The sequence below is a fragment of the Ceratotherium simum genome, chromosome 19 (assembly GCF_057802395.1).
Source record: "Ceratotherium simum simum isolate JZ-2026a chromosome 19, ASM5780239v1, whole genome shotgun sequence".
Lineage (NCBI taxonomy): Eukaryota > Metazoa > Chordata > Mammalia > Perissodactyla > Rhinocerotidae > Ceratotherium > Ceratotherium simum.
The window spans coordinates 17,387,957-17,676,314 of NC_141918.1; the positions used below are offsets into that span (position 1 = coordinate 17,387,957).

Here is a 288,358-nt window from a genome sequence, read left to right on the forward strand (position 1 = left end):
AAAGAGAATTTTTGTACATTTATTTTTATGAGGACATCATTCAGTTGTAACATTGACAATAAATAGAAACCAAGGATGTAGATATGATGGGAACATGGTTAAGTATGCTTTTCATTTTCATTTTACAAGAAAATGTAGGTGTTTAAAAATGAATTGTTTATATATTTTTAACTCTCATTGAAAGGCAAAAATATTAATTATTAAATGTTACTAAGTTATCTGTGTTTTAAAATAAGTTTATTCCAACATTTAAAATGTACGGAATTTTATACAATATGATACATGGAGAGTGGTTCTAGATAATTTTTAAGTTAATAGAACACCAGACGCTACTAAAGTTTGAATCATAGTATGCATACATTTTGTTTTAGTAATAGTAATATTTAAGCATATCTTCAAGAACAGGCTGAAAAGTAAACTTTATGTTTTGAGCCAAGGCGTGAGGGATCAAATTGCTATTTATGGAGTTCCTATCATGTGGCAAGCACATGAATTCTTAATCCTCATATAAACTTTATGAGGTAGATGTTTTTATTTTACTTCACACCTGTGCCTGTGGCTCACAATTAAATATTCTTTTTTTTAGGTCAAGAATCCCTGTTGTATTAGGAAGCCATATTTATGTGAGCTGAAGTTTTAAATCTCCTTCCAACTTGGTATCGATACATTAAATCTAGATGCTTAGAGAGTGTTTATTCAGCCAGTCCATATCTTTCTAATCAATTCTCAAAGTGATATGGAACTGCTATGAAATATCTTGCTGAAATCAAGATATACTTTGCACATATAATTTTCCCGATTTACCTGTCTAATAACTCAATGATAAAGTAAAGCAAGGTTGGTCACATGACTTAGCTGCTGCATGTGGTCATTCCTTTTTCTTGTTTTAAGGACTCAAATCCATTCTCTAATTCTACCCAGCATTGTCACTGGCGTAGAATTCTGAATTCTGCTTCCGCCATTTCGTTTGAATATGAAGAAGGAATTTGTCCTCTCCTGTCATCTGACAGTTTCCTGTTCCCTGAGCCATTTCAAAGAGTGGAGAGAAGGCTTTTGCAATCACAGTTACAAATAAAAGCCCTTTGAGGGCAGGATCTGTCTCTGTTTTTCTCCTTGTTGCATGAACACACACAGAATATTGCTGGCACTTGGTAGGTGCTCAATAAATATTTACTGACTCAATAAAGGAGTGGTTAGTCTCAACTGGGATTTAATTTGATTCTGCCTAAAGACATGAATTTAAAATATTTAAGTGTATCTTACCATGATGCATGATATTTTTTCTTTCCTGTGCTGAATTTAAATTCACTCTTAACACTGTCTGTTTTACTATTTCTAGTTTGAAGATTCTCTTTTGTAGAAAAGACTTGACATGATATTAAGACAAAATGAAACCATGTGAGAGCACTTTCAGGATGACAGCCCTGTTTGCCTTCTCGGGTGCCCCTCTCAGGAAAGGTTTCTTGGCTCCATAGCTACACGGGACTGCTGCTTCAAAGTAGGCTTTTATCCCTGCTGAGTTCAGCGTCAGAGACCTGGCCAGGGCCGTTTATTTCACAGACTGTCAGGAAAGTGCAAAGTTAGACTTCCCCTGCTGACTCTTGCCTTATCTTTAACCTGGAGGGCTGTGGTGGCAGTGAACACAGGTGCCCCTCTCCCAGGTAAGGTGATCCTAGGGGCAAATATGCAGTGGTCCTTCAGGATCCCTGCCTTCCTGTCATGCCCCACAGGGCTAGTTCCTGTCACTCCAGGTTTCCAGTCCTCTAAAAATGCCTTCAGAACCACACAGAAAGATTGGATGTCATCCAATCCAAAAGCTTTCATAAATTTTTAAAGCTGGAAGAGATCTTAACAATCAGGAAACTAGGACCAGACAGATATGTCATTTGTCTAATTATAAATGTGATTCATTAAGCCTATTACTCTTTTAGGCTTAAGGTGTGTGATAAATACCAAAAAAATAGAGTATATATATTCATAACATTTCTCTCACAAACACATGAACATACATACACACACACACACACAGAACACTTTATCAGGAGGCTTCTGTTTCTACCTCTTTTGAAGGCAGGCCTTTTTAATCTATATCTCTGAGGTGAGTAGAGAGGAATTTAAAAGAAGACAGGAAAGTCTGTGTTGATTTACGTTAGAAAAGCAGATACATCAAATAGTATAGGTGGAGAGAGAAAGAAACATTCCTACTAAGGGTGGGTCTAGGGAGAGTTCCAGAGCAAAATTAGTGCTGAATGGCTGGGGTCCAGCTAAGCTATAAGGGAGGGGACTTCGGAGATATAAGTTGGTTATGAACAGAATTCCTGTCTGGTACCTCCCATGTCTCTCTCTAGAATGCTCAAAATGGTTTTAAATTCTTTTCTAAATACTGAATAATATTTAGGTTTATATTTGTTTATTTTCTTGATCTAAAACAGACAAATGACAGTTTGCCTAGACTGGATATTGGTGGTGGTTGTATTCTAACTTATAAAAGAAAAAGCTAAGACTTCTACTTCCATCCAAAATGGAACAACAGGGAATAAACTTGTGTTCCCACTGAAGCAAACCAAAAGAGTGGAAAAATATATGAAACAATGGATTTCAAGAGACTGGACATCAGACCTCAAAGAACAGTGATCTCTGAGATGGGAAACAAATGAGGTGAGCCCCACAATTGCTTCAGCTTTCTGCTTCAGAGATTTTTCCAGGTTGTAGTTCAGGAAGAGGGATCCAGGCAGAGCCTGACAGACTCCCTGAGTTGAAGAGACAAAGCCGAGAGTCTGGGGAGACCAAGGCCCTAGAGTTTGTAGAAAAGAGTATTAGATAAGAGAGAGCTGCACAGTGAGAGAACTCTGGAGATCTAAAGAGAATCCTTCTTGATTTTTCAGCATAGTATTGGTTAGCACATCTGAGTAAGGAAACTACCCAATATCAGAGACAGAACCACCCAAAAAGATTAGAGAGAGCAGTACTTGGTGTTCATACAAATGGGAACAGTGCCTGCTCCTATTGATCAGACTGGAAATCTTCATAATTCATGAGGTACTGGGGACAGCGTTCAGAAGAGTTTTGCTTCAGTATTGGGGAAAATTTAGGCGTCCACCAAACACAGACCCAGTCCCTCTTATCAAAACTTAAAACCAAGATCTGAAAGAATTAGACTATTTCCAAGTAATTTAATTGTGATCCAGAACAAAACTCAAAAGTATTAACAGAAATATAAAAATATCAAATTACGAGTGACATCTGCAAAATAGCAGAATAGAAGTCTTCTCCTCTATCAAAAATCACTTATTTTCACAATCATTCACAGACAAGAGTGCCTTGTCCAGGAGTTTAGCAGGGAAGTTCCACATTGCTGGAGCAAAATAAATTGGATATTGGATGCATTGAAGAGCGCAAGAGAACAGTTTCACTTTATCCACATCCCTTCTCCCCCAAGGCAGCACACCTCAGTGCCAAAAGAGACCATCTCAGCCCATGATTTCTCCCGTGGGGGAAAGCGAGAGTATGTGAGTGAGTGCCTGACTTCCCCAGCTGTGAGGAACAGGTCCACTTCTTTCTAACCCCATCTAGAATACTGAGTTGTGCTGCACAACTAGGGGTGGGGAGGGGTTTGGAGAACAGCAGCCAGGGCTCTTGGGAAGCATCAAAGAAACACAGATTCTACTGACTGCTCTACAGACTCCATCAGGAAGCCCACCCATGAGTTGCTGGGGAAACCTTTCCTACATATCTCCCAACTGGACCACAGGCACCCTCAATGCTCTGTGCCCTCAACCACAAACACTCCTCACTACATAGCTGGCTCCTTGTGTGTACCAATGAGGGTAGTGAGTGCCAGCATTTGTAGAAGGCTAGTGAGCATGTGCAGAGAGTTGGCCAAACTCTGTGAGACTGAGAGAAAGCACACAAAGTTGACCATTCAACACCACCTACAGAAAGCAAATGAGAAACTATCAGCACCAAGACTGGCTTTGCAGGATTGGGAAAAGGCACACAATCTTAAGAATTTGTCCAAAGAGGGAATAAGAAATGAGGGGCAGACATATCCATAGAAAAGCTCTGAGAAAGCCTCAGAATCCCTAGCAGGGATTCTCTCTCCCAAAGCTAGTCAGTAAAGACTAGAAGAAGTGACAGCTTCTTCAAATTTGAAGACAGCAATGCAAGATTTCAAGAAACATGAAAAATCAAGAAAACATGACACCACTAAAGGAACACAATAATTTTCCAGTAACTGACTCCAAAGACATGGAGAGTCATGATTTGCAGAATAAAGAATTCAAAATAGTTGTTTCAAGGAAGCTCAGAGAGCTACAAGAAAACACAGAAAGGAAAGTCAACAAATCAGGAAAGCAATACATGATCAAAATAAGAAGTTTTACCCAGAGATAAATTATAAACAGAACCAAGCATAAATTCTGGAGCTGAAAAATGCAATGAATGAAATGAAAAAGGCAATAGAGAGCATCAACAGCAGACTGGATCCAGCAGAAGAAAGAATTTGTGAAGAAGACAGATTATTTGAAATTATCTAATCAGAAGAGAACAAAGAAAAAAGAATGAAAAAGAGTGAAGAAACCCTGCATGAATTATGGTATACTATCAAGCAAAACAATCTACACATTATTGTAGTCCCAGAAGGAGAAGAGAGAGGGAAAGGGGCAGAAAGCTTATTTAAACAAATAATGGCTGAGCACTTCCAAAATTTGGGGAGATATTTGGACACCCAAGTTCATGAAGCTCATAGGTCAACAAAATGATACAATCTAATGAGATCTTCTCCAAAACACATTGTAATAAAACTGTCTAAAATCAATAACAGAGAATTTTGAAAGCAGCAGAAGAAAAAAATTCCTCACATACCAGAAAACCCCCATAGGGCTATCAGTGAATTTATCAACACAAACCTTGCAGGCTAAAAGAGTGTGGGATGATATATTCAGAGTACTGAAAGAAAGGAACTGCCAACCAAGATATTTTACCCAGCAAAGCTGTCCTTCAAAATCAAGGAGAGATAAAGATTTTCCTAGACAAACAAAAGCTGAAGGAATTCTTCACCACTAGAGCTGCCTTACAAGAAATGCTGAAAGAAATTCTTAAAGCTGAAATGAAAGGACACTAACTAGTAACCTGAAAATATCTGGAAAATAAAACATACTGATAAAGTATATAGTCAAATTCAGGACACTTTAAACTGCAATATTGTGATGTGTTTAATCACTTAACTCTAGCATAAAGGTTAAAGTCAAATGTATTAAAAAATATAGCTATAATGATTTGTCAATGGATACACAATAATAAAATGTAAATTGTGATATCAAAGACATAATATGTGCAGGAGCGGGGGAGTAAAAGGGTAGAGTTTTTGAATGTTATTGAAGTTAAGTTGTTATCAGCTGAAAATAGATTGTTCTAACTGTAAGATATTTTATACAAGCTTCATGGTAACTACAAAGCAAAATCCTATAGTAGATACACAAAAGATAAAGAGAAAGGAATCGAAGCATACCACTATGGAAAAATCAATTCACAAAGGAAGACAGCAAGAGAGGAAGAAAGGAACAAAGAAACTACAAAATAGCCAGAAAACAATTAATAAGATGGTATTAGTAAGTCTTTATCTATCAATAATTACTTTAAGTGTAAATGTATTAAATTCTCCAATCAAAAGACATAGAGTTGCTGAATGGATTGAAAATGAAAAAAGACCCAACCATATTTTGCATACAAGAGACTCAATTCAGCTTTAAATACTAAGGGGTAACCTAGGTTCAAAAGAAAGGATGGAAAAAGATATTCCATGTAAATGGAAATGAAAAGAGTGCAGGGGTAGCTATGCTCATAACAGACAAAGTAGACTTTAAGTCAGAAACTGTATCAAGAGACAAAGAAGGTCATTATATAATTATAAATGGACCAATTCATCAGCAAGATATAACATTTTTAAATACACATGAACTCAACAATGAAATATCTAAATATTTAAACAAATACTATCAGATCTGAAGGAAAAAATAGACAATAATTAAATAATAGTAGGGGACTTTAATACCGACTTTCAACAATGAATAGATCAACCAAACATAAAATCAATAGGGAAAACACAGGATTTGAATTTTACTTTAGACCAAATGAACCTGACAGACATACAGAACATTCTATCCAAAAGCAGTAACACAATTTTTCCCAAGTACATGGGGAACATTCCCCAGGATAGATCACTTCTGAGGTCACAAGACACCATTAACAAATATAAGAAGATTAAAATCATACCAATTATTTTTTCTGAGCATAATGGTATGAAACTAGAAATCAATAACAGCAGAAAAGCTGGAAAATTCACAAATATGTGGAAATTAAACAATATGTTCCTGAACAACCAATGGGTCAAAAGAGAAATAAAGAAATATCTTGAAACAGACAAAAAAGGAAACAACATATCAAAACTTATGGGATGCAGCAAAAGCAGTTCTAAGAGGAAAATTTATATTGACAAATGCCCACATTATGAAAAAAGAAAGATCTCAAATAAACAACCTAACTTTGCACCTCAAGGAACTAGAAAAAGCAGAACAAACAAAGGCCAAAGTTAGCATAAGGAAAAAATATCAAAGATCAGACCAGAAATAAACACAATATAGAAAGAAAAAAATAGAAAAGATCAATGATACTAAGAGATGGTTATTTAAAAAGACAAACAAAATTGACAAATGTTTAGGTAGACTAAGGAAAAAAGAGAGAAGACTCAAATACATAAAATCAGAAATGAAAGCGACATTGCAACTGATACCACAGAAATACAAAGGATCAAAGAGACCACTATGAATATTTATATGCCAATAAATTAGATAACCAAGAAGAAATGGATAAATTTTTAGAAAAACACAACCTATAAAGACTGAATCATGAAGAAATAGAAAATCTGAACAGACCAATAACAACGAGATTGATCAGTAATCAAAATCTCCCAAAAAGAAAAGCCCAGGATTTTATGGCTTTACCACACATTTAAAGAAGAACTAGTTCCAATCTTCCCCAACTCTTCCAAAAAATTAAAGAGGAGACATTCCCAAACAAATTTTATGAAGCCAGAATTACCATGATACTAAAGCCAGACAAGGACGCTATAAGAAAAGAAAATTATAAACCAATATCCCTGAAGAAATATAAATGCAAAATCCTCAACATTAGCAAACTGAATTCAACAGTACATTGAAAGGATCATACATCATGATTGAGTAGATTTATCACTGAGATGCAAGACGGTTGAACATTTGCAAATCAATAAATGTAATACACCACATTAGCAAAATGAGGGATAAAAATCATATGACCATCTCAATAGATGCAGAAAAAGCATTTGATAAAATTCTACATCCTTTCATGATAAAATCTCTAAAAAAATTAGATATAGAAGGAATGTACCTCAACATAATAAAGGCCATATATGACAAGCCCACAGCTAACGTCGTAATCAACAGTGAAAGGTTGAAATCTTTTCCTCTATGATCAGGAACAAGACAAGGGTTCCCACTCTCACCACTTCTATTCAACGTAGTATTGGAAGTCTTAGTCAGAACAATTGGGCAAGAAAAAGAAATAAAAGTTGTCCAAACTGGAAAGGAAGAAATAAAATTGTCTCTGCATGTAACATTATCTTATATATAGAAACCCCTAAAGAGTCCACCAAAAAAACTGTTGGAACTAATAAATGAATTCAGTAAAATTGCAGAATGCTAAATTAATAGACAAAAACAAGTTTCATTTCTATGCATTAAAGATGAACTATCAGAAAGAGAAACTAAGAAAACAATCTCATTTACAGTAACATCAAAAATGATAAAGTACTTAGAAATAAATTTAACCAAGGAATTGAAAGTCCTGTACAGTGAAAACTATAAGATATTGATGAAAGAAATTAAGGAAGACACAAATAAATGGAAGAATGTTCTTTGCTAATGGATTGGAAGGATTAATATTGTTCAAATGTCCCTACTACCCAAAGTGAGCTACAGATCCAACGTAATCCTTATCAAAATTCCATTGGCACTTTTCACAGAAATAGAAAAAAGCTACCCTAAAATTTGTGTGGAACCACAAAAGACCCCAAATGACCAAAGCAATTTTGAGAAAGAGGAACAAACCTGGAGGCATCATACTTCCCCATTTGAAACTAGGTAACAAAGTTATAGTAATGAAAACAGTATGATACTGGCATAAAAACAAACACATAGACCAATGGAACAGAATAGAGAGCCTAGATGTTACCTTACACATATACATGATCAACTAATCTTTGACAAGGATGCCAGGAACACACAACGAGGAAAAGATAGTTTTCAATAAATGATGTTGGGAAAACTGGATATACACATGCAAAAGAATGAAACTGGACTTAGCAATGATTTTTTTGGATATGACACAAAAAGCATAGGCAACAACAAAATCAACAAGTAGGACTATATTCAACTAAAAATCTCCTGCACTGCAAAGGAAACAATCAACAAAATGAAAAGGCAACCCATGGAATGGGAGAAAATATTTGCCAACCATGTATCTGATAAGGGATTAATATCCAAAATATATAAGAAGTTATACAACTCGTAGCAAAAACCAAGTAAATCAGACTTAAAAATGGACAAAGGAACTAATAGACATTTTTCCAAAGAAGACATACAAATAGCCAACAGGTACACGAAAAGATGCTCAACATCACTAATCATAAGGAAAATGCAAATCAAAACCACAATGAGATATCACCTGACACATGTTAGGATGCCTATTATCAAACAGACAAGCGATAAATGTTGATGAGATTAAGGAGAAAAGGGAACACTTGTATGCTGTTGGTAGGAATTTAAATTGGTACAGCCATTATGAAAAGCAGTATGGAGTGTCCTCAAAAAATTAAAAATAGAATTACCATGTAATCCAGCATTTCCACTTCTGGGATATATCCAAAGGAAACAAAATCAGTACAGTCATGAGTAGCTTAATGACGGGGACACATTCTGAGAAATGCGTTGTTAGGCGATTTCATCATTGTGTGAACATCATAGAGTGTACAGAAGGAGAACAAAATTTGCCACCCCAAAATGTGTTTCTTTAAATGAAGATTATTTTGGGCTGATTATTTTTAAGAGATAAAAGACTCAGAATGTTTTTCTTGTTACCTCCTGCTTGACTGACTAAAAGAATTTGAACTAAAAAAAACCTGTCTCAGGAAGAGAGCTATCATCTTAGCATAACATGAACAGGGTGGTAGACAGGAAGGAACCTAGAAAAGCCTGTTTATTGGGCTCCCCTCCGTGTTCTGCTTCTACATGGCCAAAAAAAATCACATTTTCCAAACGTTTGCTCCTTTTCACCTACCTGTGAATTGCCTTCTTTCCCTTTTAAGTCCCTGACTCTTCTCATCCCCAACATCTTCTTCTGTCTTTAGCTGAGGATGGTTTTTAAAGTGAGGGCTTCTGCCATCTTGACAAGTTACTCAGTTTCCCTGGGTTTCTCCCATGCATACATGTTATAAACTTATTTGGTTTTCTTCTGTTAATCTATCTCATGTCAATTTAATTATTAGAGCAGCCAGAAAAACCTGGAAGGGTAAAGGAAAATTTCTTCCTCCCGTACAGTACTTACACAAACCTAGATGGTACAGTCTATTACATAGCTAGGCTATATAGTACTAATTCTATGGGACCACCACCTTATATGCCATCTGTTGTTGACTGAAATGTCGTTATGCAGTGCATGACTGTATCTCAAAGAGATGTTTGCACTTCTATGTCCATTGCAGCATTATTCACAATAGCCAAGGTATGGAAAAATCTTAGGTGTCCATTGGTGGAGGAATGGATAATGTAGATGTGATACACACACTCAATGGAATATTACTCAGTCATAAGAGTGAAGGAAATCCTGCCATTTGCACAACATAAATGAGACTAGAGGACATTATGCAAAGTGAAATTAGCCAGATAGAGAAAGACAAATATTCTATAATCTCATTTATATATGGAATCTAAAACAAAAAAGAGTTGAACTCTTAGAAATAGAGAGTAGAATCATGGTTACCAGGCCCGGGGGTTGGGGGAGATAGGGTGATGCTGGCCAAGGGTACAAGCCTTCAATTATAAGAAGAGTAATCTCTGGGAATCTAATGCACAGCATGGTGACTATAGTCAGTAAGACTATGTTGTATACATGAAATTCACTAAGAGAGTGGACCTTAAGTGTTCTCACCACATACACAAAAAGGTAACTATGCGAGGTGATGGATGTGTTAATTAACCTGATTGTGGTAACTTTTTCACAAAGTATATGTATGTCAAATCATTAAATTTTACACTTTACACATGTACAATTTATTTGTCACTTATACCTCAATAATGCTGAAAAGAAAAAAAAAGGAATACACACATATCCATAACTCAAAAAAGTAAAGCTCACAATGTTTAGTATTCAATCAGAAATTACCAGAAATGCAAAGAAACAGGAAAATAAGCCATGTAACGAGGAGGAAAATTAATCAATTGAAAACTACCCGGAACTGAAACAGATGTTAGAATTAGCAGACAAGGACATTAAAACATCTATTACAACTGTAGTCTATATGTTCAAAAAGTTAAGTAGAGTCATGGAAAATATAAAAAAGCACATCAAAACTCTAAATATGAAAACTATAGTGTCTAAGATGAAAAATAGACCTGATCAGTTTAACAGCAGATTAGATACCCGCAGAAAAAAAGATTAATGATCAGAACACATAGCAATAGGACCTATCCAAAATCTAATGCAGAGACAAAACAGAATTAAAAAAAAAAAAGAGGAAATGGAGCATCAGTGAGCTGTGGGACAACATCAAGCGGCTTAATACATGCGTATTTGGAGTGCCTGAATGAGAGGAGGATGGGCAGGGACAGAAGAATATTTGAAGAAGTTATGACCAAAAATTTTCAAATTTGATAGAATCTATCAGCCCACACGGAAACTGAAGCACAAAAAAAAAAAAATAAAGGAAACTGCACGAAGGCAATCATGATCAAATTGCTAAAAACCTATGGTAAGGACAGAATCTTAAAAGCAACCAGTGAAAAAAAGAAGACATCTTACATGCTTAGTAACAAAGAAAAGGAATATGATTGAAACAAGGCAAGTGAGAAGAAAACGGAGTAACAATAGGACCAAGATTGGGAGGGGAGAATAGAGTATAGTAATGTAAGACTTTTATATTATACATGAAGCAGAAACTGACAAGCTGATTCTAAAATTCTTATGGGAATGCAAAAGACCTTGAATATCCAAAAGAAATTTGAAAAGGAAGAACAAAGTGGAAGTACTAACACTGTCTGATTTTAAGACTTATTATAAAGCTATGGTATTCAAGACAGTGATCTATTCAAAAATAGATCAATGGAACTGAATAAAGAGTTTAGATATAGACTCACATATATGGATCAATGATTTTTGACAAAGCTTCAAAACAAATTGAGTGGAGAAAAGATAATCTTTCAAGGAAATGATATTAAAATAATTGGATATCCATATGCAAAAAAATTTTGAGGCATAATTTGTATCATATAAAAAATTAACTCAAAATGTATCACAATTCTAAATGTAAAGCCTTAACTATAAATCTTCTAGAGGAAAACATAAGAGAAAATTTTGTGACCTTGTGTTAAGCAAAAATCTCTTCAATACAACAACAAAAACATAATACACAAAAGAAAAGTTGATAAACTGGACTTCATCAAAATTAAAAACTTCTCTTCAAAAGTCACTGTTAAGTGAGAATGATAAGACAAGCTATAGACTGGGAGAAAAGGTTTGCAAGCTTTATATCTGATAAAGAATTTTTATCCAGAATATAGAGAAAACCTTCAAACTCAACAATAAGAATCATCCTCAATAAATAAAATGGGCCCAAGATTTGGACAGATAATTCACCAAAAAAGACGTATAGATGGTAAATAAGCCAATGAAAAGACACTCAATGTCATTAATCACTGGGGAAAACCAAAATGAGTTGATACTACTAAACACATATTAGAATGTCTAAAATTAAAAAGTCTGATCACATTAAGTATTAGTGAGGATGTGAAGCACATAGAATCCTAATACATTGCTGTTGGGAATGTGAAATGGTACAACCATTTTGGAAGACAGTTTTTCACTTTCTTAAAAAGTTAAACATACTCTAATCGTATGATCCAGCCATTCCACTCCTGCATATTTACCCAAGATAAATGAAGGTATATGTTCATACAAATATTTGTAGACAATTATTCATAGCAGCTGTATTTGTAATAGTCTGGAAACAACTCAAATATCTTTGAGCAGGTGAATGGATAATTGTGGTATATCCATACAGTGGAATACTACACAATAATAAAAAAGGAGTGAGCTATTGATATACCCGACAATATAGATGAAACTCCAAATAATTATGCTGAGTGATAGAATGCAGACAAAGAGGAATACATTCTACTAGTTTCTATTTTTATGAAATTCTAGAAAATGCAAATTAATCTGTAGTAACAGATGGCAGATCAGTGGTTGCCTGGCGATAGGAGGATAGCAGGGTTTGAAAGGATTACAAAGGTGGAAACTTTTAGGGTGATGCAATGTTCATTATTTTTATTGTGGTGACAGTTTCACGGATGTATACATCTGTCAAACTTCTCAAATTTTATACTCCAAATAGGTGCAACTTATTGTATGTGAATTATACATTAATACAACTGTTTTTAAAGAAATTTTAAAGAGTATTAAAAGCTTTTAGGCAATGTTAAAAGATGAAGGAGGAGAAAAAGAAAGAGGAAGAAGAGGAGCAGAAAAAGGAGAAGAAGAAAAAGAAGACCTAGAAAAAATGCTCTTAACTCAATAAGCTAAATGGTATTATGTCTGGCATTGCGTTTTCCAAATCCCAGTTTCTCTCCACTTATGCTATAGACAGAACTATCCAATCCCTTACTCCCATATTGGTAGTGGGTCCTGCAAGCTACTGAATCTCGTATGAAGTTTTACTTCCTAGAATCACAATAGTCTGGTCTTTTATTGGAATGAGGTAAAATTAGGTTTGCTTCTAGATGGTGTGCATATCGGTGTAGCATTTTTATATATAAAATATCCTTCATTGTTCTTAGTAATGGAGCCCACAGTACAGAAGCAAACCCCAATCCACCTTACACTTTCTTATTCTTGTTAGATAGCATCAAAAAATGCAGTTTTCAGAAGAAAGTGGCCCAGAAGAATATTAAGTTATGGGAGAAGCTACTATAAAATAAGGAAAACAGTATACACTATTGAGACATTGGGGCAACCATGAATGAATCTTGATCAGTGGACAAAAGACAAAACCTTAAATACGTTTTCTTTCATTCTTTGGTTGCTATAAAATGTTATCAAAATATTATAGTTTAAACAGAAGGAAGTGTTAGCTTATTTGTGTCCACTTCATAGTAACATCCTCTTTAAACTCACATTGTGTTTTGTTTTTATGGCAAGTTTATATCATTGTTTAAAGAAATTATTCTTAAAATCACAAGTTGAAAAATTTAAACCATGGTGTAAAGTTACAATAATATATATAGATGTATGCTGAATACTGTGCATTTCACAGATTACTTGGCAACCTTCTGATTGTTAAAGTTTCTTCATAAATAAATGCAGATGGCCAAATTTTATCAAAGAACTCGTGCATTTCTCTTTTCTTATGGAAGTTTGTAAATATTGTTTTACATCTCACAATAATACTATATAAATCTAAGGTCAAGGAAAGACCTGAATCTATCTCATTTAACCTGATAATCCATGTGCTTTCTGAATGTTTCACCACATTTAGGAGGAATTACGGATAATCAAGTATTTGATAGAACACAGAGCCTACATTTAACATCTCCATTTTATTCTTAAAAACAAAGTTCTAAGCACAATAAAGTGTCAATTTGACATTAAAAGTTAATTTTCATGTTAACTGGGGTAAGATAACATCAATTTTTCAGTATGGCCTTCAGAGGGGTAGCTGGGTGGGAGGTTATGGCCACAAAGTGCAATGGGGTGAAAGTTTTGGCAGGAACACCAAAGAAAGAGTGGCCAACTGTACTTTCAAAGATGCTCACTCTATCTCCCAACCCACACGCTCTTCTACAATGGCACCTTGACATTCCCCATCAAAAGTGGAGTCTATTTCTCTATTTCATAGAGAATGAAGAGGTACTCTAAGACTTCTTCGATAAATAAAAATGATTGCAGAAAGAATGCTGCGTAGCTCCAGGAATAACTTTATCTGGCCTAAGGGCTTCTGCTTCCTTCCTCTTGGAAGCCATATGCCATGTAAAAAGTGGTACTACCTGAGAGCACCGTGCTGTAAAAAGCTCAAGTCAGGTGGCAAGGCCCTGGAGGATGAGAAACCACGTGGAGAAGGAGAAACAGGCCAAGGAACTGGAGGCACCAGATGTATGAGTGAAGACACCACCTTGGAAGTGCATCTTGTAGCCCAGCCACCTGAAACGACACCGCATGGTGTCGTTTGTGAGCAAAGTAAAATGGTTGTTGTAAGTCACTAGCTTTGAAGGACTGTTCTCCCAGCAATAAATAATTGAAATGGAATTTATCTCTTGAAGTGAGGTCCCACTGTAACAAAAACGTGAAACAAATAACATTTTCTTTGGGACTAGAAGGCAGGCGGAAGCTAACAGAGCCATGAGAGGACTCAGTGAAGAATGAAGACATTGTTGAAGAGCTGGAGAAGAGAGGCCCTCTGTAATATTATGGAGGAAAGTTTGGCAACACTGTCACCTATGATAACATGCAAAATAGAATGTACTTACTTGGTGTGTTTTGCTAAGGAGGTTTCCAGGCAGAATGATGAAAGTGACATTTTTTTTAGCAGCATGATAAAGAGAGAGAGAAATGAGTTTAAAATGGAATTATGGAGTGTGAGAGACAGTCTTTCCAGGCAGGGAAAAGTTTCTCAAACTAAGAAAGGGCCTCAGGGTAAAGTTAAAGTCAAGGGTATAATCCTTTGTTGAGAATTCAGAAAGATTTAAGGGCATGCTCAAAGATTCTTTGGGAAATAAACAATGAGGCTTCTAAGAATCTTGAGGATATGGCTTTTAGATACTCAGCTAGAAAAAAGGATTTTTATGGATCCTAAGGGCGTGATCCCACAGCACCTTGTCTCTCAGAGTAGAGGAACCTGTATCTAAGAGATCCACAGATCTGGCTTCTGTCTAATAGAGTGGATCCCAATGTGATTTATAAGAAACTCATGAAGTTTGTGAGAAAATTTTACTTGCTAGCTTGGGTTGAAAAAGACAGAGATAGTTCAAAATGAAAAAAAGCCTCTGGGCCCCCAAATCTTCTTGGGCTGGAGGAGGCTGAGAAAGTACACAACTGCAAAGGTAGAACAAAGATCAAAGCCCAGAGAGCAAAGTCTAGAACCAGAGATCACTCCCAGGAGCTGAATCAGAGCCTGTTTCAAGGAGAAGGCAAGGTGTGCCCGGCTAGATTTCAGAAATGCGTTAGACCAGTGACTGCTACATACATCCCATTTCACACTCCTTCACTTTCTGCCCTGGACCATTTATTACCTTTATCCTATTCTTGCATCAGCATTGTATGTTGGGTGTGCGGGAGGCAGGTAACTTGTCTCCTTAGTTCACAGGTCTCAGATTGAGAGTAACTTGAGAAACCTCTGCCACACCTGGACCTGATTTAGATGGTGAGCTCCCGGGTGTAGAGCTAATGCTGTACTGGAATGAGAAAGTGCAGGTCTTGAGGTGGAGGTGAGTGTGTTTAACATGTGGGAGAGACAGGTGAATTGTAATGGCCAGAGACAGACTGGTAGATAGTCTCGCTCCCTAAACACATGCTGCTGCTCATATCAAGAGGTGGAGTCTAAAGCACTTCTCTTTGAATATGATGGACTAATCCCAGTGGCTTAATTGAATATAGTGAAAATGACATTCTGGGAGGCTAGATCATAAGAAGCCTTTCAGTTCTACTTGAGCCTCTTGGAATCTGTCTCAGATGACATCACATGGATCAGAGACAAACCTCTCAACCAAGTGCTTCCCAAGTTCCTGACACACAAAGTTGTGAGCAAAGTAAAATGGTTGATATAATATCTAATGGTTGTTATAATCCCTCTTGAAACCTAGGAGCCATGCTGTTGAAAGCCCAAAAGTCTCACCCAAAGTCCACATGTATGTGTTCCAGTCCGCAGCCCTAGAGGAGGCCAGCCTGAACCGCCAGTCACGTGAGTGAGCCATCTTCGATATTCAGCCCGCTTGAGACTTCAGACGACTCTAGCTTCAGTTCCCATCTGCCGGCAACATGAGAAGCCCTGAGGGAGAGATAAGAATAAATTGTTGTTTTAAGGCACTCAGGTTTGGGATAGTTTGTTATGCAACAGTAGATAACCTATACCAAAAGGTTTGGTTTTGTCAGAAAAAGGGAATGGTTACTTCAGAGATACAGCAGTTGAAACTGTCCACATCTCAAATTATAACAGACCCTGGACATCGCCCTACATTCCTCCACTCCCTTTGCTAAACATCATTGACTAAGGAGCCAAATCCTTTGCAGTGTGGAAGATAACACTCTCTCCAGTGGCAAAAAATGAAAAGTTGTGAATTATTCACATGGCCTGTGGTCTAAGTTTTGCAAATGTTTGCATATTCAATACACCTAAAAATGACAGCAATATATTTTACGGTCACCTTCCTTGATTTTTATTTTAAAGTGAGATATGTACGGAAAACACATGGGGAAAATATTTTCTGCGTAAGTTGTTAGAAGGGCAAATATTTTAATGCACACATTTTAAAAGAAGCACTTTCTATTATCTCTTTTTGAAATATGATAGATAAAAGGTTTTAGAATCTTTCCCAATGGTTATTTCCAGCATGTGAAAACTCTCCCAAGATGATTGCAGTTCTTTAGGAATGAAACCAAACCAGGCCGTGGTAAAACATTTATTTGTGGTCTTTGGGATTCTTGGTAATCGTCTTGCTCCTAAAACTCCTGTGTATATCGGCAGTGTTCACATATACCTCACATCCCGTTATCTTTCCCTGTGTTGGCAGTGTATGCCCAACTACACTGCTCTTTCTGCAGGCCACTGAACGGTGAGGAACCTGCTTCTTTGTATTCCTCCCAGAACCTGGCCCACTGATATGCTCAAAATAGCTGCTCAGATGGCTGCTGAACGAGAGCATATCTTCAAAGTACAGAGAATGGAAAGCCACACTGCATTTCGTTTCTACCTTGGGCAAGGGTTCTTTAGTTGTGCTAAACCTGTTAGTCTCTGTTCCCAGAGATGCATTTCACATTAGCAAGCATCATTACTTTCAAAGAAAACCCCCAGCGTTCATGCCATAGTTGCTCCTAAAGAACGCGAATGAAGGTTAGGAAGGAGAAGTGATGGGAAGGTGGTCGCTCAAGGGAAAGATCCATTTGGTCACTGAGCTTTAGTCACAACGTGTCATGAAAAGGCTTAGGAGGCCCTGAAAAGTGAAGATCATGAGAGCAGAGGTCAGATTGTTAAGAAACAGGCAGGAATAAGAGGTTAGAGTAAACAGGAAGTCAGAGCCTGGAGGATCAGCCAGAGCCAGAGGAGATGTAAACAGTGACAGAAAACCAGCAACAGGTGGACAAGGAAAAACCAGCAGGAAACTAGCCAGCTGGGTCATGACAGCTAAGCCAGGGGTGAAGAACCTCAGGGGCATCGGCTGGAGTTTCTTGGCAGGTCTGGAGGTAGTGTACCATGTGAGAAATGACAATCAACCAGCCAACACAAATAGGAAGCTTTTCCTTCAGCCATCTATTCATAAAAATAAGTCTTTATCAACTGCCTATGATGAACTCAGTGCCAGGGCGCTGGGGATATAGACGTATCTAGACAGGCCCAGTTACTCCTTTCACAGAACTTACATTCTAGGGCAGAAGCACTGAGTTCAATGCATGTCACCAGCCACACAGGGGTTACACAGATCCTCGAGGGTGGGCAAGAGAGTTCTTCTGGGGCAGTGACTTATCTCCCCCCAGTTCAGGGAGCCATTCAGCTATCTTTGTCCTGTCTAGAGATGACTACCCAGTAGTTTCCAAATGGACAGGATTGGAATCCTTGCCCACTGTGGCAGGAGCAAACTGAGGAGCCAGTGGAAGCCAACGAAAGATCCCTGCTCCATGAGGGCTCTCATTGCACAGTGCTGGGAAATTATACATATCTCAGCACAAGAGGATTCTCACCACCTGGCGAGGAGTGATCATTGCTCTGGGTTTTGTCCACCAGTGATGCTGAGCTGATTATAGATGGCTGCTCTTATGAGGGTGTCAAAGCAGAACTTTCTCCAGGAATTTTTGAACATGGAGCAGGAACATGAACATGGCAATGCTGAGTAATTTTGCCAAGAACAAAGAGAGCAGAGCTTGTTGCCCTCTGCAAAAGGTCAACTATGCCCCCACCTGATTCAGAGGCTCATTCTGTGGACATGGCATGCCCTCTAAATCTCTTTTAAGCTCTCTTCTCTGGTTTCAACCCACCCAGACACTACCATTGCTCCTGGCATGTTACCATGCTGGCAGAGGCAGCTTCTAAACGATTCCCTGGTTAAAAAAAAATAAGGAAAGAAAAGAAGGAAAAGCCTATGAGTAACCGGCATTGACTGGCATTTCTCACAAGCTCAGTTATAATGACAGCCTTGCCTCCTTCATGTGCATTGTTTGGTAGCTTCCTCTCATTGTCGTCTGAATACTAATGAGAAACCTGTTCTCAGTATCACAGCAATAGAGAGTTTTTGAAATACAAACAGGGCATGGAAAGGGTAGCTGTCCATAGCAAGCAAGATCTAAATTGATGAGGTACAAAAAAATCACAAAACAAAGAAAAATCAATGCATATGTCCTCATATACTATATACGGACAAAAAGTGATACTCTTCTTTCTATTTTTAAAGATAATAGTTGAGTAAGCCATGCAAGTTCTCATTCCGAGAAATAATTAGTGGTTAGAATTTGAAATTTGGAGTTAGACCTTGATTTGAATCTCAGCTCCACCACATGCTAGCTGTGTGATTTTGAGTGAGATATTGAACCACTTTTAATGTCTCAATTTTACTATCTACAAAATGGAGGAAATAATCTTACTGCTTTTCTAGCAAAAAAAAAATAATAGATAGGAAGCCTCTGGCATATATTCAACCCTCAAAAAATGGTAGTTAAGTTGCCATATGAAGAGCCACCTGAACTAGTGTTAAAGATAGCTATCTGAGGGGCTGGCCCCGTGGCCTAGCGGTTAAGTTTGGTGTGCTCCACTTTGGCGGCCTGGGTTGGCGAATTTGGTTCCCGGGCACAGACCTACACCACTCATTGGCGGCTGTGGTGTAGTGGCAACCTACACACAAAGTAGAGCAAGACTGGCACATTCCTCTATTGGATCTTCCTCAAGTAAGCAGAGGAGGATTGGCAACAGATGTTAGCTCAGGGAGAATCTTCCTCAGCAAAAAAAAAAAAGATAGCTATCTGAACTGTGTGCAGTCCCCCTGGTATCAGCAGTTGGCAGGTGTAGTGAGCAAAATTCCTCATGGAATCCTGCCTCCAGAAGGCCTGAAGACCTGTTCATGCTCTTACACATCATTACACGTCATAGATTGTTCTCACTGTTCAAATGGGCTCCAGGAGGAAAGAGAATCTCCAGCTGCATGTGCGTGCATCTTAAAATAAGACAAAGATACAGAAATAAGACACTGCTAATAGTAATAGGGACTTGAACTGGCACCTTCACTTCACTGGTGTGGGAGAGCCACTGTGATGGAGATTCTCTGAGGAATCTGAGGAAAGGGTAGAGGTGCGATGGGACAACCTCACTGCTTCATTTGCTTTTAGCAATTTGTAGAGTTTGCAGTTTACCTGTGGAAAAGTGCATGGATTTTTGAATTCACAAAATCAACCCTCACAAAGTAGACAGAAGGCTTAAAAAAATTTCTGCCAAATAAGTCTGACTGTTGATAAAATTAATAACACCAGCACAAGAGAACAACAAGAATGATGGGGATGAAATCTCTAATGTGAGTCCCCTGAAGGCCACTCAATTTGACATTGTGGCTGCTGTTTCTTCTGTGAGAGTGGCAGGCATGGGGTGCACCTCTCTGATCTCGCTTCCAGGAAGAGCTTGCTGTGGGGCTGCAAGGAGCTGTTAGCTGACAGCCTCCTGGTATTCCTGCTGCATTGGCTGCCTCTGCTCTACCCTGGCAGCCCCCAGCAATGACCAAGCACTGCAGGAATAGAGGGCCATTTCTGCCCAATACCGGACTTCTCCGAGGGCGATCTTTGCTCGGGAACTCCCTGTTGGGGTGGTGGAAATATTTTCAGATCTGCAAATCAATGGGAGGCACTCCCTGCCCAATCCTCCTCCCCACCTCTGCCCCCCTACCTCTGCCTTCCCTGTCACAGGTGTCAGCTTTGCATCACATTGCAGTCTGAAGTCTTTCTTTGCTGTCTTACTTCATTCTTCTACCTTTCACAGGTGTTATCCCCCAATAAAACTCTTGAACTCCTAACTCCATCTCAGCCTCTGCTTCCCAGAGAACCCAAATGACACGGAGAATCTCTGAAAAATGTTAAGAACTGAAACTTGCAACACGGAAATTGGTTTCCACCTGGAAATACAGCAGCCACAATGTCAATTTCCCTGAAACTGAATTAATACGGTATTAGTTCCCTTTTCATTTGCTTATTGAGTTGTCTACTTTTTGTTTCCTTGCACCTTTAATAATCAACATTCCACTTACAATTTTCTACATATTTTTCATTGCTTATATTAGACTTGTTTTCACATCATTGTTCACATAGAATCTTGGCAGATTTATTACTAAAACACATTTGTCCACTGCATTTTTACAGTTCTTCCCTAACTTACCACCAAACTAAACTATTCTTCGAAAGATAAATAATTTTTAAATGATTTAATGAAATATTGATTGGCTTTTTACTCTGTCCCAGTCACTGAGACTATGGGAGCTACATTTAGCCTGATAGCCAAGATTTTTGCATTTGTTGGCTTACATTCTCCTGAGGGACATAGACAATAGGCAAACCAGTGGCCTGCCCGGAGCACTGCTCGAGCCTTCCCAAGGCATTGTCTCTCACTTTACTCTGGTCTCTGCTCTAATGTCAAATTACAGAGTCCTTCTGTGGACTTTCCAACTCAAATAGCTCTTTCCCTTTATCTTGCTGAGTGTTTCTTCCTTGCCCTTATTGCATTAAAGACTGTATTGATTTGCTTATTGCTTTATCTGTATTCCCTCTAGAAAGGAAGCTTCATGAAGCCAGAGACTTTGTCTGAATCCCCAATTAGTAGAGCAATGACTTTCACCTAGAGTGGCTCTCTTCTCCAGCCATATTATGAAGTAAAAACAATGACAATTTGTTGGTTCCCCCTAAAATTTAATTAACAAGAAGATTATTTGAAAAATAAATTGTATTCATTATTGACATGATAGACCTCTTCCTAGATATATATTGCTCCTTGAGAGATTATCTAATGATAGCATGAAGCTATGAAAAAGAGAAAACTTTAATATATTTCATCTTCAGGTCATTTTTTAAACTGTCCACATTTGTGTATGTTTTAGATGTCTCTCTCTCTCTCTCACTCTATATAGTGGGTATGGGGTATACGTTAGAAAGATTTTTTCTGATAGATTATACACTTAAATATAGTTGATGATCTCTGCTCTAGGCATGAGTTTTAAATAGTTTAATATAATTGAAAATGTTATAGGCCTAACTGTGTCCCCCAAATTCAATGTTGAATTCTTAAACCCTAGTACCTCAGAATGTGTCTGTGTTTGGAGATATGGTCTTTAAAGAGGTAATTAAGTTAAAATAAGGTCATTAGGGTGAGCCCTAACCCCATATGACTGATGACCTTATAAGAAGAGGAAATTTGGACACAGAGGAAACACCCTGTGAAGACACAGGGAGAAGAGGGTCACTTACAAGCCAGAGAGAGAGGACTCAGAAGAAACCAACCCTGCCCACACCTTGACCTCAGACTTGTAGACTCCAGGACTGTAAGGAAATAAATTTCTGCTGTTTAAGCCACCCTGTCTGTGGTATCTGTTACGACAGCCCTAGCAAACTCATACAGAAGTTTATATAGATTTCTGTAAAATTCGACATAAATTTGCCCTTACTCTTCCCATAAGTATTCAGTGATATCCTTTTTTTTATAAATAAGTATACTTAAGTTATAGATATTTAAAATCCAATATTTTAAAATTATTATACCATGTGAATGATACATCTATTTAAATTATCTATGCCTACATCTAGAAATCCCCCAAAATAAGTAACAGAGTTATCATGTAGCTTGAGATCACCAGATATATGTATTTAAAAATACCTGTGTTAAAATTCTTATAACCTATGTAATTATAAATTTGTCTATTCTTATTAGTTATTGTAAGTGGAAAAATTCAATGCTCAACTGGAACAGGTTAGGAAAAAAGTAAATCATGCCCTAGTTACTGAGTTTGTTTTGAGTATGTTACTGAAATCCATCTGTTTGTACCGTGGTTGAAACCAAGTAGATTGCTAGGGACACATTGCTCAGATTAGCCGACCTTTTTTGGTCTGTCTGGTGGTACATTGGGCTCGGGATTATGAACGTGTGTTATCAAAAATGTTAAACAATGGCTCAGTCTCAGCCATGACCTAACACCAGGCATCTTGTGGATGCCGTTGAAATACTAGTGTTGCCAAATGAAACTGATAGCCAGAAACAAAGAAAAAGATTAGCTTTTTTTCTACTTTCTGTGACAAACCAGTCATGAAATCTGTAAAACAATACAGCTCCAGAACTGATGGATTCTAGCCAGAATTTAATAAGAAATATATATACATATGGTTACAAGTGCTCCAACTAAATTATTTGCAAATTCCTGGGTAAAAAGCAATTTACTATGGACGTTGAGAAGAGCCAAGCTAGAACTAATACTAAAGAAAAATAAACCAGCTAAGGAATGTTCTTCTTTACCCACCAATATCTTAGGACCCAGTCCAAGGTATTGGTTGACATTTTGGCTCACAGATTAGAAGGTTATTTAATGGTGTGAATCAAAGAGTAGATTCTCATTCAAAAGGATAACATTATTAATAATTTTATTGCATGCCATACATCTCAATCATCACAGTGGACAAAAAGGCACAGATGTTTCATTAGATGTTAAGAAGGAATTTATTAAATTAATTGCCATGTAAGTTTTACATTTAGTAAAATGTCTAATAGCAAATAAATCTTTCCAAAAGATTAAGATATAAACTTCAAGGGGAAATCTTGATGTCAGTACTCACTGTCTTCAATTTCTCCTTTCTCAATCTCCCTTAAACTTACTGCAGTAAATATTTTGCCCACCACTCATGACCCCAACATCTCAAAAGTTTAACTATGAAACTAGCATAATGTTGGACATTATTACTTATATTGATTTTGCCAAACAGCTGTGTCATGGTCACCATTGGTCAATTCCCAGTCCTCGTCTTATTTGACTCATTAATGACACTTGACAGAGTTGGTCACTACTTCCTGCATGAAAGCTCCTTTTCCCCTGTCTCCTATGACAATACTCTCTTTGGGTTTTCTTCCCAACTCCTTGTTCTCCTTTGGTGGCTCCTTGCCCTGTCTCTGCACTCAGGGGTGCGCCGGGTTTGTCCTTGGCCCACTTCTCTATCTACACTCATTCCTGATGATCTCACCCAGTTTCTTGGCTTTACTTGCCATCTACATGCTGATGCCTTCCCAATTTATATTCCGGCCTCAGTGTCTGCCCTAAACCCCAGACCCACTTATCAAACTATTTCTTGCCACCTCCACTTGGGTATCTAATAGCTTCCCCAAAGTTAACACCTCCAAAAACACACTGATTTCAACCTAGTCTGAAAAAGGTTCCTGTTCCAGTGTTCTCCATCTGTTAACAGGGCCTTCCTCTTTTTCAGTTGCTCAGTCTTTGGAGTCACCTTTTATTGCTCTGCCTCTTTAGCCTACACCCTACTTTTCATTAGTGTAAATTATGTTGCCTCTACCTTCAGAATGTGTCCATTATCTAATTCTTACCAACTCCACCACTATGACCTGCTCCAAGCTACCATCGTCTTTCTCCCGGATGCTTATTTCATTAGGTGGTCAGGCTGTGCTGCAGGATAGAATACAACATGAGTGCAGACGAGGTCAAAAGGCAAATAAATGTAACCGAGGGAAGAGACCAGTGCATGACTTGAGGTCACCAACGACAGACAACATGCACACCAAGTTGAAAGGGTACAGCAAGAGGAGAGAGAGAGTGCACATGATCCAGCCCCTTGCAATGTGCTGGTCCCCCATGGGCAGCAGGTCCATTCCCCAGTGGAGGTGGGCAGTGTGGCTGCGTGCATCCTACTTTGTGTTGCAGTAGAAGGACCTTGACGTTGGCCCTGTGGAGTCTGAAATATAGAAAGCTGGGGGCGTGTCTGAGGGCCATTGACACAGGCATAGGCAAGCAGTTCCAAGGAAAGTTTACATGTGCCTGATTTGATATAACAGGGACCTTCTGGCTGTACTCTGAGCTATTTGTGTGCAGTGAGATTTGTGAGCTTGCCAGTACATCCTGCACAGGGTAGCTGGAGTAATCCTAAAACAGTAAATCAGAGCACAGCAATTGTCTGTTCAAACCCTCCAGTGCCTCATCATCTCACTCAAAATGAAAGCCAAAGTTGTTACAATGGCTCAGAAGGTTCTCCATAATCTGTGTCCCTTATCACCTTTCAGATTTCCCATTAGCCTCCCCTTACCCTTTCCTTACTGTTCTTCAAACTTATCTGGCTTCCTCCCACTCCAGAACTTGGCTCTTGCTCTTCCTGGAATTCCTTTGCCTGGAATGTTCTTGTCTTTTCACCTCCATTAAGAGTTTTCTTAAATACTGCTTCTCACTGACGTCTTCCCCGACCATCCTATTTAAAATCGGCACACGTACCCAGGCCCTTCAACAAAGACTATAATCCCTTGCTCCTTTTCTAGTGTATTTTTCTTCACAGCATTATCAACATCTAAAAAAACAATATATTTTACTTAATCATTTTGTTTGTTCTCTGTATCACTCTACTAGAAATATAAAGCATGTAAGTTTATGTGGACTTTCATTTATTGCTATGGCCTAGCCAGAACAGTACCTTCTTCCACATAGTCAGCTTTCCATAAACAGTTGTTGAATAAATGCAAACACGATGGTCTTGAGAATATGTGACTATAGCTATTATTGTACTCAACTCTGCTAGATGGAAACATGCGTAATACCAGAAACCCTTTATAATAATGGTTTGAAGGAAAGTATTAATAGACATATTGCTCAATAAATATATTCCAAGCACACTCTAAGTTATTTATATAAATTAACTCACTTTATTCTTACAAAAGCCCATGAAAGGAGGTACATTATTATCCCATTTTACAGATAAGGAAACAAAGGGACAGATAAACTGAATGTGCAAAGTTCCAGAATTATTAGGTGACATACATGGGATATGAATCCAGGTAGCCTAGTTTTAGGGTTTATGCTCTTAAAAGGTGCGATATGTTACCTCTCCATGGCAGGAGATTAAACCTTATGTTAAAGATTGAGAACAATTTCCTTTTCTGGTGAGAGAAGTCCAAGCCAAATTAGTTTACAGACCAAAAGGAATTTGTTGTCACATTTAACAGGAGTATATCTGGTCTCAGTGACTCAAGGAAGTCAAATTTTATCTTCAGGACTTTCCTTCTCCATATATAATCTCTGCCTTTCTGAACATGTTTCCCTTACTATTTTTTTCTCTAGGTAGATTTTCTTCACAAGATAGCAAGTAAGGAGAGATCGGCAACAATTTAAGGGTCATAAAATCCCAGTTTAGCAAATCCCTAGGATGGAAAGAATTACTGTCTTTTGGTATTAGTGTATAACATTCTGATTGTCCCTCTTTGGTCAGATGTCTACACTTTGTCCACTCACAGTAGGCAGGTGGTGGTTTGCCATGATTGGTCAGGCCTGGACCACATAGCCATCCCTGTGGCTAGCTAGTTGCATGGAATCTTTGGACTGGCAGACCATCTGAATCACACTAAGCGGGCAGGGGTCAGTTCCCCAAGGGAGAACCCTGGGCAGTGAGAAAACAAAAGCCATTTGTCTACTATCCCCTAATTTATCAGGTAGTCAGAATGTAATACTTTTATTTATATGACCTTTGGCAAAATCAGTATAAGTAATAACGACCAACATTATAACTGGTTCATAATTATACCTTTGAGATGTTGGGTTCATGGGTTCTTATTATAGTATTAAGCTATTTAACTAGCTACATAAATATATGAAAGTTGACTCTGCTTAGACCAATGAAACAAGTGAATCAAAAGCCAAGGATCATTAATCCAAACCCGTGTATCTAAAGTTCATATAAGAAAATTAAGTTAAAAAGTTTAAGTAAACAGGGCCTTACTCTTGGGTATAGAGTGCCAAGAGGATGAGGCAATGAATGGTGGGAAGGCAACTGACAAATATTCACCATGGCAGGATGTCATCAAGTGTTCCTCTTTAGGGAAATTGGAATGTCTGTGGACAAAACGTGAAGTGTGTTCATGTTGGACCCTTGTCTCCCCTTGTCCCAAGTCTACATACACTCTGTGTTGCCATGCTTTCACCATCTGCCATCTCTCTATGAACAGCTCCTCAGGAGAAGTCTCTAATAATGCATTTGTGCTTGTTAACTCAATGTTTTACCTTCCCCAGAGCTTGGAATCTTAAACCATATTTGCAGTTGTAGATTGAATGTCTACACTCCTTTAAATTAAATGTAAGAGTATTCACGAAAGTATGGGAGAGGGAATTTTTTAGATATGGATTTTTTTTCCTAGCACAGCTAAAAATCATTAAAAAATATGTACACATATGCATGCATATTTGACTAGATTTACCTTTTGATACATACGATTGACTAAAATGTATGGTAATTCTTTTTTTTTTTTTTTTTTGTGAGGAAGATCAGCCCTGAGCTAATATCCATGCTGATCCTCCTCTTTTTGCTGAGGAAAACCGGCTCTGAGCTAACATTTATTGCCAATCCTCCTCCTTTTTTTCCCCAAAACCCCAGTAGATAGTTGTATGTCACAGTTGCACATCCTTCTAGTTGCCGTATGTGGGACGTGGCCTCAGTATGGCTGGAGAAGCGGTGCGTTGGTGCGCGCCTGGGATCCGAACCCAGGCCACCAGTAGCGGAGTGCGCTCACTTAACTGCTAAGCAATGGGGCCGGCCCTATGGTAATTCTTTAACTAGTCCAGTCCAGACATTAAGGGGAATCTGCAAAAGGTTTTAAATTAGAAGATTCACTCCCTCAATTCTCTATTTAGTATTAACATTCCCTGTGTCAACCTTTATATAATAAAGTCTTACTGTGTTTTTTTAAATAATAAAAAGCATCTACTTATTGTGCTCTGCGCAGATACCTTATAAACCTTAATTTTAATTTCTCTCAACAACTTTGTGAGGCAGGTATTATTATCTCGTTTTCTAGATGAGAAAACTTTGACTTGGGGGTGCTAAATGAATTTTTCAAAGTCATATACCTATTTCGTGGGGGAGTTAATATTTAAACCGTTCAGCTCCAAATACACTATTTAAATGCTTGTAAGAGAACAAAACATCGTGGGGTATTCACAGGAGGAAGAAAAAGGTCCAGTTAAGAAGTAGGAAGCACTTTTGCAGGTCCACGTTGTACACAATGCGTGTGACAAACACCGAGAACATGGGAGCATTCGAGTCCGAGGGCCCTTTGCAGGAAATATGCCTGGCTGAAGTGTAGGCTGTGCATGTAGGTACCATTTAGCCTGATTATAGAGGATTTTCATCACAAACGAGTTCATATACCTAATTTGATAACTATGGTAATTGACCCCACTTATTGAACTTTTGCTCCATGTCAGGTAATTACTCTGTTTTCACTCACGTGATGATAATCTAATGGAGTATATTCTGACACTGAGCAACATGAGTAGAACTGTCATTACTCTTGGCTCTTTGCTATTCACACCACCATACTGAGGTCAGAACCTACTGGTAACTGAGAGACACTTAAAAATCTGTGTGTCCCCTCTACCAAACACTATCCCAGTGTCTGAAATCACCAGCAATCATATAATTCTTACTTTTATATTTTCATTATTATAACATAATTTATAATGAGAAATTATACTAAATTGCCCCGAAGCAGATAATTTTATGTCAAAGGCCAGATGAAAAACCGCGGATACCAAATTGTAAGAATAAATGTCCACACCATCCTCAGAAGCCAGAATAGAGCACAGAAATGTCAAATCAAGTACGAGGACAACAGGAAGAGAGATTGTGTGAACAAGGCTTTCTTACTGTCTGACGGCCTGGGAGGGCGGCACACCTCACCACCCAGCCCTGCTGGCTGGGCCAGCCCAGGATGAAAGACCAGACCAGGGCAAGTCTCACAGCTGCCTCAGAAAATCAGGAGATAATTGCCCTGAGGAGAAGGTGTCTTAGATTATGCCGGCGTTCCCCATGTAGAGAAGACACGGTCTCTATTCAGACACCACCTAGTTCATGGGGATTCATTACAAAGCAGGGCAGAGGAGGGGGATGTAATATTTTCATACTGACCTATACAGGTGGAAAAACTAATCTGGATCAGAACTTACCAAAGCATTGTGAGCGCCATAGCTGTTGTGAGAGAATAACCCTCTCGGTATTTAGTCTGCCCTTGGACCCCTCCTCTGGCTCCTTGCTGACAATTATTTGCTAAGTATTGCAGCAAGAGCTGGGTGGCAGGAGAGCGCCTGAGATATCAGGCAACTGTATAACTTTGTCCCAGCCTCATGACTGCTAAAGAGCTCTTGTTGAACTTGTCTCTTTGAAAGAAAAAAAAAAAGCGTTGTGGAACTGATACGTATGCCCAGAACTCATATCAAAGCTGACACATCAGATACACATTCAAACCACTATGCTGGGCTGTGATAATAATTATTCTGACTGTTGGTATCATTGTGTTCACACTATTACCCAGAAAAATTGCACCTTGAGATTGTTGTGTTGATTCAGATTTGAATCTATTCATGTCTAGAGCATAGAGAGATACTAAAATAATTTCAAAATCCTTCCTCAGTAGAAGATACAATATCAGGCACATCTCTAAAGCAAGATTGAGCTAAAGCATAGTGTAGTGACCCAGGAGGAAAGAACTTGAGTTAAACTTGGAGTTTTTTCACTAGTAAGCTTTTGAGGAAGTTATTTAACTTCTTTGTCTTCATATCTATTAATGTTAATAAGAATGATAGACAAAAGACAATAAGTTAGGTATAGTATAGATTTCACTCTTCTAAAAAGGTGTTAGAAAATACTGCAGCCTATCTCTGAGCATCCAGTAGGATATATTATGTTTATTCTATTATTCGTGTAATAAAAAAGTGAAAATGTCATGGGCCTGGCCCGGTGGTTTAATGGTTAAGTTTGTGCGTTCTGCTTCAGCAGCCCTGGGTTCACAGGTTCGGATTCAGGTCATGCTGTGGTGGTGTCCCACGTACAAAATGGAGGAAGACTGGCACAGATGTTAGCTCAGGGACAATATTCCTCAAGCGAAAAGAGGAGGATTGGCAACAGATGCTAGCTCAGGGCCAATCTTCCTCACCAAAAAAAAAAAAAAAAAAGTGAAGAGGTCAGCATTACAATATTGTTGGAGGAAAACTTCGGGAAATATTTTGAAACCTTCACATGGACAAATCAGCGTGTTACACGTAATAGGGACCTTAGAGGTCATCTAATTCAGTGGTTCTCAAAGTGTTGTCCCTAGACCAGCAGCATCAGCATTATTTGGGAACTTGTTAGACACATAAATTCCTCTATAGGACCTCAAACTCAGAGGATCAGAAACTCAAGGTGGAGTCCAGCAGTCTGTGTTTAAGAGGCCCTCCTGGTGATGGTTATGCCCGCTGGAGTTTGAGAGCCCCTCATCCAATCAAGATCTTCACTTGACAGATGAGGAAACTAGGGCTCAGAGAGGTTACCAGATTCGTTATTTTGGGCAAGTGAGATTAGAAACCAAGTTTCTTTTGCTTGTGCTATCTATTCCTTTCAAACCTACACATTTACCTAAGTTCCAAGTTAAGTTATGAATTAACTAGTAACTTTCTTTAAAGAATAGCAGTGAGAACAGGGGTGACAGTCTGTAGGGTGGAGGCAGAGAGGCAGAACCACAGTTTCAGGATCAAGCCATTCTTTAGGATTTTCAGTCTTGGATCATTATCAGAGAATCTTATAGACCCAGCATTCTGTTACAACTTTAGGACTCTAATAAAATTAATTTTAGGTATTTGTAATTCATGACTATAAAATTACTATAATGCTTTCTACTCTCTAAAGTTTTAAGTTGCTTGTGATCTTTCTCATATTTTATGCCATTTACACTATTGTTTTCCAAACAGCATGAAGCATCATGCCTTCCAGCACCTGAAAGACTAGGTCTAGAAGGTTTTTACAACATATACTGAGAAGATAGAGTCATTTTTATTGATTATTCACTTTTCAAAATGTTTTCATGTTGCTTACTGAATTTTGTTGTTTTCTTTCATTATTTTAAAACTATACTTCTAATTTGGGAACTGCAAGATACTAACGTTTCTCTATTTTTTTAACTGGAGGTTATTTAAAAAAAAATAAGCACATCACTAAACAAGCCTGAAATAAAGATAATTTTCAATAAAAATATTTCTTAATTTACAATTTTTTTCTATTTAGTAGAGAATGTAAGATATCCACATACTGTGGTTCTGGAAAGCTTTTATGACACGATTCTTGGGATACACACCTGTATTTCTCTCCTGCTCAGGCAAGAGACCATTTAGAATCAGGAAAGCAGAAAACAGCCAATAATTTTAGTTAATGTGGTACGCAGGGAAAAGTGTGGTGTTTTAGAGTCAAATATAGCCGTAAAGGCTGTCAGACTTGGATAGGTTCCTTTACTGCTCTAGAACTTGGCTTTCCCATTTGTGGACTGAGAATGATAATATCTGCCTCATAGAATTATCATTATAAATAAGAAAAGACCACATACTGAGTCTAGCAATGTACTGCCCCACAGATGGCTAAGATGGAATAATGTCAGCAGTAAATAGCCATTGATGTTTAGCAATTAGATTTATATGCTTCTTTATTCTGCCATCAAAAGACTATATAATCCTACGTGTGTGTTCCTAACATGTATGCACATGTGCGCGTGTGTGTGTGTGTGTGTGTGTATTTGTATTTTCAGCTGTCTTGACTATCCTAGCATCCTCTCTGAATTGGGGACAGTTTTTATGCTTGTAATTCTGTTTATGTTTATTAATACTTCTGATACGGTTTTTCAGTCTATATCCAAAATGTAGTATATTCATTTATAAATGGTAACTCTTCTTCTTAGAATTTATAGACAGTTAGCTTATTAGACATTCCATCTAAAAAGTACACCAGTTTCTATCTGTAATGATGGAGTGGCCATAACTTACAAGAGGAACTGTTGAGTTTTAGGCATTGCTTTAGCACATCAGAACACGTATCCCTTTGTGAGTGTAGCTACTAGAAAAACCTAACAGTTGTTTGGTATTTATTGGAAGTCCTTGAAAGGAAACATGGGTTAAGCTGTTTGAGTTTGATCATCTAAAGGGCCTGGTCCCCGATACTAGTGTGATTGTTAAATAATAGGAGGGTAAAAGAGAGATGTGAGGTTTATAGTCCAAACAGTCAATAAATATTCTCCTTCTATTTAACTTATAAGTTCATGCTTTTTTAAGAAAAGAAAGCCTCACCAGTTTATATCCAGATGGTGATAATTCAAATAGAGTCTTTAGTATTTAAAGTGTTTATGTATTTATTCTGAAAAACACATTTTGGATTTTGTTCATTGTCCATCCATTTATGTAAAGCAAAGACTGCATGCAAGTGACAGCAAGTATTTGGTTAAAAATAAAATCAATATACATTCATGTTTCTAAAATCTGGATATCACATTCACTAATAAACAGTGACTGGATTCTGAACTTTTCTTCAGGATGTTTAGATGTTACACACATAGCTAACGTCTGGTCTTAGTTTCATTACAATATATTGGGCATGGATTCTGGCCATAATCTATGTAGGTTTGACTCCTGGTTCTCACAGTTCATTCTCTGTGTAACCTGGGGAAATCATTTAACCTCTCTAATCCTACTTCTACACTTAGGAAATGATAATAACAAAATCTTCACCTTACTGAGTCTTAAACGACATAGTTGAAATAATTCGTGTACCATGTTTAGTATATTCCCAGCAAAATGTTAACTGTTATTAACAGAACATTATCATTATTTGTATTATTGAATATTTAAATATATTTGGAAACAATGTTTAGTTAATACTAGTTAATGAAAGAAAGAAAACAGACAAGATCTAGAGCTCCTGATACAGTCCATAAATTAAATTTACACTATTGATTATTTATATCTAAAGAAGACTTCTAGTATTTAAAATATCAGATCTCTGAAACCAATTTCAGTACTATGAAGTTTCTGGAAATATCCTTTGGTTTGTTTTCAGCCCATGCAAAATGGTCCTAAACATGTTTATTTACCTTATAAGTGCCCGATAAAAGTCAATCAAACTTTATAAGCATTTTCTGATTTTTCTTGTAAAGATGTTACAAAGCACTATTATTACATGTCTGAAAATTGCCACTTATTTGAAAGTCCTGCTGAAGAGATACAGCTGAATATATTTTCCATGAAGAGGCAAAATCACGATCACTACTATAGAGTTAAATTGGTGTACTCACACAGAATCACTTAGAATTCTGAAATAACATTTGGGGGAAAAAAAAGTCATAGCCTTTGGTATTCTACTTGGTATAGAGTGACCTACAGGGAAATATAGTGCTATTTCATGAATCGTTTACAAACCCAAAGGATGTATTCAAATTACCCAAAAACAATTTTATAGCAATGATAAACATATCTCTGTTGATCCAGAGGGATGATCTCAACTTCCCATTTCTTGGCTAAGGAGGATTAACATAATTAAGATGAATATCCTTCCCCGTGCATTCCCCCATTGTAGACATGTCTAAAGCTTTATGAAAAATCATGAGATAGAGGCAACTGTTTCATTTTTCCTGAGGTTATGAGAGGTGGGGGTGGAAAGGAGACTTGTAAGCAATCATCATTTATAAAATTTCTTTTAAGTAAGGGAAGAGCTGGAAGAGTGTTGTTTACAAGTCCGTCCCAAAGCTGTAAAGCCACGGTCCAACTCAGTGGTTCCCAAACTGCTGCACAAAAAATCAGCTGGATTTAAGAAAATAAAAACCCAGATGTGCAGATTGCACCCTAGACAGATTATATCAAAATGCTGCGAGTGGGAGCAAGGCATCAGTATTTCTAAAAGGCCCCCGCTCAATTCTTCTGTGCGTCTAACTTTGGGAATCACCGACTGAAGTATGAGCTTGGAGACCTCAGCCCTAGACCCTGCTCTCTTTTCTTGTACATAACATCAATTTGCAAGCTAAAGATTTTTACACTAAAGCAAACATTTAGGCAAAATCACTTGGGGTTGTCGCATTTCTATGACTTGTGGCTTTTTTATGAAGCAATACCCAAGCAAAGTGGGAAATAAAAAAAACGATACTAGTATCTGGCAAGATTTCAAACTTTGTGAGCAACGTGACCAGGGCTGCTGTAGAGGGCGTGGGGTGCTAGCAGTAATGGGACCAGCAAGAGGCTTAGAATGTGTGGGTTTAGATAGTCATAGAAAACATTTAACTTACACCTTATAAAGCAGTGGGAACTCTGTTTCCAAATATAAACAAGAAAGCTATTCTCCTTCTTAGATTTCTTTGAAGTAAAATTATTTCTTGTTTTAAATTCCAGAATCCCTCAAGGTTTTTGCCAAATAAGTCCCGATCTGATGATGGTGTGAGATAATGCTAGTTATCAGAGGAGTTTTGACCAATGGTGCTTCTGTTTATTTCTAAAGACTGATAAGCAATCTGCAAATGCTTCTTGATAGTGCCATGAAAATTAGGTGGGCTAAAAATGGACATTGTACTTCTCTCAAGATGATCTTAGGTCTTCTAGATAATCTAATACTGTATAATTTATTCACTTTATGTGATTATTTTTGTTTATTTAAAAAACATAGCCAATTTTTCTTTCTTTTTCATCTTTAAGATCCTTACAACTAAATGAGCATGGATTTTACCTGCAAAATATTTAAGACATTAAAAGTTTTTAAAAATAAATTACTTCAAGCAAGCCTCAGCTACTACCCTCCAAATGAAAGAAAGAAGTTAGAAAACATTCAGCATTGAGAGCTTGATAGATAGGTGGAAATGCTTCCAAATAAGTAGGAACTCACCATTGGAATTCTACATTATAGAAGTCACGAGAACACTTTGTTTCAAAGTCCTTTGTAAAAGCAGAGAAGTCCAACTACTGGAAGTTGAAAGACCACTTTTAAGCTTTTCTCAATATTTCAAATGTGCATTTTGCCCAGCACAACATTAGCCGGGCTAGGATTGTAAATTCAACGATTGCCCTCTATCCATCTAGATGTTTACGTGCTCCCATTTTAAAACATTCATATAAGGATGGGGCATAGATACTTTCTTGACTTGCATTTTATTGCTTAGCTGAAGCTCTTTGCATAGTTATTCAAATAGATTACCTTTTATATGCTGAACTGTGCACGAAGGCAAGATATTATTTTTCCCACTTGTGACACAATATAGAATGCATATCAAGATAAAGTAGAGGAAGATTGTGTTTTTCTATAATTTTCATGATTGTGCCTACAGCTATTTAGAAAATAGGAAAGAAATGGGTTTTGTAAACCTGTGCAGTTTTAGAAAGACAGGCTTTTGGTATTCCTTCTTGAAAATTAACTTTCAATAGGTTGTGATAGTGAAAGGAAAGAGAATTTGGGTAAAAGGAGAAATTAAGTTACAAAAATAATAATTAGGTATTTCTCTTTCTTTGGCTTACAGTTCTTCACTATTAAATTACATCAAGTTTTGAGAGATAGTTAAACTATTATCTTGCTCACACTGCTGGTGGTATTGTAATGTGCTATGATTATAAGCACCAGGCTATTATACGTACTCACAAACACCCCGTTCAGTGAGTTTATTTCTTGGGGAGGTGTGTGTGTGTGTGTGTGTATGTGTGTGTGTGTATCGCATCAACATACTTCTGTTCCAACATCCAGTTGGCTTTTTATCTCTTTCACTTTGACTTTTTTTCTCTTTTTCTACTTAGATTCTGTACATTTGTGATATCAGCTGAGTTTTAGAATATATGTACTGTTAATTTTGAGTAATTCAAATATTTTTGCTACATCTTTAAAAATTTGGTATCCTGATTATATCTTGGGTTTGGTAACTATTGATGGAGACTGGATACTTTGTTTCCACCTCCCTCCAGAAAGACTTCTGCTAATCATAACAAAAATTAGATGTGGTAATAATAAGGGACATTAGCTGTGTCCACCTTGGCTTCTCCTTGTTAGGGAGGCAATTTTCGGTTGTGATAGACTGAAAAAATTTGCTCTCTCAGCTTCCTTGGGAAAAAGAGACTAGCCAGGGTTTTTTGTTTTTTTTAATTATTAAACTTTTTTTTTCCCCCTTTTTCTCCCCAAAGCCCCAGTAGATAGTTGTACGTCATAGTTGCACATCCTTCTAGTTGCTGTCTGGGGGATGCGGCCTCAGCGTGGCTGGGCAAACGGTGCTTTGGTGAGCGCCTGGGATCCGAACCCGGGCGGCCAATAGCGGAGCGCGTGCACTTAACCACTAAGCCACGGTGCCAGCCCCTAGCCAGGGTTTTTATGTACTCTGTGGAGATATGGTTACTCCTACACCTGCCTGGGCTGCCAGCGTTTCTCTCCCTGGGGACAGACCCTGGTGGACCAGGGAAAACGCATACTCTATAACTCAGGGTGTCCTGTTGAACCCTCAGTGCCATCAAAGGGAGGAAAGTAAACATTGTTATCTTCTTTTTTTCTTTCTTTTTTTTTTTTTTTCTCAAAGCAGCACTTTGAAGCAAGTATTTTACCCCCACTTGGCTGGTGATGAAACAGGTTCAAAAAGTTTGAGGGGTTTTCTCAAGGTCACAATTATGGAGTGGCCAAGTCTGCAGCGTACGTAGGCAGTGTGTCTTGCTCCAACATCTGTGCGATTGTCTCATCTGCATTTGATTAGGAAGAGATTTAAGAAATCTACAGTTCACATTCGTGCCCTAAGGCAGTACCTAAGCAGGTTTTCTTTTATTCTTTCTGGAGTCCATGCTTTGCTTTGGAAATCTGCATATTCAGGTATAGATCCTTCTTTGGAAAGTTCTCTAACACTATTTTCTGGCTTCTTTACATTTTTTATCATAATCATAGAGCTCTGAGGCCTAGCAAAATACTTGACATTTAAGTTGCTCTCAGGGAATCTTTTTAGATGTTTAAAATGAAATATATCATCCTCTGATGGGTTCCTACCTCTTAACTTACAAATACTGAGGGGTCTTTGATCACAGAGTTTATTGATTAAAACAATAATAGCTAGCACTCTTCTAATATCTTTATATATGTTAATTTATTTAATTCTAACAGCAACCTTATGAAACAGGTAGTATTTATCATTTCTATTTAACAAAGGAAAAAATGAGACAAAATGTGGGTCTGTGACTAGCCCCAGGTGACACCACTAGGATTTGGTAGAACTGGGATTTGAAAGAAGAAATAGTTTCTTCACAGAAGCATTACTAATCTTTTCCTGAAGCTCAAGTATTTGTGGATGTTTACCTTGCTCAAACTTGCTACAGTTTGACTGAGAACAGAAGACACCTAATTGTCATGTCTTGGAATCCCATGAAGGTAACAATTTCACAGGTCCACTTCTGAAATGAAAACAGGGACAACTCTCACCTTTTGCCATCAGAGTTTGTAAAGTTAAATTGAGAAAAGATGCTGCAAACTTGATAACCAAAGGTGTGAGTTTTGGGTACCAGAATTGCAGGTGATTCAGGAAACAGTAAAATGCAAATCAAGACACAATATGCCATACAGTATCAAAAATTATATGGACCTACACATGATAATAGTTATAATATTATAGTCAAAGGTGGAGAAACTGCCAAGTAACTCTATTTCAGTAACTCTTTGAAATCTATTTCTTTAGTCTCAATAGCATTTGTGTATTAATTTATTCAGTCACAGTAGTTTTGAAGTGGTTAGTTTTAAAGCATTGCTATTATGCCTATGCATACATACGTCTGTCTGAAATATATTAAAGTCCCAAAATAGTAATGCAGTCTATTTTATTTTATTTTCAATGGAGTAAGCCATTTGAAAATCCGAAAAGTAATAAAAAAAAAGAAAGAACAGTCTTAAAAATGCCAGTCATCTTACCTGATTTTCAAATCTTCTGAAACCCAGTGAGAAGGGTCAGAAAGGGGCTGCCATGGTTGAGTCCGATGTGAATATTTACATCCAAGTTATAAATCTCTAAAATTATACAGAGCCTAACAGCAATATTGACCCAACCTTAGTCACGTTGTTTCAACTCTGCATGTTCTGCTCTAGTCCTACGGCTGACGTTTCAACATGAGCAAACCCTTAATAATAATATTACCTAACACTTTCCACACAGTCCTAAACTAACAAGCATAATGAGACATGTGTACAAACAAGATTAAAATAGAGAAATCAAAATTTACTATACCCTGGAGCACTACCAAACCAGCAAACATCATTTATTCACGCAGAAGTTACAGTTGTTAAATTCAGGCAGCTTACACATGTGCTGAGTAACACCCGCCTCCTGTAACCTACGGGCCAACACTCAGAATTCATGTCGCCCGAGAAACTCCAGGTGGGCTGTAAGAGCAGATAAATGGTATGTAGTTTGGAGAGCAGGGGACGTGATTTAGAGTTTACGGGATTAAGAGACCTTGCAGGTTACATGCTGCAAGATCTTTGAATTTGAGCCTGTGCTTGACTGGAAGCCACTGCAGTGAAGGCAAAGTGGGGGGGTCTTGGACTGTGTAACATCCAAGTCATGAAGCTTGAAAAGCCACAGTGAAGTTAGGAAATACAACCCAGGTAAGAATAAAATATACCCAAATCATTAATAAATAAGAATGCATCAATATTTTTTCCTCTACAGATAGATTTGAATTTACCAGGCTAAATCGAAACTATGGAAAAGCAATTGGCAAGAAGATAGCATCTTCAAATTCAATTCAAAGAAGTAAAATCATCATAATGTTATTTTAAATATGCTCTATATTATTTAAAGCTCATTTGCCTGTTTAAAATTTCATGTGTTCTTCATAGAATTGCTACTAAAAAAACAAAGCAAAGCAGATCCCTCCAACCTGATGCATATGAAAACTGAGTTTCATAGAGTTAAATTGTTCTGCCAACGTCAAGGAGTCAGTAAATGGTGGAACCACAGCTTATAGAGAAATATCGCACTATTATAATGGAAAATTAAATCTTTATTTATAAAAGGAAAGAAAGTAAGAAACATGATAGTATATTTACTCTTGAGAGATGGCAAAACCATATCATTAAATGCATATCGCTAGTAGCAGATTTTGGTTCTTATTATTATTGCATTGAATGTATGAAGGCAGTAGATGCAAAACCTCTTCAACCCTCCTCGCAAACACGTTGCCCAGGCAGGTAGCAGGGTCTGCTGCTGCTTTGGGAGCAGAGAATAGAGGTAAAGTGAGAATTATAGAAGCACAGTTGAGCCTATGTAACTCAGCAAATATACATAATTAAATTATAAACATAAAAGTATGAATTTTAAGAATATTAAAGTCAAAAAAACTGGCTAAATACTGAGTGTGATATTGCCTTGTACTAAGGCCGTAGAGACCTCTTGCTAAAAGGGACAAGTAGCTATAAGGCTAAGAAAATATATGAAGTGGTTAGCTTGATCATTTGGAAAAAGATGGGGAGAAGAAATAAATAGATGTTATGGCAGTGGCCATATTTTAACTAGTCAGAATGGTATTTTGGAATGGTGAAGTTGTAATTATGTACCTTTTTCCCAATCAAAAAATCTGTGAGCAGTTAATTGAATATAAATGTGGTGTTTTTATCCAATCAGAAATTAAGATGTGACCCTCAACTGCTGATGTCATTTGGATTATGTATTCATACAAGGCGTGTAGATGACTGTGATACTGTGGTCTTGAGGCTTCAGATGGGGTTATGCATATCTCTCAGGTTGATGACAATGAGGGCTGTGTGAGGAATGGCACAAGGCAGCATCTGGGAAACTTCTGTGACATTGAAAAGAGACACTTCAGTGGGATGAGAGTTATTAAGAGGTTCAGTTCTGTGGAACCATCTTTATTCTTCATGCATTAGGTTAGGACCTACTGCTAGAGTATCAGAGAGGCTCTGGCCTGAGGCTCATGTGACTCTCAATCACTCAACACACACCTATTGGGAATCTGAAAGGTCTAGGCACTCTGCCAGGCTTTGGCATAGACATGTGAGTTGGAGAAAAATTCTACTCCCTATCTGTGAGGCAACATAATTGACAGACGGAAAAACAATGTAAAATATTATATAATATAACTGCGTAATGGAAAATTAGAGAAGGTTTTCTGACTTCTTGACAAGACAGTAGAATAAAGTCATGTAGAAGTCTCCCCATCACTTCTCCAACAAATAGCAATGAAAGATAAAATTTTAAACATATATTTAGATGAGAGAAAATATAAATTAGTATACAAACATATATATATAATTTTCTGCTATAACTCAGAAGGCAGAGTTTAACAGAATGATCTGTTTTATCTTATAGTTTCCAGAGACGTATTCAAGTCATTGAAGGAGATGCAAAAAAAGTGAAATAAAAAAAAGATATTGTGATATCAATTGTAGATTGAGGGTGGATTGTATGTTTTTCCTCAAATTTAACCTTTTTGTCCAGTATTTGTCTTAAAGATAATTACCTATTCTCATTTTGAAGTATAGTAACAGAAGCCATCTCTGGCCTTGAGCTTGGTGTTGGGCTCAGTAGATACCAGGAAGAGTAAAATACATTTGCTTGCTCCCCTCAGAGAACTCATAATGACTAGGGAGTGTGAAAGAACTTTGTATGCTGAAGACCCAAATAGTTCAGTCCAGCAGGAGGGGATAATGGTGAAGACCAGGCAGGCAGGATCCCAATTGTTGACGCCACGTTGCGTAATTGAATGCAATTCTCTGATCAGTGAGGGGCCGTTAAAGTCTTCTAAACTAGGGGAAAACATGATCAGATACGGTTAGAGAAATGACTCCGAAAGTCATAATTAAAAAGGATTAGAGGAAAAGAAACATTGGAGGATGTGACATTAATCTAGGTGAGAGATGATGAAAACCTAATTTAGGGTAGTGGCTATGAGAATGGTGGTAGATTCTAGAGATACTGAAGAGCTAAAATCCGTGGTAATTGGATGTAGTGAGCAATTGTTTATGGCCAGATGAGTGAGGTTTGACTTTTTGTGTACTGATATGAGAGACATGAATCATGATGATTAAAAAAAAACTGAGAAAAGGATAAGGATGAGATTTGGGACAAAAACAAATAGTTTATAGTCTACAATTCATTTGTGAGTTTAGTTCAGAATTTGCAACAGTGTGTTTATAAGTGTTCGTTGAATAGATAGATAAGTAGATCGAAAGAAATGCAGAGAAAAATATTTCCCAAAGAAATATTAAGAGCTAACACATATTGAGCACTGAATATTGTTACAAGTACTTTGCAAGTATCAATTAACAAATTTAACAACTCTTGAAGTGGGTACTATTTATGCCCATTTTACAGGCAAAATAGGAGGAAGGATACAGAGAAATTGAATCATTTGCCCTATGTTACACATGGAGCAGTAGGAATTTGTCCCTCATGGTCTGCCTTCAAGCCTTTGCAATCACTCACACAATGCTGCCTATTCTTGATGCAAAGTGTAGGTACTTATTGGCTGGCCTGCAAAAGTCTACTTTATTATATTTTTACTTGACTATAGAATTACTGATACTATCTTGAGTTTGAGAGCTGGCATGAGGTAATTTTTCATTACAGAAGAAGAAAAATATTCTTTTCCCTTGTCTAAGCCTAATTTTAAAATAGTCACAATCAAATCTCACATATTTCTGCAGATTACTGTTTCTTAAAAAAACACTCTCACCATGCCTTCGCCTCATCAAACAAGATATTGCTAAATAGCTCTTCATTGTTTCTCTCATCGAGTCTGATTTCTTCTACTTGATTTCGAGTTCCTCCTTAATCTTGCTGTGTTATTTACAACCAGTGATACCTCCTACTTCTTTTCAACATCTGGAAGATACTGCCGTTTGGTGTATCCTGGTCCTGTTTACTAATCAGCTCCTTCCACCTCCCTTTCTCACACAGGTCCACATCTCTGCGCTCCTCTGCTCAGTCTCTCGGGGCATTCCTGCTGCCCCAGCCGATCACAGAGGCATCCATCCGTGCCCTGAAATTAGTTTTCTTCCTCAATAGCCGTTTTACTACCACCTTCCCTGCACTCCATTCATCCTTCAGAGCACCTGATCCTCACTACCTTTTAAGAAAAAAAACAATTTGAATTAATTTGCACTTCAAGGATTCTAAAATATTTATAGAGTCTACTGAGTGCCAGAAACTGTTAAGTCCCAGAGGACGTAAAACAAAGATTTCCATTTGGCTTCTGCCCTCCAAGAGCACTTGATCTAGTGGGAGAGACACACACACAAATAATCTGACAGAACACAGTGGGATAATCACAGCATCAGCAGCATGCACAGAGCACAGAAGAGATAATTCTGGCTCCTGGGTGTCAGTGAAGACTTGGAGGAAATAACTGGTGAGTTGTGCCTTGAAAAGAGGGATTTCCCCCATTTAGAAATGTGAGAGGGAATGTGAGAATGGAGAGCAAAAGTATGGAAGCATCGAAGTATACTCTATTGCTCTGATCTAGAAACAAAGAGGAATTAATTCACATTTCAGGCACCATTGCCAAACCTTGGTTCCTTAAACTTCCTTCCCACCACAACATTTTTCTGGTCAGAATTGCCAATAGCTCTTCATTGCTTCTCCCACTAAACTCAGCTTCTCCTGACTCTCCAGATTTCCTCTAATTCACCCCTGCCTTTTACATACACTTTTATATACAATATTACTTGCTTCTTTTCAAAAGCTGAAGGATAGTATTATTTGGTGTTTGCTGGCTTTTGTTTCGTGAGTAGATCAGAGGAGGTTGAATTGCTGTTTGTTCTGCTGGTCCCACACCACACAGATCCTCTGCCCAGTAGATCTCTGAAAACATTCCTATAAATGTCAGAGCTGAAGAAAGGTGTGGGTCTCTTCTATCCAGAAAAGGGTACATTGTAGCCTCAGATTCTGTCTAGTTTTCAGTGCTGGCAGTGTGTCTCTCTAGCAAACTGACAGACGGATATCAGGTTGAACTGAAAACTTTCTCTTGTGATTTGCTATAGAGTCTATACTATCAGTGTAGAGTCTGCAAATACATGTCACTTTAAAAAAGTATTCTTGAGTTGTTGTCTCATTTCTATGAATTGTGAAATATTTTTAAAAGTGTGTGATTTATAGGAACACTAGTTCTGCATATGTAGTTTAATTTTCTCAATTTGTTTTTCTAGAGTTTGTTGTCCAGTCATTCACTTTATTTAGTTTTGGTTACATGGTGGAATGGTAAGACTTGAACAGTATTTTTTTGTCCTGTACCAACATAAGAACCAACAGGACTTAAAACAAATGTGCTGGGGCCGGCCTGGTGGCATAGTGGTTAAGTTCACACGCTCTGCTGCAGTGGTCCCAGGTTTGCAGGTGTGGATCCCGGGTGCACGCCTATGCACTGCTTATCAAGCCATGCTGTGGTAGGCATCCCACATAAAGTAGAGGAAGATGGGCATGGATGTTTGCTCGGTGCCAATCTTCCTCAGCAAAAAGAGGAGGATTGGCAGCAGATGTTAGCTAAGGGCTAATCTTCCTCACAAAAAGCAAAAGCAAAAACAAAAAACAAATGTGCCCATTTCTTCCTCTGAGCATCTTTAATTAAGATCTATGATTAACCACTCATTGAAAAATATATTATGCATTCTTTAGTTACATATAAAATCTACACATATACTTAGTTAAAGGCCATGAATTTCAAAAGGGAAACAAAAATAATCTTCAGCAGTAGAAACCTGGGATGTTTGAAATAATGAAATAAATGTTGAGGTTATATCGGATGGAGCTTTATTTGCTATTCATGAAGGTTTAGAACAGATAACACCTGACTTATTACTGTCCCCGAATTATTGAATGCTTGCAATTTAGGAATCCCTACTATCGTTACATACCTAAGGAATGTCTAGTGCTGTTACATACCTGCAGAACACTAGACCAGAGCTACTTATTGCTACACACTGAACTTGGTGGAATAGGTTCAATTAAATTAGATCAATTAATTACATTTATTTTAACCTCAAGGTCAATCAGAAGAGGTCTTTTATTGTTTAATTATAGATTTAATTACATTCAATCACTGAACTTGATAAAAACACCCCCTCACAGCACTTAACTCTAATGAGGCTCACAGAAGCATTCCTGTTGAAATGTTTTATTCTCCTGTCCATATTTTTCAAGCTATGCTGAGATGCATTAGACAGAACAGTGGAGCGGCTAGGTAGGGGTTACTGAAGGGACACTGACACAAAGCCCAGAGGATGCTCTTCCCTTCAGGGCAGCATGAAACTTTGCCAGTCACCACGTTCTGTCTTTTATCATTTGTTAATACCAGTGGTTACTATCTTTTGCATTTAGAAATTTGATCACCTCTTTGCTTTGTGTGTCTTCCTTTCAGCAGCTTTCCTCAAAATTGATATCGAGTGTTCCTTGCAGCTAACAAGATAAAACAAAGGGTAAAAGTTGGAGATAAAAGTACTTCAACAAAAAGTTGCTACTAATGATCACCATAGGTATTAAAATCTATTTTTTACTCAGTGATGGAACTTGTATATCCTTAATAATGGCTTTATAATTTTGGAGCAAAATGAGTGCTGGTAGGATAGTGTATTTTTGTACAACTTATGAATCCAGTACTTTAAGAGATCATATGACAGCCCCTCAGTGTTTCAGGCTGTGTAATTACTGCTGTGTGAGCTGAACAAGAACACTGCTTGTTGAATAGTCAGGGAGAGCCATGACTTCGAATTTCCATTCAGCCTAGCCCGAGCCTCAGCAATGTAAGTGTGATAACCAGTGAAAACACCTCATCTGGTATTTGCCTATTCTCATTTTTTGAAGTGTGTTTTGCATATTTGTTAAGAGCTTGTAGAGTGTAAAGATGGTGATCCTGTAGACGAGGGAGGGCTTAGTTTTCTTCATTTCAAGTGCAAGCTGGAACCATCACTGAGCCAGTGTCAATGGCAAACAACTCAGACAACCAGATTTTTATCACTTTTTTCATTTGTTCTGGATCCTATGTTTGCATCCTGCAGCATCTGAAATGCAAAAACTCTCTAAGTTGCTGTATTATATCAAATGTTTAAAATATTTGTCAGGGCCCAATGACAAAATGTTTCCTTTCTCATGCAAATATTCTTGTTAGTACCATGTAGTTTTACAAAGGAACAAAAAAGGTCTTAGCTAAAATGTTTTACAGTAAGGCTCTTTGAAGATCTAGTCTTGTTATTCTGTTATAGAGTGGAATTAAGTCAGTGTGTAAGAGGACGAGGGGAAGCAAGGGTTACGAATTTTCCTTGTATTCTGATTGGCCCACTGAAATATTTCAATAAAACCTTTACTCTAAACATCTCCCTTCACAATATTGTGTAAGAAAATAAAGAATCAGTATGGGACATAGAGGAACCCGCCAATGATTGGAGACAGGATTTTCTTTACATTGTCTAATAGACTCGTTTATTATTTTAAGCCGGTAAAAAGAGACTTATGATTCGTGTTGAAGAAAGAGTTATTTGTGCTTGATACATTGAAGACACTGTTCAAAAGCAGTTTGTCCTTATAAAAGGATGACCCCTGTATAATTCTTAGGCAAGGAGGGACAAATTCAACCAACAAAAAGCACATCTCGCCCCGAGTTCCCCATGATTTCTCCACATATAGCAAAAAAATACACATCAGTAATTTATTTGAACATGCACATCAGTGAGCAGCACAGTTTTAGGCTGCTCAGGAAACAAAAGGGAGAATATCAGCATTACCTAAATAAAAAAGAGAGGTGAATTACACCATTTTAATTGTCTTAAAAACACGGATAAGAGGAGCAATTAAAATATAGTCCTAAATAGTCCTAGCTAATGTAGATTACATAAGTATACAATATGATTCAACTAATAGTGCTCTGACAAGCATAAACCACCAGTTCTAGTAAACAAGGCCCAGATCAATTGCTGAGAAAATGTTCGATTCGGATGTCACAAAAGTTTACTTTTATTTCAGTACCGAATGTAAAACACAAGTCAAGTGTGAAGACAGCGTTCTAAAAAAGGTGGCTCTATTAAAGCAAGGAGGCCATTTCATTTTGCATTTTTATAATTTTTGAACTCTATTTTTGACGTTTGCTTTCTCTACCTTTCCTCCCCTGAGCACTAATTTATCAAAAAAAGATTTCAAGGTGCAAGTTGTACATTCTTATCGTTATACCATTTCATCTCTTTCTGGAAGAGAGTATTACAATCAGCATTACAATGTTCATTCTTTTTCTCTGAATATCTGTTTCATAAACATGTATTTCAAAATCATAACGTTGATTGGGAAAAGAAACCTACAAACGAGAGAGTGATGTAAGCATACGCTTCCTATTGTGCTGTGTGTCTTTCCCATCCCTTCTCCCCTTTCCCTGTAAAGAGCTGTAAAAAATTTAAGGCAGATGAGGTATATTGCTGAAGAAAAAAGTTATTTTTGAAAAAAAAACTCAAAAAAACTTTTATTCTGCCCTTCTACTCAAGAAAGACTACTCAACTATAAATCTAGTGCTAGAAAAAAGCAGGAAAGACACCGTTTGCATGTACCATACTATGTCTTCTATTTCTAGAATGGCTTTTTGTTAATTTAATTTTAATAGTAAAAATAAGCACCTTAAGCTATGAACAAGAAAAGAACTTCATTATTAGTGAGTCTAGAATCCCAACGGAATTAAGAACACTCACTCAAACTCGTTCACTCATTCTCACAAAGGCCAATGCTACTGATTAAAATTGTAAAGTGCTGTACTTAGTATAAACACTCGTATACACTGCAGACACTGAAAAATAACCCTCAAGCACATTGTGTTATAGTTCCAAAAATATATTTACAGTCTATTACAAAGATTACAAATGGAAGTGTCTAGGTGACTGTATTATGCTAATTAAAATTATTTTACAGATTATTATTCTTTAGGGACAAAAAACATTTTAGTGAAATTAAAATGATTTTTCTAGTCAATCAAAAAATAAATTAAAATATCAAATAACACTGTACAGTGATTTAAAAGAAAAAAAAAAGGGTGGGGAGGGGTTTGGGACGCAATCCATTTGAGTTTTTCTATAGCCATCTTTGGTCCTAAATGTGGGAAAACACATTATGTAGCACTGAAAATACCTGTTCTTTTGTGATGCTCTGCAAGTAAAATAGAAAAATATAGTGCATTTTCAATGTATTCAGAGCCCACTACAGAGAAATGTGTGTACAAAACAAGACAGTATAAATAAAATTTACAAGTTTTACAAAGGAACATTTACAGATTTTGTTTCTGTTATTTGTTTGTTTGTGGATGCCCACATTATCAAACAAGACCAATTATGACCGATCCCTGGGATCTTTCTCTATTAAAATCATTATAAACAGCCCAATTCTCTTTGGAAGTACAACAGTTCAATTCTGGGGTAGTTCATGATTTTCATAACTTTTGAAAGCAGTACTCACAATATGTATACATTCCTGAAATATCTATAAAGACACATTTAATTATTGCTTATGAAATCCTAACACAGTAATCAAATAACATGGTTTAATAAATAAAGCTCAAAAAAGAAAAAGCCAGATCCTTCACCTCTGCCTTACATGGTAAAAAGAATTCTTTCATTTACCAAGTTTCTCACATCAGCGTTCACAAATAAAAGACTTTTTTTTTTAACTGCAAGGGTGATGTTCTGTGCAGCAAATTTGTTTTTGAAAGGTGAAAATTGTGAACTGCCCCTTTTATCACGCTTCAGAGTTCTAATATAAAACTTAATTCTTTCCTTTCGTGTTTGGACTGCATTAAACAGAACAGGATATAAAATATATGTCAACTATTTCTCCTTAATTTTCTAATGTCACGATACTGAAAAAATCTTGATGTGCTCAGATTAAATTTTAGATAACACTGGCTAGTTCTTGCTTTCAGAGACTTGCCTTCACCAGCATTCTTTAGATGAAGTGCCTCATTTTAAAATTTTTTTTATAGTCATAAACCTACAATTTGAGTTTTTTTTTAATTAAATTCTGTCTAGTAAAATCACTCTATAAACAATCTGTTAAAAGTGCCTTATAGTATTTATGGATCATTATTGCTTTTTTCATTGAAAAGATAATGTGTTGTCTGATCTTTACAAAAAAATTTCTTTTTAAAAAATATCAGAGCTCTTGGCAACTTGCATTTTCTTGACTACCTGCCAATTAGCAAACAATATGAAAACAGCACTGATTAACAAAATAAAATGGCACAAAAAGGATACCAATGTTGACAGAGATATATCTTCAATCATGCTATGTTTTTTTTTTTTGAGATACTTTCAAAGGTACCCAGTGTAGTTATGTGTCATAGATTAACACTAAAAAGGTCCAAAGCTATAAACAACTTTCTAAAACAAAGTCCTTATGAAGAATAAACACAAATGATTTTAAAAAGGAATAGTCTGAAATCACATATTTAAGGAAAATATTTCATTGCTTTTAACAATAAGATCATGATTTTATTTGACAAATATATTCTTTCTTAAATTCTTTATGTACATTTTAAAAAGTCTATACGATAAAAAGGAGGTTAGAGAGCTCAAGGTGTTTGGATGTTTTTCAGGTAGTACTTTGTTTATTGTCACTGCTGTTTTCCTGGCCACCAGTGGTGGATCCTAAATTCCCTTTTTATATATTCTGGTGGCACTTAGGAGTTCAAGTCTATAGGTGCTTCTTAAATCTTCTCTTCACTGTAGGAAGGACCCAGGACATCAACTGTCTTCTAGCAGCATTCTACGCATATACTGAAGGCCAGTACTGTTCTCTCATAATCCATAATCTCCCTCATAGGGGAGAAACGCGTATCACACTTGGATGCCAGTTCCGTGTAAGTGGAGCATTTGTGCTCTCATAGTCTGAATGCTGCTCATGATTTTCTTTTGATGGCCAACCAATGTGATCCCCAAACTCATCACATCCCTGAAAAAGACAAACACATTTTTTATTAGTTGTCTTACAAAGAATGTATTTGGTACTAAACTGTCATCGACTGTTTAATTAAATAATCTGTTTATTTTAGGCAAACGGATCTTATCTTAGTGCTCTTGGGTATTATGATCATATTCCTGCAGTGGGTCGGACTGGCAACCTGCATCAACATTCTCCTTCGTAAAAGCCTACCTGCTCAGGCTCTCAATGTGCCATTACAAGTTATTTCTAAACTGATTTGAAATTTTATGCAAGAAATGATCAGTCTTAATCAGTCTTAAAATTATTATTAACTTAAGGTAATGTTAGGAAATGTTATTTGAAATGTTGTATTCTTTTTTTTTTTTGGTGAGGAAGATTGGCTCTGAGCTAACATCTGACGCCAATCTTCCTCTTTTTGCTTGAGGAAGGTTAACCCTGAGCTAACATCTTCCTCCATTTTTTGGATGTGGGACACCACCACAGCATGGCTTGACGAGCTCTGTGTAGGTCCGTGCCTGGAATCCGAGCCCACAAAGCCTGGGCCGCCAAAGCGGAAGGTGCGAACTTAACCACTATGCCACTGAGCCAGCCCTTGAAATGCTGTATTCTTGAATCTAAGTGAAGTTTAAAATTTTTAATTGTTAAATAGGATATAGTCTGAGTGGAAACATTTGCTGGGCTCTAGCAGATCATGAATCATCAACATTCATACCCAATGTTATACTGAGTTTAATTATCAATTGGTAATTCTGAGCATATTATTGGTTGTATACTTACTGCAGTTCAGTTCAATCATTTGATGAAATTTTTGAAAAAAAAATCATATTTAAAGTGTGCAACACCTATGTTTAATAGCTTAAATTTGACATAAGCTAACTCTATCTGTTCCTGTATTTTTACCTTTCCTAATAGCCAGCAAGACTGAGCTTAGCTATTTACAAGCAGCTAGAATACAGCAATAGCAGAGTACTGGAGCATTTCATAGGAATGGTTTAATAAGACTTTGAGAAAAATAGTTTTTCAGGGGTATAGATTGCTTTGGGGATACCAGTGCAATTATGCCAGCTCTACCCACATGGTAACTAGCAGGAAATCAAACAAGATTAGATGCACATGCTTAAATTCACGTACATGCCATTTCCAGACACGCCAGGAAAGAGTATCTGATTGCTGGCCTTCTTCCCTTCTGAAATGTGAAACCCTTCTCACAACAGTACGTAAATAGGATCCCACTAAGAGAAGCTTGATAATTGTTTCTCATTTTTAAATACAGTGACTGAGAGGAACTGTATCACCCACAGAGTTATGATGCAGCCAAGGAAACTGAGGTTCAGAGATAGTAAATGGATTTCCCAAGATGATATAACCAGTGATGGAGCCAGAAAGGAAAATTTAATTCTTTTTACTTCCAGTTCATAGCTATTACAAAAGTTGTTTTATCAGGTCATTCTTCAAGTTAAGAAAAAAAATTGAATCAATCAATCACACACCTTACTAAGAGTAAGTTAACCTCTTAGTTACAGTTATTGAATTAAGTTTCCTTTGACCTCTTCAGAAAGTAATCATATTGGACGTCATAATGCATTTTGGTATTGGGTATGAAACTTTTCGATTTTCTTTTTTTTTTTCACTGAGGAAGATTTGCTTTGAGCTAACATCTGCTGCCAATCTTCCTCTTCTTTGCTTGAGGAAAATTCACTCTGAGCTAACATCTGTGCCAGTCTTCCTCTGTTTTTTATGTGGGTCGCTGACACAGCATGGCCACCGACGAGTGGTGTAGGTCCGCACCTGGGAACCGAACCCACGTCCCCAAAGCAGAGCACGCCAAACTTAACCACTAGGCCACAGGGCTGGCCCCAGGAGCTTAGATTTTTAATGTCTGATAAAACATGATGAAAGAAATCCTCCTTTGCAATAGAGAGTTTCCCCAGTGAATAGGAACCTAAATGATACAGTGAGTAACCAAAAAAGAGGAAAGTCTCACTGGGTGGTGTTTAGAACACTGGCTATGCTGACAAACTAGCTGCCACTTACTAGTTGAGTCAGTTTAGGGAAAGTATTTAAATTCTCTGAGTCTTAGCCTTGTTGTGTGTAAAACTATTGACTTAATAAAATTGTTGCTGTGAAAGTTAGAAAGATACTGTATGTTCAAAGGTCTATTTAGCATAATGTCTTGCACATAGTTGGCACTTATTAAAGAGATACTTTTCTCCCTGATTTTGTGGTTCCTACCTCTTTAATATCTGGGACATGACCTAATGTATAAAGCTTGGATTGTACCTAATAAATTTTTAAATATAATTTTAAAAGTTTAAGCTTACTCAATAGTCATCCTGGCCACTGATTCAAGGGAGTTGTAGCCAGCTGCTGTGAAGTTATCTTTATATCTTTCCATCTTAATAGCTTGTAGCCATTCTCCAACTGAACAAAAGGTAGTGAAGTCAGGAGTGTTTTGATCCAAAAGAGGGCTTATTGGCCTAGATAAGAATGAAACAGAAAAGTAAATTTTCTCATGAACTACCAAAGAAAAAATGTCTTGACCCATACAAAAATAATGGTATAAAGAATAAAATGACATATTTTAATGGATGTATATAATAGCAAACAAACAGATATGCTAATCAAAATCTAACCCATAAAGGTTGCCCAATAACTACAAACTCCAGATTTTACATTTTATTTAGATTTGATGGCCACCAGATTGTGTCTTCCACACATTTTTAAAAGGAGAGCAAACAGCATTTGTAATCACTAAATATTTGTTCATTTGCTTCTCCAAAAGTAACGGAGAGTAAAGGAAGTACATACGGCTGTGGACTAACTTGTTTAGACCACATTTGGCTCCACTGTACTGACGGCACCCTTGTGAGTGCCTTGTGAGTTCACATACCCCCCCCCCCAAGGGCCTGACTACCAGTGCAGACGGGGCATCAGGCTTACCTGGCAGCTGAAGCTGAATAACTACTGAATAATATGCATTACAATGGAGTAAGCCAAGCACAAAGAATAAATGGAGTGTTTCAGACTCTTTTTAATGGGTATACCTCTTTAATCATGTATTGAATTACTTTTATAAACTTTAACCTCATAGAATCATTTTACTAATTAACTCAAAGCAAAACAATAAAATAGATAACATGCATATAATAAAAAACTAAAGCAACAGTAATACAAACCCATGTAATAATAATAATGGTTTGAAAATGTGAAATGCCATCTAGTCACAAAAAGCCAGTTGAGAAAGTTTTCTAAAATGACAGCCAGTGACATCGATCATAGCTTTTAAGAAAAAAAGCAATAGTAATTAACAGGTCTCTTTCAACATTAATTAAGGCAAGCCATCTGAAGGGAAACAAATAACTTCTGTAAACACAATAAATTTCAGACGAACTTACAATTTAACACAAATGTCAATTTGCCATTGGGGTGGGGCCGAGGAGATAAATGGTTCATGTGAATATCTGAATTTCTCCCGGATTCCATTCCCTTAGGTATTTCTTACCTACTACAAGTTCCCAGGGGTGTTTTCAGACTATTTGGGTTTCGAATCATTTTGTCTAGAATTCCAACTATCTGTTCAAACTTTGGCCTTTCAGCGCGTTCCTTTTGCCAGCAATCCAGCATTAGCTGGTGAAGACCAGCTGGGCAGTCCATGGGTGCTGGTAAGCGATAACCTTCTTCTATTGCTTTTATAACCTAATAGCCAAAAGGACATTAAAGATATTACTGACTGAGGTTCAATTATAATAAAACGAATTGCCCAGTAGGCAAAGTGCTTTATCCAGATAAGAGTGAAGCACACAGCTTTGCAAAAGACTCTTATTTTTCCAAAACATCCATGAATATTAAGCGTGTTATTAAGGGGTACATGAAGTGCAAGATATGATGACATTTTCTAGTTAATTCAGCAACAGGGAGCAGCAATTAAGTTCACTCACAGTGCAACAGATGGAAAATTTTTTAATGTCATCCCAGCGGTTTTCGAAAGGGAATATGTTATGGAACTATTTTACGTGTATAAGGCTGTGTATGTACGTATTTGTCCATACATTTATGAATTCTTCAAGTTGTAAAAGGAAGAAATGAGTTACCCAGAATTGGCTCCCAAAAAGTTTCACTTTTTGTAGACTTATAAAGAACACTTCTAAACAAGATATCAAAATATGTGAATGTACTATGACAGAAAATATTACCAAGCACACTATTATTTTACATAATATGAAGTTTATACAGACTTATGGAGTGCACAGTGTTAGAAGATACAGTGGTGTGGAGGAGTCAATTTGTACTGGTTCATGAAGGTGACTGTATCACTCCCCAGCTCCAAGTTCATGACCCCACACTGGCAGCCTTGAGGGAGGGCAGGGGGAGAAATTGGGAAAGGCTACAAATTAGGACTTTCCCACTCAGAGTGCTGGCTGTTAAAACTTTTATCAGCACATCATTGCCTATTTATATCTAACAACAGTCTAAGATGCTATTTATATCAAGCTCTAAACGTTAATGAAAATTAAGCCTCCATAAACCTTTGTACACGGAAATCGGAAAGTCTAAAAGTTACCTATTTTAGACTTGGTATTTTTATTTATATGGAAAGCAAAAATAGATCTTAAAAATCAGAAATTGTTACAAATCTGAGCAGCACAGAGAAAATAATAGGAAGGCAAACACAAATAAGAAGCACTTGTAAACACTAAAATATTGTTCAAGGGGGATTAACAAATCCTTTGATACTGACCGACATAATAGTAGTAGAAATTAAGAAAAAAAAAACTCTAAAAAAAAAAAAAGAAGTAACCTTAAGTTTTTGAAGAAAATAAGGCCCAAGGTAGGCACACAAAAAGCTGGCTTTAAGAAATGTTGATTAACTTAATATTTGTAGGGAAAAATATCCTTAAGATGCTTGTTGACATTCAAGAATAGCTCATTAAAACGTAAAAGGTTGTAGGATGCAAGGAACAAAGTAGCTGGCATCAACAATTTTTAGGGAAATTCCTTTAAATAAGAAAAAAAAAGTCCACTTTTCTTTAAGAAAAATCTATATATGCAAATTGATAAAGTTCAAAAGGTAAATAGATGAACTTAATTATAGCAGTTTTTGAGAAATATTGCTAAGTATACAATCCTCAGCCCACATTCTCCCCTGATCACTAGGTTGCATTTCCTATACATGCGTTTACTAGACATTTTCATGTGGATTTTCCATAGGCACCTCATACTCTATTTAAAATTGAATTTATTACCTTCCCCCAAACCTTTTACTATTTCAAATAGTAGCACTTGCAGTCACCCCAGCCAGAGAGCGGAAATGAGAACAGTCCTGGACTCCTCCTCTTACAGGCACCGCAAGTAGTCACCACTTTCTGATGATGCTACTTCCTAAATACAATATACGCTCAAATGTTAGCAGTATTTTTCCATACATATATCCCTACAGTGGTGGACTTATTTCTTTACAAAGTCTCATACTATGGGGTGTTTCCTTTAGTACTTTGTTTTGGATAACAATTATGGAGAAAACACCTTAGCCTTAAGTGATCTTAACCAGTATTGGTATTGAATGCTAATGGTGGTCCTAGGATAGAATTTTAAAAATTTCCCTGTTTATGATCCCATAACTAAAAATGTTAGATATCTTGCAAACATTCCTCTAAAATATCCCTTTAAAAAGCTATACATCATACAAGCAAACATACACAAATGGTAACTCCGCAAAGATCACAAATAAATAACGACGGGATAAGTTAAATTAAAAAAACGACTGTTTTAAAGGCAAAGAATTTCATGTGGCTTTGCACAAAATTCCAGTGACAGAACTATACTTGGATTCAAAAGTGCTATATGTTAAATAACTTAAATAAAAGTAAAAATAATGTACTTTGGAAAGCTGGGTTAAGTTACTTAAACAGTGGCTCAAGTAGTAAATAAGTAAGTTAATAACTTCTAAAACTTTATATATTCAAAATGACCAAATAATAAACAATTGGTGGGGGATTTTTTCATTGAGAAAAGAGTGGCTTTCCTTATATCTGAGGTTGCTTGTATTTGAACATATGCAGTATCTTTCTGATTTGACAGGACTCCATTCCCATGCTCATAACATTAGCACAGTCATTATTTTCCACCACTTCCTAAACCTATTCCCCTGCTCGCAGTTTGTCTTCAGATATCCAGAAAGGAACAATGCAGGTAAAGTCATCTTTTCTCTTTTCTTTCCCTCTAAATAATCTCTTAAAATGTAAACCTAAATCTTATCATGATCCTCCTGACATAATACTCTTCAACAGCTCTCCAAGCCTTAAAGAAAACATTTAGAATTCTTCAATTGGAACACAATATATTCTTCAGTCTTTGTGCCAATGAACAAATTATAGTACCATTAAATGGTACTATAGGAATATCTTATAGGAATGAAATATATCTTATAGAAATGAAAGAGTTAATGAACCTCTGTAGTCATCCTATTGCATTATAGGAATTTCATGATTCCTATTATTACAGCAGAGAAACAACATTTATATCAACACAAAATGAAACTTCTAGTTCTCAAAGACACAGTGGTTTATAAAAGTTTAAAGGAGCAGCAGCAAAGTATAACGTTCAAAATAAGAGATGCTCTGGACTGGGAATGGGCTTTGGGACCCTAAAGTTCCCACTAACAATCATGTCCGTACCTATATGAGATTAGAGATACTTGCTGGGAACCTTTGGCCTCTATAGAGCACAGTTTGGCATAATCTAAGGTGTACCCTTTGAGGATAAACGGGCCGATAGGGGATGATTTGGGCACAAACTGAACCCCGAGGTTCTGTGATTTTTATTTGGTTAGCTGCATTATATTTCCAGTTGGGGAAATAAAAAGTACTTCCTGCAAATGGTTACACATTCTTAGAAACAATAAGGCACATAAGAGGGTTGAACCTACACTTCTTAGAGCATTATATAATTATTCACAGAATTCATTTAAAACATCTTTTTGGAAATTACCAGAGACCCCTTGGATTCGCCTGTCCAGATCTAGCCTTAGTATTCTAACAAAAGCCAAAGAAAAAAGAAAAACATTCATAAATAATTTCTAATTCTAGATAGTTTCTGGAGGAATAGGAAGTGACTAGGGTAAATGACATTTATAAAAGACCACTGGGACACAACAAGGAGCATAGATTCTTTGGTATATACTGTAAAGAAATACTAGAAATAAAAGCCAAAGTTGCTTGCTGAGAAGTGTTTCATTGTTATTATAGCATGACCACCGTAATTAAGAGAAAAACAAGCAGAGAATACACCCCACGATAATGGGCCTGTAATAACTCAAAATGGGATGTCACATGATTGGCTTTTTTCTTTGCTCATTCCCATTTTCATTTCATCAACTTCACGATTAACATGACCCACATTCTAAGCAATTAAATATTTTGGACCCCACTTACGGCATTATAGCAAAGTCTTATCAAAAAAAAAATCACAATTTTGTTTCTATCTTAACTTAAAAAAATACAATCATAAATTAGTGGCAACTTTTAAAAGGAAAAATTGAGGGCTCACAATTTAGCTGAGAATAAATTTAGTTACAAGCATATTATATTTTCAAGGCTCTTAAATATCTTTTAATGGACCACTTAAAGGATTTATCTTGATGTCCTATATCTTTATGGAAGCTTAATTTTTTTATCATCCTTATGACTACCTACTAGCAAAATTAACAATTCACTGGCCTAGCTTAAAGTGAGAAGAAATAATTTTGTTGAGTATTATAAACAGAAAAAATATAATATCTATAATGAATAATTTCAAAATTTTATAATTTGAGAGTAAAAATTTTATTTGGACTAATTAAGACACAAATTCAATTAAAAGATAGCTGCTGTGAATGTCAAATATGAGTATTTTCAATTTCTGTAATAGTTACTGTGTTCGACTACACTTACATATATAAAGATTTTTCTTTGAAAGGCCATTATGGAAAGGGCTAAGTATTTGCAGATTTTTAAGAAGAATGAAAACTGGAAATTTATTTGGAAAGCTCATCCTTGATTTTAATAGCAAATAACTAAATTCTAACTGCTTCCATTGCAGTGAAAATTCAAGAAAGTTATAGGTCCATGAAAATACAATGAGCATTCACTCAAGCGTTAATCAAGTGATAACCTATTTGGGTGTGGGTATCATCATATGTCTGCACGTTATCTTTCCCCAAGTTTTTCTTGCTCACTACCCTGTCTAGAATGCAATCAAAGCCCCCTGGCAACTATCCACTTCACTGACTCCTACAATACCCCTTTCTATTTCTTCGGAGTGATCATAGAAACCTCCCTTTACTCAGCATTCAGCCTGGAAAGTTTGTGGACTTGCTTACCAACATAATCATCAATTACATATCATTTTCATGGTGTCTTATGAAGTCTTTAAAATCCAAGGCATTTGGGGTTTTTGAGGGTTTTCTAAAATCCCTGATAAATTCTTAACAACTAAATTTAAACAATATGAAGTGAATTGATTCACTTAATAAATCAATCTGACTAGTTTTTTAAAAATTAATATCTCTGAAGATCTGATTAAAGCAAGCTTTCCAGAAAAACAATATATTCACATATACACAGAATTTCCATAGGCATCAGGGGGATACCAGATCTCTGAGTCTCTCGAGAAACTCCAAGTAAGAAATCTTTCATCCAGAAAATTTCTTAACCAGAATGGAATCCATTATTTTACATTATCCAGTCTTTTTCACTATTTGCATATTGAAAAAATTGCTCAAATAACACTTTAATCACATAAATATAAAATAATGAATATTATCCTATACGAGGAATATTAACATCAATTTCACTATAAAAACTGAACTGTGTAGGTAATCTCTTACTATTATAGAAACTTGTGTCTGAATTTAATAATTTAGACCTCAAAATTAAAAAAATGAAAGAAAGACGGTACTAAATATTCTAGGTCCGAACTAAACTTCACTGTAGATATAATAATTTCCCTTGATAAATAAAAATATTTATTAGTTCTTGATATACTAATTATATATTTTCCATATTACATTTTCAAGAAAAACAAAAAAACAACACTTATGGAATTCTAAAAATTAAAATTGCTGATATTTATTTTTTCTTCTTAACCATTTCTATTATTTGTTTTTAGAAGTTAAGTGAACTTTGAATTTAAGTTATCTTCTATTCTTGTCACTCCTTTTATGTTTGAATCTAGTACAGAAGGAAGGTGTCAAAAGAAATGAAACTCTACCAAATGTCTAGGGAATGTAAATATTTCTCTTTCTCTGCCCTAAGGATTTGTTGCCCACATTTTGACAGTCCATGAAATCTTTGACACTGAGACCTGTCAAATATTAACAACTTTGCCTCTGCCAAACAGACTCATCATTTAGACTTTTATCTTTGAAAAACAAAAACAAAACACAAAAAAGTTTCATGTCATCTCTCAATTCAAAATACCAAAATATTTAAATGATTTAAAAGCTCCCCTTTTCAGGCTGTGAACTTTTTAGTTAATGCAGAAATTTGTAGGCAAATGTACTGAAAATAACCTTACCAACAGTCTGACTTCAGTTGTCTAAAAATAACTATTTACACATATTAAGAAGCACAGACATTTGGTATAGGAAATTCTAAAATTAAAAACAAAGATACTGATTTAATATAATCATATTCATGATCTCTTTTTGAAAAATAACTCAATTTTAACTTTATTCAGTTTCTATTGCTGTCCATGTTTATAGTACCTCAAGAATTGACTACTTCAAACCAGTTTGCTAGTCACATCCTTCTTCTAAATGCCAATATAGATTTTCCTCAAGCACTATTTATTTTTTTTACTCTCCTCTTCAAGCACTTTAAATTTGTATCATTTCCAAACTCCTTCAAAAAAATCTTGCATCCTTTTGCCCCAACCTAATCTTCCTTTTGAATCACTCCCAATGTACACATCTCTGTTACAGGAAAGAAAGTCTATTAGGTTGGTCCCCATACACCTCGCTAAGCCTTTGCTTCTGGACTTTCCAGTGTGCTCCCTTGGAGAATTCTCTCATCAGCTATGAACCAAAGTCTTCTCCAGATTTCTAGTTCAAGTTCAGGGTACCTTTATGGATTTTACACTTGCTCTGTTTTTATCTAAATTTCAGTCACATTGTCAATAAGTTGAACTATATGAACCTGCCAGTATTTGAATGTTTCTGACTCCAAAAATGTCAATTTCATAAAATTCAACCTAATAGAAGCAAATATTCAGTGGCACTTATGTTACATTGTTTGATAAATGGTCTCTTGGTGTGAGAAGTATACCCCCAAGAACTGTTATCAGCTTCTTTTCTCAAAGGATAACAGTATGTTTTATGTCTTAGTATGCCCTCATGGCAACAGGGTACACACTTAATAAGTACTAATTTTTTTCTATTTTTAGGCATTGCCAAGGGCACTCCCATTTTGATTACAATCTAAAATATCACTATGAAACACTTACCAATATCGATCATAAAATCTAGATTACCTTATGAAATTAAAATTTAATTAAGTCAATCAACAGTAGATAATTTAAACAGATTTTCTCAGAACATTAAAAGAAAAAGAAAGATAAGCTTCAAAGACAAAATAAAACACAATCTTCCCCTCCCCCTCTGCAAATGATTCTTTTATTCATGTGACTCTCCCACTCAGCTGTGCAAACACAGCATCATTATCTATATCAAGGAGGAAATATCCTTTGTAGGCTTCTATTATGTCCAGAGAATTTAAATAAAAAAAGTAAAAGCAATTCTTCAAAATAAAAACCAAAATGAAATTAATTGAACCACTAATTTACGGTAATTATTGTGAAAATTTGTGGTGATAATTGTGAAAACTCAGCAATCATATTTTTCTAATTCTATAAAAGTTTCTTCTTATAAGCCATTACCTACATGTTCCAATAATAACGGATATTAATGTATTAAATCCTTCTGGTTTAAATAGTGTAACACCTACATCTTGATTTGACATGTCCCAATAAGGTCTTTCTCCATAAGACATGACTTCCCACATGACTATTCCATAGCTCCAGACATCACTGGCTGATGTGAATTTCCGGTACTGGATGGCTTCAGGTGCTGTCCACCTCACTGGGATTTTTCCACCCTGTTATAAAAAGAAAGTAACATTTTAAATATGTATAATAACTTATAAATTATTTATAGCAGTACCATAAAGCTACAGTTAAACATTTGTATACTTGGTTGGCAATTCAGCAGTATTTGGTCTATTCATCTTGAACCTCTCTAAGTGTATTTAAAGTTACTAATCTGTTTTTTAAAATGTCATTACAAGTTTTCATTTTTAAGTCAACTCAATTTAATGCATCCTATTTGGTCTTTGGGCAAGAGTCTAGTCAAAAGACAATGAAATAACCATTAAAATGGAATGAAATATCGGATATTATAGTAAATCCTCACAAATTTTCCATTTTTCTAAAGTCACAAAAGTTAATATAAGAATTAGCATATTCTTTTAAAATCTTTATTTAAAATTGGATTATATTTTTCTGCTACAATTTTGAGTGCTAGTAACTACATGTTGCCTATATGACCGCAAATTATTTATACCAGCATCTCAATATAAGATAAGCATGTTATCATTCTTATTATTACTTATTCTCTTAGGCTATATGTAGCCTGTAAAAGCAACAACGACTCTTCCAAAAGGAAAAACAGCAACAACAAAGAGCTGAGATCAATTTGCCTCTTTTCTCCTGTTTAGTGGTGTATTAAACCCTGCTTTCTTGGTAGGAAAATCTCAGGATTATGAAGAGGTGCAGTAATAGACTTTTTCTTACAGTCGTTGTGTAGACAGCTTCTGGATCATCCTCTATGACCCGGGACAAGCCAAAATCTGACACTTTACAAACAAGATTGCTGTTGACAAGAATATTGCGAGCTGCGAGGTCCCTGTGAACATATCCCATATCGGCCAAATATCTCATTCCAGCAGCAATTCCTCTCAGCATTCCTACTAACTGAATGACTGTAAATTGCCCATCGTGTTTCTACAGGAAACAAAATATAAACAAAATATTGGACAAAAAAAATATGGACAAAAATAAAAGTCCAGTTAAATGTACTCTGAAAGAGAAAAAACCACCATGGAAAATGTCTGCACATTTGTCATTTACTATTGTATAATAGAAATTAGTAACTAATTTTCTATATAATACAGACATTTGTGAAAAACATAACAGGTGCTGATTTAACTGATAGCCAAATAATACAAAATAGAATTTTGGTAATCATTTAGTTATTTATATCGATGTTATTAACATAAATTAATAATAGTTTCAGATTATGCAAACCCAAAAGTCTATGCTAATTTTTAAGTCATGGTCAGGGAACAGAATATCCAAAAATATTATCCCTGACAGCTAAGTGTTTTCCCCACTTGCTAAAAAATTATATAAATAATCTAAAAATATATAAAGGGATGAAGACAGATACATTAAGATTTTTTCTCCAAACAGTAAAAAAAAGAAGGGGAAAATGTTTTGATTAATGATAAAGAGAAATCAAGAAGTAGAAAATGATTGTACTGGCTGACTTTGTTTTCATTTTATTCTTTTCCCTGTTTTGCGAGAGGTAGGAACATTACTTGCAATAAAGATTCTCTAAAATAGATGTACTAGCAAACAGGGTGGAGAACTCTTTGTAACCGGACTGGCCACCATATATTTTTAACCCACACATTTCTCCAACTGAATCAAAAATATGGTGCATGAACACATTGGTTTGATTGATGAACTTGCTAGGTGATGGCTTCTCCCAGAGAGTTCATAGTTAAGCATATCATAAATATGCAGCAATAAAAATTTCTCTAAAGCCTCTGATTGCTTATAAGTCTAGGTTGATTGTATCATTCTAGATCATGTATGAGAACTCTGCATGCCCTTGTCTTCTTTAGATTATTTTCTCTTTGCTATTTGGTAAAATGTTAACATGCTCATATTCTTAGATGAAAAGTCTGTGAGAGTAAAAATAGGTATGTTTATACATCTAGAATTTATCATTTACTAAAATAATCTCATACTATTCATTTAAAAAATGTTAATAATTCTACATCTTATGCTTGATGTCGACATAACAATATAATAGAAATGGTTCCACACAGCAGAATTGGGATTATTGTGCCAACATTGAATGGTTATCTCACTTTTTAGTTTCTCTGTTTTACCTTTCTATTTTATTTATGATTGTACTGAAAAAGTAAAATGCTACTCTACAACATTTGTTCAAATTACAGGGCTTCAGGTATCCTCTGTACTTGAGGTAATAGAATGGAAACTCTTTTTTAACTACGCTGTATTACTTAAATGCTCAGAAAGATTCTAGTTCAATCCAATCTAGGACTGATTTTTAATCTGCTTTTCAAAGACAATTTTCTGACCTGTTGAAGTTTATAATGTTCACATTTACACTGCAAAAAACAAGTGCAGAAAATTATATTGGTAACATGTATAGTATATTTAGAATAGGAGGATAATTTTGTTACTTACCCTGAGAAAGGCATCTAGGGCTCCATTTTCCATGAATTCTATCACAATCATGACAGGTTTCCCTAAATTCAAAAGACATGTATATAGAAGAAAAAAAGTGTTGCTCAGAACCATAATCTAAACTTTAGGGTTATTCCTGTTCTCACCTTGGATAAAACACATGGTACTTTTTTCAAAAGACTGAATAGGTGAGCTGTGAATGTTTCTAGTGTTTCTACTGCTGCTGCTAAGCTCAGAGAGTCATTAAATGTCTGTGTGGAACATGATCATGATTCATAAAATTAAACAAGAAAAGTCAGTGTATTCTTCTGACTCCTGCTTTGTGACTAAAACTCAGAAAATGACACTTTATATAAAAATGTAAAGACTAAACTGTATCACTTTTATGGCTTTTGAAGCTAAATGAAAATATCTGTCAGTCACTCCATCGATCTATCAGATGTATTCTTTAACTCTAGCCCTGCATTCATTTATCCTGATTTTTTTTTTCTGAGGTGGTAACATAAAAATAGTTTCAATCATACCAAGATAAAACATTCATTTAGGTTATGCAATATGTTCATAATTTTCTTCTTTTATTATGTATGAAATGACACTAATTCTGACAGTCCACCTGACAAATGAAAGATATAACCAACATCTACCTCTCGTAACAACCCCCTCCAAATGCACGACATTTGGGTGGTCAAACTGTCCCATGATGCTTGCTTCACATAGAAAGTCTCTCCTTTGTTTTTCTGTGTAACCGACTTTCAGGGTTTTTATGGCTACTGCGACGTCTCTTTTTCCTGGAAGTTTCAAACGACCACTGCAGACTTCTCCAAATTCTCCTGAAGTAACAGAACAGGCAGGAGTATTTTAATTTCAGAAATATTTCCTCACTCAAAGTAAATGCATTAAATTCTTTAAAAGCACTTTTAAGCTTTCCTCAATGATCTGTTACACAAGCTATTATTTTTTAACTGGATTAACAAGAACTCTTTCAGAAACAACATTTAGATTTGAAATACACTGTATAACGTACACCGTCTACTAGAGCATAAGGGCACATTAGCAAATCCTAAACATTGCTATTGCTTTTATAGTTTAAGAAGGAAACATTTCTTAAATATTTAAAAGTCAGGGATTCATATGCACTATGTCTGCTCGACTTAAGGGACTTGGATCCAAAAATGTATAATTATTATGAAAATACATTATATACATAGAAAATAATATTCCTTTTAAATAATACATACATATTAATTTTCTACATGGAATTAAATAGTGCAGTGGCTAGTAACTAATACCTACAAATACAAGAAAAAAAGATAAATATGAAAGCTTAGCAAGAAAATGGTAATCAAATAGGAGGAAATGTATTTGCTATTTGCAGGAAATGTATCTAGCAAAATTCAGGAACATTCTAATTTTTTAAATACTTTTAAGTGACTTTAAGTCACTTCTTGAACAACAGGCCAGAACTATTATGAAATAGCTTATAATAGAACAATATCTTAAAAATCCAACAGAAGACAAAAGATAAACAGATTCTCTGTGCAACATGCTTCTTTTTCACCTTTTTTCCTATGATTTCATAAACAAGTACAGCCTCATTGCTTCTAACAGTTGAGGTAAATGCAAAAGTTCTATACTTGAAGTATAATTATTTGCCTGTCATTATGATGTATGACTTTCGATCTCGGCTAAATGGAACAGCTGAACAAGGAAGCTACAACAGCCTTACCTGCACCAATCACACGCTCAATTTTAATACAGGAGGCATCTAGCTCCTTGGCGAATTGATGGACAGCTCTATTTGGGTCCTCATAGGTTTCAGGGTCAATGTAGGTTTTGGTGCCTGGAAATTTAACTGTAATGATGTAAGAAAGCATGACTGTGATGAAGCAAAGCACTTATTGTGCAGTCAGCCCAGGAATTTCATTATGCAGAGTGCTCCTTGGAACAGTGAACTTGCTTCCACATCACCTGATTCACAGCAGTTTTAACAGACTACTTCAGTCTGCTGGCGTATAGGTATTATCTGCAAGCTTCTATAGGTAACATAGGTTCCAGCTCATAGGTTACTAACTGAATTGCTTTTCCAGTAAATCAACAAAAGACATCACCAAAATTCTCTGACATGACTCATCAGACTGGAGGTTTAATTAAATTCACTGCTATCATGGCATAGTTCAAGCCATATTGAGGTTTGTAATGGACTTGGAAACACATTTATAAATCTATCAGTCAGTCAATCAACCAAATTAATACACTGGGAAAAGAAGACATTTCATTTACAGGTAGCCTACTACACTGACAGCAATATTAAAAACATTTAGACATCTTACTTATTCTTTTGATTTATTTTTTAAAGACCAACCACCATTGACATATACATAAAATAAATACAAGATGTGAGGGACCGCTATCACAGAATCAGAAATTTATACTAAAGATACAGTTTCATCTTTACCTTGAAGGGCAATAGAGGCCAGATGTACAAAGTGCAGAGTAAAGTTAGAAAATTTACAATATTCCTGGGATCTGCTAACCATGTATGACAGCAATTTGAAAAAAGAATGGTTTATATGAACTTTCAATTATAAGGCTCTGGAAGATCTTAACTGCTATGAGGAGGTAGCCAATAAGCCTCAGAAAAGGTAGTCAAAATTCAAACAACATAGAATCATCATAAAAGTTAAAATCTTCTTAAAATGCACCCAGAAGCATGCAGGTAACAGATAAGGCTATGTCCACTTTAAATCAAATTCAATTACAATAATGTATTCCAAATCTAATCATTTGGTTAAAGACAAAGATAAGATAGATAGGCATATATTTGGTTATATTAATGCAACAAAAAGAATTACACTATATCCTCAAAAAAACTTTATTGTTTTTAACAAAGCCACTGAACAATCTTTTCATTAAATCTTACTATTTGGAGAACAATATATTTCTTTATGTATTACACTGCAGCCTAACTGTGCTTATGTCATCACATTAAATTAAAATTATATTTTAAAAATAAACACATAACAAACAAAAAGAAGCAGAATGTATAAAGGAAAATGGGATTTAAAAATCTTGATTTATTCTGCTGTAGTTGATTGTTTATCCAAAATTGATTGTCTTAAACAATTATTGTTGCAGTTTATAAAACTGACAGATGCTCATTTGTTACTAAAGCTGAACATGAAAAAAAACACAAGAAAAAAAGAGAGAGGGGATAGAAAGAGAAAAGAAAGAAGGAGTACAGGGAAGAGGGGGGAGGAGAAAAAGAGAGAAGGGAAGAAAACAATAGGTTAACCTCCTAGATTGGCAGGCAGATGGAGAATGAGCCATCTTCTCCCTTTCTATTCTCTCTTCCTTTCTTTCTTTCATTGCTTTTTTGGTTTTGTTTTGTGATAAGGGAGCTAGATTGGAGGTAACCTTCTGCATCTCAAATGGGTCTCTGATGGTTCTTTATTCAAGCTGTCATAAAACATTTTGACAGGCCAGAGCAATTTTGGCATAAAAACATGAAATACTGCCCAGCTTGGATTCAAAGACATTGTTAGAAGAAATGGTAGGAGGAAACAAAATGTAAATTGGAATTGCTTCACTAAACTCCTCCATTGTGTTTATATCTTTAAATGTAGCACTTGGGGCCATGGAGAGTTGAGGGCGCCTGATACAAATGACTGGACATTCTATTAAATTCAGTGCTCTAAAAGCTAGTTAAATGATTGCTTTCATGTTTCTGCAAAAATTCAATCTGGTGTCTTAGCACCTAAGAAAATTGTCTGTATACTAAAGGAATAAAAGGACACCAACTTGTAAATAGCTGGTGACCATAGTGTTGTACTTTACGTATTTTAGATACAGTCATAAAATCAAATGAAATGGCTGGTTCTCATCAAATGACAAGAAAAGATATCCCTGTAAAAAGGGTGATTCAAAAATACCAAGAATTTTACCAGGATAGGATATGTTAAGTGCCCTTTATTTTTTCATTATTCATTTAAAAATGGACGTTTTAAAGTAAAGAAAATATTGACATAATTTCTGACTATTCTGGTCTGTTGCATATTTCAATTTAAGAGTGTAAGCTTTTTTGTGTTTTACAATCTCATTTACATTTCTCATGAATGTTAAATATCTTAAAACCACCACTGATATTTTGCTCCAGAGATGAAAACTGTTTATATATATCAAGCTTATCTTGTTTACGGTAGCAAGTAAAACATGCAGCTCTATTTTTTCTAATTACAAACTGGATGTCAAGTGTAAAAAAAGGAAATGGCATCAAAATATTAAAACCGAGTGATGACACTTAAGCATAAGGCTATATAACAACTTTTAGTTAGATAAGCCATCTTTCAATTTACCTTCTGCATTAACTCGCAAGCTAAAAGCAAATAAACTAACATGTATTTGAGAATTTTGGGATATCTCAGATACACTCAATAGAGGAAAGAAAAGTGACATACTGATTAAGGCAATATTAAATGATTCTGTCATCAAATTATTCACATATGGGCAGAACCAGGAATTCCAGGAACTATAGGCTCATGTCACTCTTCTATATACATTTTAAGCTAGATACAAACATTTAGGCATTCATGTTTTCATCCTCTCCTTCTTGTTTGAGGAAGTGTTAAAAATATTCTCTCATGCCATGAAAGAGAAAAAAATGTAACCTCCACTTTTTCTGTACATCCTTTAGGTATAAACCGCCTACGGCACCCTCATTACTGAGGCTTGTCACAGGAAAATCCTCACCGGATTAGCAAAAGGAAGCACCAACATTGGGAGCATATCAAATGATCCCAGGGGGGAGGTGGCAGAATCACACGCATTCAGTCATAATCAGGGGTAGATTTAAATTTTGTAAGGCTTGAACTTTCTACAATTTGGGATACTCTCTTTAAGAAAAAAAAAAGATTATACACAAAAAATTGGTGGGGCTCCCCCAGGGCCCTGAACAAGGTCTGTGGAAGGGAAGGGCTCCAAAGCTTAAACTTCATGATAAAGCCACCTCCGGTGACCCCTTATACATTAATCTGTAGTATTCCATATGCTCTTTCTGCCTTCGGTCATTGGAATTCTCCAGAGTTTCATAATCAATCTGGATATGTATTATGTAAAGCCACTTCTCTTTCGAAAATTAAAGTCAAGGTAACCGTTGGTTCAACAAATAAAAACACATTGAAGAAACTTAGGAATGATAATAACAGTGTTCACAATTTGTCTTTAAACCACACATTTTCTTGATTGATGCTTATATATTCTTGTGACATTCAGATAGGTAAATGACAATATCTTCTTAGATACTGACATAATTTTATAATTAACATAATAATAGATATAACTTTTATGCCAATTAGGAAATGTATCTATCCATGAGAAATTTTAGTAAAGATTATAGCCACTAAGAAAAATAATAAATAAAAAATTTAAAAAATATTTTCAAAGATTAAAAATAGGAATAATGGGTTTGGATAAGAATATCATTAATTATCAGAACTAAAACCATTTGATTGTTAGGTTTTTTACTTTGGCTGCATAAAGTAATAACATTCACCTGCATGGCTCTCATTTTTTCACTTGCCATCTACATTGCAACAAGTTAAGGTAAATGCAGATGGACATCTATTTTCTTGGGTTCCCTAAACTCTCTTCTGAATATGGTTTCTAAAATGAATTTGTAAGTATCAGGTAACCCAAATACACAGGAGCACATTGGAAGATTGAATCCTATTATACTATTTATGTCTGGTGAAATATCTATCAGTGATAGACAATGTATAGTAGCTGAAGAGAAAAGCTTAGTCTTTAATGGTAGCAGCACTCATTGGATGGAAAAAAGGGGCCTGTGCTTCTAACTCAAAATAAATTCTTTAGCAAGAACATGGGCATATGTAACATTTAATGGATTATTATCAGAATGGTATGAAACAATTGGGCAAAGCTTGCAAAAGGAAAAATTGTGACATAAAAGCAGCTGAATATCATATAGTTACATTAAAATTTCTTGAGAGATTACATTTCTGAATATATTTTATTTTTTAAAAAATCACGTCATATGACTTCATTCTAAAAATCTTGTTCAAATGCTTTAAAGCAACAATTTGAGCTCAGTATATAATTTTAAGCATGATGTTTTAGGAATTTATTCATGTCAATACTAACAACCAAGTTTCTGTATTAATTGGGGTACGTAATAATAAAGAAAAGCCAAACACTTACAATGAAAGTAAAGCTCTTCATCTCCTTCTTGGTCAGCTTTGCTATAACCACAGTGCCTGGAAGAAAACCAAATCGGTGACAATCTCAATCCATGATTTTACTTTACATATTTAAAATTCAGTACAATACACCTTAATTATTTAACAACATGCTAGTTAGAGCTATAAACAAAGTACAAAAACTTCCTGTCTATAGTTACAAACTAATTTAATAATAACATTGCAATTCACATGATTAAAAAATGCACGGAATATAAAGTCTTTGTGTGAGGGAATGTAGAAAGTACATATTTTGTCGATTTAGACATATCAAAGAGTGAATATTTGCTTATACTTTTTTTCTGAAACAACAACAGATTTTAAATGGGTTCCACAAACCATTAACTAAAAGAGTAAATCTTTCCCCAGGTATCATTTATATTTATTATAAAAACCTAACTCTGAAAATAACCAATAAAAATTCACCCAATAGAAATTACAATACTCATTTCTCTTAAATTAAAGGGATGATCAAGCTCACACTGTATTTTGACCTTGAGAGAATGACAATTTATTGACTTTTAGTGTTTCATATCAGACAAAGAATGTTTGCATTTACTACTTAAACTAAACGATAACTAATAGGCTGACATAATTCTGCAAAATCAATACATTTTATATTACAGATTAGAATAAATCTGTGTTTTACCTTCTTCCGATGATGAAGCCAAAGACCATGAACACCAAAATGATGGTCCCAGCCACTGCAACCACAGCAATTATAATAACAGGATTCTGTTCACTGGAGACAGCTGTAGCTGTAAACAGAGAAGACACCCTCAGAAACACTCAATACCATGCAAGAACTTGAGAGGTTAAAAAAATCTTATAAACAAGAGATATCTATGCTATTTAATTCACTTCTAATTTTGAATAAATGCATTATATTGTAACAAAATAAATTTAAATAAATGTTTAGTTTTGCACTTAAAGAAGTGGTAAGAACACTACTTTCATCTATTTTATATTCCTCAGCCATAAAAGAAACCTACACAATGCCTTATTGCTGGAATCTTAGTTATGAATCAAGAGATAGAGATCTTTCTTCTACAATTGCTATTAAATCTCTATTTTTTCCTCAGCAAGGTAGCTGATCCCTCCGTGTCTGTTTTTCTGGTATGTAAAAAAAGGAACCAAAATATATATTCTGTGTATTTTTCAAAGTACCTTAGGTACTTTCTCTCTCGTATCATCAATATTAAATAAAAATCATCACGCAATCATGGTAAATCAGCATGAATTTATAATCCACCATGATTCAGGAAAAAGATAAGCAGAATTACTTGCATTAACTTAATAAAGTATGCAATACACACATTTGAGAGTTTAAGATCGCAGAGAAGCGAGCTTATTTATGAAAGAGCAAACTTTCTGCAAGTACTTCATTTTATTTTTATTTTATTTATTTATTTTTGTGAGGAAGATCAGCCCTGAGCTAACATCCATGCCAATCCTCCTCTTTTTGCTGAGGAAGACTGGCTCTGAGCTAACATCTATTGCCAATCCTCCTCCTTTTTTTCCCCCAAAGCCCCAGCAGATAGTTGCATGTCATAGTTGCACATCCTTCTAGTTGCTGTATGTGGGATGCTGCCTCCGCATGGCCGGAGAAGCCATGCGTCGGTTTACGCCCGGGATCTGAACCCGGGCCGCCAGTAGCGGAGTGTGCGCACTTAACTGCTAAGCCACCGGGCCGGCCCCCTGCAAGTACTTTAAAAAACCCTTCAGCATTATCTAATTGTAGACACTTCCTGTACAATGCTAAGTGATTCTTCTGTGCTCATTAAAGCAAGCCCACCTGGACCTTTCTGAGAGTCTCTTTGGGGACAGTATATGTTTACATGTCCTTTCAAGCCGCCTCTGATTCTGACTGTTTATCAAGTCACATGGTCTTATCACTTCCATTTTTTCAAATTAATGAAGTTTTACTTATATGGTAATTTGCAATTGTCATATTTTCCCCAGAGTATTATATTTTCAATACTAGTATAGACTTCATAAAATAATCCAAGACATGTAAAACAATGAAAATGTATATTCCAATAAATGATCCAATTGCAAATCTCATATAATATATATTGTCAAACTAATACAGTTTGTGCATTTCTGAAACAACCAACAGTTGTAATCTTTAATTGAAGGCAGGATGGAAAATACTGTTCCTTCTTGGTAGTGGCAAGGGACTGGCTCTCTGGAGTAGTAAATTCTATGTAGGCAAAGTATGTCTTGCCACAATAGGCAGCATAAAGTTTTTCTGATTGGCCTGTCTCTAGTTTATCTATGTCTCCCTCCTTTTGACAACTCATCTTTTAATTTTGTATACCTAGGCTAATAATAGATAGCTCTTATATTGAAAAACAGTAAAAATAGATCTGATGTAATAGTTAGTTTCTAACAAAGGTATTATACACACTCCCCAAGTCAGCACCTGCTGATTTGCTCCCCGAGGGAGCTAGACAAGGGGAAAAAAAAAGAGGAAAAAGAAAACAACTTCTAAGTTTTAATTTCTGAATTACAGTCTATTATCATTCAACAGAGAAAAGATGACTTCAAGTATTTTTGTTTATTTGTTTGGTTCAGTTGTTTTTTACTTTTATCTGTCTTTTTATATACATCAAGAGAAGAAAAAGAATCGAGTACTTCTGTTCTTAAGGAGGGAAAAAATTATACACCTATGTGCAGAAATTGTTTCCATTCAGTTGATGTGTCCCATGGGTCTACTTCTTTGCTTGTGCCAGGCTCAGTTCTTCCCTTAGTTTCAGAAACAGAACTCCAATGAGAAAACTGAACTCAGGTGAATAATGAATTATAATTTGTGAATATTTATTTATAAGTTTTTTTTTTTTTTGTGAGGAAGATTAGCCCTGAACTAATACCTGTTGCCAATCCTCCTCTTTTTGCTGAGGAAGACTGGCCCTGGGCTAACATCTGCGCCCATCTACCTCTACTTTATATGTGGGCTGCTTACCACATATAAGCGGTGCGTAGTTCTGTGCCTGGGATCCAAATCTGCGAACCCCAGGCTGCTGAAGAGGAGCGTGCGGACTTAACCACTATGCCACCGGGCCGGCCTCTATGTATAAGTTTTTATGTATAGTCAGGGTCATACTTAAATCTTTCCGTAGTCAACATTTATGGTTAATATTTTGATCTATTTCATGGGTAATAAATTTTAAACATAATTTTTAAGTGCCATAATCACCACACCAAGGTTTAAAATTGTAAAAGCAGTAGAGTTAACTCTGCCTAGAAGAGAATTTGAGGATATATATGCAACAGAATAATCTGTTTAACTCTTCTTTTCAAATAGCTCAAGTGACTTCTCTTTGGTGGCATCTTCCCTCTTGCCCTCCTTCCTAGCACAGTGAATCCCTGCTCCCCGAAACTCTGATAGCGTCAGGCCATGCACTCTACCAGCTCTTAATTGTATGGCTAGAATTTGTATACAAGTCTCTCCCTTTCACTAAACTTTAAACTGAGAGCATCAACTGTGTCATGTGTCTCCGTGCATCTCTAATTCTCAGCACATATCTTATGCTAAATCAGTAGTTCCCTAACAGGGGTCTGTGAAACCCTCAGGGTCCTTCAAGAGCTTTCTGGGGGATCTGTAACGTCAAAACTATTTTCATATAATATGAAAATGTTTTTTGCCTTTTTCACTCTCATATGTTCACAAGTGCACAGCTGAGTTTTCCAGAAGTTACATGACACATGATAACATCATCACTGATGGCTAATGAAATGTGTGTTTCTGTGTTCTTGTGTTTTAAAAGCTTCTCAGTTTTAATTTCTAACATGGTGAATATTGATAGACATAATCCAAATAATAAAAATCTCTTTGGGAATCCTCAATGTTTTTTTAATAGCCTATAAGAGTTCCTGAGACCAAGAAGCTTGAGAATGACTTTGCTAAATAATAAAAGCTGACACTTGCGACTTTCCGTGTGCTAGGCACTGTATTTGGCACTTTGTGTACATTAGCTCATTTAATCTTCAGAATACCCTGTAAATTGGGTACAGAGCAATTAGGTTACAGAGAAGTAGCTCATCCAAAGTCCCACAACTGGATATGGCAGAGCTGAGATGTGAAACGAGGAATATGTCTACCAGCACAGATTGATACTCATAATCTGTTCTATGCTGATGACTCTGAGGTATTCATTCTTTGCTTATTTACTGAGTGCCTTCTATGTGTCAAGCACTATAGTAAGCACTGGCAAGACAATAGTAAGAAAAGGAGATGTGGATAGGTCTTGCATCAATTTTACATTCCAGCGGGAGAGAATATTCTGATGACAAAAATCATCCAATTCTTTCTAATGCAAAAGTCCATTTTTAACATTCATTTCATGTAATAATTCAGGTTCTACTACTTTATCTTAATCTCTTTGAGTCTTGGTTACTTCAATTTTAAGTAGAGAAAATAATATCTATGAATCTCAGCATAAATAATAGTTTGGCTCAATATTCTCAATTTATGAAGTCAGGAAAATGTACAAATTCATTTTGAAAGTTTTCAAACCTGAAGGTTTAACTTAGAAATAATGTTTAGGTAAATGTAAGATAACTAATTGATGTTTCTAATTTAAGTTTAAACTATTCATTAAAATACAAAAAAAATCACTTGAATGTTTTTATTATATTAGAAATCATAAAGAAATATTATGAGATCAGTTTAAGTTGAAAACTACTAGAACATTTAACACAAGACCACTCAAATGTTTAAAGGTTGAAATCTTAAAATGCCTTAATGTTTTTGAGGCTACTGAATTTAGATATTTTTTATTTTTATATACTCTGTTTAAAAAAGATAATAACGAATAATGGCATTAAGTATATCACATCAAAATATGTGACTTTTTTTCAACTGATACCTTTGTGTCTACAGTTCTAGGTAAATGATTTATATTTCAAATTTATTTCAATATGTGTTTTATTATTTAAGGTTGTAAGAGTTATTGCTTAAATAAAAAATATAACAAAATATTTTGAAAGAATACTGTTAGCAAACTCAAAAAGCACTAGTTAATGCAAAGGATATTTATCAGTTTACCTTTTAAAAGATCTAACAATCCTTTTCTGAAGTCAAAATAACTCTGGTTAAAATTATATTGATTTAATTTATTTTAAAAACCTTTTGTTAAAAATTGAGGGAAGAAAATCATACAACATTTTTTAGCTCATTTTTGTTTAGAATGTGTGGGAACACTAGACTGGCAAGGAGAGGAGGCGGTAACAGCTGGGTGAACCTTGTGTTTGAGCAGTAACACCAGGAGAAATCAAAACTTCAAAATACAGAAAGACACCCTGAGACCTCAGCCTAGCTGAAGAGCAACCAGCAGGGGTACTCAGGCTGTACTGAACTTGCACTCTGACAGTAAACTGGGACATGCGTCCCAAGATACATCTGTTTATTTCTGATACACTATAGACTCATATATTTTTGTTATGTTCCTATGGTGCATTATAAAACATAAACAAAATGATAAAGGGAATTCAAGATGGTGGTGGTGTTCTATTTTTAAGCTGAGTGGTACATACAGAGATATTCATTTAATTATTCTTCTTAATATTTCATATATACTTTAAATATATTCTTTAGTATGCTTGAACTATTTCATAAACAATGACTAAAGATGATAAAAATAAAAATAAATAAAAGATCTTCTTCCTGAACTGCAATTTTTGAAATCACTGCTAACGGACAAGTAGCTTAAATTAACACAGATTCTTACACATCATCTTTCTCTGGCCCACCCTGGTGTACAACCTGGCTTTAGCTGTGGGGGGATTCTGTGAAGGAGCAGCTTTAACTGACACAACTAGAGTAAGATCATTTGGGGCTCTACAAAAACAGCCTATGTCAATATACAATTGGATGAATCTTGCTTCTGGTTCTGACTTCATCTATTTAAAATAAATTCAGTATGCATTAAAGAGACTAATTTAAATCACAATGTTCTAACATTGCTAAACAAAACAGCAAATTTTAAATTATTATTCTGAATAACCTTTAGGAACTATATAGATATGCACATATATTTACCTTTAAATTTAAAAATTATCTTGGACCAAATCATCACTCTCAATATTGAAAAAAATATGCCAGAGTTATAGAGAGTAAGAATCCAAACCAAAGGTGGTAATTACCTTCAAACATTTTACCTGTAGCTTCCTCTAGTGTAGCAACATCAAGTCTGGGACTGTAATTTCCATAACCAGCAGCAGTAAAAGCTCGAATCTGGAAAACATACACTGTTCCTGGTTTCAGGTTATTAATGGAGGCTGAAGTAGACTTGGTCTTTAGTGTCGAGTAGGTCCGTTCCCTTTGATCCTAGAAACAATATATACAGGGAATATTTAATTGTGATTGCAACCAGGCAATCTGACAGCCAACTCTTGTAATTTATTTCAATTTGCTGCATTGTTTTTATAAAGGCTACATTGTACCCTGTGGAATATTATAACATTGAGTTGTTTCCAAGATGATATAAAATGTAAATATAAACACATGCCTTTGTTCTATAAATTTCAAAGAGAAATAATTTTGTTGAAACATTTATGATGTTTTGAGCTTTTGATTTGTTGGTAGAGGGCATAGTGGCAAGAACTATTTAGCCATAAATCTAATCAAATGTCCTACTGACCAAAGCATGGGCACAACCTGTAAAATCTATGGTTTAGTAGAGGTCTTTATTTCATAATGTAGTTCTCTTAAGATTTTGCCTGAATGTTACTTAGCAAGCAAAAAGCCATATGCTAAAAATGAAAAAGGCTAGTAAATCAAGAAATTTAGGTAACACTACTACCATAGTGATGTATCAATTGTTTTCATTAAAAACTGCATTTCTCATAGAATAAAACCACTTTTACAAAATAGTATTTAATGGAATATTTTAAATTAAAACTATCAGTATAAAAATTAAAGTATATAATTTATGGTTTGACAACATTTTAAACATCACTTAGTTCAATTTCCTCATTTTTCAGATATGAAAACTGAGACTTGTAAAGTTTAAAAATGTGTTTATCATATTATCTATAAGTCTAAGAATGAAATAAATATAAAAATTCTAGAACATAAAAACCTCCATCAAAACAATATTCAAATAAGTACAAATTTAAAGCTTAATTGATATGACTCTAATGGGTTATTTATGAAAAAAGTTATAGAAACTATTCATCAAAATATACAATTTTACATAGTTTCCTATGTGTTCTATAATAAATCCTGTGCTCAACTGTGTCTGGCAATAAAACTATTCTTTGAAATCTGAAAACGTCAGTCTGGTCGTTTGATTTGCCTTCATCCTGATAATTACAAAAATGTAAATAAATGTATATGTAGTTAAACTGGATTAGTGAAGCTGATTTGTGATTGTCTTCATTATAATCATTTATAAAAATGATAGTTGGTATTATAAATACATATTTATCTCAAATAAAAGAACTAGGCATAACTGATAATAGATGGTAACGATATATATATATATAGATCACATGCTCACATACATAAAATACAATATAATCATTCTCTTCTAATAATTGCCTAATTTTTAAGTTGAGGGAATGTAGATATATTCTGTTTCTGTCATGCAAAATAGAAAAGTAACTATTTAAACAAATTTATTCCAGAGTAAGGATTTGCAAAATATTTCATTGCATTGTAAGAAACTTTACTGTCATTTACCATCTAACATATATTTTTTAAATGTGTCTTATTGCTTTTGAACTCTGATGAAATTTCAGAAGGGACTCTGTTAGAGCACATAAGAAAAACAACATTAAAAACAAGGATTCCTTCGGAAACACATTTGATGGGAAAAGAAATGTACTCCTTGGTGCAAAAGTGAGGTATTTAAAATGTAACTTTGGCCACGGAAGTCAAGAATTCATAATGGAAATAATGATAAAAATATTCTAAACGTAATCTGAACATTGAAACTAACCTTAAACTTTCTGTTTGTCTTCAAAGAGAAAAAAATGTATCTATTGCCAGTGCACTGTATGCATTTAATTCATTAAATCAAGTCATTTCAACCCCAAAGTTTTACCGAAGCTTTAGGCTCCTATTTTGAAATTCTGTCTAAATGATTAAAATGGTTGTGTATATGGCAGCACTACAGCTAACTCAGTTAAGTCAATAGGACACTTATTATTACTATTACTATTAGTAATAGTAATAGTTTCCATGTTTCAAACCTTGAACCAGGTCTTCCTGTGAGGTGGAGCCCAGATAATAATTCATGAACAGGGTGCCCCCTCTCTCTCTCTCCGGATGGGACAGAAATAAACGTACTCATACACTCAGGTACATCACTATTTACTACAATTCAGATATTATAAGGAGATTACAGGGGCAGCACTTGGGTTTTAGCCATACTATTTTTCATGGCAAGAGAAGTGTAAACAAGTGGTGGACATGATTAGCATAACATATATGAAATAAGTTTCAGGAGGAGTTTAAAGGAGTGAAATATCATCACCTGATTCTGAAGTCTGGAGAATACTACATATTTATTACAGAAAATATTCTTATTTTTTCAAATTACTAAATTATTTGAGGCCACCATCATCATCATTGAAACACATAAATTAAATGAATCATTAAGGGCCCAAACAGACATCCTAAAAGAAACATTTTTCAAAAATGCATTGGGCTCTGCAGTTTCTGTGGTCCTAAAACATCCTACGTCTAATTATTATGATATCAAAAGTAGAATAAATAAATATACTACTAGTGGAATATATTCACTTGTGTAACACAGAAACTTAATACGCAGAAATCATAATTATAATGAACCAGAGATTCAGGGAGATGTTATTAAAAATAGTTAAAATTATGCATGTTGAAGTAGCTCCAAAGAGTTGGTATAATGACCAACTTCAGTCTGTAGCGCAGTAGAGAACATGAGACACACCGCACATCGTTGTACATTTCAGCCGTTCTTAGCACCTACTTTCTCGTAATACTTGATTTCATATTCGGTGATGACTCCATTGGGATGCTCCGGTTCCTGCCAGGAAAGCTCGACACTCCGCTGCAACACTCTCTCCTTCATTACTCCGCTCACTTGCGAGGGAGCTGTTTGGACAAGATGTGTCAATAAACAATGAGAAAATTCACTGGATGCCTCAAATCAAATGTCACAACTGATCAGTCCCATGCTGTGCCAGTTTCATTAAGGTAAAAGAAAGCACCTTTTCATAGTTCACAATTCAGAAGCTAATGAATATTCAAACAGGACCTTATTACTGTTCATAAACCTTAATAGAAATTTAAATTAAAGTGCAAACAGCAGAAGATAGCATTGTTCAAGTTAGTGAAAAATGGAAATGATGGGGCTGAGAATGACAATTAAGCAGATGAATGCTAATTAAGGCTACAAAATACGATTTCAGATTAATCTCCAATGATAAACTAAGTCCAAATATTTATTTCACATGTAACGGCAAGACACGTTTTAAAAGAAAAAAATAATTTAAGACTATGCAAGAAAAAGGATATGAAATGGCTACTCTAATCTTCATTGAAAGGGATCACACTTTGTAAAAATGTTTTTATGTTTCATGTGTGTATGTGTGCATTCCCAAAGAATTCCAATTAACCTTGAGAAAAATTTTATACACTTCATTAGGTCAAGATGCAAGAATATGCTAAACCTGCTGCTACTTAAATGCGTGCATGAACACGCATACATACACATACAGACTCTTGCACGTGTAATTTATACCCATGTAACCTAGGCTTCAAGCTTTGAGAGAGGCAATCCGAGCTACAACTTTGCTTTCTCTTTCTATATAGATAATAATATGCTTAGAGCTCTTTCATTCTAATTAGTGGCATATACTCTTTTCGGTAGCTAAGACTGTGGAATGTAGCAAACTAATTTGCTCTGTCTAATTTGCTCGGTGATGATGAACTAGTTGTCTTCTCTGTCTCAATGAGTAGCTGCACTGGCTTGGCTGAATTTCAGTGGGGTCATCATGTTTCATGTATCATGCTCTATCTCACTCTGTAAAATATTTTCAGGCTGTTAATTTAATTTTCAGATGTCCGAAATTGTTAATAATCCTGCTGACAGAAAAGCAATTATATGAGGCCAAAGCTGTTTAAACAAGCTTAGGATGTTTATCCCTTTGGCTTTATTGTATTTCTTCTACTTCTTAATATTTTCTCGTATAAATGTCGAGAAAAAGTATTTTTCACTTCTTTCTGGCTTGGCGATTTTGAGAGAAGGACGTGGAAGATGCATGACTGCCATTTCCTCTCAGATTACTAACAAAAGCATAACTAGGGCAGATTAAGTGGAACAACTTTCCCTTTAGGGGAAGCAGCTGAAGTACTCAACAGACTGTGTTTACGGACTAAATGTGTTTCTGATATATTTCCAATGAAGGAAATTTCTAATAAGAAATCTTATTTTTGCCATGACTTTAAAACCTGAATATATGAAGTGAAGAACTTGTTTTCTAAAGTGATTTGTCTCTCCACCCAGAACATGCTTAGCTTATCTCGGCTGACTGTGATGTTCAAGAGGCTGCTTCCTCAAGCCATAGCCTTGGGAGACAGGAACCCCAACCAACCATGAGGCAAGATTCGACTTAGCAAATAATCTCTTATAGTCTGATTTGCCTAAAATCCTTCAGAAAAATCTGTATTTTAACTTTAGTTAGTAAAAAATAGAATGCAGCACAGGTGAGAATACAGCACCAGTCAATACACTGAATTACCTAATAAGGCTGCTGATCTCCGAACAGGGTTTATGACATAATGTGTGCCATTTGGAAATAGGTTAGAGAGCTGCTAGGTGCCAATCTATAGGTCTCCTTCAAATAACACACATCGCTTAATGTGATTTTCAGTGAAAGTCAAACTAGAAGACGCTTTGCTTAGTTTCTGTCTCTAAATGGTAAGGTGAAGGAGGCAAGAGACACTGAATTCTCCAAGGTATGGAGGAGACTTGGGGTATAAATATACCTCATTTAGTTTCCGATATGTCGCAGCAAGATCTAAGTATAAAGTGAGACTTGATTTCTGCAAGTTACACACTAAAATTATATTCATTATTTCATCCTGGAAAAGAACTTTTACCAATAAAATTATGGTAATTGGGGATTGGGAAAAAAAAGATGGATAAAAATACATTTGAAATATATAGTATTTTGAAACCCACATCACAGCACTAACAGTGCGGTATGTTACAACGTATTTTCCCTCTTTTGCACAAGGAACCATATCTGTATGTGACTATACTCCTGATTTCCTGTATATTTCCCTTTTTAAAAATTTCATCCCTTGCTGATACTGTATCAAGTCACACATTTAAGAGGGTCAGAAACAGAAGTACTAGCACATGGCCCTTGAGAATAGATAAATTTCACGATAGGAAAAATCTTTCCCTGTCCTATGTCCTTGAAATACAACATTTTGTTACAGGAAAACTGATGATATTTTCCCTCGAGTTTCAATATCTTAGGCATAAAGGTTATACAACTCACAGAATACATAGCTTATAAATGAAAACATCTCTAAGCTGGTCAGATTCTAACAGGGTCATTATTTTCAGATAAAGTTATAAGTCAAAGTAAAATTGAAGTGGCATAAGGTGCTCTAATCTTAAAACACAATGATTTTTATGGTTAATATATTTGATCTACTAAATTAATCACATTGTAACAATTTCACCAAGAATATGCCCACTTTTACACCAAAATATTCCACTAACTACAATCTGAAGTTCATTTTGAAAAGTATATGTATACAACTAAATTATATAGATACTTAAGAACCAGTTAGGTGTTATGATGTGTAAATTATAATTTTCATAATTATCAAAGTGAAATAAAATATATTGTAATTGGAATTAACGTGAAGCTAATAAATAGTAACCAACAATAATAAATTCCCTGAATTAGAAAATGTGGGAAAATAAATACTACATAGAGAGGAGCTTTCAAAGATGAATTTTCAGTTGGGTTTCTAACAAATGATTAACAGATTCATTTCTCACATAAGTTTCTAGAAATAGTCAAATATAAAAGTTAATTTCAACTGAAGAAACTTTTGCCCTTAAAGATCTTCAAGATTTGTGAGGGACATATCCGGAGTCTGTACAAATGACAGTGAAAGACGATCTTAGGAAATTCAGAAAATGGTTTCTGTGGTTCAAAGTGGTAAATCTCAACAGCACAAAAACACAGTTGATAAAGTTGACGCAACAGAAAAGCAAAAATCTAGTAATAGGCTGAAAGGTAAATTTGTGGGCTGGGATGGTTAGCAAGAGACTTTGAATTTAAAAATAATCAGGAGGAATGGTGGCTTTATGTACCAACCTGAACCAAGCAACATTTTACAGATTTCAAGCTTCAAGCACTCACGCATGATCTTTGATCTTAATCAATTACTAAGTAAAATCCAAGTAAAAGAGATATATTTAAAGTACAAAATGGAATATATTCATAAAGTGTCCATTTTTCCCCCTACAATGTTAAGCTTACCTATACGAATGGAAAAATTTCCTAGCCCGAAGTGGGGAAAAAGACAATTTTAAAACAGTGTAGTAGGCGAATGGCCCTTCAAAGATGTCTATGCTTTAATCTCTGGAACATGTGGATATGTAACATCACATGGCAAAAGGGATGTTGCAGATGTAATTAAGGTTATAGATCTTACAACAAAGATATTATCCTGGATTTTTCCCAGTGGGCCCAATTTAATCATATCAGCCCTTAAGACCAGACAAATTTCTCTAGCAGGGTCAGAGATGCTTCAGAAGAAGAAGCTGGAGAGATTTGAAGTAGGAGAAGGAATTAACCTGCCATAGCTGGAGGGGGCCACATGGGAAACACGAGAAGATATGGGGGCAGCCTTTAGGATCAAAGACTGGCACTGGTTGACAGAGGCAGGGAAATGGAGACCTCAATTCTGCAAGAGCAAAGGCCCTGAATTCTGACAACACGAATGAGGTTGGAAGCGGATCTTCCCCAGAGCCTCCAGATAGAAGCCCAGCCCAGCCGATAACCTGATTTCAGCCCCTGAGGCTGTCAGTGGAGGATCCAGCTAAACCCCACTGCGCCCAGACTTCTGACCCACAGAACTGGGGAATAATAAATGGGTGTTGTTTCTGAGTTTTTGTAATCATTTTTTATGGTAGCAATAGAAAATAATATATATAGTAAAGAAAAAAATAGGATTTTTACGAAGTTTATGTAAAAAGGTTAGTGATAGGATAGTTATTAAACTAAAACATGATATGTCAAACTTTATGTTGAAATGGCATGGAGTCAAGGAATTTTGATTTTGAATAGGACTCAAAACACAATGTCTTATAGGAAAGAAATCTCCATCATACATTTAAAAGAAATATTTTTTGTGGCAGAACTTCAATGAAGCTCATGAATTTGACTTTGGATTTGAAAAGTAATTAATTTATACTAGTCATCATTTTTACTATACTTAAATGCTGTCACCGTGTTTCAACAAAGAATGATGAGTTGGAAAATAATGTTTGTATTTCTAAACAATACGAGGTAAGATGTGTCAACAAGCCTGAAATGACCTTTTACCATGCATTTCAGGTTGTTAAATCTATTGACAATTGTTAGATTTCCATTAGATAAATACCAAAAAGTGAAAATGAAGAAATCTTTAGAACACAGTCAAATGCAAATCTGACAATACAGTCTTTCACTGAACACTTTCGTTACATACGGTGTAGAATTTGTTTTTAGCAATCCTTTGAAATAGCAAATGTGTGTATTATTAGGAGCTTAGTATTTTATAACACACAACTTTTAGCTTTCATACTCCTCTCCACAGGTGTTTCATTTTTGCCTTACAGGGCAAATATACAAAATATATATATATATATAAATTTATTTTAATCACAAAAACACTAGGCCATAAGTATACATGATCCACCGGAGTATCATGTAACATATCAATTCCATTTTTAGGGTATGCAGGAATATGTAAAAAATGCTAACATGTGATTTCACTAAACTTCAATTTCCTGGCGTTGAAAAAAAAACGGTCAGTAATAATATTATGAGCAATAAATATAAAATTTTATCTAAAAAAAAAGCATGGGGACTAAAGGCAGTTGAGTCTGCAGCAATTATGAGCAATCCATTTGCAACAGATATCTGTCAAATTGTTTTTGGTTGGAGAGAAGCACGATCTGTGGTTAAAATAAACATAAAACCTAGCATTCTATAAGTATTTGAAAATATCAGTGGGAAATGAATAGATCTTTTTCAAAATTAAATTATGTTATTTGCATTGCTATCTATTTAACATACCAATTAGGATGGCTTTATTCAAAATATAAAATACACAATATACTAAATAAGATATCACAGAATAGATTTCTAAACATATTTAAGAACACTTACTGAAAAGACACCTTGAATAAGAGCTAAATCTAAGATCCGAAAGTTCTGTGAAAAAATGTATAGATATTGAACTGACAAAGCAGGAAAAAGAAAGCATCCTGCATTGGGGTCCCAGCCAAGCACATATGTCAGTTCAGTGAACATATTTTCAGTAGGGTAGTAAAACACATAACAGGAACAACAAAAGTCACTCCTCCACTATTTGATCAACCAAGAATGGCTTTGTTCTTTAAAACAAGAGTCCCAACATCTTTGTAAAAATGATCTATTACATCTCTCTGAAAATAAAGTTTTCTCTGCTCTCATCAGATAATTAGTAACCAACTGTTTGGATGTTTAATTAATTACTATAGGAGTTAGTATTTCCTGGGAAATTTCCAGGTAAAATGCTTTAATGGCAAAAAGGTGAGGGTTATGGCGAAAGCTGCTGTGGCCATTGTCCTAAACATATATTGGGACTCCTGCTAATCCCTGCTTAAGTATTGACTAAAATGTTAATTGATGAGGAGTTAATTTGTAACTCCTGGTACATTTGTATTTTCATAGAATTACAATGTAATTATAACTCTCAATGCAACTAAAATAAAATTTTGTAAATAGTAGGTATAAATTAGGCAGTTTTCCAGAACTAGCTGTAATATTTATGCCAGTCCTACCCATAAAGGAATACCTAAATGATAACCTAATACAATCCAGAAAGGTTGAGGGGCCCTTGATAGTGAGTCACACATGTTATCTATCTTTTCAATCAACAGTTAATACTACTTTTTCCTAGTTCTGTTCAACAAATATTTGTTTGGCATTTATCATATGCAGGGTATTGTGGCATTTCTATAGATCCTGACTATAGAAATGCCACAATATTCATATATATATGAATATATATGAATTTTTTCAATATATATTCATATTCAATATTTGCAATATTCATATATATATATATATATATATATGCATCCACTCAGAAAGGGGCAGATTTTGGAGTCAATCCATGTTTTTAAGTTCTAATTCCCATCTTTTTTCAACTACACTGCAATAATTCTAGGTGCTGGCACTTCTTCAGAGCAGACACTAGAAGGAGGAAAGCTGAGCATTCATACAACAATGTTGAGAATCCATGATGTGCCATGATGATGAAAAGACTCTTAGGGATCTGCTCAATAGGCAGTAGTCCTCGAACCTGTACATAGCAGAAGGGGTCAAGCTGAGTACAGATTTTTTAAATTATTTTCTTTTAAATGGCAAATGCAAGTATATGTTACAAAATTCAAAAGGTACAAAAGACTATATAGTGAAAAGTGAGACTCTCTCTCAACCTGCTTCCCAGGTCACAAAGTTACCCATCCCTAAAGCAAACACTTTTTTTTTTTTGGTGATGAAGATTGGCCCTAGGCTAACACCTGTTGCCAATCCTCCTCTTGTTTTTGATGAGGAAGATTAGCCCTGAGCTAACATCTGTGCCCATCTTCCTCTATTTTTGTATATGGGATGCTGCCACAGCATGGCTTGATGAGCAGTGCACAGGCCTGCGCCCGGGATCCAAATCTGTGAACCTTGGGCCACTGCAGCGGAGCACGCGAACTTAACCACTATGCCACCGGGCCAGCCACTAAAGCAACTACTCTTAACAGTTTCTTTGGTTTGTTGTTAGTGCGGTCAAGTTGATTCTGACTCCTAGTGACTCCATATACAGCAGAGCGGAACCCTGCCCGGTCTTTTTGCGCCATTTTCTCACCTTCCGGGACTGTATCAGACAGTGCTCCACTGCTATTCACAGGGTTTTCATGGCCCATTTTTTGGAAGTAGGTGGCCAGGTCCTTCTTCCTGGTCTGTCTTAGTCTGGAAGCTCCACTGAAACCTGTGCATCATGGGTGACCCCACTGGTATTTGAAATGCCAGTGGCATAGCTTTCAGCATCACAGCAACACGAAGCCACCACAGTGTACAACCCACGGATGGTGGCGTGGGTCCTTGACCTGGAAACAAGCCTGAGCTGTGGTGGCAAGAGCACCGAGGCTTAACCACTAGACCACTAGGGCTGGCAGTTTCTTTGGTATCCTTCCAGAAACAGTTTAGGTATATAGAAGGGTATGCATTTTCTTTTTTTTAACATGAACAGTATGATTCTAATAATATAGTTCAAAACCTTGATGGTGTTCATTTATATTGTATTTTATAACTTGTATCATTTAACACATACAGATCTGCAATACTCTTTTATCAGCTGTGTTGTAATTCATTATACAGATGTACTACTGATAGATTGGACCAGACCCTTATCAATAAGTATGGTTCTTTCCCATCTCTTTCTCTTATAAATTATGCTGCAATTAAACCACTGGCAAACTGATATTTAATATGAATCCTCTAAGGAGAATAAAATATTTCAGTGGTCTAGTGCCCGCAGGTGGAAAGAGGTGGGTGAGGTTATATGGACTGAAGAAGCAAAATGTGGCAATTGCTAAAATTAATTTCGAGTCATTGCTTTATAAAAGGAAGTGAGGAATAAATAAAGCTATTATACTTAAAATATTTTAGACAGTGCCACTCAAGTGCAGCGGCAAGTCATTGGCCTCTGAGGAGATGAGGAACTTGTGTCCGATGTGCATCTACGTCAGCAAGTACTTTTATGTTGTTGCTTGGCTGACTTTTTTCTTAGCAAAACTTTCGTGATGAAAGAAGCGTTTCTTTTTCTTTGCAGGCTCCTTGAAGATTTTCTTTCTGATGTAAGCTTCTTATATTGTCATAGACCAGCATTTTGAGTAGCAATGTCTTTTAAAAGTATTCTGGCATTAGTCTGAAGTACCCTTGACCATTACACTAAAATGCCAGAAGGTAAGATCACTATAACAACATTTTATTGATTTCTGATGAGAATTTCATTCATTTATAAATTCAACCTATAATTTTTCATGGCTAATTATAGTACAAACAAAAAATTGTATGGATTGCAAACATGATGAGGCCACGGTTCCCATTCTCAAGGAGATTTTAATGTAAAAAACAAGTTAGAATGTGAATATGTACAACTTTAAATATTATAGCATAAATGAGGTGTGAACCAAGTGCTAGCAAATTCTTGGGAGGCAGTGAAGAGCAATACACACAAAAACTTTCCCTGTTGCAAAAAAATCATTTGTCATTCAGTGTTTGACTGGTATAACTATACATTTAAACTAATTATCAGGAATGTTGGCATCATGTCTACAATCTGCAAGAGATAACTTTCTATCAATTAAATAATAACGGAGAAAGGTTCAAGATTGGGCTCATGATTTTCTCTCTATAAGTCACATAAATGGAGTGGCTTCCATAAACAAGTCACAACTCATTGAATCATTCTTCCTCTGTTTCAGCTAATAAAGAATTTTTTTCCCCTAAAATCCTATTTCCCTCACTGACAGTACTACACAATGTAACATTTAATTATTTTATAGTTGTTTATCTCCTCAGCTACTCTGATGCTCCTTTAAGACAGAAAACTTAGAGAAGCAGTAGCATGTAGGAGTGAGGAGCACGGGCCCAGGAGCTAGTCTACTGGGTTTGCACCTGGGTTCCATCGCTTATTTGCAAATTGTGCAACCTTGAGCAAGGAACTGAACTTCTTTGTGCCTCAGTTTTCCCAGAGTACATACTTCATAAATAGAATTGTTCTGGAAATTTAATACATAAATACATGTTCAATACTTAAAACCATTCCTGGCACATGGTAAGAACTCAAAAATATATATATTACGTATTATTATCCTATACTTATTTTGTCTGTATTAGACTTTCTGATACCTGGGACCCATTCCAGAATACTCTGATTATGAGATCAGATTCAGGCATGACTATTTTTCAAATGCTTCTCAGATGAGGCTCTTATACAGCTGAGTCTGAGAACAATTCCTTCGAAGCTTTGGCAGGAACATAAATTGTCATTTCAAGGTAGGATTCCAGTGTTCTCCATAATAAATGCTGGCAAATTTTAGATGTTTAAATACTATATTGATAGTTTTTATTCAATTTCTATAATTTAGAAATGACCAATTTCCATAATTTATACTCTCACTTTTAATTGTACCAGGTAGATAGAAAGACATTAATGTTAAGACATTGAGAAGGAACATCTCATTGTAAAAAAAAGAAGTAACCACCAAAATGGGAAGACGACTAATAGCACACATTCTTTTCAAAATATTATAATATATATTAAGTTGAGAGAAAAATACAGATGAAGCAACCTCTTCTATTTTGGGTGGTGAGGAAACTAATATTTTGAAAGATTTTTTTAAAAAAACACTTTCACATGTGGTCTATCAAGTAATTTGGCTCCATCTCTAATTTTCCATGAATCCAGAGCTAAAGGTGACCTTATTTATAAGGTCAACTATGTGACTATGGCCTTACTTTAATGATGGAATATATATAGAAGATTTATCAGGACGTATGGGATAGCTATGGCCCACAGCCAGACCTTTTTAATAACGAAAATGAACCCCTAAAATAGAATAAGATATGTGTGTGTGTGTAAACACACACATTTGTTAATGCCAAAACCTCCCTTATATGTCATCAAAATGACATTTTCAGCTGCGAACATTTCCTTTGACCTTGGAACATATTTTATTATAAATAGAGAATTCTGTTGTATTTCAATCACAAAAGTATTGTAATAACAGTTGACAACTTTTGAAATGTTAATTTAGTCCAAATCCTTATGTTATGAATATGTTTAATTATAATTTTTATAGCTAAGTTCTTTACAACATGAATATTCTTTCTATTAAATTATATTAAACACAGATTGTCTAAATTATTTTCTATTTGACATACTGTATTTCCTTACAATATGTACACGAATACAATCCCTGAGTTAGATAAATAAGTTTACTTTATATACTATTATATATATCATGAAAACATATGGTTTTTAAATTATGTAATAATACATACTAATATTTACATAAATTTACATATATAATTATGTGGCTACATAAGCTCATTAGTTTCTTTTCCTAAATATCTACACAATGTTTAAAATATTGTTCTGTATATTATAATAACACTTTAGAAATCCACAGATTTGGTTTACTTTTCAGGAACAGTAAAGTATGTATTTAAATAACATGTAGGTTGTTTATTAAGAGGAACATTGTCAATAGGAAGAATATTAAAGAAAGAGGAGAAGTGAGATTTGCCTTAAAGTAGTGTGTTAATCATATACATTCAGAATAAATCATATTTTTCCATTAGAATAAAATTTGCATTACTGAACACCAGCTGTGGGCTTTCTATGTGACTACACTGCATTTATAACTCCCAAATCCTTTTCCAGTACACCACCATTTTTCATTATTGTAAAATCAATATAATAATGTATTGCCACCAAAATTTTAAACAATGAATGAAACAGAATAAAAATTGAGTTCATTGCATATAGTGACTTAGTTTTCATAAAATGTTTGTTTCACATGTGTGAGTGTTTATGTATGAATATACCAAAGTAAAGATATACAGTATGCATCTATAAATTGCTATTAATAAATATATTTTAAAATAATGTATTTAAAATAAATATATTTTAAAAGTTTTGAAAGCCATTTCATTACATGATATATAATTGAGGGTATACCTATTTATAGAGTGATATACATGTGTTTAAAGTGATATAACAAAACATAATGTAGCAAAAATACATTTGACAGTTCCATATTACACCATTCCTTTACTCTTATCCCAACATTCTTGATGATGGTTGAAGAGAATGACCAATTCCATTATATTCTGGCTGCTATCAATCTCATACCACTCTCAACCACTTTATGGTTTCTTTTTATTCCAGTTCTCCTCTTTGTGTCCTCTACTCTGGTAGGAATTGTTTTTGACTGTATTTTTTCTAGGCCTAAAACTCATATGTCAACCTACTTTCTTAAATATTACCTAACAATATTATTTTTTGCAGAGATTGTTCCTCTTAGTGGTTTTGTTCATTTTATTTTTTTACATTTTTTTTTTTCCAAAATCATCACTCTGGTGCTCCTCACAATTAATATGATTTTAATTTCCCATCCTACTATAAGTTGAATTATTCAAGAAGGAGAGGAAGAAAGAAGGAAGAAGAAGAGAAGAAGGAGGAAGAAAATAAGTAGGAGGAAGATGAGGAAGAGGAGGAGAAAAAGAAGGAAATCTAAAATATCTCAAAACTCACTAAAATTACCTCATTTAAAATGTGCAATTAAAAAACGTTATCTCAATTGCTCCAGGTACTCTGAATATATTTTATCTCTAAAGTGCATAAACTTAAGAAATTCATATTGCTTAATAACAAGGTCTCAGTAGCAGTCAAGATTAATTACTCTGCTTCAAAACCTACTACAAACTAAGCACTTAGTTTAATGGACTCTACTACCTAGCAGTGCAGCTTGTATTTTAAAGCTGTTGCTTCACAATGTAAACACGACTGCCTAGGAAGTTAGGCATAAATGAAAACTGCATTACATTTCCTAAATCTGTATGATGTCAATGGTGCAATATGGCATTAATTTACTAAATAATATTTTAGCACCAAGAGAAGATTAGTCCAGTTCCCTAAAGTGGCAAATTAATACCCAAGGAGTCACTTTGATGTGCTGGGAAAATCTGGCTTTTAGCGAACAGTTATATGTAGGGAGAGTTACCAATTTATGAATAAGTTTGGTTCCAAAAGTTAATTTGTAGTTAGTTGTTCGCAATGTGCGCTTCATTTCCCATAGAAATAATATCACAAATAGCATTCAGATTGCCAGGTTAGCCCACAAACACATATTAGACCCAGAATGCTGTTAAAATATTGTACATTTGCACAGAAAAGGAGGTGAAAACAATTCTGTTTTAATACCAGTAACCAGGCAAAACAGAAAAATGAATACAATGAATAAAATGTGTTTGTCATTACTATTGAATACAGGTGCTTCAATATAGGAATTATGATCATCCCCACTTCTCCCAAAACTGATGTCTCTTAGCCAGAGAAAGAAACTCACCAACTTTTGCTTGCCTTCTGCCTCATCCCCTCCTCTTGCAACATATGGAGTTTTGACTTTATTCCTTAATAGTCTCCAGCGACCAGGAAATAACCATCTCAATAACTAACTAGAACATAGATCCAAGGAAGACAACATCCCTAGTTTCATCTTTTATCAGTTCAAGCAGGGGTCTACGGGCATGGGCTAAATCTGGCTAGCCACCTGTTTTTGTAAATAAAGTCTCACTGAAACACAGCTGCATCCATCTGTTTACATACTGTCTACGGCTGCTATCATGCTAAAACATCAGAGGTGAGGAATTGCAACAGAGAAAATGTGGCCTGCAAAGTGTGAAATACTTATTATCTGGTCCTTTTCAGAAAAAGTTTGCCTACTCCCGAGTTGAACGTATTCCACAGCTAGGCAGTTGCTATATTTTGTTCAGTGGCTCAAGGATGTAAAGATGATACTCGCGGCCTTTCCCTCATGGTTGCGATATGCTGCTGTTGCTGCTACTACAGCTATCACGTCCACATTGCCGGCATGCAACGAAAAGGCAACGTGGAATGCTCAGGATTCAAATAAGGAGAGCCAACTTTTCCAGCAAGCTCTAGCAATCTTCTGTTTATGTCTCATTCATCTCATTCTCTAGGCTGGGAATGGATTGTAAAAATTGAAGCTGGGTGTACTGCTGCCCTAAAAAATTGATTGTGTATAAGAAGAAAGGACTTGATATTGGGAGGAAACTAGGAGTGTCTGCCACCCTCACCTTCCCAAAAGCAGGGGAGAGGGAGATCATTCAGGGAACTTGATACCTCCCCCCCAACCTCCTCAATTAATTTCACTTCTGCATATAGAACAGAAAGGACCAACAGAAATGATTCAATCTCCTAAGTGAAGACATCAGATCATGGACAAAAAGTAAGGTTATGTAAACTAGGACTTAAAGAGATCTTTATGATACCACTAAATCCTTACATGTCAAGTTTAAGAGTGAGGTGAGAAAATTTTTTTTCTTTTTTGGCCACATCAGGGAGTTATTTCAGGTAAAGCTTTTTCCTGCAGGACCAGAGAGTTGGAAAAAACCTGAGCAGGGCAACAGTCAGATCTGAAAAGGTCATATCAGGTGATGTAAAAAGATTTTCAGTGAGAGAAGCCATTTACTAGACAGCATGAATAACATGCTAAGTAACCCAAATATAGAACTTTTTACAAGAACACCTTTCAATGACATTATTTCATTTAGCCATTTTATACTTGAGAAATTCCTACGTGAAAAAGAGAATCTCAAACTGATTCATTCACAGTTACTAGCAAGGAACACTCCACCATGCATATTTTAAGCACTATGCTAAAATAATTGGCTAAAAATACGCTAAATAAATGGGTAAATTTATTATGCTACAAATTACCATTTCTCTTTTACATAACCAATCTCTTCCTCTCCACTGGATTCTTCCTAATAGATTTTACATAAATTCAACTTTCTCCCTTGAAAATAAAATTATTTCTCAAGTCTAGAACCCTTTCCATCTGCTGAGGAATCTTTCTTCTTCCCTTAGAGCCAAATATGCCAAAAAAGTTGTCTAGATTCTTTTTTTCCATTTCTTCAACTCCCATTCACACTGAACCCTCTCCAGACTGGCTTTAGTCCACCTCATTCTCCCAGTGAGTTGTTGATAAGGCCACCAGTGCCCTCATCTAGCCACACTGAAGTACTTTTCTCAGTGCTTACCTTTCTTGGATTCTTGGTAGCATCAATATTGTTAATATTTCTTTCTTTTCTCCTTGGCTTCTATGACAACTCTTTTCTAGTTTTTCTCATTTGTCTGGCTAATTCGTTTGTTTCCTTTGCAAGCCCCTTCTCCTCAACCAAAAGTCAAATTTCCTCAAGGTTGCATAAAAATTCTCATTCTCGTTAGTCATTAAAGACATATAGAGTAAAAACACATTAAGATACCACTTCATACCCACTAGAATGGCTACAATCAAAAAGACAATAACAAGTGTTGACAAGGATGTGGAAAAACTAGAACTCGCATACATTGTGGAAATGTAAAATGGAGCAGCCACTTTGGAAAAGCACTCTGGCAATTTTTTAAAGAGTTAAATATAAAGTTACCATATAACCCAGTAATTCCACTGTTAGTTTTCTACCCAGGAGAAATGAAAACATAGGTCCACATGAAGACTTAAACATGAATGTTCATAGCAATATTATTCATATAGCCCCAAAGTGGAAACAACCTAAAGGTTCATCAATTGGTGAACAGATAAAATGGAATACATGCAAGGGAACAGTATTAATCTGTAAAAATGAATAGACTCAGTTTATGGTACGACATGGATGAACTCAAAAAACATTATGCTAAGTCAAAGATGCCATATGCCTAAGACCCACATTATATGATTCTATTCATATGAAATCTTTAGAAAGACAATCCTGTAGAGACACAAAATAGATTAGCAGTTGGCTAGGTCTAGGTGTGAAAATGGGGAGTAACTGTAAATGGGCACGAGGGATCTTATCGGAGTAACAAAAATGTTTTAACACTGTATTGTGGTAATGGTTACACAACTCTGTAAATTTACTAAAAATCACTGAAATACATATTTAAAATGGGTAAATTTTATGGTATGCAAATTATACCTAATGAAAATTGCTAAAAATTGGCTTTCCATGACTTCTAGAATAAGGACCAAAATCCTTAACATGATTTATTGGCTGAGCTCCGTTTGTCTTTCCAGCTTCACCACGTATAAATCTCCCCTCATTCTGTGCATCCCATATTCCTTTTTGTTCCTCAACTGTGTCAAGCTCCTTTTCACACTGAGAGGAAACATCATTCTGACTGTTCCTCTTAGAGTATCTTTCCCAACTTCTCTGACTGGATACAACCCAACCTATTGTGTGTTCTTGTGGAATTAGAAAATCTCCCTTTATAGCACTTTACGCTTGGAAATTGACATATGTTTGTATGATTATTCGATGAATATCTGTTTCCCCCAATAGACTGGAAGCTTCATAAGGTTGGAGGGTCATGCTTGGTTTTGCTAACCAACACGTCCCCACTATTTATCACAGTTCCCAGCCTTTGGGAACATTAGGTAGACATTAAACTCTGGTTTAATGAATAAATAACAATTCTCAATTATCTAAAATTTTCCTCTAGGAAGGAAATTTGTCTTTTTAATTCTAGGTTAAGTATTCTTTCAAATGAAAGTGCTAAAATATCTCGTAGAAATTTGTAAAGTTGTATATATACCTTAAGATCAAAATTTATTATTTTTATTTATTTATTCTTTTAATAAATGTATGTTAGTTACGTTAATAAGTTTATTACTGTTATTTATAAATTATTTTATTGAGGTCATATTGATTTATAACATTTTGTAATTTCAGTTGTACATTATTATATACATTTCTGTATAGAATGCATCGTGCTCACCCCCAGTAGTCAAGTTTTTATCTGTCACCATACATATGAGTTCATTTTTTTAACTACCACTTGCAATGTATATTGCAATTCTTTAAGCAAGAAACATCATAAAATCCCAAATGATTAACAAAAGAAACAAATTAGTGACACCAATCTGTGTTAGCTAGAATAACTTAAAAGTCAGCAATTAATTTTTGGTAATTTTCAACATATCACTAAGATAAAATTTGATACCAATGAATTCAAACAGGTTTTTTTGTATGTGTGTGTGAGGAAGATTAGCCCTGAGCTAAGATCCATTGCCAATCCTCCTCTTTTTGCTGACGATGATCAGCCCTGGGCTAACATCCGTGCCCACCTTCCTCTACTTAATATGGGACGCTGCCGCAGCATGGCTTGACAAGTGGTGCATTGGTCTGCGCCCGGGATCCAAACCTGCAAACCCTGGGCCGCCGCAGCAGAGTGTGTGAACTTAACCGAGGCGCCACTGGGCCGGCCCCTCAAATAGTTTTTAAACTGATAGCTTTTAAAAGTACCTGGCATAATTTTGCTTATGGTATTCTGAGACTTTATTTCATTTTATTTACAAAAATTTCCAAATGCAACCAAGTTCTCTCATTACTTCTTGTTCTGTGTGCCTGCACAGGATTTTGGAGATCAAGTAGAACATATAAAATCATATATAAGATACTTGTTAATAAAACAAAGCCCATCAAAATGTTAGTTTCAATTCACTGAATTTTAATTCAAATGGTCATTATGATGAAGGATTTTAGTTTATTCCTATTCTCTTGGCCTTAAAACTATTTTGGATGAAAAAGCAAAATGTCCATAAATTATAAAAAAGCAAATTATTTTTATCCAAATGATGCACACTTTATATTTACATATGTAAAATTTATCTTCTTAATATTTATTCTATTTTCCACGTAATAAAATACTTTTACATAGTTCTTCATTTATAGTATCTAAATATAAAGTCATATATATGACTTTTAAACACAAATTATGAAATGATTACTCCCATACGTTCTGCTAACTTCCATCTTCTCATTTAGATACAATAAAAAGAAAAGAATGAAAAAAAGAAAAACGGAAAAAAATTTTCTCCTGATGATGAGAACTGTCAGGATTTCCTCTCTTAACAACTTTCCTTTATATCATTCAGCAATGTTAGCTACAGTCATCATGTCGTACATTATATCCCTAGTACTTATTTATCTTATAACTGGAAGTTTGTACCTTTTGACCACCTTCCTCCAATCACCCGCTGCCCACCCCCTGACCCCCCACGACCTCTGGTAATCACAAGTCTGATCTCTTTTTCTATGGGTTTGGTTTTAAATTAATTGATTAATTTAGATTCCACATATAAATGAGACCATAAAGTATTTGTCTTTCCTTATTTGACTTATTTCATTTAGCATAAGGCCTTCACGGTCCAAACGGTAGGATTTCCTCCCTTTTTATGGCTGAATAATATTCCATTGCATCCTGGCACTTTAAGATTAGGGGCCTAGGAGAAAGTCACATGAATGATTCATTAAAGCTATTTCTACTTCCTGGTTAATACAACTCTGATTCTTCATCATCCTAAAACAAACAAAACAAAACGAAACAAAAAATACAATGGTAGGCAATCAATATGACATTGAAATATATCCCAGTTGTCTGTGTTGCAAATATTATCCTGCCGACGTTCACTTAACATTTGCAATTCACTGACCAACAAATGCTTAATTGCTCTTTAAAATGAGTACATTTTCTATTTTATTCAGTAATAAAATTTGCCCAATGGTATATTTCTCTGGAAAACTCCATCATATTTCTGAACACATCCCTTATTTCTGTTCTAAACTGTCTTGGATGGCAAACAAAAGCAATTGTGTAACATATTTTGTGCTACATATCAATGAAAAATGAAAAGCAGATTCTGTTGGATTGCATTTTTTAAGAATTTATTTTGAAAGGAAGGTTCCTTCTACAGCATTTTAAAATAGAAAGTTGAAGTTCTAGTGTTCTTATGGTTTTGGGTTTTTTTTTTTAATCAAAGACAAAAATAGAATTATCTTTAAGCATCTAAGCATACAAGCCAAGTAAAATATTTGACAAAAGCTGCTAAATAGATTAATATTCCATCACTACAAAACAGATAAGGAATAATTTTCTAGTGCCAGATTATCAGGTTATGTGTTTAAGAAACAAGAACCACTGGTTAACTGTTGCCCATTGACCCATTTGGAAAACTGTACATTACGCTTTAGATCCTAGGTGCAAAAGGACACTTCCCTGCTGAGCTGAGAACACACACACACACGTGCGCGTGAGCATGCACTCAGGGAATGTAACTCCATTATGTCCCAGAGTTAGAAGGAAAAATATTTTCAAATCAGTCTAAGTTAAATTTGATTTCCCATGCTTGAAATTAAACACTGCCACCACAACATACGATTGAGCATGGTTTTGTAAGTGTATGCGGGTAATTACAGTAAATGAAAAGAAAATGTATTGCTAAAGATTACCCCCCACAACTTCACAAGCTTTGAAGTCATACAGAAAAGATTCAATCCCAGCTCTGCCACTTAGTTATGTCATCTTGCTCAAGTTGCTAAACTGCTCTGAGCTACATATTTTTCATCTGCAAAATGGGAATTATCAGGGTGTTGCAAGGATTAAAAACGGTAATGAATGTGAAACACTTAGCACAATGCTTAGCAATGAGCAATCTTTCAATAAATGTTAGTATTACTAAGAGAGAAGGCAATTAAAGAAGAAATAAACATGCCAAATTGACTTTACAAAACAGCACATCAAGAAACATTTCTATTCAGTTCATTTACGTTATTTTCTCCTAATGCACACTGGCATTTTAAAATTTAACACAAACATTTTTTTTTTTTCTAAAGATTTTATTTATTTATTTTCCCCCCAATGCCCCAGTAGATAGTTGTATGTCATAGGTGCACATCCTTCTAGTTGCTGTATGTGGGACGCGGCCTCAGCACGGCCGGAGAAGCGGTGCGCCGGTGCACGCCGGGGATCCGAACCCGGCCCGCCAGCAGCAGAGCGCGCGCACTTAACCGCTAAGCCACGGGGCCGGCCCAACACAAACCTTTTAAATACAATATATTTGAAACCTTGAGTATTTTAATTTAGGCCCACAGGGATATACTATATTTAGGCATCTGTTGAGGTGCACAGAGATGTATTGTCTCATTCAGTTATTTTGTTCTATATAATTTCTTCTTATTTTGTGTGTTAATAGACAACACAACTTGGTAAATGCTCTACAAAATTTGAAGTCATCCATACAAACAAATTCTAATGTGAGGATGATATTTGCTATATAAAGTATTATATAGTAAACTCCAGATATTAATTATAAACTGTAATATTTTCTTATTGTAGGGAATTTTCTTTGCGAGTATGCTGATTTGTTATATTTTAAGTGATTTGAGTGTTAAACGACTTTAACATTTCTTTATAACATCTATTATAACCTCTTAAAATATATTTTGATCATGTTATTCTGATGCTTTTAAGTGTTTTTAATAACACCCAATTAAGAATCGTAGTGTTGCGTACCTTAAGCTATATAGCTTTGGACATGTTATTTCATTTCATTGTGCCTCAGTTTTTTCATCTCTCAAATGGAGATAATCTCTAGTTTTAAGGGGTTGCTGAAAGCATTAAATGAGAAAAGATGGGAAGTGCTTAGTATATTAAGTAGAGAACAAATGGTAGCTGTCATAATATTAGCACAGCATACAAGGTCTGTCATGGTTGGCCTCTATTTAATTCTCTAGCATCAATTACTTATTATTTGCATCTCATATCTAAATGCCAGGGTTGCAAAATGCCTCAAAGTTTCTTTAACAGGGAAATCTCTCTCTTTTTTCATGGTTCATGCCATTTCATGACTCTGTGACTATGGTTGCCCGATTTCTTCCACAGGAAATCGTTATACCCCAGTCTGCTGGCCAACTCCTGCTCACAACTTCAAGACAACTGAAGGCTCAGTTCTCTATACTGGGTATATACTTCAGCCAAGATAGTTTCATCCTGTTTATATGCCTTCCTCCCTTACAGAATATGAGCTCCACTGGGGTAGGGACTATATTGTTCCAGGTTATATTCCCAGACATTGCACAGTACCACACACAAAGCAGGCCCTTCATACGCGTCTGTGGAACAAATTGAAAGGCTTTTTTGACGTTTGCACAAGTAATGCATTTACGTAAGCTTTAAAAGTTTTCACATGTCAATACAACGGTATTCACATCTCTATTTTCAATGCTGCCTAACATTGTTGCTATTACCCTAGTATTTTAAGTATCTACGTCTAGACTGATGATACTCAACAGATAAATAATAGCAGATATACTCATTATTGAAAAACTGCTGATTTAAGAAAACGCACATAAAAATGCAGCACTCTTATTAGTATTGAAACGTTTTTCTTTGTTTTTCAGTTAAGTTGCCAAATGACAAAGTGGACCCTGATAAAGGGTTATGGAGTACCCTGTATTATGCTATAAATACCTATTGCTTTAGATCAATATCCAAGAAATTCCCTGCTGTGTTTACAAGCCTAGCATACTAAAGTAGGCATAAATAAATCATTTATTTTACTCTAACAATAACCTACAGAGAAGCGACTTAACTTCCTCAAACTTTCATTTTGTAGTATAAAAATAACAGAATGCCTACAACATCTGTAAACGCTGGTAGATAGGCAAACAACCCGTTAAACCACAGGTGACGGGAGCAGTAGATAGTGGAGACATTTTCAGGTTAAATCTATGGTCCTGCCAACGCTCCATCTCTAATCTTTTGCTCTCATTTTAGAGGAGATAAAAACTTTATATTTGTGCTGATCTGTGGGGGCACAGAGAGTGAGGAAGATGTTATCCTTTTATAGAATATATTTGTACATAATCTAGGTGAAAGAAATAACTCTGGATCTGCCAAACTTCAAAAGAAATGATCAATTCTTTTTTCCTAATAAGTTGAAGATTTTAAAAAATATTGATAAAATTATGTATACAGGAATTAAATTATTAAAAAATCAGGTAATATGTAGAAAATATGTGATTTGTAGTAATATGTAGAAAAGACTATGCAAAGCCATACATGATGCATATATAATGATTTTTTGTTATCCATAATTTAGTTTGTAAAACACTAAATCTGTTATTTAAATTTATTTGTACTGTGGTTATATTTTTTATTTAAAGCAATCAAAAGTTTGGTGATAATTTAAGAATGATTTTTTAGAATCCTTGGGTATTTTAGTATCAAGAGATTGTTAATAAATTCTGAAGTATTTTTTCTTTTGTTTTAAATTCTTTTGTTTTAATTATGTGTTTCATAATATGAGATAAGCTTCAGAAAGAAATGTAAAATTAAATAAGCCATTTAGGAAAACTAGAAATGAATGTTTATCTGTCATGTGTTTATGGTTAGTGCTTGCTCCCAAGATTATCTTTATGAAATCCCTTGTTTCTTTCTTTGACATTTGAAAGAAAACATCGTCACCCTTGTGTCTTTTTTTAAACCAATCTGTCGACACTAGTATCAAACAACTTTGAACTGATGTTGAGTTGTGTAACAAGTGACAATATCAACTCCCAAGACAGACAAAATGCTTGCTTCATGAATGCATTTTGACAGGTCAGACACCAACCTGATACTTACAAATGTGCAGCAACAATAAGCGAGCATCACAAATAGTAAAGAAAAGCTTCTATTTCCTTGGAAGACATGTTTATATTCTCTGGAAAAATTTTATATATTAATTATCACTCCTTTGTCTTGTCTTCGTTCTGATTCAGCTCAGGCACTGTATTTTTCAATAGCAAAATGTGTGCCACTTGCTTGTGGATAAAAACTCTGGCCCGTAGGTACCGCTGTTTGTAAATGACTCCCAAAGGCAACAAGACATCGTTTTCCCAGGTGGGCTACTCATTTACTTTCTGTTTTCTTTTTCCCACTATTCATCTATAGTGACAAGTGTCAATTATGGACAGGAGATTTATGGGACGGGAAAGATAAAGCCCAATTTACAAATCATTTCCCGTGCAAGCAGACAGGTGCAATGACAGAGCCGGCTTGCTGTAATTGAATTTCTTGCGGCTATCTACTCAGTCACAAGAACATGTCAACCTCAAGGATGTTAGCTGTGGAAAAAGTCTTAATACACTATGATTTTGAATGTGGAGATGACAATATAGCCTAGTTTTAACTCCAGACTCTGAATAGAATAAACTACATTTTCTTCCCTGTAATAATAACGATTTTCCTTACCCCTTAAATGGGCAGTGTGTCAGAGACAATGTGACAAGGTAGTCTAACTTTAAATACAATGACAATTATAGTTAAGAAAGTAAACTCCATTCTGATGTATCAAAAAGTTGATTTATACATAACTACTGATATACTAAACCAAAGAAGAATATTTGTTGGAGAAATGTACATTTTTTTCTTTGGGTGACTAGTTTGATTCTTATTAATGGGAATGTTTTCCAATATATATATATTTAAAAAATAGGATCACAGTGTTATAAATTTGTAGTTAAATCTTGCTTTGTTACAAAGAATATATAAATATAATGTATATCATCACAGGAAACTATGGTTATACTAAATGCAGTTTCCCAGTGCTCAAATACTTATATACCCATTTTAATTATTATTTTTACATGATTAGTTTAGATCCAACTGTTTCAATGCATATGTTAATAGGTAAGGATTCACACACGGCATTCATAATAAGTCGGTTATGGAGGTCTAGAGAAAGTAGAATACAATCAATAGCCTTGCTTTGTTGCATACATTTTATTGAATTCACCTGAAATATGTGACGGCTCTATTTAAAACTAGATTGGTTTATTTAATAGTCATCTTCTCCAAGTTTAAGATTTAAAAGTTTTGAATTACTTGGAGGCTGGCCTGGTGGCATACTGGTTAAGTTTGATCGCTCGACTTCCGAGCCCCGGGGTTCGCAGGTTCAGATCCCGGGCATGCACCGACACACCACTTGTCAAGCCATGTTGTGGCGGCGTCCCATATAAAGTAGAGGAAGATGGGCATGGATGTTAGCCCAGGGCCAATCTTCCTCAGCAAAAAGAGGAGGCTTGGCAACAGATGTTAGCTCAGGGCTGATCTTCTTCACCAAAAAAAAAAAAAAAAAAGAGTTTTGAATTACCTTTTTTCTTCTGAAAAAATCTTCCAAATCCTACAAAGTGTGATTACTTTTTGATATTGAGAGAGAGAGAGAAAGAGAGAGAAAACACTTTGGACAAAATTTGATTAGGAAATTTTTTAAAAGTCCCACATATTCTAAAAAATAGGAAAATATTATCCAACTGCCATTGTTTCCTAATAGACATTTAAACTAATTTCCATTTTTATTTGTAATTAATTGATTACAGACAACGATATAGTGAATCATTTGAAAGTGTGTGTGTACTGGAATTTCACTAGGAAGATAATTTTCAGTTTGCTAGTGCTACACTACCCTAAGCAGTTATATAAATTTCTAATTCGACCTGGAAGTTACAAAATTTTCCATTTTTCTGTGTTTTAGACAGCACTTGATATACTGTTACATTTTCCATTAACATTTTCTTCTTCTTCTTATGTGTTAAATGGCCCTTCATTGCTGTTCATTTTTACATTTACCTAATTTTACTGATTTATTAGCCATTCCTATTTCTTCAGTTTCACACATTTGATCAAATGGTTTTTCTTTTTCTTAGTATTTCATAATTTCTCTTTTTTTTTTAAAATAAACACTGGACACTGCTCCTTTGTTAAATATACACAACACTTCCTCCCACTGGGAGGCTTATATTTTCACTTTTATAGTCAATAGTATCAACCTTTTCTCTATGAACTAGGTTTCCTGGAAATTCCTACTCTAATCAAAGGTAGCCTTCTATATTTTCTTCAAAGTTGTTTACGTTATATTTTTTCTCTTCACAATTGTCTTTATTCTATGGAATTGATTGTTATTTATTGTGTGCAATAAAATAAATGGTGTTATAGTACTATGTATTTAATTATATCACCTCTGTATATATTATATTTCCATATATGTTTGAGATATTTGCTCTGTTTTATTAGCTACTTATCTATCATTTTGCTGATAGCATATTTTTCAGTTCCATAACTTTATGATACATCTCCACACCTTTTTCTTCAAAATTGTTTTAGCTATTCCTATCCATTTCCCCTTATTCATTCAATTTAACAATTTGATTAACCGATTAAGTTTTATACACATACACACATTCTATTGGTAATTGGATTATAATCACATTGAATATAAAAATTCATTTAAGAAGGCTTGATATATTTACCATATGAAGGCTTCCAAGCAATAAATACTGTTGACCTTTCTATATTTTGTGGTCTTGCTTATGTCACTTGAAAATGTTTTCATATTTTTCTATATAAAATCTTACATAACACATGGTTTCTTATAGATTTTTGTCTATTTGTTTTCACAACTGTCAATTGCATTGTTAAAATTATGCTTTCTCATTGGCCACTATTCATTTTCCAACTACTGTATGCTTCACACTGAGGAAGGTGCCCTATATAACTAATTTAATCGTCAAAGCAGTCCTTGGAGAAGGCATTTTCACCATTTTACAGACAGAAAACAGATGAAAAGAATTTAAGTAACTTTCCCAAGGTCACTAAACCTATAACACTAAGAGCTGACGACTACAATGTAGATTCTACATGGACTAGCCCTAACTTATTTTTCTTTCTGAGGAAAGTGAGCTTAATTATTTGCAGATTATTGCATATGGATCCTAAGAAAAGCATTTTTAACCGAAGTTCTCTTTGTTTAATATGGCCATAAAGATTCCAAATCTCATTTTGTAGGAATAAGTTTTGGTACTCTGTCTCTACTCAAAAATCTCCTTTCTTTGATGTCCCATTTAGTACTGTGTTAATAATTGGTTTAGGTCCACTATTCCAGAGGTGACTGCAATTCTGTATAGCCATTCTGAACCAAAGAAGGATTCTGAGAAATGGAAGGTTCTTTATAAGTGCAAGTTACCGCTGGTTATTAAAATAAAAGCTTTCTCATATACAACCTTGTCAGCAATAGCACTTAGTGACCTATAGGGCAGCTATTTACTAAAAACAGGGATTCAGTAATTGAGGCCCCTATATACTGTATCTCCAAATCTGCACCAAAACGTACTACAAAGGTTGGAGCTAAATGCTCTTAAAGCCACTAAAGTTTCTATTCCAGAATATGTCTCTGCCCAAAATACCCCAGTTGGCCCTTATTTCCATTACGATATTTTATACGTAATTCCCCATTGATTAGAGTTGGAATTATCCTTAGATTGAGTGGGAACAAAATTAACCCTCAACTAAACAAGCTTTAGCTTTAGATATGTGTCATTTTGGAGACTCTCTTTCCAGGAGGTGTTTGGTCGATCAGTATCCTGTTAAACAAAGGAGCTGCTTTGTGACTTATGCCTCCTGTTTTAGACCTGACGTAATCTTTTTGTTGACCTCAACTTGAAATAATTCACAGGTGAAGAAAAGTTCTGACTTGAGGGTGTACTAAACAGTGATAAAAACTAAGATTTACTGAGCGTAAGTTTTTTTAAGGCTTTATATTAGAAGATTCACAAATATTACCCCATTCACTCTTCAAAATAAACCAGTGAGGCAGCTATTATTGTAATCTTTGTACACATGAGCCTTTTGAAGTTCAAAAGGGTAAAGGTAAGAAAGCTTGTCCATAGACACATGCAGAAGCTGGCTGAACTGAATTTAAATAAAAATATGCAAGTTACAAAGCCTAGGATATTACATGATACTATTTCCTGAGCTTCTTGGTTTAGGTAATAGTCACTGGAGAATTTACTATACTTGAATTCTAGTGACTATGATAATTTGCTTGATTAAAACTTAAGGCTTAGTTCTCCCCCAGATTTCATCACAATTTGCAATACAGATAGAGAATGTTAGAATCAGAATGGTTCTTGGTGCACTAGAATCCAATTTCCACGAGGACAGGGGCTTTGCCTAATTCACTGCTGCATATCTGGCAAACAGAACAGTGGTAGGGTCATGGTGGGAAAAGAGTCAATAAATTACAATATCTTTTCTAACTCAATATCTTGAATTTTATAACTAAGGACACTGAGACCCCAAGAAGTGAAGTGACTTGTCAAAGGTAAACGGTAACATAGCAGGAGAGTGGATTAGAATTCAGTTTTTCTTGTATTAGGGTCACTGGGTTTTCCAGTATGTCAAACTGCTACCAACTGGGCAGCCACAAGAAAACACTTTTCTGATCCATGTATTAGAACTACAAAGAACAGAAACAAAGAACATTCCCACTTATAGGTGTCTTTTTGTTAGAGTTTAAAGAGTTGGGCCACTGGGCATGGTGTGAAACACTTTCAAGAAATTCTCAGTTGATGGGCCGGCCCCGTGGCTTAGTGGTTAAGTGCGCGTGCTCCGCTGCTGGCGGCCCGGGTTCGGATCCAGGGCACACACCGACGCACCACTTGTGAGGCCATGCTGAGGCCGCATCCCACATACAGCAACTAGAAGGATGTGCAACTATGACATACAACTATCTGCTGGGGCTTTGGGGGAAAAATAAATAAATACAATTATAGCAAAAAAAAAAAAAAAGAAATTCTCAGTTGAGTAAACTGGCTGAGAAAGAGTGCGTGATCAATTATTCATAGTGTACTATTTTATAACCTTTAAAATACAGCACATATTTGTAAATTTTATGAATTGAAAGTTGGCTTTCTTACTGTAGACAGCCTTACAGCTCTGAAAGTCAACAGCTATTTTATTTTCCTTCAGACATAAAAATTCTTTAAGAATAATCACCTAGGAACAAACCTAAGAAATTGACAGGACTTACATAAAAAAATAATAATCCTTTACTCAGCTACATAGAGACATATGTAATTAAATAAAGGCATAGAATACGTTCTGAGACGAGAAGACTCAATGTTGGACAGATACTATTTTATTCAAATTAATCCATAAATTCAGTAAAATGACAACTCAGTGAAAACTGCAATAGGGTTTTTTAAAAAACTCAACACAAAGAGACTAAAATTTAGCTGGAATAGTAAATACTTTAGAAGAATCAATAAAATTAAAAATGATAATTATAACCATATATTCCTTTTTAGGAAAGAAAATGGAAATAAATGGAGATAAAAGCATACGTATAACCATATGGATCAGCATAGTATCTACTCTGCATTTTTAAATTAAATAGGCTTTTACCGTATTTTGTAATTTTATCAGTAGATAGGTGATTTATGATTCTGTAAAAATGGAAAGTGAAGTTGTATTTTTGAAGTATGAAAAAGCAAGGCAAAAGACCACTCTTCTTATTCTATGAATGTCCACAGGAACACTACCTATCTTCTTTAAGTCATTGTTTTCCGTGAATTGTTCCTTCTGAGTTTCTCTGATTGAATTGTCAAGCATTATCTGTGGAAACCTTTCTACTATTACCTAACTGCCACTTAATATGCTTCTCACATGCTGCAAGACATAAATGTCTGAGAAATGAATAGGAGAAAGAAGGTTTTGCATCTGTTGTTAAAGATAGCCTTCTCCGTGCTCAAATGAAGAGAACACTGGAAAATATTCTTATTAAATCACAGGATCCACTAGAGAAAGGGTAAAGGATGGAGTTCTTGGCATTCTAGGATGGAGGGCTTTCTAGGATGGAGGGCATTCTAGGCATTCTAGGATGGAGGGTCCATTCCTAAATTTTGGATAGTTACACAAACTATATATTTTGAAAGACAATATAGAGGCACCTGAGGATTTGTGATTTATTCTTGGTTCTAGATTGAAGACAGAAAAGTAGTTTCTATTGGGTTACTTGTATTTACAAAGTAAACTAAAGAACCTGTGTAGAAAAGATTTCTGGAGCTGCCAATGCTGGCAGCAATGCTTATTTTCTCTCAAACCAAATCAATGATTATTCCACTACACCACCTACTTTATTCCAGATGCTCTAGGGAATATAAAATGATTGATTACACCTTATATCCTTGACTTAAAGGACGATATAATCAGGTTAGGAAAGTAAAACATAAGTGCAGAAAATAAGATATACACCGTAAAGAATGCCATGGATTTAGAGGAGGATTCTTTAAAACTCTAAATCAGATTATATCACTCCTCTGCTGAAACCCTCCCATGGCTTCCCAACTATCTCAGTAAAAACACCCAGGTCCTTAGAGTAGCTACCTGACTTCATTGCCTACTCTCTCTCCCTTGCTTTTTAGCCATAGTCTTCTCACTGTTACAAAAAGTCACCAGGCACGCTCCAGCCTCATGGCTTCACACATGGTATTCCGTCTGTCTGGAACATTCTTCCCCTAGATGTGCACATGGTTTGCTCCTTTTCCTCCTCCATGTTATTAATGTCACTCCTTTACTGTTACTTAAAATTGTCCCTCAGCCCCCATCTCACCACCCCATTCCTACTCTCTATTCCTGTTTATTAACTTCTAAAGACCAGAGTTTATTAATTTATTTTGTTGGTTATCTCCCCCCAGCTCTCTGGTATTCATTTTAAAAATAAATTCTAAAATTTTATTTTTAAATTTATTTTCAAAATAAATTGCAGCTCCAATGAGGGCTGCAATTTTTGTCTGTATTTCTATAGCTTCCCTCTTACTTCCAGATACAAAATACGTATGTATAGAATCAATGAACAACTGAAAGCATTCATGGAAGAAAAGCATGAGCTGGACTTAAATGATGGGGGAGTATTTGATTAAGCAGGATAAACAGTATATGGTAAAAAGTAAAAGGTGATAATAGTGAAAAGAGAAATTATGCAAGTAAAAGTCGAAGGAACAGTAAGAGAGCCCGAAGCAGTTCTGCTATACAGAATTTAGTGGATTAAAAATTCCTAATCATCCCATGATGCCCTACGCTGGTTACAAGTTATTTTTTGTAAGGAATCTTTCCTCCCACAATTTCTCTCTAACTGTTAAAAGCCACATGGGCAATTCCAACCTAAAACGCCCATGTAAGAGAGAAATACTCCTCTGGTAATAAGAAAAGGACAATATATATAATTAAGCAATTAAGGGCCAATAACTAGTGATTCTGAAAGTGGCTTTCCTTCTAATTCCTCATAAATTTTAATGTTAATTTAGACTTATTAGACACATTTAGGTTACTGTGAAAAATAATACAGACTGTAACTCCCAAGCAAATGAAAATCACAGTCATTAACTTATTCTATTATCTATAGGAATAAATACTGAGAACTAAGCAAATCTTTCTTTTTTTCCTGTTGTCAAAACCTTTACTAGTGCCATCTTTGCAAACTTTTAGAAAGATTTTTAAAAAAACTTTGCTCCCATGTATCTTGAATGTTCACATAGAGAGAACACTATTTAATAGTCACCATCACTTTCATTAACAGATATTCAGTTAATACCCAGACCTTTTTGCTTTAAAATAAATAAATCTGTATAATGAATGTCACAATAAAATATCAGAATAAAATCTATTTTGATCTAAAAAAGTGGAAATACTCAATATTTTTACATAAAAGAAAAACTATTGTGGAAATCACTATTTATGCTAGAATTATAAGTCCACACATATCTAACTTGAAAAGAACTTTTTAAAAATATGATGCGACTAGAGAATTGTGGAAGCAGCCTACAGTTCTCCTCTGCTCTCATAAATCCTCCCAGGAATCCCAGCTGAATGACTCTTTATTTTGCTGATGTGCCAGAGATTATATTGAGAACTTTACATTTTATCTCATCTAATGGGATAAGGGAACCATAACGTTAGCTTCTGTGGGAATGAAAATATAAAGAAGGCTCTCAGGCAGTTTGCCAAGTTATCACGTTCTCACAAAGTACCAAAAAGGTTTAGGAATCTATTTCTCAGCTACCCAAATGGATTTAATTAAAGTAAATAGTAATTTCTGTTGATACAGCCAATCCCATAAATGTGTGGATGGCACAGTACTATGGACTTAAAAATTATAAAACCAGAGGAATTAAGAGTGAAACAAAACCCTAAAGCTAGGTAGTATTTCATGTAACCTATGTTACATTGAACTGAATGTTGCTTTTTTTTTTTTTTTTGCTTGAGAAGATTTGCCCTGAGCTAACATCTGTGCCAATGTTCCTCTTCTTTGTATGTGGGATGCCTCCACAGCGTGGCTGGTGAGTGGAGTAGGTCGGCGCCCAGGATCCGAACCTGCGAACCTGGGCTGCCGAAGCAGAGCGCACCTAACTTGAACCACTCGGCCACGGGGCTGGCACCAGTTTTTTTTTTTTTTTTTTTTTTTACATGAAACTAATGCCAATGTTTAACAAAACTCAGTGTAAATAAGTTGCTTTTTCTTTCCCTGATTTCTAAGCTAAATTCCACTTGGAGTTCAAATCAATTTATATATTCATGAAATGTGTAAATAATATAGACCCTCTCTAGATAATCTAATTAAAATTTCTAAATGAGACCATCAGCTCTCAGTTTATTTACAACTAGGCTAAAATTTGAACTGAATTCTATGACCTACAGTGTGAACACTAGGTTTTGGTTCATCAGGTGAGAGAACTCGACTCCCTCTTGAAGGAGGGAAAAATCTATGAAGAAAACCAAATAATTTGATTCTTTTAGTAGTAATTATTGTTTAACAGAAAATATCATAGTGGATAGAGACCCTTAGAATTGTTTCTATCTCAATTTAGTCTTAATAAAATACTATCATATAAAAGTATAATTATAAATAATATTATATTTGAAAACAGGATTTAAATGCAACTGCCAACAAAAACGAAATCAGATTATAAATTACCAAGCGTCCCTTTACAAAGAAAATACTTAATGTTACCATCATTGCTTCAAGCAAATGTTAGATTCTCTGTATTTTCTGTTAGAAAAACCAAACAGTGTGACAATATGTGGTACAAAAAGCAAATTCACTATGACGACAAACAAAAACACAAAATTCTAGTTGAGAAGATACTATCTACACCATAGAGCAGAAATGAATCAAAGATAATAAAGCTTCACATCTATTCAGCTAATGAACTGAGTTGTTCTGACTCTGATAACAGATTTTGATTTTTTGCTATAATTTTCAGCTTTCTCTGGACTAAATTACACCCACAATACCTTAGCAATAGTTATTATGAAAGGAGATTATTTAACCTCACACCCTTTTTTCTTCCTGAAATAGGAAGTTTCTAAGGAGCTGAGTCCATTCAATGAAAGCTAAAAAATTATTTTTAAATTTTATACTGTCAAGTATACAATTTTTGAGTTAAGTTTCTTTGTGATCCCCTAGGCTGATTAATACAAATTGAATTTCATGGCATTTGGATCAGTTAGCAGACAGTGGAAAAATAAGAACAACTATGGTAAAATACATTGGCACTTAGGCTACGTATTAATATAGACCAATTGTTATGACAGTGTTCCTTATCCCCTGACGACTGTGTGATCATGTCCTGTCCTCTTCATTCTGGGAGAAGCACTCATCCATGCTTTCAGCCTGGAGGAAACCAGGAAGGTTTACTCATAACAAAAGTACCTTCTATAGTTACTTGAAAATAGCGGAAGTTATAAACAGTTTCTATTTCCTTCTCACATATCAATATTTCTTTACAATGAATATGGATGTAGGCATTTTTGTTCAGATGTCAGCACTATCAGAATAAAGACAGAACATTATCCTGAGTTCTCCCTTTGCAGTGTTTTGGTGAAGGGTGTGGGGTGGGAGAGATGAGGGTGAGCAGAATAAGCTGACAGTATCAGACTAACAGCACCAGAGTCACAGAAACCTGACACCATCCAAACAGAAAGGATATTCTTTGTATCTCCTGAAATGCTGACCGTTTTTAAGCTTTTGAGGTTTAATCACTATTGAGTGATATGCTACATGATAAGTCAAACTCCATGTCAGGCTCTAGCCATCACCTCTATGCTTGGGAGACCAGAATCCTTTCTGTGTCTCCCCGAGCTGAGCACGCAGGCCCTTCAACAGCGGCTCTGGCTACTGTGTGAGAGATTTCAGCGCACAAAAGGAAAAAATGTTTTATTATTTCTGCTGTTATAATTAGTAGAATCAATGCACTATGAATTCTGATAATAGTTAAAAGTTCACAGTAAGTTGAATACTTACATGCAGATTTAAAAAACCCAATTAGTTTGACAATTTTTATAAATAATTCAAATATCTTTTAATAAATAAATTTCAGAGATCTTTTTTCCTTGAAAGAGTATACAGAATAACCTTAACTTTTGAAATTCTTCATGATACGACAACTACTTTAAAAATGTTCTATATTATACATTTCACCATTAGAAATACTGATAGTAAGAAATCACGGTAGTCAACAAAATTCTAAGATTTTTCTAGACATAGTTTTTTTCCAGCATTCACCACAATAATACTTTAATTGGAAAGTTAATCTTTATTAAAAATAATGGCTTATAAAGAAATTATCACTTTTATCTAAACAATGCAGAAAGTCCCTGGTGCCCAATAAAGCTAATCAAAGATATGTTTACTATACATGCCTTCAAAAGAAATCTATTTTTCAAATTTCATAAATTTGGTCTTATATATTTTATATAATTAATATAAGTATATGAGAAAATAATACATACCTACCCAAATATGAAATACTATTATAAAATATCATAAGACATTTTATTCTTGAGATCAATGTAAAGAATAAAATCAATATTCATGTAGAGACTAGCAATTAAGAGTATTAACAAAACTTCTGATATTAATGGAATGAGTAGTTGCACAATTAAATGAACCATGAAGATAAATGTTCTGTTAACTTCACTAATATCAGAAAATAGCATGTTTCAGTTTTTACTTTTTAAAAAGGCAGTCAAAGAAAGTGAGATCAGGGGTATGGAGAATAAGTTTTTAAGAGGTGGATTTTAACCACTTTAGTCACTTTATGTTTGGTTCACAGTCCTTAATTCTTTGATAGCTTTAGTGCTTTATCAGGCGTCTAACAAGTGCATTTAAAAAGACTAAAAAGGGGTATGGTTTTAAACAGTCTGCAATAAAGATGAATTATTATAATTAATTTACATTTCCATGGTGCTGAGTTTTGGAATAAATTAGTTGGCCTATCATGTAAGTCAAGTTCATATAAATTTTGGTTATGGCCTCAATGGAGAAAGTGATACCCCTTACCCCCACCAAGTAATTTTTCAGTTTCATTGTGAAAAACATTGAAAATCAGTAAAGGAAAATTCCCCAAATAGATGATATTTCTTTTTTTATACATTGTTTCACTTTGTAGTCTTATAAAAGTTAAAAACAAAACAAGGCAAAACAAAACCCACAGCAGGTTCTCTCATACTGTTAGATACAGTGTACACTGAAATAACCCCTTTGTAAAGCAACTTAACAATAAACACCAAGTCTTTGGGTAATTCTACTTTTGTAAATAGATGCTAATATTGCAAAAGGTATATCTTTAGAGAAACAGGAAGAGATTATCAATAGTAGTGGAGACTTGAAAACAATCTAAATATCCTACATATGTTAATATTATAAAACCGCTGAAAGTGAGGTTTTCAAGAAATACTCCACTTCACGAGAAAACGATACTGTGTGGTTTTGAGGAAAAAGTAACATATAGAATCAAATGTATACTATTAATGAAAATTTGGGAAAATTTTAACAGTTGGTGATTATTTTATTTCCTGTTTGTACAGTGTACATATCTGGATTTCCTATTTTCTATAGCAAACACATATTGCTTTTATAGCCAGAAACAATAAATGATATTATAAAAGAACCTCACATAGTAGAACATTCTTATTTTGTGTCATCAGATACAAACAAAATTTAATATAGGTACCTAAGCAAAATAAAATGTATTCATTTTTTTAAACAATTCCCAAATATAAATTTTTTTAAGATTACTAAATTAAACCCAATATATTTTTCATATTCTGATTTTAAAGAAACAAAATTTTAAAAAATAGGTATGAATCATCAGAGTTAAGTATTCCTTAGAGATGGTGGAAGCAGTATAAAGACTTGAGCAGAGCTTTCCTTGTTTGTAATGAGGTGATTGTCAAGCAAGAGGACTAAACTAAAGAAGGTGCCTGAGGCCGGGAAAGAGGCAAATAGGGGCAGTTGTACCATACCTACCACTAACTGGCAGCCAGGGCTGGTCTTTCTCTTTCTTTTATCTTTTCTATTCCTGTGTTCTATTTTATATCCTCACTCCCTTCATCTCTCTTCTCTCTTTTCAATTCTTCTGCTTATGTGTTAGAGTCTATACTTTTTTCTTCATTATTGTTCAATTCCATCAACCTCCATATCCTTCTCTTCATCCATTTACTCCATTGTCTGGGTTCTGTAAGATGCTATTCCATATAACAACAGCTGTCTCAACATGCATGGTACAGGCCATTTAGAATGTTTTGAAAGACAATCATATTGTGTTCACATTTTCTTTCCCTGAGACTAAGGAAGCATATCCCATAGGAAATATTTCTTTTCATCGAGGAAAATATCTAAAGTAATTTTTAACACAATATATCAAAATAAATTACATCAGAAAATAAATGTTGAAAAGTTTCAGTTTCGTTAAATTTTTTTTTTTAAGAAGTGTTGTGTGGAAAAAATCCTATATAATATACCCATTACCATGACTCCTATTATATTGTCTCATATTAATTATCTACTATTTAACCAGCACAGTAATCATCCTACTAACTACTATTGTGATTCCAATGTCAGAGATGAAGAATTTCAAGCTTGGATGAGCATTTAACAAGGTAGCATGAAGACATCCGACTGCAAAGGGGCAGAAGCACTTTCCCAGACCTGCCCAGCCCCCGCATATCTCCTAACCTGCCTCACATTAATTAAAGCATTCATCTACTGAGCGTCTACAAAGGTCTAGTTCCACAGAGCAGCAAGTCCACCTTATGTACACGGCCTACAACCATGACCAAGCATTACAACCACAACCTGAAAACCATATTAACGGGCATTATTCTGAAGAATATAAGCAATTTTGTGGGAGGAAAAAAAAAGATAAAACGTTCATTCAAGAAAACTGAATTTTAGGGGCCTGCCCGGTGGCGTAGTGGCTAAGTTCACATGCTCCACTTCGGCGGCGCAGGGCTCGTGGGTTTGGATCCTGGGCACAGACCTATACACACCACCCATCAAGCCATGCTGTGGTGGCGTCCCACATACAAAAATAGAGGAAGACTGGCACAGATGTTAGCTCAGGGGCAATGTTCTCAAGCAAAAAGAGGATGATTGGCCACAGATGTTAGCTCAGGGCCAATCTTCCTTACCAAAAAAAAAAAGAAAGAAGGAAAGAAAGAAAACTGAATTTTAATATAATGTTATGTCAATTATACCTCAATTAAAAAAAACCCTGAATTTTGTATTTAGATATATTTTAGCTGATAATAATCTGAAACTGAAGTATGAATTTTATAAAATATGTTTTTTAATATTGTAATGCTGTTGTAAATTTTTCTTAAAATATTAGAAGTCACTATGATACATATAAAAACTTGAAAATTAACATTAATACTGACAATATGATTTTCTTGAATACAAAGCATTAAGTGATTAGTCAATAAGTGGATATACATATTGTTAAAGTCTGAAAAACCAGAATATTAAATTCTTTCATTGGGTTTAAGTCTTTGATTAAAATATGTATCACTTAGGCACTGGCACTTAATAAAAACTAGGATAATTTCTTCTAAGCTGTGTGTCAATTATCTTATAGATATACTCCAAATTACAGAATAAAGAACATAATGATAGGAATGTTCAGCAGGTGTGTGGCCTAGTTCTGTCTTCAAAGGGCCTAAATCACGGAAATCTAAGCAATGTAAAGATAAAATACTCAATGTTTGACAATTGAAAAATGACTAAAAAATCCTCCATCTCCATTTAAATAATGGCTTCCTCTGATTTCAGTTAATTTCTCTGGTTGTGGAAACCAATGATCAACTCGTATTGGAAAAATCTCTTTAACTTTAGTTTTGCTCTTGTGGATAAATGAGCCAACTTTTAGATGCATACTCTTCAACGTGCCCATCTTTGAACTCAAAATTAACACCTTGACCACTGCTGATCTTTCCTTGTTCAATTTTTTACCTATGGCATACCATGCTTTTTTGTCTTACCAATTTCATGGCCTATGAAGCTATATAAGCTTCTCATAATGTGTTCTTTTTACTTACGATAAAAGTGCTGATAATTCACTGTCAGTTTTTGATTCTCTCTTTAGAGAAAGAGTTTATATTTTCTTATAAGAAGTCTATAGTAGGACTAGGCCTCCTGGAGTAGGTACCCTAAAATATACTTCTAATGGCTTATGAAAAAGTCAATTTCAATGGTCCTGTTGTAGAAATTAAAGTTCCTCTGGGTCAAAGAAGAAATGGCTAAGCTAAGCTCCTACCTTTTTTGAAAGTGGTGAGAGGGTACAATGAGAACATGCAATTTAAAAGAGAGCATGTGATTTATATATGCTACCATAGGAAGCATCTGCACTGCCATAGTTATGATAATCGAGTGAAGCCTACAGCCTATGATACTCACTCAAACCACAACTGGTAAGGCAGGCAGGAGTTGATTCCTAAAAATCGTTTCTTTTCTATTTAATAATGCATATGTAGGAGATTATCTATTTTAAGAATCAGAGCATAACGTCCCCTTCCAACTTCCAAAATAACTTAATGTAGAAAACCAAATCCTTATAAATTTTTCATTTGCTGAACATGTCAAGTAGCTTATAACGTTAGGATTTACACTTATAGAATCAACCTGAAAATATTTAAGGTTTTTCCCTGTGGAGCTACACATATTTTTAGAGACCTTGGAAGCTATTGTTTTGATATTATTTGTATTTGACTATGTACTACTCTTACAGAATTTCTAGATTGTGTAACATAACTTCAGTGTGAACATTTACATTTTTTTAGCAATATCTACTCTTTTAAATGTCTACCTATCAGGTCCCAAGTTGCTTATTTGATATGCAATTAATCATTTACACACAAAATATCAATTGAGTAAAGTAATTACTTTCCATCCCAGTTGGTAAAAATAGCTAAGTAAACCTAAGGCATAAATTTTTGCTACGTCTGATTGTATTTGAGAAGAACTATATATTTTTCAAGAACTTCCTAGTGATTATTGAGTTTCTACATTACATAAATAAATGGTATTCATTTCAAGATTTTCTGGTTATATTTCTTATATGCATTGTTTCTAAATATATAAGTGATGTAGCTGTAAAAGCAAATATTGAAAACATTTAGAAGTCGGATGGAAAATAATAATTAGCCTTGACAAGAGAAAACTAAACCACAGCCTTAAGATGAAATGTGGTAATTTCATACTGCTGTGTTTACCAGGGTTATTTCTCTCTAGCTGCTCTTTGCCAAACAAATAATAACGTGCTGGACACGTTGGATTTCTTCTCCTCACTCCTCTTTCCTTCTGCTAAGATGAAACCAAGCTTAAGAGCAAAGGCTCTTGAGGGCTTTACTCTCTACTGTGTAAGTTTTATGTTTGCCTCGGCGGATAGAAAACAATCTTGCAGAAACCCCATAACCTTCTGGCTTTGGAACTTACTATAGGGATTTTAAGAAGATTTACTATTTTAATTATGTTTTAAATATGCTAATGTGAAAATGAATTCACATTTCTCCATGCATGATAGGTGGAAGCATGTCCTAGGAATGCATGGCATAAACCGCCATAGAAGCTATCTTAGAAATAACGTTGTTCAAAAAGGAAAGGTACTAATTTGGAGGACATGGTTTTATAGCACCTGGTTTTGTGCTGTTCTTGGTACTTTTTATATATGAATTATGAGCCACGGTTGATTCTCAAACACATTTTTCAGGATATTCCATTTTAACATTAGCAAAGTGATTAATCCAATTATGAACTCTCTCTCTCTCTTTCTTTTTGTGAGGAATATTGGCTCTGAGCTAACATCTGCTGCCAATCCTCTTCCCTTTGCTGAGGAAGATTAGCCTTGAGCTAACATCCACGCCCATCTTCCTCTACTTTGCATGTGGGACACTGTCACATGCCTGGGATTTGAACCTGGGAACCCTGGGCCACCAAAGTGGAGGGTGCGAACTCAACCACTACACCACCAGGCGGGCCCCTGAACTATCTCTCCATAAGGCCTTGCATTATGAAGATTTAGCCGTAAGCAGCATTTATAGTTGGTCACAGAGTTATACATAATTGCAAGTTTAAACATTAATGGCTTTGGCAGAATCAATTTTACCAGAATTAAAACATAGCTAAATTGTGGCCTCCCTCCATATCAACCCTACCCTCTCTCAATCCCTTCAGCTGTTGTAAAAGCAGAAATCCTTGACCCTGTCTAGCACCTACAGTATGTGAAATTGGCTCCTGCTGCCATTACAGCTGGCTTAAGAATCCCTTGGAGAGTCATTAGCTACAGAAAGAGATGAAATAGCTTATCTAATAAAGTTACAGTATGAGCTCTTCATCCTTCTTCAAGTCAGCCATCCGATAATCACAGCTCTCCTTCTCACCTCCATACCTCCTTGATAATCATTCTCTATATCTGGAATGTTCTACCATTTCCTTTTGGTCAAAATATTACACTGCATGAAGTTTGAAGAGCTAATCCAATGATGGCATTATCTTTCTCAGAAGAAAATTGTTGTACTTATAAGACATACTGTACTCCCACGTGTTATCTCTCTCGCTAATTCATGGATATCTTAAATGAAATAATATATATAAAAACACGAACAGTGCTTGGTATATAACATGGCCCTCAAAAGTGTTAGTTCTTTCTTTTGCTTTTATTTTGCCTACAAATTCTAGCACAGTTTTCAGTGCATGGCAGAATAAATTGGCCTGCATGTCTCCATAGCTTGCCACTATGCTGCCATCTGCTTGGTGAGAAAGTGCAAGATGTGCACAGAAAGAAACTAGGTGGAATCAGACATTTTGAAGCCAATGAGTTCACTAATTCCTGGTATCTAAGTGCAGGCTGGTGGTCTAGTGATATTCCTTAATGTAGTTTTCAATAGAAATGAGAAAGAGACAGATAATGCTATAAATAAGTGCATTTTTAATAAAGGTAAATGTATATAATTTAAAAGATGTCCTTAATCATGCAATTTTATTTTCTGCTCATACAGTTTTTAAACACAATTGCTTTTAAGAAATAGTGGAGATAAAACTGTACTGTTATTTTGCTTTGTTTTTTTTTGCTTTGTTGTTGATGTTACTATCCTTATGGCAATGATACCATGATGGGATTAGTTGTTAAAGCTTCATGCAGTTTTCCTCATTTGTCAGCCTTTCCTTTTTTTTTTTAATTTTATTTTAATGTTGCCTAAAATTCTAGAATCAGGAAACTATTGCTGTGGCTGAAAGAAAAAATGGTGGTCTTTTCTGATAAATATAACTATTTTTTCTGGTGTTTCAACTTCTCAGTCTTTGCTGTCATTTAAATTTAGATTTACCTTCCTAAGTATAAATAATATGTTTAATAGTTAATCTTCTTACTAATGTCATAATTCAACTCAATTTAACAAATATTTATTAAGGGCTTACTGTGTTCACACCACTCTTGAAAGTGTAAGGGAAATAAAATCAAAGAAAAGAAAGATCTCTATCCTAATGAAGCTTACATTCTCCAGAAGGAAGACAGACAATAAACCTAACAACTAAGAAAACTGTATAGTGTGGAAGGTGACAAGTGCTTTAGCAAAAGAGAAACAGTAGAGCGGGGTCAGGGTGTCAGGAGGTTGAGAAGTTACAAGTTGTCATATTAAGTAGGTTGTCAGGATAGACCAACAACTGATAATCATAAATTCACATGGAAAATAATATCTATAAGGCCACGAAATAGTTCATTTTATGAACTTTTTCAATTTCTGTGATAAGCTGAAAAATAAATTTTCTAGGCTGAGGATTCCTCTTCCTAGTATGTACTTACAAGATATTTAGATGATGGACTGTGTATTAACTTGGGTAAAATGCTGCAGTATGGTAGATAATTAAAGATGTGACTCAGTGGTGAAATCTGTAAGGTATTGTGTGCTAGTATTAATGGGTTACTCATTTAAGGAAGAGAAATCACTGATCCATTTCAGTGATTAATTAACCTCCTTGTGAAACTGTAGAAATTTTACCCAATATTATATTTTCACGCCTGGTTTTATTTTACTCAGAAGTACTTTAATGAATGTCATATTTTAATACCAAGAAGCTTCAGCATGTTGGAATATTCTACAGATTTAACAAAAGCTTAGCAAAGCATTTTGATATGTAAGTAAAATTTGAATGAAGATTCAGTATATTAGTTCTTTCATTCCAAAAGAGAATTCTTTAAAATTAACACTATATTACAGTGATAGGCAAAGTGATTAGAGACTGAATATGCTTGGCTATTTCAAAAGAATACAATCATTAGCACAAAATGATTTGTAGTGCAATTTTAGTTCACTTGGGAGGAAAACAATTCCCCTTCATATTTAGTAAATATATTTAAGAACGTAGCTAGAAAAACCAGATTCGGTAGAAGTATAATGCTTGCTTTTCTCTTGCATGCTTTTAAAAAGATGTTATTAGACAGAGGTCAGAGGTGTAATTAAAACTGAGGGAAATATATTTTATAATAGGAAAATTTATTGCATTTTTGATAATATATGAAATTTCATAAGCATTAGTCGGAAAATAAAATTTGGAAAATTATATTTAAAGCTTACACAGCTTTACTAGTATTTAATGCTTTAGAGAAAAGACGGCCCAACACAATTAGCCAAGTCCTGAGGCAGCATTAAAATGCTGAAATATGGGATTGTAGGAGCTTACCAAGTCAGAAGTTTTCCAAAATAATTTTGATTAGTTAAAATGTAATTTCACTTACAAAATGTCCTACGTTTACAAGAGAATTTGTGTATTTTTTAAGATTTTGTTTTCATGTAATAATTGATAAAACAGCAGCAAATTTTACTTACTTATCATAAGTGCTATGACAAAGGCTTAAGAAAACACAAGCCATGGCCCGAAGAAGATAGATAAATTTGTATTTTTATGTCTCTCTTTTATTTTACTTTACTTTTATTTATTTATTTATTTTTTTGGTGAGGAAGATGGGTCCTGAGCTAACATCTGTGCCTATCTTCCTCTATTTTGTATGTGGGATGCTGCCACAGCATGGCTTGATGAGTGGTGCATAGGTCCATGCCTGGGATCCTAACCCTTGAACCCCAGGCCGCCGAAGTGGAGCACGCAAACTCAACCAGTATGCCACCGGGCCAGCCCCTATGTCTCTCTTTTAAATCGGTATATCTCAAACTGCTATATAGACATCTGGTATATGTATGAAAATCATAAGACTCACCTGCATACATATAAACATGCATATAACTGGATTCCACCTCAGTTACCTACAGAATCAGGACTTCCTGAGCGTAGGTCCCAGTGTCTGCATTTGTAACAAGCACCTAACATGAAGTCTGGGGACATAAAATTTTGAGAATCAAAGAATGGGCAATATCAAAATATAATTTGTTGATGGTATATGTATCAATCACAGTGGCTGAGGGTATGGCCTATGAAGATTCACAGAAAAAGGGAGATGAGCAGATTTTTAAGGATGGATAGAATTTGAACACAGAGAGGTGGGAGGAAGGTGTTTCTGGTGAGGGGACTAGATTATTAGGGACTAGTTAGAAAACAGTTACTAGATGACTTAGGTGGTAAAAGTGGCTAGGGCTAGACTATGGATAGTAGGCTATAATGCATGCTGTGGTGTGCCCCCTAGATCCCCGAGCTCCTCCTCTTTAGTCCTAAGTGTAATGGTAACTGACAGCTTATGGCTGAGTGTCCCTCTGAACACTGTTCCAGGCTGATAAGAGCCACCTGGCTCAAGGTCACACCACCTGAGTAGGGGTATATCCAATGAATACTTAATGGTGGAAGGGGGCACGGCATAAAGGCCCAGCTCCTTGCCCCAATCAAGACAACTCTACAGTGCCCTCCCAGCTCCAAAGTGCTCCATGGGACTGGCTCAGGCCATTGTTGTGGCTGCGTCTTAGCTCAGTGAGTTCCTCTGCCCAATCCTGCTACCTTGCAGTCTATAGGTGTTGATCCCAAGAGCAGTCCCCAATAAACTTCCTGCATACATATCTCTGTGTCGGATTCTGTTTACCCTTGGAACTCAACCTGCATCGCCTGGCTATGGTTGACCTCATAAATTAATGCACTTGTCGTTTCCTTCCTATATATCCATTTTGTCTGACACAATGAGAGTACTGTTTGTTTTAAAATTGAATTATTAGAAAAAAATTGTAAAATCTGAAGATTTCACTGAAAGATCCAGATTTCTGGCTTGCCTTCTGGAATTGACATACCTGCCCTCACTGGGTATGTATGCACCTTCAGCGAGAAGTTGGAGGCCACTGCTCCCTTGAGAGAAGTCACTCCCTCTCCAGGTCCCCATGGTCCACACAACTCGACATTAGTCTCAACATTAATTGGCCAATTGCTTAGGAATTTGTTTAAAGGAATTGGTCAGTTAATCAGATAAATATCTAAACTATGACCTTTAAGACTTAATTTTGGCTTTTAAAAGTACTAGAAAATTGGGAAAGGCCATAAGGCATAGTGATTAAGAGCACGATTTGGGGTTGGATTCCTGTTTCTATACAACCTTGGGCTACTCAAATTTTCTACACCTTTATTTCCTCATGTGTAAAACAGAAAATTAACATTACTTACAGTAGAGGGTACTGTGAGGATTCATTGAAATAATGAATGCAAAGAACCTAAGACAGAACTCAGTATAAAGTAAATTAAGCAATCAGGTTTTCACACCACACAGATGCACACACTCACACATTTTATATATATATATAAAATACATACATATACACACATATATAAATGCATAATTTATACTGTATGTAATTTACATATTATATACCTATAATATATACTCTATATAATTTATACTGTAGGGAAGTGATATAAACAAGCTTAAGATGGGTATTTGAAGAGAGGAAATATATTAATTAGTATTCTTTTTAAAATCTGGGAAGATATAGTACAATAAAGAACTTCATGGAAATCAAAAGCAAGCATCTTTTGCAGTCTATTCACAGCAATTCTTTTTTTTTTTTTTTTTGCCTTGTTTTATAAAATATGAAACTCCTTGGAGAGGCCAAAAGATCTTTTATTTCATAGAAGGGTGCTTTTCTGATAAATATACTGAAGTTTTGCAGATACACACTCTTCCTTAAACAATTTCTAAATCTGAACTAACTAAATCATGCTCACCAAGGAACAAGCTGTTCCCAGCCCAAGTTTTTGGTAAGGGGATATTTTAAAACAGTGCAGGGAGCTTGGTTATATCAATAGCTGAATCAAGGAGGCATTTTCAGTGACTATCTTATTCTGGTTTTATACCTTTAAGACTTGGGTCCCAAATTCATGAGGTCATCGGATCAAATCAGGATAAAAAATTCTCTTTGGCTTCGGTGATTCACATAAATCTCTAAAATGAGCCTTCCAAAAGTCACTTGCAGATACTTTTACTCACTATGGTAAGCAATGCCAAGTATTAAGGGGACATTCTGTCCCCCACTCTGTGTGTGTGTGTGTGTGTGCGTGTGTGTGTGTGTGTTTTAACCGTTCCATGAATAAATATATTAATTGATGGTATTTTAGGTTTCATATAGAACAGCAGTGAAACAAATTGGTCAGTAAACTTTTTAAAGTCTGAATTCAGGTTTTACTAATACAGTATCCAAAGGGGACAGTAAACAAAAAACATGATGTGAAAATTTTTATTAACTGCAACTATGGCTGTTGTCCATTGCTCTCAATTCAAACAATTTCAAAGGTGTAATACAGAACTTTTTCAGTACATGTATTTAAGCATTTTAACAAAATAGTTCACTTCTAAATGTTCATCTCTCTGGAAAGAAATGAATAAGTAGACTATATTAATCAACCAAATGTACATGCTCTAAAACTTAGGAGTAAAATTGTTATTATTTCTTACCAAGCTAGCCTTTGATCCACCTCAGTGTGGGCTTAAATACTAGCATCCCATCGGGTAAAATGTTTTCAAATATATCTGGGGCTCCTGTCATTCTTCCCCAAACGCCTTCTTTCTTTCTCTCACTATTCTACTCATTATCCTCTGCCACTTCTTACAGTTTAGCTCATGAAACCAAAATAATGATTTTAAGTATACAGAATATAAAGTTCTGGGAAATGTGAAATGTGCATGATTTTGTATGCTTACATATACATACTATTCATTAGGTACTAAATTTCAACACACAAAGTAGCATGTATTTCCTGGCTACTGTAATCAAGATTTTGGAGAGGCAGCTGTTTGACAATTTTATTTACATTTTCTCAGGTTTTATTTTTGAAATGGAAAATTCCATCTGGATTAAAATATATTCCTACAAGGTTAGGAAATCAAAAACGAGGGAATGCTACCCCTAACTGATCTTATTGGCTTCCATACAGTGCTGCTCTTTAGCATCTTGCAGTTTGATATCATTTTTGGATGTAGCTAAATGCCAGATACCCTGACAAACATATACTCTACCAGCTGGATCTCCATCTGCTCAACTAAACATTTTCACACCAAATCTGTATAAAAAGCTATGTTTTCAAAGAGAGTTATCTACAACTGAAATATTAAAATCTTAACTCCAGGAGTCCTTCCACTTACAATTTTCACATGCATTTTATCACGAATACAAAACTACCTCCAAGTACTATCAGTGGTCTGCTCTGTTGCCAAGTTATCTTAAACCATCCATGAAGCGGCAGACAGACTTTTTGAGCACAAGAAATATTTTTGAGATTTTTCAAAGGAGTATTGCTACTATATTTTGATCAGTTTGCTTAGAAAAAAACTGCAAAATTAATGTTAATGGATAGAATGTTTTTTTCAAATCTGTATTAAGTTTGTCCTGGGATAACTTGCTCTGCCTACATATGAATTTATTAACTAACAAGAAATATGTTTATAATTAAATCCTTACAAAGTCTATCAGAATCTTTTTAATTGGGCCTCAGTTATGCAGAGTGGGCAATGAAATCTCAAATAACTTTTAAAAGTTTCTACCTGAAAATCAAATTAATCTAAGATGGTGCTAAAGAATATTCCATAAACCTCAGTGGCTATTAGATTTTCTAGCTTGGGGAAGAATCATCTATAAACCATTATAATATTTTGGGAGACCCAAGAGCAGATGGAAGGCATGAAGTACAAAAATATAGCAGGATTGTCATTGAGGCAAAAATGGGATCACAGAACTTATATAATATATGATTGAATAACAGGAAAAGTTTGGAAACAGGAAACAGTATATTCTCTGTGTACATTACTTTTAGATAACATTGATGACCATGCTTTAAAAAATATGTGTGCAAGTATCCTGGGGCAGGTAGGAGGGGTCCATTCTTTCAATTTGAGAAGCACAGTCAAGAAAAGAAAGAATCAATGCATGTTAACTACTCTTACTGTGGTAATCATTTCACGATATATGTAAGTCAAATGATTATGCTGTACACCTTAAACTAACACAGTGCTGTATGTCAATTATATCTCAATAAAACTGGGAAAAAAAGTGAAAAAAAGAAAACCAATGATGACTTCAAGATTTATACAGAGAAACACAAATCTGCATTTCTTAGCACCTAGACAAGCAAACATAAAGCATTCAGAACTTTGCAATTTCTTACAAATTGCCAGGAAGCAGAAAAAAATGTTTGTGTGTTTATAGCACGAGTGGAAGTAAGGTAGGTTCACTTTGTAAGAGGGAGAAGGGGTATGTGCAAGCCCTTTATCCATAGATTTTCCACTTACTATTCCATTCTTTACCTACTAATAACAATCCTGAAAAAAGCATTCTTTCCTATAAATATACCGTTTTCCAGGACTGGGGTTACTTAGGATAAAAAATGGGTGTGGATGGGAGGAGAGTGAAATAGAAAGGGAGGGAGTACACACAGAGAGAGATTTTCTTCAGATAAGTATCTTACAAGAAAAACACCTTTTAGCCTCCATTTCTGCCCTTCCCCTAGGGAGAAGAGATCCAAATCACAATGCATACACCTATGATATAGATCAAAATTTCTTTTAAGAGTCTGCCAGTGGAAAAAATTAGAATTGCCAAGAATAATATATGTACGTAGGGAAATACTTGTATAAAATATAGCTCAATTCTAATCCTAAATTCAAAGCAGGAGACCAATGGAATTTAGAAAGAATTAGTCCTAAATGGTTTTTATCTCATAGAAATTTCAACGTTATCTCACTTCTGTCTTCTTTTAATAATCAAAATTCTTTACGTAAAATACACTTCACCTTATCCTTCTAAAAGAGATAGTAGCCCTTTTATCAAAACTAATGTCAGGCCCATTCAGCTGCATGATAACATGGGCCAAACCAGTGATGGGTAACTGACTCAAAATAAACACCTGCTAGGATCAATTGTCTAAAATTTTCCAAAATAGTAAGTTTTGTTTAAAATGGTAAAAGTTAGGATACAACATCCTACTCTACCCCACTGCTTCCCACCCTCCATAACTACTCCTATTCTTGCCAAAATATGTCTATCTAAGGCACCCGGGTAAAAAACAAAAAATAAAATAAGAAAAGGGAATTTTTAAGATATTCCAACAAAATGAACTACCACTTTTCTTAATAATGAAAACAGGTGTACATTTAACCAATTTTGGTTACAGTAAAAAAATTACAAAAAAATATTTTATATGTACTCAGACACACTTTGCAGAATCTGAATATATTTAATCAGCTGAAAAAAAGGATAGAAATATCAATGAAGAAAACTTGCTTAATTCAAGCACTTGCCAAGAAAAATGGTTATCATCAAACACATGAGATTAAATAATTATCTGTTTTCTTTGCTGGCTCAAGATAGATGTAGTGCTTATGCCTACGCTTACTGAAAAAAAAGACATAACATCCTGTCTTTGCCATCAATGAGATTCATCAAAGATTCAAGAACAATAATTCTAGATTTATAAACTGCCCGACGTCTTCACCAAACATTAGCCATATAGCAGATAATTCTATTCATCGGCTAAAATTCATTAATGAAAATCTCATAAGAATATTCAAGAATAATGTCACAGAGACAGTAGAAGCAAAAAGGAAAGAGATTGGTATCTATCTCCCCAATAATTCAGGTTCCATGAGACACTATGATCATTTCACCACTGAATCCCCCTCCCTCAGTAAATTACATGACAACACAGTAAGCACTCAATAAATATTTTTTTAACAAATGAGTAAAAAAACAACCCAAATCTCAATATAACATTGTTGTGACATCCAGTGTCATTTAAATATGTATAAGGAGTGATTTTAAGTGAATTTAATGTAAGTATTAAATATCTAATGAATAGTATAACTAGAACTTACTTATTAGAAGAAAGGCTGACTAGCATGTGATCTAAAATTCTCCATATGTGATGATTTCCAGTAATTCACTAAAAATTATAAGCAGAAGCAAGTACAGAAACCAATTTTTAAAGCTGAGAAATTATTTGTTCCTTGAATTTTTGAGGTAAGATGATACTCTGTCTTCATTACTTTTAGCGAGTGAGTTTCCTGCTAATGTGGGAATACCCAGAGACCTGGGATCTCATCACGGCACATCACAGTTTTGGACTAAAATTCTTCAGACAATCTACTCCATGAACACAGGAATCTTGTCTTCCTTGCATACTACTTGATCTCTAATGGCTAGTAGAGAGTTTCACACATCATAGGCACTGAATATTTATTGAATAAATGAATGAAGGGAGAAACAAGAGAGAGACAAATTGTAACTAAATATAAGAAAGAACTTTCTAAGATATAAAGCTTCATATTTTTTTGAAGATTACCGTCATACTTTCCTTAGTTTTCTCCAAGTTAGCCAAACCCATTCTTTCAACTGGTATTCACATTACATGACTGTGAGTCGCTTCATAATTGGACACAATACTCCCAGTTGGAGGTGACAAGTGTAGAACAGAGCTGACTGTCAGCCACCCTTAGTCTACAGATTAGTGCAATCTAAGACATATAAGATGTTCTGACAGCCACGAGACTCATACTGAGTCAATTATATCCAAAGTTCAGTTCTCACTCCTCATCTGGCAAGGCTATTAACATTTGACACAGACCACTGCCTCCTCCTTGAAACACTTTCTTTGCTTTCAGGGCATTAAACTCTGAACTTTCCTCCATCTCAGTGGTGTTCATTCTCTGTGACTTTTTTATCATTCTTCATCATCCAGTGCCCTGAAACTCAGATCTGAACCCTTTTCTTGATTTTAGCTATACTCGCTTTATTTATCTCATTTAATTTTATTAGTTTAAATTCCATATCTATGCTGATAACTCCAGATTTATATCACTTACCCAGACCTCACACATAAACTCCAGATTTTTACATCAAACTAGAAGCAACTATAGGCATCTTCAACTTGGCATGTCCAAAACTGAGTTTCTCAACCTCTTCTTTATGCCTGTCCCTCTCATAATCTTCTACACCTGCGTTACAAGCAACTTCATCTTTTCAGTTGCTCAGGCTAAAATACTCTCTTTCTCTCACAGCCCACATTCCAACAGATTAGTCAGTTCATCTTGCTGACTCTATATTCAAAATGCATCCGTCTCTGATCACTGCTCCTTACCATTCCATTGCTAATAGTCTAGCACAAGCCAACTTCATCTCTCTTCTAGAGTATTGCAATAGTTTCCCAAACTAATCTGCCTCCACTCTTGAGCCTCTCTTATCTATTCTTAACATAGAATCCAAATGATATTCTTAAAATGGAAGTAGATTGATGTCACTCCTCTGTTCAAACCCCCCAATGGCTTTCCATCTCCATCTAAAGCCAGTGGTTATAATGACCTGCAAGGACCAACACAATATCCTCCAACACCATTAACGCTCTGACCTCCCCCTCTACTCCTTTCTCTCTCCACATCAGCTATGCTCACCTCCCTGCTGAACATGCCTAGCACATTCTTTCCTCAGGATCTTGCACAGACAGCTCTCTGTGACTGGAACACGCTTCCTTCTTTTGGTTTTGGTTTCATATCTTACTCATGCTTTTATTCAAATGGCATCTCAATGAAGCCTTTCCTGATGACCTTTTAAAAAATGCAACTCCTCTGAAACTCTGTGCATGCCTTTCCTATGCTATTTATTTGAACATCTTCATCTAATCTTTAAATATTTTACACATTTAATATATTTTTGTCTGTTCCAGCCTGCACCTCACTCCTACTAGAAGCTTCCTAAGGGTAGATTTTTTCTTTTTCTTTTGTATACTGCTTTTTGCCAGCACCTAGAACAATGTATGAAATTTGTAATATGCTGAATAAAGATTTTTGAATGATAAAATAATGAACGAAAGTTTTAAGGTAAAACATTTCACTAGTGAATTTTCAAGTATCAGCTGGGAAGAGTTTTGGTGTGATGGAATCCACACCTTCCTAGAAGTGCACCATATGTCACACTCTACTGATTGTTTCCCACTCAAAATAGGGATAAACCGGTCTTATCCAACTTTATTATCTTTGGATACCAAGATTTCTCCTAGTACATTGGTTTCTGACTTATAGAAATTTTAAAGCATAATAGGGTCACTATTCTCTCTGGGTAATAATACATCCTCAGAAAACTCTCATGGAAGCCCTACATAATCAATATGCCCTCTCAAAGTGCACAACTTAAATAATAGGAGAAAGATTCACTGGGGGAAAGAGGGGTGAAAGTTGGCATGGTCTCTTTAAGCAAACTACATACACACCATGGTCATTAATGGTATTAGTAACTAATACCTTGACTAAACAATAAAAGAAACAAAACAGGCAAAGTTCTAAGTTCCTAATTTAAAGATAACAAAATTAAGAGAGGAATAAAGGTCACATTTTGTAGAAAAAATTAACCAAAACTGCATTATAAAAATCCATGTTCATCTTTTATGGTAAAAACCAATTTATACGATGACACCCTAATTGTAGAAGTCTCATCATTTTAACACACACAAAAACTAATTCCTCATGGAATTGTGGTTAATGAAGCAATATAGTTTTTTTTATTACTGTTGCCTTTTAACTTTTGTCTCCTTTACAAATTTTATATTTTAGTATCAGTTAGATCAAATGAATATCTTCTTTCTTCAGCTCTGTATTGTAATGATATGAGTAATACAACCTCAGATAGGTAACCGCGGAGCATCTCCCTGAAGTTCTGAATGAGACACCAGCCACTAAACATTTATCATTTATCTTTTAAGCAGAAATAACTGAAATTTTTAATTGCCAATCATCAGCAGTTTTTATTTCAGACATAAAAATTTGAAAGCTTTTGTCAATTAACATCGAAGCCAAACCATAAGCAATATTGATACAAATACAGAAATAAAGTTATCATTTTTTAGACATGCTAACAAGGCAATAGCATATAGTCCAAAAACTCTTCCAAGAATTTTACTCCACACCTAATAAAGAATGTGAGTGCTATACCATGAACTATGAATCCTGATAAATTTGATTTTTCGAGTACTTTTCTAACAGAGCTGTTCTTTGCAGACTTTTGAAAATAACAGGAGATCTCCCAAAGTATACATTCCACCCATTAGAAAGTATGGCTGAGGTTAAATAAATTTAGGACTTCCTGGATTTTCTCAAGTATTCTTGTCATTTTCTCAAATATTTTTGATAATGTTATGTATAAAATAATCTTGTTCTATGCATAATCTACTTCATACAACGATTATGTGGCAGAACTAGAAAGTAAAACCATGTTTCTTTTGCTCGGGGGCCACCTTCTTTCACTACACTCAAGAGTTGAAGTGAAATCAAAAATAAAGATTCATGCTTGGAGTGAAAGATACTGAGCAATGATATTGATGAATTAAATTGTTAGCAATGTGAATGTTCACCTATATAGTAAACTGGATCTATCATTTCACACTGGTCAAAAGGAAAACTACATTTTGGGGGGAATGAACAAAAATGTCACAGTAAGTGGAATGAGGGGAGGAGATAACTAAGGAAAACTGAAATAATCCTTGTTATACAATGTTAAACGTAGTAAATAAATTCTTTTTCAAGCAATGCATAAAGTGGTAATCATAGAATAAATGTGATTCTTTATTCAAGGCAATCAACAGGATTTTCTCCAAGGGCAAAAAATTTATTATTCCCTCTCTTCCTTATTAGCTTGGGCATCAGCCGAGAAGGCATGTCAAAAGGTGCCAAGTATTTATTGACTCCTTACCCTGGAACTGATCTTAGAACTTTGCTTTATGGAGAACACAAACACCTAATGACAATGTTGTGCATTTTTTAAGCAGCTTTACGCTAGAAGATCTGTCTGATCAAGTTCACATTGAAGAGTGAGCATAAAGATCAAACATTTCAATAAAGTAATGGCTATTTTAAGAAAAGTATTGCAAATGTTGGAATGCAAATTAGCAACATGGGAATGTAGTAAACCTATAAGAATTTAGGTATAACTTTTGGCAAAGAATGTATAAATCAGAATACTACAAATAAGGAACATCACTGTATTTTAGGAAAAGAAGTAAACAAAGATGGCCTAGTAATTTTTCTCTAGTTTTATTTTCCATAGTCACACTGCTATAGTAAAACCATGCTTTCTAAGGTCTCCATTGATATCCTTGTAGCTAAATCCAAATGTCTTTTCTCAGTTTTCTTCACCCATAAAACCTTTCCAAATTCTGCAACTCTTGAATATATGCCTTCCTGAAATATGCAGATTACATCTTTAGCAGAAAACAAATATAAAAAGCACATTCTGGAGCTCCCTCAAACCAAATATAGACAGAGGGCTTTTTTCCTTTTAGAACTTACTTAGAAAAGGAGTTTCCTTCTAGAAAGCATACTAGATTTATTTATGTACACACATAAACATTTTTCAAAGAAATGATCATGGAGAGTTAAGGAAATAATCTGTATAACTGAGGACAAAGAATTATTTCACTTGAAATATATGAACAATTGAGGCAATGGTGCTTTCCATTAAGTTCCTCAATGTAATTTGAGTGTGTGTGACAAACAGCCACAACTATACTATACGACGTTTAGTTTATCAATTATTACTTCAAAGCTATGTATTTTTCACTTTTTAGCTGCTAGTGTAAACCATTATGTCATTTTATCTGTTCTACAGCATTCACAAGCCAACGCTGAATGAATAGACTTCATTAGATCAACTCTGCCTTAAGGGGAACATAGACAACTCTAAGTCACATTTATGTCACTCAACTCAGTAGAAATAACGTATTAACCTATTTTCTCAAGAAATATGCATTATGCACCTACTATGCAGCTGATATTTTTAGATGCTTGACTTTAGGAAAGACATTTAATAAGAGTACTTGTTTAGGAATATTCTCACAGAATTGGATTCAAACTAAGTTTATAGTGGAGCTCAGTGGACCTGGTGGGAATTGAGGAGTGGAATTGAATCAAGCAAGTAATTTCTAGCTTCTTGAGAAAATTAGTAAATGAATAATAATGTTTATAAAATAAAATAAATATAATAAAGAAAATTATAACTCTTCTTACCCTCACTCTGGTCAAAGTCACATATCTGCTAACTCTGGCTATGACTAAAAAAGAACACAGTATAAACAATGAAAAGTTATTTACACAACGTGAGCTTTGTATATTTGTAATCTTTAACTTGATATGAACTTTTATAAAAATTGCAAATTACATTTCTCTCTTTGCTAAGTGGCTTATATTTTTATTATATGCAGTTTCTACACAGGAATTCAATTATAACCTTAATAAAGTTTAATTTTTGTGCTATATTGTAATATATTTGTTAATGGCAAAAGTAAGTACATTTGTATAAACACTAGTTTTGATTTTGTGCACGTCCTATTAATACACCTTAAATTCTGAAGGCAAAAGCAAGAGATGTTTTTAAAAAGTGCCTTAATTTTCAATACAATTACATAAAAAATATTATTTTGGATATTTTTGAATTTCAAATGTTCAAATAAACTGATGTGATCAACAATGTGATCTGACAAAGATTTAAAACAATTAAATTGTGCAATATGTTAATTTAAACATGAAAAATGCTGGTTCAGAGTCATCAAAATAATAGAAATTAGTTTTCTATTTATATTTATAGTAATTTTATATATCTAGAGATACTTCTCTAACCTGCATATAGAATACCTATAATTTGAAATACTTTCAAGTTACTAGAGAGCAAATTTAAAGTATAATGTTGGAAAAAATGTCCAAAGAAGCATGTTAGATGCTACCACGGCTGCTACACTGGGTAGAAATCTGTATCCTTCTGGGTTTCCATGCATTATAACTAGGATATTCTGAATCGAACCCATAAATATCAAGGTTAAAAGTGTGATGCAAATCCATTTCACTCCCTGGTCACCATGAATATATTTGCACCATGAATATATTTCACTTTTACACTTAATTCAATGTAGTATAGATTGTAATGTGTAGGCCGTATGTAGAAATTTTTCAGTATGAGTATGCATCACATGTTTATTAGAATTGACTTGTTTTCCAGAAATAGGACAACACAACTTTAAAAATCAAGAACAGGAAGAGGTAACATAACCCGGGGAATAAGGGTAGGCCACAGGGCCTATCTGACCTCAATGGTCATCTCACTGGCCACTTTACAGCCTTATCACCTGGGCAATTTGCTTAACTTCTCCCCACTCCGAATAATAACATTTTCTTCACAAACCTGTTACGTGTTTGATACCTAGCGAGTTAATAAAGTGTTAACAGGTAGGACTGACTCCCTAAATATCTTTTATGTAACTCCAGTCTTACTTTTTCTGCTTCTTATAACATATGGGGATACTCGAGAAATATTTTAAAAATTCTCTCCACTTCTGTTTTTAGTATTAGAATGAAATGAGACTTTTCATCCAATGCAAAGCATAATCACCTACATATGTGATATATTATCTGTCTAGGGCTGTAATATAAGCTTTATCCCCTGACCAAAGCTGGGACATGAATTCTATTTAAAATTTTACAATTTCATTGGTATTTACATTATAATTCCAAAGGATTAAAGTTCTGGGTGTCATTAGGGGCATAAGGAATTACTTACATAAAAAAAGCAGTCAAATAATTATATTTTAAAAAAACACCTGTGTTTTGTGAGCAAGACCACCAGAAAAGATACAGAGTAGTAAGAAACAGAAAGGAGGAAAGGGAAAAAAACTACTGGACCTGTAAGTTAACCTGTAATTTGATGACATTGCAATAATCACCCACAGCTTTTGTTTTTTATTTAATCCCATGCTATGTATAGCAATTAAAATGGAAATCCGGAAACAAGTTATACTTTCTGAATTCTTATAACAATAATTTCTCGCTAATGTATGAATAACTTCAAATTACATCATTTTTTTTTGCATTTGGTAAAAACTTAAAGAGATGGAAACTATTTAATAACTAATAACTATTTAAGATTATTAAAATTCAAATCACACATGGAGAAACTCCCTTTTTCATCTCTTGATAGTCTACAGAAATGGTGGGAGACAGATCTGAGCACATATCGAGATATGAGAGACAAAGGATACGTCTTTCTCACTATAACCTAGAAAAGAGGCACAGATATTATCCTTGTTACCCAATACAAATTGGATAATGTTTAATTATAATTTGCACATTTTAAAAAGCATACTTAAAGTAGTGTCATAAAAGGGAAAAAAGTTAAGTAGTTCATGTAGTATATTGAGTACCAAAACTTTCAAGCCTTTCTACTATTATAAGGCTTTTTAGTATGAGAGAAAAATAATATACAACCATTGCACTTGATTTTTAAGGTTGCCCAGAGGCATATTCCTTATACTCTCCTCAATGGGTTTAGCATCAGTAAACCAGGCAAGTGCAAGGCATGCATGAAAGTTTCAGATTCTATTCATATGCCATATGTTACAAACTGCTTTGATATAGTGTGTCCATCACTTTGAAAGCCTAGTGGGCAGTCAAACGTACAGCTGTACAAAGCCTTTTACACCTTGTAAGAACAGAAGTGAACAGTTCTTCCCCAGCACCAGCTCCAACAGCAGCTACTGCTCAGGCAGTCAGAAGTAACATTTTGCTTTGAATGGCATCCTTCTTCCAATTTAACAATTTTACCATAAGTCTGAAGGATGTTTAGAGTGACACAAATTTGATATCCTTTATAAAAGGATAAAAGAAAGAAAAAAACAAAGACGCTTACATCAGCCAACTTATTCCTTTGTTTGCCATCTATAGGGATGGCGGTTGGGAGTGGTTAAGAAAAAGGCATGCGTAAAGTATAAACAAGTAATTAAAAGTGACTGATGGTGTTGTTTTACTGTATTTGGCTGACGGCACATTCACTACAGTGAGAATCTTCACAGGAAGTATCTTAAACAACAGAAGAGTGTATTGCTGCTTTGTTTTCAAATCCACAATTCAAAACCTCACTTTTCTCCCATGGGAGACTGACCCAGAACACTAGAGAAAGATTCTCAAGGATAAGGTTGCGCAATCATGTCAAAGATTACCAGTGATCAAAAGCAAAGTTCCAGTGACCGCACACCATTTCCAAAAGGTCACAATCACAAGATCTTGTAGTAAGTGAATGTATTGACACACTGGTTGAATAAGGCTGTAACAAAAGACTCTATTTTTATTCTTTGGAATACAGATTAGAAATGAGACCTACTTTTCTGTGGGTAGTTCTTTGACCAATCGTCCCTTTAGAAAAAGCTACTTTTACAAATATAAAATCAGTTTGGGCATAGGGCTGCTTTTTATTTAAGAGAATTTTTTTTTCTTTGTGAGGATGATTAGCCCAGAGCTAACATCTGATGCCAACCCTCCTCTTTTTGCTGAGGAAGATTGGCCCTGGGCTAACATCCGTGCCCGTCTTCCTCTACTTTATTTGGGATGCAGACACAGCATGGCTTCACAACCAGTGTGTTAGTGCCCGCTGGGATCCGAACCTGCGATCCCTTGGGTCGCCGAAGCTGAGCACGTGCACTTAACCGCTACGCCACCGGGCCGTTTAAGAGAATTTTTTTAAGAGAATTTTTAAGTGTCTGAAGGAAAGAAAATCTATTTCAAAGGGCCTCAAACAACTACTTAAGAAAAAAAACTCATTCAGATTTGTAGAAATATATTCAGTAGATAATTGAGAGATTTCTCTCATAGAAGGCTAGTAGGAAAAGAAAATATTCCAATATTTTTCCATATCAAACAATACAGCATCACAGACAAGTCTGTTGTTATTCTCACCACTGATCTCAAACCTGCAGCTTTCAAGGTAGATGTACCTTAGAAAGAGAAGTAAATATCACAGGATGGAAAAAGCAGCAGCATCCTGGAGGCAAAGAAACGAATTCTTAGGGAACAATCTGTTCTTTGTTCACCATTTGTATGACTCTTGTGACATTGGAAGAGTGGTTTCATGTTGTAGCATGCTGTTTCCCGTACCTAGTGCTCACCACCAAAACAAACAGGAAGGCAGGAAGGAGAGAGAAAGAAGGGGTTGGGAGGTGGGAGGAACGAAAGAAAAGAGAGAAAGAGAAAGAGACATATGTCAAATAGCATAAAAGTCTAGGACAGGAGGCCCAAGAATATCATCATGTTGCCCAAAATCCTCATCAACAGCCCCCAGGGGTAGGAATGTAAAGACAGGGAAAACAGCTTTCTGAGGTACAGATCGGTCTGGAACTGCTGTCATATATTATTCCAACCAAAACTGGAATGCGTGTGCAAGATCATGTTCTTTCCCTTGTTTTTTTTCCCTTGTGTTTTACATCTTTTAGCTTCCTAATTCTTGCATTTTTTCCCCCAATAGTGTGAAGTAATCTAAGCAGTGTGTATATGCAAGAATGTATATTCAAGGGCTTATTTTCTAGCCAATAGAGAAAGAATCAATGGAAAAATAGAAACCAATCAAATATATTAAATGAGAGAACAATTTTCAGGTACTTAGTAAGCTCATACAGAGCTAAAGAAGAAAATATACTGCTCGTGATTCTAGGCCACATGTGAACCACTGAAATTCAACTTTCTCTCTAAATTGGTATTTCAATAAATCATATTTCTCCTACAGCCACTCTGTCATAAGTGTGTTTAAATTTCAAATATGGATGTTTGCAAACATTTAAAATTTCCTCAAGGCTACCAACTATATCTGAATACTAAATAGTAATCAAAAAGAAAAATAGGTCATTTTTATTCTCTTATTTAATGGAGATGAATACTAGAATATCTCTTAAAAATTTAAGCAACTAAAGATTGTTGATATTTAGATTCTTTTCAATTTGTTTCTCTAAAATCATTCTCTTCCAACTTTGTATTATCTTACTCTCAAAATACAAGTTGAGTCCAATAGTGGAAGACGCCCTGTATTCTGATAGAGCAGTAAGAAAATTATATATACTTATAATATCTACCTACATATCTAAAAAATTAAATTTTATGTTAAGTTAAATTAAATAAATGTTAAATTTCATATAATACAGATACATACAAATATAGAACCATAAGGTGCCAACGTATTTCCATACTACATACTTAACTTTTCAAAAAAATAGGGATAAAATATAACACTGATACTTAGCATCATTTTCTAAAAGTATAACAATATGAAAACTAGCATAAAAACAGTTTTTAAATTTATTCTGATATAGTGTCTTAAGAATTTAAAGTTCATTTTAAGAAATCAATTATATCCAATACACCTCTTATTAATTCCTGGAATTCTCTGAATTATGATGGTTTTGCCCAGAAATAGGTTTTTAGAAATGTCTTTACTTTTGTAAGCTGGGTTATTAAGAGGGCTATATATTGTGAGAATGAAGTCAACATTAATTTGTATCATAATCAGCATTATTTTGCTAATTTTTTCAAGACCATGCTCTGCCACAAATTTATAGCATATCTATTCAAAACTCCATTCTAGTATATCAACACCACCAACTGACAACTACAAAGTGTTTTTATTTTACAAAACATTTTTTCATGTATTGCTTCATGTAATACTGAGATTAACTAGTAAGATACAGGGATTACATTACTTGCCCAAGGTCAAAAAGCAATTTGTTAATCTGGATTCAAACATTCTGATTCTAAATCCAGCATTCTAAGTCCAATTTGTCTGACATGTCTTTTAAGTCTATCTTTCCCTACATGCCCTATTATATAGAAACTGATTTTATTTTGATATAGGTGACTAATCTGCTCAGCTCAATATATTTATTGACTATGTAAACAGCTTAAGAAATGCACATTTTTGGCAAGTCAATACATACACTGAAAAAGATCTACATCTAAGACTATATAGAAGAAAAGCAAAATAACTCAGATGGAATGTTTCTGGTCAACAAACCATTCCTAATTTCTAAGGTAGACCCTATTGATTCACTATATGGTGTTATACAAATAGTCTCTCTTATTTAAGCCTCAATTCCTTTATCTGTAAACATTAATTATATTTGTTATATTCACAATTCAAAATGGTGTTACAGGGAACAATAACAATTTCTGAAAAATATAAACTCTCATGATTCAAAAGTGCCAAAAGAAACTAAATGTAGGGGGGCTGCCCCAGTGGCACAAGCAGTTAAGTGCGCACGCTCCACTGTGGCAGCCTGGGGTTCACTGGTTCGGATCCTGGACGAGCACTGACACACCACTTGGCAAGCCATGCTGTGGTGGCATCCCATATAAAGTGGAGGAAGATGGGCATGGAGGTTAGCCCAGGGCCAGTCTTGCTGAGCAAAAAAAGAGGAGGATTGGCAGATGTTAGCACAGGGCTAATCTTCCTCACAAAAAAAAAAAAAAGAAACTAAATGTAGGAACAGATGTTAAGAAGCCATAAACTCTTCATTTGGCTATTAATATTTAAGAGGATTTATATCTAACTATTTAAGAGGCACTATATACTTAATTATTAGGGGCAATATATGTTATTATATTCATAAGAGAAATAATTCCTTTAAAAATGTATAATATGAATTCACACATATTCATACAAAATGATATATACATATCTCGGTGTGCATGTGTATATGTGTATACATATGTACATGCGCACACACTTTACTAAGGAATTCACAATAGTGGACCATTTGGTAATGAATCTTCCAGGCCAATTTAAATTCTGAGTTAAGCTATCTCGGAGCTTGTAAGCAATTATTGTGAACATATCTAATCGAAATAGTATTAAATTAAATTATTGCATCTTCATTCTAGAAATATTACAGATGGTAAAATGTTTCTATATATTCTTGCAATTAATTAAATTAAACCACCATGAAAAAAAATAGAAGATTCATTTCTAAATGACACGGGAAACTAATACTTGGACAAAGAAACACTACGTGATTTTTCCAAAGCAATGGTAAATGTTTTAGAAACTCACACTTAAAATATATTACATTAAAATGTGTTCAATTATTTTCATAGAAAACAAAGCATTAAATTGAAATTACACATTAAGAGATTTAAAAAACATAAAGTTAGATTTTAGCTGTGTACAGTTTGGTTTGATGGTGGAATACACGTAAATTCAATGATAACCCATAGCTTTGTGGAGATACAAGGCAGGAGTCTGGGAGAGAGGTCCGGGCTGGAAGCAGAGATTTATGGAGTTAACTGTATAGGAGTGATCGTAGAAGCTGGCAAAGTACTCATTCTTTTTCCTAGTATCATCAGTCCAAATTTTCCAAAATATCTTACTGTGTAAACATTATAACCTATTTAGTCTACTAAAGATTGGATTGCCTTCTCTTCTGCTAATCAGGTAATCTATGGCTTAAAATATTGTCAGATATTTAGATCACTTTCAAACAGACAGCCAATCTATTTACACTACATTTTAATTCGATTTTCAAGGAACTCCAGCGTTTTTTGAAATGTCCTCAGAACAGAGAAGTAAAACACTATATACACTCAAACATAATTTCCAAATTAGAAAAATCATAAAACATTTAATGCCTTTTTGCATTAGATTATAAAACAAGACTATAACAGAAAGGCAAATCATATATTTCAGAATTATTGTATGTGGATGTGGGTAAACTAAGTTGGAAAGATCATTGAACTTTGGTATTAATCAGCTTAAGCAATTAAGAAATGAAAATCATCAAAATCCAAAGATAAGGAAAATGTAAAAGGTAAGTTATTTGTTAATTCAGAATAAAGAGAGTAGAAAACAGAGTATATGACTGAATATAAAGCAGGATAATTGTAAGTGATTCTAATTTTTATCTAACCATCTTTTAACCCAAACATTCACCTAAATTCATACAAATCTTAAATCCTAAACTAAAAACATGCCTAAGTTTAGGTGGTAACTGTGACAAATTTATATCAGCAGATTGATACAGATGTTAGCTACAGTTAACAATTTGGCACATATCCACCACATACAAAATGACATGTAGATTGGCTACACCTAGACATGAAGGCTTTCATTATTACAATAATCTATAGGCTTCATTGAATATGGAAGTGCATTCGTGATGTCAAATATAAATTAATCACAACATCCAAGAAAGAAACTTCTAAGATACGGTTTCAGGATTTGGAAGGCCCCAGATCTCTTACAGGGTCTGCCTGGTTAAAAAGACCCAAGACCCATTCAAGCACACATAATTCAGGAGGCCTGCCTGCCAGCAATAAAGGCCGAAATTGGATACTTGGTGAGATTAATTACCTAGATAGGGCTTGATAATGCAAGTCAAATGGGAATGTAATTAAAGTGCACCTTCCATGAAAATTATTCATTGCTGATGGATCAGGTGACAGATAAATCAAAAGGCATTTTAAAAAAGCCTACAGGTTAACTTAAAGCAGGTCTTTCCTCCTTATAAAACTCTGCAATTGCAGGTGTGGAATTCACTCTTGCTGTTCTATCCTCATCATGATACCATAAGATAAAAAGGCAGATTGTAACGTAACCTATTAGAAACAGAAGCCAATAGAAAAACCATTAGGATCTTAGTTACAAACAAAAGGTCAGCTAGACTGGAACCAGTTGGCTGGCAGCTTTCAGAAGAGAATATTACTATGTTGATACTATAATGGGGATTGCAACCATAAAAAAACAAGTGATGAATTAATAAGTTGACTAGTCCCCAGGGCGCAATTCTTACAGATGAAAAGCATGCTGTGGTAATCAAACAGAGTTATAAATTAGATAAATCGAACGGCATAAGAAGTATTTTACATCATCATTATTAAATAAAGTCTTCCTGGATGTGGTGTTAATTCTTTACTGTCAATATATTTATTTACAGTCTAAAAACAATAAAAAACCGTTTTCTAACAATGGCAGGGTAATTTCAGTTACCCAGAGGGATACTAAATCTGATTTCTATGTTGAGTTCTCTTAGGTATGTTTATTATACACCTAAAAGCAGATAGATGAAACAAAACGTCCAATTAAATGACAGTTATTGGAAAATATTGGGGCCGGCCCCGTGGCGTAGTGGTTAAGTGTGCGCGCTCCACTGCTGGCGGCCCGGGTTCGGATCCCGGGCGTGCACCGATGCACCGCTTGTCAGGCCACGCTGTGGCGGCGTCCCATGTAAAGTGGAGGAAGATGGGCACAGATGTTAGCCCAGGGCCAGTCTTCCTCAGCAAAAAGAGGAGGACTGGCAGATGTTAGCTCAGGGCTGATCTTCCTCAGACACGAAAAAGGAAAATACGGCTTTACATGTTACTCATTTGCTTGCTCTAACTAATGAACACATCTTGCTTTTACTGACCCGTATAAAGAAAACACAAAACAGTTTTCTTGTCTGTGAGAACAAACCTAATGCTAAACAAGCAAACCATGTCGTCTACTAGATGGCATTTGGAATTCACAAAAAAGGACAACTACTGTCAGAAAAAAAATAACCTTAGTATAAAAGTTGAAAGATTTTTGTTCTATGGAAATCTTTAAATAATAATGTAAATATTGATTTACTATTAAAAACCCTCAAATAATTGTGTATCTTTTCCAAAAAAATTCACCTTATTTTTTATTTAAACTTGAAAAAAGACAAAATTTGAATGCAAATTTCCCTCAATAATCCATCCATCCCAATATCACATACAAAGACAATACAAATAATAAAAACCTATTTTGTACTATTACCTATAGGCAATTAAAAGGCTCATCACAAATGATCTAATCTATTTCTATTAAAGTAATATTTCTAAAATTGTTTTAAATAAAAATAAATTTTACATAGCATCTCTTTCCACATAGTGAAAATTCAGAAGCAAGAAAATCCATAGGCAAACACACAATAAGATTTTAGGTATCTAAATTTAATACACAGGGCCTGTTTGTGTTTGAAGTGTTATAGGTAAACATATAAAAATACGTCGTCAGAGAATTATCTGTTTATAGTTCTCCATTCCTAAAGGTTACTGATTAAAATTGAAAACAGGCCTGGCAAACACCCAACGCACTTTATCAGCAGACACTGCTTTTCATGTTCCCTGCAGGTTTCAGTTAGTAACTTAATCCCAACCAAACTATAAAGTAAACTGCTCATGATTTGTCAGATTAGCTGATGCTTGTCCAGAAAAAGGGTCTGAAAAAAGAGTCACCAGGACACTATAATTAAGATCCATTCATCCATTTCATCCGTGGATTGAAGAAAACGAAACATTAAAGTAGTCAGACAGCAGTCTAAAGGAGGCCAGTGAGTATCTTTTCAAACAGAACACCAGTATTTAACGCAGCAAGGTGCACCAGAAGTGACTTACAAATCACAGTAATGTCCAAGGTTTGTTGAAATAGCGTCACGGCTTTCTGTTCTTTGTTTACGTAATTTTTAAAGATGAAGGAAATGTGACTAAAAATAAAATGTAAAGGCTTATCATCATCAATATACTCAAAATAGCAAGAATAAAGTTTCCAAACTTTTAGGTGGCTTGCCTACTTTTTTATAGGTGAGCATGTGATATGAGACATAATTTAAAATGTCTGGGAGAAAGAAACAAAACTAGGAAGAGAAAGAAATATAAAAACAAAAACTATAACATAAACTGTAACTATATATATAGTATATATATAGTGACAGACCTAGTCTTTATGATTTATGTGTAACCATTTGATTTTATAGCAATATTTTATATTAAGAATGATAATAAATATATTAGAGGAGACATTGCTATAAACATATAGTTTATCTTTATAGAATTAACATTTTTCCTTTTATGACCTCTATTTCTGAGATTATTGGGTTCTCAAGAATGAAATTTATGTGAGGTTAAATTTGGGTTCTTTGTGATGTCAGGGATGTGCGAAAATAGGATGAGATGTCAAAACAAGGAGAAAACAAGGTTACAATAATGTATTAGAAAAGAACAAAGGCAGTAATTTTTTTCCAAACAAAATTCAGTCATTCTCTGTCTTAGAGTCTTTACCAGTCTGATAAATGTTGTATGAAATCAGCATAAAAAGTAATCTATTACAATTCAATTCAGCTAACATTGAGCACTTACACTACATATGCCATAGTGTTAGGCTTGGTTTTCAACCATGACAAATATGATTATGACATTTTCTACCCCAAGTTGTCTATCAAAATTGTTTCTCATGGCTTGAAATTGTCAAATCCCAATGGGCTTTCTTCTGTCTTCATTCTATTGACCTCCTGTGACATTTGATTCTATGATAACTGACTCAGGAAATTTCCCTTCCTGTGGTTACTGTGACAACCCTCCTATCTAGCTGGCCCTCGTACTCCTTTTTGTTCTTTGTCATGTGCTTTTGATATTCTGCCTGCTCTTAATTGTCAGTATTCTCAAAACTTCTCTCTCAAACTTGTAAATTATACCTCCACCTTCTCTTCCCAAGAAAGGCCATTCTTTAACTTACTATCTATAGGGTTATGATTCCAAAATCTATAACATTTAAGCTCCACCACCATCCTAATGTCCGTTCCCTTAGGAATGCATATGTGCTCATAAAACATATGAAGTTAAAAAGTACATATCATTATAACTGTCTATATAGGCGTTTATACATATAAATACATCAGATCACATGTGATGTAGACTGATGTAACAAGAGCTAAAGATGTTGTGCTTAAGAGTATTAGTAACATTTGAATAAACTGTACAACAGTGATATGGCTTAACCAGTATCTTTGCATTTATTATCATATATGATTGCCATTATGAAAGCTATGCTCAAACTATGTTCTGCATCTTTCTATATGCTGAAGTTAATGATCAAATATTATCAAAAATTGGGACACTGATTATCTGATGTCAACATGTTATGGATAATTAAGAACTCTGTGCATTAAAGCTATGCTAATTGTTTTTCATGGATCTCCTTCTGTAGTCCTTGTGTCTTAAGGCAAGCAGCTACAGGTCTGTACGTACATCTCTGCCATGTACTTTGTCACCGAACATACATCATCCACTCTGCCTTCTCCCTGATTAATTTTGCTGGGTTGCAGCAATTATCTCTCCCTTTGTGACTGACCTCTTTGTAAATGGAGTGCAGGAAATTTGGATAATTTTTCCTGGGTTTTTACCTCTTAATTGATCCTTGTTTCTTGCAATAGTATAAAAGGAACCGAGGTCAAAACACAGTTGGAATTGAAACAAGGAGCAATCAGGATTTTGCAGTAGTAATCGACAGATCTGAAAAGCAAGATCTTGATAGTGTTCTCTCTTTTACCCTATTACTTAGATCAGTTGGTTAAAACTGTTAATGATCCTCTTGGATCAATGTCTTTTCCTTGTAGCTCTAATTTACTGCATTGGTTGATTAGTAGAGATGTTTTTGTGGATAGCTCTGCATCATTCCACCAGACTGCTTGTCTGAATCAAATTTGCTTCAATTCATCACCAACGAAGCAAGGAATAACATAATCAACATTTACTCTCTCTTTACACTGGTACTGAAAACAGAACAACAACTAAATGCTTGTCAATTTAAAGATTGTCACCTACCTTTCTCAAAGCTGTGTCCCTCAGCTTATACAGGGCTTGAAATGCTGTATATGGTTGGTGTAGCAATGTGTAGGAAATGGGACTGGGGGGAACCTAAACACATACTCAAATTTATGGGCCCAAGTTTTTATCATCATCGTCATCATCACCAATTCACATTATGTGTATCTGTCTATATATGAATAATATATAAAATTACCATCCACTGGCTTTTCATTCTCTGAAATGCAGCTTACTGATTTCTTGCTTTTAAATGAATTTTTTCTGAAACTCTGTCTTCATAACGCTATTCCTTTAATAACAGTTAGGGGAAATGGTTACAATAGTTTGCTCTCTAAGAACTAAGCAAACAACTCACAGAGCAAAACCTTTTTGTACTGTGGAACACCACCAAGTAAATCAGGTGACCAGTTTCGGTCAACTAAGGATTAAGCAAAAATCACTTCTTCTTTTTTTTTTAATCTTTTTTTTTTTTTTTTTTTGTGAGGAAGATCAGCCCTGAGCTAAGATCCATGCTAATCCTCCTCTTTTTGCTGAGGAAGACCGGCTCTGAGCTAACATCTATTGTCAATCCTCCTCCTTTCCCCACCCCCGCCAAAGCCCCAGTAGATAGTTGTATGTCATAGTTGCACATCCTTCTAGTTGCTGTATGTGGAACGTGGCCTCAGCATGGCCAGAGAAGCGGTGCGTCGGTGCGCGCCCAGGATCCAAACCCGGGTGGCTAGTAGCGGAGCGCGCGCACTTAACTGCTAAGCCACGGGGCCTGCCCCAAAAATCACTTCTTGATTCAATTCATATTGAAACTCTTTCACAAATGTGTTAGTTTGTATTCTTAGCATAGTAATGTTACTACATTAAACATATTTTGTTATTTTATTATTTATAATTGTGTAATACCTCCATAAAAAGAGATTGAATTCAATATATTGACCCAGAGCTGTACCCTGAAAAAAATTTGCATATTTTACTTAAGTCTGTGCATTAACGTGCTTTTCGTATTTTTTTTCCCCTAAAAGTAAAGAGCAGGGGGTCTGGTGAGTCACATTTTAGTTAAAACAAGTTTTTTATATCTCAATTGTACAAACTTCTTGACTTTAAAAGTAAAGGGGCTATTTCTTTATAAATAATATTCTAGTGGATGCATTTGCAATTTGCTACAATCTCCACTCTATAAACTGACAGTAGCAAAATGAAGGATGTCCTATTAAGGACAACACATATAATAACAATTATGTTACATAATTCCATCATTATGGACTATTCCAGGATAATGATCTTAATGGGAAGTCATATATTTTTTGAAGAGCCTATTTAGAGGAAGCTTAAATTTAACAAGTTACAAATTTAAATCCCCAAAATATGGAGTTATAAAACTTTTTCACTAGAAAATCCTGAAATAGCACTCACTTCTTAATCATGTAGAAACTGCTGGTTTAAAATTGCCAAGAATACAACAAATTTGCTCATGCTTGAAAACTGAGACAAAACTCATAACTTGTTTTGTATTGAACGTTCTGCTACTATCAGTGTAGCATCTTCTATAATTTATTAGATAATGAACTGGCTCTGTTAAACAAAAACTGTCTTGGATAGCACAAGCAAAATATTACTATTGGTTTTTCTGGCACTTACTAATGCATCACACTAAATAAGTTTAGCACTTTTTTGAGGGGGAAAAAATTATAGAAATGCATTAAAATTTTACACTTCCACTCCTTACCCCACCCACAAAAGTGTGCATGTCCTCATGCATATGGAAAATAAATACTTTCCTTCAAAATAATAGGATGAAACTAAACTATCTCAGGAAGGGGTATTTGTATTAGTCTTCTCAGGCTGCTATAACAAAATATCACAGACTGGGCATCTTAAACAACAGAAATTTATTTTCCCATGGTTCTAGAGGCTGGAAGTCCCAGATCAAGGTCTGGCAGTGTTCAGATTCTGACGAGGGCTCTCTTCGTGGCTTAGATGTAGATGGCAGCCTTCTCACTGTGTACTCAAGTGGCCTTTCCTTGGTACATGAGCTTGGAGAGACACTAAGCTCTCTGGTATCTCTTCATACAAGGACACTAATCCCATAGAATCAAGGCCCCAACCTTATGACCTCATTTAACCTTAATTTCCTCCTTATAGTTTCCATCTTCAAATATAGTCACATTTGGGGGTTAGGGCTTCAACATATGGATTTGGGGGTGGGGGGCACACAATTCAGTCCATAGCTGTATTATAACTGAGTTATTGCAAAAATTAACTCTTTCTTGACAGATAGTTAAATATCATTATCGAGAAAATAGCAATTCTGAGATCAAAGAATTTAAGATTAAGATGTATTAAACTGAAAATAAGAAAGACTACTTGACACACCTTATACTATGTTTCTTTCAAATGTCTACAAAGAATTCTTCCACTGAACAGTGTGCAGATCAACCCATCACTCTAATCCCGATATAAGCATAAATAGTTCATTACAAATATTTATAAAATCAGAAAAGGGTGGATTTGACAACTCACAAAGATACTGAAACTAGAGGACATGGAGATGGGATGAAGATGAAGGCGTAGAGATGAGAACACAGGTTGCTTAGGGGGTTTTCTTTATATATATTTTAATTGAGAAAAATCATAGAACAGCTATGTGCTAGAGTTTTAAGCAGTCAAAACTACAAAAAGGAAAAAATATTAAAATAACATATGAAAAGCTGGTGTCATGTACTTAAAATAGGAGCCCTAAGCACTAACAAAAAAGATAAATCTTGGTCTCCATTTGAGCTTCTACTATACTCAATGTCATATAAACACAGAAATTAATTCTGTTTTCAGCAGGTTTTCAAAATATGAAGAATTGTAAAAGGTTTCAAAATTAAAGGTTATTAGTACCTTAATATTTTATAGTAAGATTACTTTAAGATTTTGTTCTAAATCTACTTAAATACCAAGATATAGCTGAAAACTCATTTGAAGATTTTTAAATATATCTATAGTTTCAAGACCAAATCACAAAATTTTTATGCATGAAATCATTATCTTATGTATTCATTGCATAATTTAAATAAAATTTTATTGAATTTGAATTAAACTAACCCTTTATATATTAATCTTGATAATCTTAGAAAGTTCTCATTTGACATTACAATATACAAAGAATTTACATATTTCATTCAACAAATGTACTACGCATGTACCCCGGGCTCAACATGTTACAGAGACTAGAGAATAAGGCCAAAGAAGCCAATGTTTTCTTACAATGTGAAGTCTAACAGGAAAGACAAACATTTCACAGGTATGTGAAAAATGTTATTAAAAAATGCATGAGATACTTACTGTAAGACCACATCACAGAAAGATGTCATTTTCTCCTGAGTATCCATTGCAAGTTTGGGATGTGAATAGACTGTGTAGGCATACGAGTCTTTACAGGTAAAGTGGCCAGCACGTATTAAGTAATCAATAAGTACTAGTTGTCATTATTAATGCCAACATGGTTGCATTTCCCATAATAAACTTTTATTAAAATAGTATTCAAAAAAATCTTCCTTTATATATATGTTGTAATACTGATAACCACTAAAGAAAAACTGTAAATGTATCTACATGTATATTTTAAAATTAATGGTGTCACAAAGAATCCTTGAATTTCAATTAGAAAATTAAATTTCACTAACATAGTCTAAAACTCCTACTTGCTAAGGAAAGCATATAAGTTTCTAAAATGTCATACCTTATGGCATGAATCAGCATGACTGAATCTTGCTCTGCCTTTCAGATCCATTAGGTTTATAAAATAACAAGAAACAGAAATGCATATTTTGAACAGTTTACTGTTAAAGGAATTAAAGTTGATTTTTCTGCTGCAGATTGCATAAGTGTGTGGATGTATGTATGTTTTAACATTAACACTATTTCTACAAAATGTGTTTGTTGTTGTTAGTGATGGTTTTTTTGCATTTATTTCTTGTTTCACCTTATGGAGATTGTTGCATTCAATATTACTTGATATAGTAAGTGCTCTCAAATGAGAAAATATATTTTTTTAACATTATGTTCCCTTAAAGTATAAATCAAGTTTATAAATTCCTAAGAATATCAAAATATATAAACTTAAATGGAATTAATTTATTTTACTTAAAGGACATCTAACTTGATGGCCTACCATTTTAAATCATTGAACAAAGATGATCTCAGTTAATTTATGACAAAAACAGTCATGGTTGAGTCACATTAATAAATGTGAGTGAATATATTTCTGACAAATACAGGAAATGGATTTTGGTATTGTCTTTTGTTTTGTATAATTTTGCTTATGTATAATGTTATATAACTCTATGGTTATCTTTCATTTGGAACATTATATAAATATTACACATCTAAGTAAAGGGAATACTGAAGCAAATCTTAATTTTGACAGAGAAATAAGATCTGGGCATTTGAAAACATAAGGGAAATTAGTCAAATTAAGATATGAAGTATTTTTAAAGTTTCTTGAAGAAGGGCAATAAAATCGTAGCCAGAAGGCAAATATTATAGTTACGAACGTTCTCTCCCAGAGATTATATTTGTTATTAATATCATCAAGAAATAACACTTCTTAGTAACTGGTCCCCTTTACATTGAATAGTAAGTTATCACCAGGCCATTGAATCAATCTGCAAATACTCATATAAAGAATTGCATAGCTAAATTCTTTAAGATAGCCGTCCATAAGATTACATAACACTTACTAATTCTGAGGTAAGCAGTGTACTTGATTGCAATAATCTAGGTCACTGCTATAGAATTTACTGTGTGACCCCTGTAAAGTGATACATTCTAAGCTTCAACTTTTTACCTGTAAATGGTATTAATACTTGTCTTACCCATAACACAAATTTACTTCAAATTTTAACAATATAATGTGTATACAAGTGTTATATAAACCATTCGTTCGTATACAACAAAATTGATGGTGAAGGAAAGAAAACAGTGCTTTTTGAGAGAGACTCTAAGATATCTTTGAAGGAAATTAAGATGTCTCCACTTCACAATGGCAGATTTGCTGATTCTTTCTCTATTCTCAGAAAATGTCTTCTGCATACCTTTCTCCACAAGAATCAAGGCTAAACAACAGAAATATATATATATATTTTTTAACAAACTACTATATGTAATACATCAAATGTTCTGTGGAAGATACACACAAGTTTAAAACTTAATCCAAGATCAGTTTTGTCACTTGCCTGTTCAAAAATATCCAGGTTTCCCCCACTGTCTATCAGAAAGTTCCATTTTCCTAAAAGTAACCTTTGCCATTAGTCCTTCCCACAAATCTTCATTCATCCAGTTTATACCACTATTCTCTAAACACACTCTGAGCTTTGCCTCTCTTACTCTTTTGCTTGATTGAACTATCGGTAATGGATGTTGTGATGGACTGCCCACATTCCCCTTGGTAAAGGACTGAAGAACTTATTTGCCCAGCTGCTGAGATAGCTGCCAGAAAGCAGACCTCCGTTCCCTGCCCCCCTTTAGAATTTCCTTGTCTGAAAAATGACAGCTTGCTTCTTCCTAGGGAAGCCTGCAGCCAATGACTGGACAACACAGAGGTCTTAAAAGCCTGCCACTCTCTCTTCAACTCCAGACAACCTGAGGGCCCCTTACTGGCAGAGCGCTCTCGGTAGAGTTGGCTGAAGATTCCAACGAGACTGCCTCAAAGCTCAACTTCCCCTCTGCTCAGTCCTGCTCCTTTCCCTTTGCTTTCAGTGGTGCTGATCCCAAGTGCATGCCCTAGTACAGTTCCTGTGCACTAACCTCCATCTACGTGTCTGGTTCCTGGGGGACCCAACTTGGGAAGTAGGCTACAGTTTTCATCTTTAATTCCTTCCCAATCTTTCTAGAGCATGATAACAGGTATAAATCCCATTAAAAATCATAGAATCTGTACTCAGCTATCAATAATTTGCAATCAACAGTGAACTGCACAATGGTATAGTTTGTATAGTATTATGACTTTGTCCATTTAATTATGGACATAAGATGAGCTCTTAGAGGTCTGCTGTCCCAAACCTCTTCATTACTTAGAAGGACTAAATGAGTCCAAATAAGTTAAGTGACTCAATTTTGACACTCTTTTCATTGTACATTTTACATTTAAAAAGTACCAGAAACATAGTAAGTGTTCAGTAATGCTTATTATCACTGTTATTATTATAATTGTACTATAACATACTCTTTTTTTTATTCTAATAAACGCAACTGGTATTAAGCTAAAAGCTCAGTTTTTATAATATGAGGAGTCAAGCAGCATGATACTATTTCAGGAGAAAATGCAAGTTCAAAGAGGTGAAATAACTTGTCTTAAATTAAGTAACTAAGTCATCTAATATCAAATCCTGGAGGTCTAGTGGTTAAGATTCAGTGCTCTCACTGCCGCTGCCTGGGTTTGTTTCTTGGTCAGGGAACCACACCACCCATCTGTCGGTTGTCACACTGTGGAGGCTGCATGTTGCTGTGAAGCTGAACTATGTCACCGGTATTTCAAATACCAGCAGGGTCACCCATGGTGGACAGGTTTCAGCAGAGCTTCCAGACTAAGACAGACTGGGAAGAAGGAGCTGGCCACCCACTTCCGAAAAAACTGGCCATTGAAAACCCTATGAATAGCAGCGGAGCATTGTCTGATACAGTGCGAGAAGGTGACAGGACGGTGCAAAAAGACTGGGCAGGGTTCCACTCTGCTAGACACAGGGTCACCAGGAGTCGGAATTGACTCCATGGCACCAAGAACAAAATAGCAAATCCTATGCTTTTTCCATTAATGTCTCAATGTTTTCATTCTTGTATAATCATTTAACTTTTCTTGTGTATGACTAGTTTCCTCACCGGAATTAATTGAACAATACTTGTCGTACAGCCAGTATGCAGAAAGAACTGCGTTAGATGGTAGAGACACAAATAAACACAACATAATTACGGACCTGAAGAATAATTGCTAAGTCCCTTAAGTCTCTTTGGGGGAAAGACCACATATTATAATTTTGTATTGTTTTTTCTAACAAAGTTAAAAATTCTTTAATTGTTTAAATGATCCCACAGTGAATGAAGGTATTACAGAAAGAGACAGTAATTTTTGGGTGACCTGTTTTATCAACTTTCATATTTCTGTAGACCATTTTTGTGTTATGTACTTGGTCTGTGGAAGGAATGTAGTGGCAATTGCAATGTTTTAATGGCGGGAGGTCCTCTTGAGGGCTTAGAGGATGACTTACATGTCCTCCTTCTGGTAAAACTATATCTATTCTGAAGTTCTAGATTGACTGGGATCTTTTCTGTGAGGATTCCCTTTTCTTCCACAGATAGAATGAATCATTCCTTCTTTGGGGTTTCTGTATTTTGTTCCTAAGGTTGTTCTGTAGCATGCATCACGTATATTCAGGTACTCTATCATTACTTGTGTAACTAAATATATTATCTGCTACAATATGGGCTCCTCACAAGGAGATGAACAGTCTTCACCTTCCTATCCTTAGCAGCCTCCACAGTGCTTGACACACACTACTCAGTACAGTTGGTTGAATTAATATAAAAAAGTAGCATTTAAATAGTCAAGTCTTAAGAATACTTAAATAATTATTAAGACCATATTTGTTCAAGAGAGCCTTCCAGTGTAAGGAAGAATGCTATCCTAATGCCATAAATCAATGCATATGCTTTCCCCTTTACTTATATATTTTTTAAATATCTCCAATGTACATAGGTTTGATTTGTATAACTTCACTCCTAACAGATCAATATCATTCCTAACAAAACAAAACAATAACAAAAAGAATATGTTTCAGCCAGCTTGTATAGATCATATGTTCCTGATAAGTAAATACAAAAACTATCTAAATATGAATATCACATATTATGCTTCTCTCTATACTTCTCATCTTAAAGGTAATTATCGGTTAAAATAAGAACCTCAGCCTTAAGATAACTTGTGACTAGTTAATAGTCACATTTTACACAGGCCAAACAAAATTAATTTCTCCCTCCCCCAATGTCATAACAGACAACTGCCAATTCGGGGCCGCTACTGTTTCCCCCCACATTGCAACAGATAAAGAGTTTAGTGGGTTTTGCCTTGACAGGTTCACAAAGAGTTACATAAAAAGAGGACTAATCAGCATTCATTTTGCTTCTCACTGCAATAACATTTTTATGACAACATAGAGTTTTTAAGTTTTCTCTAATATTGTCTCATTTAACAAGGTAATACAGGAAGGCAGATATTATATTATCCCCATTTTAGTCATGTTGAACTTTAGTGATCCACCCAAGAAGACATACTTCAGAAGTGGCTGAGCAGGGGTGGAGCACAGGTCCTTTAACACCAATAATCCTGCTCCTACCCTGAGCAAAGGACAAGGGGTCTTCAATATACTTCCATTTCCACAAACACTGATATGGGGGCTCTTGAGCTCCAGACTCCAGACTTAATAGAAAAGGAACTACAAAGTGCACACACTACCTTCCAAACACTAGCTGATTATTCTCCATCCTTACTCTCTCTTCTTGGCCAGACACATACATTTTTTCTTAATAAATCTTTTTATACTAGGCATCAGTAGATTGCTGATGAGGGCATAACTGACCAGAGATCCAGATTTAAATTCATTATTGAAGTGACTGTGGCATCAACTAGGTGGGAGGTGGTGCTGTTTGGTTAATGGAGAATGAGAATTTCATGGATCATTGCAGGTTTCCGTGGATAGTCATAACCAAGTACAAAGTTTCAAATCATTCCCCTTTTAGAAAGAGCAAGAATTTTGGTGACGGTGGGGGAAGATGGGTATACAAATTCAATAGAGCAGTAGTCACTAACATATTCTAAATTTCCTGTATTAAAAAATAAATTAAAACTTTTAAAATTACCACGGCTTGCTGCCTTATTTAAACACATTTCTTTTTGAAAGTAGAAAAAGCTAACAGGGAAAATTCATGAGTTTTTAGCATTTGAAATGCAGTAGAGACTAAACAATAGTGAATTAATATTTTAATATAAAACTGCAAACCAAGTCTGATTTTTAACTTTATTATATTTATTCTTTTTAAAATTTTTAATAGCTTTATTGAGGTATAATTTCCATACCACAAAATTCACTCATTTTAAGTACACAATTCAAAATTTTTTTTGTATATTTACAGACTTATAAAACCATCCCCATCTAATTTTTGCATATTTAAATTACCCCCCCCACACAAAAACAAACAAAGCTAGTTTTCTCTTAATCAGAAGAGAATCAATGCCCAAAGCCGTTTTACCTAACTACTGTGAGATATTTGATTCAAGAATATATGGAAAATTTATGATTGTTTAGCCCATGTAGTATTAACTTGAAAAATTAAACAGACATTTAAAGAACATGAAAACAAGTCTCAAAAGTGTTTTTTTAGCAAACTCGATTTGTGGTATCAGTTCAGCATCTTTAGGTCGTATTCAAAAATAAGTAAAATGTCCCTTCTTATACTTGATATCAGCAGGAATAAAGCACTTATTCTAGCTCATTCCATTAATGGTTCCAAAGATAGCTCTAGTGTCACAATCATGAACCTAAAATGTTTCAAACCCGCTCACTGTAAAGTTATGATGACAAATTTCAATATAAAGCAACACGAGTAAAAACATCTAATGACAACAGCATTTTAAAAGAACAGCAAGTAGGGTAAGGGTAAATAAAATGAATCAATCCAATTATCACTTAAATTAGTTATTTCTTTTGTCCAATTTTTGAAGATTTAAAAGTTTCTATGTTGTTTCACCTCCAGACTTCTACTTTAAACAGGAGATCTGATATGCAATAGCCTTTTAAATAAACATCAGAATGAAACTTAAGAACCCACTAATCTGTACAAAATGGTAAGCATGAGACCATATGCATAGTTTTCAATCTGCAGATATAATTTAAATAGGTAACATTTTGTTCAAATTGGCACAGAAATGAAGAATAGATTAGTCTACGTATAGGAATTTGGGATAATACTGGTTTTTGACAGCCAGCCAAAGATCGAGAAGACCTTGTTATAAGCTTATTATGATGCTCACACAACTCACTACCCAGTGCAGGTCCAATTTTATTAATGACGATGACATAGCTCTTGGCTGCATCTACTAAATAGCATCTTCCTTCAGCAGCAAAAATTTTCAAAAGGCTGAAAAAGCCCTCAATTTCTGAAACTTCCTTCAGTAATAAGATTTTTCTGAAGGTTTAGAAAGTCTCCAACTACTGGAACTTCTTTCCCAATTTGTATTTTCCAAAACATACTCACCACGGCAAAGCAGGACTGAAGAGGGCATCTCAAATGCCAGTAAGGAAATGAGTGAAAACTGCTTTTAGGCTAAGCTGCAAGTTCACCATCATCATAATTATTCTATTTCTTAATTCATTTCTTTTGAAATCCTCATGAGATCCCCCAAGTACTTATTCCAATATTATGGACATTAAGAGGATCACAAATACACCGATGAATTTAAAATTCCTTCGTGCAAATTTTAATGCAGAATTACTGTATATTACTAATAGCACATTCTATGTGGTAAAAAATTAGTTAACACTGTGTGAGACAGTGCAGCCAACTCTTTCATTATTCCTAATTGTGTAGATGTTGATTATGAGCACAGACCACACAAAAAGGTAAAAATACAAGAAATATCCTACGTCTCATTTTGTCCAATATTGTCACTCTCCTCTTCTACATCTTTCAACAGAGTCGCCCGTCTTAGAGCAGTTTTAACTGGTTTACAATTTATCCCTTTTTACTTCTCCTGCCAGATCTCTGGAGATGTTAATGAGTCTAGTGATGGTTTAACAGGCAACAGGAGAAATAACAAAGAAAAGTTAAAGGTGTGAATAATCAACAAGCTGGAATAATCAAGTTCTGTGGAGCCAAGTTAACTAAAGACTCAAGCGAGACAACTCACTTATGTAGTCACATTATCACTTAGTGAAGACAAATACAGAAACATACCTGCTTGACCAGTGGTGATACTGACAGCCGCAAAGAGCCTCTGGGATCGGCTTAAGTCAGAAACTCCATTTACAGCTTCAACTTCAAAAGTGTAATTAGCGTGGGCCAGCAGGTCCATGACAGTGACATAGTTATCCTCCAATCCAGTCTGCTGAGGCATGTATCCGATGTTACTCCCACAGGGAACACACTCGCCCTGCTCCCAACTGCACCGCTTACACAATATTCTGTAGGTCACATCGTTCCTTCCCCCATTGTCCGCGGGAGGACTCCATTCCAAACTTACTGTGGTTTGGTTGATGTTGAAAATGAGGTTCTGTGGTGCAGATGGAGGCCCTTTGGAAACCACAAATAAAGAAACAAATAAACAAAAACGGAAAAAACAAACAAAAAAATGAAGGAAAGGATCGGCATGGGCATTAAGCTAGTGTCTCAATTACCATCCAGAAAACTAGCTGAAATGCTTTCTTTCACATAAACATTTCATTACCTTTCCTAGAGAAGCCGTATAAAAGCCTCCTTGAATTCACTTGGCAAGAGGTTTTATTTATTTTCCATTTAATATGTCAAAATGAAAACAGGATAACAACTGTCTTTGTACTTTTGCCACAGTCTTTAGCTATTTTTCTTCCAAGCAATTAAAAAAGAACAGTTAATGCACCTAAAAAAACAGTTGTGCAGTTGTTTAAAAATAGTTTCCCTCTTAACCATATAACAGAGAATACATCTATTCATTCTCAGTGTGAGAGAATGATTTACAGAAATGTCTGGGATTGGCTTTGGATTTGAGTCTCTCAAACATTCTTTAATTGAAGCACCAAGACGTGAGATTTGCCCTATTTAGTGACGGAATTTTAATTCAGAAACTATTACTTTTTAATCACATTTCATATCCATGTAAGACTCAAATAACTTTTACATTTTATTTATGATTCATATTAGATACATGCGAAAAATATAATAAAATGCATCCTGATTTTGCAGACATGGAAATGACACTGAAGATAATGTAGGACGTATCTATTTTATATTATTGGTTAGCCTTATCGGTTCATGGAAAATTTTTAAATATTCAATAATAATTAAGAATGCATTCACAAATTCAATGCCTATCTCAACGATGTCACAATAGTAGAATGAGTAAAAAGGATCTGAAAGTCCCTCTTTGTTTACTATTATGAACTTACTTGTGCACGCAACATACGGGGGGTCAGATGGAGCCCTGTAATACCCATCCTCACAGTCACATCTTGAGGAGCCTTCTTTATCAGAAAAACTGTGAGTAGGACAACGAGAGCACTGAAGATCTTGAGATGAAGATTTGTAGAACCCACGGCCACAGGCTGGGTATGCAAAAAAAGTGAAAATAGGAACATGAGAGCAAATAGAACTTTTGTAAATTTTAGTAATATTTAGCAATGAATAAAATATGAGGTTTGATTTGTGAAAAACAAGCTTTTTCTGACAAAATTTTGTTTTAGTGTATATCAATAATCCAATTTGTATAATACTGCATTTTAAAAGAAAATAATAAAAACCAAGTGATACAGCAAACTTGCACCTGTACTTGGCATTAGTCCAAAGTCTAGAGCTCAAAACTGAACACAAGCGTAATTTATTTAGACAAAATCTTAGGATATTTAATTCAGGGTAACTTTGATTTCAATATAATTAACTTGTTTGTTGATCTGCATTCACACACTTCAAAGGTATGTTTCCTTAATCTAATATAGCTGTAAATTAACTTTTTATGTGTTAATTTGGTTCATATTGAAATATATTAAAATAATTTTAATTACCTGACTAGAAATAATAATGATGTAAAAAATTTCATCTGCAAATTATAGAAATGTATTCCCCCCAAATTTTCAGGACACTTCAAGATAATCTCAACCAATTTATGGTATAAGGCAGGCTGCTTTCCACTAAGTGAACTTCCTTTGTTACTAAAAATAATGAAATCTTATGAATAGAAGAAACTTATTCCACCAGAAATAAGGAGAAAGCCACCAATTGTAAATAGACAACAACTGTTTCTCCTCTGCTGGGAGAGATGAAGGGTACAGCTACATTAACACAGCAACTACTCTCAGCCACGAACAGACACCTACAGAGAACGTGTCCATCATCTCCTAGTGAAGATGCTCTGACTCATCTCGATCCTGTTTGTTATTAAGTCAAGTAACCTCGAACCATCTACTATCACTGGACATTGTATATATTTATCTTCAATTGAAATCTAGCAAATTACATTTTCATTATTTCAACAATTTTTTATTAATTGATGGTATTATACATTTATTAAATAAATTCAATTTACCGTTCGTATTTATTAAATGAATATATATTTAAGTCTTAGTGACCTTCAAATTTAATATAAATTAATAAATCATATCTATAAAGAAAGATTAGTGAATATTTAACATAAATTCAATTGTAAGTTTTAATTTATTATATTCAAGCTTATGTAATGTTCTTAACTTGGGCATTATTCAGACACTGAATCACATTTTCACTCGTGGGGTGAGGATAAACAATCCTATCTTATGAGGATGGTATATTCGCCAGAAAAAAGTTATCTTCTCTACTTTTGTTCACATGCTGAATGTTTAATGCATACTTTGATATAATTGAGAGCTCAAAATCATCTTTTGAGCTTCTAGAAAATAAGGCTGTTTTACATGAACAAGACAGGTATTTTGGACGACTCAGAAACTTAATTTAAAGGTATGTTATATTGCAATAGATAGATAAATGATACATATTGAAACTGAACTACAGCCATCTCTTTGAAATATATGATCCACCACCGCCTTCAGAAGCCAGTCTGCCTTTAGTCGGCTTCCTCAATTCATACAAGAGGAAAGCACTCACAAACATACTAGGCAAAGAAGCTTAATGCCTCTCCCCGTGTTCTCAGTAGCAATTACTACAAATCTAAGGCACAGGGCGAACAATGAGATTGATTACAAAATAATATAACAAAAATATAACACTTTAAAACATTTCTAAAGATATGATCTTGCCACATAAAAGAACGTTTAACTGGTAGGGTAAGGGATTTAGCTTGGATATCTAAGGATGGAAATTCCTTTCTTTGAGTATTCACTGTATCTTGCTCAATGTATTATCTGTAATTCAATGACCAGATACAATATCCATAAAACAGAGAAGGCAATGTTTGTACTCACAACCAGCAGCTGGATAACATTAAGCCCCAGAGAAGTTAAAAAAAAAGAGAGACAGAGACAGAGACAGAGAGACAGAGAGAAGAGGTGTATGCTGACAGTCTTTGATGACGTTATGTGTGTATTTACTTTTTACAGGGAGAGGATGTTAGGAAGCAGGGAGGGGGGAACACAATGGCAACATGATTTAACATCTACTAAAACTTCTAGAATTAGTAGGCAGGAAACAACCTAGGAGAATCCGTCAGAATTCTCATTCTCCCATAGCAAATAAAAGCCTCCAACTCTAGACTTATTCCTATTTTTTTCACAAATAAAGAGGTACATTTCTTGCTCAACTTACATAATTTGTAGAATACATATGGTACCTAGTGTAGAGAAATTTAAAAACCTTATCACTCAACTTTCAAATGACATTAAATTCTGTTACCACTTTAACAGATGGGAAAACAGATTTGAAGCAAAAGTAACCTAAGTTCTTCAAATAATTCCGTTTGTCTAGGTTAAAACTGGATTTAGAACACAGGACTACTGATACTCAACCATATGCTATTCCACCAGCCTTGACTACTGAATGAGCCAAAGTTTGGCACTTATTCCATGGTCTCAAGAGCTTTAGCAACCCTAAAAATTAATTTTCAATGAATCCCTACTGTCTTTTATTACGCACTTTTACTAATTTAAACCTATTACCTTAATTTAGATATCTATGAAGTAATATCCTAGCACACCTTACAGGAGAGATATTAAATAGGTATTCTTAATTTCAGTATCAATTTTGGCACTGAAGATGCCTGCAAAATTATGGAGTACATGTATGGCTATCATTAAATAGATAATGATAGAGGCAATACCAGGAAAATGTGGTCATAAAAGTCTTAACCTTTTTTCTTTGAAGTAATATTCTATCTCAGTTCAGTTAATATTGAAAATAATAAGTTGTAACAAGACAGTTTTCACTTAACCTCTAAGGAGACTTGTAATTTAGAGTTATTAAAAATAAGTACAAAATCTTTGGAGCTATTGTGTTAAGAGTAAAGCCAAACAAACTGGTGGTTACCAGAGGGGGGAGGGGTTGGTGGGGGCAGGTGAAATAGGTGAAGGGGTTTAAGAGGTGCAAACTTCCAGTTATAAAATAAATAAGTCATTGGGGATGTAATGTACAGCATAAGGAATATAGTCAATAATATTGTAATAACTTTGTATGGTGACAGATGGTAACTAGACTTATGTGATCATTTTGTAATGTATATAAATATCACATCAGTATGATGTACACCTGAAACTAATAGGATATCATATACAAATTATATTTCAATTTTAAAAAAGAGTAAAGCTAAAAACATACAAAGACATAAGCTGTATTTCTTAGGATAATAGTGAGCAATTGGGTGGTAAAATTTTGGGAAGGAAGTAACAGATGCTCTTAAAATTAAAATTTTAGATGAGATATCTACATGAAATAGCTAGAGTAAACTACTCCGTGAGATAAACTGGGGTGAAGTGGCATATCTGAAAGTCAATCACATAAGGAAGAATTAGATGAGATCTCCAAGTACTCCCAAAAAGGCTACATGGAAATGAAGGCAATTTCCTCTCTCTATAAATGCAGCTGGTTTTCCAAAAAGTGCTAGTAAAAAAAGTCTTTGGAGGTAAATGCCTTCTGAAACCTCAATGATAAATTCCCTTTATACCTAACCATGAGGTATAAAAGAATAACTTTCTAGGAACTGTGCAATAGCGGTTTTGAAACTTTTCTTCCTTTGCTTTATTTCTCAATTTGTTCAATAGCATTTGAACTCAAAGCAAACTTTAATTAATATGGCACGTGCACTATGGTAAAGTTAGTTACAACAAGAAACATAACACGTTAATTTCTTGCCTTTTGATGTTTTTGCTTTTTTAACTAAATATTTGCTTGAAGGTAATGTTTCACTGTATTGATGAAGATTGGGAATATGTATAAAATTTGTTTTCACTATTTAATTACTTTTGTAAAAATAATCTTTCCCCTATTATTTTATTTATTTATTTTTTTCCCTCCAAAGCCCCAGTAGATTGTTGTACGTCATAGTTGCACATCCTTCTAGTTGCTGTATGTGGGACGCGGCCTCAGCATGGCCGGAGAAGCGGTGCGTCGGTGCACGCCCGGGATCCGAACCCAGGCCGCCAGCAGCGGAGCGCGCGCACTCAACCGCTAAGCCACGGGGCCGGCCCCTCCCCTATTATTTTAATAATAGTATTTTTCAGTATTAACACAAAAACCTGGGATTGATTCTTTAGACTGTTTTTTTTCAGTCCTTAGGGCCTTAATGAATAAAATAACATTAGTTCATTATCCTAGAGCCAAGAAACATAATCTTGTCAGATTTCATACACTAAGCAAGTTTTCACTTAGCCTTTTCTTTAAATGGAAAATGACCAAAGAAAAGAGGAATCTAGGAAGCATATGAAACTTCTGTTTACTAGACAGTAACAATATTATCCACCAAAATATATCCATTAAATTATACTACAATATACTATATTACAAAATCTGCTATATTATTTCCTGACATTAAATTAATGTAATTTATTATAATTAATTTCAACTATTTTTAAATAGTAATATTGTCCCTATGTAACTAAATTGGCTCAAATAATATTTGGGATTTAAATTCTTTTAAAAAGAACACCAAGGCAATAAGGTTTCCCATTTATAAATGAATTACTTAAGAAGAAGAATAGTGCAACAAAATACTGAACACAAAGATATTTAAACATATAAGAGTTGATACTAAAGCCTTGTATTCTGACTCTCAGTTAAACTCTCCTATCAATCACATATCCCATAGTCGTCTTCAACGAATGCCAAGTGTTTAAGCAATGGGGTGCCAGGCGTCGGAGTATATCCTTGCATGAGGCAGTGAACAATCAGGGTAACGGTGTTACAACTTTGTGTTCTCAATGAACAAGCCTAAAGGCCATCCTAAAAGCCTCAAACAAATCTCTACTCCTCTTGAGGCTAAGTAAGTAGGTGAAATAAAGTATCTCTTCCTTCTGAATGAGGTTGCATATACTCAGACTTGTCCTGGTTCTTTAGTTCTATGACCTATAAGGGTAAACTTGGGGGAAATCCTGTCTGATTATATGTCTAAGGACTCTCTCCCACAAACTGGTTACCCAAGAAATTCCACATACTTCTAGAGTTCTTCTACAGCCAAGAAAGATTTCCTGGTCATTAATGGGCTTGTTTTTTTGGAAATCTTAAGCTATAATTTTACAATTTATGTCTCAAACATCCTTGACACCATCCTGCACATTAAAGTACTAGTAATCCGTATCTTAGTCAGCTGTCCTCATGGCTGCACATTAGTGCGCTTTGAAAAGATAACTCATGCCTTGGCTCTATCACAATAATTAAATCATGATTAGGGCCTGGATAGTTCTTTATTTTAAAAGCTTTCCAGGTGTTTAGAATCATCATCCTGGAGGTTCTAGTTCTTTTCTCAGACTGTCAAAGTCTCTAAAGAATGTATTACAATAAAATAACTCCATCATAAAATTGACGAACAATAAAATATTATTGAGAAATCTAATAAATTAAAATTTTAAGAAAAATAAAAATGAAAAAAATTAAAATTCATTAAAAATAGGCAAAGAATCTGAATAGATATTTCTCCATGGAAGATACACAAATGGCCAATAAACATGGAAGATACACAAATGGCCAATAAACATGCAAAAAGATGCCCAACATCATTAGCCATCAGGGAAATGCAAATCAAAACCACAATAAGATACCATTTATACTCAATAGGAGGCTATAATCAAAAAGACAGATAAAACAAGTGTTGGTAAGAATATGGAGGAATTAGAACCCCCATTCACTGAAATCAGGAATGTAAAATGGTGCAGCCATTTTGAAAAAAATTGGCAGTTTCTCAGAAGGTTAAATGTAGTTACCAAACTACCCAACAATTCCACTCCTAGGTATATTTTTGTTGTTAGTGCCGTGGAGTTGATTCCGACTCCTAGCGATCCTGTGCACAGCAGAGCAGAACCCTGCCCGGTCTTTTTCCACCATCCTCTCATCTTCTGGCACTGTATCAGACAATGCTCCACTGCTATTCATAGGGTTTCATGGCCAATTTTGGGGGAAATGGGTGGCCAGCTCCTTCTTCCTAGTCTGTCTTAGTCTAGAAGCTCTGCTGAAACCTGTCCATCATGGGTGACCCTGCTGGTATTTGAAATACCGGTGGCATAGCTTTCAGCATCACAGCAACGGGCAGCTCCACAGTAGGACAACCGACAGACAGGTGGTGTGGTTACCTGACCTGGAAACAAACCTGGGCCACGGGGGTGAGGGCATGGAATCTTAACCAGTAGACCACCAGGGCTGACAGATATATGTAGATATATACTCAAGTGAATTGAAAACATACATCTACACAAAAACTTGTACATAAACGTTCATAGCAGAAACAAGCCAAATGTCCATCAACTAATGAATGAATAAACACAATAGAATATTATTCAGCAATCAAAAGGAGTTAAATACTGACGCATGCTACAAGACAGATGCACCTTGAAAATATTATGCTATGTGAAATAATCCAGTCACAAAAGATAAAGTGTATAATTCCATTTATATGAAACATCCAGAAGAGGCAAATTTATAGAGATATAAAGCAGATTAGCAGTTGCCTAGAGGCGAGGGCAATGAAGAGAAACAGCAAGTGACTATTAATGGATAGAGGGTTTCTTTTTGGGGTGATGAAAATGGTCTAAAATTGATTTGTACTGATGGTCGTACAACTCTAGGACTAAACTAAAAAAAAAAACCACTGAATTTTTCACTTTAATGGGTAAACTGTACAGTATGTGAATTATATCTCAGTGAAGCTGTTATAGATAATAAAATTCATTAATAATGTAACTTCAAACTGAACATTTAAGTAAGCAAACATTAAGAAAAAATACCAAATTTTATCTGTTGATATTAGTTTGCTCTTCTAAAATATATACTCTATATTCATCTATTTATATAAAGCTGTATTTAGATGTAATAAATTACCTGACATAAAAAAACTGGAAAATCTATAATCCATATATCTTTTTTATCCATTTGTTAATTTCAGATAAATAATAACTTATCTCTTACCCGAGGAGTAGCAATTTTATCTGAGTAATTTTATAACTTAAAGGAAATAGATTCTTATCAATACCAAGCTTATATTTAGGGGAGATTTTTGATACATTATCTACAAAGTTAGTTTTGAGTGAATACCTGAATAGACCTTAAACATTCTTATTTTTTACCCACATCACTTTGCCAGACACGGGCTGGTTTCCTCTCCACCTCCTTCTCCTCCCATGAGCTAACTGAATACTAGATTCAGCTTCCTCAGCTCTTACTCCATTTCCAGATCTGTGATTTTAAGCACAACTGCACTTTTTCTGAAGGAATTATGTGTATATGTCTGTGTGTAAAATATGAGGCTTTGCAGATGTTTCCGGCCACAGTTATGCAGCTGCAAAGAGTTTATTAATTATGAACTATAAGTGGATTGTTCTGTAATTGAAACTTTCTGGGCTTTAATATTATTGCAGAATCTACATACATACATAGGGATTCTAACGAATGCTGTTATTTATGGCAGACGGACATCTTAATTCAGGCAAAGCTAGTCTGTTTCCATAGGAGTTTGCAAATATTTGTGTCATATTAATGTCTATGCTTCTATAATGCAAAGGGGAAGGCACAGCTTGTAGAAATAGTACTCCCACTGCTCAAAGTGCTGACCTCATCCAGGATGGGCAGCTCTAGAATCTGTATTTTAATCCTACTGACAGTGCCTCAGGGGGAATAATTACAAAAGTATGCCTGAAAGCCAGACCTCCTGTCACTGATATGCTATGATTTTTCACATTGAGAATGAACAGCGGGCAAGGAGGATAAAAACAACATGATGTGACGAGTATACTACAGTTTGTGAGGCACCATCCATATTACCTCACAACTAACCTGTAAGAGTTTAGGAAAGAAATGATGCAGAATACAAAATTTATGATAACAGGTACTCGAGTGCTGAAAATAATTTGGGAATTTTTGAAACTAAAAAGAAAAATTAATTTCAGGGCATTATAAATATATATGTTATTTGTGTTATTTAATTGAGTACTTAATGTTTTATTGATACATATAGTGGAAAAGAAACACATGTAAAATAAGAAGCTTAAAGAGTTTTATTTTTAAGATTTAGACTGTAAAAGGAAATAAAACAAAGCATTATGTAAACATAGTTTTTTCTCCTTTATTAAATTATCAGTTTGGAATATGCTAGGAATTTTGCTGAACTTAAAACTACTAGAATGTCACCATAATTCTGATGTGATTACCAAAATGATTTTTAAAAAGAGGAAAATACTGTCAAGTTAGAACATTCAAAATCTCTTTTGTCTTCTTATTCTACTTTATAAATATTAGGCTATGTTAAAGAGGCAATGTGATACAGCAAAAGAGAACTGGATTTTAACTCAAAGATCTGTTGTTCAAATCCACTCCACCACTCAACTGGCATGTAATTCGGACAAAGCCACTTCACATTCCTGGGCTTCAATGTCCTTGTTTCCTTGTTATTAATTATTAAGTGCTATAGACACACTAGGGTTTTTTTTTGTATTTCTATTTTCAAAAGGTTGTTTTAATAACACAGTAATCAGTTATCTAGCTGTTAAACTCCCGTACAGTTGTTTTCATTGAAATGCTACCTTTAAAAACACATACACTTCGGGGGCTAGCCCGGTGGCGCAAGCGGTTAAGTGTGTGTGCTCCACTGCGGCGGCCCAGGGTTCGCCCGTTCAGATCCCGGGCATGCACCGACGCACCACTTGTTAAACTATGCTGTGGCGGCGTCCCATATAAAGTGGAGGGAGATGGCACGGATGTTAGCCCAGGGCCAGTCTTCCTCAGCAAAAAAGAGGAGGATTGGCATCAGATGTTAGCTCAGGGCTGGTCTTCCTCACAAAAAAACAAAACAAAACAAAACAAAAAAACACATACACTTCTACCACCATCACCACACCCTCTAAACCCCATATACAAACTCATACCCACTTAGTCTTCCAGAGGTGCCTCAGCAAGAGTGTGAAAGACAGGTTCTAGAAGTGCCGTCCTGCCTCTGTATGCTCTCCCTGACAGGCAGCGGCAGGCACTGTGTCAGGGGTCCCTCTGCCTAGCGATTCACCTCCAGCTCTCCCTGTGTATTGTGGTCAAACCCTGCCTGTGTTCCCAGAGATGTGCACGTTCATTCTGGCTCATGCAGGTAAGGATCCAGAAATGGAATTTTAATATTATGTAAATTACTTAAAAATCAACTACCATAAAAGGGAGATTCAAAATGAAATCAGACCCTTCTGGATCTCACTCAATATTGTCCTCCTGGGTCCATTCTGAGAGATCAACGTACAGATAAAAAAAATGTATTAACTGTGAAATCTCAGATTTAGTAACTCCACTGGAAAAGAATTAAAATAAGGTAATCTTAATCCTACTTCAAGCCTATAGCAAAATTGTATAATTACAGGGTTCCCATGGACTAAAAACACTTAAATTAGGGGAAGCTAGCTAACCAAACTCAAACATCATATGACTTACTTGTAGTAACTAAAAAAATGTGGCTTATTTTTGAGTATTATTTTTATTTCACTAAAAGATTTTCTTGAGGGCATGTCATTATGAACAAGAGCTGCAAGAAGGAGATTTCTTAAAGCAATTGGTGTTAGGAAGATTTCAGACAGGGGCACTGTCTAGTTTATTTTCAAATATTTCTCTTATATTTATTATAATACCATAAGTTTTATAATTTCAGTTTCCTTATTCATTCTCATTATGCTAAATTATTCCTCGCAGTTTTTTTTTTTTGTGAGGAAGATTAGCCCTGAGCTAACATCTGTTGCCAATTCTCCTCTTTTTTGCTGAGGAAGATTGGCCCTGGGCTAATATCTGTGCCCATCTTCCTCTACTTCACATGTGGGACACCTGCCACAGCATGGCTTGATAAGGGGTGCACAGTTCTGCACCCAGGATACGAACCTGCGAACCCCAGGGCCATCAAAGTGGAGCACGTGAACTTAAGCACCACACCACCAGGCCGGTCCCTTCCTCACAGTTTTGAAAACATAACAAGAAAGGTCAGACAAGGAAGGCTCTACATACAAAAGATAATGTAAAATATCTAAGTGAGAATACCTCTTTTGAAAGATCAATACTCTTGTTTTAACATAGTCATTTTTAAAACATTTCTTAAAAGATAAAATTCATATTCTGAATGATAAACATTGTTAATTTCATCACATAAGGCCTCACTTCAACAACCCTGAAAAGGCATTATGACTTGTCCTTTATATAAACTGTAAGTTTGGCTTCCCCTCTAGCATGTGTTAGCTGTGTGACCTTTGTAAATTTGCTTAAGTTCTCTGAGCCCAGTTTTTCCATATCTAAAATAGAGGAACCTAATAATAAGACTATCTCACAAGATTGTTGTGAATTAAAGTACCTTAATTCATGTGAAGAACTTAGAAAAGTGCCTAGTGGAGAATAAACACTCGATAGTTAACTATTATGATTATTTCACAATGTCAATCTTCACGCAAAATTTTAATCCCACTCTAGTTTCTACCCCTGATAAACACTGAGCCACTTCCCCATTATCAGATGTGTATGCAAACAAGAAAAACAAATTAATTATTAGGCAAATATAGCCAAATTACTCATTCATTCCCTGAGTAAATAATTATTGTTTGCCTACTCTTTGCATTGTGCCAGGCAGAGGACCAAAGTTATATCTGCTGAAAGACAAATATAATGATCTCTAAATACTATACTACCTTTTGACCAAGCATCAAACGGTATGGATAATCAGCTGATTATGTGCGTAAACTAATTAAATTTCTGATATTTCATAATAAATTACTTATATAAATTATAAATATTGTGCCTTAATTTGTATCTTTTACAATGTGCTTAATTATCTCCTATTTCAGTGGTGAATACAGACTCTAAAGTCACCTTTCCTGCCAAAGCTGTAGCATTTCATCAATGTGAAGTGAGAAAACTATTCAGCACAGGTAGATATGCAGGAAGTGTGTGTAGGGACGTATTATTGACCAATTATATTTAAACTGGAGAGCTATTTGTGGCAGTTATTGGCTTGTTTTTCAATGAGGCTAATAGTAGATCTGGCAATATCAGAATATTCCATGAGGGCAGGTTACTTCAAGTTCAAAAACCATCAGCTGGATGAGGAATATTATATAAATACAAATGTCTGAGATTTCATTACATTTAATAAATGGAACATTTTTAGTTCCATTCAAATAATTAAAATCAGACTATTTTGTGAGTGATTCATCAATAATTGGTTTTTCTCCTACAATATACTTAAATCTACATATCTGCAGAAAAAATTTGCAAGATCTATAGCCAAAAAAAAGAATAAATTCCATCTTAATTTCTTAAAATAAAGAGCAGTTCTTCCATTTCAAGCAGCGTAAAACATGGGCTCTTCATCAGTTTTCTGCGATAATTTCAAAAATGATTGAAACAAAATCATCAGGTTAAAGCAATCTTTCTAGTTATTTTATGAAGGCTATTTTTCTTGTTATTTAGCTAGTTATAAAATGTGGACCAATACTAAGTCTTGTGAAGCAAATAACCCTAAAGCGGTTTAAGGCAGTTTGAACACGTGGGAAGATAAATAATCATTTCTGTTATGTCAGTGGAAAATTTTCTGAAGACCATAAAGAAATCAGTTTACCCCGAAGCATGACATTTTAAAAAGATGCATCAGGACAATGAGGAGATTCACTCAACCCTTAATTCTTAGAAATAAAAGAAAATAACAGGCAGAATAAATCCTTACAACACATGACGTTGTTGAGCTCAATCCTTTCTTCAAAAAAGGAGTTAGCTACACATACACACACATACACACACACACAAAGCAAACAGACATATACATAGATACATACATATATATGTATGTGTGTGTGTATATATATATGTGTGTGATGTTAACAGAATTGTTGGAGAGACATAAAATAGTAAGAATTCTCTCACTGGATTCCCATACTTTCTACTCCTTAATAATAGAAAACCAGTTAATTGCTAATTTTTATCTCCACACCAAGCAAATAATCTGACACAGCTCTATCTGTATCCTACGAACTTTGCATCCATAGCATTTTACAAAAAGATGACTTAGGCACTACTAGAATATCCTTTAATATGTTTTTTAGTAAAGTCTTTAGAAAAAGTAGCGGTGCCAGATATGTAACGAGACATCTTATCTAGTTTAGTTTCTTTTTTTTAAGAATAAGTCATCCTCCGTGAATCGGTTAAAAGCTTTACCGCCTCCCTATGTGCTAACCTACTAAAACTACTGAGGAGGACAGTACAAACTGGTCTGTACAACACACACAATTATGGCATTAATGCTGCCATAATTTATTTCCTCACGTGTGTCTCCTCCAGCTCACTGTGAGCTCCTCAAGGGCAGGGATTATGGTATGTATCCATGGATCCCACAGCCTAGCACAATGCCTAGCACATTGTGCTAGCTATAAGCTAACCAGGAGGTTAACTTATATTTATGGAGTGAAAGAATCTTTATTCATCCTATAGCATTATGCATCTGGAAATAACCATCCCACTTACCAAAGGTTAATTCACCGACACTACTGAGTAACTTTTTTCTAGTAATCAGATCAACAGAAATGGCATGGCACATTCTTAGTGGAGTGCTTGTACAGTCCTGACCGCATCAGTTAAGGAAAGACATTTCATGGGCTCTTATTCTTAAGGAGTTCCCTGTTATGCTGTACAGGGAGACAATTGCACAGCCATGTTTAGGTTAATGCTTTAGATGATTTCTAACATGATTCTATGCACATCCTTAACATAGTAATATGAATAAGTGAATGAGATGCAAAATATTTTATAAGAGTATAATTAAAGCATTTTCTTTGAACATGGGAGCGGGAAGGTCCAAGAGAGGGAAAACTATTAAGTTGTAAAATATAATCATAATAAAACTTTCAGTGTAAGGCTCTTTTCGAAGACAAAGAGCTAAAGAATAATAGTTCCCTCTCTACCTTCTATATTCTTAAAAAAGACCATTTTTCTTTAAATATATGACCTATCTAAACTCAAAAATAAGAATATTCTAGTTTTAGATAATCTAGAATTGCCATATTCTAGAAAGTACACAAATACTTTCATTTCTGTTAGTAATTTGGAACTAGACAGGCCACTATTAAAATAAATTCTTGTAATTAACATTTCTATCGGAAAACACAGAAATATCACTGATGCTTTACATTATGAAAAATAATTTCAATTTATTTCTTACTGGCTCTTTTTTAAACTTTAAAAACAATTATTGTAAACAAAAAAACTAATTTAAATACGATGGGCTGTTACGTCTTTTGTTTTCTTTTATTATGAGCACAAACACACACATATATCCACACACCCTTCTGTACATTTGTATTTTCCCATTCAATTTCATATGTCTCTAAGACAAATTAATTCATTTTGCCTATGACCTATGGGAGGGAGGGGCATGACAAAACTAAGAGTTAAAGCCTATTTATATGTAAATACAATATTTCACTTTTTTCAAGTAGAAACTTAAACCTAACAGGAAAACTGGATAAAACATAAAGTACCTTAACATTAAGAGTGAGCTCAGAAAAAGTCACGTCAAGCACTACAAAGTATTGAATTCAACACGCACACGCCCACGTATTTCAATCTGACATAACTGAGAAATTTAGAAGTGAAATACTGCTTTCTCACAGGAAAGGATAATAATGTAAATGTGTAGACTTCCAAATAAAAAATTTGTTGAAAGTTCTTACAAAGAAAAGAATAAACTAGAATATAATGATTGATTCTATCTCTATACTAATGGTGTTATAATACAACAGTATGTACAGAGAGCTGATAGTGCATTAAATCTTCCTAATTAATTAGAATCAAACCATCTCAAAACCTACCTAAAGGTTTGGAAATATCAATTTATACTACCCAGAAAACAGATAATAAGAAAGGAAAAAAGCAGCTCAAAGACTGCACCCAAATGAAATGGGGAAGAACATATAGAAGAAAAGCAGATGACAGATTTTGAAAACATATTGTCACAGATGGATACCAGGAGGAATGGGTCAGAGAACATTAGATATTAGAAGAGATTCTTTTTTCAACATTTAAGTTGAATTACCCTTTTGGGTAAATGTTCAACAAAATAATAAGAATACTAGTTGTACATATGTCTAAATAAACAGAATGTCTAAACGCCACAGTGTCATTGACTTAGTCCTATGTAATTTAGGGATAATCAAGCATTATATAAGAAATTGTGAAATAAACATCTTTGTGAGTGGATGTAAGCCAGTGAAAAAATGAGTTATCTCATGTTTAAAAATTTTCATGTGCTTTTATTTCATTTTACCAAATTGAACATAGTACCTATGGTATGACAAGACCAAGGGTGATCCTTGCCAAATGCCAACAATTACGAAAGGAGAGAGTCCTAACCTTGTAAGAATATTTCCTTCTGTTATTTTTCAACATTATTTTTTGTAGGTTAAATTAGTGGTCCTTTACGTAAGAGGCTAAAAAGTGAATCTTTTCAAGCTACAGGTATCAAAGGAATATGTCAAGACACAGTGTCAATAAAGGTTTTGAAGTTCTTGGATTTTTCCAAGAATAAAATCCTTCTCTTAACATACAAACAGATACTGCTGAGTGCTATAAAATATTTTGCAAAATTAAAATTTGGAGGAAACAATTTTTTATCAAGATAAGGTGCATTGCCCTTTACCTGTTATCCAAATGGCATGCAGTTTACCCAAAGTTTTGAATAGTTAGTTTTCTGTTCATTCATGAAATGTGTTGTACTGTGCTTGTAGTTGTAATAACCTAAGAGCTATTTAACATGGTTAAACATTCTACTTTTCACATGGAAAATATAATAGTTGAGTGAGTTCATATACTGGCATTTGCCTTAATAACTATATCGCAAATTGATTAATTTTAACTAAACTAATTCTTCCATTACTCTTTGAGATAAAGTTATATTGCAAAGAGAATAGAGCATTCTTAAAATACATTACTCTTTTCTAAATCATAGTATACAGATTTATGATTTAGATAGAGTGTATAATTCTTAAAAGAATTGTCAAAATAGCTGTCTAGAAAAGGGTTTATATATTTTCTATTCAAATATTTAATTGGGAAACATAATAATACAATAAAAGATATCTATGTGTTTTGACATAGTCAATACTTATAACAATTTAAATTTGAAATGAACCAGTAGACATCACATTTTCTTCATAGTTTATATTACATTTAATTTTATTCAGATAATCCAAAATTCTACTTTGTTGCTTTAATATCAAAAGCCAAAAATAACAAATTTAACAGAAGACTCTAAGGGCAATAATTCTTATCTTTTCTGAAATCCAAACTCAAGAATTTGGTCAAGTGCAAAACAGATTTGTATCAAGTATAAAACAGAAGCCCTGATTTTTCAGAAATAGTGAATCCTACACTTAAATTTCTTCAACCAATACTTTGTTAGGGCAGGAAACCTTGTATGCAGTAAAATACTTTAAAATCATATTTATTTTATTCAATATGATTTGTGGAAATACTATGAAACAGTTTTCAATCTTGCCATCAATATATATAGATGGTCCCCAATTTAGGATGGTTGATTCACGATTTTTGATGCACTTTATGATGGTGCAAAAGTGATAAACATTCAGTACAAACTCTACTTTGAATTTTGATCTTCTCCCTGGCTAGTGATATGTGGTACATACTCTCTCGTCTGGGCAGTGCCAATGAGCCGCGGCTCCCAGTCACCCACAAGATAACACGTAAACAACCGATACACTTACAACCATTCTGTACTCAGACAACCATTCTGTTTTTCACTTTCAGTACAGTATTTAATAAATTACATGAGATATTCAAGACTTTATCATAAAATAGGCTTTGTGTTAGGTGATTTTGCCCAACTGTAGGCTAACATAAGTGTTCTAAGCACATTTCAAGAAGGCTAGGCTAAGCTATGATGTTGAGTAGGTTAGGTATATTAAATGCATTTTCGACTCACAATATTTTCAACTTATGATGCGTTTATCAGGACATAACCTCGTCGTAAGTTGAGGAAAATCTGTATATTCTTGATTCTCTGTAATTTAATACATTACTATCAGCTGTTTACCACATAGGATTATCACATAGTGTTATGAAGATAATTTAATTAGTGAGCTTAAATGATAATATCAAAATTAGAGGTATTTTTAGCTCTCAGCATTTACCAATATCTCCAAAAGTTACTTCTCTAGAATGACAAAGGTTTATGCTATATTTGTTACTCTCCCTTTTCTTCCGGTGCATTCCCTTCTGAAGAATCACAAGCTTAACATAAACATGCCATTTATTAATGGATTAATATATTGTTGCATACTTTTTTGCAAAAGGTAAAAAATTTTTACTCCATATCTCATTTTACATATTAGACTAACATATGAAGGAATAAATCCTTTCACAGTACACCTCAGTTCAGGGTTTCATAAGTACACTTACTATTAACTTTCGGAGAGAAACAGCATAATAATAAATAAAGAAGAATTTATCAAATGTTAGAAGAAATAAGAAGATAGTAGAATACTGAATTCCCAACCAACAGAAAGCACTAAAACAACATGGAGTCTCACAAAAGATATTTAACTAGAGCATTATTTTTTCTTTTTAGATTCAGGTTCAAATTTGGAGATATCTATATCAAGGAGCAAGCTATTTGGTGCTGAACGTCCTGAAGGAGATTCATTACAAATATATTTGCTAAAATTCCAAACCACACCACTTCAGTGAAGGCATATCTGGCCTCTGCTCTAGGCAACTGAGTCCCTCCTCTCTCTTCCCATTACTATAATTAAGCACTATAGATAAGACATATCTATAGCTACACCTATCTATCTATATACCTCATGCTGAGTACATTATAACCTCACTACAATCTTTCAAGATAATTGTCATATTCTTCAAATTAAATGTGAAAGTGTTAATTATATTTCCTTTATTTCAAAGGAGCTTGGTTCTTTGAAGTCTTCCTTCTGAGAAGGAAGCTGAGCGTAAAGACACCAAGCAAGTCTTTAATACTGCCCAGGATGTTGGTGCTTTATGTGTATTTATGTAGACTGAAATTTTATTTGCCAAAATAGAAGAAACTTGTATATATGAGTATGTACTGATTGTTAAGAAAAAGTTCATAGAACAGCAGAGGATAGTCTTTAAGAATGCAAGCTATGGAGCCAAACACCTTGAGTTCAAATCCTAGGTTCAAATGCTGGTCCTACCACCAGACCACTAGATAAGAAACCACCTCAGGAATAATAATAGTTTTTTTCCCAATAGAATTGCTATGTGGACTAAATTAAAGAGCTTAAAACAGTGTCTAGCACATACTAACAAACTAATTACTTTATATGTCAGTTAATATTATAATTATCATTATTATGTCAACATAGTAAAGAACACTTTTTTTTTAAATTAAGATAATTTTGCTTCCACTAAAACATACGAAAACTTTTGGAATACTCTCCAACATTTTTGCAATTCTGTTTAACTTCATCATTACAGAAATCTTGTGGCTAAATGTCTGAAAGTTTCAACTTAGGAATTCCGTTAATAGTTTCAACAATTAAAAGAATTATGTATATTAGGTTCTCTAAAATAACATCATTTAAAAAAAATCTTCATTTGAAAATTAACCTATTTTCCCTTCTGCTGTTTTGGTCTAGACAAACTTCGTTTAGTATGTTATTTACGTAGAGGTACAACCCTACTCTATATTCTACAATAAAAGGAAATATGCTAAACACATTTCAATCTGTGTGACTTGCCACGTAACACCAAAATAAAACAACACGAGACACACTGATAAAAACTCAGAGATTTGAAAGGGTCAAGAAAAGCCCCAGTATCTTGCAGGCAGCTATTACAGATAAAACATTCGCTGAAAAAAAAAAAGGGAGGGGGAGAGAGAGAGAAGGAAAAGTCACGAAAAAAGAACAGATTTCTATGATAATACAATTCATTTTTCAAGTGAGTTCATGCTTTTTCTTTGCTACCCTTAACAGTGATGTAAGCATCCATATACAATTTGATATCAATCTGCATCCACATCTGCCAAGTCTGACAATTTTTTTTCTAAAGACAACTAAGAAAAATGAAAGCTATCATTCTCTTTCTTCATGACCACAAAAGGAAAAAAAAGAAAAATCATAGTATTTTAGGACTTCTGTTGTGATTTCTCTTAGCCAGTATGCCCACAGAACCTTCATTGTAAGAGCTTTATGATATATGGATATGGGAGAAGTTACGCAGAAGGAGGTGGTGTAGCCTTAGAATTAATAACAAGTCTGAAGATAATAAGCAATAGAGAAAGAAAAAGGACATGCTCCAGAAAGCATACCATACCATCACTAGCAGTAATCAAGTGACAAACTGTGGTTTCATTTTCACATAGTAGTACAACACTGGTAGTCTGCAGCCAAACAATTGACATGAATCCTTTGAGAAAATAACTCATCATAATGTATGAGAACAGAAGGCAAAGATGCTTCTCCCACCTATAGGAATATATACAGCCGATTTTCTGGAAAATCATGTCCTTCCCTATAAGATAAACATTCACTGTCTTCCATATCAGTGCATTTGAATAAAAATAAAAGCTATACACATAAGCACACACTCTAAAACTGAAGCACAGCTTTTGGGGAAATGTAAGGCCACTTCCACTCTTCAACCCTGGGCCCCAAGCCAAGATTCAGGTAGACTCATGTGCTCTCTCCCTGCAGATGCTCAAAACACAAATTAATCATCCTTTCTTTTCTTAAGTTCCCATCATCCATTCTATTCCTTAGATGCCTTTTCTTTCTGAGCAAGCAGCTCAGAGTCCTCACCACTTCCACATTCCCAGCAATATCAGAGGGTAGTCACATTGGTCCTTTACATTTTGCTAATAATCACCAAATAAAGATCTAGAAATAATTTACATGGGTATTACAAGGCTCCAATATATTACAAAATTTTCCTGTCTATAGCATAGGAATATAATTTTTAATTCTCCAGTGCAATACTTCTCAAGTGAGGGTGATTTTACTCCCAGGGAACATTTTGCAATGTCTGCAGACATTTTTGTATAGCTATGAGGGTGGTGAAGTTTCTGGTATCTAGTTGGTAGACACCAGAGATGCTGCTGGATATGCTACAGGGCTCTCGACAACAAAGAATTATCTGGCAACAGTAACACAATGACAGAAAGTCAATGTGCTGGAATGAAGAATACAAGTGGAAGAGAGGCAAGTGATGAAGCTGGTGGAAAAAGAGGCAGGGGCAGGAGTCAAGAAGTTTTTATTTTATTCTAAGAGGTATAGAAAGTCATTGAAGGATTTTTATGAAGAGAGTGTTGTGATAAGACTCGCCTTTAGAAAGTTCACTTTAACTACAATGGATTATTAGCAGGACGCAGGAAAAGAGACTCAAGAAAAGTCTGTGGCAGTGATTCAGGTGAAAGACGACAGACTGTAATAGGATGCACGAGTTTGTGCATCCTGGACACTCAATAGATCTTTGGGAGGCAGAATCAAAACATTTTTACTAGATATTCCTGTCTCTACTCTCATATTTTCCAATTATGCAGCACACGCCAGCAGATTCGATTATAAAATGTTGGAAATTAAAATGCAGTTTGCACTACAATAGCTAAGAGGGCCCTCACAACATCATATGAGACAGGCAAGGAGAGCAAATTCCCCTCATTTGACCAATGATGAAAGTGGAGGCTCAGAGAGATCAAGCAACTTACACCAATTTATGATGTTACAAGCTGGTAAAAGCGGGCTTAGAACCCAGTCATCTGTTTCTGAATCCAGTTTTGTTACTAGTGGTGTGTTTCTTCTGATCTAGATCTCTGCCAGAGTCCTGTGCTGTTTGTTGTATACTACACACTCTGGCACCTGATTATTGTCCAGTATAATTTTCGAATTATTTCATACATACATATGTATATTTAGTAACTATTCCACATAAAAGTGGAAATAAAAGCATAAACTCTTATTATACTGAATATAACCAAATGAATAAATTCATAAAGAGACATTTATATTAATATAAGTAATACAGGAAGAAGAGATCTATTAGCATTGTCCAGGCTAAAATTATGTTTCACATGGGTTAGTTGGCAGTATGATCAAAACATAAATATTTAATGATATATAAAAATCAAATCTGCCTTCACACAAGTTCTCTCTAAATGCATATTAATTCCAGAAAGGCAAAAACATTGAATTGCCTCTTCCTCCAAAACATAATTCTTCTTTCCATTTAGTTGCATTTGACAAGTAATCCTATAAGGTGTTTTACATTTTCAGCTCTAAATTTGACTCCAAAAAACTATAATTAGTCAGTTTGCTATCATGAAATATGAAGACCTGAGTCACATAACTTAACTTTAGGGCATTATAATTACTTTTGTTAGTGGATATAATTACCAGTTACACACACATAAATTTTATTTTGGATATGGTAGGTAACAACAACTTTATATTTTAAAAAGCTAAAATATATAAGAATACACTTTAAAAAGTGATTATTTTGGAAACGTAAAATGTGTGGGAAGAGGAAGCCCAACGCTTTATATAAAAAGTGACTATATAATTTATCATCTAAACCAGGACGCTTTCAAGAGTGGAAGAGGAGCTATTAATAATAAGAACAGAATGAGTGTTACCCTAATCACTAAAATGAGACAACAATAAAGGGAAATGGTTTTTCTAAGAGTTCCTGAAATTGTAATGATGAGGCCCGTTAGTAAAATTCACTTTAGTATACAACTATGATAACTAAATAACCTAGACATACACCAAAGTTCTGAAATTTGGAGATTTTGGAAATTTTACCAGCCAGCTCCCCTACCGATGTTTTTAGAAATGAGTTAGAATCAATATCTTTAATAGTAACAACCCGCTTAAAACTGAGTTTAAAACTGTGAGAAGTTTTTGTGGTTGTTTTGTTTTAACCTTTGTCCACACTAACGAAAGCACCCTGGTCTAGTGCTAAGAACCTGGGTTCCCTGCCACAGCTACAAAAGAGATTTCCATCTCCAATAACATTTTAAAAATCTATTATTATTTCCATTTAACTCTTTTCAATCTATAAGAATACCCAATCAACTTTGAAAAGCAAAGCGCAAACACCAAAGAAATCAAACCCCATTATGCCTCTCACAATTCTTGCAATTCAGTTCTCAACTGTCACAGGACAAAGTAAATATTTTGGTAGGCGCAAAGAAAAATACTTTAACTCAGACTATTAAGGTGTGAGTCCTGAAAAATAACCACTTCCAATATATAATACAAAAGCAATATGCTATCACAAAAGCATTCCTCCACGGATACCAGACATTTTAATCCGTTTTTGTAAGGAACAGGAGGTATTAAAGAGTTGAAACAGAAACAGAATTTTTTAAGATGCCTGGAGAAAGAAATATCCATTAGTAAGCAGCATTCTCACTGGGATTGCCTTTCTTGAATATTCTCCATCAAGGAGATGAGAATATCAGTTTTTACACTTCAGTCCAGGAAAGTGATAGTCTGAAATTAGAGCTGCTAAAAACAGGCAGGTACTGTGAAATTCAAGGAAATGCTGCATCAAGGAGCTAAAGGAATGAAAAAAGGATAAAATTCTCTTTATCCTTACAAAATTGGCACATTATTCTAAGTGAGGTAACAGGCAGAACCTCACAGCAGATTAAAAGGAATTTGAGGACAAATGTTTCATTCAGCAGGCCTTTCTATATAGCAGATAACTTTCCACCCAGTAAAGAAAAGCCTTGTCTTTTATTAACTCCATTTGAAGGTTTGTGTTACTATATAAAACCCTTCGTTTTTCATTTATTCGTGAACGTATTGGCAAGTACCGCAACATCATTCATACTTATAAAATTCAACACGGCAGGTGGTCCTTAATTTTTCACTGTAACTATTAAAAGCTCTGCAGAAGGTGGCTGCCTTGTTGCCATTTGCTTTTCATTTGGTTCAGTTACCATTAAGCAATGCCTCCTGAACATTTTCAGAAAGCATCCTCTTTAAAAATAATGAAGTCCTCTTTAGAAAAAATATACAGCAGATTTTTCTGAAAAATGTTTACTGCTCTAGTCACAGGTATATTCATTTCAAAGGATCACATTTGCTATTTACAAATTCATCACTTTCAGTGCTGCACGAACATCTGTCCTTGACAACATAATTGCAAACTGAGAAAATCCTAAGCTGATAAATTTTAAGTTAAAAGGAAAATAAGTAATAAAAGCTAGTTATTGTTTTAAGTTAATAGATAGGTAAGTGATACACATCTCATTTTCATAAATTGAGAATGGAAGAGAAATGATGGGGAACACAAGTAAGAGCTAGTGGAATATGCCTTTAAAAGATCATATTGTGTTTTACTATCTTCTCTGAAACAAACTAAACATTTCTCTTAGAAAATCCATTTCATTTCAAAATATGTCCTTAAAAACTAGGACCTTTCAGATTTATTTATTCTACGGGGCAAATAAGCGGTTTCTTTTGGTACTGTGATTATTAACACATGTACTTAGTAATTCTAACAACTGGACAATTAATAAACATTAGCAAATTAATCACAAATTAAATTAATCACAAATTAAGTCACAAATTAAAAAGCTTAGAAACTTTATATCAGAGGTTGTTGGAACCAATGAGTTAATAAGTTAGGAGAAGAGATGATTACATTCTGGAACTCTGTGACAGAGTACCCCTCCCCCCCTTTATTTCTTATACCCTGTGATCCTCTCACCCCAATTCTTCTGCTCCACCTTTTGGAGAGATAAATTGACAGCATCCCCATCTGTCAACAAGCACAGCCATACTCAAGCCATCATCATCAATCATTTTTTCATTTCCCAGTCACAAACTCTGAAATTCCCCACTTTGATCTCAGTCTTGAATCTTGTTCCTTTCCCCCTTTTAATCCAGCTTTCCATGCCCTTCTCCTTCAAGAACCCTAGATGATTATTTCCCCAACTGTGTTTGTAAACATTGCTCCAAATATTACTAAGACTTATATAAAAAGGATTTATCTTAAAGTCAACTATCTACATTCTATCAATCAAATAAGTTTAGAAAACTTTGGATAGAAAATGTCCTTATAATACTGATCTCGCAAAGCTTTTGTCTCACATTATAAACCCTCCAAAAGGGAAAAGAACCCTTTTTATGTGGACCATCCAAATAATTAAATAAACTTTTATCCACTCTGCTAACAAGTTTACTTTGTCATTGCTCTCTTTTCTTCATGACAACTGTCCATTCTCATTCCAGCCATTTTCTTACTTTCCCATTCATTCCTTGGCTCGCCTGAATTTGGTTTCTGCCCTCATCACTGTCTAGATGATGGAATGAGACCCTATTTATCCCATATGGTTCTGCCTGAAGAACTCTGTCACCAGGATTTAATCTTACTTGTCTTCCCAGCTTTTTCTATTACTTCTGTTTTCACAAATATCCCTGACAAGGTGCTAGTGTACCCAAGTCATTTCCAAGAGGTATCACTAACTTTGCACACAGCCGCCATCTACAGCCACACTCATTTTAATGGAGAAGTGCAGACTTCCAGGTTTTCTGACCTGACCAAGGATGAGACCTTAGCAAAAGTGGGTATTTGAAACTACTCTTTCCTTCTTTGTCCACTGCACCCAATCAAAAAGTCTTTATCCTATTTTAAGAGCCCGCCATTAAGAGTGGTCAACTGGACCAGCCCATCATTTGATGAGAGAGTCTCATTCCCCACTGCCTTAAATCTTCTAGGTAATTGACATCATCTCACACACCATCTAATAGTGCAACTAAATTTACCAAGCACTTGTTTTGTTCCTGGGATGTCACTCAGTAATACATATGCATTATGTAATTTAATATTAATATTGGATAACACTCAGAATCCATAGATTCTACCATGATTTCCCAATTCAAGATGAGGAAACTGAGATTGTGTGAGATTATGTAATTTGCCGAAGGTCACAACTAACAAGTAGTAGAATAAGAATTTGACTCCAAAGCTCTTGCTCTTCACCACTAAAATGTAGTTACCTTAGGCAACAACTTATTTTTCATAAGAAATATACAAATAAAATATTCTGAGAATTCTAGGAGAGGAGAGATTAGTTTTGACCATGAACATCAAAGAGGGCTACCTGGAGGAGTTAATACTTGAGCTTTTGAAGGATACACAATATATGAATATTTTATGAGCATACGGAGGAAAAAGAGTGCCAGGAATATGAAACAAGCATGACAAAAATATTTGAACCAAAAAGTAACAGTTACATTTAGAAACTATTGACAAACTAAGCTGGTTTGGCTGAACCAAAGTGGACTTAAAAAGGATAGTAGTAAAAGATAGGCTCAAAATTCTAATATCATGTGTCACCCTTAATATCTTGTTGTTTCTCTAGGTATTACTTTTACCTCCAAAAATGTGGCCGTGACACATCCCTTCCCTCCCATTCTCAGTAATAGGTCTTTGTTCAAAGTCTTTGCCTAGAGTCACTTTGCTGCATTCAGTTGCTCTCATTGCTAATCCAGTGTTCACCTCCCTTAAAGTTATCACTACAGCACAACTTTGATTATATGCTCTCCTTAAAAATTCTTGATGATTTCTCCATAACTACAACAGGTAATACAAATTCCTTAGTACAACATAGAAAGGCCCCCCGAGATTTAATCCAATTTACGTTCTATTTTCCTAGCTTTATCACTATAACCCTCTTCACATATACCTTAAGTTATCTGATCACCAAATATGACCTGCAATTTCATCCATGCCCTACCTTTGCTCATAATGTTCACTGGGCCTGCAAGTGCCTTTGTATGATTTCATATCTGCCTATTAAAACTCAATGCGCAGGCCATCTCCTGCAAGCCTTTATTTCTTCTCCAGTTGAAATTTATTTCCTTACTAAATTAGAATTTATATACAATCTACCATTTTCTGACTTATATTGTAACTAGTTATTTAAATTTGATAAAAATATGAAGTCTACCTAAGGTGCACAGAATAGATGCTCAGAAGTTTTATTTTTCTGGTTTGTTTTTTCAACCAATGAATGGGGAGATAAATTTGGGAAGAAACTGTCAGCAGGAGCAGTTTTCCCAACACAAGTCCTATTCTGGGCAACAGCTGTTGTGACGGGAAAACACAAGCGGTTGGCAGCCTTCACCATCAACTCTACTCATCATAAGTTTCCCAGGGCTGCAGAAGCTTCTAAGACTGAGATCCTGAAATGCTATCTCCCAAGCATCCGAATAGAGAAGGCTGATCTACCAAAAATTATCTAGGATTAAGCAGGGCTAGAGGCCACATGTTTAAATATCTTTACAAAAACTCATAAATTACACCCTATGATATGATTCACAGATGACTTATCTCCCTAAAATATTTTCTGTAGTCTAATATGGAAATTAGTGTTAATTCCTTAAAACAAACCTACTGAATGGCATGAAAGCTAAAAACTGTATTTTTGTTGGAACTAAGAAACCCACAGATTTTGGATATGCCATATCAGACAATGAAAAATTGGTTGCAGGGCTGGCCTGGTGGCGTAGTGGTTAAGTTTATACGCTACACTTTGGCAGCTCGAGGTTCACAGGCTCGGATCTTGGGCGCAGACCTATGCATTGCTTATCAAGCCATGCTGTGGCAGGTGTCCCACATATAAAGTAGAGGAAGATGGGCACGAATGTTAGCCCAGGGCCAATCTTCCTCAGCAAAAAGAGGAGGATTTGCAACAGATGTTAGCTCAGGGCTAATCTTCCTCATCAAAAAAAAAAAAAAATTGGTTGCACTACAAATACAAACATATGTGTAATATACAGAATATGCAAAGATTCAATATGCCATTGAAGATGATCATTACAACGTATTCAATTCCTTTTAGTAGTTAAGTTCATAATTAATTTGGTTTCCTTTTTGGAATATACAATTATATACCAATTTCTTCCTTACACAAAAAGATAATGCTTACTTTTGGAGAATTAATATATAAAATCTATCAGAACTCATACTACCCATTCACAGCTATTCTATAAGTGATATTCATTACACAAAACAATGCAATTGACTGCAAATGTATAATAGCTTGTTAGTAACAGTTACAGCTCAAGGACTAGTAATCTACAAGAGTAAAATATGTGTGTGTATATATATACACATAGAGAGGGATAGATTTTTATGTGTTTTATATATTATGGTGTATTTAAATAATCTACTTCTCTGTATCATCCAGCAGACAGAAAGGAATCATGAAAGTTAAATACTTCATAATTTTTTAAACCCTGTGAAGTCCCTGTTTTCCCTCTACAGTTATAGTGGTTCATTTACTAAATTGGTCTAGACTGTATTTTTTTAATTAATACTAAAATATTCCTGAAAGCAAGGAACCTTGTATTTATTAAAAGAATGGTATCCCATATTTGTAAACAACAACCAAAAAAAGTACTTGCACTGCACATGTTAATGAAAGGCAAGGATGGGTTAATTTTGTCATGTCCCACTCCCATGCTTCTTTTTTCTTTGTAAAATTACAGTCAGGTTAGATAGACATAGATATATATATATATATATATATATATATATATATATTTACACATACACACACACACACATCCATACATATACACATGTAAGTATAGTAATACATGATCAATGCAGAAAACATAAAGAACTCAGAATACTCCAAAGAAAACTAAATATAACCTATATCTCCAATGGCCACAGATGATCCACGTTAATGATTTTATGTATATTTTTGCAGTCTTTTCCTAATACTGATATCACACTTCTTTTTGCACTGCTCCTTTACTTAGCCTAATATGGTGAACATTTTCCCCTGTAAAAAATTATAATTTAAAGACATGATTTAAGAGTATATAAGACATCTAACAGATATCTCATAATAGTTTTAAGCTCCTATTCTTGGACATTTAGGTTGGTATTTCCTTTTTAAGAATTGAAGGTCTTTTTCTTGCCTTCGAAGAGAATCCCTATTATCATCATAACTGTCATCATCAAAATTACTTGTTGGACTTAACTGGCAGTTAACTGAACATTGGATAACACATGTAATCTTTGTGTCCTGCCATATAGAAGTTAACTAAATAACTTCATTTATATGTTTAATCCTTCTCTTCTCTTTCCTGAGTAGGTAGAGTGAGGCAGGTAGGGTGCTAGTTGTGAAGGATATAAAGAAATGTCATTATTCTGTAGTAACCTATAATCTAATGGGGCACATTACAGTAAAGCTGATACACACTGGAAACATGCCTGACCAGCACGGCTTTACTTGTGGGGAAGGGGACAGGGAGGGAAGGGAGGATGATGAGATCAGAAAAGTCTTCCAAAAAGATATGGCAATCTAGACAGAAAATTATAATATACAAAAATCGTAAGGTGGAATTAAGCATTTAGAATACCTCAAATTATTCAGAACAGTTAAGCAATGGGCAAAAAGATAAGCAGAGGCAAGTCAAAAAAGATTTTGAATAAGCTGTTAAGGAATATCTTGGAAACTATGTGAGGCAATGATATATTTTAAAGAAAGTCATAGCATGATTGAACTTGCATTTTAAAAAATGACTCTGGAAGGTGAGTAGAAAAAAATATTGAAAGGGAGTAAGATGAAATGCAAACCAATAAATTAGGAGGCTATTGATATTCTCTAAGGTAGATATGACAAGGACTTAAACTAAGATAGTGGCAGTAGGATAGGGAAAAATTGATTGGATAGATTGGAGAGATTTTTATAGAGATAGAATCAATAAGACGCTGGATCACTTCCAGCCACATTTAACAAAACAGAAATACAGAGAGCAATTCTTAGAATACTAACAACTGTAGCTAACATTTATTGATTGTTTACCATGTGTCAGACAGTGTGCTAAATGCTCTAGAAGCATCATCTCATTTTTATGCATAATTATTGTCCACTTTCTATGTGCAAGTGCTTTATGTATATTGGATCATTTGGTCCATATAGAACCTCTTGAAATAGATACTGTTAATATTTCCCACTTTGAATGAAGAAGACCAAGGCGTTGAGATTAAGAGGCTTGCCCATTCACACAGCTAACTGATGATGGATTCTGGACTGGCACCTCTGTGTATCTCTAGTCTAGAAGAGATATTTTTAACCATTATTTAATTACTTTAATAGGATTATGTTGCCAATCTGAAAGACATCTCTAAAAGTCTCCTGAAAATGAAACATTTATTCACTTATTACAAAGGATGCTTAACAATAAAGATGCATTAAACTTCTCTTCAGAGGGAAAAAAAAAGTAAAAAATAATAGAACAAAGCTGGAAGACATGAGCTAGAATTTCAATACTAAAAATTATGAACTGACACCAAAGTAAATATAATTAATATTAATTTCATTCTTCTTTAAGTAGAAATAATTATTCAAGTAAAAATTCACTAGATATGAGTTATTTTTTAAATATTATTTTATTAGAATCTATGCGTCCATAGCACTATTCCAAAAAAAAAAAAAATTGGGAACAGAGAAAAGAAAACCTCTTTCTTAGAGAATAAAACAAACTGATAAATGTAGAAGGAATAAGATAATTAGAAAATCAGCATTTTGCAACTAAATGATTCCACTTGACATCATCAATGGATGATAAAATACTGGATGAAAGACTGTCAGGGAATTGGAAACTTACAGTGTCTCCAAGTATCATTCATAGATTACTGATCAATTACAAAGGGAAAACAGTACATTTACAATAGAAGGATCTGGTATACATAACCTTAACCAAGTCATCAAACTTAGCATCACAAATAAAGGGACAAAGTGACACGAAGTGATGTGATGGAAAGTAAACTGCATCAACTATGTTGATGCCAAAAAATTTGACTTGACTCTAATAATGAGGAGATAGCAAGGTAAACATAGAATGTGGCATTATTCTAATAGGTAACTGGTATGGATGCTTTAAAAAATGTCAGTACAATGAAACAAATAGTTGAGGGAATGTTTTAGATTAAAAGAGAAAAGAAATAGGACAACCGAACAAATATGAGATCCTTAATAGAATCATGAATTAAAAACAAAATTCAACTATAAAGAGCAGTTCGAGGCAACTGGGAAATTGGCATATGAACTATTTATTAGATAAACTTTCTAATAAATGTTAAATTTCTTGGGTGTGAAATATAGAATTGTGTTTATGTAGCAGAATGTCTTTCTTTTAGGGAAATATCCTAGAGTATTTCGTTTTGGGGAAATATGCTATTTAGGAGTTAAGTATAAAGACCTCACAACTTATTTTCAAATAGTTTAGCCAGGAAAAAAACGATTACACACACAGACACACACACATATACATGGGTGTGGGGAGGAGGAAACAAACACAATTGTGGCAATATTTTAAAAATTGGGGAGTCTGAAGACCATTAGGATATTCATTATGCTATTCTTTCCACTTTTCTATTGGTTAGACACTTTAAAAGGATAAAAAAATGATAAGGTAGAAATTAATTTCTCAAATGGAGTTAAAAATTCATTGCTGGATTGTTAACATTATTAATTTTAAATGTTTTTGGCAATCTATAAACTCATGTAAATTTCTCTCTCCCTAACAAATTTATCATAGTTATCTACAAACAAAAAGCACTCAAGAAATGTTTGTTGAACTAAATTGAATTTGGTTTTATATTCCAAATATCTTTCCCAACAGTCTTTTTAGTACTGAATTCTTGTTTTGTTTAATCTTTTACTCTCCATGCAGCACTGAAATATCCCTAATCCCCCTAAATATTATATTCTTGTCAGTTTCATCACTTTCTCTCAGTAAAATGCATTAAATTTTGGCAATTATTTAAATTGTCAACAAATCCTTAACTCTAGCTTAACACACAGCCTTGCTATGAGTATACTCTAATGAGAGAATCCCCCTGGAATTCTATACCAAACGCTAGCCCTCCAGAGGTTCACATAGATTCCAAAACATGCATCTCTACCTGGAGGGCAAGAAAGGTCATTACAGGTATAAAAGTGTGAGTGGAAAGTTCAGTGTCATCTTCATTGGAAAAACTACTAATATGAAACCAATGTCCAAGAAGTAAACAAAAATAGACAACTGTCAATAGGGAAAAAGAAAACTAGAAAACATTTCACAATATTCAAATGGTGAAACATAACTATATGGTGTTACCAAGAATAAAATAGAGCATCTTGATCTCCTACTGTCAACGTTTATGCCTTTGTAGAACAGGACAGAGGAGGGTAGGAGGGCCTAAGGAAGTAGCATGAATTGTTCAAGGAACAAATTCCTCAGTCACAAAGGAAAAGATGCAGATAAGAAAGGATTTACTGCAAAGCCTGCTGACCTGAGAAAACTACCTATATATTTATGAACTATCTATATTATATTTATGAATATAAATAAATAACAGAAGGAAAGGAAGAAGGATGGGAGGGAGAAATGGAGGAAGGGGAAACTGGTTAGTTCTTTAGTTAACTAGCTAAAAGATAAGAATCAAATAATCCACTTTCCTAACCTATTACTACCTCATTTTACTTCCAGCAACTTAAAAATAGAATAAAAGTTGAACTCTTCATGGTTTAGGAGATAGAAAATCTATAACCAAAAACCTAAGGTCTGAATTGTAGTTGGATTTCAACTCATTATAATGTTTATACTTTGGAGCATATCAGTTAGCATTAGGCAAAATTGCCTTAAATATAAAATGGCACTATCTAAAATTTTTAAAAAAATTATATAGTAGAATCTAAACTTTTAAAAAGTATATAGTGGCCCCCTGCTCTACAGAAGAAAACAATTTTTACACTAAATTCCTTGCATCTCAAGACTCTTAAAACTGTCAAAAAAAGCCACAGCAATGCTGACAAAGCAGTCGAGTATAACTCCAATCGACACGTAACTTCAGAGACCTGAGGTATAGAAAATGAAAATCACCCACTTTTCCTGACAGCAAACATAGGTCAAGCTTCTCCAGAAATCCTTGGCCCCTATAGCACAGAAAGACTCAAAAGTAAAATCAACCATGCCCTGAAAGGGATGGTTACCTTCTCAGTTGCCCCATATACCGTTGCAGGGCTGCCTCAAGAGCGAGAGATGGGAAACGTCAGCCCAGGTATCGGAACTGCAGATTGTAGGTATTTTCCCTCCAGATTGACCCAAAGGCAAAAACAACTTCCATGGCTCTCCGTTAGAGATGTCACTATTCACCTGATGCTTCTCCAATTGAATATACTGCAAATAACCTGTCCCAATTTTCTTCTTTACTTTTTCAAGAGGAAAAACAAACAAAACTCATTTAAAACTGAATACCATCCCTTTACCTGATTTTTCCATAAATTGCTCCTCGAAGATATAAAAGTAACATTTAGTATATTTTAATACAGTATGTAAAATTACTACCAAGGAAAAGGCTGACTTTTGGGGGAGGCTTAAATGCAAAGCAATTTAAAAATATAAGCATGTCAAGCCTGTCCTTTACACAATAAAGCACCACTTATTATTTTAAAAACAATGAACATAATGTCTATTTTGATATCATATATTTCCCAGGTGAGGTCCTAAAAATAAAGCGTAAATGTAAAATTAATTTACCTGAAATGTTTTAATTTTTCTTTGAAAATAAATAGAAACCAATTTTTAATGGGGAATAATTGTTTAACACATGGAAACTTACTTAAGTTAATTATAGCAATCTCTTTACAGAACATCACAAAACTAATACTAGTTAGGACAAAATATCTCATTTCATTTAATAATATATGGCAATAACTATAATCAACTCTGGAAAAGGATGTATTCATTCTACAGTCTGATTGGATGTAAATATCTTTAAAACTCATTTTAAGATCTATTCTAGCAAATCACAATTCACACTGAAGTGGCGGTATTTCTTTGGGCGTGATTTGTTTAGGTATTTTTAGTAAAACTCTCTATTGGCATCTTTTCTCAAACCATAGCCCTCAGCTATTATGGCTTTCTGACCGGAATCTAGGAATCCCAATTATTTCAGGCATTGTTTGGCTCCTAAAAATCTGAAATATAAACCAATATTGTATGTGAATATAGTACCTAGTATAAAGTTGACTGATGTAGCTCAATCAATATTTGTTAAAGTAGTGCATGAAAGATGTTTAGTACCTTCCTAGTCTCAAAGTTTCCAATGCAAACAATGCCTCTAAGAACAAATCAACAAGTCCTGTGAGATGACACCACCGGTTCAAATGATTTAATGAGGAACAATTTTGGAAAGTTACCAGAAGCCTTTAAGATACCATAATACACTGATTCGCATATAAGAAACCCTATACTGGCCTAGCAGGACTGAACTGGACTGAACTCTGTAAGCTCTGAGGGCAAAGGGGCTGGGAAATACTTAGCAGGAGCATGAAATGACCCTTTGGTTTCTAAACTTCGGTGTTACGAATCTAATCTGACTTCTGCATATCATAAAGTACAACTGGCCTTTTCAATATAGATTTAAACACCTGGCTAAATCCATTAACCAGTGATGTCATGAAGCAAAAATCTACTGCCTTCTAACCAATTCTTCCTATTTTCTATTATGAAAACTCTTTGATTGATATTTCCGAAGAAATCAAGAAAACCTATGACAAAGTAATATAAAAAGTTTAAGAAGAATTATATCTGTACTCCAGACAGTTTTTCGCAAATTTTTTTGAAAGAGTTAGACCAGACTACATAGATCACTTAGAACAAACTTATATCCCGAATAGGAGGTTTCTATAATTTCTGGAGTATGTATTTGTGTCCATTGCATTTATCTCGAAGACTCTTTGTACAAACTAATGCAATTCAAAAGATATGCAAATCAGCTGAATTCAGTCCACTTCCCCCACCCCCACCACCAACACTACCATCACCACTAACAACAAAACTTATGAAGTTACTCTGTCGGAGTACTGCTTTGAAAATAATTGATTCACTGACTGAATTTAATATCTGTACGTGCAGATATCACATATAATTCATAAACAAAGCTACAACTCTAATACTTGCATTTTATATGTACATCATTGTTAAATCCTGCAGAAGATACACAATTGATGAGAGTGAGAGATGTCAGAACTCAGTGAAGTTTCTATCAACATAGATAATTTCTCTTTGGTCTTTCAGCATCATTTTACTTAGAAGGGTGCTTAGATTCAGATGTGGGGGAAAAACGTGGGGGGAAAAAATAAGAAGAATTGACTAAACACACATTTATTGTCTTTGTATGATTAGGTTCAGGAACACTGCCAGGAGAAAACTTTGTGTATGATCTCATCTGATTTTAGTTACATGTCAAAAAAGAAGAAAATATCTTACTGATCAGATGCTGTCTTTTCAAGTTTAGTAGAACAAAAAACATGTTCACTCCTTTAATAAGTACAAATAAACAAGACTGATGAGGTGAACAAAAATCAATACACAGATTCCAAACATTTTACAACTGTTTATTTTCAGTTCAAACATGACTGATGTCAATTAGATGCAGATTTGTCCTGGTGATTCTCATGAAATCCACCATGTCAGATAATCACCCTTCATGCAACTCTGAAAATTCAGCACTCTGCTTTAACTTATCTTACCCCTAAGTCCTTAAATTCCACACATTCTTTAAAATTATTGTTTTGTATTTGTCACAACTATTTTTCAATTTTTGTCAGTGGTAATATTTTACTTACAAAGTATAGCGGCTACTTAATATTGTTGATGTAATGGATATTTATGACCACTAGTACATTTTAATCCTCATTTTTGTGAGAATTTTTTTAAGTACTATGGAAAACCCTTCAAATGAGAAATGCACAATATGCAATTTAAAATATAATCTTTAGTTAGCAAAATATACGAAAAACTTGATTTATAGACTAAGAAAGACCGCTAGGTTATAACAGACATTACTAACTAGAAAGAAAAGGAGCTTTTAGACAATGCTTTAAAAATGATAAACAAACTAGAGCTCTTCTGACATGCTCTCTAATGAGACCAATCCACTTTTTATAATCATAAAGAAATATATTGTGCTTCATTATGTTTTAAATATGAACCAGTAACTCAGAATTCTTTTGGAAATTTATATCTTTTATTAGCAAAAACTGACTCTTCTCTTCCTGTGACTAGGCACTGTATTAGAGCTAAAAGAAGCCAAATAAGAGCTTGTTCTGCAGCACAGTCAAGCTCTGCGTGTAAAATGTCATGACATGTAAATGAAAATAATACAAAGTTAAATCGGTGTCAAATGGCAAATCTGTGCTTATTATCAATATCAACAAAACTATGGAGTGGCTAAAGGATATATATGTGCTTACTTACCAACAAAAACAAACACACACACACACACACACACAAACACACTCCGCCCATCATTCACTTTTTGAACGTCAGATAACATTATTTCTCAAATGACACACAGGGCTTCATTTGCTATGCATAAGGTCAGTGAATATTAGCTTCATTTACACTTGGCTGAGAATAGGTTGGTGTTGACAGTAGAGGCTTAGTTCTTCCACTGCACGGAGTTAGAATCTGACAGAAAGCTGCCACTGAAGAAGATGGATGATCTTCCTTGCTGACCCTGCTCCCCTAAAGTGTCATAGCTTGGGTCTCTTTCTATCTCTACAACAAAAGACCCTCTCGGAGCTTCCCAGTGGCCTTCAGCTTTATTGGTGCTAACAGGTCCAGACATTTCATCGATTGGATTCTATACCTTTTAAACACAAGAGCTTGCCCTTTTTGGTTAGCTAAACCTTGGCACAGATGTCTTTTTTTGTAGTGGCATCTTTGCTGCCTATTGGAAAGGATGCAATCGGACAGGCAAACATCATGTTAGCACAGAACATGCTCAACTATTTATCTCAGTTTCCCAATGTCATTTTAATGAAAGTGATATGTCATGTATCTGTAGAAATTAACCCATAGTATAACTCTAAATGGAAAATCAAAATCTCGTATTATTTTGATGACTAACTAGGATGTAAAATAAGTTAGGCAGAACTATTCTGCAGGTAGGAAAAAAGTGCTTCCCAGTCATTTTATATAAGTAGTTATCGACAACCTTATTTTAAAATGCATGTACCTGAAAATATTCTTTTTTTTTTTTTTAAAGATTTTATTTATTCATTTTTTCCCCGCAAAGCCCCAGTAGATAGCTGTATGTCATAGGTTCACATCCTTCTAGTTGCTGCACGTGGGACTCGGCCTCGCGTTGGACGGAGAAGCGGTGCCCTGGGGCGCGCCCGGGATCCGAACCCGGGCCGCCAGCATCAGAGCGCGCGCACTTAACCGCTAAGCCACGGAGCCGGCCCTGAAAATATTCTATATAATTTTCAGAACTCTGCTTCATACTAGTGGCTGACAATGTGATATATGGCCTTCCCTGACTAAAAGATACATAAAAATATTTAATACCTAACAAAGATACTATAATGATATAATAAATTATATGTTGCTTTGATATCCTGGCTGTGAGCTATTTTAATATACTGGAGATTTGTTACTGATATTTGAATAATTTGAAAGAAATTACCCAACCTCAAATTCAAATGCTCAAAATGCATACGCTAAAATGATGAAAAGTTCTTACAAATACATTCACATGTAACATATTTTACAAGAAATGACTATTTTGAGTATTTATGGATTTATAACTCAGAAGATCTAAAATATCATAATACATGTCAACATTATTTATTTCATGCAAACTATAATTTAACATACTTGCATATCTAGAAGTGCAGAGTTAGCTAATAGATATATGTATATATAAAATTTAACCAAGTTTAGTACTAAAGAAGGAGAATTAAAAATAAAAGTAAATTTCACTATAAATGAAGATAAGGATGTACCAATTCTAACTGAGGTTAACCCTTCTGTTAAATTGCAGACAAAATATAACACGATCATTTTCCTGTACTTTGAAATAAAATCTTTTAAGCCTATATCAAAAGATTCTGAAATGCTGCATATTATTCTTTTAGTGTTAATGCTTTCATTCAAGTTGCGAAAATTAACAAATTATAGTTGAAAATAACTATCAATTAAAATCTCTGCAGCCAAACATTTTCCAGATGTATTATTAACAACTATCATTAAAATAAGTGTACTTATTAGGGTTAAGGAATCCATTAAAAAACATTCAATGTTGACAGTCATTCAAGGAGAAATTCAAGAACACAGTTCCTTTTTATTTTTAATATCATATAGATCATACATCAATGATTCTTAACTTTTATTCTCTCAAGTAAATAGTATTTCCCTAAGAAATTAATTCCAATAATTTTAGGTATATAAATGCAAAGCAACTATCAATTTTTATTTATTTTATTTAATTCATTTCTCTTTCTATAAAACAGATGAACAAAGTCAAAATTATTCCTCTAAGATGTGAGCCAGAAGCACCAGGAATCTGAATTCTTTTTTTAAAATCAAAGCAGTTATTACTCTTATTTGATAACTAGGTGCTCAAAATCTAAAATTAGTCTTAAAAATCAGATGAGTTCTGGATACTATGCAATGTTTTTAAAAAATAAAGAAAAATACCAACGAGATTTCTCGCACCCAATGTGGGTCCAGGATGGTTTTACGCGTTCCATTGACCTAAGGAGTCTGCCTAGGCAGAGCCCCAGGAGCATGTCCATCACTCAAATGTCACCATTCCATCAGACTCCACTCCAACCGCAAGTGACAGTTATCTATTGACATTAACGAATAATAAATAACCATGCCCTTTAGGATTACATGAATAAAACGTATATTATTTTCAGTGTAGATTAGCCTATATGCAAAAGCAGACTTGTTTTTTTTGGTTTTTGTTGTTTGTTTGTTTTCATCTTATACATTAGGAAGTGGAAAAAAAAAAGTGGCTGCAATAAAAGATGTGCTTAACGTGAACTCTGGTATACATTAGTGTTTTGTTTTTCAAAAAGTCAACCTTGTCTCAGCTTGTATTATTTAAGCTTAAATGAGCTGTATTCACAGGCTCCTGAATATTTATAGTGTCTTTCACAGACCTAACACGTAGTTTGCTGTCTCTGCGATACAGTAAACAATGACAGAAAATCCTGAAAAATCTAAAGATCAGAAGCAGTTGTGTCAGTATCCTAACCTTGCCCCTCTCTCGTATTCACCCTCAATCTGCCTTCCTAGTTGGAAAAACTATTTAAATTATTACTACATTCGCCTTTGGTGTTAAGTTTCCATCTCTCTTTTTTAGCTTTAAACATACCATAACAGATTGTTACAGTTTTTGAAAAAAATGAGGATTAAGAACTTTAACTGATTAGGTATTCATAGACACACCTTGACTGAATTCCTTCACGGTATTGACTAACAGTGGTAATTCTATAATTATATAGTCACAGTCCAAATGTTACAAAAGGGACTATAACCTTCAGCATTGATCAAAGTGTGGTTTATTTCCTTAGCTCAATAAAAACAAGTTAGAATTCAAATTATGAAGGTTTTGCCATATATTATGATTTGTGATTTTTATTTTTGTTACCATTTTACCTTTCCATTATGAAACTCTCTTCTCAGCTTAATATTAAAAGTTTAACTTTATAAAATTTTGTAAATAATGAATATTCTCAATGATTTGAAGAGGTAAAAACTAGATTTCCTGTTATACCTAACTAAGAATTCTACCGGAAATGTAAAAGGATGGACTATAGTTCAAAACAGAGAGATACACCATCATTAGATCAAAACTTTGCAATGATAATGAATAATAGTTATTGATAAGGTTCAATCTTTTTATTAATTGACTATTAATATGAATAACACTGAATTGTAACATGTAAAATCACTGTCATGTAAGGAAAGCAAAAGGGCAAAATGTTGCCAGCTAAATACTTATATTTCAATAAATACAGACACAGATTGGGGAAGGAAGATGTACTTTCATTATTTTAATCCACTTAACAGACGGGAGGGTATGTTCTAACAAGTTTTAAACCAGGGAATAGTGTAGAATTTTCTGAAAGGTAAATAAAAAGCTATTGCCACAGTCTATGGCATTATAGGAAAAGGTGTGGGGGGAAGAAAAAGACGACGACAATGAAACTAGAGGCAGCAGGGATGGGAAAGAACATCCACTTTACCACACTGAAGGATGCAGTATATTAGAAAGAAGGATGACCAGACATACAGTGATGGCCTGCTGAATAATCTTGAAAATCAGTGAAAGAGCCGTTTGAATTTGAAGTGAGTAGGAATGTTGTCTTGTTGGAAAAATTTACAAATGGGTAAAATGATCAAACTATTCTGTTTGAAAACAGTGCTCTCATACATGTCTGTGCAGAATAAACATTCGACACAGCAAGAAGCATGGCCGAAATAGCAAATTTAGAAAGCCCCTGTCAGGTTCCCTTTGCAAATTAAAATACTGTCTCACCATAATAAACTTGGAGTCACAGGTTTTCCCAGCTCCAGCTCACAACCCGAATATCTATGCATAGCATCTGTTAATTTTAAAGGTGAGTTTGAGAAACAGATTTTGCAGAAGATTGATTGTCCCTCTGCCCTATAGGTTTCTTAGAAGAGATCTAGTCAGAAACCACAAGGTTAAACAGCACAGTTTCTGCTGCCTCCCAAATCCTAGGTTTCTGATAATGTAAGACATGTTCACTGCTCTCATTTTAAAATACAGTTACTTACATACCATACAATATCCAAAACAGGCTAATTGCAAAAATTCATCTTCTTAGGATCTGGTAAAATACTACAAGAATTAAGAGTAAGTAAAAAAAAAAGAAAAATGAAATTTACTTTCTTTTATGGTATAGGAAACAAACAATCTTCTTGAAAATAAAGAAGCAAATGTTTGTTTATAAATTGTTTGCTTTGTGAAGCAAAATTTAAAGACATTACTGAGGTAGCTTTATTTTGGTTTTTTTCTTTTTCAAATATGCAATAATCCAAGAATATCCTATACGAGTTTTCAGCCTCCTTGTAATTGTCAATTGAGATTTCCACAGAGAAAAAATCTTAACTATTCAGCACTTACAAATTAAGAGGTTAGTGCACAGCAATTTAGAAATCTAAAAATGGGTCAAGGAGAAAAATAAACTTAATTTTTTTTTCCATTGTGTTGAGTTATGATTTTTCCTCTTGGTGGGGGTAGAGGTGGGCAGTGTGTCTATGTGTGTGTACATATATATGTATGTGTGTATAGATGTATATACATATATGTGTGTTTATGTATGTATGTATGTATTCTACGTTTGTGATGTTGAGGTGGAAAGAAAAGTGAAAAGGGTAAGTTCTGATTTTATTTGGGGATCTGTCATGGGTGAACTGTTAGAACTATAAATGAGGTCTTTAGTTGTTCCATTTATTAAAAACCAAAAAAACCCTTCTACTTTATCTTTGATAATCGTTAAGGTACATTCAATCTCCAAGAACTTATGATTCTAATTGTCTTAGAAGAGATTATATCCTCAAGGAGAACAAGAATGCCCACAGAACATTTGTGTTATAATGAATTTATATATTTGAGCGGGTAAGATGCATATCTCACATCTCTTTTCAAAGATAAAACTACTTTACAGGAAAATGTCAATTAAAATAGGAACACTATGTAGTATAAGTTATTTCGGCTGTTGAAAGTAGACAATATAGAGAAACACTTTTAAAATCAATCAAGTTTATTTATTTAACCCATCTACTAGTTTAAATTAATGTCATTAATTAATGTCATTAGGTAAGTTAATGCCATTAGGTGTCACTGTCTACATGGGAACTAGTTTAGCTAATAATAGTAAACTACTATCAAAATAAACATAGAAGTTATAAATCACTGGAAAAGATAGAGTAATACAGTGAACTTAGTAATATTCAATTTTTTTCTCAGAATAAACTTTTGTTATATCTAGTGACTCTTTAGATATATTCTAACCCTCCACACCTATCCATTCCCACCCTTAATCCCTCTCTTTTAGAAAGAATGATCTTCTTAAAAAGTAGAGTAGGTAGGGCCAGCCCAGTGGCGTAGTGGTTAAGTCCACATGCTCCGCTTCAACGGCCAGGAGTCCACAGGTTTGGATCCCAGGCACGGACCTGCACACTGCTTATCAAGCCATGCTGTGGCAGGCGTCCCACATATAAAGTAGAGGAAGATGGGCACGGATGATAGCTCAGGGCCAATCTTCCTCAGCAAAAAGAGGAGGACTGGCTACAGATGTTAGCTCAGAGCTAATCTTCCTCACACACACACAAAAAAGTACAGTAGGTAAATTAGCCTAACAGATTGATGACCAACATTAATAAATGATAAATGTAAGATATGTCATTAATAATTATATCTGATCAATATTAGACTCTATTAATAAAAGCATCACAGTGCTTCCTTCTCCAGATCTAGGTTTTCTATAAAAGGCTGTAGTTCAATGTTAATGGCTTCAGTGAGGGTCTGAGGATGACACCACCATGGGTGAGGGGCTAAATTAGGTGTTAATTGGGTGACACATGAAACAAAATGTAAAACACAGTATGTGTTCTTTCAAAGCCTCCTGATTTTCGAATACATTGGAAGCAAGAGACAACATAATTATCAACAGTAAATAATTTAAATGAACGAGCCAAATGAAAAAATTCAAAATCCACTGTACATAAAATGTAACCACTAGGAATTTTCAAACTACTCTACCCCAAGATGTGTTTTCCTTGGTTTTCTATGTCATTCATTGACCCCAGACTAACCAAAGTAAACTAAATAATAAACCTTCCATACTTCATAAAACCACAGAATTGGGGAGAAATAATGCACATTTATTTCAACTGATGTATGTATTATTCTGGATTTCCATGAAATGCTGTTATTTGGGATTAATACTTGATGTATACACACCGATTCTATAACTTTTATCCAAGTTGATATCACAGGTAGAAAAAAAAATAATGTCTACGACTCATTAATTTGACTGAAACTCAAAGTTAATTGTTTTGTTACTAGATTAAAAAAAACTTCAAACTATATGTACATGTGACCTTCTACTTCCCACATGTTAAACACTACATGAATATACTAATGAAGACATGCTTCCATAAAACTAAATTTGTGAGATATTTTGCAGAGGATGAGATAAATTCACTTAAATGTGAGGAAAACTGGAATAAAAGGATTTTCTGAAATTTTCCTCTCTGACCCATGCATCAGATGTTTACACACAGAGAGAAAAATATCAAATATATAGCTGGGTTAAATTTCTCCTATGAAAATAATAATATTACTTGCACAAAATAACTATATTATACATAATATCATCATATATAAAATCTTTCATATATTAGCGATAATTATCTTAAAGGAAATGGCTAGAAGTTGGGTAAAAAAATCAAATGCAATGCAAAATTTTAGGGTATCATTGATTTGCATTATGACATTGCCTGCCAGAAATTGATGCCAATTTAAACTTCCACTAGAAATATAAAAGAAGTGATCATATACTTGCCAAAGTTAGGAAAATTACAAACGTTCTGAAGTCAGATACTGAGCTTATAAATCACAGAAAGTTAAATCGGACACATTAATTTCTTATTTCTTTCCTCTTTCCTTATTTTTTCTTTCAAATTCAGATCTTCCTTCTTCTCATCCTTTTTTATTGAATAATTACCACGTTCAATGCACTGTGGGTACAAAGATGACTAAAGATGAATAAAAAGCAGTGTAATTTTGAGCGACGTCTACAATGTTCTAGTAGGAAATTGTGATATGATTCTAATTTAAGTATCACAACAATCCATCTCCATATTTTTTTAAGGAATTATGAGCAAATATCTCTGTAAAGAACAGAAGAAATTGATAACAGTAGTTGCTGCTGAGAAAAGGTACTGTGGGACTGGAGCATAGGAATGGCACTTGTTTCAGATCTACACACATCACCTATTCAGAAATGTCTTAAAACAGGTATTATGAGCTTCCGAAAGTGAATCATTTAAAGACTATAAAAAATGTAACGTAATGTAGTTATAACTCAAATAGCAGAAATATATTTGGACATGATACTGAATTTACATAATTTCTGATTTACAGAACAGAGTGCAATATCAGCTGAGGGAGTGATTTCTCTGGTTTTGTTTCTTTCTATTATTTTTTGTTTGTTTTGCAATTCAAGATAACATTTACAATATATAATTTGGAAAGAAAACAATACAATCTTATAACAGAAGTCACTTTCCCATATAATATAAACAAAAATATATTTCAAGACCATCTTATTTTAGAAAACGTTCTCAGGTTCTTGGAATTCTCTCTTTCTCAATACATAGATATTAGTAAAGAGGGTGAAATGACTTTCCTTTTAGTGGAGGGAGACGGAGAAATTAGAAAGACACACAAAGACAGTGACAAACAGAGAATGGGAAAATGACAATGAATAAATATAAATAGTTATACTATTTTAATAGAAATAAATTCCTCCTATCTGGAGCAGACTCTTCTCCATGTTTACTAATTATTAGCATATCATCTTGCCATAGTCTATGAGGAAAATGAAACATAATAAAAGGTTCTTATACTCATAAAGTTTAAGACCAGCCATAGAGACTAGGCATATAAAACAAGAAATTAAATAGCAATAGGAATTTGAAATAAGAAAAGATTTGTCTTGGAAGTAGGTAGTATATGATTACATCTCTAACAAATGTGATAAACATTTATTGGAAGACTTAGGTGGCAGAAGGAACTGTGCTAGGTATGGGTAGGTAGAAAACTATAAGTAAACTCGGGTTGATAAGCAGCTTAGAAGCTGTAAAAGGGCATTACAAATAATTAAAATCAGATAGCATATGATGATTCCCATAGGGAAAGGGCAAAGTATTTATAAGTATCCGCAAGGAGAGACCATCTAACAGGGTATAAGTGGCATTTAATTTGAAACTGTAAGGAAAGGCAAAATCTCAACAGCCTGAGAGAGGTCAGGTGGTATTGCGGGTAGTAAAAAGCAAGGTATGGAAAAAGAGGAGAACATACTGCCAGGAACCACCACCAGAATTTGGAAGAGAGAGGTCACTGAAGAAGTTAGGATTGTGTAGGATTAAGGCACAATAGGTACTTGTAAGGGAGTATGATGACTTTTGATTTTCTGTTTATTTGGGGCCAAATGTTGAATAACAGGGCATCATAAAAATATCTACGATGTGCTTATGGTCGAACAAGAGAGCAGTACCAGGCAGGGGGAGCAGGGGCTTCAGGAATGATAAATATGTGACTGAACATTAGAAAAGAAGATTAGGGTCAGGTTGGAGGGATTTCAGTGCCAGTCTAAAAATAGGGAATTTTTATTAGCAATCAGGAGCCTGAAGCTTTCTGAATAATCAAGTGATACTATCTACATTGTGTTTTACAAAGTGTATTCTGATTGTCATATGAAGAAAGAACTGGAATAGGAAAGAGCATGGCAAAGCAGATGAAATATTCAGGATATTGGGAAAGACAGAGGTATAAGTATTTTGAAATTATAAATGAAAGAAAATGTTCAGATTTGTATCACCTTTCAAGATATCCTGAAAGAAAGTTAAAAGATTTTGAGATAAATAAAATGTTCATCTATAAGGACGCTGCCCACTGTATTCACTGGTTAGCAGACAAGGATTCTGGAGCCATTCCACCTTGATTAAACAGCAGTGTGCCACTCTCTGTGTGATGGTGGGTACTTAACCCACTCCTCACTGTGCTTCAGTTTCCTTACATAAAAAAACGTTTATATATATCATAAATATAAATATACTTTAATATATATAAATAATGTAATACATCAGTAAGAGTATTTTTTTCTCCTTTAAACTGGGTTATAATAGTGTCTACCTCCTAGATTAAATGAGTTAGTAAAACTCCCTAGCCAGTCCTGGTGGCCTAGTGGTGACGATTCGGTGGTCTCACTGCCATGGCCCAGGTTTGTTTCCCAGTGAGGAACCAGACCACCCATCTGTTGGTTGTCACACTGTGGTGGCTGCATGTTGCTGTGATGCTGAAATATGCCCCCGGTATTTCAAATACTGGCAGGGTCACCCATGGTGGACAGGTTTCAGCAGAGCTTCCAGACTAAGACAGACTGGCACCCATTTCTGAAAAAATTAGCCATGAAAACCCCACGAATAGCAGCAGGGCACTGTCTGATACAGCGCTGGAGGGTGAAGGACAGCGCAAAAAGATGGGGCGGGGTTCCGCTCTGCTGTACACAGGGGCGCTAGGAGTCGGAATCAATGCCATGGCACTAACAAAAAAACATCTCCCTATAAGAGTAAATGAATTAATACCTGTGAAGCACTTAAAATAGTTGTTGCCATCTATTAATAACTGAAAAACAAACAAAATCTATGACCTATTTTTTATTAAATGTCTTGAATCTCTCCCCCTGTTAAATAATTTAAACTATATCCATCACTTATCACTGCTCTATCATCTGAGCCCTGTATATATACAGAAACTAACTTAATTTAAATACCCATATTTTGGAGATACAATTCAGGTTGTCTTTGTATGAGCTACCAGGTTACATATAACTTATAATTATAGCCTTAAAAAAAGTTAATGCTCAAGATATTTTAAAAACACAGAGACCAAAAGATCACCCACGATCCTACCACTCTGACATATTCATTATGATATTTATGCTCCCATCTATTCTTTCCTTAGGCATATTTTTCTAAATATCAGTGTATACAACATTTTATTCTTTATTTTTCATTAAAAATTATTAACAGAACATTCAAAATTCCTATATTGCATTGCTGATACTTTAAGGACTAAGTTCAATCAAGGTGGTGCATTTAACTTTGGACATTCAGGTTATTTCCAATATTTCAAATTATATACATTGCTGGGGGAAAAAAGGTTATGTGAAAAGTTCTTCTTTTACTGAAATATCGTCTTAGGTAAATTACCAGGGATGAGATTACTGGCTTAAAGCATATTTAACTATCTGTGGCCTGAGATACAAGCGCATTCACTCATTGCCATGAGATTTCTTTAGTTAGCAAACTCCTTGCTGCATTATTAATAGTAAGATAATAACAAGCATTCATTGATTATTTGCTATGTCCTAGATACTATTCCTAGGGTTTTTATATGCATTATTTCATTCAATTCTGGCAAGAACCCTGTGAGGGAGGTACTATTTTTATTAGTCTCATTTTATTCTTAAGGAAATTAAGGCTTAGGTAGATTGCCCTAGTTTATGCACCTGGCATGTTGTGAAGCCAGAATTTAAAAACTCTGTGACTTCAGCATCTGAGCTATTAACCCTGTAGTGTATCTTACACTTATGCATATATTTGATTGTAAATACTATATATTATAAAGACTCATCAGTTATCATGAAAAGTGACAGTACAAATTACATGCTACTTTTCTGTGAAAAAAACACATGGCTTTCAAAAATCTAATCAACAGACGTAGATTTTAATATTATTAATGCTATCAAATTGAATGTTTTAATTTATTTAATTGTATATATTATATGTCCACAAATTATACATTATTGAATTATGACAGACCTGTTCAGTTATTAATAGAAAATATTAAGAATCAGCTATTAGGGAAATTACTTATATTAAAAATTAGAAATCTATGATTATTTGAATTCCCCTTTATATGAAATCATCAAAAAAAGAAATTTCTACATATTTGTTTTAATTCAAAAAATTAAAATTAAGCAATATAAATAATGCAAGCAGATCTCATCTCTATGTTCTGATATATGTGCATGTAAACTGGACTACATCCTTGCATTTTTTACAATTACAGTGACCATATAAATTATCATCCAAATCAGAACACTTTTGAAAGCAAAAAGAGGCAGTAAAGTAAAACAATTATCCCAGGCAAATTAGGCATATGGTCACCCTATTTAGAATAGTTTCATCAGGTCTTCAATAACTAAAATCCATTGGTTGAAACTGAAAATTTGTCCAGGACAAATTTTAGGAAGCAGTGTGCTGTAGTGGCAAAAAAAGACTTGCATTGGTAAACAAGATCCCGGATTCTCATCCCAATTTGTTACTTATTAATACTCCTGAGATTCAGTTTCTTCATATGTTGAAAGAGAGAAAAAAATAATACTTTTCCCCACCTTGTGATATGTTAAGGATTAAATGAGAAAATGAACATGATTGTTAAGTGTAAACCACAAATTACCTATACAAATCCAATTTATAATACCAATCTCCACAATTTGACAAACACTATTCTACTTTTTAAATAGAATCAAACTGTACAAAAGTTTCCAAATTTTTAAAATATATTTCAGAACACAATTGTATTAGTCTTCTGAAAGTATTTATATAGGTAAAATAGAATATAATCTGCTCTCAATTTTTAAAATCACTACACTTTTACCTAAGAAAATATATTGGCTCTTTTGCATAGAAGTTGCAATATAACTCACATGGTAAATTTTTTAAAAAGGACTTTTTGACAATAAATGGATACTAACTAACGGGAATTACATATTTTAAAATGAATGTAAAGAAATGTCTTCATAAAAGCACTATATTAAAGAATCAGAAGTTCTCTACACAGTAGACTTGAGAAACATTTGGTTTTCAAAATTGAGTTATTTTTTTCAAAATCACAAAGAAAACAAAAAGCTCTTCCATCAACTGATCAAAACTGTGATCAGTTTTCATAGTTGTTCATACTTCAAATTATACTCTAACAAACATCACGATGGGCTGCCACTCCAGAAAGTGCCCAGATAAACTTGTCTTTAAGTGGCCAACCACCCACATTTGGCTTGGGATTCACTAGCATCCTCTCCCAAACACTTCAGTTTTCCTCAATATGGGACTGGAATTTATTTCCACTCTTAACAGGATCACTGACAGGAAACAGGAGAAATACTATAAGGGCAGGCCTGGACTCAGTCCAGAGGCAAGTACTCTCACAGTCATGCGATGGAATTCTGCCAAGGAGGGAAGTGTTTTTGCAAATGAACATAGTGCCATAGTTAAGTATAAGGTATTTAACTCCTTTGTCAACATCGCCAACGTTAAAAATTAAGAAAGTTATGTGATAAAAAATTTACTTGACTTACAACAACGTGCACACACTCTTTCAATTGAACCATAAGGAGGCATCTTGACTCCTTTAATTACATTTTTTTAATGAACTCTTACTATGAATACCTAATTCCACCTATTCCAATGCAGAATTAATGTAGACAAAAGTAAAGTAATTTTACTTTAAGGCCCTTAGTGTAGTCTGCAGGTGACAATAAATTTGGTACTCAAATGTGGTTCCAATTCTTAAAACCAAAATAAATGAATGTGAATCATTTTAATAGTACCACATTTAATGAGATGATTTTGCTCATTTGGAAGAAATTGGAGTATTCTCTTCATGTTAAATATATCTCTTTACTGTAGTTAAAAACTGGTTTTTTTAACTAAATTCTACACTTAGAATATAGAACTCAAACAGTTCCTGTTTGTTTTTCTTGACAAGTAAGTGTAGAAATCATTTGAGTTAAATTATACAAAATAAAACAAAAAATACTATGATTTTCTTTAAAAATCCTTAAACCTTAAAAGAGCAGGACCTTTAATGTTACTTCCCAGTCTTTTCCTAGACACATTTAATTGTGCACTTTTATACGTATTCATGCTTTATTTTTTGTTTTCTCATTTATGCTAAAGTTTGAAATTCCACTTTCACATCAATCAAAATCTGCATACTACTGAAACTGCTGCTTTTACAGCTAAAGTGTAATAACGTGTTCTTAAAATTTTCTTATAATAGTTACTGTTGAATCTACCACCATTTTCAAGTAACTGTTGTTAACGTCCAGTCAATAAGAACATTGCCTTTCAATGGATTGATTAGTTCACTAAGAATATTTCTATACTTACCCAGTGGAATGGCATTTTGCCTACTAGTAGTGATAAATCTTCGTCAGTTTTTGATTTCAACACATACGGAACCTGCAGGATTTTTCACTCAATAAGAAATACTGCCAGTGAGGGACAGGGGAAGAGGACAGTGGGGAGACAGGAGTGGGTAGACAGGTTTGACTCCTTCAGGGGGTGTCAAAGAAGGCTGCTAAACCCGCCTATGGGGCCTGAACCTACAGTATCCCCCATTTTTTTGCTCATAGCTCACTTTACAATGCCAGTTACAGAATGGATGATATTTGAGCGCTGGGTCGTAGGTACTTCATATACTAGCGACCAGCTACATGAAGTATTTAACTCTTCAACCAGGACAGAAAAATATATTTGCTCAGTTACTCCATCTAAATGGTGTGTCCAATAGAAATATAATGTGAGCCACATATGTGATTTTTAAATTTCTAGTAGCCACGTTAAAAAAGAGTAAAAAGAAACAATTGAAATGAATTTTGAGGGCCGGCCCCGTGGCTTAGCGGTTAAGTGCACGCGCTCCGCTGCTGGCGGCCCGGGTTCAGATCCTGGGCCCGCACCGACGCACCGCTTGTCTGGCCATGCTGAGGCCGCGTCCCACATACAGCAACTAGAAGGACGTGCAGCTATGACATACAACTATCTACTGGGGCTTTGGGGAGAAAAAAAAAAGGAGGAGGATTGGCAATAGATGTTAGCTCAGAGCTGGTCTTCCTCAGCAAAAAGAGGAGGATTAGCACGGATGTTAGCTCAGGGCTGATCTTCCTCACAAAAAAAAAAGAAATGAATTTTGATATCATATATTATTTAACCCAATACATCTAAAGTATGTTTCTTTCAATACGTAAGCAACATAGAAAAAACTACTAATGATGTATGTTAACATTCTTTTTTTTTGTACTAAGCCTTCAAAATCCAGTGTGTAGTTTATACTTAAAGCACATCTTAATTTAGAATAGCCACTTTTCAGAACCTAAGAGCCATACGTGGCTACTGGCTACCATAGTGGACAACACAGATCTAAATATTTTTTTAATTATTATTTCTTTAAATATTCCATTAGAATGAGAATTTCACGGGGAAGTAATGTGATTTATATACCAAACTACTATGAGCAAGATGCTTAATTTCAGCATTGAAACAGAATAATATTTGCTAGGATTCTCCTTGCTTTGTGATGGAAACCAGGGCAATATTGTTGCTAAAAGCCCAGGCTCTGGAATCAGAATGCCCTGAATTTGAATCTGAGCCAAGACAAATATTACTAAATTAACTGCAAGCAAGCAATTTGCCCTTGATAGCCTCAATTTTTTATTCTGTAAAACAGAGACGATAATGATACCTACCTCATTGAATGAACTAGTATATGTAAAGCACATGGAAGACTGTCTGCACATAGTAAGTTACCAAAAAGCTTTAGTTATAATAATTAGTTAGATACGGTCCCCTCTAAATTAACTAGGATTGGCAAATATTAAAACTATGCTGCTGGCTTAGGAGTGCAAAGAATATATAAGTTATTTTTTGGAATGTATTATGTTTTATAAGTTAAAAGAGACACAAGTAATATAACCTCATTGTAAGATATTCTACAGGATAGCCAGGAACAGAAAAATATCTGTCAATTTTGAAGGTCCATGTGACATAGTTTTAAAAAGAAAAATACAGGCCAATTATTATTACCACATAATGCTATGTAAGAGAAAATTCCGTTTTACAAAACAAAGGAAAACTTTCACTCATTCATATGCTATTATTGTTTCAAAACAAACAGAAAACATCCAGCTGATGTATTAAGAGAACTAAAACTTTACTTTGGCCCACTTCCAGAAAAATGTGGTCCACTATAACACAAATTATCAGAAAAACACTCATTTTATTACTTAGTCCAGAAAACAAATATGGCTTTGGCAGAAGTAATCTCAGAGATTTATCAAGTGAAATTTGATGATTTTTGTATCAACATTTTAGTATTTCTAAAAAATCATTCTAAAGGTTTGTACGTGTATCTGGATATGCCCTGTTCCAGTAGAGTTCTTGTTAGCAGCCCCCTTAACCTCCTTTTTTCCACTACTCACAAGCCCAGACAATATGGATTTCAAAACAGAAGGAATCACATATCATTAAATCCTGATTAATGTCACCTCACTCTGTCCAGTCTCTTCTCTTAAATGTCATAGCCCAGTGTGCAACTGTTGACTTCTACGTCAAGCACAGAGCAAATTAAATTTTAGTAACAAATATCAGTACCACCAACATTTATTGCATACCTTTAGTGCAGATATCACTGTGGGGAATCCTTGATAAGTTCAATAGTGACTTTGCTTAAGATCTACTGAATTGGGCTGCTGATATGGAGCAGACTCACTTGTTTAAACAATTATCATTACTTAAAATCTCTGATATTGAAGAAGAAACAAACGCAAAGTGGAATTTTAATAGCACATATTACTTACGTTCACAAGTGTCCCCTTTCTGCTGGTAGCCTGCTTTGCAGATACATTTTCCAATGGGCACTAACCATTCTCCTTCTGCACTGCAGTGCATCCTGGGGGAGTTTTCGGCCTCTTCCTCTGCACTGCTGACACATGTCCCTCGAACCTCGACTAAAGAGGAAAATTCTGAACCAGTCACTGTATCTGGAAAGATAGCTAAGTTCTCAATAATGGACCAGCACTTCTTGTAGTACACTTTGACAGAAACCAAAGCTATGCAAGCCCCTACATCCTGAAAGGCAAGATAGAATCCCTTTTTGGACAAAGGTCCAATCTCTCTCACCTCAGTGTTAAGCTTCATCTTTCTTTCCCCAAGGTCACCTTGGGTAAAACTTTCATCTGCAGCAATGGTGTCTATTTTTACATAGAGGTTTTCTCTTATATTCCTGCCAGTGTCGTAGTCTGTTTCATAATAGTACAAATTAAAGGTTTCCTTGCAAGTTCCCAGTACTCCAGGAAGACTGTTACAATCCCTCAGGGTGAATTTCAATTCTACAAAAATCCTTTGTGCATTGCCTTTCGAAATCCAGTTAGTCCGCAGCCAGTTGTTTTGGTTGGGCTCCATGACCTGGCACACCTGGTATGTTCGTATCGGGGTGTAGTTCTCATCCAAACCACTAATTTCTTCCCACTGTAAAATTCAGAAAAGGTCATCAGTCATTCAGCAAAAAATAACATTTTGCTTTTGAAAGTGCATGAGGAATCTTTAGTAGAGCACAAATGTGTATCTTGGAAAGAGTTAGGTGGACTGCTACCCCGGCGAACACTGTAGCCTGAGAATACAGGATTCTCATTCAGCTTCATCCTGGTGGCAGAACATCATTTAGGTTGCTTGCATTATTTGTACTTACAATAAATATTTCATTTTGTTTAATATTTGTTTGCTAGCGTATTAGTGTTTCTTTTTACAAATTGGCTTATGTCTATAATCCCCATTATAGAGACTGTAATTTTTATAGACTAAAGCACACGACACAATTACTTAAATTACCATTTAATGCATATACAGATGGATGCATGGTAGAATTTTTGATAACTCAATTGATATTTTAAGTGTTGATGTTATACTTCTTTAAACTTAAAGAATACCTGAAAACACAGGAAAGAAAATAGCAAGAGTACTCTGAAATGTAAAAGCATTCCACAACATGTTGACATTCATAATGTGGAATTTTTTACAATCTTTCAAAATGCGATGTAACGGAGTAACATTTTACAGAGCTATTTATTTATTGCAGTGTTATGTATAATATTGTACATAATGCCACATAACTGTAAATAAGTAGTTACAAAAGCATGATTCATCTTTATAAATAAATTGCTTTCAATAGACAATCAAATGTACATAGCAAATCAGCATGCTGGGTCATATTTCAGTAACGAGATGACAGGAAGAATATATTAGATGTTTAAAAATGTCCATTCATATGCTGATACAATGTATACCACAGCAAACTCATACATTTTCACAAAAAAGGAAAGTAAGTTTGGCAGAATTTGTAACAATTTAGAGATTATTAAACCATGTATAATATTACCTATATCGCTCATTAGTAAATAAATTAATTTCACCTAAAAATAGCCCTTAAAAACCTAAAATAACAGTTTATATCCTTTCTTACCATTACTACAAAATTTTCCACTTTATGTTTATGATACCATCATAAGAGATTTGGTTATCTACTTGTATTCATTTCCCCAATATGAAATGCCAAATACAAAAATATGTTAGTATTCAAGTCCAAAGTCACATAGCATGCAATATTTAAACTATTGTTTCAAGAAAAGTAGATGGGAAACTAAACTAATAAGCATGTGATAATGAGTTTTATTTGTAAAACTCGATCAGAGAATCAATTTATTTACTTAGATTAGAAAACTAACAAGACTGACAAACAGCAATATACTATAATTCAGAAATTTCTTGTGATGTTACATATTTGCTACAATTTTATTATACATATCATCAAAGGTCCTCAAAGGCAGCAAAGAACCCATGATCATGTTCAGCTTTTACTCAACACAACTTGAGTTTGTGACTAGTTCATGGTGTGCATATTTTCCTTTGTTTCAGTTAGCTGCTTGTAATCTGTTTGAATGGCACTTAGTCAAATATACCCAAATTCATCCATTTGGACAGGTAGATTTTAGTCTCTTAATTAGACTGAAATTATTACAAGAAGTAAAACTAGAAATGGTATCTACCAAAAACTCAAAAATTCCAAAGATAAATGTGCTCTTTTTAACAATTCCCTAGTTAGAAGAAACCAAGGCTAATTATTAGAAAGGGATATATCTCAAGAATTCATTTTTCTAACTTCAAGACCAATTACACTATTTTGTTCTACGTATGAAAAATCAATTATGAAACCCAGGTAATTTTAATTTTTATTTAAAGATTTACTCCTGAGGGGAAAATTTCAAGACAACTATTGTTAACAAATAGTGAGACAACACAAATGTATTTAACGCAACTCTTGTGTTATTATCTCTCTTTCTAAGAGACAGCAATCGTTTCTATAAATGACACCACTGGGTAAGAAGTCTTAATTCAGATACTGTGCTTTTATGATATGCTTATAAAAATATTTTCTAGAAACTTATATCTTATTAACATTTTATTTGCAGTTAGATATTTAACCACATTGGCAAACCCATTTCACATATGGAAAATATGGTCAATCATCATTTTCCAATATTATCTGTTGATTCCTACAGATATGTAGAGCTGTTAACTCAAGATACTTGGAACAAAATGGCCATTTGAGTCCAAGATAACACAGACAGTCATAATTTATCATTCTGTGGATTACATGGATGAAATTCTACAATTGTATATCAGTTTACTTCTCCTTAGAGATAAAAACCATTCCCTATCTCGATTTGTTTTAATTGATGGATGGTAGAAAATGGGCTACATCTGTCATTGGCAAGAGAAGTGTTTCATTTTTTATTGTGAATGTCTTCCTATAATGTATATTATTTTATTCATGGAAATCACTTCACTTTCAAGAAAAGTATGACATTCATCCCTTAAACTCAGTACACTTTTTATATTTAATCTGTAAAATACTTATCAGTTTTTCATAATTTATTCTGACCAATACAGATAACTACAATATGATCTTAAGCAATCTCTCAAAAATTAATTTAATGAAAAATCTGAATATTTTAAACAGATTTGCATTGTTCACATTTTACATTCTTAAACTGACTTCCAGTTCATGTCATACTGATTTTATGATGTTCTGATAATCAAAAATCCTTTCTAGACTTTCATTCTCCTCTTTGCAAAATCTGTTAACTTTTTATATGCTCATTTATACTTCATGCGCTTTGACTCCAGATTTCTTACTGTCCCGAAGATTAACTTGCATAACAATGGGATATATTCTTCTTTCTCGAAGCCCTCTTCCTTAAAAGGGATGAAGCATGTGCCCTCTCTCACAATTAAAATAAGACCTGAAGACATAGATACTGAACTAAATTTAAGCAAGTAATATAGCTTTCCTGATATATGAAACATAATGGTCAGAATTTTTTAGAGTTTACTTATGTTTTCATAGATTTTTACTGGACAGCTTTCACTCATATTTATTGTAGCAGATTTTTACTGTAATATGTGCATGCTCTGCCATCACTTCTGATTAATAACAGCAGACAGAACATGATATAAATGTGGAGAATCTAAATAATATTTTATAGCAAATGTTATACTAAAATAGTGAGCATATTACATTTTAGTTACCTTTTAAAGTATATTTTGAATGACGCTAAAACTATTTTTAAAAGGGGAAAACAGATTACATACTGTTTTAAAGAACTACACACAACCTATCTGGTGATTATGCTATAGCAGTATAAAGCAACTAAAAAGGTTTAAGTGAGTTCGTGAAGGAATGATCCCTGTAATTACTTAGCATTTATAGCCTGGAACCTCAGGTATGATGCACTCACATTATGAACTCAAAAGATTATGGTTATTGAGATTTTTTTAATCCATTTCCCCAAATGCTAAATATACCTTCTCTACTCAAAGAACTCAATGTCTCATTATAAACACAATAAAATATTGAACAAGATATTTGGAATTAAAACAGTTTAAATATGAAGAATGTGAATAATTCCATTCGGGGAAGAGGGAAAAGATTTTGCTTCTTATTTTAAAAACTAAAGGGTAATATTTTATGAGGAGAAGCCCTTACCCCATTGGGCGGAGAGGAAATCCATTCCAACTCTGTTTGTTGTGCTTTCGAATCCAGCAGCAGTACTGAAAAAGGAAGTTTTATTTCTGTTAGATGAAAAATTTAAATTTACACATTTGTAAAAGTTATTAGGGTGAATCTAATTTTTAAAATAATTACCATTTTATGACTTAAGATATATAAACAGTTATTTATGTAAATGAATGGTGAAATGAATACCCACCTGAAACAAGTATATTGGACTTTCTTATGGAGAAAAGACATTAAAATACCAATATTACATTTTTTAATTAAAATATTAAATTAAATTTAAAAACTCAAAAGTAGCATGAAAGCAACAGTAAAAAATTGATATGATATATTGATTCTATAGTAATTATATATTATAAAGGGTTTTATAAACCATTGAGCCCTCCAAACTTTGTCAAATATAATAATATGAACATAATACAGTGTAATTCCATATTACTCTGGCCAGTCGTTAATTTGTAGTATTCTGCCAAAAGTATTTCCTAGTGCCTTTTGAGAATTGGAGCTTACTTTTCTTAACTTTCACATACAGTGTCTTCTCTTAAGCCAAAATGAATACAATTAAAAACTATATTGAGCAATGTTATCATGAGAAAAATAAATTGCATATTATTTACAAAATATATTTCTGCATTAGTCAAACACCTGTTTTCAATATTTCTATTTTTTTAATTTCCAAATATTTCAAAGCATTAGCTAATTCTCAAAATGGTATATTTAAACTTTGACTTGACTTTTTAAAATAGTTATATTCCACTTTTACACTATCAAAAAGCATAATGCAATTAATTTAATATGTATATAAATATAATAAATGCTCCTGATAGTATTAATGTAAGATAATGCATTCAAATATCATACATTAATATATATTATATTTCCAATTTGATATATTTTATTGCTTTTTAGGACAACTACCTTTCTAAAGCATTCACTCTGCTCAAACTGGTTTCAGAGTTTTAGAAAACTTAACAGTTCAGAAAATTTAAAAGTATTTCTCTGACTCTACAGCATTTTAACAAATGTATCAATTTGTCCAGAAATAAAAGTGAATATATTTTCAAGTATGTAAATATGCTTAACATCAATCTCAGCAAAATGTTATAATCTGGACTTAAATAAAATACATGCTTACATGAACTTTTAAATAATCACCAGAGGAAAAAAATGTGTATTTGAAACGTAATGAAAATTTGTTATGCTAAGAAAACAAAGGAACAGATGATTTGGGGTTCCACTCCTTCACCGTTGTCAAGGTTATTCCCTATAACTGAAAACAGATATAGAAACACTTTTTTTTCGAAAATGTTTTATACTTAAGACGTTCAGGGAGACCACGACAGCACAAACCTTGGTACCAAACACTTGACTCCCTTTCAAATAAGGGGGAAATCACACTTTACCATACCAAGTTGTATTTCACAGAACATCAATATATTGTTGGACTAGCGAATTTATATTTAGTAATTGTTAGACTTTATTTTGTTTTTGTCCTCAACAATAGAGAGAAAGCATGAGGAAACAACGTGGGCTCCAGGTAATCTCCCCTTGAGATGATTTATTTTCTTATTTTTTTGTCTTCCGTACTGGCAAGAGACAAGTGGATCTGTAACCCAGGTGACCTTCCTGGGTCGTTTTTGAGAGTGAAATAAGCATTGCGATTATTGTTTATTGCCGTTCTGTTACCACTCAGCGCAGCGTAGGGTGGGAGCCAGGGACCGCGGTGGGACGGTGATGGCAAGCAAGCTAAGAGAGAAACAAACTAACAAAAACAAAACGGAAATGGCCCCTAAGCGTTTAATCGGAAGCAGCTCTAAAGTGATCAGCGTGTCTCCCTCCGGATAAAGCGCAAGTGCGCGCTTTTGCCTTCCCGCTCAGAGCACCGAGCGCCATCCTCCCTTCACGCCCGCGGAGGCGTAGCCCGGCGCCCGACCAGGACACGGGGCGCACAGGCCGGGGGCTCGGGGACTCCGCGTCCTGCCGCGCGGGCCGGGCGGGGGTGCGGGCGCGGGGCGAGATGCGGGGCGCGCCCGAGCGGAGCCAGCCCAGGGCCGCGCGGGCAGCGGCGGGCGGCGAGGTCGGGGCGGGGCCGGCGGCGGGGCGGGGCGGGGCGGGGGCTGCCAGACGGGCGCGCCCGGCGCGCCGAGCATCCATTACGCCTCCGCCAGACCTGGGCACTCCAGGGAGCCGGTGGCGCCCTAGCTCCCGAAGGAGCCGGGAGGAGGAAAGAGGCTTTCGGGAAGCGTCTCCTCTCAGGGAGCGGCGGCATTTACCGAGAGGAAAACAGCAGCTGCAACTTCGCCTCCAAGCGTCAGAGTGACTTACACACGCGCTCCCAGTAGCGGGAACTGACCACCCCGAGAAAACGTGTACGGGGAAAGTGGAGGCAAGGGGTCCCTCACCTTCCTCCAGCCACCCCCACCCACCCCGGGGGCCAGGCACCTGCTCGACGCGGTCTCCAGCGCCTGCCCTGGGTGCCGCGGCGCCGCCTCGGGGCTTGCTCGCTCCCAGAACGGCAGCAAGTGATCCCCGCTGCGCGCTGGGAGCGTCGCCACTGGGAAGCGGGGCGCGCTCACCACCCCCGCCCACCTTTTAAACATCTCACTTCTGCATTAAAGATTTTGGCCTCCTAGAATCAGAATCCTCTCCACGTATCTTGCACCCAGAAGAGAAAAGCGAGCAAGCAGGACATGCTGGCTGCAGGAACCTCTCCCCCTAGTGATGCAGTTATTTATAGCTCAAACTCCAGCCCGAGTCTGCGGGAGATCGCGCGCGGGGCTTCGCCGCCGCGGTGCAAACTTTTCCTAGGGTCCCGCTATTCCGGAGGAATCAGTGCCAGGTTCTAGGACTGATTGTTCCTAATCGCTAATGTCACGCGAGTAGAAATGAGGTTTTGGGTGTGTATGGGTGTGTGTTTCTAGCAGACGTTGGTTCATCTGCAAACGCCTAACCGACAGCTCAGAGTCACGGTTTTCTCTGAATGGGTTCAGCGTCAACACAGATTGCAGATGTGGAAACTGGGGTCAGAAGGTCAGCCTGGATCAAGGAGTAGGACATAGCGTTGGGTTGGAGGGGTGCAGTGAGTGACCGAAGAGGGGTGCACGAAGAAAATAAAGAAAAGCCGCACTAAATCACTAAGTTTTCAGGGAGAGATGAAGCGAGTACCGACAAGCAACCTTCGCGCCGCATCACCACCATGACCTAAATCTGATAAGAGATCCCTCCATCCTCCACACTTCAGGGGTCAGTAATTATTAGTATTCTGCTTTTGCAATATCAGGAAATCACCCTTAGACCAACAGCCTGGAAGATAACGGGGGGGGGGGGGTAGATTGTGACACTGCTCAGAAGCAAGACATTTCCATTCACAGGATTTATTTTTCCCCAGCTCCAACTACAGGCACCGAAAGGTATTTTACCTTCTGTCAATGGTTCAAAGGAGAAGGAAAAAAAGAAGCATATACAGACGTATCTGGCTGCCCAAATGAGACCTGCTCTAGTCAACCAGCACTAGCCCTCAGGCTCTGGGTCTTTGGCAAGGTTCGACCACTCGGACTCCTCAACTGCCCCAATGTGGGGCAGATGTTTGGGGAGTTCTAGTCGGCCAGGCGGCATCTCGTTAGCAACTGCACGGCCCCCGCCCGCCCCCTGCCTCCCCGACCGGCCGAGCCCGCCGGGCTGCCGCTGACCCCCGGCCGCCGGGCCCCGCGCGCAGCGCGCGCTGAGTGGAGACGTCCCCGGCTGCGGGGCGCGCGCCGCGAACCCACTTCACCTCCGCGGCGTTATTGTTCCGCGCCGGCGGCCGAGCGCCAACCGCAGGCCCGCGCCGCCTCCTCCGACGCAGTGAGCACTTCATTAGGAACCCGAGCGTTCCGAGCTCACCCAAGTCACGGCCCCTCTGGGAAGGCTCCAGACTCCGGCGGACTGGCCAGGACCCTAGAGGCTGCACTGCCCAGTCTCCGACCAACTCGGGCCGTAGCTTACCCCACCGGAGGCGACAGCGAGAGGAGGAGGAGGAGAGGGCTAGAGGAGATCGGACTCGCCTGGGGTCCTAGAGAATGAGCTCGCTGGCCGGCCCCCCCACCCACTCCACCGCCCTCTGTTGCTGCTCACGCCCCCGGACTGCCCGCGCCAGAAATTTCGCTCCCGTCGGGCGGACGGCCCCGGGCGCGGGGCTGCAGGCGGCTCGGAGCAACCCCGCTTGCCGCCCGCCAGGAGCAGCCCGAGCGGTGAGGGGGCGGGGAGCCGGCGGGGGAGGGTCGCCGCAGGCGCGGCCGGCAGCCCCGCGGACAAGCCGGCTCGTGCAGGTAGACAGCTACATAAATAAGTCGGAACAAACTTTGCTTTCCCATCACCTTACCTTCCTTTGCAGCTTGCGCCTCCCCGGTGTGTGCAAAGCGGAGCAGCCAGATGTAGCATAAAATAATCCACGAAGGGTGCCGAGTTTGAAAAACCATGGTGCATGAGCAGGTTTTATTTTAGATTTCAGTTGAGTCCTAGCTTTTTAAATGCTGTTTGCTCCGAAATGGGTTCTTTTTTATTGCGCTCCTCGCATCGATTCCCCTTCTCGATCTCCGGCCGGCTGCTCCCACGTTCAGCTTTTTTATTTTTTTTCCCCCTCCTGTTCGCTCGCACCGTGTTTGCTGCCTGCAAGTCTCCGACTGCAGACCGGCCGCTTGCTCCACACTCCAATAATATCAATTAGGGAAGGGGGCGGGGCTCTGAGCGGAGAGCCTCCGCCACTCGGGCTGAGTGGCAGGCGCAGCCGGCCTGCCAGGCGGCGATTCCCAGGGCCGAGGGGCGGGGCCCGGAGAAACGGCCGCCCCGGCCGCGGGGGCGGGGTTCGGGGTCCGGGCCAATCCGCGGCGAGCGGAGTCAGGTTGCGGGTCCAGGATTCCCTCCAGGTTCGGAGCTCCCGGCTAGCGCTGGATGCTCAGGGAGGAAGGACGTGGATGGCAGCCGAGGTCCGTGCTGCTGTGGGCACTTTGCTTACAGCAACCGCAGCTTTCGTGGAGCAGAATCAATCCGAGAATAACGCTCCCGACTCACAGTCCTGTAGATAGCGGTTCTCCTCGCGGTCTTTTAGAAACCAGAGGCAATGCAAGCCGTCTCTCAGCTACCAAGCACGGAGCCGGGACGGTGAAAGGAACTGTGCCCTTAAGTAAAGTGCCTTTTACTTTTTTGTTGTTACAACTGCCGCGGGTCGGGTAACTTTGTTCTTTTCCTTTCTTGATGGGTTTCTACTCTTTTTCTGTTACTCCAACGGCAGTCAGCTCTAGGCACCGCCCGGCACAGTCCCTGGAAGAATAAGAAGTAACTAAATGTATTATGTTCAAACAATGTCTCCAAGAGTTTGCAACAAGCTCTGGCAAAAGAAAACAGAGGAAAAGGGAGTGGAGGAAGGAAGTCTTTTGTTTTATGTGCCTCCCTCACCCCCGCCCTATCATTTCACAATAGTCTGTTGGGTGAAGTAGGACATAAAGAGTGAACCTTCAGAAGATTCCGTATCATTTTTCTTACAGATTTATCATTTTCTGAGGTTTTCCTTGGATTGCCCCACTTGGTTTCACATTTCGCTGCATAAATTACACTTAATTTTAAAGAATGCTACCACTCATTGAATTCATAAAGCAAGACCTCTTTCGCAAATATTGACCACTTTCCAATAATTATTCAATAATTATCTTTCAAAGGGAAATTGAGAATAAAAAGTGTGACCAACATCTCCTGTTGAATTCATCCAACTGAAATATCGAGGACCATGCGTCAAGTAATCCGTTTACCGTTAGACAGTTTCGGACACTGCAATTCAACGGGTGGGTAATATAATAAGAGGAAGAAGGTTATAACCTTAGTTGCCAAATCATCCATTTCAAAGGTCACGAAGAGTAACAGTTATATGTTTAAGATGAGCTTCGTTTACTTCTTGTCCTATATTTCTTCTTTAAAAAAAAAATCCGTCATTCATGATTTGCCTTTATTTATGATAGGCACAAAGTTTGATCTCGCCTGAGACTCCAAACTTTTCCTATCCTTTCTATCTGGAAATATAAAGTAAATTGAGTTGTTTCTGGTCTTCATAGCAAAGACTTCTCAGAGATGACAGATCTCCAGATTTTTATGTTTTATCTTATGGTAAATGGTCTCCTGTAGTTTTTTCTTGCTTAAAGCAATTACAAAGAAAAAAGAAATGAAATTGCCTTCTTCTCTAACCTCTCTTTGGTTCTGTAGTTTATTTCTTAAATGTTACTTGTTCCTAGCCATTACGCCTACTAAATATTTTACAAATTATATCTAAAAGCATCTTAAGTGCCCTTTAAAGGATGCATAGAAAATGTAAACTGCTTAATAGATTAACCTTGAAAAGAGACAAAAAAAAAAAAATGTAGAGTGCACTTGTTACAGAGATCAAGCAGTATTGACAAAAACAGATGCTTTAAGGGTAAAAATTGTAAGTTAAAACGATAGAATTAAAAACGTAAATCCACACACATAGGCTATAAAACTATTAATCTCAGAACCACAAACTCACAAATATTAAACCACTTCTAATAGTTAAAATAATTCTCCGGGATTTCAACACTTTCCCTAGAGTCTCATCCCCACTTCTTAGAATGACACCAAGGTAGCCTTTAAAGTTTAAAATATTCCTTTCATCTATTGAATGACTAATACTCGGTGATGGGAATACAAATACCTTTCCACTAAACCAGGAAACCAAAGAAGTAGCATCCTTCACTCTGATGAGTGTAGGTGGTATAGGAGCCCCCTTATTGTGTCCGCTCTCTCTGGCAGACACAGGGGCATGTGCAGCCTCTCTTTTCTTTTTAGAGACAAGAGGCTTCACATTAAATGCACATGTGCCAGGCTGCTGACAGTTTTCCCTGCAGAGTTGCACAATGAAACTCATTTTTAGGTTATCAACCTTCTCTTCTTTCTTTTGTATCTAGGTAAAGAAATATCTGTATCTGGATAAAGAAGTCATGACATTTAAAGAAAAGTGAATGACTTAGTCAAGAAGAGAAGGTTCATTATTCAGTATTATACAGCATATGTTTTAGTACATAAATTGGTATTAGACTGTATTTGACTTAAGGCAAAGCATATAAACCTATTTGTACATGAAGCCATTGAGATAAAAAATAACCAGTTCACAAAACTTTCATATTTTAAAATAACATTTAATAGTTAATTTCATCATATCATTTTAAAAATCATTTATTTTAGCTTCAGATCTATGATTTTTGCATATTATCTCTAAAGCAAATTTTAGAAAAGTAAATGTATGTGTGTATATAAAATGAAATAGAAAAGAAGTCATTTTCCTGAGCAGTACCAAATGATGTGTACAGACAGCACATGTGAGCCAGTGCAGAAATTCTGAAAACTATTTTTTAATTTTTATGTATTCATTGTGCGATACAGTTCGTAGAGTATCCTACTTATATTTAGCTAATTTTAAATAAATGGAAAAAAAGAGACTAAAACTTTAATATTTCCATTTATAGGTCCTCTTTTGAAACATCTGTCATAAATGTATAGTAGAAAGATGAACATGCCTATTTTGAGTTGCAAAGAAGATATACTCAATTTTTATGCACCGTGTTATTTTTATCTTTCTAATTACTAATAATCACATATAACTATACATATATGAAAATAAATGTACAAATTCAAGACACACATCCCAAATGAGGATACAGCTGTTACCCTCTTTTAACTTGCTTGAATACTAATGTTTACCTCACTGTTTATCTCTGGGAGATATTCTCTGAATTTAAGTGAGAAATAGTTACTTAGGAGTAAATTATAATGACTTCAGGGAATAAGTTTGGTGAATTTTCAGATAAAAGCCTTTGTGTGTGTGTATGTGTGTAGTAAACAGGCCTTTAGAGGGTGAAGGAACAACCTGAGACTTCAGTATGTTACAAATCCAAGGCTGCCAAGCTAAATAGTTAACAACAACAATGAAATCAAAGGGCTGTCTCTGAACCTTCTACATTTGTACTCACTATCTAAATGCTTCACAGCTGGTAAATGTGAAAATGCAAGTTCATCACAGAAAAGGGGGTAATTTAAACTGAATTAGAAAAGGTACTGTGCAGAAGAAACTGATTATAAACAGAAAAGAAACATTATATCTCAGTTAATAGATATTACAGAAAATTGGGTTCTCTATTTGTGACCTCAGTCAAAATGTAAACAATCTTTCCACTGTGCAGGAAAATCACTTACATATTTACATTAGCATGATTTATGTAGTATATATAAAATACTTATTTGCAGGCCAATGTAAAAAATGTATATAAGCTAAGCTCATAAAAGATAGTAATAATTTCACTTATTCTTCTAAGCTTCAGATTTAGCTGACAGTATAGGAAGTTAGAGGTCAGGAATCAAATTATAAGTCAAGACTATCTTTTATGCCTTTATACAAGTTCACTTGCTTTTGTGAGGTCAGAGAAAGTGGTAACATTCAGAAGATTACAATTATAATTCTTTAACTGCAATTACTGAGTTAATTTAAGACAACAAATAAAAATACAATTTATATCAAAATTATGAGTCCAGTTGAATATTGCTAAGGTGTCACTCTGAAATTTTCTAACCCCTTAAAATATTCAAAAGTGTTAAGTCAAATAACTTTTATTTCACTAATATTAAAAGAACCACCAAATAGAGTAATGTGGCACATTATACTTGAAATCACTGACAAATGTTCAATACTCTAAAGAAGATTTTTTTTTTCAAATTTGATTTTGCCTAGGGAGGTTCTTCCTTTTCATTACTTACACTTCATTTTGCCATAAATCGCCAGCACAGATAGGAAGAACTAGCTTAAATTATGGAAACTACTTCTACATGCTTTCATGGTTTCCCTTCTTGCAATTTTTTAGCTCTTCAAACCCAGTGGATTTTTAGGTTTCAAGGAGATCTATGATAATTCAGTGACCACCAGGGGGCACCAGGATCTATGGGTGTCCCGACCAATCAAGTCCACACTGAATAAGGATAAAGTAATTAAGAAATTATATACATATATAATTATATATTTATATCTATGTAATTTTATATGTGTAATTAATATATATTTGTCCCATTGACATTTTCAAGTTTCTTATCCTCTCTGTACCTATGCCAGCCTACTAAAGGCCATCGTAAAAATTTGTGAGATGTTCTATGACCTATTTCAGTCTATAGAGGCCAAGTTAACTGCAGGGGCTCCAAATGCACCTTGGAAGGTGAATTATATTGCAGAAAAGCTCTCTCCAATTTTTTTTAAGCTAAACATCTGAGGAACTCTGAGTCTCCAGATAGATCTCAGATATTCTCTTCGTTACTTTCCACCCACTTGATACCCAAAATGTTTTACCCTGGAAAAAGGGCCAGGTTGGGATTGAGAGTTCTATCGGACTTGACAGTTCTGAGTTTTTAAGCATCCTGTGAAATTCCTAGAAGTCCCTAGCTTGAGGAGCATTTTAGAGACCACTTCTCACCCCAGTCTTCTGCCATGGTTAATACTAAAAATGAAATTCTGTCAAAATTTGCCTGGCTACTATCAAGGGTGTCTAAGAAAAGATCTGAACAATAGAAATTTCTATGTACCAAAGCAATTTAGAAACAGAATTTTTAAGTATGGAGGAAATAATTCGTGAATAGTGTCCCCTAGCTGTAAAATTATGAAGTTGTGGATGCTCTCTCCACTGACCAAGGGTAGAATTCTGTAAACTGCCAGAAGTGGTGCCTTATACTACTCCTTGACTTGACGTGCAGTGTTGTTCTCTGTGGAGAAAGTGGGCAAATTTGTATGAAACAAGGACCCTCCTGGGAGGAAAGGTATTGTAAGTCCCCAACCCAATCCCATTTGAGTTTCGTTAATATTAGAAGCTCTGAAGTATTAGGATGGTTCTGACTGAGAAGGAAATGAGCCCAAGTACCTCAAAGAAGAACTCATTGTGAAGGAAATAGAATTCTGGGCTTAAAACTTGCTGGGTGAAGACATATGCTTGAGGCTCAAGGGCCCTCCGAACGCAGGTATGGTATCTGTATTAATTATGTAAGTATGAACTAAAAGATCTGTAGCATTGTAACTCAAATGTGGAATGACACTGCAGCTGGAGAGGAATCTATAGAACAAGGCAATTCTGTTTAAAGCCAGTTTTCAAAAGTTGTACCGTATGGCAGTGATGAAAATAAAGTCACGAGTGGACTGAATATACTAATCATTTGGAAGGAGACGCCAGATTTCCTCTTAAGTTGGAGAAGCTAGCTTAAAAGAGATAAGTGACTATCTTTCTTCTTGATGATGTGGATCAAATTGATTACAGATTCCCAATCTAAGTAGCATAACATTCCAGAAAGAGAATACTGACAGAAACCTCGATTAAAAATAGGACTTTCAAGTATTTGTTAAATATTTAGAAAGGCACTGGGGGGCATGTGCAGATGAATAAATAAAGCATAGCCCAATACTCAAGAGACCTAACACCCATCAGGATTCCTTTGTGACTCATGTTTCCTTTTCAAAACAGGGAGAAGATCATATGTTTAGAGAAATAGGTAACTAGCCAGTTTCACTCAGTGTTGATTTCAGCCATATCAACAAAGATGCTGTCTTCACTATTGACCATAAACTGCAAGAGGATTCAATGCACAAAAAGGATTTTATCATCTGGCTTGTGCAAGGTTGCTTTCTTTTCCCCTCTCTGCACTCAGATCAGATAAAAAAATTTTACAAAAATATACTCCATCTCAGATCCTAGGAGGTTATTATTATCATCGCTTGATTTTATAGATGCACTGCTTTGGCTAAAGCTACAGTTAACCCGGCACATTCTCTAGTTGATTTTAGATTGATGAGATGACTGAGGTCAATCACAGTTTAATTAAGTATTTTAATATCTAATAGTCACTCTCTCGACAGTCTTTTAACAGGCAAGCTCTGGTGGCAAATTCTGTAAAACTACAGATGTGAAAAACATGGCAGAGGGTTGTCTCATTTAAGGATAGATGATAACCGTAAAAGACAAAATCTGCGTTAGCTACCTCACAAGTACCGGGAAAGAAGAAATTATCTGCATTCCAATAAAGAAGGACGGGACCCCTTATGAGAGTTCTTTCAGATCTCAACTTGGATTTAACGTTTCTGTACTGTCACATCTCTGTCTTTATTTTAACAATTTATTGTATATTTATATATACCTTTGAGTTAAGCTTTTGAGGGAACAATCACCTTCTAAGTTTGAATAAAGATACTCTATAATAACATGCATGTCCTCAGATGCTTTTGGGTAACTGTTCAGTAGATCATCACATTTTAGACAAATGGTAATTGTGTCCATTTTAGAGAATAACAATGATGATTCAATCGGTTATACTTGTTCCCAAGGCTTTCCAACAGGATGCTGAAGGATACTGAATGAAGAGGAAAAAAAAGCAATTACAAGCTTAGGATCGATGTTAGAGTTCTTATTCTAATATCTCAAAATATAATGAATATTTTTAAAAATTGCTATATATTCACCCATTTAAATGTATTTAATGAAGTTTAAGACTTAAAGAAATAGATCTATTTTTGACCAGAAATGAAAGTAAAAATTTTATATAACTTTTAGTGTTGTAGATATATAGAGAGATATATAGAGATGATAGAAAGATAGGTAGGTAGATAGATAGATAGATAGACAGATATAAAGATCTGTAAAGTTATATATGAAATTTGACTGATGGTGTATATTTTTGTACAATTGTGGAAAATATAATTTTTATTTTCTCATATTTTATAGATATTGGCATGAAATATATTCTCTAGTAATATCTGTTACTCAAAATTTAAATGTTTTCAGAGCTTATGATAACAAGCATTTATCCCAATGTTAAAAGTAAATGCTTATCATGTCACATTTATTTATTTAAAGATTTCTGATTTGAATAATGAGCACAGATCCAGAAATATTCACCTATTCCGATATACATATAATGCGTCATTTCCAAAATCTACTTAGCTCACAGACTTTGCACATTCCCCTGCACCTAGTAGACGCCAACTGTCTTCCACTTTAGTCTCTATCTGGACTAAGCCTAGCCTTCAGAATTCAAGTAGCACAAGTTACATAATCAGAGGACCAGTGTTTCATTCTTGAATCAAGGATCTGGTTTTCTAAATCTGGTATTCAAATCCCTATCTTGGCCCACAAGTGTGAGTCCTTTAAGTAAACTTCCCACTACCTCATCTCTCTAATGGAATCCCTGTCCTGGAACCTAACCCTACGCCTTAGGCCTCTTAGGCCTTGCTGCTTGCCGATACACCACCATCCTGATGTGGATTACCTGCCATCTACCTGGATATTCACTGCTCTTCGTTATCTTTCTTTACCTGCCACCTACTATATTTTCCTGAATCTGTCTGATGCCAGCTATTTATATGTGGTAGCATTTTTCCTGTCAAAATATTTATTGGATTATATACCTGCCTTTCTAGACTATTTCATCACCTACAGATCTAGGTATTTTCCTTTGCAAACCTAGATGTGTCTTATTCCAGCCCTGACCCCTTCCACTGTATTACATTCTTCTACCTTTAGCCTGCGATGTCTCTGCCACATCATGAGATACCATAGAATGCACTATTCCTCAGATTATAAAACCTCATGTTGTAATTACTAAGTAGAAGTAGGCCTGGTTTTAGAGTTAGTCATCTGTTCTTTTTGTCCTTCTTTCTTTCTCTTTCCTTTGCTCCTTCCCTCTTTTATTTCTTCCTTCCATCCATTCATCATACTTTACAAAGCACATTCTGTTGTTTAGCCTTTGGCTAAGTACTGGTATGCAAAAACGAGTAAGAAATGGTCTCCCTTGTGATCTTCAAGAAACATTTATTTTAGCCTGTGGCAGAAATACACACAATTAACAGTGCCTTTTAATGAGATAGGTGCTCTGATTGATGTATTCAGAGCGATAAATTAGGCTGGGGAGAGCATCCTAGAAGAGACTGGCATTTTAGGTTGGTCTTGGATTGCAAAGAATAGCTTGTCAGATAAAGAAAGGCAATGGGGGAAAGAAAATTTCAGAGAGCAGAGATAATATGTAAAGGGCATAGTAAGGAGTACATAGTTTATATTTTATAGAGGAAACAGAAACTACCCCAGGCATTTTAAGCTGAAGAAATTTAATTCGAATGGTGTTGAAAGAAGATCTTACGAGGCCTAAAAACAGCCTTGTGTGTGTTTTAGAAGAAGCGGAGGAAGCGAATCCTCCCAGAGTTGAGCCTTGAGATGACCACAGTCCTGCTGGGCATCTGGATTGCAGCCTGTGGCAGACTCTGAGCCAGAGCACCCCACTAAACTGCACTCGATTCCTGAGCCACAGAAACTGGGGTGATCGATGTAGGTTGTATTAATCTGCGGACTTTTGGGCTAATTTTTTGTGTGGTTATATACAACTGATTCAAGAACCTTTACAAATTTTTGTGGGCATCTAATTTCCAAATTGAGTTTCTTCAGCTTAAAATGCCTAAGGTAGTTTTTGTTTTCTCAATACATCTATCAGAGCACTTAAGTCTGAGGGTTCAATTGCTCCATTTACTGATTAACACTTAATATTTTCCATATTTTAATTTTAGCCATTCTGTATGATTTTAATATTTATTTATTTGATGACTAACGAAGTTGAATACACCTTTATGTGTTTATTGGCCATCTGCATGTCATCATTAGTGAAGGGTCTATTAAAAATTTCTGTCCTTTTTTTTCTGAATCATCTTTTTGTTATAGATTGTAGGAGTTTTTCGTATATCTAGATACGCATCCTTTGTTAGATATATGTGTCATACCACGCTTTGTGGTTTGCCTTTTCGCTTTGTTAACAACACCTTTTGAAAAAAAAGAAGTTCTTAATTTTAATATGGTCTAATTTATCATTGTTTTCTTCTGTGATTAGTAATTTTAGTATCATGTTTAAGAAATCTTTGCCTAATCCAAGGTCATAAAGACATTTCCTTATGTTTTCCCCTAAAATCTATATTGTTTTACCTTTCATATTTAAATCTGCAATCCATCTGGAATTGATTTTTGTTTATGGGGGGAGATAGAGGTCAAGATGCATTTTTTCTCCCATAGAGTATCCAATGGACCCTGCATCATTTCTTGGAAAGACCCACATTTCTGTATTGCACTACAGTAGAGCTTTGATCATAAATCTGGAGGATGGCTGTATGTTTGGAAGGTCCTACTAAGTTTTTGAGGAAATTGTATTGTCAAAGACACCATGTTATTCACAAATCTGGCATGTGTATCTATTTATTTTTGTATAAGTGGGGAAATGTGCTATTTAAAATCGTACGCCATCATATAGCTTCACAAAGATCCTAACTTTGTTGACAGGACTTCAAAAAATTTACTGTATATATTTTGAGATAATATATGGTCATCATCCATTTTCATGATCCTTGGAAAATATATTGCTTACTTTAGACAAGCTCACAGATGTTTCATCTGCCCAAACTCTTCTCTCTGTTTCACTGGACAGGAAGTAGCAAGCCATGCCACGAATGATGTTATGAATCATGGCAAGGTTTTAGAAGCCTTTAAAGGCACGTCCATCAGCTTTTTCTACGAGACAGAAAAGGGTCCCGGAGCCATGCATTCCTGCTGCTTCCTGTTTTTCCCCAACCTGGGACAGAGCACAGGCTGAGAGTGATTATAAATAAAGTGATTAAAGTAACTTAGAAATTTATGTATAAGTTTAAAATATATCGCCCATTCCCTAGAATTTTGAATTATTCTGTTAACTGGGCTCTGCTTCTGGCATTGCCCATACCCTCAGTCCATTCTCAACCATCCAGCTAGAGTGATCCTTTTAAAACATATCAGAACACATCACTCCTCCACTGGAAACACTCCAGTAGCTCCCATCTCACTTCCTGGTGAAAGACAAGCTCCTTAAAGGCCCAAACAATCCCATTCAACTTTGACCCATGTGACTCCCCCCTCTCCTGCCCTTTCTCCCTTTCTCACATTTTTCCATGGCATTGACTTCTTGCTTTTCTAACAGGCGAGGCAAGCTTCTGCACCAGGGCATTTGAAGTCCCTCTGCCTGGAATGTAATTCTTCTAGAAGTTTACATAGATCATTCCTTCACCTCCTGTAGGTCTACTCAATTGTCTCTTCTCACAAAGGTTTTTCTTGGACTTCTCTCTTTGTTCTTTTCCACAGATCTTATCACCACTCAATATATCATCTTTACTTACCTCGTTCATTGTCTTTCTCTCCAAACTAGATTGTAAGATTCCTGAGGACAGGAAATTTTTAAATTCTGTGTTCCTGGTGACTAGAACAATGCTTACACACATACCAGGTACTTAATTGTTGAATAAATAAATGAATAGTTTTTAATCAGTTTGACCATGTGTTTTATAATTAGCTTTATAAAGTTATTTCTAGAGAAATGTTCTACAAGGACATTTCTTGCAGTCTAGATTATCTGGAGGCAAGATTTTTGGCAGTGCCATTTGTAATAACCATTCAAATCTTTGAAGAGCATTAGAGTAGCTAATATATAAAATTCAAAAAAGGGAACAATATATCAGAAGGTGTGTATTCATTTTTAAAGAGAGCTATAAATATTAAAGCATAGCAGATAATTATGGGAGAAATAAGACAGAATTAAGTGGGACAAGTTCTTGTTATACATGCTTAGTAAATAAAATAATCATCTGTGAAAGTTCAGCAACAACAAGATGGACAGCTCACCCTAGCTCCAGCTTACCTACTTAGAAATGATATTAAAGGTCTAGATCTAAGGACATGAAAAAAAATTATTCTCTAAAACCTAAGTATCTTAAAAGCAAATCATATAAAAGCCCTAGCACAGGGGTTCTTTATATGATGCCTAGAAATACCTTGAAAATGTATGCAAATCATGTGGGAATGTGCATTTTCTGGGAGAGAGTTTCCCAAATCCAATTGCCAAAGGAATCCAAGCTGGGAAAATTAAGAATTCAGCTTCAGATCAGTAATTCTCACACCTGGCAACACATTAAAATCATCCAGAAAGCTATTTAAAATTATCAACGCCAGGGCCCCATTATCAGCATTTGATTTATTTAATCTGGGGTGGGGTAAAGGTACCAGTATTATTATTATTATTATTATTATTATTTTTTTTTTTTTGTGAGGAGGACCAGCCCTGAGCTAACATCCAATGCCAATCCTCCTCTTTTTTGCTGAGGAAGACTGGCCCTGGGCTAACATCCATGCCCATCTTCCTCTATTTTATATGGGACACCGCCACAGCATGGCTTAACAAGCAGTGCGTCGGTGCACACCCGGGATCCGAACCGGCAAACCCCGGGCCGCCGCAGCGGAACGTGCGCACCCAACCACTTGCGCCACCGGGCCGGCCCCACCAGTATTATTATTATTATTATTTTTTTAAGTTACTTGAATGATTTTGCTGCATATTCAGAGCTGAGAATAATTGCTCTAGAGCAGCACTGTTCAATAGATATTTAATGTAAGCCATGTGTAATTTAAAATTTTGTAGTAGCCACGTTAAAAATATTAAAAAGAAATAGGTGAAGGGAGGTGTTGGTCAAAGGGTACAAACTTTTAGTTATGAGATGAGTAAGTTCTGGGGATCTAATGGACAGCGTGGTGACTATAGTTAACGACACTGCATTATACACTTGAAAGTTGCTAAGAGAGTAGATCTTAAATGTTCTTATCACAAAAAAATATATATAATTATGTGAGGTGATGGAGGTGTTAACTATCCTCATTGTGGCATGATTTTGCAAGATACACATGTATTAAATCATCACGTTGTACACCTTAAACTTACACAATGTTGTGTGTCAATTATATCTCAGTAAAGCTGGAAAAATTTTTAAAAATAAATAGGTGAAATTCATTTTAGTAATATATTTTATTGAACCTAATATATAAAAAATATGATTTCAACGTGTGGCACTAGCCACATTTCAAGCGCTTCATTGCTGCATGTGGCTAGTGACTACCTTATTGGATAGTGTACATGTGAATGACCTAGAAGTTTTATTAGAGCACAGCTTGCTAGTTCCCAGTCTCAGAGTCTCTGAACCAGTAGGTCTAGGGTGGGGCCTGAGAACTTCCAGGACTAACAAGTTTCCAGCTGATGCTTTTGCTTCTTATTTTGGGATCACACCGGGAGAGCCACTGCTTTGAACACTGATTTTTAATCTGGGGTGTTTATTGGAATCACTGGGAAGTTTCTAACACTGCCACATGGATCCCACACCTAGAGATTCTGACTTAATTGGTCTGAGATGAGGCCTGGACTTGGGTTTTTTAAAAGTTTCTCAGGTGATTTTTTAAAACTTTTTGTTTTTAAAGATTGTAGGTTCACAGACGTTGCAAAAAGTATACAGAGAGAGACCCTGTACCGTTCACCCAATTTACTTCAGTGTTAATGTCTTGCAAAATTATTGTACAATATTAAACCCATGAAATTGACACTGGTACAATCCACAGAGCATATTCAGATATCACCAGTTTTATACACACTCATGCGTGTGTGTGTATATGTGTGTGTGTATACTTCTATGCAACTTTATCCCATGTGTAGATTCACGTAACCACCACCATAATCCAGATATGGAATTGTTACATCACCACAAAGATCCCACATGCTCCCCTTTTATAGTCACGTGCAGCTCTTCTCCCAGGGTTCCTAATCCATGGCAACCACTAATATCTTCTCTATCACTATCATTTTGTTATTTCAAGATGTTATACAAATGGAATCATATAGTATGTGACCTTTTGAGGCTGGCTGTTTTCACTCAGTGTGAACCTCATATCCATGAGGTTCATCCAAGTTGCTGAGTGTATCAATAATTCATTCTTTTTATTATAGAGTATCATTTCATTTTATGAAATATCACAGTTTATTTACCCATTCACTCACTGAAGGATATTTAGATTGTTTTCAGGTTTTGACTATTACAAATAAAGCTATAAACGTTCATGTACAGATTTTTGTTGATCATAAGTTTCCATTTCTCTGGGATAAATGCCCAAGAGTGTAACTCCTGGGTCATAGGGTAAGCACAAGTTCAGTTTTATAAGAAAGTGGAATTGCTATACTCTTTCTTCAGAGTGGCTGTACCATTTTACATTTTGATCAGCCACATATGAGTGATCCAATTTTTCTGCATCCTTGCCAGCATTTGGTGTTATCACAAATTTTTATTTTATTTTATTTTAGCCACTCATTTGGTACGTAGTGCTATCCCATTGCAGTTTTGATTTACATCTCACTAATGGCTAAAGATACTGAATATTTTCCCATGTGTTTATTTGCCATCTGTATACACTCATTCATGAAATGATTCCTTATGATTTTTGCCTATGTGCCAGTTATATTATTTTGTTTTTGTACTGTTAAGTTTTGAGAGTTTTTTTTTAAATTCGAGATGCAAGACCTTTTATATATACGTAGTTTATAAATATTATCTCCCAATCTGTAGCTTGTTTTTCATTCTCTTCACAAGGTCTTTCACAGGGAAAAAGTTTTTAATTTTGGTGAGGTCCAATTTATCCATGTTTTTCTTTTATAAATTGTGCTTTTGTTGTCAAGTCTAAAATCTCTTCGTTTGCCTGAGAGACCTAAGACTTTCTCCTATATTTTTTACTAAAAGTTTGGTAGTTTTACATTTTACGTCTAAGTAAATGCTGTGATCCTTTTGAGTTAATGTTTTCTTATAAGGTTGAGGTTTAAGTAAAGGTTCATTTTTGTGGCCTATACTCCAATTTCTCTAGCAAATTCACTGAAAAGTGCTTCCCCAAGAAAGTTTGAAAACCACCGCAAACTTTGGCAGATTAATACCCTTGCATCTGCTTCCCTCTTCTGGTGCATTCTACAAGTTACTAAGAAGTATGTTCCAAGTATCTCAAGTTCCAGACTTACTAACACATCTGGAGTTTGGCTAATTTGAGTATTCGGAGTTGAGATTCCAATTTATAAATGAGTTTCTTCCCTTTCTTCTCCACCTCCCCTCCTCCCCTCATTTTCTCTTCTCTTTTCCCTTACCTTCCTTCTACTCCTTCTCCTCTTCTTTCTCCTTCTCTTAGCAAGACTAAGTTGTAGATACTGGGGATGAGGCAATGAATAAATCAGACTTGTTTTCATGGAGCTTGTACTCTGCACGAGGGAGACAAATAATGTGAACAAATAAAAATAATACAGGTCCAGAGAGTAACAAGTATTTGGAGACACAGCTGAGGAGAGGAGGTTGCAGGGAGGCAGGGGCTCTGTAGGAGTAGATGGGGACAATAACCAGGATAATATGGGTTGCAATTAACGCAGCAAACATATTTTCAACTATTTCCCCCTTTTCCCTAAAAAAGGCTACTGAGGAGTTAACTGTATCCTCGTCAAGTACATAAAAATGTTCCTATGTATGCTCAAAATTATGTATGGCATATTAATATATATATATGTATGTGTATACACAAACACAAAGAGATGTCTTACAAGAAGGTTTTTGTTTTTCATTTTTTTTTGTTTTGTTTTATTGAGATGCAGAGTGTCTCTGAAAAGCAGGTAGCAGTGTTGTTCTACAAGGTACCTAAACTACCTCTTAAAAGGACTGGGCAATGATTTTTTTTTAATATGAGGCAGTCATAGGAACACATTCAAGGCCAAAATCTGGGACTTGCTTAAGGAAAGTGCATATCTTTATGATATAAATCTAGCTTTACTCTTTAATGCTCAATTACCCTCATAATAGACTGTATTAAGCATGTACTCCTTGATCACTGTTTTCAACATGTAGTAGAACAAACTAAAAAACAAAAGAGGCCAAAAGATAAGCCACTAAAAGAAAAGTAGACACAAAAGTGAAAACATACTGTTATTTCAAATTGCATTAAGCCCAACGCCTGGGTCTTAACTAAGCCCTCCTTAAGATGCAAGATGGTTAAACGCCACGGACAATCTCCCTTTGAATCTGCCATGACAAGGTTGAAGTTCCTTGCAAAAAAAATATCTTAAAAGGAAGAACGTGAGGCTGATGTTCCCAGTAAAGTTCCCTGTCAAAGCTTGACGGAGCAAGATCCTTTTAGCTTATTACAGGAACTTATGCCTTGGCAGAAGCAATATATATATACTTGTTCATTTTGAGGTGCTCACTATATATATAGTAATATATATACATCTATATGTATATATGTTATAATAATATATATATCTGCAATTGACCAGAGAAATACCCCACATGCCTGTAACAGGTTAACCTGTTCTTTACACCCAAAGAGCTACCCATAAACAAATTCTCTCTGCATGTAGCAGATCCCACAGTTTATGAGTCATTTTTAATAACCTTGTCTGAACTCAGTTGGGCAGGTGAAGATAGTTGCAAAATACTGTAAATATATCATTGTCTTTCAAAGACAAAGATAGCTTCATTTGCGAGAAAAGGAATTATTAAATCAACTCATGATCTGTTATGTGTACTCTCTGGACAATCTGGGGAAACAAGTATGTTTTAACGTCACATCCACCAGCAGGGGGCCTGTCCTGGTTTATGGTTTTTAGTGTAAATTTCCGGGTACTATGTTTACGGGATGGTTTTCTACATTCAGAGGATGTTTCCAGATAGCCCTCTCTTTTTGTCTCTTCTTCAGGAATAAGTTGTATCATCACAGAACCTCAAAGAGTGTTCATTAAATTTTCTGAACACTTGCTCTGTTCCTTGTGTTTCCATCATACAGAAGTTGGTTATGAATTTTCTATTCCATCTCACCATTTGCTTTCATCCATTTTTCTCAAAGATTTTCGATAACTGTAGCTTCAATAACTCAGGCCTAAGTTCTAATACTGCACTGTTAGAAAAGTCGTATGCAAGGAAAAGAATTGATGGTACCTGTTCACTAATTGAATGTGACTTTTGTAATAAGTCCAGCTTAGTTCCAGGCATATATCTGGGTGATAAATACTATTCCAGGAGCACTTTCAAAAAGGTTATTTCAGTCTGTGGTACACTGTCGAATGATACATAATGATATGTGTATGTATATCTAGGGACAAATCTCCGTCCCCATTCTTATTTGTAATGTAGGGCAGGTCTCTTCTAGCTATTGAGTGTCTGTTTCCTCATCGGTCTAATAGAGATGAAAATATGCATCTTCCAGAGTAATTGTAACAACACAAAATAATCAGTATAACTCACTTAACACAGTACTTGGCAGTCAAATTTTACAAAAATTTGCTTTAGCAAAACGACTAAGGCAGTAGTCTTTTAATGAATTACATATATACATATATATGTTTATTTTTATTGTGGACTACTTAATAGCCTAATTGATGTGGAGAACAATTTGCTAAATGGGCCTCATTCCTTTGCCCAGTCTCTCACTCCATCCTAATAGCCCTACTGAGTGCCTCATCTGCTCCAGTCTCCCCTGACTCTCACTTGGAACCAGCTACAGACCTTTGCCGTGTTGGAACCATCATGTATCTGTCGTAGCATTGAGGAGCGCCAATCCCCAAATGCTTCTGTGGAATGGACGCTGCGTTTATCTGTGCCATTCTGCCCAAATCTCCTGATTTGGAACCTGATACTACAAATTTATCGAAATGGTGTTGGTGTTGGTCCCTAGAGTGGTGAGAATGTCCTGCATTTCAGTTCCTGGCCTGGGCTTAATGGATGCTTTCCTTCCTCCTGCCAGTTCAAATTTCTAATGGCTTCTCTTCAGTCTCAATCTTCTGTCATAGGTGTTAAGCCACCTTTTTGTTTCAGAAGGATTTACTTTGTATTATTTTATTCTAAATTCCTTTTTACATACAATAAAAATAACATGAGCTCACCACAGCCAGTTAAATAATGCCAAGACCTGTGAAGAAAAAATGATAATTTCCCACTACCCTCTCGCCATTGCCTCCCACCCTTCAATGTAATCCCATAAAAACATATTAACATTTTGGTATGTTTCTAACCACAGCTTTATCCATCCTTTTACAATCATATGATCACTTCTCTAGGTTTACAAAATTGTTTTAACAAAAATCATAAAATGTGAATCAGTAACTTGTTTCCTGCACTTAATAATACTTTAAGGAATCTCTTCATTTCCATAAATAAGAATTGCTCTTCTAAAAATGTCTTCTAATATTTAATTTATTTTTAAAATTTAAACATTAAATCTATTTCAAAATTAATTTTGCATATGGTGAGAGATCAGGCTGCATCCTTATTTTATCTTGGGTATCTGACTGCCTAAATAGCTACCCAGTGTTGTGAGTCATTGTATATACTTGATCTACTTTTGAATTCTCTATTCTGTTTCACAGATTTATTTTTCTCTTCTCATGCCAAAACCACATTTTTATGACAAATGTTTTCTAGTAAGTGTTTTTAGTATATTAGGAAATCCAGTATTTTTAAAAAATTATTCTTCTTGATCATTATTCTTTTTCTTAATTTTGTTACCTCTTCATAGGCTGTGTATATTATTCCATATGAATATTTAAATTTTGTCACATTAAAAATTGTGTTGGAATTCTAATTGGATTTACATTAAATTAATAAAAATGATATAAAACATTCTCATCCAGACAAATAGTCTATTTCTGTAACTGCTCAAGTCCCACCTTATTTATTTCAATAATGTTTTATAATTTCTTTCCACGTACATGCAGTACTTAAAAAAGTATTCCTTGCATTTTGTAATTTTTTCTTTTATTGTCACTGGGACATTTATTTTTCAGTCCTATTTTCTAACTTGTTATTGGGAATTATCTATGGAACTTTGCATGTTTTTCAAATATCCACCCAATTTATTGAGTTCTATTTTTAATTCTAGTAGTTTAGTGTCTCTTGGATTTTCTGGATACATATCATATATTATGTAAATAGATATATTTTTTCTTCAAATATTTAAATTTTTTTCTTGATTTTTTAGGTCCAATTGAATTAACTAAAAATCCAAAATAGTTTTTAATCACAATAGTTGACACGGGAATTCTTGTCTTACTCTTAACTTTTGTGTTACGATTTTAACATTTCACCATTCACTATAATGGTAAGTTTTTGGTAAACATCTCTTATCAACATTTATCAAAGTTAAATTATTTCCTTCTATTTCTATTATATTTAGAGTTTTTATTAGTATTGGCTGTTAAATTTTATTCGACTTTGTGTAATCATATGGATGTTTTACTTAAGTAAATAGTCTGATTTTGATCATTCTTTCTGGAAGGAACCCTATTTAGCCATCATGTATTATGTTTTGTCTGTTTGTTTTTAATGTTATAAAGGTGAAATTCACATACCATAAGGTCAACCATCTTAAAGTGAACAATTCAGTAGTATTTTAGTGCATTTGCAACGTTGTACAACTATCACCTTTGTCTAGTTCCAAAATATTTTTATCACCCAAAAGGAAACCCATTAAGCAGTTACTCCTCATTCTCGTGTTCCCTTCCTCTCACCAGCTGGCAACCACCAATCTGTTCTCTGTCTCTATGGATTTTACCTATTCTGTATATTTCACATAAATTGAATCATACAATGTGTGGTGTTTTGTGACTGACTTCTTCCACCTAGCATAATGTTTTCAAGGTTCATTCAAGTTGTAGCATGTATCAGTACTTCATTCCTTTTTATGGCTGAATAATATTCCACTGTACACCACAATTTGTCTATCCATTCATCCTTTGATGGGTTGTTTTCACTTTTAGCTATTGTAAACAGTACTGCTATGAACATGTGTGAATATGTATTCATTTGAATACTTTTTCATTTCTCTTGGATAAATACTGAGTGAATTTGCTGAGTTGTATGGTATTTTATGTTTAACCTTTTTGAGGAATTGTCAAACTGATTTCTGCGGTACCTGAGCCATTTCACATTCCCTCTAGCAACCCATGATGGTTCTAGTGTCTCCAGCCATTGTAGGCTGCACTCTTCATCCTTAAAGTTGAAGCTTTAACACCCTCCTTATAAGTTGTTTTGAAGAAAAAGCACTAAGTTACCTCCTGATCATGCATGAATAGTTCTCCCTCTGCTTACTTGTCTCTTTGCCACGAAGGAAGTTTTCTGCTCCACCAGGCTAGACTGAGCTAGAAGAAGAGAGGGTATCTCTAGCTCTATCTGGATACAGACAGGAGGCAGTGTCATCCCTCAAAGTCTTTGAAAAATTCTATGATTTACTCTTTTTAATTAAGAAAGAGTAATTTTCTTGCTTGACTCATTTCCATTCAGGGCAAGAAGTTGTGCAAAAATTTTTTTCCTTCAAATTCTTATCCTTTGACTTTCCCACACTTTCCCACATATAGCTCACTCATCATCCTGTTTCTTAAAATGACTTCTATCTTTCTTTCAGAATCTACATCTTAAAATACAGTTCAATAGAATGTATATAGATTATAAGCCCAATAATTTCCTAATTTTCTTAAATAATTTAAGAAAATGTGCAGTATCTCATGCTTCTAATTCTTTTCTTTTAAAGCAATATTGCATTCCTAATTTACTAATTCAGATTTAGGTTGCCATCCCCTCACTCGCTCACCCTCCAAATTGGTGGTAATTGAAGGAGGATTTATTATAATAGACACCACCAGGTAAAGTTCATATCTGAACAACCATATGCTACAGAGGTTCAAAAGAAGGCTAGAATTAAAAAAAAAACCCAGATGTTTATAAAATGAGTCTTACCCATTGTACAGTGTTACTTTTGGGTGTGTGTATGACTGATAACTTTTCTTCACTGTCAGATTTTGGCGATATTTATTATAATGCACATGCATTTGTGTCTTTCTCCTTAGAGTTAACTGAAACTTTCAAATAGACTTCTACATAGTCAAAGCCAGTTTTGGAAAAACAGGGCTAATCTAATAGTGCTTTGTTGAGCTGGAACAAGAAGCTCTTCTAAACATAGTAATAATAATTCAGTTAGTTGGAATCAAAGTTTTACTACTTTCAGTGTTAGGTAAAACTAATATATAATAATAAGAGCTGGATCAATGTAAACTTGCAAATAATAGTACAAGAGATGAGCTTTAGATAAACTATTTAATGCAGTCCGGAAAGGCAAATCCTAACCCATTATCAGACATGAAGAGAAATAAATGAAGGAAAACTGAATGATTAAATGCTTTCATCTGGAAATTTGATTTCAATATTCAGAAACTCTACAATTCTCCTAATTCACCATGGTCTTTGTTTATTATTAATAAGTTAGTGTGCTGATGGAAAGAATTCATTACCCTTTCTGCACACTTCACTAGTCGCAGGTCATTTATTAATCTGTGTTATCTGGTGAGACTAAAACAGCTGTAATTACATTGTTAAACATTGATTAATAAGCAACTCTCATCACTAATAAAAGAAACATGTAAAATGTGTATTCTTTCAAGTATTTAGCTTAAAGTTTTACTGTCCTCTCAGGAATAAGGAATTTCAGAATGCCATTAATATTCTTTCTGAGCAAACTTGATGTGCTTTTGCAGCTGCTCCAGTGACACCTATGAAACCCGATTACCAAAAAGAATTCAATTACACTAAAGAAACTCATCTTGGCCACAAAATAATGTTAATTCCCTAAAATTAGCATTCAAAATTGAAGTATATTTTTATGATTTTCAGTTATTTTTCTTTAATTTAATGTTAAAAGGCTACTCAATCAAAGCTGTGTTTTTATTTCCTCTATTTTGATTATATAATCGAATACACATCCATTTGCGGTTTGTAATTCAAATATTTTACAGATTGGCAGTACTTCAACAGCCAGAAGCATATTAAAAAACTCTGTAGTTACTGTTTATTAGGTTTCCAGTATAATCAGGTTGACTTAAGTGTTACCAGAACATTATTACATGTCAGATATTTTGATTATCATTAACAGTAAACAAGCAGACTACCTCTGACACATGAGCAAATTATACAATTTCCTTTCCATCCATACCATAAAAAGTAAAATGGTAATTTAAGGAATGGTTTTCTAGTTGATATTTTAAGCATAACCCAATCAAATTCTTGACTTCTTAATAAAGTGCCTCTTGGGCTGTCAAAAATTCATCTTGAAATTTGAGGTGCCATATAGTCTCTTGTACTTTTGTCACTGAACTGACTGCTGCCACTAATTTTCTCACACTCGTGTTTGAGTGCAGGATCTTTAAAGAGGTAATTGTCGTTTTTAGGCAGGGTAGTGGCATGGCAGGAGCTGAGGGTGGAAGTTATAAGTTCAAATCCCAGCTCTGTCACTAAATAGCAGTGACTTGGGGAAATTACCTGAAGTCTCTGATTGTGAGAATGAAAGGAGATACTGCTTTCAAGAAGTGGTTAACACAGTGCAGTTGACTCATGGTAGACAAGTATAAAATGTCATTTTCACTTGCATCCAGTTTTTTAAGCAGAGTAGTCAGTCATCTAACTGCTGAGATTTTCAAGACTGCCAGGATGGTCTTCTTGTTCCCCAAATTTCTCAACTAACAGCTGGCTTCAGACACCTGAAAATCTATTGGTTATTATGTCAAGCTTCTCTCAGTTATACACATCTAAGTGAATTGAAATATTGGAATTAAAATATTTCCAAAGATGAGAATTGAGCTTAAAAACTACTACAAATAAAAAAGGATAGGTAGAGATGGGAAGAGAAAGGCCCTGGATGAGGACAGAGTCAGGGCAAAGGGTGAACTAGATAAGCCCCTGAGAAGTGTCCTGAGTGGCTGGGTGAGGAGGACAGAACAAATAGGGACAAGTCCAGGTCCTGGATGCAAAGGAAAGACTCCTTCTGCTGGGGAAGCCTGGTATCATGCAACCGGCTACTCAGTGCTGCAAACAGGGACTATACACATTACGATGCTCTTGAGTACACAGAACAGATGCCAACAAGAGCATTTATTGGGAGGAGTTTTGGAGCTTGTGTAATTGCAGAAAAGCTGGAAGGCTAGGTTAGGAGAATGGATTGAACTAAGCGCTTCCCGTAGTAAAAGTACAGAAAGTACTATACTATAAGTTTTTTTAGCAGGAATAACATGGCCAGGCGACTACCGCTGCCGCTAAGGAAATGAGCACAGCTTCCTCTGTCTAGAATAAACCCTAACTCTCTAGTTAATATTGCTTACTTCCTCTGAATTTAGAGTCTTGGAAGAACACGTCTCATTCAATGCTCTTAGGTCCAGAGACTTGCCTTAGTAGGCAGAAGGCGGGAAGAGGAAAGGTCTGTCCCTCTGGCTTTCATAGTCAAAGGCAGGAGCACCTCTTCCCACCTCCTCTTGGAGACAATAAGCAATGGTGAATGCTCTCAAAATGAGAAAGGGGGTTAGATGCTATAAAAACAAAACACCACGCTGTAACACCTTCCTTATGTGCAAGCCTTCTAAACAGTGAGAGAGAAAATGAGCATCACTCTTGCTGGGATAGAGGATCTGCCTCACTGTTGCTTAAAGAAAATGCGATAATGCAGGGTCTGAGCAACTAGCTGAAGGAAAACTAATTTATTTTCTTTCTGGAAGATGTGTTAGAGATATCTTTTTCCCCTTTCTCTATTCTGCTCTTTGGTAGGGAAGGCTGACTTTTATGGCCATATCAACTAGACTCCCTTATCTTATGATTAAGTTTAGAAAATGGGAGACAAAGGCCAGAAATTGGAGATCTGGAGGACAATGAGTTTGAGATATTTAGTCCCCTGGCTCCCTTCCTGTCAGGCTTCATTCAGGTTGGCTATAGCTATTGCTCTTTTGAAGGCACAGCTCCTGTCTTGCTCCTTTTCCTGCAGTTACATGACTTGGGTTCTAGAAAATATTCCCTCGCCTTACTTACTCAGGCCTGGGGCTGGACCTTCTTCCCACTATCATGAGCCCTTGGATGCTATCCCATTCTTTATTGTTTTCCTTTAACTGTGTTGAAGCTTTTGTAAAATGGCCACTTCCATAAATTCTCTTCAATCACGTAATCCTTTTGAGTATGTCTTTGGTCTCCTGCCGTAACCTGACTGATACAGGTGAGCTGCAGGACAGCTCATGGGCTGTGAATGGACTTACTGCTGCTCCACAAATGTATTTGTGGTATTTGGGGGAGAGGATAACCTGTGTAAATCTTGGGCATAATACTCTCTTTCATGGATATTTCTTTCGTTCCTCTAAAGTAAGGAGGAATCAGTATCAAGTTCAAGTCGAAAAAATGGCCACAGCCTTGTCTTGAGATTGGGTTGCTTCAAGTCCTCCTCTATCCTCATATTCAAGCAATGTTCTAGAATAAAGTGTGAGTCATTGTTCTCTTTACCAATCCTTTTTGTTTTTTTTATTAAGCTAACATTGGGTATATATACACAATGGAATACTACTCAGCCATAAGAAACGATGAAATCCAGCCATTTGTGACAACATGGATAGACATTGAGGGTATTATGCAAAGTGAAATAAGTCAGAGGGAGAAGGTCAAATACCATATGATTTCCTTCATTAAGTAGTAGATAATAACAGCAATAAACAAACACATAGAGACAGAGATTGGCTTGGTGGTTATCAGAGGGGAAGGGGGGAGGGAGGAGAGCGAAAGGGATAATTCAGCACATGTGTGTGGTGATGGGTTGTAATTAGTATTTGGTGGTGAACATGATATAATCTATGCAGAAATAGAAGTATAATGATGTACACCTGAAATTTATACAATGTTATAACCCAATGTTACTGCAATAAACAAAAAATTAAAAAAAAAGGTAACATTGGTTTATAACATTATATAAATTTCAGGTGTACATCATTATATTTCAATTTCTGTGTAGACTACATCATGTTCACCACCCAAAGACTAATTACTATCCATCACCATATACATGTGCCCTGTCACCCCTTTCACCCTTCTCCCTACCCCCTTCTCTTCTGGCAACCACCAATCTAATCTCTGTATCTATGTGGTTTTTTGTGTTGTTGTTTTATCCTCTACTTATGAGTGAGATCATATAGTATTTGACTTTCTCCATCTGACTTATTTCCCTTAGCATAACACCCTCAGGGTCCATCCATGTTGTCAGAAATGGCAAGATTTCCTCTTTTTTTTTATAACTGAGTAGTATTTAATTATGTATGTATACCACATCTTCCTTATCCATTCATCCACTGATGGGCACTTAGGTTGTTTCCAAGTCTCGGCTACTGTGAATAATGCTGCAATGAACACACAGGTGCATATATCTTTACACATTTGTGTTTTCATATTCTTTGGATAAATAATCAGAAGTGGAATAGCTGGATCATATGGTAGTTCTATTCTTAAGTTTTTAAGGAATCTTCATGCCATTTTCCATAGTGGCTGCACCAGTTTACATTCCCGTCAGCAGTATATGAGGGATCCCTTTTCTCTACATCCTCTCCAACACTTCTTATTTCGTAAGTATAGCCATTCAGACGGGCGTGAGGTGATATCTCACTGTAGTTTTGATTTGTATTTCCCTAATAATCAGTGATGTTGAACGTTTTTCATGTGCCTGTTGGCCATCTGTGTATCTTCTTTGGAAGAACGTCTGTTCAGATCTTTTGCCCATTTTTTAATAAGGTTGTTTGTTTCTTTATTGTTGAGATGTATGAGTTCTTTTATATTTTATTCTATTGTGTTTTTATTAAAAAAATTTTTTTTTGTTTATTGCGGTAACGTTGGTTTATAATATTATATAAATTTCAGGTGTACATCATTATACTTCTATTTCTGTATAGATTACATCACGTTCTCATGTTCACCACCCAAATACTAATTACAATCCATCACCACACACATGTGCCTAATTAACCCTTTCGCCCTCTTCCCTCCCTTCTTCCCCTCTGGTAACCACCAGTCCAATCTCTGTCTCTATGTGTTTGTTTGTTGTTATTATCTACTACTTAATGAGTGAGATCATACGGTATATGACCTTCTCCCTCTGACTTATTTCACTTTGCATAATACCCTCAATGTCACATCCATTTGTCACAAATGGCTGGATTTCATTGTTTCTTACGGTCTAAGTAGTATAGGCACCTGGCTAGCTCAGTTGGTAGAGCAGGAGTTCTTTCATATTTTAAATATTAACCCCTTATCAGACATATGTTTTACAAATATCTTCTCCCAATTATTAGTTTGTCTTTTCCTTTTGATGATGGTTTCCTTTGCTGTGCAGAAGCTTGTTAGTTCGATGTAGTCCCATTTGTTTATTTCTTTTGCTTCCCTTGCCTGAGTAGACATGGTATTTGGAAGGATGTTGCTAAGACTGATGTCAAAGAGTGTACTGAATATTTTCTTCTAGGAGTTTTATGATTTCAGGTATTACATTCAAGTCTTTAATCCACTTTGAGTAAATTTTTGTGTATGGTGTAAGATAATGGTCTACTTTCATTCTTTTGCATGTGGCTGTCCAATTTTCCCAAAGCCAGTTATTGAAGAGACTTTCTCCATTTTATGTTCTTGGTTCCTTTGTTGAAAATTAGCTGTGCATAGATGTGTGGGTTTATTTCTGGGCTTTGATTCTGTTCTATTGGTCTGTTTTTGTGCCAGTACCATGCTGTTTTGACTACTATAGCTTTGTAGTATATTTTGAAATCAAGAAGTATGATACTTCCAGCTTTGTTCTTTTTTCTCAGGATTCCTTTGGCTATTCAGAGTCTTTTGCTGTTCCATATAAATTTTAGGATTCTTTGTTCTATTTCTGTGAAAAACGTCGTTGGAATTTTGATAGGGATTACATTGAATCTGTAGATTGCTTTAGGAAGTGTAGAATTTTAACTGTTAATTCTTCCTATCCAAGAGCAGGGAATATCTTTCCATTTCTTTGTGTCTTCTTTGATTTCTTTCAACAATGTTTTGTAGTTTTCGGTGTATAGGTGTTTCACCTCTTTCGTTATATTTATTCCTAGATATTTTGTTCTTTTTGTTGTGATTGTAAATGGGATTGTATTCTTAATTTGTCTTTCTGCTGCTTCATTGTTAGTGTATACAAATGCCACTGATTTAGGTATTATGATTTTGTATCCTGCAACTTTAATGTATTCATTTATTATTTCTAATATTTTTTGGTGGATTCTATAGGGTTTTATGTGTATAAAATCATGTCATCTGCAAATAGTGACAATTTTACTTCTTCCTTTCCAATTTGGATCCCTTTTATTTCATTTTCATGCTTGATTGCTCTGCCTAGGACTTCCAATACTATCTTAAATAAGAGTGGCAAAAGTGGGCATCCTTGTGTGGTTCCTGTTCTTAAAGGGAAAGCTTTCACTTTTTCACCATTGAGGATGATATTAGCTGTGGGTTTGTCATATATGGCCTTTATTATGTTGCAGTACTTTTCTTCTATATCCATTTTATTCAGAGTTTTTATCATAAATGGCTGCTGTATCTTGTGTAATGCTTTCCCTGCATCTATTGAGATAATCATGTAATTTTTATTCTTCATTTTGTTAACGTGGTGTATCACATTGATTGATTTGCGAATATTGAACCATCCCTGTGTCCCTCAAATAAATCCCACTTGATCATGGTGTATGATCTTTTTAAGGTATTGTTGTATTTGATTTGCTAATATTTTGTTGAGAATTTTTGCATCAATGTTCATCAGTGATATTGGCCTGTAATTTTCCTTTTTTGTGTTGTCCTTGTCTGGTTTTGGTATCAGGGTAACGTTAGCCTTGTAGGATGAGTTAGGAAGCTTCTCTTCCTCTTCAACCATTTGGAACAGTTTGAGAAGGACAGGTATTAAGTCTTCTTTGAATGTTTGGTAGAATTCACCAGGGAAGTTGTCTGGTCCTGGACTTCTGCTTTTGGGGAGGTTTTTGATTACTGTTTCAATCTTTTCACTTGTGATTGGTCTATTTAGATTCTCTATTTCTTCTTGATTCAGTTTTGGAAAGTTGTATGATTCTAAGAATTTATCCATTTCTTCTAGATTATCCAATTTGTTGGTATATAGCTTTGTGTAGCATTCTCTTATAATTCTTTAGTATTTCTGAGGTGTCTGTTATAATTTCTCCTCTTTCATTTCTGATTTTATTAATTTGAGCCTTCTCTCTTTTTTTCTTGGCAAGTCTAGCTAAAGGTTTGTCAATTTTCTTTATCTTTTCAGAGAATCAGTTTTGTTTCACTGATTTTGTCCTGCTGTTTTTCTAGTCTGTATTTCATTTATTTCCACTCTGATTTTTATTATTCCCTTCCTTCTACTGATTTGGGGCTTTGTTTGTTCTTCTTTTTTCTAGTTCCTTTGTGTGCATTGTTATATTTTTTATTTGAGATTTTTTTTGTTTCTTAAGGTAGGCCTGTATTGCTATACACTTTCGTGTTAGTACTGCTTTTGCCATATCCCATAAATTTTGGCATGTTGTATTTTCATTTCCATTGGTCTCCAGGTATTTTTTGATTTCTCCTTTGACCCAATAGTTGTTCAGTAGCATTTTGTTTAATCTCTATGTAATTGTGGCTTTTCCAGTTTTCTTCTTGTAGTTGATTTCTAGTTTCATATCATTGTGGTCAGAAAAGATGCTTGGTATTATTTCAATCTTCTTAAGTTCTTTGAGACTTGTTTTGTGGCCTAATATGTGATCTATCCTGAAGAATGTTCCATGTACATTTGAAAAGAATGCATACTCTGCAGTTTTTGGATGGAATGCTCTGTACATATCTACTAACTCCATCTGGTCTAATGTGTCGTTTAAGGCCAATGTTTTCTTATTGACCTTCTGTTTGGTTCATCTATCCATTGATGTAAGTGGAGTGTTAAAATCCCCTACTATTATTGTGTTACTGTCTATTTCTCCTTTTATGTCTGTTAATAATTGCTTCATATATTTATGTGCTCCTCTGTTGGGTGTGCAGATATTTACAAGTGTTACACCCTTGTTGGATTGTTCCTTTTTTCATTATGTAGTACTTTGTCTCTTATTACAGTTTTTGTTTTAAAGTCTATTTTGTCTGATATGAGTATTGCTACACCAGCTTTCTTTTCATTAACATTTGCATAGAGTATCTTTTTCCATCCCTTTACTTTCAGTTTGTGAGTGTCTTTAGATCTGAAGAGTGTCTCTTCTATGTAGCATGTATATGGGTCCATTCAGCCATCCTAAGTCTTTTGATTAGAGCATTTAGTCCATTGACATTTAAAGTAGCTATTGATAAGTAGGTACTTATTGCCTTTTTGTTACTTTTTTCTGGGTGTTTTAGTAGTCCTCTGTTCCTTTCTTCTTCTCTTGCTCTCTTCCCTTGTGATTTGAAGGCTTTCTTTAGTATTATGTTTGGTTTCCCTTCTCTTAATTTTTTTTTTTTGTGAGGGGACCAGCCCTGAGCTAACATCTATTGCCAATACTCCTCTTTTTTTTCCCCTTTGTCTCCCCAGTAAATAGTTGTGTGTCATACTTGCACATCCTTCTACTTGCTGTATGTGGGATGCCGCCTCAGCATGGCCGGACAAGCCGTGCGTCAGTGCGCACCCAGGATCCAAACCCAGGCTGCCAGTAGCGGAGTGTGTGCGCTTAACTGCTAAGCCACAGGGCTGGCCCCCTCTCTTAATTTTTTGTATATTTATTTTAGGCTTCTGGTTTGTGATTACCATGAGGTTCACATATAATAACCTGTGTAAATTGTAGTCTATATTAAGTTCATGGGCTCTCCAGTTTGACCTCTTTCTAAAAGCCCTACTCTTTTTTGTGTGTGTGTGTGTGAGGAGGACTAGCCTTGAGCTAACATCCGATGCCAATCGTCCCCTTTTTTCTTGAGGAAGATTGGCCCTGGGCTAACATCCATGCCCATCTTCCTCTACTTTATATGGGACACCTCCATAGCATGGCTTGACAAGCAATGCGTCAGTGCATGCCTGGGATCTGAACCTGTGAACTCCGGGCCGCCGCAGCGGAGCATGCGCACTTAACTGCTGCACCACCAGGCCGGCCCCTAAAAGCCCTACTCTTTTACTCCTCTCCTCCCACATTTTATGTTTTTGATATCATATTTAACCTCTTTTGTGTGTCTGTGTATCCCTTAACTTCTTATCATGGAAATAGACAATTTTAGTAATTTTGTCTTTTGACCTTCATGTTAGCTTCATAGGTGGTTGATCTGCTACCTTTACTGTATATTTGCCTTTACCAGTGATTTTTTTTTTGTTTGATAATTGTCTTCTTCCTATTTGTGGACTTTTCTTCTCTACTTAAATAAGTCCCTTTAACATTTCTTGTAAGGCTGGTTTCTTGGTGATAAACTCCTTCAGTTTTTGCTTGTCTGGGAAACTCTTTATCTCTGCTATTCTGAATGATAACCTTGCTGGGTAGAGTATTCTTGGCTGTAGGTTCTTTCCTTTCAGCACTTTAAATATATCGTGTCACTCCCTTCTGCCCTGTAAGGTTTCTGCTGAGAAGTCAGCTGATAGCCTCATGGGGTTTCCTTTGCATGTAACTCATTGTCTTTCTCTTGCAGCTCTTAGGATTCTCTCTTTATCTTTAATTCTTGACATTTTAATTATGATGTGTCTTCGTGTGGGCCCCTTTGGGTTTATCTTGTTTGGTGCTCTCTGTGCTTCCTGTACCTGGATGTCTGTTTCCTTCCTTAGGTTAGGAAAGTTTTCAGCTATTATTTCTTCAAATAGGTTCTCTGCCCTCTTGTCTTTCTCTTCTCTTTCTGGGACACTTATGACAGGGATGTTAGTGTGCTTAATGTTGTCTCAGAGGTCCCTTAGACTGTTCTTGTTCTTGTTAATTCTTTTTTCTATTCAGCTTGGGTCATTTCCTCTACTCTTTTGTCCTGCTCACTGATCTGTTCTTCTGTATCATCTACTCTGCTTTGATTCCCTCTAGTGAATTTTTCATTTCTATTATTGTATCCTTAGTTCTGATTTGTTCTTTTTTATATTTTCTAATTCTTTGTTGAAGTTCTCACTGTGTTCGTCTATTCTCCCAAGATCAGTGAACATACTTATAATTATAAGTTTGTACTCTTTACCAGGTAGATTGTTTATCTCTGTTTCATTTAGTTATTTTTCTGAGGATTTGTCCTATTCCTTATTTGGAACCTGTTCCTCTGTCTCCTCATTTTGTCTCTTTCTCTGTGTTTATATCTATGTATTAGGTAGGTCAGCTACCACTCCTGATCTTGGAGATGTGACCTTATGTAAGAGATGCCTTATGAGGCCCAGCAATATGCTTCTGTCTCATCACCAGTTCCAACTGTTCCAGGAGTGTCCCCTGTGTGGTCTACATGTGCCCTTCTATTGTGGCAGAGTTGCTCTTGGTGCAGGTTCCCAGGTAGCCTAGGCTGGCCTCCTGGCCAGTAGGTTGAAAGGCTCAGCTGCGTGCAGCTGCTGAGGTCACTTTAGTCACTTTATTGGGCAGGGGTGGCCCCAGCACAGCTGGCTGCAAAGTGTAAAGCACACACCTGGTTTTTTTTGCTGTTAAGTGAGTCAGGCCCCCAGCATGGCTGGTTGCCAGGCTCAGGGGCTCACAATTGCTGTAGGTCTTTGGCCTGCAAGGCTGTTGTCAGCTCTCTCGGGAATGCAGCTGGGTGGGCCCGGCCCCAGGCGTGGCAGCACATAGTCATTTCAGATGTTGGAAGGTGGGGCAGATCCCCTATGTGGCTGTTTGAGAAAGCCAGCAGCACAAGTCTGCTGCAGCCAGCAAGCCCCACCGCTCGTGGGCCCACACACCCCATCAATGCTTTCTTGCCCCACATGCACGCTCTGCCCCACTGAAGCAGATCCACTCACCCTGCTGCAGGGGTTCCACACACCCTACCTATGTGGGCTCACAAGTTCCCCATGGGACTTGCTGGTGGGCAGGCCAGTCCCTAAGGGGGGCTGCCTGCCCTGGCTGAGCTGGATTAAATTGGGGACTCTAGTGGGTGTGTCAAATCCCTGTGCTAACAGGCCAGGGGAAGAAATCTAATGACGTCTGCCAGAGTCTGTGTCAGCACACCTGTACTAGGTCACAGTAATGGCTGCCACAGTCAGTGGCAGTATCTCAGTCCCTGGGGAGGTGGTCCCAGCCACCTCCTTCCACTGTGAGATGTACTCAGAGCTTATCAAGTGAGTCCTTTTTACCAAAGGACTATAAACCTTTCTTTCTGGTGATTTTGTGTTGGTTTCTGGAACAGGTAAATTTGTGTGTGGGCTCTTTAAGAGCAGGCTTTTCTTTCTCTTATGTTCAATAACATTTCTGGGGGTATTCTCTGTCGGTTTTAATAGTCAGCAAAGCCAGGTATTATGGTACTCCTCTCAGTTGTGCTGAATTCAAAAGCTGCTATTGTGGCAAAGCTCCCCAGCTCAGATCCCCAGCTACTCCAGGAGAAGCTTTGTACCTTAAGATTGCTCCTGACTGTGAAGAACTGTTGCTTTTTCCTCTCCAGAAAGGTATTTCTGCCTCTTCCTCCTCAGTCAGTGTTGTCCCTTATTGTGGGGGTTCTTTTTATCCAGTTTCCAGTTCTCTCTCAGGGGTAATTGTTCCACAGGTAGTTGTAAATGTGTTGTGTCCACGGGAGGAGGTGAGTTCAGAGTCCTCCTACACCACCATCTTCCCAGCAATAGTAAATGTTCCTACCAATCCCTTTTTTGTGTGTGATATGTGTATCCTGAAAATAAAATTTATTTAAATTCAAGTTTAAGAAAGATTTTACAATTCACGATATTAATTTCTAATCTGTTTTGCAAACTTTTAAATATAAAATAATTCAAAAATCATTTTAGAATGCATTTGTGCATTTTTATTTTCAAAGAATACCAAAAAATCACTTACTAAAAGAATATTTTAGACTACTTGTGTCTCTTTTCTCACTTTCCATTCCCCTAAATGTACTGCAATCTGACCCGTGTTGAAAAAACAATGATCTTCAAAATTCCAAATTCATTTGAATTGAATCTTTTAACTGCATGGGATTTCTCATTTCCTTATTGGAGATCTCTCCTTCCTTGGCTTTCATGAGAACATCGTCTCAACTTTGTTACTTGTTTGGCCATCCTTACATTCCTTTTCTGGCACTTCATTCTCCAAATTTCCAACAGCTTCCCAGGAGAAACATGTTTTTCCTTCCCTTCTCTCCCTCCCCCTTCCCTTTTCTTGTCTCTCTCTTCTCTTCTCTTTTCCTTTCTCCTTTTTATTCCCTTCCTCTCCTCTCCTATAAGTGATTTAACTAACTCTAAAAGCTTTAGACCAGAGATGGCAAATTTGAACATCATCTGGGTCTCGCAGGTAATATAAATGCGTGAGGCAGACGGAGGTAAGTGTATGTGCCTCCTTAATGAGTAGTGGAGTAAAGGAGGTTGCATACCTCTTCTAAAGGGACAGCCTTTACTTAGTAAGTGGGAGATCTGTCATGTGGTAATTTGGTCCAGGATTCCCTGAACTTTTGGTGTTTCAAAAGAGTTGAAATTAGTCTCCAAACGTTTGTGTTATTTAAAAAACGTATTTTAACATTGTGCATGTTAAACAAAACACTTGTATAGACCAGATTTGGTTTCAGAGTGGCTGATTTTTGATGTTTAATACCAATTTGTGTTTTTAGAACTCTAGACCGGACTTTACATCATTCCTCTGGAAAGCTTTGCTCGTCTGTATGGTCTCCTCTTCAAACTCACTCAATATGTTCCCAAGCTATGATCACTATGTTCATTCATCAACTTTCCTCTCTTCATTTATGGTTTTCAAGAAGTGTCATCACCATTGAGACCAACTACCCAAGAGAGAAACCCTGAAGCCTCCCTTGTCTCATTCTTCTTCTCCCAATGTCCCCAGACAGTAGATCCTGTGTTTCTTGAATCGGTTCTCTTTTCTCCATTATCATTATGTGTATTAAGACTCCCGACTATTTCAACATCATTTAGGAGGCCTCCCTAACAGCAAAGTATGTCCTCTTCTGGTGTGTGTGTGTGTGTATTTATATATATATATATTTAAACCTCTGTTGCTTCTCCACTTCCTCAGGGGACTTTTCAAATCTTCTTTTCAAACTTCCTGGAGAGGGTGCTTTCTCAGATTATGCAAGGAAGTTTTAGAAGCCCCAAACTAACCATGGCTGAGTTTACTGTAGTATCCATTTTACTCATTTTCAAGTGGGTCAAAATATCCCTTTCACGTTATTCAAACAAAAGAGTAGAATGTAAAATTCTCATTAATTTTCACAATAACATGTAAGACTTTAAAATTTTTTGCTTGCAGCAGAATACTGCTGCAGATGTTGCTGACAGACCTGTGGGTGTATAAGTTCACTGTCTTCTCTCTGTATTATTAGGGCAAAAAGTATGAAAAGCCTTATCTTAAGGACAAAATTTAAGCTATTTTCATGGCATACAAGGCCTTAATAATTTGGTCTTAATTCCTCTTTTCTGTCTCATCTGCATCTTTCACCCTCACTCACACTGTGCCCATGTCACTCTGAATTTTTTGTGGTTTCCCGAACATTCCAGACCGTCTCACTCCATATTTTGCACAAACTCTCTCCCCTGTCTCAAGTAATTCTTTCTTCAAATCTCAGGTCAAAAGTTAGCTTTTTATGAAGGCTTCCCTGTTCTGAGGTCTTTAACCACTTTTCACTTTGTCTTCTAATTACTTGCTAAATTTGTCTCTTTCACGACATTGTGAATTTCTGGAGAGCAGAGATCACCTTTTTAATCCCTAGTGCCTAGCAGAGTGCATGTTAATGATTGAAAGAATGAATGATGAACCTAGCTGTTGAATACATTAATTTTTTTTTGTACATGTGTGAACAAAACCCTGGAATGTATTTCCTCTAACTGCGATTCAGCGATGAAATTCATGTTAGGCCAGATTGTAAACTCCGTCAATAGGGTAACAGAAATTAGAAGTAATTCAACCAAGTACTTCTTGGCTGTAACTACTAATACTGTTCAATAATTATTATAATTTAAACACTTTACATATTAGTTTAGGAGAAGAATTTTTAGCTAGGGCTCTGTATTTTTGCCTTTGACATTGTTGGTTCACTCCTCTAGATTCTCTCTTCTTCCTTCTCTGCCCTGTTCTGTCTCAGGAAACTGAACAACTTGGCCTGAAGCCATAGGGCTATTGTACCCAGAGGCTTCTAGTTGCATCTGGCCACTGGGGAGCTCCTTGGAAGATCCGAGAGAGGGGAGAGAATGAGCTCAGGTATTTATTCTCTTGGTTATCCCTCTGCAATGGTCCAGTACCCGCTCCCTCTCTTCTCCCTTGGGTCAGAGTGAGCAGCTCCACAGTTACTACTAAGCCTGCATTGCTGCTCCATACTTTGTGGTTCCTCTACACTCCCATCTCTGTAAATAGCCCCATATTCGGGTAGTTTGTTGAATTATCCTGATTTGAGTGTGACATCTGTTTCTTGTTGGGAACCTGACTAATATAATTCTCTTCTATTTCCATGATTGCTTATTCTACAGACAAAATTAAAAGTGAATAAGAATGGCTTTTTCTGTTTTTTTTTTAAACTATTTTATACAGCCATAAGCTCTGTTCACCCTTAGGCAAGTGTGTGTGCCCACAAGACTAAGTTTAAAATGAACGATGGCATGTTTTTGCAAAATGTATCTTTATTACAGAACAATAGTTCAAAATTATGTAGATTGAAGTTGGATAGCATTCACATTTTAAGAAAATTTCCTATTAAGTGGAGTTACTTATTCAAGAGCATAAATCAAATTAAGATACATTAGAGTATTTCTCAGGGTAAATAAAGTTAAGAAAAGCTTTCATCAAAGTTTTGTGCTTAAAACAAATAAAACCTAATTTTAAACTTTCTGTGGATAACAATTAAAATCAGCAGTAAGACATTAACAATTTAGATAATTTTCAAATATTTTTAAAAGGTGAAAATTAAAGATATCACCACTAGTGATATAATTATAAAGTATAATTAAGTTTTAAGACAATTAAATGGAGAATTTTTTTCACATTCTCATCATAGATTCTTAATGTACTAAGTTTTAATTCCTAAGCAAATTGTTCTAGTTTTTATTTCAAAGTACTTAAATACAAATATATACTGTAACTTTGCTAAAACCTGCTGTGAGACTGCTTTTAGTGAAATCATTTTAAGATCCTATAGGTATTTTACCAAATACCCCTCCTGCAGATTATGCCCAAATAGACTTGCTTCTTCTATATTCTGCCCTATTGTAAAGAACATTGCAGTGAAGTTTCCACACATAGCTCTTTAAGATTCAATCCTTCATATTTAGAGGTAACTTTAAAATACATTTTAATAAGGATAAATTTTTAAAGTGACAATACACCTTTAACCTCTCTATTTTATATACATATTTGTTCCTACGTTTCTTTAGCCTTAGTCCTCTCATTTTTCAGAAGCCAAATCTTTTTTCACAAATTGTACTCTCCTCCCTCTCTTTTTTTAGCCTTCCCAAATGATAGACTGCATTCCACAATCTCAAGGTTGGTGATTCTGGCTTGTCATTTTTCTGTTAAGTATGGCCTATAGGTGAAATTGAGTGAACTTTTCATGAAGTCGTGTGTGTTTTTTTGTTGTTGTTGTTCGTGGTGCTTTCATACACTGCAGAAGTTTTGACAGCACAGTGCTCATGTGTTTTGGGCAACACTTCAAGCTTCCTAAGAATAACACAAGTCTTTGAAAACACTAACCCATGATCTGACATTCTGTTGAATGTGATCCTGAAGTCCATCTATAAGAAGAAATATAGGTGACTATAAATCGTCTGGTACAGTCTGGGTATAGGTATGAACTAATAGAAAATCTGAAGACAACCAACATATTGAATCAGTCACAATGAGAGAATCTCATTGGCTCCTACCCCAAATTCTGCCAGTCTCCTAGACCTGATGTTAATCCTTTCCTACCTAAACCATTTTTACCATGCTGTCTTTGACAGTATCCACCTCAGTTCCCTTGACTCTACTGTTCCAAACTCCACTACTGGGACTGAATCCACTTCTACATGTACAGTACCTTCACATTCCCTCGGGTCTCAGACCATGTGACTAGTGAAAGAACTACTGAACAGCTAAATACACCACTCTAAAGACATTTAGCTTTAGTGACTCCTCTAGCCAGGGGCTGTGGGATGTAGATCTCATAGTCACACTTACTCTTATCCCTCGGGATCTAGCTCAAAGAACAGGGCTAATTAATAATTCAGTTCCTTTTAGCCTGTCTCCTTTTCTACTCCCTTCTAGAAGTCCAAAAGTGTTGCTTCTAAACACCCACCTACTAATTGGGCCCTTATTTTCTACCTACAGACCTGTTTCTGAATAGTGATCTTTTTTTTTTTTCTTCCTAAATTCCCTGGGTCATCAATCAGGTTATAGCTGTGCTCTGCCTTCCTGCTGGGATGTAACACCTGCTCTTGCAAACCCCCTTTTGACTTTTGTCTGAATCCAAATTGACATTCTTTGTACATTGTTCATGGCTCTTACTACCTCCTACACCCCTCCCCTTTTCAACTGCACTTTGTAGTTAGTCTCACAATAAATCTACCTATTGAATCCTAAACACCTGTTCTGCTCTTGTGGCGTTAGATTAAGGTCCAAGTGGCTTCATCTAAACTTTTGTTTGCCTGATGGGAGCTCCACAGCTCATACCCCAGTCCACTGTATGACAGATCAAACCCCTGTTTTCTCACTCCCAGAGTCAGTTCCCTAGCACACTCTGCATTATTCTAAGCTTCCTGAGCTCTCTACTTCTGCAGCCCGCTTGCTTATCATTGCTAAAAATAGTCACAAGACTGCCAATGCAATCAATTGCAGATTCATTGTTACTCCTCAGATAGACTTTAATGGTAATTTACGTATCCATTAGAGGTGGTTTCACACTTTTTCTTTTCCTCCAGCTTTTAAGAACACTTCTGCCCCTATCCCCATCCCTTCCACTCCCCTATCTGCCCCTATCCCCATCCCTTCCACTCCCCTGTCTGCCCCTATGTCCATCCCTTCCACTCCCCTATCTGCCCCTATCCCCATCCCTTCCACTCCCTATCTGCCCCTATCCCCATCCCTTCCACTCCCTATCTGCCCCTATGTCCATCCCTTCCACTCCCTATCTGCCCCTATCCCCATCCCTTCCACTCCCTATCTGCCCCTATGTCCATCCCTTCCACTCCCTATCTGCCCCTATGTCCATCCCTTCCCCTCCCCTCTCTGCCCCTATCCCCATCCCTTCCACTCCCCTATCTGCCTCTATCCCCATCCCTTCCACTACCCTATCTCTCTCTTACCACCTCTTGCCTTTACTCTCTGAGCAAATAAGGAACATGCCTCTTACTTTTGCTTAGAGAACTATGGACATCCAAGTAGAGCTTCCTAAAATGCCTTTATTTGTTCCTGATATTTCTCACAATTAGCTCTTTTCCACTTTTCTTTTGTCTAACAGAAAGAAGTGCCTGCCACCATTCTCAAGCATAACTTCTTTTTAACATTCTCCGATTTTCATAATTATACTTATTGATGTAGTCCTCTCCTTTTAATTTTCAATCTATTTCATCTTGGTCACCATAAAAGCTGAAATATTTCCTTTCTTAGCCCCTTGTACCCCTTGAGCTCCTGTGGAATCTCCTTTCTACCCTTCACCAATGAAAGGAACTATAATTTTGACTCATTCTCCTTCTAACTCTTTATCTCTCAGTTGCTTAGAAGATTTTTTTTCTTTATAGAGTATAGCCTATACACAAACAAGTGTATAAAATTATTTAAAATAATTATACAGTGAGCATACACGTGCCATTCCAGGTTAAGAAATAGATTATGGCCAATACAATTGAATGGGCTTCTGGCAATTGCCTCCCTTCATTCCATCCTAGACGTAATTGCTACACTAAATTTTGTGATAATCATTGCCTTGTTTTTCTTTATGCTCTTATGTGTGTATCCCTAATTAATATATTGTTTATATGAATGCCATATTTGTCATAATTCTTTTCCATCCCAGCAGACACCCCTCGGTGTAGTTTCAGAGCCCCTGTACTTACATCTATCATAGCATTTATCACATTTACTTTCTGTCAATTCCTTAGACTATGAGCTCTTTATACATCTTATTTCCTTATTCTCAGAATTTAATCAATTCCCAGAACATAGTAGGCATTCAACAAATATGAGTTAAATAAACTAATAAAAGAAGAAATTAGGGGCACAACCTCGTAGGTTTAGAGTTTCTGTATTTTCATATCAAAACATTGAAGTAGATGAACACATTTTTGAGTGGAAAAAATTTCGGTCACAAGGATTGAAACAAAAAGCATGCTCTAGTTAAGTTTCTCCTATAATCCCAGTTCTGTCACTAATTGACTGCCACCTCGGGCCATTTACTTAACCTCTTGGTCCTCTATTACCTAATCTATAAAGTGAGGTTGGACTAAATGATCTCTAAGGTCCCATCCAGCTATGAAATTCTATGATTGTCATCAATGATTGTATAAATAAAAAATTCAATTAACAAGAACATCTTAATCCCTAAGCATTATCACTAAATTGAGATTTTACTTTTTCAAAGAGCAATTATTTTATATACACAGCAGGAAAAGAAAGTGTTCACATATCTTCCTTTCCAGTCACAATTCAGCTTCATCAACAGAGTCATTTTTACATAATGTGAATAGTGTTCTTCCTAGTCAAATATAGGGACTTCTCTTCCTTTGAAGGGTCATCACTAAGTGATCCTTTCTTTATTTAATCAGTGAATTCATTACCTAGCTTAGAATAGATGTGTCACTTGTCTTACCCAAGTCTAATGAAATATGTTAGGTTCTCCCTCCAAATCTAATTAGACACTCTACACTGTACCTGTTAGGTGACCAGCATGGGAGAATTTCTCAGGTCTTCAAATATTGACTTTGACCTTCATGTGCTCCTGGACCTTTCCAACTCCATTTCCTCCCTCTAACTCATGTTCATCTTTATTAATCCTCTGGGCCTTCCTCCCTATTGTTTCTCTGTCTTCCCTTCTATGCCTAGATTCCATGGAGAGTCTTCTGAGCAACATCCCCTGCCTAACTGGCCCACACAGGACTTCCCTCCATAACCTTTTCCCTTGAGGAAACTCTACAACCACTATGTTACTGTTACCAGGTCAGAATCTGGACACATAACAATGTAATCACAGTTAATGAGAATAATTTAAATATAAAAAGTAATACATGGTCACTATAAATTTTTTAACAGCTTTATTGTGGTATAAATGACATACAATACATTTTACGTGTATAAAATGTACATTTTGAGAAGTTTTAACATATAGATACACCTGTGAATCCATCATCAGGATCAAGATAATGAACGTATCTTTTATCGCCTAAACTAATCTCATAACCCCTTGTAATTCATGTTTTTCCACTCTCCCCACACTCCTCTCACTCCCCCCACCCCCATACGCAGGGGCCAGTCATCCACTTTCTGGTACCTTAGGTTATCTTGCATTTTCTAGAATTTTATATAAATAGAATCATGGAATATGCATGCTTTTTGTCTGACTTCTTCCATTCATCATATTATTTTGAGATTCATCCATATTGTTGCATATAAATAGTTCATTCCTGTCTATTGCTGAGTCATATTATACTGTATGGAACTACTACAGTTAATTTATTGATCACTTGACAGACATTGGGTTGTTTCCAGTTTTGGGCTATTACAAATAAAGTTGCTATGAACATTTGTCTTCAAGTCTTTGGACAGACCTATGCTATTATTTCTTTTGTGTAAATACCAAAAGTGATATGGCTGGGTCATATAGTAATTATTTTAAGAAACTGCCAATCCATTTTCCAAAGTAATTGTACCATTTTACCAGCAGCAATGTAGGAGAGTTCCAGTTCCTTCACATTCTTCCAATACTTGGTATAGTCAGTCGTTTTAATTATAGCTACCCTAATAGATGTTGAGTGGTACCTAATTATATGCCTGTTATTCAGAATATATATAAAACATTCAAACTTCAGTAATAAAAAGCCTAATAACTCAATGAAAATGTGGAAAAAGTTTGAATATAAACAAATGTTTAGACACTTCACTAAAGAAGATTTACTGATCTCAAATAAGCCCATGAAATGATGCTCAGTATCATTAGTCATTAGGGAAATGCAAATTATTGTAGCTATTTTGATTCCTACAAGAATCAATTAATATGAACTATAATTTGTGAAGCCTCCTATTATTTCCCTATATGGTTGAACATAATTAATATCATATTACATGTGGAATTTAATCTTGTTTTTACCCTAATGCAGTGTGGAAGAATTTAGCACATAAATATTTGTTTTTCAGATTATGTCCTTGTTATGAATTACAAAGAATGAAATTACTGAGTGTATCAATACGTAATTTCAAATTACTTCCCATAAACTTTGTACTATGTACACAACTTCTATCAGTAGGTAAAGTTTCCTCCCTTTACACACTTGTAAAATTATTAACTTAAAAAAATCTTTGTGAATCTATTTGTTGAAAAATTGATTTTTATTTTAATTAAAGTGTGTTTCACTACTCTTGATATTCAACCTTTTTTATACATTTATTACATGAAATTTTTTTCATGAATTGTCTTTCATATCCTTTACTCATTTATCTATTGCCTCAATTTTTTCCTTAATTGTTTGATTGAACTCTATAAATGAAAGTTATTAAACTTTTGTTCATTGCAACTATTTCTTCACTTTATCTTTTAACAATATTTATGATACTCTTGACATTCAGTTTTATATTTTCATGTTGCCAATACATTAAATGTATCCTTCATGGTTTCTTCAAATGACTTTTATTTTATTTTATTTTATTTTATTTTATTTTATTTTATTTTATTTTATTTTATTTTATTTTATTTTATTTTATTTTATTTTATTTTATTTTATTTTATTTTTGTGTGAGGAATATCGGCCCTGAGCTAACATCTGCCAATCCTCCTCTTTTTGCTGAGGAAGACTGGCCCTGGGCTAACATCTGTGCCCATTTTCCTCCACTTTATATGGGACGCCGCCACAGCATGGCCTGACAAGCAGTGCGTTGGTGCGCGCCCGGGATCTGAACCTGAGAACCCCGGTCCGCTGCAGCAGAGCACACGCACTTAACTGCTTGAGCCACTGGGCTGGCCCCTCTTCACATGACTTTAAGTGTAGAAAGTTTTAATTATATATTTTTAATTTTTTATGGCATGATATTTTATATTTAAATTTTTAGTTAATCTATAGTATATTGTGGCATGTAGTATAAGGGGATCTTAATTGATAGTTTTCTATTAGTCTAAAATTTGTTCCAGATAATAGGCTGATTAATCCATTCTTCCCTCATTGTTTCCTATGTTTTCTTTATCACATATTCCTTTATGTAAACTAATTCCCTTATATAAATTTCCAAAAAATTGTTTGATTTCTACTTCTGTTCATGAACATCATACTTATTTTTTTATTAAGGTAAGATCTCTTTAGAGTTTTGATTAAAATTGTAACACAAGTTTACAGTAGTTTGGAAAGTATTTGACATCTATGTATTTTGTATTCTTATCCAGAAATATTGCATGACTTTTAATTTATTCAACTATTCTATAATGGCTTTCAGGAAGTTTGTAGTTTATTTTATATAGATCTCATGTATTTCTTGTTCATTTTCTTAATAAGCACTTTCTATTTGAATACTAGTGTATATGTTTTTTTAAATTACATTTCCAATTATTTAATACTGGTATACAGGAAACTTATGTCATTTTGTTTATTTTGTTTCCAGCTACCTTATTGAATTTTCTTGTTAATTTTAGTAGTGTTTCTCTTCATTCTTTGGAATTTCCCTGCTATGCAATCATATTATCCATAACAATGATAATTTTGTTTATTTCCCCATATTTTGACTTTTATTCTTTAACTTACTTTTGATTAATTATATTGGTTAGAACTTCCAAAAACATTTAAAATTATAACAATTTTAGGGGAAATTCTTGTTTTTTCTCCTGATTTTATTAATGTTTTATATTCAGTATGAAGTTAGCTATGCTTTAGCTAACTTTTTTATTTTACATTTTAAAGCCAGTAGTAAGGTTTACTCAATATTACCTGCAACATCAGAATTCTTCCTCATTTGATCAGATAGTGATCCTTTAAATATTATGTGAGGATAATAATAATAACTTTAGCATTTTAAAATGTCAACTATGTTCCCCAGATTACCATTGCCTTCAGAAGTTGATTTATTTCTAATCAAAACTATAAGTTGGTCAGAGAAATCAGTTGGTGGGTATATTCAGTTAACAAAAATTTATTTATTTCTTCTCTATTAGGCAGAGATATGAGCACCTGCTCTGCCCTACAGCTCCTATAACAGATGTTTAAGAATAATAAGAAACATGTCTCAACCTCTGAGTCTGTGCCCTTTGGCAAGTCACTTTACCTCTCTGCATCGGTAGGTCACTGAATATCACATATCTCTTTATTTAAAGTGTGCGTGGGTGCTTGGCTGGCAGTCAATATCTTTGTGAATTTGAGTAAATTACTTTATTTTCCCCAGTTTTCTTAACTCATTTATTCATAAGGGGGTTAAGATAGCTTATCTGTAATATCTTTTACACTCAAACATTCTGTCCCTTTATAACAATCTCTGTTAGAAATAAGGCATACATATGTGGAATTATATATAATAAAAAACTCAAGAGTCAAAGCAATATAGTAGAAATACAGGTTTTGGCTCAGAATATTCCATATCAAAATTTTGGTCCTACCTTACTGTCTGTGTGATGTAAGGTAAATTATTTAAACTCTATAAGCCTTAGCTTCATTGGTATCAATAGGAAATGCTAACTCATACCTGTCATGGTTATGGTGAGAACCAGTTAACAGAGTCTTGTACCATGTGGGTCCGTACGTGTTAGAGTACCGACAGGAAACAGATGGCACACTTGAAATAAGTTAATTTTAGAATGATTTATTTGTAGAGATACTAATTACAAAGGTGTGGGTATATGATAACCACAAAGGATATTGCAGTATTATAGGGCATATTAGCAGACAAATTATTGTCACACTTAGGCCCAGGGGGAATACGGGAGGAGGCAGTTTTGGGAGTCTGGAGGGACATAATCATATATAATCTTCGCCTTGAGGGAAGCAATGACCATTGGTGGAGGGACACAGTCAGCCTAAGACTGAAATATACTTCATTCAGAAAGGTGTAAGATTGGTTATCTGACTAAATTAATCAAATCTTGGGTCCAGGATTTTAACTCTAATAGGATCTGTGTTGTCTAGGCATCTTCATATAAACATATCCAGAGCAGTCTCTTCATAGTGGAACTTAATGAAGGTAGCAAATTTATTTGTCCAGAGTAACTGAGTTCATAAGCCAAAGGAAGGTTTTATACAATTTACACTATAGTTGGGTAAAATCTATAACAGGCATAATGGAGGTTCTAATATTTCCAAATTCACCTCACATAAAACTTGTAATATTCATTTAACAATGTGCTATGGTCCAATCTGGGTTCAGATAGATCTTTTCGTCACAAGTTTCTCTTGCCCAACTCTGCCTGACCTAACTCCAGGCTCCTTAATACAAGTTTCTCAGTCTTTTCCTGTTTTTCTTCCTCAATGAATAATCTTTAAGCACTGGATCTTTATCAATTTATTTCTGCAGAAAGCTGTGCTTCACTTCAATATGTTCTGAAAACTGCTGTCTGGGAGTAGTTTCCAGCTGCTCTCTGCCCTTCTACTCTGAGAGCTGTGTCTACTGGCAGCTGCATTCTCTTCGTAGAATTAGTATTCTCTTCTTTGCTTTGGTGATGCAAGAGAGCTTTTTAGCTCCTTGTTTTTAAGAGTCACTTCCTGCTTGGAATCAGAACTAGATCTGCTGTTGCGGGGAAACAGAGACGTCATGACACTTGCTTGGGTAGCAGGACTCAAGACATTGTTCTTTGATGACTATCTGTCAGAAAATTAACAGAGGTGCATGGTATGCTGGAAAGAGTGCTGGGATACAAAATTTCAACACTAGACTATACTTGGTTGGTCTGTTTTCTAGTCATGCAGTTTGGAAAAATTACTTAAATTTTTGATCCTCTTCTTTCTTTTTTCTCATTTGTAAAAATGAAATCATAGACTGCTACACTTACCTCACATGATTGTTATGAGGCTCAAATGAAATAATGTATGTAATGTGATTTGCAAACTATAAAGTGGAAGGAATTATTACTATCTGAAAAATGTATTCTTTGGAAACAGAACAGTATGTTATGTAAATTAGTATTGGCTTGGTGTTTATATTTTCCCACCTGACTAGTGAAATGAAAAAGATATTTATTTCTCATGGAAATCTCCAGGGATATTAACCAATCTTCTTTCAGTATATTTAATATAATTCTAAGAATTAACAAGCAACATTTAGAGTAATCACAGATACAAGACTGCACAAATCAAATCATAATCATATTCCTTTTACACTGATAAAGTTTCCAAGAGTAAAATGTACCTTTGCTATTCATGACTTACTTGAATAGTTTTAAAGCTTCCATATAATTTTTCCTTGAGTTCTAAAACTTCATAATTATCATATTGACTTGAAAAAGGAAATTGCATGACCTTCATTAAAGGCAATGACTATTATTAATTTATTAATGCTGGAATTACTCTATACTGTTCTTATGAATCAGCCTACTGCATGGGTGTTTGGATCTTTAAATGTTTACGTGAGTTAAAATTTTATTAGGGGATGTTATTTTGCTTATATTTCCTCTTTTATAAACCAAATCATAATAATTGCATTATTATTGCTTAATATTATATCTTTATTATTAGTAACTAGATTCTGTACTATTTTTCAATGTGCAGCAAAGAGGATTTTAGAAAGGAACAAAAGGATATTACATCAATACTTCAAAACACTAACATTTCTTTCACTGTTTTAGAATTTTAAAGTAATTATCTCACTTTGTTTTCTCTATTTCAGTCAGAACACTTAAGTATATTTGTGACTATTTGAGCATTTTCCCACAATCTTCACATATTTTTATTGTTGCCATCGGCTTTTTTGAAGTTTTTAATGGCATTTATCAGTGCTTACTACGTGTCTGGCAGTTGACACCAGGTACTGTAGGACGTCAAAAGAGGTGATTTGTCGTATGGGGATTACCTACCAATCGAGAGAGCAAATATAAACACATATCTAAATAATTAAACAAGACAATTTCCTATGGTAATAAGTGCCTAATAATAAAACTGGAATATGGGATCAGAATTGGCTGGGGAAGAAGTGGCAGGGAGAGCTGCTTTAAATGGGATGGACAAGGAAGATCTCTTTCAGGAGGTAACATGTGAGCTGAGACCTGAATTATTAGAAAGGACCCAGTTTTTGAAGCACTAGGGCAAGGACATTTTAAGTAGAACGTGAAAAGGCTCTGATGAGAGAATGAGCTTGGCAAAGAATGTCTGTTTGGTTGGAGTGTGCTAAATGGTTGGATAGGTAGGCAGAGGCTAAATCAAGTAGTATATTGTAGGTTAAGACAATGAGTTAGATTTGATTCTAATTGCAATGAGAAGCCACTGGAGAGATTTAATCAGAGGAGTGATTTGATTTACATCTTTGAAAGTTTGCCCTGACTAGCATGTGGAAAACGAGCCATGTAAAAGCCGATGATGGAAACTGGGAAACAGGTTAGGAGACTGTTATGGTATCCTAGGTGAGAGAGGATGGTAGTGAACAAGGTGATCTGTGTTCAACGGAAATGGTCAGATTCGGGATATATGTGAGACATATGGCCTCTAGATCTTTCTGGTGGATTGGACATGGGAGGTGATGAAAGAGATGAATCAATTTTGCCTTTTACATTTGAGATGTGATCAGGTAGGTACCATTGACCATGAGTGAGAAAATCTACAAGGAGAAGCAGTTTGGGGGTAGGGTCGGTTTGGGGCTGAGGTTGAGTCAAGATCTCTGTTTTGAACTTGTTAATTTTGAGATGCCTATTGGGCATCCAAACAGAGACTCTGAGTAGCCATTTGGATATATTATTCTAGAATATAGATTATTCATCCTAATGGAAGAGACCATTAAGTTTGGTCAACTAATGATTAGAATGAGAATTATCATTTTTGACCAACTATTACATACTAAGCTCTTTAGGTGTGATAATTTAGAAAATCCTCACAGTACTGTGAAGTGCTTGTTATTTCTCAAAATGTTAAAGTGAGAGAAGACTGTCTGTTACAGAACTTACATAGTGATAAAGCATAAAGATTTAAATTCAGGTATATCAGACTCCAAATTTCATGGTCTATCCAGTAAAACTCGCTGACTTCCGGGTTTTCCTGTTATTGTTACTTGCATTCCTACCACGTATTTAACAAAAAATTGAAAATATTAAATAAAACCACCTAGGTTTTTTGACATAGTGAATCTACTACACCATGATAAAGCTCCTCTTGCTACCATTTCCACAAACCAACTGATAGAACATTGTCAAGTTTCCTTGCACATTCTCCAGCTTTGCGTTTCAGCCAGTTGTATAACATGGTAACTAATATGGCTTCTATTCATCAAAAATACAGCTAACTTATGAACATTTAAGTTTGAATTACAGAATGTAATGTTGAAAGTGACCTTAGAAGGCATTTGCTTTTTCCTCCACCTGTTTAGGAATTTGTTCTTTGGTATCATGCAGCCATGAGAAAGCAGGACATCCTGCCATTTGTGGCAATATGGGTGGACCTTGAGCGTATAAGTCAGTCAGAGACAGACAGGTACTGAATGACATCACTTATATGTGGAATCTAGAAAAGCCAAACTCATAAAAACAGAAAGTAAAATAGTGGTTACCAGGGGATGGGGTGTGGGAGGATAGGACAGATGTATTTTTAAGGGTACAAACTTGCAACAAGTAGTAAATAGGCACTAGAGATCTAGTGCACAATATAATGAATATAGGCAACATATAGTATTATAATCATCAAACTTGCTAAGCCACTAAAACTTAAGGATTCCAACCACTAAAAAGAAAACATCATTATGTAATATGATAGAGGTGCTAATTATTGCTACAATGGCAATCATATTACACTATATAAATGTATCGAGTCAAGATGTTTTACACTTTAAATTTGCACAATGTTATATGTCAAATATATTTCAATTAAAAAAAAGAATTCATTCTGTGGTTTTCTTAACAAGTAAAAGGGAACTGAGAAGTGGGTAAAAATTAGGAAATTGAACTACGTGTTTGTAAGTTTTTTTCAATCATTGAGTTTATTTGCTTAATCATCAGATGGCAAAATTTATTAGAATGGGCTTCATCACAGCCCAAATAACAATTTTTAATTAATTAATGATACATTTATTATCTATCTTTATTACCAATCTAGAAGCTTCATGTGTGAACCCAGGACACTTTTTTTATCCCCACCACAATCTTTCTGGCACTAGCAGAGTTCTTGGCATACTGCAGGTTCTCGATCAGTACTTGCTGAATTAATAAAGAAATTAATAAAACTGTATATTGGTTCTGTCTGCCTTCTGCTTAGTGGCCCATCTTCTATACATTATCCTTTAAATACTCAATGAATGCCTTATGTAAGTGACTGTAGTGGGTCCCCCAAAAGATCTGTCCACTTCCTAATCCTGGAAACCTTTGAATGTGACCTGGTTTGGAAAAATGGTCTTTGCAGATGTAATCAAGATAAGGATCAACATAAGATCATCTGGATTATCCAAGTGGACCCTAAATCCCATGACGAGTGTCCTTATAAGAGACATACAGAAGACAGACACACAGAGAGAAAAGAAGGCCATGTGAAGACAGAGACAGAGATAAAAGTTATGCAGCCACAAGCAAAGAATATGTGGGGCCAACAGAAGCTGGAGGAGGCCAGGAAGGATTGAGGAGGATTAGAGCCTTCTGCAGGAGGGTGCACCTTGATTGTGGACTTCTGGCTCCAGAACTGTGGGTAAATAAGTTTCTGTTGTTTTCAGCCAGCCAGTTTATGGTATGTTAGAGCAGTCTCAGAAAAATGACACAATACTGAGGAGCAAGTTCAAGGTTGGAAGAATTTGGGTTCTAATCTTGGCATCATTTTTTTATTGGTTCTGTGACCTTGAGCAAATGACATAGACCAGTAAACATCAGGGTCCTCATCTCTATTGGAGGGGTAAGAACACTTAACCTACACTACTCCCAAGTGTCAATGAAATAAAGCATAGACTCAGTAAAACACTATACGAATAGGAGTGTTTTTATGTCTCCTCATAATCTCCTCTCAAAGGGAAATCTCGTTGGTACTTTTACCTTTTCTTCAAATGGCATTGGTTCCAAATCCTTCATCAAAATGGTTATCTTCTTATGGAAGGATAAATTTGACTGTTTCGAACATAGAAGCTTTTATCCATCATCAGAAAATAGATAAGTCAATTAAAGTTAAAAGAGACGGAGAAAGAGAGAGAGAAAGAAGAAGGAGAAGGAGGAGGAGGAGGAAGACGAGAAAGAGAAGAAGAAGAAGAAGAAAGAGGAGGAGGAGGAGAAGGAGGAAAGGGGAGAAAAGGGGAGAGGAGAAGACTGGAGGGGAGAGGGGAGGGAAGATGAGAGGAGAGAGGGGAGGGAGAAAGTTATAGGAGAAAGAAGACTGAAATTTGAGCCAAGTTCATAAAACTATGTTAGAAAATAAGCACAAATTTCATTTTTACTCATAGGGTAGAAATTGCAAAAAAAAGTGGAAACAACCAAAACACTTATCAATAGTAGAAATGGAGAAATAAATTATATTACATTTATATAATAAAACATTATCCAGAGCTAAAACCAATGAGTTCAATCTCTGCGTACCAACACGATTAAATTTCAAAAGCATAATATTGAGTAAAAAATTGCAAGTTTCAGAATGATAAAAAAGTATGATGTCATTTATATAAAATGTATAAACACATGAAACAATACAGAACATTGCTATATATTGTTTGTGAATACATATGTGTGTAACAAAAGAATTAAAACATGGACAGGACTAACACACACCAAATTCCGGACAGGGGCTATCAGTGGGAGGGAGATAAGGGAATGAGATTAGCAAATATTGTCTGTGGATTTGGGATTGAACTACAATAGTATTTAATTAAAAAGAAAATAAAAGATATAAAGGAAGGAAGGGAGGGAGAGAGGGAGGAAAGAATGAGGAAGGAAAGAAATCCGAAGCAAATATAACAAACGGATAACTGTTAAATCTAAGTGGTAATTTCTTGGACTTTTTTTTTATGTTTTTCATATCATTGAAATAGTTCATCATAAATTTAGCAGAGTAGGATTAGAATGCATACTCTTTGGGGTTAAATATTTTTTACTAAAATACTGTATATTATATTATTATATAAAAGACCAAACCAGTGTTAGAAAGTACTCATAAAATGGCTCTAATTCCGTAAATAAATTTGTTATCTTTATTCCTATTTTTTAGAAATATAGCTTTCTTTCAATTCTTCTTAGTAAATGGGATTACTTTTGTGTTTTGCCTGCTGCCCAACAGGGAAAGTCTTTGAAGTCTAAGCAGTTTATTTATTATGGTGTTTTTGAAGAAGGATTGGTTTGGAAAGGGAGAGGACAGATCTGCTGGTTTATACTTTTCATTAATCTGGTAAATGATACTATTCATTCACCTAATGGAAGGGTCTTAGGGTTTGGTTGAACAAGAGGCAAATGGATATAACGTGACAGTACAAGCAGTAGTATTTCTGAAGTACAGTAAATTTTGAGAAGATCAAACATGCTCAAATTCAAATGTAAGTATTTAATTTTCTTCCAAAGTCTGTGTAGTTGACATTGGTGATTGTCTTCTATTTATGATGATGTAATCCATTCCTCTTACCATGATGTTCTTTACTGTGGGCATGCGGCTGGAGTTACATCACGAGTTTGATGGTTGTACTTAGAACTCCTGCTTCATTTCCTCTGACTACATTACTCTAATTTGGTTACTTTCCTAAGTGAATTATGTCCTGGATCAATATACATCTGCGTTTAAGATACTATTTTGTTTAGGAATGTTGTAAAGTAATCCAAACAGTTTGGAGGCAACATAATACCTATGTTAAATTTTATAAAATCTGGTTACTAAAACAGTTATCTAAAAGTAGTTCAACTTTGTCGCCATTGTCCCTGTTGAAGGAACAGAACACCCTTCCTCAGCAGGGAGTTATCATGTGTCCTGCTTACGTTAACCGGCATATTTTCTGCCAGAGTTACGCATGCTGCCCAAGTTGGGAGGCAGTAAGAAAGGGAAGTGAGGGGGTACAAAAGAAGGGGCTGTCTCTACCGGAGATATGTTTATTTTAAAACTGACACAGAATTGCGTGGATCAATCCGACATTTTTACGTGGAATCTGAAGTTTAAACTTATTCTGCTGCTCTAAACCGTTCAAGATTAAAACCTGCTCAGTCCGTTTTTTTTTTTAAACATACTTTTTATATGGGTAGTATATAAACTTGATATCAAACTTGTTGCAATTTTTTAAAAAACATGATACTCATTTTTTCTTGTTAATTTTTTGTAGTGAATTCACAAGTCTATATTTTATTGTTGAAAGACCAAATATTACTAGTATAACAGTCTTAGAATGATTAAAATGTACATTAATACATTGTTATTATGATGTATTTCACTTTCATCCTACATTACTTTATGTTTGTGAGAAAACCCAGAAGAAGCTTGTTGGCATTGAAGAGCAAAATGTCTAATTGGCATGCATAATGAAAGTTTTCCTAGGTTTTCCCCTTAGTTTTGTTTTTCCTTGAGTCTTTCATTGTTGATAAAATGTTATTAACCCTTTTGTTTAAGATCTCTTACCTTAAAGCAGACTTACAGGAAATCTTTTTATTTACATGTGTGTGTGTGTGTGTGTGTATGTATATATACATATGTTTTTTTTTCTGTAATTTCACTTGCCCAGTAAATTTCACTAATGGGAGAGTTCCTGGCAATCCACGAACAGGCTGTGGGGATCCTCATTAATCTTCTAACAGTTTCTGCTGTCGTCCCTCTCTAAAGTTCCTCGCCTTGTAAAGTATTTGTGGTGAAGCAACAGCACTTTGTTTTCCACTAAGTAATGTCATCCAGCCAGATCCCAACAAAAGCCACATCTCCCTTTCAAATAGTTTCAGCCTCAGCTGTATTATTGGCTGGAGTTCTAAGCTGTGAAGAGGAGACACTATTTGTTTAACTGTGCTTCACAATACAAACAAGCCAAGAAAATACAACTCCTCTGGTCTTCTTTTGTGTCTCCTGATAGTAATATAGTTTTACTCTTAGTGACTGCAAAATTACTTTACAAACAGATGTTAAGCTGTGTGTTTTTTTTAAAGTTTGCAGGCATTTCTTTAAACACTGTATCTTAATAACATAGCTGTGTATAGAGTCATTAGATAAAGAGAATATTTCACTGGTTACATTAAAAATAATGTATCAACATCTATAAAATGAGTTACATATTAAGTCACAAAAAATGTGAGTGGCTATAAATTAAAATGTAATAAATTATTTAAGGAAAATAATTCCTAACCAGTTTTCAATGTGTTTTTTAAAATAGCGTTAGTCAATCAACATCTTTAATTCCCACTCTCATATATAAGGTAATCTTCCTTGAAAAGGGAAGGCTTATCTAAGAAGTACCAAAAATTTGCTCTCAAAACCTGATAGGAATTGTGTTATGCAAAACTTTATTTACAATATTCTAAGCCAATTAAAAGAAGTGACTATTTTTATAAAAGAGAAAATAATGGGACTGATCTAACACAATGCCTCAGTTACTTTATATAGTCTGTGTATACTCTGGAAAGCTGCAGATGATAATTCTAATATTATCTATTTAGAAAGAAGATCAATTTAGAAAGAAGATCAACTTGAAGCATATTACTGTTTTCTTCATTAAAGCAAATCCTTTCATTTGAGCAAAACTACCACCTAAAATTTGTGGTAATATAGAAAGGATGATTTACGTATGTGAATGTATCACTTCACAAAATTTTACATTTCTGTTTTTCGGATTTAGAATCCAAGTGACTAGAAGAGAAGCATGTAGAGGGCAACCATCCTTTAAAAAAGGGAGGTATATGGGGCTGGCCGGATGGCGTAGTGGTTAAGTTTGCGGGCTCCACTTCAGTGGCCCAGGGTTTGTGGGTTTGGATTCTGGGCGTGGACCTACACACTGCTTATCAAGCTATGCTTGATACAAGATGGAGGAAGATTGGCACAGATGTTAGCTCAGGGACAATCTTCCTCACCAAAAAAAAAAAAAGGAAAAGAAAAAGAAGAGAGGTGTAAAATTTAAACATCAATATATATATATATAAAACAATCACTTAGAAAATATTAAATAATATCAATTATCTTCAGGAGAGAATAATCAAAGACATTAAAAATCATGCAAATAGAAATGGCTGATGCTTGGTTTTAAGACTCATGTAGCACACACTGAATTGTGGTTCTCAAACTGTGGTCTCCCAACTAGCAGCGCCAGTATCACTTGAGAAGTTGTTAGAGATGCAAATTCTTCAGCCCCATCCTAGGCTTACTGAATCAGAAATTCTGGGGGCGGAGTCCCCAATAGGCCACATTTTAACAAGCCTCCAGGTGGTTCTGACATACACTTATGTTTGAGAACCTCTGCTTCACGCAGCATACAAGATTGCAAAAACTAATTCTGAGCCTAAATCAGTGCAGTCTTTCTAAATCGTCAATCCAGAGGAAGGGCAAACCAACCCTTGGTCCCTGGATAAAATGAAGATAGGGATCTCTTGCTTCATTACCCATTTTGTACTTCTCAAGACAGCATGATCTTTCAGAAATCACATGAAGTAAACATTTACTGTTCAAAGACAAGATATTATTTTGAAAATTCCTCTAAGATGGAGTGTCACTCAAGAACACAAAAGTATACTCCTTCCAGACCACTTTAGCAGTGTCTGTGGAGAAGTTCCTTATAGAGTCAGACCTGGATCATTGTTTTTTCATATATATGTAGCTTCCCTCACTGCCAAGCAGAGTGCTTATAGCAAGATATTACCACTGTAAATATGCCTCAGCATCTCCCAACCTCTGCACCCTGTTGATTAGTTTAGTAAAATAGCTATGACCTAAGAGCAGAATATCAAATTTTAAACATAATTCTAGTGACTTTGTTGGGCTATAGTGGGAGTACATTGAACCAATGGTAGAGTTTGAGAAAACGTACTCATTGCTACCTGTATTTCTGGTAGACACAAACTATACTGTAATCTAGTAGTAAGTACATTCAAAAATCAACTAAGTTCTTTTACTCCGTAGGTGTACATTTAAATGTTTCCTATTCTACTAGTGATCAAATGGTACCATCAATTGCCATCTCACAGAGTATGTTATTTATAAATCTTGGGAAGGCAAAATACCTCATTTCCTTGTATTTCAGTTTTCTCATATGAATTGGGGATAAACATTCCTAAAAATTTATTCCCTAACATTGGGGTAATCTTGAGCAACAAATGAGATTTAAAAATGCACAGCACTTAAAAGAAGGCCTGGCACGTTAATTACCACTCAATTCATATTAGCTGTTGCTATTATTGTTTTTCTATCACCATTTCATAATTAATTTCTGAAATCAGGAATTTAAAAAATATCCTACTGTGGTATGATACTGAGTGTTGTAAAAAGCACTTTTTAAATATTAGGAAATAGACTTTTTATTTTAAAAAGAGACATTAAAATTCATTTATGAGTTATAAAATAATTGTTGTGCTAGGCATTTGCATCACTAGATATCAATTTGCTTTGCTTTTCTATCTAAAGTTGTCCCATTAGATATTGAAACAGAGCTAGGAATAGCAGTAGTTAAAGGAATACTGCACAAAATAGTCATTTCTCAAGAGATTCGATCCACACACCTACTGTACATTTTTGAAATGTGCTTTAAGTCACTCTTTGAAAGTAGTATAATAAAGTGCACATCAGGAAGGGGAATGAGTCCATTCTTACCATCTGTTCCTAATTTTTTTTGAGCTGAAGACTGTATTATTAAACCACTGTGTAAAATGTTAAAAAGGCATTAGAAATCTGAGCTAAATCCAGAAGAGTTCAGAGAACTTGAGGTTATTTGAAAAGATATCAATAGCTGTGTTAACAGTGATGAGTAAAATAAAGCCAGCTCCTTAGTTTCAGGTAACCCTGAACTTCATTTTCTCAAATTCCCAAAAGTTTAAAGTTCTTCCAAATATACTGTTAGCCAAATCGCATATATATTTAATTTCTGTATAAACATGTACAGTTTTGTACTCTTTACCCTCATTTTAGCTAATAGGAATTTTAATATATCCTCTAGCCCCCAAGTTACAAAATTTTAAGAGCTCACACAATTGCAAGACAGAATTTTGATGACTTTCTGAAGACCTCAGAATTTTGGTGACTTTCTGCAGATCTCACAATTTCAGACTGTTTTCTCTACAAATGATAAGTGATTAGACTTACTTTCCCCAGGGAATGTGGACAACAATGTCTATATGACTTCTTTGTGGCATCCTTGGCAACTCCCAGAACCTTGTATAAAAACTTGCCTGTGTGAAGATCTGGTCCTAGGTGTATACAGGTTTCCAATGGGATTTGAAAAGATGCGATAGTCTGCTTGGCTCCAAAATATCTCAAATCTTCGTCCTGCCCATGTACTAGAAACTGCTCCACCAATCACTACTCTATACTGGGATTAAAAAGTATGGTTAAAATGCAAACGTACTGCTTTAGATACAGTCAACATTTATTCAGAATTAACGAAACAAGCATTGCAGTTAGAGAGTTTACATGAAAGCAAATGCATCAGCATATGAGAAGGCCTGCACTATGTTTGCCCCAATCCAGTGGGTCAAATGGGCATGCAACTATGTGGAGGATGCCCTACTCATTTAGGAGATAAAGGCCCGGTTAATTAATTTACTCATAAGATGTTCTTGGAAACATTTCACTGCCTGATTGGGTGGCAACGGTCTGTCTCAAAACCTCTCTCTGGGAGACTAGGCTAATTACTTGATCCCATTCTTTTACGAGCTTTTATCACCCTGGTTCCTAAAGAATATTGATGCCGTAGCCCCTTTTGAGTGAGGCTATACTTCTCTCTTATTTTTCCTTAATTCATTTCCCATGCACTGAACTCCGCATACTTTTCTGCTCACAATCTCCTTCAATTTTCTGATGTGTCCCCTGGGATGACCTGAATCTCTTCTGATAAGTTCACTATCTTTGCTTTTTCATGAATGTTGCTGCTCCGCCACCACATTTCTGTTAGAGAAGCACCATTTTCTCTTACACTCTTCTCCTCTCCAAGCTTAGGAGCTTGGCTTGGAACTGGCTTAATTATCTGTGCCCATTTCCAGGGTCATCCTTTGTGAAGCTTCCACTGTGCCTGGTTTTCTGCACCACCTTGCTTTCCTACTTACTCTGACTCGACTTCCACCCTGGTGCAATCCTCTCTTTGCCCTTTCACCACATTACAGCCCACGTGTTTTCGAGTCCCCAGATGGAATCCAATACTGAACATACGTATTCCTATACTCATGGATATGGGATGTCTCCTTTCCTCTTAGTAGAGTATTTTGCATTTTTTGTTTTTTCCATTGATCTTCAAACTCCTATCTCAGTATAGGAAACATTGTCTTCTCTCCATCCCATCTCACACACATCACACAATCCATGCAGCATTTCATTCTGCCGTATCAGTCTAGGGTTGGGCCCATAATAAAAATTAAAATCATCAGGCCAGCCTGGTAGCGTAGTGGTTAAGGTTTTGTGCTCTGCTTTGGTGGCCCGGGGTTCACAGGTTCAAATCCCAAGGTGGACCTACATACTGCTTATCTAGCCATGCTCTGGCAGGCATCCCACATATAAAATAGAGGAAGATGTGTATGGATGTTAGCCCAGGGCCAATCTTGCTCAGCAAAAAGAGGAGGATTGGCATTGGATGTGAGCTCAGGGCTAATCTTCCTCACCAAAAAACAAAAAATCATTATAATAATAATGGCTAACACTATTGAGTTCTTAGATGTGCAGTATATTGGTTTTAGTTCTTTGCATTTATTATCATGTTTAAGTCCCACAACAACCCTATCAAGTTGATAATATTGTTATCCCTATCATGAGCATACTGAAGAACAACTTGTGAGGCGACATTAGCGTTGATCTGGGTGAGAGTAACGGAGTAGAAAGAGGAATAACTCTCTAAAGTTGACCTTCCATTAACCTTCTGCTACTACTTCTACTAAGTACAGCTGTTATCTTCCCATATTTCCTTCCTTCCTCTCTTCTGCACTTTATCCAGAGCCCTTCCAGGCACTGACTCCCAGCCGTAGCAGAGAAGAAATGCTCAGATATTCTTAAAATGCTTTTCCTCTCAAAAATGGATGGGATTTATTTCTATCGTTTGTGTACCCAAATTTACCATTAGCCCTCATGGAGGGTTATTATTCTTGATTTTTATTTTTCATAGAGTATAGTGAGGAGGAAGAGTGCATTAGAATGAGGTTCTTTATTCTTTCTTGCCTTCATTAATAGCAGTAAGATTGTAATAAAACCTTCAACATGTTGTGTGCTTGGTTTAGGAATAGAATGAGGGGAGAAGACAGGAAATTATTCTCTATCCTATTGTGAGTCAGAAGGTATAGAAGCCTTTGTTGGGAAAGTAGTTGCAAAAAGAGTCTTGCCAGGTAAACACTGGGATTTCTTAAAAAAAAAAAAAAAAGAAAAAACAGGGAGAGAGAAAGACAGAGGGAGAGAGGTAGAAAGGGAGAGAGAGAGAAATGACATCCAGGCTTTCAAGTTTGAAAACTCTCCTCGAGGAAGTACGCTAACAGGAGGTCCTGGCCTCTCTGTCAGTCGCTCAGACCCCAACCTGCTTCAGCCAAATTCTGACAACTGGGACTGGTGGCTCAGAGTCAGCTCTGGCTGCAAAGCTGTTTAGAGGAGACTTACATTCCAAACACCTTCGTTTTCTTCTGCACACTTTTCCCCAAGGACACAAAGTTGCACTAGTTGATTAGTTCCCATGGTATTATTACACAATTTTCTAGAGTACATAAATGTTTCCTAGACAGGGGTGGCTAACACTTATTGAGTACTTACTCTAAATGCCCTTTACAAGCATGATTTGATGTAATCAACACAATCTTTACAGGATAGGTATTTTGGTCCCTCTTCTAATGAAGAATAAACTTAGTTTAGAGAGTTTAAATAATTTGCCTAAGGTCACACACAGTGTGTGGCAGAATATGTCTCCAGGTCTTCTTTTATTCAAAAAACCTGTGGTCTTATACCAGTATAAGATGTATATGAGATCATTATACCAGTAGCTTTCCCTTTTTATTTTTTGTCATCACAGCACAGTTTCGAATACTAGAATTTTTGACAGTACACCTGAAGTGGTTAAAAGACTCAAAAGAACACTAAACAGGTTAGCAATAATTACAATGCAATCACTACCACTGCGTAACAATGTCTCACGTTGTCTATAAAAGGATCCACTGTTCTCCAGCACAGGCCATTGTTAGAGCTGAACTGTTTACTGCTCATCTAAACAAGCGCTGGTATAACCTTCCCAGGGAGAGTTCTCACATGGCACACTCAACCTGAACTTGTTCTCTGTCACCTGCTTAATATTAAACTTGGCTTTACTCGTATGCAGAGCATCTTGTATCGAGCTCTGAACCATGATGAAGGATTCTCTCAGCTCAGTGTTCACTCTATAGACATTGTTTAACATTATGTAATACTCTGTCTTAGCAAAAATTAAATTGTATACATTGATCAAAATATACTGATGCATTAGATCCTGGAAGTACATTTTATTCCAGCTGCAGACACCGACTATGTGTGAATTCAGATGAGCAGAGACGGTCGTGGAAGACTTGACAGAAGCAGTGAACTTGGATCCAGGCCATGAAGAATGAGTAGGATTTTACCAAATGAGGGAGGGAGGAAAGGCATTCCACATAAAAGGAGCAGCTCTGACAAAGGGCCAGAGGAGACAACGTGCATGCATTGTTTGGAATTGCTGAGTGGATTATATCGGGTACAGCTAAAAGTGCAGGTTAGAGAGTAGCAGGAGAAAAGACTGAAAAGTTAGGTAGTAGTTAGATCATAAATACGGTGACAATAAAACTTTTTGAAGTTGGAACACTTTTGAGAATAAACGGGGTGCTTTAAATAATGACACTGAAAAGGCAGATGTACACTGAGACTTTCCTAAACAAAGCGTGATAAATGGTCATGCTAGTCATAAAGAGCCTTGAATATTACGCTAAGGAAGTAATTGAGATATTTAGTCATAGGTACATTTTTTAGAAAGATTATTCTGACAGTAGAGTGGAAAGAAGTGTCAGCAAAGAATTGGGAATGAAAGACCTGTTAAAAGGCAATTTCACTGAAACAGGTGAATGCTAAGGACTCTTCATTTCTCTAGTCTCCACCTGAAGTTACACATCCTTTATGGAGCCTTCTTTGATCTCCTTGCTGGATTCTTTGAAAAGGCCACTACCTAGAACTCTCTTCTTCACTCGCGTTCCGAACCAAATGAAAAAATAGACAATAAATCAGCAGATGGGAGCCAAAATATCACCTTTATTACTGACAAAGTCTGGGTTGAAGAATGTGGCTTATATCTGTAGGGAAGTGTGCTTCTAAATATCAAATCCCAAACCATAGCCAGCTCTGGGCTTGGGCAAAAATCCCTCTACTCCCTGGGGTAGAACCTGAACCTGAGAGAGCAGGCCCATTCCAGACAGGAAGGTCATTCCCAACAGAGAAGAAAGGAAATGTTGAGCTCAAATGTTGCAGTGAGAAAGGCGTTCTGTTCCTCTGGGATGCAAGGATTAAAGAGGCAGAGAGATGACAAGAGGGTACCATGAATTTTATTTACTGTCACCTGGAAGGAAATGTTAGGAGTGGAGAAAAACTGTTCCCTCCTAATACTCTTTACCTTGAGAAGTTCTTTCTGAACTCATTATTTATGATATACTGTCCATTTAGTTATTAACCATTGTATGATATATATTTATATATTCACTACATTGTTCTGTAGTGATTTCTACCATATTTTCACACACTTGTTTATATGCTTATGTGTTATCACCAAATAGAGTAGAAGCTCTCTTAAGTCTCCACTGAGCATATCTGCTGGGTGAACAGACACTCACAGTCTCTCTGCAAATGACACTGACTGCTGCCCAAGGTGTAGGAATGTTCATTACTTGTAGGTCACTTTCTAGAACCTGTGCACCTCTGTTCCCATGAGATACTCATATGCTTAACAAGAGTCAGTTGAATTTTTTCTCAAACCTGCTTATAAAAAGTTATAAATAACATCATAATATGTAATATAATTTCATATTACAGAAGTAATAAAATATAAGTATGACAAGAGTTGGATCTAAGAAATGCTTTGGAAAGACTCAATATGTAGTCACCAAAGAAAAATATCCATAAGTTTATGTATAAGTAAGATGATGATAACTGATTTGAAAAGGAAAAAAAAAATCGGTAGGAATTTTGCACACATAGATCTTCAGAAAAATCTTTAAGTTCTCACTCTACTTCAAAGAAACAAAGAGTAGAAATTATAAATAATATATTATACTCCAATCTCTAGACCTGTATTTAAAAAAAATTCTTACATCAAAATGTTGGCGAATGTGTGGTCATTTACATATTTTAAGTTAAAGTAACATGTTTAATCTCTATGTATTTTCAGTATTTATAATCCCTGATTTAACTGTATTTCACTACTGTAGATTGAGGCACATTGACAGCAGGGACCATCTTTAATAATCTTTTGTATCCTCACTGAGCTAATCTTGTGGTTTTAGTTGATATTGTTGGAGGTGGTGGTGACGTTGTTGCTGGTGGAATAACAGACTAGATTTGAGGAACAGGAAGGAATCTTAGAAATTGTATCATTTAATGCACTGATAACAGATGAGTAAACTGAGACTCAGAGAAGTGATTTGATCATTGTCACACATATAGTTAACAGTTGATCTTTAATAAAGGATGAATGATTTTTTTTTTTTTTTTGCTGAGGAAGATTGGCCCGGGCTAACATCTATGCCCATCTTCCTCTACTTTATATGGGATGTTGCCACAGCATGGCTTTGATAAGCAGTGCATAAGTCGGTGCCCGGGATCTGAACAGGGGAATCCTGGGCTGCCAAAGCAGAGCGTGCGAACTTAACTGCTACATCACCAGGCCCAGCCCAACCAATTTTCCTCTTTTTGCTTGAGGAAGATTGTCCCTGAGCTAACACCTGTGCCAATCTCCCTCTAATTTTTGTATGTGGGACGCCGCCATAGCACAGCTTGATGAGGGGTGTATAAGTCCATGTCCAGGATCTGAACCCGCGAACCCCAGGCCACTGAAGCAGAGTGTGTAAACTTAACCGCTATGCCACTGGGCTGGCCCCAAGTGGTATTTTTGTCCCTAGTTGGTTTTAGAATTCAAATATGCTTAGAAATATTACTAAAAATAAAAATATTCTTCTAAGTCTTCTTTTCCCTTTCTTTAACATTAACCTGAGTGCTAACTCTTTCTGTTTTTCTGAGCCTTCATAGCCCTTCATATAGCCCATATTCTCGTCTTCACCATGATGACAATTTCCCAACATTTCTTGCATTATCAACAGGGATTAACTTTAAAAAGATAATATTCTTGCAAAATGCAGGTTCACCTCTGAAAGAAAGAGATATCTGTTTCCCTAAGAGGAAAACACAAGGATCTTATAGGGCCTCAAATGCACATGCCCATTTACATGGGGTATTTTGCATTCGCTTGCAGTATTTATTTCGGGAAAAGAGTAATCTGTATCACTCTGGAGAGGAGAAGCATTACCTACGAAGAGAACTTGGATATATGGCCAAGATATTGGTGGGATTCAGTCACAACTCTGCTCTGCCTTAAATTATTCACAAATGAAAATGACTGTAGAGTAAAGACACCATTTGATCACAAGCAGTTAAAGAATCTTTTCAAGTTAAATATGAGACCTAGATATATTTGAATATTGCTATTATATGAGAAAAATGCAGCGTTTTCTACTACTTCCTTTAAAAAACACTGCAGGGCTGGCCCCGTGGCTTAGGGGTTAAGTGCGTGGGCTCAGCTGAGGGCAGCCCGGGTTCGGATCCCGGGCGTGCACCGACGCACCGCTTCTCTGGTCATGCTGAGGCCGCGTCCCACATACAGCAACTAGAAGGATGTGCAACTATGACATACAACTATCTACTGGGGCTTTGGGGGAAAAATAGATAAATAAATAAAATGATAAATTGAAAAACACTTCGTTGACACGTAGACAGAGATTAGATTGGTGGTTACCAGAGGGGAAGCAGGAGGGTGGAGGATGAAAGGGCTAAAAGGGCACCTGTGTACAGTGACAGATGGGGTGGTGACAGATGGGCTGATGAACACGATGTAGTTTTCACAGAATTCGCAACACAATGATGTACACTTAAAATTTAGATAATGCTATAAACCAACGTGACCTCAATAAAAAAATTTGGCAAAGAAAAGGTGACATTTTAAATAGCAACACTAATAGGCTGCCTAAGAACCAGTCTACTGTGTGAGAGGAAGCTTTTTTTAATGTAAAATTTCTTTTCAACAAACTTTTCTTAAAGTTTTATTTAAAAATATGGAAAACATAAGAATTGGACTAAAAAAAGATATTTTCTTTAAATTGTTCTTTGACAACTCCTTTAAAGGAAAAGTAGAGAACTATTTAAGAGTGTATGATAATACCTAGAAGAGTAAAAATAAAGGTGCAAAATTTTATAAATGGGAAATGTGTGTATATAAGTCATATACATAAGTAATAAATATTGGAATTGCATAAGCCAAAGTACCATAATAATTGTATTTGAATGGGACTATCAGTGATTTTTCTTCCCTCTGTTTTCTACATTTTTTTGGTTTTGTTTTGTATTATTATTATTATTGAGGGACAATTGACATACAAAATTATATTATTTTCAGGTGTACAACATAATGATTCAATATTTGTATATGTTGTGAAATGATCACCATAATACATCTAGTTAATATCTATCACCACACGTAGTTACAGCATTTTTTTTCTTGTTATGAGAACTTTTAAGATTTACTCTGTTAGCAACTTTCAAATATGCAATACAGTGTTATTAACTATAGTCAACATACTGTACATCACGTCTCATTGAATTATTTATTTGGTAACTGTGAGTTTGCACCTTTCGAACCCCTTCACCCATTTTGCCCACCCTCCTACTCCATGTCTCTGGCAACTACCAGTCTATTCTCTGCATCTATAAGCTCGGGTTTTGTTATTTTTTGGTTGTTAGTTTTTAGATTTCACCTATAAGTGAGATCATCAGTACTTGCTTTGTCTTATTTCGCGTAGCATAGCACCCTCAAGGTCCGTCCCTGGTATTGCAAGTGGCCAGCTTTCATTCTTTTTTACAGCCTAATAATATTCCATTGTATTCACGTACCACAATTTCTTTATCTGTTCAGCTGTCAATGGCCACTTAGGTTGTTTCCATATCTGGCTATTGTAAATAATGCTGCAGTGAGCAGGGGGGATGCATATGTCTTTTTGAACTAGTGCTTTTATTTTCTTTGGATAAATACTCAGAAGTGGAATTGCTGGATCATATGGTAGTTCTATTTTTAATTTTTTGAGGAATCTCCATACTATTTTCCATAGTGATTGCACCAATTTATATTCCTACCCACAGTGCACAACATCCTTGTCAACACTTGTTATTTTTTGTCTTTTTGATAATATTCATTCTAACAGGTGTGAGGTGATAGCTCATTGTAGTTTTGATTTGCATTTCCCTGACTAGCGATGCAGAGCACCTTTTCAGGTGCCTGTTGGCCATCTGTATGTCTGCTTTAGAAAAATGTCTATTCGGATCCTCTACCCATTTTTAATTGAATTGTTTTTGTTTTTTTATATTAAGTTGTATGAGTTCTTTATATATTTTGAACATTAACCCCTTAGCAGATATATGACTTGCAAATATTTTTTCCCATTTGTTTTACATTATTATTGTATTTAAAAAATTATACAAACATTTTTTATTATTCTGGGTGGAAAAAAATGCCAGCTTAAGCTATTTCCCTAGCTTAACAGAGTGCTCTGGCAAACTTTATAGCTGTAGCCTGTCAGAATAACTTTTGACATTAAGGACTAAGATTAACCAGTGTTCCTGCTTGTGACCTATTATGTTCCCCTGTTCATTGTAGATTTTATACTCTGTTCCAGGTTTGTGGAGCATTCCTAAATGGTGTTTCTGCTCTGGTTCTGTCAGTATCCAATCTTGTGGCCACATAACCTCATAGAATCTCAGTTGTTCATTTACAGAGTGATGTAAGCAGACTACATTGCATAAGACCCATTCCAATACCAACGTTATATAATTATATTCTTGGGTAATGGTTACTGTGGATTTTCAAACAGTATCAGTATATTTTTCCAGAATATTCCTTATTAGATGATTGTTAATTTTCAATTTGAACATCTCCAGTGAGAGGAAATTTTGAGTTTCCCCATAATATTTATTGAGTGCTCAAATTCTCACAACATTGCTAATGAAAAGTATTGTAATTTTAAACTATTCCTCCTTACTTTGAGCTTTGGAAATATGATCACACATATTTTACATTATGATATTCATTTCTGTTCCTTGGAGCTATGAAAATTAGTTGATTTTTCTGTCATAATACGTTTAAAATATTTGAAAACTGTTATTGTGTATTTTCTTCTCTGCAACTCTTCTCTTATCTGAGTCATGGTTTTTTAGATTTTATCTTCATTCAGCCACTCTTTTCTGGCTAAGTTTTCATTGTCTGCTTTAAACTATATCATGCAGAATGGAATAAAAATCCAGAAATATTTTCTTCAGTGCAAGAGTATGGAAGATACTTATAGTGACTATTTGCAGTAGACACTAGTTTGGGTCTTTTCTAGCCTTCAGGACCCTGACTGTATTCCCAGTTTTGTACAGGGCCCACGAGGATTGATCCAAGGCATAAGGTGCCTCAATGAGATCCTGTCTTGAGAATTTGAAACTTCGCAGAATGTTAGGAATCACTGGACTGAAGCATTTCAATAGCAAAACCTTGGAGAAAAGCTCCTCGATTCTGTAGTTCAGTCCTGGGAAATTCTCAGTTTTCTGCTATTCTCCAGCACTCCTTTTGGTTCAGGATTCTACCTCTGCATCCTGCCTTAAAATTCTATGACCCTTCTTTTTATTTTGATTGAGGACTGAGCCTTAAAGTATGTGCCATGTTTAGATCCATAAAAAGCAGATTGTGGGGGAAAAAAGCATCAGAGAAGAGGGGAAAAGGATCTGTTACATCATGAAAGGCAGTTGAGGAGAAAATTTTAAGTAGAAAAAAGTGGTCAACAGTGGAGACATTGTCAAGGAGAATGTGAAAAACCAGGGAAAGTGTGCTGATTCTGGCAATTAGCAGATCATTTTTGAACTTTGAAAATGAAGTTTCAGGGAAAAAAAGCTATACTATAAAAAAATTATGGAGTGATGTGAGAGAAAATAAAAGTGTTTTGAAACGTCTGATGTAAAATAAATACATTAGCATGATGAGTTAACAAGTTGTAACAGAGTTTTTCTCCTCATTAAGTTGCAAATATATGGCCATGTTTGAGGAAGTTGAAGAGGGAACAAATAATGAAGTATTCAATAAATGAACATTTCTTAAGAACTAGGAGATCATGGAGTTAATAACTCAACAAGAAACTTTCCTTGGAAGAGGAGAGGTGAATGAGAAGTAGAGGATGATGAAGGCCATCAGTTATTTTGAGGTGATGAGGCAGGTGGACATGAAGCTACTACTGAGAGTATATTGATACCTTTGTTAGGACACAGGAACTGCTACATAATTTGAGTGACCAAGTACAAAACAAAAATGAGGGGCCTATGGTTCAAAAATTAAGACTTTCAGGAAGGCAACAACAGAGCTTTACGCCAAGTGTGGACCCTTCTGAGTTACTATACCCCAAATTATTTCTTTTAAATAAAAAAATAAAAGAAATCAGGATTTGAGGAGGGAGCCTAAAATATAATACAAAGAGTATAAATGAGCTGAATAGTATTACAAATGAATAACATAACTGTGCTGAACGGGCGGAGAAAAAAAGAAATAATCTTAGTAACTTTGCAAAACAATATTATGACTATATAATCCAAGGATAGAGACAAAAATAACTTTATACAACTGTCGTATTTCAGGAGGAGAATAGGTTAGTAGTTGGGACACTACTTTATGTGTATTCTTGATTGAGCAAATAAGTAGATATTGTGGGTAATAAGTTTCTTATTGTGGAGGAAAGGAGTTATGAATAAGGAAAGATTGGAGGCTAGAAGTTGTTGGAGTGGAATTAGAAATATCAGAATAAACTCAAGATTTTTAATATAGCTAGATAGACAAACAGATTTATACATACAAATAAAATATAAATGTGTGTATATTAGTGTATGTACATACATGTATTTCCTAGCTCTGTCTACTGAAAGGGACTGGGAACAATGAAAACCAGGTAGCAATCATCATACCCAGTGCCTGGATTTTGGTTTCTTAATGCTGCTCTCCAACAGAAGGACCCAGAACTCCTTGGACAAGTGGCAGATTCCAGGGTAGAGAAAGTACATGATAAGACAGGAACATCTTGTGGTGCTAGAAAGTAAGGGAGTGCTCAAAAAATGATTGGGACATGTTCCGATGACCAAATCAGGTACAGTTAGAGCAAGAAAGTAAATAACAATAGTAATGGGTTATAAAACATAAAAGAAAACAAATATCCATGAGTCCATACTGATATATATATATAAATAATTAAACAAATCAATAAATGAAAGAGAAGTGACAGCCTTTCCCTGTAGTAGAATCCAAATTAATAGCTGTAGAAGGAATGATGGAAAAAGAAAATTACCATTTGATAAACATGTCAGTTTTAATTGTTTTAGGCAAGAATTATCAATGGATGCTAAAATTAGTGGGTGAAAGTATGATGAGAAATAGAGTATTTACATAATCTCAAGTATCTTATCATAAGATATTTGTTAACTACAAATGGAGAAAAAATGGTAGCTTTACAGTGGAGAGACCTAGCAGACCGCATCTCAGTGAACAAAGTTAAAACCACCAGCAATGGAACATATCAATAACTTGAGCTTCCTGATACGATGCACTGAGAAGGGCACAACATCGCTTCTGTGATATACTTGCCAAAAATGCATAACCTGACCCATCAGACAACCTTAAATCGAGAGACATTCTGCAAGATAACTGACCAGTACTCTTCAAAAGATTCAAGATCATGAAAGATAAAAACTGAGGAATTGTTCTAGATGAAAGCTGTCTAAAGAAACAGGATATCCTAATGCAATGTGTGGTCCTAATTGGATCTTGGACCAGAAAAAAGACATTAGTAGGAAAATTGATGAAATTTCACTGACATCTCTAGATTAGTATAACTATCATATTAATTTCCTGGTTTTGATAATTTTATTGTGTTATGTAAAGATGTTTACATTTGGAGAAGATGGGTGAAAGATACAAAAAGTTTTTGTATTAATTTTAAAACATTTTTGTAAATCTGGAATTATTTCAAAATGGAAAGTCAAAAAAATAATTGATAAATGGCACAGGACATGTTTTGTTCATAATAATACATTGATATCTGAAAAAGAAGCACACTACTAAAGAGTATGTACATCCCATTATACATGTGAATATTTTTAACGGGATGTGTAATATACAGTAGAAAGAATGGACATCACAATATTGAGAGCAATTATCTCTGGCAAGTTGGATTATAGGTGATTTTTTCTTTTCTTTATTTCTGTCTCTTCCTTTTTTTCCCTTTTTCTTTCATTCTCTTCCCTCCTTCTTCCCTCTCTCTCTCCCTTCCTCTTTTCTCCCTTCCTTCCTCCCTAACTTCATTTGTTTCTTTTTCTTGCCTTTCTTTATTTTTGCTTTTTTGTGCTTTCCAAATTTTCTACAACTAGCATATATTGCTTTTCTAATCAAGTAAAGATAGTACAATAATTATAAAATACACAAATTAAAACATGGTGCATAGGAAAAATTAAAACCTTTTCTTTTTATTTTAGTACCTGAGAATAGAGATTGTCAAAATAATTTCCTATATATGTAGTTATTGTTTTCTTTCCTGTTTCTCTATTTGTCTTTATCTTAATAATCACAGGTAGACCAAAGTCAGGTAAAGATGGCCCTGTAATTAAGTGTTTCCTCTAATTTCTCTTTATAGACTACGCTAATCATCTCTGCTTCTCTTCTCACGGCATTACTAAAATCCTTAAATTCAAGCTGGAGGACACACATACAAAGGAATTCTTTTTCAGTTTAAAAAAGTCCAAGTGTTCTCTTTATATAAAGTATAGATAATTATGAAATAATTAAAATATTAACATGTGCTTAGGTAAAAGAATACATAGGGCCGGCCCCGTGGCTTAGTGGTTAGGTGTGTGTGCTCCGCTACTGGCTGCCCGGGTTCGGATCCCAGGCGTGCACTGACCCACTGCTTGTCTGGCCATGCTGAGGCCGCGTCCCACATACAGCAACTGGAAGGATGTGCAACTATGACATACAACTATCTACCGGGGCTTTGGGGAGAAAAAGGGAAAAAAAGGAGGAGGATTGGCAGTAGATGTTAGCTCAGGGCTGGTCTTCCTCAGCAAAAAGAGGAGGATTGGCATGGATGTTAGCTCAGGGCTGATCTTCCTCACACACACACACACACAAAAGAATACATAGACAGGTTTTGATTAATATTAATTATCTGAGGACTCCACGGTTCTTATAATGTGGTTTCTTTAGAGTTCAACTATAGTTCTTAAAGTGTAACGATTCTTAAAAGCCCAGAATCTGGAGCCAATTTGCCTAATTTCAAATCCCAGCTCCAAAACCCAATATCTATTTGACCTTGAACAGGCCTGTGCCTCAGTTTCCTCATATGTAACATGAAATAATAATATGACCCATTTCTTAGGGTCATTGTAGAAGGAAAGGAATGATTGATGGTAGGTCCCTTAGAATAGTCCCTGACACATAGTAAGTACACAGCATGAGCTAATACTATTTCTATTAAACAAACTGAGATCTTACTCAAAGGGGACCTCCAAATGATAGACCCACTTCATCTCTACATCAATCCAAACATTTTTTGCTGTAAAATATGTAAAGAACTCATATAACTCAACAATAACAAAAACAAACGACTCAATTAAAAATTGGGCAAATGATCTGAACAGACATTTTCCCAAAGAAGAAATACAGATGGCCAACAGGCACATGAAAAATGTTCAACACCACTAATAATTAGGGAAACGCAAATCAAAACTATAGTGAGATATCACCTCACACCTGTCAGAATGGCTATAATTAACAAGATAAGAAATAACAAGTGTTGGAGAGGATGTGGAGAGAAGGGAACTCTCATACACTGCTGGTGGGAGTGTAAACTGGTGCAGCCACTTTGGAAAACAGTACGGAGATTCCTCAAAAAATTAAGAATAGAACTACCATATGATCCAGCTATTCCATTGCTGGGTATTTATCCAAAGAACACAAAAATACTAATTCAAAAAGATATTTGTACCCTTATGTTCATTGTAGCATTATCCGCAGTAGCCAAGACTTGGAAACAACCTAAGTGCCCACTGATAGAAGATGGGGTATATATACTCAGTGGAATAATGCTCAGCCGCAAAAAAGATGAAATTTTGCCATTTGCAACAACGTGGATGGACCTTGAGGGTATCATGCTAAGGGAAATAAGTCAGACAGCGAAAGCCAAAAGCTATATGATTTCACTCGTAAGTGAATGTAAAAGTAACAACAACAACAACAATGAGCAAACACATAGATATAGAGATTATGTGGGTAGTTACCAGAGGGGAAGGAGAGAGGGAAGATGGTGAAAGGGGTGATGGGGACATGTGTACAGTGACAGATGGTAATTAGTCTTTGGGTGATGAATAAGGTGTAGTCTACACAGAAATCAAAATATAATGATGTACACCTGAAATTTATATAACGTTATAAAGCAATGTGACCTCAATAAAAAATAAACTTAAAAAAAAATTGCTGTAATTTTTACCTACCTTTCTACATTGTAATGGGAACCACGTTTACAGAATATCTTCATTCTAAAAGCTGTCATGAAATATTTAACAGATCTTACCTTTAAAAATGAAATGCCCTATATTTATTTAGAACTTATAGTTGAGAAGGAGTTTTTTCATAAATTACCTGATTTCACTTTAAACTTCACTCTTTGTTACACCCTAAATAATAGCATCCCTAGCCTATAAGAGTGCTAATTACCTGAAAGAGTTTTGTACATTCAAACTCCAAGTTGCAGTTAATTAACTTAATTAATTTTTCAGCATAATTTGATCCCTTAAGCCCCATTTTGGTTGCAATTTCTTATAGTGTTCTGAGCTAACCAATGAGGCACACAAAAAATAGCAGAATATTCCAGCTGTGACTTATATCCTTGTACAGCAAGAGATAACCAAACAAAATTTATAGCTAACAGATAATAAGTTACATTAAAAGCGGAAAAAAATGATGGAGAAAGGGGCTGGCTGATGTTGCAGATAAGCAAGGAGGAAGAGACACCCAGGAAAAGGGGAGAAGGTAGAAGAAATCAAGAAATAAGGAAGAGGTCAGGAAATAGAAAATATCTGGAAGGGAATTTTAAAAACCAACAGGTGAAGATAGAGAGAAACAATTCTCAGTCCACAGAGCTAAAAAAATGAGGGAATAGCATGGGGTGTCACAACTCAGCTTATGTGGCGGGGGAGAGAAGAGGAAATGTTCCTTTATAAGCATGGAAATACTAGAGTAGAAATGTTAAATATCTGAACTAAAAAGAATGAAAAGTGAATCCATATTTGCATGAAATCAATTGCAAAACCAGTGTAAAAGGTGGTAGGTCAAGGCTGATACCCTGAAGGCTGGGGGATTGGGGTCCTAGAGGGTCCTGTAGGGACTGGAGAAGTGGGCTCTGAAGCTTATGAAGTCACGCAAGGGTGGGTGGCACGGACTTAGGGCTGCACAAGGCAAGTGCCTGCAGAAAACTCAGCACCCCTCTCTCCACCCTTTCTTCCTGAAAAACAAGGTATTTCCTCTCTCTCTCTATTTCTAAAGGGAGAATGTCACCGAAGAGACATTGAAATCCCACACCTACCTTACATATAGGTACGGAGTGACAATGCACATATCTTGCATGGTTTGAGAACCACATGGTAAAAATTCAACATAAAAACCTGTCCAGGATCCTTGAAGTCCTTGAAATCTCCTGAATAAACAAGCTGAAAACATGTCTGAAGTGACATTTCCACAACTCTAGAGGTTTCAAAGGAAAATATAAATAAATAAATATAATTTCAACTAAACAAAAATTACTAATGCATAGCAAATAAATCAACATGAGAATTGGCAGACACAATGAAGAGAAGAATGACCAAGCCAGAAGTAATAACATTCAAACTGCAAATATTAAAAATGATTAAAAAGAGGGGCCAGCCCAGTGGCATAGTGGTTAAGTGCTCACGCTCCTCTGCGTGGCCCAGAGTTCGAATACCTGGCGCGCACTGATGCACCGCTGGTCAAATCATGCTGTGGCAGGCATCCAGCTTATAAAATGGAGGAGGATGGGCATGGAAGTTAGCTCAGGGCCAGTCTTCCTCAGCAAAAAGAGGAGGTTTGGTGACAGATGTTAGCTCAGGGCTAATCTTCCTCACACACACACAAAAATGATTAAAGAGATAAAAGAAACAATAAAACCATAAGAAAATAAGAGCGAAATGGAGGGTCCTGAATTTAGAGCCAAGGAGGCCTGGGATTGACTGAGTTTACCAATAAGTAATTGAAAAACTTGTGTTTAATTTCTCTGAGCTTTAATTTTCTCATAGAATTATTGATATATCTATCTTGTGGTATTTGCATAAAGATTGAATGAGAAAGTGCGTGTAAAGTTCCTAGAAAGTTAGAAGTGCTCAATAGATATCAGCGTTTGTCTTACTATCCATTTATGAAACAGTAAGTTAGATGTTGAAGCTTGGTCAACTCTTTATTTGCAGTTCTAAGTACCAAGATCTATTTAGTGGACACTAAATTTTGAAACCCGGATTTCCTATTTAGTAGCATTACAAGAAATTGATATGGAATTGGGCATCTGTCAAGATAAGCAGTTAACTAACAACAGTCACATACAAATTTTCTGCCCATCTATATATGTAATATCTTCTTCAGGGAGGTGTAAAATACAGTCTAAATGGTTCTCTCAAGCATGACCTTCTCTAGGGGAGAGGGCACAAGGACAGCACAGATATAGCTTAGAATTATTTTTGTCAAGTTTGAAATATATCCTCTTGAGATGTTGATTAGAATTTCATTATATTTACAGATAATTATGCAAAAGTTGATACCTTCATAACATCCTGTCTTTTCATCCAGAAATCTGGTATGTCTCTCTCCCTTTATCTATTTAAAATATCTTTTATTCCTTAGTGAAGTTTTGTGATATTTTTCATAAACATTTCTTACATGATTAATTCCTATATATTTTAGACCTTGGTAGCTATAGTGACTGACATCTTAGATACTATTAGGTATTCAAGGAAACTTTTGATTTCCTTACATTTATATTTCACATCTAACATATAGCATTTTCTTATTTTAAATATTTACTCTTTTTTTACATTTTAAAGTAGATAGTGGCATATTCTGGAAGCCTTCCTTTACAAATTATTTCTACTATTATTCATCACATTGACAGGAATTTTCAAATAATGTGGTGTGATAAGTGGAGAGCATAATGCTTCTTGTCCTGTACGTGTTGAAGAAATATTATTTTACACTTAATTTCCTAAAGATGACTCTTCGTTATCTGTCATTTTTCCAGGTAATAATTTGTTTTTCTATCCTTTAATGTATAAAGTATTTTAATATAATTCTTATTTTGGAACCACCCTTTTCTTCCTATAAATATCTTATTTGATTATGAAGTATAATTCTTTTAACAAACTTCCGAAAAGCATGTCCTAGTATTTTGTACAACCTTAACCGGATGATTGTACCATAGATTATGTGCATGTGTTGTGTGTTACCTTGTTAGGTCTGAGTATCAAAGCCAAATTTACTATCTTGGGAATAATATTTCTTGACAGTTTGAAGTAATGCAACTGTAACTGTAAAACTGTCCTCTAGGCTCTGTGAAGGAAAAGCATTTTCCGTGATGAACACAACTCCGAGGCTACAGAGATAGGTGTGGATTAGGTAAAGCCACAACACAAACAAGAAACATTATCAATTTTACTAAAATAATTTTTCTGCTGAGGAATAAATACCTTTATATTTAAGCAAATATGGATATTTATTGAAGTAGAATGCTAAATAGTCTTCTGCTATTAATGGTGGAAAATTTTAAGATTTTTATGTGGCCCACTTGATTTGTTAAGCTATTTTTACTCTTGTTTTTCATTCAAATTCTTTTCAATTTTATAGATACATATTTTTTAGTTTTTGCTTTATGTATTTTGAAACTATTATACTTGGCAGGATCTTAGAATGCTTTTCACTGTGATATTCCCCTTTAATCATTCATTTTACATCCTTTCATAAACATATAGATTGTTTTCTTGCTTTCCAATGCCTTTGATCTACCTTCCACTTGTTCCTTCTAGTTCAACTTAATTCCTTTAGATACATATCCTTTAGCAATCCATTCAGTAAGAACTCATAAAAGGTAAGGTCCCTTTGTCTCTCTGAAGATGTCTTTATTTCTCCTTTGGTCTTAAGCAAAAGTTTACTTAGGTATATAATTCTAACTTTAACATTTTGAAGATATGGGCTTTAGTCTTTATTGTTGATGAATAATTCTGCTCTCAACCTAATTGTTCTTCATATGCAGTCAGTCTCTTATTTTTATTCCTCAGAAGTTTTAAATAAAAGTTTGGATTTGAACTTATTTTTATTTATTCTATGCATTTCTCATTGTGCTTTGTTAATTTGAGGATTTTGTCGTGGAAATTATGCATTATATTTATAATATTCTGTCTTATTTTTTTACCGAGCTTTATTGAGATATTATTGACATATAACATATGTAAGTTTAACATGTACAACGTGATGATTTGTTACACACATATATTGCAAAATGAGTAACACAATAAGGTTAGTTAACACATCCATCCCCTCACATTGTTACCATTTTTTCTGTGTGCAGTGATAACATTTGAGATTTACTCTCTTTAGCAACTTTCAGGTATATAATACAGTACTGTTAACTAAAGTCACCATTTATATATTAGATCCCCAAAACTTACACATCTTATAGCTGGAAGTTTGTGCCCTTTGGCCATCTCCGCATTTTCCTCACTCCAACTCCTGGCAACCATTCTACTCTCTGTTTCTATAAGTTCAGCTTTTTTAGTTTTCACATGTAAGTGAGAACATACAGTATTTCTCTTTCTCTGTCTGATTTATTTCATTTAGCATTATGCTCTCAAGGTCCATTCATGTTATATATATATACAAGCAACAAAAGCAAAAATTAATATAAACTACATTTTCTCTATCCATTTATCTGTTCATGGACACTTAGGTTGTTTCCATGTCTTGGCTATTGCAAATAGTGCCACAATGAACATGGGGGTGGACATATCTCTTCAAATTAGTGTTTTTGTTTCCTTTGGATATATACCGAGAAGTGAGATTGCTGGATCAAATGGTAATTCTATTAATTTTTTGAGGAACCTCCATACTGTTTTCCATAGTGGTCGCACCAATTTAATTCCCACCAGTAGTGTGCGGGGGCTCCCTTTTCTCCACATCCTTGCCAACACATGTTGTCTCTGAAAATAACCGTTCTAACGTGTGAGGTGATACTGCATTATGGTTTTGATTTACATTTCCCTGATGATTAGTGATATTGAACATCTTTTCATGTACCTGTTGGCCATTTGTATGTCTTCTTTGGAAAAATATCTACTCAATTCCGCTGCCAATTTTTTAATTGTTTTTTTTTTTTCCTTGGCATTGAGTTGTATGTGTTCCTTATATATTTTGAATATTAATCCCTTATCCAACAGATGGTTTGCAAATATTTTCTTTCCTTTCATACGTTGACTTTTCATTTTGATAATTATTTCTTTTGCTGTGCAGAAGCTTTTTAGTTTGTTGTAGTTCTCACTTGTTGATTTTAGCTTTTGTTGCTTGTGTTTTTGGTGTCATATCCAAAAAATCATTG

At 35.3% G+C, this 288,358-nt stretch overlaps 1 protein-coding gene across 4 annotated transcripts; it reads right to left on the bottom strand.

The window, feature by feature from the left end:
- Positions 1–44,989: 44,989 nt before the first annotated feature.
- EPHA7 (EPH receptor A7) lies at positions 44,990–213,777 on the bottom strand. Of its 4 annotated transcripts, none has more exons than XM_087443895.1 (17): positions 213,494–213,777; positions 209,104–209,168; positions 204,860–205,529; positions 154,353–154,508; positions 153,166–153,501; positions 77,229–77,353; positions 74,434–74,602; positions 68,921–69,029; positions 68,234–68,289; positions 63,747–63,860; positions 62,665–62,850; positions 62,021–62,082; positions 60,314–60,523; positions 59,470–59,619; positions 51,993–52,186; positions 50,812–50,967; positions 44,990–48,499 (listed from the first exon to the last, which is right to left on the bottom strand). In XM_087443895.1, the coding sequence occupies exons 1-17, from the start codon at positions 213,588–213,590 to the stop codon at positions 48,385–48,387; spliced, it is 2,970 nt and encodes a 989-aa protein (XP_087300021.1). In that variant the 5' UTR covers positions 213,591–213,777; the 3' UTR covers positions 44,990–48,384. The 4 variants fall into 4 exon arrangements, with proteins under 4 accessions (XP_087300021.1, XP_004422187.1, XP_014636603.1 ...); XM_004422130.3 differs by having other exon boundaries at positions 63,747–63,872; XM_014781117.2 differs by having other exon boundaries at positions 74,419–74,602.
- Positions 213,778–288,358: the final 74,581 nt, after the last annotated feature.

What these genes read in the sequence shown, in the direction of transcription:
- EPHA7 (XM_004422129.3), bottom strand. Translation starts at nt 213,590, where the DNA reads ATGGTTTTTCAAACTCGGCACCCTTCGTGGATTATTTTATGCTACATC. An exon ending in TTTCCTCTCCGCCCAATGGG is followed by an intron (nt 205,530 to 209,103) that starts GTAAGGGCTTCT and finishes TGAATTTTACAG; the next exon opens with TGGGAAGAAATTAGTGGTTT. An exon ending in GAAAGGGGACACTTGTGAAC is followed by an intron (nt 154,509 to 204,859) that starts GTAAGTAATATG and finishes TTGCATACCCAG; the next exon opens with CCTGTGGCCGTGGGTTCTAC.